We start from the raw sequence: 283,077 nt of genomic DNA, 5'->3' as shown, positions 1-283,077 counted from the left end.
TGTCGGGTTTGCTCGGGCCCTGTCAGGCTCCGTCAGGCCCTATCGGGTTTCCTCGGGCCCTGTTGGGCTCCATCGAGCCCTGTCAGGTTTGCTCTGGCCCTGTCGGGCCTTGTCTAGGCCCTGTCGGGTTTGCTCGGGCCCTGTCAAGTTTGCTCAGGCCCTGTCGGGTTCCGTCGGGCCCTGTCGGGTTTCCTCGGGCCCTGTCGGACTCCACTGAGCCCTGTCAGGCTCCGTCGGGCTCTTTCAGGTTTGCTCGGGCCCTGGCGGGCTCCGTCGGGCCCTGTCAAGCTTTGTCAGGACGTGTCAGGTTTGCTCGGGCCCTGTCGGGCCTTGTCGGGCCCTGTCGGGTTTGCTCGGGCTCTGTCGGGCTCCAGCATGCGCTGTCGGGTTTGCCTGGGCCCTGTCAGGCTCCGTCAGGCCCTGTCGGGTTTGCTCGGGCCCTATCGGGTTCAATCAGGCCCTGTCGGATTTCCTCCGGCCCTGTCTGGCTCCATCGAGCTCTGTCAGGCTCCGTCGGGCCCTGTCGGGTTTGCTCGGGCCCTGTCGGGCTCCGTCGGGCCCTGTCGGGTTTGCTCGGGCCCTGTCGGGCTCCGTCGGGCCCTGTCTGGTTTCCTCGGGCTCTGTCGGTCTCCGTCGGGCCCTGTCGGGTTTGCTCGGGCCATGTCGGGTTTGCTGAAGCCCTGTCAGGCTTCGTCGGACCCTGTCGGGTTTGCTCGAGCCCTGTCGGGCTCCATCGGGCCCTGTCGGGTTTGCTCGGGCCCTATCGGGCTCCGTCGGGCCCTGTCGGGTTTTCTCGGGCCCTGTCGGGCTCCATCGAGCCCTGTCAGGCTTCGTCGGGCCCTTTCGGGTTTGCTCGGGCCCTGTCGGGCTCCGTCAGGCCCTGTCGGGTTTGCTCGGGCCCTATCGGGCTCCGTCGAGCCCTGTCGGGTTTGCTCGGGCTCTGTCAGGCTCCGTCGGGCCCTGTCGGGTTTCCTCGGGCCCTGTCGGGCTCCATCAAGCCCTGTCAGGCTTTGTCGAACCCTGTCAATTTGCTCGGTCCCTGTCGGGTTTGCTCGGGCCCTGTCGGGCTCTGTCGAGCCCTGTCTGGTTTCCTCGGGCCCTGTCGGGATCCGTCTGGCCCTGTCGCGTTTGCTCGGGCCCTGTCGGGTTTGCTGAAGCCCTGTCAGGCTTCGTCGGACCCTATCGGGTTTACTCGGGCCCTGTCGGGCTCCGTCGAACCCTGTCGGGTTTGCTCGGGCCCTGTCAGGCTCCGTCGCGCCCTGTCGGGTTTCCTCGGGCCCTGTCGGGCTCCATCGAGCCCTGTCAGGCTTTGTCGAACCCTTTCGGGTTTGCTCGGGCCCTGTCAGGCTCCGTCGCGCCCTGTCGGGTTTCCTCGGGCCCTGTCGGGCTCCATCGAGCCCTGTCAGGCTTTGTCGAACCCTTTCGGGTTTGCTCGGGCCCTGTCAGGCTCCGTCGGGCCCTGTCGGATTCCCTCGGGCCCTCTCGGGTTCCGTCGGGCCCTCTCGGGTTCCGTCGGGCCCTGTCGGGTTTCCTCGGGCCCTGTCGGACTCTATCGAGCCCTGTCAGGCTCCGTCGGGCTCTTTCGGGTTTGCTCAGGCCCTGTCGGGCTCCGTCGGGCCCTGTCAGGCTTTGTCAGGTCCTGTCAGGTTTGCTCGGGCCCTGTCGGGTCTTTTCGGGCCCTGTCGGGTTTGCCCGGGCCCTGTCAGGCTCCATCAGGCCCTGTCGGGTTTGCTCGGGCCCTATCGGGCTCCGTGGGGCCCTGTCGGGTTTCCTCGGGCCCTGTCGGGCTCCATCGAGCCCTGTCAGGCTCCGTCGGGCTCCTTTGGGTTTGCTCAAGCCCTGTCGGGCTCCGTCGGGCCCTGTCAGGCTTTGTCAGGTCGTGTCAGGTTTGCTCGGGCTCCATCGGGCCTTGTCGAGCCCTGTCGGGTTTGCTCGGGCTCTGTCGGGCTCCAGCGTGCCCTGTCGGGTTTGCACGGGCCCTGTCGGGCTCCGTCAGGCCCTGTCGGGTTTGCTCGGGCCCTATCGGGCTCCGTGGGGCCCTGTCGGGTTTCCTCGGGCCCTGTCGGGCTCCATCGAGCCCTGTCAGGCTCCGTCGGGCCCTTTCGGGTTTGCTCGGGCCCTGTCGGGCTCCGTCGGGCCCTGTCGGATTTGCTCAGGCCCTGTCGGGTTTGTTTGAGCCGTGTCGGGCTGCATCGGGCCCTGTCGGGTTTGCTCGGGCCCTATCGGGCTCCGTCGGGCCCTGTCGGGTTTCCTCGGGCCCTGTCGGGCTCCATCGAGCCCTGTCAGGCTTCGTTGGGCCCTTTCAGGTTTGCGCAGGCCCTGTCGGGCTCCGTCTGGCCCTGTCGGGTTTGCTCGGGCCCTATCGGTCTCCGTCGGGCCCTGTCGGGTTTCCTTGGGCCCTGTCGGGCTCCATCGAGCCCTGTCAGGCTTTGTCGGGTCCTGTCGGGTTTGCTCAGGCCCTGTCGGGCCTTGTCTGGCCCTGTCGGGTTTGCTCGGGCCCTGTCGGGTTTGCCCACGTCCTGTCGGGCTCCGTCGGGCCCTGTCAGATTCGCTCGGGCCCTGTCGGGTTTGCTCGGGCCCTGTCAGGCTACGTCAGGCTCTGTCGAGTTAGCTCGTGCCCTGTCGGGCTCCGTCGGACCCTGTCAGGTTTGCTTGGGCCCTGTCGGGATCCGTTGGGCCCTGTCGGGCTTGCTCGGGCCCTGTCAGGCTCCGTCAGGCCCTGTCTGGTTTGCTCGTGCCCTGTCGGGCTCCGTCGGGCCCTGTCAGGTTTGCTTGGGCACTGTCGGGCTCCGTCGGGCCCTGTCGGGTTTGCTAGGGCCCTGTCGGGCTCTGTCGGGCCCTGTCGGGTTTCCTCGGGCCCTGTCGGGCTCCTTTGGGCCCTGTCGGTTTGCTCGGGCCTTGTCAGGCTCCGTCGGGCCCTGTCGGGTTTCCTCGGGCCCTGTCGGACTCCACTGAGCCCTGTCAGGCTCCGTCGGGCTCTTTCGGGTTTGCTCGGGCCCTGGCGGGCTCCGTCGGGCCCTGTCAGGCTTTGTCAGGACGTGTCAGGTTTGCTCGGGCCCTGTCGGGCCTTGTCGGGCCCTGTCGGGTTTGCTCGGGCTCTGTCAGGCTCCGTCGGGCCCTGTCGGGTTTCCTCGGGCCCTGTCGGGCTCCATCAAGCCCTGTCAGGCTTTGTCGAACCCTGTCGGGTTTGCTCAGGCCCTGTCGGGTTTGCTCGGGCCCTGTCGGGCTCTGTCGGGCCCTGTCTGGTTTCCTCGGGCCCTGTCAAGCACCGTCGGGCCCTGTCGGGTTTGCTCGGGCCCTGTCGGGTTTGCTGAAGCCCTGTCAGGCTTCGTCGGACCCTGTCGGGTTTGCTCGGGCCCTGTCAGGCTCCGTCGGGCCCTGTCGGGTTTGCTCGGGCCCTGTCGGGCTCCGTCGAACCCTGTCGGGTTTGCTCGTGCCCTGTCGGGCTCCGTCGGGCCCTGTCAGGTTTCCTCAGGCCCTGTCGGGATCCGTTGGGCCTTGTCGGGTTTGCTCGGGCCCTGTCGGGCTCCTTCGTGCCCTGTCAGGTTTGCTCGGGCCCTGTCGGGTTTGCTCGGGCCCTGTCGGGCTCCATTGAGCCCTGTCAGGCTTTGTCGAACCCTGTCGGGTTTGCTCGGGCCCTGTCGGGTTTGCTCGGGCCCTGTCGGGCTCCATCGAGCCCTGTCAGGCTTTGTCGAACCCTGTCGGGTTTGCTCGGGCCCTGTCGGGTTTGCTCGGGCCCTGTCGGGCCTAGTCGGGCCCTGTCGGGTTTGCTCAGGACCTGTCGGGTTTGCTCGGGCCCTGTCAGGCTTTGTCAAGCCCTGTCGGGTTTGCTAGGGCCCTGTCGGGCTCCGTCGGGCCCTTTCTGGTTTCCTCAGGCCCTGTCGGGCTCCGTCAGGCCCTGTCGGGTTTGCTCAGGCCCTGTCGGGTTTGCTCGGGCCCTATCGGGCTCCGTCGGGCCCTGTCGGGTTTCCTCGGGCCCTGTCGGGCTCCATCGAGCCCTGTCAGGCTTCGTCGGGCCCTGTCGGGTTTGCTCGTGCCCTGTCGGGCTCCGTCGGGCCCTGTCAGGTTTGCTCAGGCCCTGTCGTGATCCGTTGGGCCTTGTCGGGTTTGCTCGGGCCCTGTCGGGCTCCTTCGTGCCCTGTCAGGTTTGCTCGGGCCCTGTCGGGTTTTCTCGGGCCCTGTCGGGCTCCATCGAGCCCTGTCAGGCTTTGTCGAACCCTGTCGGGTTTGTTCGGGCCCTGTCGGCTTTGCTCGGGCCCTGTCGGGCCTTGTCGGGCCCTGTCGGGTTTGCTCGGGACCTGTCGGGTTTGCTCGGGCCCTGTCAGGCTTTGTCAAGCCCTGTCGGGTTTGCTAGGGCCCTGTCGGGCTCCGTCGGGCCCTTTCTGGTTTCCTCAGGCCCTGTCGGGCTCCGTCGGGCCCTGTCGGGTTTGCTCAGGCCCTGTCGGGTTTGCTAGGGCCCTGTCGGGCTCCGTCGGGCCCTGTCTGGTTTCCTCAGGCCCTGTCGGGCTCCGTCGAGCCCTGTCGGGTTTGCTCGGGCCCTGTCAGGCTCCGTCGCGCCCTGTCGGGTTTCCTAGGGCCCTGTCGGGCTCCATCGAGCCCTGTCGGGTTTGCTCGGGCCCTATCGGGCTCCATCGGACCTCGTCAGGCTTTGTCGGGTCCTGTCGGGTTTGCTCGCGCCCTGTCGGGCCTTGTCAGGCCCTGTCGGGTTTGCTCGGGACCTGTCGGGTTTGCCCGCGTCCTGTGAGGCTCCGTCGGGCCCTGTCAGATTCGCTCGGGCCCTGTCGGGTTTGCTCGGGCCCTGTCAGGCTCCGTCAGGCCCTGTCGGGTTTGCTCGGGCCCTGTCAGGCTCCGTCGGGCCCTGTCAGGTTTGCTCAGGCCCTGTCGGGATCCGTTGGGCCCTGTCGGGTTTGCTCGGGCACTGTCAGGCTCCGTCGGGCCCTGTCAGGCTTTCTCGAACCCTGTCGGGTTTGCTCAGGCCCTGTCGGGTTTGCTCGGGCCCTGTCGGGCTCTGTCGGGCCCTGTCTGGTTTCCTCGGGCCCTGTCGGGCTCCGTCGGGCCCTGTCGGGTTTGCTCGGGCCCTGTCGGGTTTGCTGAAGCCCTGTCAGGCTTCGTCGGACCCTGTCGGGTTTGCTCGGGCCCTGTCGGGCTCCGTCGAACCCTGTCGGGTTTGCTCGGGCCCTGTCAGGCTCCGTCAGGCCCTATCGGGTTTCCTCGGGCCCTGTTGGGCTCCATCGAGCCCTGTCAGGTTTGCTCTGGCCCTGTCGGGCCTTGTCTAGGCCCTGTCGGGTTTGCTCGGGCCCTGTCAAGTTTGCTCAGGCCCTGTCGGGTTCCGTCGGGCCCTGTCGGGTTTCCTCGGGCCCTGTCGGACTCCACTGAGCCCTGTCAGGCTCCGTCGGGCTCTTTCAGGTTTGCTCGGGCCCTGGCGGGCTCCGTCGGGCCCTGTCAAGCTTTGTCAGGACGTGTCAGGTTTGCTCGGGCCCTGTCGGGCCTTGTCGGGCCCTGTCGGGTTTGCTCGGGCTCTGTCGGGCTCCAGCATGCGCTGTCGGGTTTGCCTGGGCCCTGTCAGGCTCCGTCAGGCCCTGTCGGGTTTGCTCGGGCCCTATCGGGTTCAATCAGGCCCTGTCGGATTTCCTCCGGCCCTGTCTGGCTCCATCGAGCTCTGTCAGGCTCCGTCGGGCCCTGTCGGGTTTGCTCGGGCCCTGTCGGGCTCCGTCGGGCCCTGTCGGGTTTGCTCGGGCCCTGTCGGGCTCCGTCGGGCCCTGTCTGGTTTCCTCGGGCTCTGTCGGTCTCCGTCGGGCCCTGTCGGGTTTGCTCGGGCCATGTCGGGTTTGCTGAAGCCCTGTCAGGCTTCGTCGGACCCTGTCGGGTTTGCTCGAGCCCTGTCGGGCTCCATCGGGCCCTGTCGGGTTTGCTCGGGCCCTATCGGGCTCCGTCGGGCCCTGTCGGGTTTTCTCGGGCCCTGTCGGGCTCCATCGAGCCCTGTCAGGCTTCGTCGGGCCCTTTCGGGTTTGCTCGGGCCCTGTCGGGCTCCGTCAGGCCCTGTCGGGTTTGCTCGGGCCCTATCGGGCTCCGTCGAGCCCTGTCGGGTTTGCTCTGGCTCTGTCAGGCTCCGTCGGGCCCTGTCGGGTTTCCTCGGGCCCTGTCGGGCTCCATCAAGCCCTGTCAGGCTTTGTCGAACCCTGTCAATTTGCTCGGTCCCTGTCGGGTTTGCTCGGGCCCTGTCGGGCTCTGTCGAGCCCTGTCTGGTTTCCTCGGGCCCTGTCGGGATCCGTCTGGCCCTGTCGCGTTTGCTCGGGCCCTGTCGGGTTTGCTGAAGCCCTGTCAGGCTTCGTCGGACCCTATCGGGTTTACTCGGGCCCTGTCGGGCTCCGTCGAACCCTGTCGGGTTTGCTCGGGCCCTGTCAGGCTCCGTCGCGCCCTGTCGGGTTTCCTCGGGCCCTGTCGGGCTCCATCGAGCCCTGTCAGGCTTTGTCGAACCCTTTCGGGTTTGCTCGGGCCCTGTCAGGCTCCGTCGCGCCCTGTCGGGTTTCCTCGGGCCCTGTCGGGCTCCATCGAGCCCTGTCAGGCTTTGTCGAACCCTTTCGGGTTTGCTCGGGCCCTGTCAGGCTCCGTCGGGCCCTGTCGGATTCCCTCGGGCCCTCTCGGGTTCCGTCGGGCCCTCTCGGGTTCCGTCGGGCCCTGTCGGGTTTCCTCGGGCCCTGTCGGACTCTATCGAGCCCTGTCAGGCTCCGTCGGGCTCTTTCGGGTTTGCTCAGGCCCTGTCGGGCTCCGTCGGGCCCTGTCAGGCTTTGTCAGGTCCTGTCAGGTTTGCTCGGGCCCTGTCGGGTCTTTTCGGGCCCTGTCGGGTTTGCCCGGGCCCTGTCAGGCTCCATCAGGCCCTGTCGGGTTTGCTCGGGCCCTATCGGGCTCCGTGGGGCCCTGTCGGGTTTCCTCGGGCCCTGTCGGGCTCCATCGAGCCCTGTCAGGCTCCGTCGGGCTCCTTTGGGTTTGCTCAAGCCCTGTCGGGCTCCGTCGGGCCCTGTCAGGCTTTGTCAGGTCGTGTCAGGTTTGCTCGGGCTCCATCGGGCCTTGTCGAGCCCTGTCGGGTTTGCTCGGGCTCTGTCGGGCTCCAGCGTGCCCTGTCGGGTTTGCACGGGCCCTGTCGGGCTCCGTCAGGCCCTGTCGGGTTTGCTCGGGCCCTATCGGGCTCCGTGGGGCCCTGTCGGGTTTCCTCGGGCCCTGTCGGGCTCCATCGAGCCCTGTCAGGCTCCGTCGGGCCCTTTCGGGTTTGCTCGGGCCCTGTCGGGCTCCGTCGGGCCCTGTCGGATTTGCTCAGGCCCTGTCGGGTTTGTTTGAGCCGTGTCGGGCTGCATCGGGCCCTGTCGGGTTTGCTCGGGCCCTATCGGGCTCCGTCGGGCCCTGTCGGGTTTCCTCGGGCCCTGTCGGGCTCCATCGAGCCCTGTCAGGCTTCGTTGGGCCCTTTCAGGTTTGCGCAGGCCCTGTCGGGCTCCGTCTGGCCCTGTCGGGTTTGCTCGGGCCCTATCGGTCTCCGTCGGGCCCTGTCGGGTTTCCTTGGGCCCTGTCGGGCTCCATCGAGCCCTGTCAGGCTTTGTCGGGTCCTGTCGGGTTTGCTCAGGCCCTGTCGGGCCTTGTCTGGCCCTGTCGGGTTTGCTCGGGCCCTGTCGGGTTTGCCCACGTCCTGTCGGGCTCCGTCGGGCCCTGTCAGATTCGCTCGGGCCCTGTCGGGTTTGCTCGGGCCCTGTCAGGCTACGTCAGGCTCTGTCGAGTTAGCTCGTGCCCTGTCGGGCTCCGTCGGACCCTGTCAGGTTTGCTTGGGCCCTGTCGGGATCCGTTGGGCCCTGTCGGGCTTGCTCGGGCCCTGTCAGGCTCCGTCAGGCCCTGTCTGGTTTGCTCGTGCCCTGTCGGGCTCCGTCGGGCCCTGTCAGGTTTGCTTGGGCACTGTCGGGCTCCGTCGGGCCCTGTCGGGTTTGCTAGGGCCCTGTCGGGCTCTGTCGGGCCCTGTCGGGTTTCCTCGGGCCCTGTCGGGCTCCTTTGGGCCCTGTCGGTTTGCTCGGGCCTTGTCAGGCTCCGTCGGGCCCTGTCGGGTTTCCTCGGGCCCTGTCGGACTCCACTGAGCCCTGTCAGGCTCCGTCGGGCTCTTTCGGGTTTGCTCGGGCCCTGGCGGGCTCCGTCGGGCCCTGTCAGGCTTTGTCAGGACGTGTCAGGTTTGCTCGGGCCCTGTCGGGCCTTGTCGGGCCCTGTCGGGTTTGCTCGGGCTCTGTCAGGCTCCGTCGGGCCCTGTCGGGTTTCCTCGGGCCCTGTCGGGCTCCATCAAGCCCTGTCAGGCTTTGTCGAACCCTGTCGGGTTTGCTCAGGCCCTGTCGGGTTTGCTCGGGCCCTGTCGGGCTCTGTCGGGCCCTGTCTGGTTTCCTCGGGCCCTGTCAAGCACCGTCGGGCCCTGTCGGGTTTGCTCGGGCCCTGTCGGGTTTGCTGAAGCCCTGTCAGGCTTCGTCGGACCCTGTCGGGTTTGCTCGGGCCCTGTCAGGCTCCGTCGGGCCCTGTCGGGTTTGCTCGGGCCCTGTCGGGCTCCGTCGAACCCTGTCGGGTTTGCTCGTGCCCTGTCGGGCTCCGTCGGGCCCTGTCAGGTTTCCTCAGGCCCTGTCGGGATCCGTTGGGCCTTGTCGGGTTTGCTCGGGCCCTGTCGGGCTCCTTCGTGCCCTGTCAGGTTTGCTCGGGCCCTGTCGGGTTTGCTCGGGCCCTGTCGGGCTCCATTGAGCCCTGTCAGGCTTTGTCGAACCCTGTCGGGTTTGCTCGGGCCCTGTCGGGTTTGCTCGGGCCCTGTCGGGCTCCATCGAGCCCTGTCAGGCTTTGTCGAACCCTGTCGGGTTTGCTCGGGCCCTGTCGGGTTTGCTCGGGCCCTGTCAGGCCTTGTCGGGCCCTGTCGGGTTTGCTCGGGACCTGTCGGGTTTGCTCGGGCCCTGTCGGGTTTGCTGAAGCCCTGTCAGGCTTCGTCGGACCCTGTCGGGTTTGCTCGGGCCCTGTCGGGCTCCGTCGAACCCTGTCGGGTTTGCTCGGGCCCTGTCAGGCTCCGTCAGGCCCTATCGGGTTTCCTCGGGCCCTGTCGGGCTCCATCGAGCCCTGTCAGGTTTGCTCTGGCCCTGTCGGGCCTTGTCTAGGCCCTGTCGGGTTTGCTCGGGCCCTGTCGGGTTTGCTCAGGCCCTGTCGGGTTCCGTCGGGCCCTGTCGGGTTTCCTAGGGCCCTGTCGGACTCCACTGAGCCCTGTCAGGCTCCGTCGGGCTCTTTCAGGTTTGCTCGGGCCCTGGCGGGCTCCGTCGGGCCCTGTCAAGCTTTGTCAGGACGTGTCAGGTTTGCTCGGGCCCTGTCGGGCCTTGTCGGGCCCTGTCGGGTTTGCTCGGGCTCTGTCGGGCTCCAGCGTGCGCTGTCGGGTTTGCCTGGGCCCTGTCAGGCTCCGTCAGGCCCTGTCGGGTTTGCTCGGGCCCTATCGGGTTCAATCAGGCCCTGTCGGATTTCCTCCGGCCCTGTCTGGCTCCATCGAGCTCTGTCAGGCTCCGTCGGGCCCTGTCGGGTTTGCTCGGGCCCTGTCGGGCTCCGTCGGGCCCTGTCGGATAACCTCGGGCCCTCTCGGGTTCCGTCGGGCCCTCTCGGGTTCCGTCGGGCCCTGTCGGGTTTCCTCGGGCCCTGTAGGACTCTATCGAGCCCTGTCAGGCTCCGTCGGGCTCTTTCGGGTTTGCTCAGGCCCTGTCGGGCTCCGTCGGGCCCTGTCAGGCTTTGTCAGGTCCTGTCAGGTTTGCTCGGGCCCTGTCGGGTCTTTTCGGGCCCTGTCGGGTTTGCCCGGGCCCTGTCAGGCTCCATCAGGCCCTGTCGGGTTTGCTCGGGCCCTATCGGGCTCCGTGGGGCCCTGTCGGGTTTCCTCGGGCCCTGTCGGGCTCCATCGAGCCCTGTCAGGCTCCGTCGGGCTCCTTTGGGTTTGCTCAAGCCCTGTCGGGCTCCGTCGGGCCCTGTCAGGCTTTGTCAGGTCGTGTCAGGTTTGCTCGGGCTCCATCGGGCCTTGTCGAGCCCTGTCGGGTTTGCTCGGGCTCTGTCGGGCTCCGTCTGGCCCTGTCGGGTTTGCTCGGGCCCTATCGGTCTCCGTCGGGCCCTGTCGGGTTTCCTTGGGCCCTGTCGGGCTCCATCGAGCCCTGTCAGGCTTTGTCGGGTCCTGTCGGGTTTGCTCAGGCCCTGTCGGGCCTTGTCTGGCCCTGTTGGGTTTGCTCGGGCCCTGTCGGGTTTGCCCACGTCCTGTCGGGCTCCGTCGGGCCCTGTCAGATTCGCTCGGGCCCTGTCGGGTTTGCTCGGGCCCTGTCAGGCTACGTCAGGCTCTGTCGAGTTAGCTCGTGCCCTGTCGGGCTCCGTCGGACCCTGTCAGGTTTGCTTGGGCCCTGTCGGGATCCGTTGGGCCCTGTCGGGCTTGCTCGGGCCCTGTCAGGCTCCGTCAGGCCCTGTCTGGTTTGCTCGTGCCCTGTCGGGCTCCGTCGGGCCCTGTCAGGTTTGCTTGGGCACTGTCGGGCTCCGTCGGGCCCTGTCGGGTTTGCTAGGGCCCTGTCGGGCTCTGTCGGGCCCTGTCGGGTTTCCTCGGGCCCTGTCGGGCTCCTTTGGGCCCTGTCGGTTTGCTCGGGCCTTGTCAGGCTCCGTCGGGCCCTGTCGGGTTTCCTCGGGCCCTGTCGGACTCCACTGAGCCCTGTCAGGCTCCGTCGGGCTCTTTCGGGTTTGCTCGGGCCCTGGCGGGCTCCGTCGGGCCCTGTCAGGCTTTGTCAGGACGTGTCAGGTTTGCTCGGGCCCTGTCGGGCCTTGTCGGGCCCTGTCGGGTTTGCTCGGGCTCTGTCAGGCTCCGTCGGGCCCTGTCGGGTTTCCTCGGGCCCTGTCGGGCTCCATCAAGCCCTGTCAGGCTTTGTCGAACCCTGTCGGGTTTGCTCAGGCCCTGTCGGGTTTGCTCGGGCCCTGTCGGGCTCTGTCGGGCCCTGTCTGGTTTCCTCGGGCCCTGTCAAGCACCGTCGGGCCCTGTCGGGTTTGCTCGGGCCCTGTCGGGTTTGCTGAAGCCCTGTCAGGCTTCGTCGGACCCTGTCGGGTTTGCTCGGGCCCTGTCAGGCTCCGTCGGGCCCTGTCGGGTTTGCTCGGGCCCTGTCGGGCTCCGTCGAACCCTGTCGGGTTTGCTCGTGCCCTGTCGGGCTCCGTCGGGCCCTGTCAGGTTTCCTCAGGCCCTGTCGGGATCCGTTGGGCCTTGTCGGGTTTGCTCGGGCCCTGTCGGGCTCCTTCGTGCCCTGTCAGGTTTGCTCGGGCCCTGTCGGGTTTGCTCGGGCCCTGTCGGGCTCCATTGAGCCCTGTCAGGCTTTGTCGAACCCTGTCGGGTTTGCTCGGGCCCTGTCAGGTTTGCTCGGGCCCTGTCGGGCTCCATCGAGCCCTGTCAGGCTTTGTCGAACCCTGTCGGGTTTGCTCGGGCCCTGTCGGGTTTGCTCGGGCCCTGTCAGGCCTTGTCGGGCCCTGTCGGGTTTGCTCGGGACCTGTCGGGTTTGCTCGGGCCCTGTCGGGTTTGCTGAAGCCCTGTCAGGCTTCGTCGGACCCTGTCGGGTTTGCTCGGGCCCTGTCGGGCTCCGTCGAACCCTGTCGGGTTTGCTCGGGCCCTGTCAGGCTCCGTCAGGCCCTATCGGGTTTCCTCGGGCCCTGTCGGGCTCCATCGAGCCCTGTCAGGTTTGCTCTGGCCCTGTCGGGCCTTGTCTAGGCCCTGTCGGGTTTGCTCGGGCCCTGTCGGGTTTGCTCAGGCCCTGTCGGGTTCCGTCGGGCCCTGTCGGGTTTCCTAGGGCCCTGTCGGACTCCACTGAGCCCTGTCAGGCTCCGTCGGGCTCTTTCAGGTTTGCTCGGGCCCTGGCGGGCTCCGTCGGGCCCTGTCAAGCTTTGTCAGGACGTGTCAGGTTTGCTCGGGCCCTGTCGGGCCTTGTCGGGCCCTGTCGGGTTTGCTCGGGCTCTGTCGGGCTCCAGCGTGCGCTGTCGGGTTTGCCTGGGCCCTGTCAGGCTCCGTCAGGCCCTGTCGGGTTTGCTCGGGCCCTATCGGGTTCAATCAGGCCCTGTCGGATTTCCTCCGGCCCTGTCTGGCTCCATCGAGCTCTGTCAGGCTCCGTCGGGCCCTGTCGGGTTTGCTCGGGCCCTGTCGGGCTCCGTCGGGCCCTGTCGGATTCCCTCGGGCCCTCTCGGGTTCCGTCGGGCCCTCTCGGGTTCCGTCGGGCCCTGTCGGGTTTCCTCGGGCCCTGTCGGACTCTATCGAGCCCTGTCAGGCTCCGTCGGGCTCTTTCGGGTTTGCTCAGGCCCTGTCGGGCTCCGTCGGGCCCTGTCAGGCTTTGTCAGGTCCTGTCAGGTTTGCTCGGGCCCTGTCGGGTCTTTTCGGGCCCTGTCGGGTTTGCCCGGGCCCTGTCAGGCTCCATCAGGCCCTGTCGGGTTTGCTCGGGCCCTATCGGGCTCCGTGGGGCCCTGTCGGGTTTCCTCGGGCCCTGTCGGGCTCCATCGAGCCCTGTCAGGCTCCGTCGGGCTCCTTTGGGTTTGCTCAAGCCCTGTCGGGCTCCGTCGGGCCCTGTCAGGCTTTGTCAGGTCGTGTCAGGTTTGCTCGGGCTCCATCGGGCCTTGTCGAGCCCTGTCGGGTTTGCTCGGGCTCTGTCGGGCTCCAGCGTGCCCTGTCGGGTTTGCACGGGCCCTGTCGGGCTCCGTCAGGCCCTGTCGGGTTTGCTCGGGCCCTATCGGGCTCCGTGGGGCCCTGTCGGGTTTCCTCGGGCCCTGTCGGGCTCCATCGAGCCCTGTCAGGCTCCGTCGGGCCCTTTCGGGTTTGCTCGGGCCCTGTCGGGCTCCGTCGGGCCCTGTCGGATTTGCTCAGGCCCTGTCGGGTTTGTTTGAGCCGTGTCGGGCTGCATCGGGCCCTGTCGGGTTTGCTCGGGCCCTATCGGGCTCCGTCGGGCCCTGTCGGGTTTCCTCGGGCCCTGTCGGGCTCCATCGAGCCCTGTCAGGCTTCGTTGGGCCCTTTCAGGTTTGCTCGGGCCCTGTCGGGCTCCGTCTGGCCCTGTCGGGTTTGCTCGGGCCCTATCGGTCTCCGTCGGGCCCTGTCGGGTTTCCTTGGGCCCTGTCGGGCTCCATCGAGCCCTGTCAGGCTTTGTCGGGTCCTGTCGGGTTTGCTCAGGCCCTGTCGGGCCTTGTCTGGCCCTGTCGGGTTTGCTCGGGCCCTGTCGGGTTTGCCCACGTCCTGTCGGGCTCCGTCGGGCCCTGTCAGATTCGCTCGGGCCCTGTCGGGTTTGCTCGGGCCCTGTCAGGCTACGTCAGGCTCTGTCGAGTTAGCTCGTGCCCTGTCGGGCTCCGTCGGACCCTGTCAGGTTTGCTTGGGCCCTGTCGGGATCCGTTGGGCCCTGTCGGGCTTGCTCGGGCCCTGTCAGGCTCCGTCAGGCCCTGTCTGGTTTGCTCGTGCCCTGTCGGGCTCCGTCGGGCCCTGTCAGGTTTGCTTGGGCACTGTCGGGCTCCGTCGGGCCCTGTCGGGTTTGCTAGGGCCCTGTCGGGCTCTGTCGGGCCCTGTCGGGTTTCCTCGGGCCCTGTCGGGCTCCTTTGGGCCCTGTCGGTTTGCTCGGGCCTTGTCAGGCTCCGTCGGGCCCTGTCGGGTTTCCTCGGGCCCTGTCGGACTCCACTGAGCCCTGTCAGGCTCCGTCGGGCTCTTTCGGGTTTGCTCGGGCCCTGGCGGGCTCCGTCGGGCCCTGTCAGGCTTTGTCAGGACGTGTCAGGTTTGCTCGGGCCCTGTCGGGCCTTGTCGGGCCCTGTCGGGTTTGCTCGGGCTCTGTCAGGCTCCGTCGGGCCCTGTCGGGTTTCCTCGGGCCCTGTCGGGCTCCATCAAGCCCTGTCAGGCTTTGTCGAACCCTGTCGGGTTTGCTCAGGCCCTGTCGGGTTTGCTCGGGCCCTGTCGGGCTCTGTCGGGCCCTGTCTGGTTTCCTCGGGCCCTGTCAAGCACCGTCGGGCCCTGTCGGGTTTGCTCGGGCCCTGTCGGGTTTGCTGAAGCCCTGTCAGGCTTCGTCGGACCCTGTCGGGTTTGCTCGGGCCCTGTCAGGCTCCGTCGGGCCCTGTCGGGTTTGCTCGGGCCCTGTCGGGCTCCGTCGAACCCTGTCGGGTTTGCTCGTGCCCTGTCGGGCTCCGTCGGGCCCTGTCAGGTTTGCTCAGGCCCTGTCGGGATCCGTTGGGCCTTGTCGGGTTTGCTCGGGCCCTGTCGGGCTCCTTCGTGCCCTGTCAGGTTTGCTCGGGCCCTGTCGGGTTTGCTCGGGCCCTGTCGGGCTCCATTGAGCCCTGTCAGGCTTTGTCGAACCCTGTCGGGTTTGCTCGGGCCCTGTCGGGTTTGCTCGGGCCCTGTCGGGCTCCATCGAGCCCTGTCAGGCTTTGTCGAACCCTGTCGGGTTTGCTCGGGCCCTGTCGGGTTTGCTCGGGCCCTGTCAGGCCTTGTCGGGCCCTGTCGGGTTTGCTCGGGCCCTGTCGGGCTCCGTCGAACCCTGTCGGGTTTGCTCGGGCCCTGTCAGGCTCCGTCAGGCCCTATCGGGTTTCCTCGGGCCCTGTCGGGCTCCATCGAGCCCTGTCGGGTTTGCTCTGGCCCTGTCGGGCCTTGTCTAGGCCCTGTCGGGTTTGCTCGAGCCCTGTCGGGTTTGCTCAGGCCCTGTCGGGTTCCGTCGGGCCCTGTCGGGTTTCCTAGGGCCCTGTCGGACTCCACTGAGCCCTGTCAGGCTCCGTCGGGCTCTTTCAGGTTTGCTCGGGCCCTGGCGGGCTCCGTCGGGCCCTGTCAAGCTTTGTCAGGACGTGTCAGGTTTGCTCGGGCCCTGTCGGGCCTTGTCGGGCCCTGTCGGGTTTGCTCGGGCTCTGTCGGGCTCCAGCGTGCGCTGTCGGGTTTGCCTGGGCCCTGTCAGGCTCCGTCAGGCCCTGTCGGGTTTGCTCGGGCCCTATCGGGTTCAATCAGGCCCTGTCGGATTTCCTCCGGCCCTGTCTGGCTCCATCGAGCTCTGTCAGGCTCCGTCGGGCCCTGTCGGGTTTGCTCGGGCCCTGTCGGGCTCCGTCGGGCCCTGTCGGGTTTCCTCGGGCCCTGTCGGGCTCCGTCGGGCCCTGTCTGGTTTCCTCGGGCTCTGTCGGTCTCCGTCGGGCCCTGTCGGGTTTGCTCGGGCCATGTCGGGTTTGCTGAAGCCCTGTCAGGCTTCGTCGGACCCTGTCGGGTTTGCTCGAGCCCTGTCGGGCTCCATCGGGCCCTGTCGGGTTTGCTCGGGCCCTATCGGGCTCCGTCGGGCCCTGTCGGGTTTTCTCGGGCCCTGTCGGGCTCCATCGAGCCCTGTCAGGCTTCGTCGGGCCCTTTCGGGTTTGCTCGGGCCCTGTCGGGCTCCGTCAGGCCCTGTCGGGTTTGCTCGGGCCCTATCGGGCTCCGTCGAGCCCTGTCGGGTTTGCTCGGGCTCTGTCAGGCTCCGTCGGGCCCTGTCGGGTTTCCTCGGGCCCTGTCGGGCTCCATCAAGCCCTGTCAGGCTTTGTCGAACCCTGTCGGTTTGCTCGGTCCCTGTCGGGTTTGCTCGGGCCCTGTCGGGCTCTGTCGGGCCCTGTCTGGTTTCCTCGGGCCCTGTCGGGCTCCGTCTGGCCCTGTCGCGTTTGCTCGGGCCCTGTCGGGTTTGCTGAAGCCCTGTCAGGCTTCGTCGGACCCTATCGGGTTTACTCGGGCCCTGTCGGGCTCCGTCGAACCCTGTCGGGTTTGCTCGGGCCCTGTCAGGCTCCGTCGCGCCCTGTCGGGTTTCCTCGGGCCCTGTCGGGCTCCATCGAGCCCTGTCAGGCTTTGTCGAACCCTTTCGGGTTTGCTCGGGCCCTGTCAGGCTCCGTCGGGCCCTGTCGGATTCCCTCGGGCCCTCTCGGGTTCCGTCGGGCCCTCTCGGGTTCCGTCGGGCCCTGTCGGGTTTCCTCGGGCCCTGTCGGACTCTATCGAGCCCTGTCAGGCTCCGTCGGGCTCTTTCGGGTTTGCTCAGGCCCTGTCGGGCTCCGTCGGGCCCTGTCAGGCTTTGTCAGGTCCTGTCAGGTTTGCTCGGGCCCTGTCGGGTCTTTTCGGGCCCTGTCGGGTTTGCCCGGGCCCTGTCAGGCTCCATCAGGCCCTGTCGGGTTTGCTCGGGCCCTATCGGGCTCCGTGGGGCCCTGTCGGGTTTTCTCGGGCCCTGTCGGGCTCCATCGAGCCCTGTCAGGCTCCGTCGGGCTCCTTTGGGTTTGCTCAAGCCCTGTCGGGCTCCATCGGGCCCTGTCAGGCTTTGTCAGGTCGTGTCAGGTTTGCTCGGGCTCCATCGGGCCTTGTCGAGCCCTGTCGGGTTTGCTCGGGCTCTGTCGGGCTCCAGCGTGCCCTGTCGGGTTTGCACGGGCCCTGTCGGGCTCTGTCAGGCCCTGTCGGGTTTGCTCGGGCCCTATCGGGCTCCGTGGGGCCCTGTCGGGTTTCCTCGGGCCCTGTCGGGCTCCATCGAGCCCTGTCAGGCTCCGTCGGGCCCTTTCGGGTTTGCTCAGGCCCTGTCGGGCTCCGTCGGGCCCTGTCAAATTTGCTCAGGCCCTGTCGGGTTTGTTCGAGCCGTGTCGGGCTGCATCGGGCCCTGTCGGGTTTGCTCGGGCCCTGTCGGGCTCCGTCGGGCCCTGTCGGGTTTCCTCGGGCCCTGTCGGGCTCCATCGAGCCCTGTCAGGCTTCGTCGGGCCCTGTTGGGTTTGCTCGGGCCCTGTCGGGCTCCGTCAGGCCCTGTCGGGTTTGCTCGGGCCCTATCGGTCTCCGTCGGGCCCTGTCGGGTTTCCTTGGGCCCTGTCGGGCTCCATCGAGCCCTGTCAGGCTTTGTCGGGTCCTGTCGGGTTTGCTCAGGCCCTGTCGGGCCTTGTCTGGCCCTGTCGGGTTTGCTCGGGCCCTGTCGGGTTTGCCCACGTCCTGTCGGGCTCCGTCGGGCCCTGTCAGATTCGCTCGGGCCCTGTCGGGTTTGCTCGGGCCCTGTCAGGCTACGTCAGGCTCTGTCGAGTTAGCTCGTGCCCTGTCGGGCTCCGTCGGGCCCTGTCAGGTTTGCTTGGGCCCTGTCGGGATCCGTTGGGCCCTGTCGGGCTTGCTCGGGCCCTGTCAGGCTCCGTCAGGCACTGTCTGGTTTGCTCGTGCCCTGTCGGGCTCCGTCGGGCCCTGTCAGGTTTGCTTGGGCACTGTCGGGCTCCGTCGGGCCCTGTCGGGTTTGCTAGGGCCCTGTCGGGCTCTGTCGGGCCCTGTCGGGTTTCCTCGGGCCCTGTCGGGCTCCGTTGGGCCCTGTCGGTTTGCTCGGGCCTTGTCAGGCTCCGTCGGGCCCTGTCGGGTTTCCTCGGGCCCTGTCGGACTTCACTGAGCCCTGTCAGGCTCCGTCGGGCTCTTTCGGGTTTGCTCGGGCCCTGGCGGGCTCCGTCGGGCCCTGTCAGGCTTTGTCAGGACGTGTCAGGTTTGCTCGGGCCCTGTCGGGCTCCATCGAGCCCTGTCAGGCTTTGTCGAACCCTGTCGGGTTTGCTCGGGCCCTGTCGGGTTTGCTCGGGCCCTGTCGGGCTCCATCGAGCCCTGTCAGGCTTTGTCGAACCCTGTCGGGTTTGCTCGGGCCCTGTCGGGTTTGCTCGGGCCCTGTCAGGCCTTGTCGGGCCCTGTCGGGTTTGCTCGGGACCTGTCGGGTTTGCTCGGGCCCTGTCAGGCTTTCTCAAGCCCTGTCGGGTTTGCTAGGGCCCTGTCGGGCTCCGTCGGGCCCTTTCTGGTTTCCTCAGGCCCTGTCGGGCTCCGTCGGGCCCTGTCGGGTTTGCTCAGGCCCTGTCGGGTTTGCTAGGGCCCTGTCGGGCTCCGTCGGGCCCTGTCTGGTTTCCTCAGGCCCTGTCGGGCTCCGTCGAGCCCTGTCGGGTTTGCTCGGGCCCTGTCAGGCTCCGTCGCGCCCTGTCGGGTTTCCTAGGGCCCTGTCGGGCTCCATCGAGCCCTGTCGGGTTTGCTCGGGCCCTGTCGGGCTCCATCGGACCCCGTCAGGCTTTGTCGGGTCCTGTCGGGTTTGCTCGCGCCCTGTCGGGCCTTGTCAGGCCCTGTCGGGTTTGCTCGGGCCCTGTCGGGTTTGCCCGCGTCCTGTGGGGCTCCGTCGGGCCCTGTCAGATTCGCTCGGGCCCTGTCGGGTTTGCTCGGGCCCTGTCAGGCTCCGTCAGGCCCTGTCGGGTTTGCTCGGGCCCTGTCAGGCTCCGTCGGGCCCTGTCAGGTTTGCTCAGGCCCTGTCGGGATCCGTTGGGCCCTGTCGGGTTTGCTCGGGCACTGTCGGGCTCCGTCAGGCCCTGTCAGGCTTTCTCGAACCCTGTCGGGTTTGCTCAGGCCCTGTCGGGTTTGCTCGGGCCCTGTCGGGCTCTGTCAGGCCCTGTCTGGTTTCCTCGGGCCCTGTCGGGCTCCGTCGGGCCCTGTCGGGTTTGCTCGGGCCCTGTCGGGTTTGCTGAAGCCCTGTCAGGCTTCGTCGGACCCTGTCGGGTTTGCTCGGGCCCTGTCGGGCTCCGTCGAACCCTGTCGGGTTTGCTCGGGCCCTGTCAGGCTCCGTCAGGCCCTATCGGGTTTCCTCGGGCCCTGTCGGGCTCCATCGAGCCCTGTCAGGTTTGCTCTGGCCCTGTCGGGCCTTGTCTAGGCCCTGTCGGGTTTGCTCGGGCCCTGTCGGGTTTGCTCAGGCCCTGTCGGGTTCCGTCGGGCCCTGTCGGGTTTCCTCGGGCCCTGTCGGACTCCACTGAGCCCTGTCAGGCTCCGTCGGGCTCTTTCAGGTTTGCTCGGGCCCTGGCGGGCTCCGTCGGGCCCTGTCAGGCTTTGTCAGGACGTGTCAGGTTTGCTCGGGCCCTGTCGGGCCTTGTCGGGCCCTGTCGGGTTTGCTCGGGCTCTGTCGGGCTCCAGCGTGCGCTGTCGGGTTTGCCTGGGCCCTGTCAGGCTCCGTCAGGCCCTGTCGGGTTTGCTCGGGCCCTATCGGGTTCAATCAGGCCCTGTCAGATTTCCTCCGGCCCTGTCTGGCTCCATCGAGCTCTGTCAGGCTCCGTCGGGCCCTGTCGGGTTTGCTCGGGCCCTGTCGGGCTCCGTCGGGCCCTGTCGGGTTTGCTCGGGCCCTGTCGGGCTCCGTCGGGCCCTGTCTGGTTTCCTCGGGCTCTGTCGGTCTCCGTCGGGCCCTGTCGGGTTTGCTCGGGCCATGTCGGGTTTGCTGAAGCCCTGTCAGGCTTCGTCGGACCCTGTCGGGTTTGCTCGAGCCCTGTCGGGCTCCATCGGGCCCTGTCGGGTTTGCTCGGGCCCTATCGGGCTCCGTCGGGCCCTGTCGTGTTTTCTCGGGCCCTGTCGGGCTCCATCGAGCCCTGTCAGGCTTCGTCGGGCCCTTTCGGGTTTGCTCGGGCCCTGTCGGGCTCCGTCAGGCCCTGTCGGGTTTGCTCGGGCCCTATCGGGCTCCGTCGAGCCCTGTCGGGTTTGCTCGGGCTCTGTCAGGCTCCGTCGGGCCCTGTCGGGCTCCATCAAGCCCTGTCAGGCTTTGTCGAACCCTGTCGGTTTGCTCGGTCCCTGTCGGGTTTGCTCGGGCCCTGTCGGGCTCTGTCGGGCCCTGTCTGGTTTCCTCGGGCCCTGTCGGGCTCCGTCTGGCCCTGTCGCGTTTGCTCGGGCCCTGTCGGGTTTGCTGAAGCCCTGTCAGGCTTCGTCGGACCCTATCGGGTTTACTCGGGCCCTGTCGGGCTCCGTCGAACCCTGTCGGGTTTGCTCGGGCCCTGTCAGGCTCCGTCGCGCCCTGTCGGGTTTCCTCGGGCCCTGTCGGGCTCCATCGAGCCCTGTCAGGCTTTGTCGAACCCTTTCGGGTTTGCTCGGGCCCTGTCAGGCTCCGTCGGGCCCTGTCGGATTCCCTCGGGCCCTCTCGGGTTCCGTCGGGCCCTCTCGGGTTCCGTCGGGCCCTGTCGGGTTTCCTCGGGCCCTGTCGGACTCTATCGAGCCCTGTCAGGCTCCGTCGGGCTCTTTCGGGTTTGCTCAGGCCCTGTCGGGCTCCGTCGGGCCCTGTCAGGCTTTGTCAGGTCCTGTCAGGTTTGCTCGGGCCCTGTCGGGTCTTTTCGGGCCCTGTCGGGTTTGCCCGGGCCCTGTCAGGCTCCATCAGGCCCTGTCGGGTTTGCTCGGGCCCTATCGGGCTCCGTGGGGCCCTGTCGGGTTTTCTCGGGCCCTGTCGGGCTCCATCGAACCCTGTCAGGCTCCGTCGGGCTCCTTTGGGTTTGCTCAAGCCCTGTCGGGCTCCATCGGGCCCTGTCAGGCTTTGTCAGGTCGTGTCAGGTTTGCTCGGGCTCCATCGGGCCTTGTCGAGCCCTGTCGGGTTTGCTCGGGCTCTGTCGGGCTCCAGCGTGCCCTGTCGGGTTTGCACGGGCCCTGTCGGGCTCTGTCAGGCCCTGTCGGGTTTGCTCGGGCCCTATCGGGCTCCGTGGGGCCCTGTCGGGTTTCCTCGGGCCCTGTCGGGCTCCATCGAGCCCTGTCAGGCTCCGTCGGGCCCTTTCGGGTTTGCTCGGGCCCTGTCGGGCTCCGTCGGGCCCTGTCAAATTTGCTCAGGCCCTGTCGGGTTTGTTCGAGCCGTGTCGGGCTGCATCGGGCCCTGTCGGGTTTGCTCGGGCCCTGTCGGGCTCCGTCGGGCCCTGTCGGGTTTCCTCGGGCCCTGTCGGGCTCCATCGAGCCCTGTCAGGCTTCGTCGGGCCCTGTTGGGTTTGCTCGGGCCCTGTCGGGCTCCGTCAGGCCCTGTCGGGTTTGCTCGGGCCCTATCGGTCTCCGTCGGGCCCTGTCGGGTTTCCTTGGGCCCTGTCGGGCTCCATCGAGCCCTGTCAGGCTTTGTCGGGTCCTGTCGGGTTTGCTCAGGCCCTGTCGGGCCTTGTCTGGCCCTGTCGGGTTTGCTCGGGCCCTGTCGGGTTTGCCCACGTCCTGTCGGGCTCCGTCGGGCCCTGTCAGATTCGCTCGGGCCCTGTCGGGTTTGCTCGGGCCCTGTCAGGCTACGTCAGGCTCTGTCGAGTTAGCTCGTGCCCTGTCGGGCTCCGTCGGGCCCTGTCAGGTTTGCTTGGGCCCTGTCGGGATCCGTTGGGCCCTGTCGGGCTTGCTCGGGCCCTGTCAGGCTCCGTCAGGCCCTGTCTGGTTTGCTCGTGCCCTGTCGGGCTCCGTCGGGCCCTGTCAGGTTTGCCTGGGCACTGTCGGGCTCCGTCGGGCCCTGTCGGGTTTGCTAGGGCCCTGTCGGGCTCTGTCGGGCCCTGTCGGGTTTCCTCGGGCCCTGTCGGGCTCCGTTGGGCCCTGTCGGTTTGCTCGGGCCTTGTCAGGCTCCGTCGGGCCCTGTCGGGTTTCCTCGGGCCCTGTCGGACTTCACTGAGCCCTGTCAGGCTCCGTCGGGCTCTTTCGGGTTTGCTCGGGCCCTGGCGGGCTCCGTCGGGCCCTGTCAGGCTTTGTCAGGACGTGTCAGGTTTGCTCGGGCCCTGTCGGGCTCCATCGAGCCCTGTCAGGCTTTGTCGAACCCTGTCGGGTTTGCTCGGGCCCTGTCGGGTTTGCTCGGGCCCTGTCGGGCTCCATCGAGCCCTGTCAGGCTTTGTCGAACCCTGTCGGGTTTGCTCGGGCCCTGTCGGGTTTGCTCGGGCCCTGTCAGGCCTTGTCGGGCCCTGTCGGGTTTGCTCGGGACCTGTCGGGTTTGCTCGGGCCCTGTCAGGCTTTCTCAAGCCCTGTCGGGTTTGCTAGGGCCCTGTCGGGCTCCGTCGGGCCCTTTCTGGTTTCCTCAGGCCCTGTCGGGCTCCGTCGGGCCCTGTCGGGTTTGCTCAGGCCCTGTCGGGTTTGCTAGGGCCCTGTCGGGCTCCGTCGGGCCCTGTCTGGTTTCCTCAGGCCCTGTCGGGCTCCGTCGAGCCCTGTCGGGTTTGCTCGGGCCCTGTCAGGCTCCGTCGCGCCCTGTCGGGTTTCCTAGGGCCCTGTCGGGCTCCATCGAGCCCTGTCGGGTTTGCTCGGGCCCTGTCGGGCTCCATCGGACCCCGTCAGGCTTTGTCGGGTCCTGTCGGGTTTGCTCGCGCCCTGTCGGGCCTTGTCAGGCCCTGTCGGGTTTGCTCGGGCCCTGTCGGGTTTGCCCGCGTCCTGTGGGGCTCCGTCGGGCCCTGTCAGATTCGCTCGGGCCCTGTCGGGTTTGCTCGGGCCCTGTCAGGCTCCGTCAGGCCCTGTCGGGTTTGCTCGGGCCCTGTCAGGCTCCGTCGGGCCCTGTCAGGTTTGCTCAGGCCCTGTCGGGATCCGTTGGGCCCTGTCGGGTTTGCTCGGGCACTGTCGGGCTCCGTCAGGCCCTGTCAGGCTTTCTCGAACCCTGTCGGGTTTGCTCAGGCCCTGTCGGGTTTGCTCGGGCCCTGTCGGGCTCTGTCAGGCCCTGTCTGGTTTCCTCGGGCCCTGTCGGGCTCCGTCGGGCCCTGTCGGGTTTGCTCGGGCCCTGTCGGGTTTGCTGAAGCCCTGTCAGGCTTCGTCCGACCCTGTCGGGTTTGCTCGGGCCCTGTCGGGCTCCGTCGAACCCTGTCGGGTTTGCTCGGGCCCTGTCAGGCTCCGTCAGGCCCTATCGGGTTTCCTCGGGCCCTGTCGGGCTCCATCGAGCCCTGTCAGGTTTGCTCTGGCCCTGTCGGGCCTTGTCTAGGCCCTGTCGGGTTTGCTCGGGCCCTGTCGGGTTTGCTCAGGCCCTGTCGGGTTCCGTCGGGCCCTGTCGGGTTTCCTCGGGCCCTGTCGGACTCCACTGAGCCCTGTCAGGCTCCGTCGGGCTCTTTCAGGTTTGCTCGGGCCCTGGCGGGCTCCGTCGGAGCCTGTCAGGCTTTGTCAGGACGTGTCAGGTTTGCTCGGGCCCTGTCGGGCCTTGTCGGGCCCTGTCGGGTTTGCTCGGGCTCTGTCGGGCTCCAGCGTGCGCTGTCGGGTTTGCCTGGGCCCTGTCAGGCTCCGTCAGGCCCTGTCGGGTTTGCTCGGGCCCTATCGGGTTCAATCAGGCCCTGTCAGATTTCCTCCGGCCCTGTCTGGCTCCATCGAGCTCTGTCAGGCTCCGTCGGGCCCTGTCGGGTTTGCTCGGGCCCTGTCGGGCTCCGTCGGGCCCTGTCGGGTTTGCTCGGGCCCTGTCGGGCTCCGTCGGGCCCTGTCTGGTTTCCTCGGGCTCTGTCGGTCTCCGTCGGGCCCTGTCGGGTTTGCTCGGGCCATGTCGGGTTTGCTGAAGCCCTGTCAGGCTTCGTCGGACCCTGTCGGGTTTGCTCGAGCCCTGTCGGGCTCCATCGGGCCCTGTCGGGTTTGCTCGGGCCCTATCGGGCTCCGTCGGGCCCTGTCGTGTTTTCTCGGGCCCTGTCGGGCTCCATCGAGCCCTGTCAGGCTTCGTCGGGCCCTTTCGGGTTTGCTCGGGCCCTGTCGGGCTCCGTCAGGCCCTGTCGGGTTTGCTCGGGCCCTATCGGGCTCCGTCGAGCCCTGTCGGGTTTGCTCGGGCTCTGTCAGGCTCCGTCGGGCCCTGTCGGGCTCCATCAAGCCCTGTCAGGCTTTGTCGAACCCTGTCGGGTTGCTCAGTCCCTGTCGGGTTTGCTCGGGCCCTGTCGGGCTCTGTCGGGCCCTGTCTGGTTTCCTCGGGCCCTGTCGGGCTCCGTCTGGCCCTGTCGCGTTTGCTCGGGCGCTGTCGGGTTTGCTGAAGCCCTGTCAGGCTTCGTCGGACCCTGTCGGGTTTACTCGGGCCCTGTCGGGCTCCGTCGAACCCTGTCGGGTTTGCTCGGGCCCTGTCGGGTTTGCTGAAGCCCTGTCAGGCTTCGTCAAACCCTGTCGGGTTTACTCGGGCCCTGTCGGGCTCCGTCGAACCCTGTCGGGTTTGCTCGGGCCCTGTCAGGCTCCGTCGCGCCCTGTCGGGTTTCCTCGGGCCCTGTCGGGCTCCATCGAGCCCTGTCAGGCTTCGTCAAACCCTTTCGGGTTTGCTCGGGCCCTGTCAGGCTCCGTCGGGCTCTTTCGGGTTTGCTCAGGCCCTGTCGGGCTCCGTCGGGCCCTGTCAGGCTTCGTCAGGTCCTGTCAGGTTTGCTCAGGCCCTGTCGGGCCTTGTCGGGCCCTGTCGGGTTTGCCCGGGCCCTGTCAGGCTCCATCAGGCCCTGTCGGGTTTGCTCGGGCCCTATCGGGCTCCGTGGGGCCCTGTCGGGTTTCCTCGGGCCCTGTCGGGCTCCATCGAGCCCTGTCAGGCTCCATCGGGCTCTTTTGGGTTTGCTCAAGCCCTGTCGGGCTCCGTCGGGCCCTGTCAGGCTTTGTCAGGTCGTGTCAGGTTTGCTCGGGCTCCATCGGGCCTTGTCGAGCCCTGTCGGGTTTGCTCGGGCTCTGTCGGGCTCCAGCGTGCCCTGTCGGGTTTGCACGGGCCCTGTCGGGCTCCGTCAGGCCCTGTCGGGTTTGCTCGGGCCCTATCGGGCTCCGTGGGGCCCTGTCGGGTTTCCTCGGGCCCTGTCGGGCTCCATCGAGCCCTGTCAGGCTCCGTCGGGCCCTTTCGGGTTTGCTCGGGCCCTGTCGGGCTCCGTCGGGCCCTGTCGGATTTGCTCAGGCCCTGTCGGGTTTGTTCGAGCCGTGTCGGGCTGCATCGGGCCCTGTCGGGTTTGCTCGGGCCCTATCGGGCTCCGTCGGGCCCTGTCGGGTTTCCTCGGGCCCTGTCGGGCTCCATCGAGCCCTGTCAGGCTTCGTTGGGCCCTTTCAGGTTTGCTCGGGCCCTGTCGGGCTTTGTCAGGCCCTGTCGGGTTTGCTCGGGCCCTATCGGTCTCCGTCGGGCCCTGTCGGGTTTCCTTGGGCCCTGTCGGGCTCCATCGAGCCCTGTCAGGCTTTGTCGGGTCCTGTCGGGTTTGCTCAGGCCCTGTCGGGCCTTGTCTGGCCCTGTCAGGTTTGCTCGGGCCCTGTCGGGTTTGCCCACGTCCTGTCGGGCTCCGTCGGGCCCTGTCAGATTCGCTCGGGCCCTGTTGGGTTTGCTCGGGCCCTGTCAGGCTACGTTAGGCTCTGTCGAGTTAGCTCGTGCCCTGTCGGGCTCCGTCGGGCCCTGTCAGGTTTGCTTGGGCCCTGTCGGGATCCGTTGGGCCCTGTCGGGCTTGCTCGGGCCCTGTCAGGCTCCGTCAGGCCCTGTCTGGTTTGCTCGTGCCCTGTCGGGCTCCGTCGGGCCCTGTCAGGTTTGCTTGGGCACTGTCGGGCTCCGTCGGGCCCTGTCGGGTTTCCTTGGGCCCTGTCGGGCTCCATCGAGCCCTGTCAGGCTTGGTCGAACCCTGTCGGGTTTGCTCAGGCCCTGTCGGGTTTGCTAGGGCCCTGTCGGGCTCTGTCGGGCCCTGTCGGGTTTCCTCGGGCCCTGTCGGGCTCCGTTGGGCCCTGTCGGTTTGCTCGGGCCTTGTCAGGCTCCGTCGGGCCCTGTCGGGTTTCCTCGGGCCCTGTCGGACTCCACTGAGCCCTGTCAGGCTCTGTCGGGCTCTTTCGGGTTTGCTAGGGCCCTGTCGGGCTCTGTCGGGCCCTGTCGGGTTTCCTCGGGCCCTGTCGGGCTCCGTTGGGCCCTGTCGGTTTGCTCGGGCCTTGTCAGGCTCCGTCGGGCCCTGTCGGGTTTCCTCGGGCCCTGTCGGACTCCACTGAGCCCTGTCAGGCTCCGTCGGGCTCTTTCGGGTTTGTTCGGGCCCTGTCGGGCCTTGTCGGGCCCTGTCGGGTTTGCTCGAGCTCCGTCGGGCTCCAGCGTGCCCTGTCGGGTTTGCCCGGGCCCTGTCAGGCTCCGTCAGGCCCTGTCGGGTTTGCTCGGGCCCTGTCGGGCTCAATCAGGCCCTATCGGGTTTCCTCGGGCCCTGTCGGGCTCCATCGAGCCCTGTCAGGCTTCGTCGGGCCCTTTCGGGTTTGCTCGGGCCCTGTCGGGCTCCGTCAGGCCCTGTCGGGTTTGCTCGGGCCCTATCGGGTTTGCTGAAGCCCTGTCAGGCTTCGTCGGACCCTGTCGGGTTTGCTCGGGCCCTGTCAGGCTCCGTCGGGCCCTGTCGGGTTTGCTCGGGCCCTGTCGGGCTCCGTCGAACCCTGTCAGGTTTGCTCGTGCCCTGTCGGGCTCCGTCGGGCCCTGTCAGGTTTGCTCAGGCCCTGTCGGGATCCGTTGGGCCTTGTCGGGTTTGCTCGGGCCCTGTCGGGCTCCTTCGTGCCCTGTCAGGTTTGCTCGGGCCCTGTCGGGTTTGCTCAGGTCCTGTCGGGCTCCATCGAGCCCTGTCAGGCTTTGTCGAACCCTGTCGGGTTTGCTCGGGCCCTGTCGGGTTTGCTCGGGCCCTGTCGGGCTCCATCGAGCCCTGTCAGGCTTTGTCGAACCCTGTCGGGTTTGCTCGGGCCCTGTCGGGTTTGCTCGGGCCCTGTCGGGCCTTGTCGGGCCCTGTCGGGTTTGCTCAGGACCTGTCGGGTTTGCTCGGGCCCTGTCAGGCTTTGTCAAGCCCTGTCGGGTTTGCTAGGGCCCTGTCGGGCTCCGTCGGGCCCTTTCTGGTTTCCTCAGGCCCTGTCGGGCTCCGTCAGGCCCTGTCGGGTTTGCTCAGGCCCTGTCGGGTTTGCTAGGGCCCTGTCGGGCTCCGTCGGGCCCTGTCTGGTTTCCTCAGGCCCTGTCGGGCTCCGTCGAGCCCTGTCGGGTTTGCTCGGGCCCTGTCAGGCTCCGTCGCGCCCTGTCGGGTTTCCTAAAGCCCTGTCGGGCTCCATCGAGCCCTGTCGGGTTTGCTCGGGCCCTGTCGGGCTCCATCGGACCCCGTCAGGCTTTGTCGGGTCCTGTCGGGTTTGCTCGCGCCCTGTCGGGCCTTGTCAGGCCCTGTCGGGTTTGCTCGGGCCCTGTCGGGTTTGCCCGCGTCCTGTGGGGCTCCGTCGGGCCCTGTCAGATTCGCTCGGGCCCTGTCGGGTTTGCTCGGGCCCTGTCAGGCTCCGTCAGGCCCTGTCGGGTTTGCTCGGGCCCTGTCAGGCTCCGTCGGGCCCTGTCAGGTTTGCTCAGGCCCTGTCGGGATCCGTTGGGCCCTGTCGGGTTTGCTCGGGCACTGTCGGGCTCCGTCGGGCCCTGTCAGGCTTTGTCGAACCCTGTCGGGTTTGCTCAGGCCCTGTCGGGTTTGCTCGGGCCCTGTCGGGCTCTGTCGGGCCCTGTCTGGTTTCCTCGGGCCCTGTCGGGCTCCGTCGGGCCCTGTCGGGTTTGCTCGGGCCCTGTCGGGTTTGCTGAAGCCCTGTCAGGCTTCGTCGGACCCTGTCGGGTTTGCTCGGGCCCTGTCGGGCTCCGTCGAACCCTGTCGGGTTTGCTCGGGCCCTGTCAGGCTCCGTCGGGCCCTGTCGGGTTTCCTCGGGCCCTGTCGGACTCCACTGAGCCCTGTCAGGCTCCGTCGGGCTCTTTCGGTTTTGCTCGGGCCCTGGCGGGCTCCGTCGGGCCCTGTCAGGCTTTGTCAGGACGTGTCAGGTTTGTTCAGGCCCTCTCGGGCCTTGTCGGGCCCTGTCGGGTTTGCTCGGGCTCTGTCGGGCTCCAGCGTGCCCTGTCGGGTTTGCCCGGGCCCTGTCAGGCTCCGTCAGGCCCTGTCGGGTTTCCTCGGGCCCTGTCGGGCTCCATCGAGCCCTGTCAGGCTTCGTTGGGCCCTTTCAGGTTTGCTCGGGCCCTGTCGGGCTTTGTCAGGCCCTGTCGGGTTTGCTCGGGCCCTATCGGTCTCCGTCGGGCCCTGTCGGGTTTCCTTGGGCCCTGTCGGGCTCCATCGAGCCCTGTCAGGCTTTGTCGGGTCCTGTCGGGTTTGCTCAGGCCCTGTCGGGCCTTGTCTGGCCCTGTCAGGTTTGCTCGGGCCCTGTCGGGTTTGCCCACGTCCTGTCGGGCTCCGTCGGGCCCTGTCAGATTCGCTCGGGCCCTGTTGGGTTTGCTCGGGCCCTGTCAGGCTACGTTAGGCTCTGTCGAGTTAGCTCGTGCCCTGTCGGGCTCCGTCGGGCCCTGTCAGGTTTGCTTGGGCCCTGTCGGGATCAGTTGGGCCCTGTCAGGTTTCCTTGGGCCCTGTCGGGCTCCATCGAGCCCTGTCAGGCTTGGTCGAAGCCTGTCGGGTTTGCTCGGGCCCTGTCGGGTTTGCTCGGGCCCTGTCAGGCTACGTTAGGCTCTGTCGAGTTAGCTCGTGCCCTGTCGGGCTCCGTCGGGCCCTGTCAGGTTTGCTTGGGCCCTGTCGGGATCCGTTGGGCCCTGTCGGGCTTGCTCGGGCCCTGTCAGGCTCCGTCAGGCCCTGTCGGGTTTCCTCGGGCCCTGTCGGGCTCCGTTGGGCCCTGTCGGTTTGCTCGGGCCTTGTCAGGCTCCGTCGGGCCCTGTCGGGTTTCCTCGGGCCCTGTCGGACTCCACTGAGCCCTGTCAGGCTCCGTCGGGCTCTTTCGGGTTTGCTCGGGCCCTGGCGGGCTCCGTCGGGCCCTGTCAGGCTTTGTCAGGACGTGTCAGGTTTGTTCGGGCCCTGTCGGGCCTTGTCGGGCCCTGTCGGGTTTGCTCGAGCTCCGTCGGGCTCCAGCGTGCCCTGTCGGGTTTGCCCGGGCCCTGTCAGGCTCCGTCAGGCCCTGTCGGGTTTGCTCGGGCCCTATCGGGCTCAATCAGGCCCTATCGGGTTTCCTCGGGCCCTGTCGGGCTCCATCGAGCCCTGTCAGGCTTCGTCGGGCCCTTTCGGGTTTGCTCGGGCCCTGTCGGGCTCCGTCGGGCCCTGTCGGGTTTGCTCGGGCCCTGTCGGGCTCAATCAGGCCCTATCGGGTTTCCTCGGGCCCTGTCGGGCTCCATCGAGCCCTGTCAGGCTTCGTCGGGCCCTTTCGGGTTTGCTCGGGCCCTGTCGGGCTCCGTCGGGCCCTGTCGGGTTTGCTCGGGCCCTGTCGGGCTCCGTCGGGCCCTGTCTGGTTTCCTCGGGCTCTGTCGGGCTCCGTCGGGCCCTGTCGGGTTTGCTCGGGCCATGTCGGGTTTGCTGAAGCCCTGTCAGGCTTCGTCGGACCCTGTCGGGATTGCTCGAGCCCTGTCGGGCTCCATCGGGTCCTGTCGGGTTTGCTCGAGCCCTGTCAGGCTCCGTCGGGCCCTGTCGGGTTTCCTCGGGCCCTGTTGGGCTCCATCGAGCCCTGTCAGGCTTCGTCGGGCCCTTTCGGGTTTCCTCGGGCCCTGTCGGGCTCCGTCAGGCCCTGTCGGGTTTGCTCGGGCCCTATCGGGCTCCGTCGAGCCCTGTCGGGTTTGCTCGGGCTCTGTCAGGCTCCGTCGGGCCCTGTCTGGTTTCCTCGGGCCCTGTCGGGCACTGTCGGGCCCTGTCGGGTTTGCTCGGGCCCTGTCGGGTTTGCTGAAGCCCTGTCAGGCTTCGTCGGACCCTGTCGGGTTTGCTCGGGCCCTGTCAGGCTCCGTCGGGCCCTGTCGGGTTTGCTCGGGCCCTGTCGGGCTCCGTCGAACCCTGTCGGGTTTGCTCGTGCCCTGTCGGGCTCCGTCGGGCCCTGTCAGGTTTGCTCAGGCCCTGTCGGGATCCGTTGGGCCTTGTCGGGTTTGCTCGGGCCCTGTCGGGCTCCTTCGTGCCCTGTCAGGTTTGCTCGGGCCCTGTCGGGTTTGCTCAGGCCCTGTCGGGCTCCATCGAGCCCTGTCAGGCTTTGTTGAACCCTGTCGGGTTTGCTCGGGCCCTGTCGGGTTTGCTCGGGCCCTGTCGGGCTCCATCGAGCCCTGTCAGGCTTTGTCGAAGCCTGTCGGGTTTGCTCGGGCCCTGTCGGGTTTGCTCGGGCCCTGTCAGGCTACGTTAGGCTCTGTCGAGTTAGCTCGTGCCCTGTCGGGCTCCGTCGGGCCCTGTCAGGTTTGCTTGGGCCCTGTCGGGATCCGTTGGGCCCTGTCGGGCTTGCTCGGGCCCTGTCAGGCTCCGTCAGGCCCTGTCTGGTTTGCTCGTGCCCTGTCGGGCTCCGTCGGGCCCTGTCAGGTTTGCTTGGGCACTGTCGGGCTCCGTCGGGCCCTGTCGGGTTTCCTTGGGCCCTGTCGGGCTCCATCGAGCCCTGTCAGGCTTTGTCGAACCCTGTCGGGTTTGCTCAGGCCCTGTCCGGTTTGCTAGGGCCCTGTCGGGCTCTGTCGGGCCCTGTCGGGTTTCCTCGGGCCCTGTCGGGCTCCGTTGGGCCCTGTCGGTTTGCTCGGGCCTTGTCAGGCTCCGTCGGGCCCTGTCGGGTTTCCTCGGGCCCTGTCGGACTCCACTGAGCCCTGTCAGGCTCCGTCGGGCTCTTTCGGGTTTGCTCGGGCCCTGGCGGGCTCCGTCGGGCCCTGTCAGGCTTTGTCAGGACGTGTCAGGTTTGTTCGGGCCCTGTCGGGCCTTGTCGGGCCCTGTCGGGTTTGCTCGGGCTCCGTCGGGCTCCAGCGTGCCCTGTCGGGTTTGCCCGGGCCCTGTCAGGCTCCGTCAGGCCCTGTCGGGTTTGCTCGGGCCCTATCGGGCTCAATCAGGCCCTATCGGGTTTCCTCGGGCCCTGTCGGGCTCCATCGAGCCCTGTCAGGCTTCGTCGGGCCCTTTCGGGTTTGCTCGGGCCCTGTCGGGCTCCGTCGGGCCCTGTCGGGTTTGCTCGGGCCCTGTCGGGCTCAATCAGGCCCTATCGGGTTTCCTCGGGCCCTGTCGGGCTCCATCGAGCCCTGTCAGGCTTCGTCGGGCCCTTTCGGGTTTGCTCGGGCCCTGTCGGGCTCCGTCGGGCCCTGTCGGGTTTGCTCGGGCCCTGTCGGGCTCCGTCGGGCCCTGTCTGGTTTCCTCAGGCTCTGTCGGGCTCCGTCGGGCCCTGTCGGGTTTGCTCGGGCCATGTCGGGTTTGCTGAAGCCCTGTCAGGCTTCGTCGGACCCTGTCGGGTTTGCTCGAGCCCTGTCGGGCTCCATCGGGTCCTGTCGGGTTTGCTCGAGCCCTGTCAGGCTCCGTCGGGCCCTGTCGGGTTTCCTCGGGCCCTGTTGGGCTCCATCGAGCCCTGTCAGGCTTCGTCGGGCCCTTTCGGGTTTCCTCGGGCCCTGTCGGGCTCCGTCAGGCCCTGTCGGGTTTGCTCGGGCCCTATCGGGCTCCGTCGAGCCCTGTCGGGTTTGCTCGGGCTCTGTCAGGCTCCGTCGGGCCCTGTCTGGTTTCCTCGGGCCCTGTCGGGCACCGTCGGGCCCTGTCGGGTTTGCTCGGGCCCTGTCGGGTTTGCTGAAGCCCTGTCAGGCTTCGTCGGACCCTGTCGGGTTTGCTCGGGCCCTGTCAGGCTCCGTCGGGCCCTGTCGGGTTTGCTCGGGCCCTGTCGGGCTCCGTCGAACCCTGTCGGGTTTGCTCGTGCCCTGTCGGGCTCCGTCGGGCCCTGTCAGGTTTGCTCAGGCCCTGTCGGGCTCCGTCGAACCCTGTCGGGTTTGCTCGGGCCCTGTCGGGCTCCGTCGTGCCCTGTCAGGTTTGCTCGGGCCCTGTCGGGTTTGCTCAGGCCCTGTCGGGCTCCATCGAGCCCTGTCAGGCTTTGTCGAACCCTGTCGGGTTTGCTCGGGCCCTGTCGGGTTTGCTCGGGCCCTGTCGGGCTCCATCGAGCCCTGTCAGGCTTTGTCGAACCCTGTCGGGTTTGCTCGGGCCCTGTCGGGTTTGCTCGGGCCCTGTCGGGCCTAGTCGGGCCCTGTCGGGTTTGCTCAGGACCTGTCGGGTTTGCTCGGGCCCTGTCAGGCTTTGTCAAGCCCTGTCGGGTTTGCTAGGGCCCTGTCGGGCTCCGTCGGGCCCTTTCTGGTTTCCTCAGGCCCTGTCGGGCTCCGTCAGGCCCTGTCGGGTTTGCTCAGGCCCTGTCGGGTTTGCTAGGGCCCTGTCGGGCTCCGTCGGGCCCTGTCTGGTTTCCTCAGGCCCTGTCGGGCTCCGTCGAGCCCTGTCGGGTTTGCTCGGGCCCTGTCAGGCTCCGTCGCGCCCTGTCGGGTTTCCTAAAGCCCTGTCGGGCTCCATCGAGCCCTGTCGGGTTTGCTCGGGCCCTGTCGGGCTCCATCGGACCCCGTCAGGCTTTGTCGGGTCCTGTCGGGTTTGCTCGCGCCCTGTCGGGCCTTGTCAGGCCCTGTCGGGTTTGCTCGGGCCCTGTCGGGTTTGCCCGCGTCCTGTGGGGCTCCGTCGGGCCCTGTCAGATTCGCTCGGGCCCTGTCGGGTTTGCTCGGGCCCTGTCAGGCTCCGTCAGGCCCTGTCGGGTTTGCTCGGGCCCTGTCAGGCTCCGTCGGGCCCTGTCAGGTTTGCTCAGGCCCTGTCGGGATCCGTTGGGCCCTGTCGGGTTTGCTCGGGCACTGTCGGGCTCCGTCGGGCCCTGTCAGGCTTTGTCGAACCCTGTCGGGTTTGCTCAGGCCCTGTCGGGTTTGCTCGGGCCCTGTCGGGCTCTGTCGGGCCCTGTCTGGTTTCCTCGGGCCCTGTCGGGCTCCGTCGGGCCCTGTCGGGTTTGCTCGGGCCCTGTCGGGTTTGCTGAAGCCCTGTCAGGCTTCGTCGGACCCTGTCGGGTTTGCTCGGGCCCTGTCGGGCTCCGTCGAACCCTGTCGGGTTTGCTCGGGCCCTGTCAGGCTCCGTCGGGCCCTGTCGGGTTTCCTCGGGCCCTGTCGGACTCCACTGAGCCCTGTCAGGCTCCGTCGGGCTCTTTCGGTTTTGCTCGGGCCCTGGCGGGCTCCGTCGGGCCCTGTCAGGCTTTGTCAGGACGTGTCAGGTTTGTTCAGGCCCTCTCGGGCCTTGTCGGGCCCTGTCGGGTTTGCTCGGGCTCTGTCGGGCTCCAGCGTGCCCTGTCGGGTTTGCCCGGGCCCTGTCAGGCTCCGTCAGGCCCTGTCGGGTTTGCTCGGGCCCTATCGGGCTCAATCAGGCCCTATCGGGTTTCCTCGGGCCCTGTCGGGCTCCATCGAGCCCTGTCAGGCTTCGTCGGGCCCTTTCGCGTTTGCTCGGGCCCTGTCGGGCTCCGTCGGGCCCTGTCGGGTTTGCTCGGGCCCTGTCGGGCTCCGTCGGGCCCTGTCTGGTTTCCTCGGGCTTTGTCGGGCTCCGTCGGGCCCTGTCGGGTTTGCTCGGGCCATGTCGGGTTTGCTGAAGCCCTGTCAGGCTTCGTCGGACCCTGTCGGGTTTGCTCGAGCCCTGTCGGGCTCCATCGGGTCCTGTCGGGTTTGCTCGAGCCCTGTCAGGCTCCGTCGGGCCCTGTCGGGTTTCCTCGGGCCCTGTCGGGCTCCATCGAGCCCTGTCGGGCTCCGTCAGGCCCTGTCGGGTTTGCTCGGGCCCTATCGGGCTCCGTCGAGCCCTGTCGGGTTTGCTCGGGCTCTGTCAGGCTCCGTCGGGCCCTGTCGGGTTTCCTCGGGCCCTGTCGGGCTCCATCAAGCCCTGTCAGGCTTTGTCGAACCCTGTCGGGTTTACTCAGGCCCTGTCGGGTTTGCTCGGGCCCTGTCGGGCTCTGTCGGGCCCTGTCTGGTTTCCTCGGGCCCTGTCGGGCACCGTCGGGCCCTGTCGGGTTTGCTCGGGCCCTGTCGGGTTTGCTGAAGCCCTGTCAGGCTTCGTCGGACCCTGTCGGGTTTGCTCGGGCCCTGTCATGCTCCGTCGGGCCCTGTCGGGTTTGCTCGGGCCCTGTCGGGCTCCGTCGAACCCTGTCGGGTTTGCTCGTGCCCTGTCGGGCTCCGTCGGGCCCTGTCAGGTTTGCTCAGGCCCTGTCGGGATCCGTTGGGCCTTGTCGGGTTTGCTCGGGCCCTGTCGGGCTCCTTCGTGCCCTGTCAGGTTTGCTCGGGCCCTGTCGGGTTTGCTCGGGCCCTGTCGGGCTCCATCGAGCCCTGTCAGGCTTTGTCGAACCCTGTCGGGTTTGCTCGGGCCCTGTCGGGTTTGCTCGGGCCCTGTCGGGCTCCATCGAGCCCTGTCAGGCTTTGTCGAACCCTGTCGGGTTTGCTCGGGCCCTGTCGGGTTTGCTCGGGCCCTGTCGGGCCTTGTCGGGCCCTGTCGGGTTTGCTCAAGACCTGTCGGGTTTGCTCGGGCCCCGTCAGGCTTTGTCAAGCCCTGTCGGGTTTGCTAGGGCCCTGTCGGGCTCCGTCGGGCCCTTTCTGGTTTCCTCAGGCCCTGTCGGGCTCCGTCGGGCCCTGTCGGGTTTGCTCAGGCCCTGTCGGGTTTGCTAGGGCCCTGTCGGGCTCCGTCGGGCCCTGTCGGGTTTGCTCGGGCCCTGTCGGGCTCCGTCGGGCCCTGTCTGGTTTCCTCGGGCTCTGTCGGTCTCCGTCGGGCCCTGTCGGGTTTGCTCGGGCCATGTCGGGTTTGCTGAAGCCCTGTCAGGCTTCGTCGGACCCTGTCGGGTTTGCTCGAGTCCTGTCGGGCTCCATCGGGCCCTGTCGGGTTTGCTCGGGCCCTATCGGGCTCCGTCGGGCCCTGTCGGGTTTTCTCGGGCCCTGTCGGGCTCCATCGAGCCCTGTCAGGCTTCGTCGAGCCCTTTCGGGTTTGCTCGGGCCCTGTCGGGCTCCGTCAGGCCCTGTCGGGTTTGCTCGGGCCCTATCGGGCTCCGTCGAGCCCTGTCGGGTTTGCTCGGGCTCTGTCAGGCTCCGTCGGGTCCTGTCGGGTTTTCTCGGGCCCTGTCGGGCTCCATCGAGCCCTGTCGGGCTTCGTCGAGCCCTTTCGGGTTTGCTCGGGCCCTGTCGGGCTCCGTCGGGCCCTTTCGGGTTTGCTCGGGCCCTGTCGGGCTCCATCGGGCCCTGTCGGATTTGCTCAGGCCCTGTCGGGTTTGTTCGAGCTGTGTCGGGCTGCATCGGGCCCTGTCGGGTTTGCTCGGGCCCTATCGGGCTCCGTCGGGCCCTGTCGGGTTTCCTCGGGCCCTGTCGGGCTCCATCGAGCCCTGTCAGGCTTCGTTGGGCCCTTTCAGGTTTGCTCGGGCCCTGTCGGGCTCCGTCAGGACCTGTCGGGTTTGCTCGGGCCCTATCGGTCTCCGTCGGGCCCTGTCGGGTTTCCTTGGGCCCTGTCGGGCTCCATCGAGCCCTGTCAGGCTTTGTCGGGTCCTGTCGGGTTTGCTCAGGCCCTGTCGGGCCTTGTCTGGCCCTGTCGGGTTTGCTCGAGCCCTGTCGGGTTTGCCCACGTCCTGTCGGGCTCCGTCGGGCCCTGTCAGATTCGCTCGGGCCCTGTCGGGTTTGCTCGGGCCCTGTCAGGCTACGTCAGGCTCTGTCGAGTTAGCTCGTGCCCTGTCGGGCTCCGTCGGGCCCTGTCAGGTTTGCTTGGGCCCTGTCGGGATCCGTTGGGCCCTGTCGGGCTTGCTCGGGCCCTGTCAGGCTCCGTCAGGCCCTGTCTGGTTTGCTCGTGCCCTGTCGGGCTCCGTCGGGCCCTGTCAGGTTTGCTTGGGCACTGTCGGGCTCCGTCAGGCCCTGTCGGGTTTCCTTGGGCCCTGTCGGGCTCCATCGAGCCCTGTCAGGCTTTGTCGAACCCTGTCGGGTTTGCTCAGGCCCTGTCGGGTTTGCTCGGGCCCTGTCGGGCTCTGTCGGGCCCTGTCGGGTTTCCTCGGGCCCTGTCGGGCTCCGTTGGGCCCTGTCGGTTTGCTCGGGCCTTGTCAGGCTCCGTCGGGCCCTGTCGGGTTTCCTCGGGCCCTGTCGGACTCCACTGAGCCCTGTCAGGCTCCGTCGGGCTCTTTCGGGTTTGCTCGGGCCCTGGCGGGCTCCGTCGGGCCCTGTCAGGCTTTGTCAGGACGTGTCAGGTTTGTTCGGGCCCTGTCGGGCCTTGTCGGGCCCTGTCGGGTTTGCTCGGGCTCTGTCGGGCTCCAGCGTGCCCTGTCGGGTTTGCACGGGCCCTGTCAGGCTCCGTCAGGCCCTGTCGGGTTTGCTCGGGCCCTATCGGGCTCAATCAGGCCCTATCGGGTTTCCTCGGGCCCTGTCGGGCTCCATCGAGCCCTGTCAGGCTTCGTCGGGCCCTTTCGGGTTTGCTCGGGCCCTGTCGGGCTCCGTCGGGCCCTGTCGGGTTTGCTCGGGCCCTGTCGGGCTCCGTCGGGCCCTGTCTGGTTTCCTCGGGCTCTGTCGGGCTCCGTCGGGCCCTGTCGGGTTTGCTCGGGCCATGTCGGGTTTGCTGAAGCCCTGTCAGGCTTCGTCGGACCCTGTCGGGTTTGCTCGAGCCCTGTCGGGCTCCATCGGGTCCTGTCGGGTTTGCTCGAGCCCTGTCAGGCTCCGTCGGGCCCTGTCGGGTTTCCTCGGGCCCTGTCGGGCTCCATCGAGCCCTGTCAGGCTTCGTCAGGCCCTTTCGGGTTTCCTCGGGCCCTGTCGGGCTCCATCAAGCCCTGTCAGGCTTTGTCGAACCCTGTCGGGTTTACTCAGGCCCTGTCGGGTTTGCTCGGGCCCTGTCGGGCTCTGTCGGGCCCTGTCTGGTTTCCTCGGGCCCTGTCGGGCACCGTCGGGCCCTGTCGGGTTTGCTTGGGCTCTGTCGGGTTTGCTGAAGCCCTGTCAGGCTTCGTCGGACCCTGTCGGGTTTGCTCGGGCCCTGTCGGGCTCCGTCGGGCCCTGTCAGGTTCTCTCGGGCCCTGTCAGGTTTGCTCGGGCCCTGTCAGGCTCCGTCAGGCCCTATCGGGTTTGCTCGACCCCTGTCGGGCTCCGTCAGGCCCTGTCAGGTTTGCTTGGGCCCTGTCGGGCCTTGTCAGGCCCTGTCGGGTTTGCTCGGGACCTGTCGGGTTTGCCCGCGTCCTGTCGGGCTCCGTCGGGCTCTGTCAGATTCGCTCGGGCCCTGTCGGGTTTGCTCGGGCCCTGTCAGGCTCCGTCAGGCCCTGTCGGGTTTGCTAGTGCCCTGTCGGGCTCCGTTGGGCCCTGTCAGGTTTGCTCAGGCCCTGTCGGAATCCGTTGGGCCTTGTCGGGTTTGCTCGGGCCCTGTCGGATTTGCTCGGGCCCTGTCAGGTTCCGTCGAACCCTGTCGGGTTTGCTCGGGCCCTGTCAGGCTCCGTCGGGCCCTGTCGGATTCCCTCTGGCCCTCTCGGGTTCTGTCGAGCCCTCTCGGGTTCCGTCGGGCCCTGTCGGTTTTCCTCGGGCCCTGTCGGACTCTATCGAGCCCTGTCAGGCTCTGTCGGGCTCTTTCGGGTTTGCTCAGGCCCTGTCGGGCTCCGTCGGGCCCTGTGAGGCTTTGTCAGGTCCTGTCAGGTTTGCTCGGGCCCTGTCGGGCCTTGTTGGGCCCTATCGGGTTTGCTCGGGCTCTGTCGGGCTCCAGCGTGCCCTGTCGAGTTTGCCCGGGCCCTGTCAGGGCTCCGTCAGGCCCTGTCGGGTTTGCTCGGGCCCTATCGGGCTCCGTGGGGCCCTGTCGGGTTTCCTCAGGCCCTGTCGGGCTCCATCGAGCCCTGTCAGGCTCCGTCGGGCCCTTTCGGGTTTGCTCGGGCCCTGTCGGGTTCCGTCGGGCCCTGTCGGATTTGCTCAGGCCCTGTCGGGTTTGCTCGAGCCCTGTCGGGCTCCATCGGGTCCTGTCGGGTTTGCTCGGGCTCTGTCAGGCTCCGTCGGGCCCTGTCGGGTTTCCTCGGGCCCTGTCGGGCTCCAGCGAGCCCTGTCAGGCTTCGTCGGGACCTTTCGGGTTTGCTCGCGCCCTGTCGGGCTCCGTCAGGCCCTGTCGGGTTTGCTCGGGCCCTTTCGGGCTCCGTCGGGCCCTGTCGGGTTTCCTTGGGCCCTGTCGGGCTCCATCGAGCCCTGTCAGGCTCCGTCGGGCCCTTACGGGTTTGCTCGGGCCCTGTCGGGCTCCGTCGGGCCCTGTCGGGTTTGCTCGGGCCCTGTCGGGTTTGCTCGGGCCCTGTCAGGCTTTGTCAAGCCCTGTCGGGTTTGCTAGGGCCCTGTCGGGCTCCGTCGGGCCCTGTCTGGTTTCCTCAGGCCCTGTCGGGCTCCGTCGGGCCCTGTCCGGTTTGCTCAGGCCCTGTCGGGTTTGCTAGGGCCCTGTCGGGCTCCGTCGGGCCCTGTCTGGTTTCCTCAGGCCCTGTCGGGCTCCGTCGAGCCCTGTCGGGTTTGCTCGGGCCCTGTCAGGCTCCGTCGCGCCCTGTCGGGTTTCCTCGGGCCCTGTCAGGCTCCATCGAGCCCTGTCGGGTTTGCTCGGGCCCTGTCGGTCTCCATCGGACCATGTCAGGCTTTGTCGGGTCCTGTCGGGTTTGCTCAGGCCCCGTCGGGCCTTGTCAGGCCCTGTCGAGTTTGCTCGCGCCCTGTCGGGTTTGCCCGCGTCCTGTCGGGCTGCGTCGGGCCCTGTCAGGTTTGCTCAGGCCCTGTCGGGATCCGTTGGGCCCTGTCGGGTTTGCTCGGGCCCTGTCGGGCTCCTTCGTGCCCTGTCAGGTTTGCTCGGGCCCTGTCGGGTTTGCTCGTGCCCTGTCAGGCTCCGTCGAGCTTTGTCAGGTTTGCTCGGGCCCTGTCGGGTTTGCTCGGGCTCTGTCAGGCTCCGTCAGGCCCTCTCGGGTTTGTTCGTGTCCTCTCGGGCTCCGTCGGGCCCTGTCAGGTTTGCTTGGGCACTGTCGGGCTCTGTCGGGCCCTGTCGGGTTTCCTTGGGCCCTGTCGGGCTCCATCGAGCCCTGTCAGGCTTTGTCGAACCCTGTCGGGTTTGCTCAGGCCCTGTCGGGTTTGCACGGGCCCTGTCGGGCTCTGTCGGGCCCTGTCTGGTTTCCTCGGGCCCTGTCGGGCTCCGTTGGGCCCTGTCGGTTTGCTCGGGCCCTGTCGGGTTTTCTGAAGCCCTGTCAGGCTTCGTCAAACCCTGTAGAGTGTGCTCGGGCCCTGTCGGGCTCCGTCGGGCCCTGTCGGGTTTGCTCGGGCCCTGTCGGGCTCCGTCGGGCCCTGTCTGGTTTCCTCGGGCTCTGTCGGGCTCCGTCGAGCCCTGTCGGGTTTGCTCGGGCCATGTCGGGTTTGCTGAAGCCCTGTCAGGCTTCGTCGGACCCTGTCGGGTTTGCTCGAGCCCTGTCGGGCTCCATCGGGTCCTGTCGGGTTTGCTCGGGCCCTGTCAGGCTCCGTCGGGCCCTGTCGGGTTTCCTCGGGCCCTGTCGGGCTCCATCGAGCCCTGTCAGGCTTCGTCGGGCCCTTTCGGGTTTCCTCGGGCCCTGTCCGGCTCCGTCAGGCCCTGTCGGGTTTGCTCGGGCCCTATCGGGCTCCGTCGAGCCCTGTCGGGTTTGCTCGGGCTCTGTCAGGCTCCGTCGGGCCCTGTCGGGTTTCCTCGCGCCCTGTCGGGCCCCATCAAGCCCTGTCAGGCTTTGTCGAACCCTGTCGGGTTTGCTCAGGCCCTGTCGGGTTTGCTCAGGCCCTGTCGGGCTCTGTCGGGCCCTGTCTGGTTTCCTCGGGCCCTGTCGGGCACCGTCGGGCCCTGTCGGGTTTGCTCGGGCCCTGGCGGGTTTGCTGAAGCCCTGTCAGGCTTCGTCGGACCCTGTCGGGTTTGCTCGGGCCCTGTCGGGCTCCGTCGAACCCTGTCGGGTTTGCTCGGGCCCTGTCAGGCTCCGTCGTGCCCTGTCGGGTTTCCTCGGGCCTTGTCGGGCTCCATCGGACCCTATCAGGCTTTGGCGGGTCCTGTCGGGTTTGCTCAGGCACTGTCGGGCCTTGTCATCCCCTGTCGGGTTTGCTCGCGCCCTGTCGGGCTCCGTCGGGCCCTGTCAGGTTCTCTCGGGCCCTGTCAGGTTTGCTCGGGCCCTGTCAGGCTCCGTCGGGCCCTATCGGGTTTGCTCGACCCCTGTCGGGCTCCGTCAGGCCCTGTCAGGTTTGCTTGGGCCCTGTCGGGCCTTGTCAGGCCCTGTCGGGTTTGCTCGGGACCTGTCGGGTTTGTCCGCGTCCTGTCGGGCTCCGTCGGGCCCTGTCAGATTCGCTCGGGCCCTGTCGGGTTTGCTCGGGCCCTGTCAGGCTCCGTCAGGCCCTGTCGGGTTTGCTAGTGCCCTGTCGGGCTCCGTTGGGCCCTGTCAGGTTTGCTCAGGCCCTGTCGGGATCCGTTGGGCCTTGTCGGGTTTGCTCGGGCCCTGTCGGGCTCCTTCGTGCCCTGTCAGGTTTGCTCGGGCCCTGTCGGATTTGCTCGGGCCCTGTCAGGCTCCGTCGAACCCTGTCGGGTTTGCTCGGGCCCTGTCAGGCTCCGTCGGGCCCTGTCGGATTCCCTCTGGCCCTCTCGGGTTCCGTCGGGCCCTCTCGGGTTCCGTCGGGCCCTGTCGGGTTTCCTCGGGCCCTGTCGGACTCTATCAAGCCCTGTCAGGCTCTGTCGGGCTCTTTCGGGTTTGCTCAGGCCCTGTCGGGCTCCGTCGGGCCCTGTCGGGTTTGCTCGGGCCCTGTCGGGCTCCATCGAGCCCTGTCAGGCTTTGTCGAAGCCTGTCGGGTTTGCTCGGGCCCTGTCGGGTTTGCTCGGGCCCTGTCAGGCTACGTTAGGCTCTGTCGAGTTAGCTCGTGCCCTGTCGGGCTCCGTCGGGCCCTGTCAGGTTTGCTTGGGCCCTGTCGGGATCCGTTGGGCCCTGTCGGGCTTGCTCGGGCCCTGTCAGGCTCCGTCAGGCCCTGTCTGGTTTGCTCGTGCCCTGTCGGGCTCCGTCGGGCCCTGTCAGGTTTGCTTGGGCACTGTCGGGCTCCGTCGGGCCCTGTCGGGTTTCCTTGGGCCCTGTCGGGCTCCATCGAGCCCTGTCAGGCTTTGTCGAACCCTGTCGGGTTTGCTCAGGCCCTGTCCGGTTTGCTAGGGCCCTGTCGGGCTCTGTCGGGCCCTGTCGGGTTTCCTCGGGCCCTGTCGGGCTCCGTTGGGCCCTGTCGGTTTGCTCGGGCCTTGTCAGGCTCCGTCGGGCCCTGTCGGGTTTCCTCGGGCCCTGTCGGACTCCACTGAGCCCTGTCAGGCTCCGTCGGGCTCTTTCGGGTTTGCTCGGGCCCTGGCGGGCTCCGTCGGGCCCTGTCAGGCTTTGTCAGGACGTGTCAGGTTTGTTCGGGCCCTGTCGGGCCTTGTCGGGCCCTGTCGGGTTTGCTCGGGCTCCGTCGGGCTCCAGCGTGCCCTGTCGGGTTTGCCCGGGCCCTGTCAGGCTCCGTCAGGCCCTGTCGGGTTTGCTCGGGCCCTATCGGGCTCAATCAGGCCCTATCGGGTTTCCTCGGGCCCTGTCGGGCTCCATCGAGCCCTGTCAGGCTTCGTCGGGCCCTTTCGGGTTTGCTCGGGCCCTGTCGGGCTCCGTCGGGCCCTGTCGGGTTTGCTCGGGCCCTGTCGGGCTCAATCAGGCCCTATCGGGTTTCCTCGGGCCCTGTCGGGCTCCATCGAGCCCTGTCAGGCTTCGTCGGGCCCTTTCGGGTTTGCTCGGGCCCTGTCGGGCTCCGTCGGGCCCTGTCGGGTTTGCTCGGGCCCTGTCGGGCTCCGTCGGGCCCTGTCTGGTTTCCTCGGGCTCTGTCGGGCTCCGTCGGGCCCTGTCGGGTTTGCTCGGGCTATGTCGGGTTTGCTGAAGCCCTGTCAGGCTTCGTCGGACCCTGTCGGGTTTGCTCGAGCCCTGTCGGGCTCCATCGGGTCCTGTCGGGTTTGCTCGAGCCCTGTCAGGCTCCGTCGGGCCCTGTCGGGTTTCCTCGGGCCCTGTTGGGCTCCATCGAGCCCTGTCAGGCTTCGTCGGGCCCTTTCGGGTTTCCTCGGGCCCTGTCGGGCTCCGTCAGGCCCTGTCGGGTTTGCTCGGGCCCTATCGGGCTCCGTCGAGCCCTGTCGGGTTTGCTCGGGCTCTGTCAGGCTCCGTCGGGCCCTGTCTGGTTTCCTCGGGCCCTGTCGGGCACCGTCGGGCCCTGTCGGGTTTGCTCGGGCCCTGTCGGGTTTGCTGAAGCCCTGTCAGGCTTCGTCGGACCCTGTCGGGTTTGCTCGGGCCCTGTCAGGCTCCGTCGGGCCCTGTCGGGTTTGCTCGGGCCCTGTCGGGCTCCGTCGAACCCTGTCGGGTTTGCTCGTGCCCTGTCGGGCTCCGTCGGGCCCTGTCAGGTTTGCTCAGGCCCTGTCGGGATCCGTTGGGCCTTGTCGGGTTTGCTCGGGCCCTGTCGGGCTCCTTCGTGCCCTGTCAGGTTTGCTCGGGCCCTGTCGGGTTTGCTCAGGCCCTGTCGGGCTCCATCGAGCCCTGTCAGGCTTTGTCGAACCCTGTCGGGTTTGCTCGGGCCCTGTCGGGTTTGCTCGGGCCCTGTCGGGCTCCATCGAGCCCTGTCAGGCTTTGTCGAACCCTGTCGGGTTTGCTCGGGCCCTGTCGGGTTTGCTCGGGCCCTGTCGGGCCTAGTCGGGCCCTGTCGGGTTTGCTCAGGACCTGTCGGGTTTGCTCGGGCCCTGTCAGGCTTTGTCAAGCCCTGTCGGGTTTGCTAGGGCCCTGTCGGGCTCCGTCGGGCCCTTTCTGGTTTCCTCAGGCCCTGTCGGGCTCCGTCAGGCCCTGTCGGGTTTGCTCAGGCCCTGTCGGGTTTGCTAGGGCCCTGTCGGGCTCCGTCGGGCCCTGTCTGGTTTCCTCAGGCCCTGTCGGGCTCCGTCGAGCCCTGTCGGGTTTGCTCGGGCCCTGTCAGGCTCCGTCGCGCCCTGTCGGGTTTCCTAAAGCCCTGTCGGGCTCCATCGAGCCCTGTCGGGTTTGCTCGGGCCCTGTCGGGCTCCATCGGACCCCGTCAGGCTTTGTCGGGTCCTGTCGGGTTTGCTCGCGCCCTGTCGGGCCTTGTCAGGCCCTGTCGGGTTTGCTCGGGCCCTGTCGGGTTTGCCCGCGTCCTGTGGGGCTCCGTCGGGCCCTGTCAGATTCGCTCGGGCCCTGTCGGGTTTGCTCGGGCCCTGTCAGGCTCCGTCAGGCCCTGTCGGGTTTGCTCGGGCCCTGTCAGGCTCCGTCGGGCCCTGTCAGGTTTGCTCAGGCCCTGTCGGGATCCGTTGGGCCCTGTCGGGTTTGCTCGGGCACTGTCGGGCTCCGTCGGGCCCTGTCAGGCTTTGTCGAACCCTGTCGGGTTTGCTCAGGCCCTGTCGGGTTTGCTCGGGCCCTGTCGGGCTCTGTCGGGCCCTGTCTGGTTTACTCGGGCCCTGTCGGGCTCCGTCGGGCCCTGTCGGGTTTGCTCGGGCCCTGTCGGGTTTGCTGAAGCCCTGTCAGGCTTCGTCGGACCCTGTCGGGTTTGCTCGGGCCCTGTCGGGCTCCGTCGAACCCTGTCGGGTTTGCTCGGGCCCTGTCAGGCTCCGTCGGGCCCTGTCGGGTTTCCTCGGGCCCTGTCGGACTCCACTGAGCCCTGTCAGGCTCCGTCGGGCTCTTTCGGTTTTGCTCGGGCCCTGGCGGGCTCCGTCGGGCCCTGTCAGGCTTTGTCAGGACGTGTCAGGTTTGTTCAGGCCCTCTCGGGCCTTGTCGGGCCCTGTCGGGTTTGCTCGGGCTCTGTCGGGCTCCAGCGTGCCCTGTCGGGTTTGCCCGGGCCCTGTCAGGCTCCGTCAGGCCCTGTCGGGTTTGCTCGGGCCCTATCGGGCTCAATCAGGCCCTATCGGGTTTCCTCGGGCCCTGTCGGGCTCCATCGAGCCCTGTCAGGCTTCGTCGGGCCCTTTCGCGTTTGCTCGGGCCCTGTCGGGCTCCGTCGGGCCCTGTCGGGTTTGCTCGGGCCCTGTCGGGCTCCGTCGGGCCCTGTCTGGTTTCCTCGGGCTTTGTCGGGCTCCGTCGGGCCCTGTCGGGTTTGCTCGGGCCATGTCGGGTTTGCTGAAGCCCTGTCAGGCTTCGTCGGACCCTGTCGGGTTTGCTCGAGCCCTGTCGGGCTCCATCGGGTCCTGTCGGGTTTGCTCGAGCCCTGTCAGGCTCCGTCGGGCCCTGTCGGGTTTCCTCGGGCCCTGTCGGGCTCCATCGAGCCCTGTCGGGCTCCGTCAGGCCCTGTCGGGTTTGCTCGGGCCCTATCGGGCTCCGTCGAGCCCTGTCGGGTTTGCTCGGGCTCTGTCAGGCTCCGTCGGGCCCTGTCGGGTTTCCTCGGGCCCTGTCGGGCTCCATCAAGCCCTGTCAGGCTTTGTCGAACCCTGTCGGGTTTACTCAGGCCCTGTCGGGTTTGCTCGGGCCCTGTCGGGCTCTGTCGGGCCCTGTCTGGTTTCCTCGGGCCCTGTCGGGCACCGTCGGGCCCTGTCGGGTTTGCTCGGGCCCTGTCGGGTTTGCTGAAGCCCTGTCAGGCTTCGTCGGACCCTGTCGGGTTTGCTCGGGCCCTGTCATGCTCCGTCGGGCCCTGTCGGGTTTGCTCGGGCCCTGTCGGGCTCCGTTGAACCCTGTCGGGTTTGCTCGTGCCCTGTCGGGCTCCGTCGGGCCCTGTCAGGTTTGCTCAGGCCCTGTCGGGATCCGTTGGGCCTTGTCGGGTTTGCTCGGGCCCTGTCGGGCTCCTTCGTGCCCTGTCAGGTTTGCTCGGGCCCTGTCGGGTTTGCTCGGGCCCTGTCGGGCTCCATCGAGCCCTGTCAGGCTTTGTCGAACCCTGTCGGGTTTGCTCGGGCCCTGTCGGGTTTGCTCGGGCCCTGTCGGGCTCCATCGAGCCCTGTCAGGCTTTGTCGAACCCTGTCGGGTTTGCTCGGGCCCTGTCGGGTTTGCTCGGGCCCTGTCGGGCCTTGTCGGGCCCTGTCGGGTTTGCTCAAGACCTGTCGGGTTTGCTCGGGCCCCGTCAGGCTTTGTCAAGCCCTGTCGGGTTTGCTAGGGCCCTGTCGGGCTCCGTCGGGCCCTTTCTGGTTTCCTCAGGCCCTGTCGGGCTCCGTCGGGCCCTGTCGGGTTTGCTCAGGCCCTGTCGGGTTTGCTAGGGCCCTGTCGGGCTCCGTCGGGCCCTGTCGGGTTTGCTCGGGCCCTGTCGGGCTCCGTCGGGCCCTGTCTGGTTTCCTCGGGCTCTGTCGGTCTCCGTCGGGCCCTGTCGGGTTTGCTCGGGCCATGTCGGGTTTGCTGAAGCCCTGTCAGGCTTCGTCGGACCCTGTCGGGTTTGCTCGAGTCCTGTCGGGCTCCATCGGGCCCTGTCGGGTTTGCTCGGGCCCTATCGGGCTCCGTCGGGCCCTGTCGGGTTTTCTCGGGCCCTGTCGGGCTCCATCGAGCCCTGTCAGGCTTCGTCGAGCCCTTTCGGGTTTGCTCGGGCCCTGTCGGGCTCCGTCAGGCCCTGTCGGGTTTGCTCGGGCCCTATCGGGCTCCGTCGAGCCCTGTCGGGTTTGCTCGGGCTCTGTCAGGCTCCGTCGGGTCCTGTCGGGTTTTCTCGGGCCCTGTCGGGCTCCATCGAGCCCTGTCAGGCTTCGTCGAGCCCTTTCGGGTTTGCTCGGGCCCTGTCGGGCTCCGTCGGGCCCTTTCGGGTTTGCTCGGGCCCTGTCGGGCTCCATCGGGCCCTGTCGGATTTGCTCAGGCCCTGTCGGGTTTGTTCGAGCTGTGTCGGGCTGCATCGGGCCCTGTCGGGTTTGCTCGGGCCCTATCGGGCTCCGTCGGGCCCTGTCGGGTTTCCTCGGGCCCTGTCGGGCTCCATCGAGCCCTGTCAGGCTTCGTTGGGCCCTTTCAGGTTTGCTCGGGCCCTGTCGGGCTCCGTCAGGACCTGTCGGTTTTGCTCGGGCCCTATCGGTCTCCGTCGGGCCCTGTCGGGTTTCCTTGGGCCCTGTCGGGCTCCATCGAGCCCTGTCAGGCTTTGTCGGGTCCTGTCGGGTTTGCTCAGGCCCTGTCGGGCCTTGTCTGGCCCTGTCGGGTTTGCTCGAGCCCTGTCGGGTTTGCCCACGTCCTGTCGGGCTCCGTCGGGCCCTGTCAGATTCGCTCGGGCCCTGTCGGGTTTGCTCGGGCCCTGTCAGGCTACGTCAGGCTCTGTCGAGTTAGCTCGTGCCCTGTCGGGCTCCGTCGGGCCCTGTCAGGTTTGCTTGGGCCCTGTCGGGATCCGTTGGGCCCTGTCGGGCTTGCTCGGGCCCTGTCAGGCTCCGTCAGGCCCTGTCTGGTTTGCTCGTGCCCTGTCGGGCTCCGTCGGGCCCTGTCAGGTTTGCTTGGGCACTGTCGGGCTCCGTCAGGCCCTGTCGGGTTTCCTTGGGCCCTGTCGGGCTCCATCGAGCCCTGTCAGGCTTTGTCGAACCCTGTCGGGTTTGCTCAGGCCCTGTCGGGTTTGCTAGGGCCCTGTCGGGCTCTGTCGGGCCCTGCCGGGTTTCCTCGGGCCCTGTCGGGCTCCGTTGGGCCCTGTCGGTTTGCTCGGGCCTTGTCAGGCTCCGTCGGGCCCTGTCGGGTTTCCTCGGGCCCTGTCGGACTCCACTGAGCCCTGTCAGGCTCCGTCGGGCTCTTTCGGGTTTGCTCGGGCCCTGGCGGGCTCCGTCGGGCCCTGTCAGGCTTTGTCAGGACGTGTCAGGTTTGTTCGGGCCCTGTCGGGCCTTGTCGGGCCCTGTCGGGTTTGCTCGGGCTCTGTCGGGCTCCAGCGTGCCCTGTCGGGTTTGCACGGGCCCTGTCAGGCTCCGTCAGGCCCTGTCGGGTTTGCTCGGGCCCTATCGGGCTCAATCAGGCCCTATCGGGTTTCCTCGGGCCCTGTCGGGCTCCATCGAGCCCTGTCAGGCTTCGTCGGGCCCTTTCGGGTTTGCTCGGGCCCTGTCGGGCTCCGTCGGGCCCTGTCGGGTTTGCTCGGGCCCTGTCGGGCTCCGTCGGGCCCTGTCTGGTTTCCTCGGGCTCTGTCGGGCTCCGTCGGGCCCTGTCGGGTTTGCTCGGGCCATGTCGGGTTTGCTGAAGCCCTGTCAGGCTTCGTCGGACCCTGTCGGGTTTGCTCGAGCCCTGTCGGGCTCCATCGGGTCCTGTCGGGTTTGCTCGAGCCCTGTCAGGCTCCGTCGGGCCCTGTCGGGTTTCCTCGGGCCCTGTCGGGCTCCATCGAGCCCTGTCAGGCTTCGTCAGGCCCTTTCGGGTTTCCTCGGGCCCTGTCGGGCTCCATCAAGCCCTGTCAGGCTTTGTCGAACCCTGTCGGGTTTACTCAGGCCCTGTCGGGTTTGCTCGGGCCCTGTCGGGCTCTGTCGGGCCCTGTCTGGTTTCCTCGGGCCCTGTCGGGCACCGTCGGGCCCTGTCGGGTTTGCTTGGGCTCTGTCGGGTTTGCTGAAGCCCTGTCAGGCTTCGTCGGACCCTGTCGGGTTTGCTCGGGCCCTGTCGGGCTCCGTCGGGCCCTGTCAGGTTCTCTCGGGCCCTGTCAGGTTTGCTCGGGCCCTGTCAGGCTCCGTCAGGCCCTATCGGGTTTGCTCGACCCCTGTCGGGCTCCGTCAGGCCCTGTCAGGTTTGCTTGGGCCCTGTCGGGCCTTGTCAGGCCCTGTCGGGTTTGCTCGGGACCTGTCGGGTTTGCCCGCGTCCTGTCGGGCTCCGTCGGGCTCTGTCAGATTCGCTCGGGCCCTGTCGGGTTTGCTCGGGCCCTGTCAGGCTCCGTCAGGCCCTGTCGGGTTTGCTAGTGCCCTGTCGGGCTCCGTTGGGCCCTGTCAGGTTTGCTCAGGCCCTGTCGGAATCCGTTGGGCCTTGTCGGGTTTGCTCGGGCCCTGTCGGATTTGCTCGGGCCCTGTCAGGTTCCGTCGAACCCTGTCGGGTTTGCTCGGGCCCTGTCAGGCTCCGTCGGGCCCTGTCGGATTCCCTCTGGCCCTCTCGGGTTCTGTCGAGCCCTCTCGGGTTCCGTCGGGCCCTGTCGGTTTTCCTCGGGCCCTGTCGGACTCTATCGAGCCCTGTCAGGCTCTGTCGGGCTCTTTCGGGTTTGCTCAGGCCCTGTCGGGCTCCGTCGGGCCCTGTGAGGCTTTGTCAGGTCCTGTCAGGTTTGCTCGGGCCCTGTCGGGCCTTGTTGGGCCCTATCGGGTTTGCTCGGGCTCTGTCGGGCTCCAGCGTGCCCTGTCGAGTTTGCCCGGGCCCTGTCAGGGCTCCGTCAGGCCCTGTCGGGTTTGCTCGGGCCCTATCGGGCTCCGTGGGGCCCTGTCGGGTTTCCTCAGGCCCTGTCGGGCTCCATCGAGCCCTGTCAGGCTCCGTCGGGCCCTTTCGGGTTTGCTCGGGCCCTGTCGGGTTCCGTCGGGCCCTGTCGGATTTGCTCAGGCCCTGTCGGGTTTGCTCGAGCCCTGTCGGGCTCCATCGGGTCCTGTCGGGTTTGCTCGGGCTCTGTCAGGCTCCGTCGGGCCCTGTCGGGTTTCCTCGGGCCCTGTCGGGCTCCAGCGAGCCCTGTCAGGCTTCGTCGGGCCCTTTCGGGTTTGCTCGCGCCCTGTCGGGCTCCGTCAGGCCCTGTCGGGTTTGCTCGGGCCCTTTCGGGCTCCGTCGGGCCCTGTCGGGTTTCCTTGGGCCCTGTCGGGCTCCATCGAGCCCTGTCAGGCTCCGTCGGGCCCTTACGGGTTTGCTCGGGCCCTGTCGGGCTCCGTCGGGCCCTGTCGGGTTTGCTCGGGCCCTGTCGGGTTTGCTCGGGCCCTGTCAGGCTTTGTCAAGCCCTGTCGGGTTTGCTAGGGCCCTGTCGGGCTCCGTCGGGCCCTGTCTGGTTTCCTCAGGCCCTGTCGGGCTCCGTCGGGCCCTGTCCGGTTTGCTCAGGCCCTGTCGGGTTTGCTAGGGCCCTGTCGGGCTCCGTCGGGCCCTGTCTGGTTTCCTCAGGCCCTGTCGGGCTCCGTCGAGCCCTGTCGGGTTTGCTCGGGCCCTGTCAGGCTCCGTCGCGCCCTGTCGGGTTTCCTCGGGCCCTGTCAGGCTCCATCGAGCCCTGTCGGGTTTGCTCGGGCCCTGTCGGTCTCCATCGGACCATGTCAGGCTTTGTCGGGTCCTGTCGGGTTTGCTCAGGCCCCGTCGGGCCTTGTCAGGCCCTGTCGAGTTTGCTCGCGCCCTGTCGGGTTTGCCCGCGTCCTGTCGGGCTGCGTCGGGCCCTGTCAGGTTTGCTCAGGCCCTGTCGGGATCCGTTGGGCCCTGTCGGGTTTGCTCGGGCCCTGTCGGGCTCCTTCGTGCCCTGTCAGGTTTGCTCGGGCCCTGTCGGGTTTGCTCGTGCCCTGTCAGGCTCCGTCGAGCTTTGTCAGGTTTGCTCGGGCCCTGTCGGGTTTGCTCGGGCTCTGTCAGGCTCCGTCAGGCCCTCTCGGGTTTGTTCGTGTCCTCTCGGGCTCCGTCGGGCCCTGTCAGGTTTGCTTGGGCACTGTCGGGCTCTGTCGGGCCCTGTCGGGTTTCCTTGGGCCCTGTCGGGCTCCATCGAGCCCTGTCAGGCTTTGTCGAACCCTGTCGGGTTTGCTCAGGCCCTGTCGGGTTTGCACGGGCCCTGTCGGGCTCTGTCGGGCCCTGTCTGGTTTCCTCGGGCCCTGTCGGGCTCCGTTGGGCCCTGTCGGTTTGCTCGGGCCCTGTCGGGTTTTCTGAAGCCCTGTCAGGCTTCGTCAAACCCTGTAGAGTGTGCTCGGGCCCTGTCGGGCTCCGTCGGGCCCTGTCGGGTTTGCTCGGGCCCTGTCGGGCTCCGTCGGGCCCTGTCTGGTTTCCTCGGGCTCTGTCGGGCTCCGTCGAGCCCTGTCGGGTTTGCTCGGGCCATGTCGGGTTTGCTGAAGCCCTGTCAGGCTTCGTCGGACCCTGTCGGGTTTGCTCGAGCCCTGTCGGGCTCCATCGGGTCCTGTCGGGTTTGCTCGGGCCCTGTCAGGCTCCGTCGGGCCCTGTCGGGTTTCCTCGGGCCCTGTCGGGCTCCAGCGAGCCCTGTCAGGCTTCGTCGGGCCCTTTCGGGTTTCCTCGGGCCCTGTCCGGCTCCGTCAGGCCCTGTCGGGTTTGCTCGGGCCCTATCGGGCTCCGTCGAGCCCTGTCGGGTTTGCTCGGGCTCTGTCAGGCTCCGTCGGGCCCTGTCGGGTTTCCTCGCGCCCTGTCGGGCCCCATCAAGCCCTGTCAGGCTTTGTCGAACCCTGTCGGGTTTGCTCAGGCCCTGTCGGGTTTGCTCAGGCCCTGTCGGGCTCTGTCGGGCCCTGTCTGGTTTCCTCGGGCCCTGTCGGGCACCGTCGGGCCCTGTCGGGTTTGCTCGGGCCCTGGCGGGTTTGCTGAAGCCCTGTCAGGCTTCGTCGGACCCTGTCGGGTTTGCTCGGGCCCTGTCGGGCTCCGTCGAACCCTGTCGGGTTTGCTCGGGCCCTGTCAGGCTCCGTCGTGCCCTGTCGGGTTTCCTCGGGCCTTGTCGGGCTCCATCGGACCCTATCAGGCTTTGGCGGGTCCTGTCGGGTTTGCTCAGGCACTGTCGGGCCTTGTCATCCCCTGTCGGGTTTGCTCGCGCCCTGTCGGGCTCCGTCGGGCCCTGTCAGGTTCTCTCGGGCCCTGTCAGGTTTGCTCGGGCCCTGTCAGGCTCCGTCGGGCCCTATCGGGTTTGCTCGACCCCTGTCGGGCTCCGTCAGGCCCTGTCAGGTTTGCTTGGGCCCTGTCGGGCCTTGTCAGGCCCTGTCGGGTTTGCTCGGGACCTGTCGGGTTTGTCCGCGTCCTGTCGGGCTCCGTCGGGCCCTGTCAGATTCGCTCGGGCCCTGTCGGGTTTGCTCGGGCCCTGTCAGGCTCCGTCAGGCCCTGTCGGGTTTGCTAGTGCCCTGTCGGGCTCCGTTGGGCCCTGTCAGGTTTGCTCAGGCCCTGTCGGGATCCGTTGGGCCTTGTCGGGTTTGCTCGGGCCCTGTCGGGCTCCTTCGTGCCCTGTCAGGTTTGCTCGGGCCCTGTCGGATTTGCTCGGGCCCTGTCAGGCTCCGTCGAACCCTGTCGGGTTTGCTCGGGCCCTGTCAGGCTCCGTCGGGCCCTGTCGGATTCCCTCTGGCCCTCTCGGGTTCCGTCGGGCCCTCTCGGGTTCCGTCGGGCCCTGTCGGGTTTCCTCGGGCCCTGTTGGACTCTATCAAGCCCTGTCAGGCTCTGTCGGGCTCTTTCGGGTTTGCTCAGGCCCTGTCGGGCTCCGTCGGGCCCTGTCGGGTTTGCTCGGGCCCTGTCGGGCTCCGTCGGGCCCTGTCTGGTTTCCTCGGGCTCTGTCGGGCTCCGTCGGGCCCTGTCGGGTTTGCTCGGGCCATGTCGGGTTTGCTGAAGCCCTGTCAGGCTTCGTCGGAGCCTGTCGGGTTTGCTCGAGCCCTGTCGGGCTCCATCGGGTCCTGTCGGGTTTGCTCGAGCCCTGTCAGGCTCCGTCGGGCCCTGTCGGGTTTCCTCGGGCCCTGTCGGGCTCCCTCGAGCCCTGTCAGGCTTCGTCGGGCCCTTTCGGGTTTCCTCGGGCCCTGTCGGGCTCCATCAAGCCCTGTCAGGCTTTGTCGAACCCTGTCGGGTTTACTCAGGCCCTGTCGGGTTTGCTCGGGCCCTGTCGGGCTCTGTCGGGCCCTGTCTGGTTTCCTCGGGCCCTGTCGGGCACCGTCGGGCCCTGTCGGGTTTGCTCGGGCTCTGTCGGGTTTGCTGAAGCCCTGTCAGGCTTCGTCGGACCCTGTCAGGTTTGCTCGGGCCCTGTCGGGCTCCGTCGGGCCCTGTCAGGTTCTCTCGGGCCCTGTCAGGTTTGCTCGGGCCCTGTCAGGCTCCGTCAGGCCCTATCGGGTTTGCTCGACCCCTGTCGGGCTCCGTCAGGCCCTGTCAGGTTTGCTTGGGCCCTGTCGGGCCTTGTCAGGCCCTGTCGGGTTTGCTCGGGACCTGTCGGGTTTGCCCGCGTCCTGTCGGGCTCCGTCGGGCTCTGTCAGATTCGCTCGGGCCCTGTCGGGTTTGCTCGGGCCCTGTCAGGCTCCGTCAGGCCCTGTCGGGTTTGCTAGTGCCCTGTCGGGCTCCGTTGGGCCCTGTCAGGTTTGCTCAGGCCCTGTCGGAATCCGTTGGGCCTTGTCGGGTTTGCTCGGGCCCTGTCGGATTTGCTCGGGCCCTGTCAGGTTCCGTCGAACCCTGTCGGGTTTGCTCGGGCCCTGTCAGGCTCCGTCGGGCCCTGTCGGATTCCCTCTGGCCCTCTCGGGTTCCGTCGGGCCCTGTCGGTTTTCCTCGGGCCCTGTCGGACTCTATCGAGCCCTGTCAGGCTCTGTCGGGCTCTTTCGGGTTTGCTCAGGCCCTGTCGGGCTCCGTCGGGCCCTGTGAGGCTTTGTCAGGTCCTGTCAGGTTTGCTCGGGCCCTGTCGGGCCTTGTTGGGCCCTATCGGGTTTGCTCGGGCTCTGTCGGGCTCCAGCGTGCCCTGTCGGGTTTGCCCGGGCCCTGTCAGGGCTCCGTCAGGCCCTGTCGGGTTTGCTCGGGCCCTATCGGGCTCCGTGGGGCCCTGTCGGGTTTCCTCAGGCCCTGTCGGGCTCCATCGAGCCCTGTCAGGCTCCGTCGGGCCCTTTCGGGTTTGCTCGGGCCCTGTCGGGTTCCGTCGGGCCCTGTCGGATTTGCTCAGGCCCTGTCGGGTTTGCTCGAGCCCTGTCGGGCTCCATCGGGTCCTGTCGGGTTTGCTCGGGCTCTGTCAGGCTCCGTCGGGCCCTGTCGGGTTTCCTCGGGCCCTGTCGGGCTCCAGCGAGCCCTGTCAGGCTTCGTCGGGCCCTTTCGGGTTTGCTCGCGCCCTGTCGGGCTCCGTCAGGCCCTGTCGGGTTTGCTCGGGCCCTGTCGGGTTTGCTCGGGCCCTGTCAGGCTTTGTCAAGCCCTGTCGGGTTTGCTCGGGCCCTATCGGGCTCCGTGGGGCCCTGTCGGGTTTCCTCAGGCCCTGTCGGGCTCCATCGAGCCCTGTCAGGCTCCGTCGGGCCCTTTCGGGTTTGCTCGGGCCCTGTCGGGTTCCGTCGGGCCCTGTCGGATTTGCTCAGGCCCTGTCGGGTTTGCTCGAGCCCTGTCGGGCTCCATCGGGTCCTGTCGGGTTTGCTCGGGCTCTGTCAGGCTCCGTCGGGCCCTGTCGGGTTTCCTTGGGCCCTGTCGGGCTCCATCGAGCCCTGTCAGGCTCCGTCGGGCCCTTACGGGTTTGCTCGGGCCCTGTCGGGCTTCGTCGGGCCCTGTCGGGTTTGCTCGGGCCCTGTCGGGTTTGCTCGGGCCCTGTCAGGCTTTGTCAAGCCCTGTCGGGTTTGCTAGGGCCCTGTCGGGCTCCGTCGGGCCCTGTCTGGTTTCCTCAGGCCCTGTCGGGCTCCGTCGGGCCCTGTCCGGTTTGCTCAGGCCCTGTCGGGTTTGTTAGGGCCCTGTCGGGCTCCGTCGGGCCCTGTCTGGTTTCCTCAGGCCCTGTCGGGCTCCGTCGAGCCCTGTCGGGTTTGCTCGGGCCCTGTCAGGCTCCGTCGCGCCCTGTCGGGTTTCCTCGGGCCCTGTCGGGCTCCATCGAGCCCTGTCGGGTTTGCTCGGGCCCTGTCGGTCTCCATCGGACCATGTCAGGCTTTGTCGGGTCCTGTCGGGTTTGCTCAGGCCCCGTCGAGCCTTGTAAGGCCCTGTCGAGTTTGCTCGTGCCCTGTCGGGTTTGCCCGCGTCCTGTCGGGCTGCGTCGGGCCCTGTCAGGTTTGCTCAGGCCCTGTCGGGATCCGTTGGGCCCTGTCGGGTTTGCTCGGGCCCTGTCGGGCTCCTTCGTGCCCTGTCAGGTTTGCTCGGGCCCTGTCGGGTTTGCTCGTGCCCTGTCAGGCTCCGTCGAGCTTTGTCAGGTTTGCTCGGGCCCTGTTGGGTTTGCTCGGGCTCTGTCAGGCTCCGTCAGGCCCTCTCGGGTTTGTTCGTGTCCTCTCGGGCTCCGTCGGGCCCTGTCAGGTTTGCTTGGGCACTGTCGGGCTCTGTCGGGCCCTGTCGGGTTTCCTTGGGCCCTGTCGGGCTCCATCGAGCCCTGTCAGGCTTTGTCAAACCCTGTCGGGTTTGCTCAGGCCCTGTCGGGTTTGCACGGGCCCTGTCGGGCTCTGTCGGGCCCTGTCTGGTTTCCTCGGGCCCTGTCGGGCTCCGTTGGGCCCTGTCGGTTTGCTCGGGCCCTGTCGGGTTTTCTGAAGCCCTGTCAGGCTTCGTCAAACCCTGTAGAGTGTGCTCGGGCCCTGTCGGGCTCCGTCGGGCCCTGTCGGGTTTGCTCGGGCCCTGTCGGGCTCCGTCGGGCCCTGTCTGGTTTCCTCGGGCTCTGTCGGGCTCCGTCGGGCCCTGTCGGGTTTGCTCGGGCCATGTCGGGTTTGCTGAAGCCCTGTCAGGCTTCGTCGGACCCTGTCGGGTTTGCTCGAGCCCTGTCGGGCTCCATCGGGTCCTGTCGGGTTTGCTCGGGCCCTGTCAGGCTCCGTCGGGCCCTGTCGGGTTTCCTCGGGCCCTGTCGGGCTCCATCGAGCCCTGTCAGGCTTCGTCGGGCCCTTTCGGGTTTCCTCGGGCCCTGTCCGGCTCCGTCAGGCCCTGTCGGGTTTGCTCGGGCCCTATCGGGCTCCGTCGAGCCCTGTCGGGTTTGCTCGGGCTCTGTCAGGCTCCGTCGGGCCCTCTCGGGTTTCCTCGCGCCCTGTCGGGCCCCATCAAGCCCTGTCAGGCTTTGTCGAACCCTGTCGGGTTTGCTCAGGCCCTGTCGGGTTTGCTCGGGCCTTGTCGGGCTCTGTCGGGCCCTGTCTGGTTTCCTCGGGCCCTGTCGGGCACCGTCGGGCCCTGTCGGGTTTGCTCGGGCCCTGGCGGGTTTGCTGAAGCCCTGTCAGGCTTCGTCGGACCCTGTCGGGTTTGCTCGGGCCCTGTCGGGCTCCGTCGAACCCTGTCGGGTTTGCTCGGGCCCTGTCAGGCTCCGTCGCGCCCTGTCGGGTTTCTTCGGGCCTTGTCGGGCTCCATCGGACCCTATCAGGCTTTGGCGGGTCCTGTCGGGTTTGCTCAGGCCCTGTCGGGCCTTGTCATCCCCTGTCGGGTTTGCTCGCGCCCTGTCGGGCTCCGTCGGGCCCTGTCAGGTTCTCTCGGGCCCTGTCAGGTTTGCTCGGGCCCTGTCAGGCTCCGTCAGGCCCTATCGGGTTTGCTCGACCCCTGTCGGGCTCCGTCAGGCCCTGTCAGGTTTGCTTGGGCCCTGTCGGGCCTTGTCAGGCCCTGTCGGGTTTGCTCGGGACCTGTCAGGTTTGCCCGCGTCCTGTCGGGCTCCGTCGGGCCCTGTCAGATTCGCTCGGGCCCTGTCGGGTTTGCTCGGGACCTGTCAGGCTCCGTCAGGCCCTGTCGGGTTTGCTAGTGCCCTGTCGGGCTCCGTTGGGCCCTGTTCAGGTTTGCTCAGGCCCTGTCGGGATCCGTTGGGCCTTGTCGGGTTTGCTCGGGCCCTGTCGGGCTCCTTCGTGCCCTGTCAGGTTTGCTCGGGCCCTGTCGGGTTTGCTCGGGCCCTGTCAGGCTCCGTCGAACCCTGTCGGGTTTGCTCGGGCCCTGTCAGGCTCCGTCGGGCCCTGTCGGATTCCCTCTGGCCCTCTCGGGTTCCGTCGGGCCCTCTCGGGTTCCGTCGGGCCCTGTCGGGTTTCCTCGGGCCCTGTCGGACTCTATCAAGCCCTGTCAGGCTCTGTCGGGCTCTTTCGGGTTTGCTCAGGCCCTGTCGGGCTCCGTCGGGCCCTGTGAGGCTTTGTCAGGTCCTGTCAGGTTTGCTCGGGCCCTGTCGGGCCTTCTTGGGCCCTGTCGGGTTTGCTCGGGCTCTGTCGGGCTCCAGCGTGCCCTGTCGGGTTTGCCCGGGCCCTGTCAGGGCTCCGTCAGGCCCTGTCGGGTTTGCTCGGGCCCTATCGGGCTCCGTGGGGCCCTGTCGGGTTTCCTCGGGCCCTGTCGGGCTCCATTGAGCCCTGTCAGGCTCCGTCGGGCCCTTTCGGGTTTGCTCGGGCCCTGTCGGGTTCCGTCGGGCCCTGTCGAATTTGCTCAGGCCCTGTCAGGTTTGCTCGAGCCCTGTCGGGCTCCATCGGGTCCTGTCGGGTTTGCTCGGGCCCGATCGGGCTCCGTCGGGCCCTGTCGGGTTTCCTCGGGCCCTGTCGGGCTTCAGCGAGCCCTGTCAGGCTTCGTCGGGCCCTTTCGGGTTTGCTCGCGCCCTGTCGGGCTCCGTCAGGCCCTGTCGGGTTTGCTCGGGCCCTTTCGGGCTCCGTCGGGCCCTGTCGGGTTTCCTTGGGCCCTGTCGGGCTCCATCGAGCCCTGTCAGGCTCCGTCGGGCCCTTACGGGTTTGCTCGGGCCCTGTCGGGCTCCGTCGTGCCCTGTCGGGTTTGCTCGGGACCTGTCGGGTTTGCTCGGGCCCTGTCAGGCTTTGTCAAGCCCTGTCGGGTTTGCTAGGGCCCTGTCGGGCTCCGTCGGGCCCTGTCTGGTTTCCTCAGGCCCTGTCGGGCTCCGTCGGGCCCTGTCCGGTTTGCTCAGGCCCTGTCGGGTTTGCTAGGGCCCTGTCGGGCTCCGTCGGGCCCTGTCTGGTTTCCTCAGGCCCTGTCGGGCTCCGTCGAGCCCTGTCGGGTTTGCTCGGGCCCTGTCAGGCTCCGTCGCGCCCTGTCGGGTTTCCTCGGGCCCTGTCGGGCTCCATCGAGCCCTGTCGGGTTTGCTCGGGCCCTGTCGGGCTCCATCGGACCATGTCAGGCTTTGTCGGGTCCTGTCGGGTTTGCTCAGGCCCCGTCGGGCCTTGTCAGGCCCTGTCGAGTTTGCTCGGGCCCTGTCGGGTTTGCCCGCGTCCTGTCGGGCTGCGTCGGGCCCTGTCAGGTTTGCTCAGGCCCTGTCGGGATCCGTTGGGCCCTGTCGGGTTTGCTCGGGCCCTGTCGGGCTCCTTCGTGCCCTGTCAGGTTTGCTTGGGCCCTGTCGGGTTTGCTCGTGCCCTGTCAGGCTCCGTCGAGCTTTGTCAGGTTTGCTCGGGCCCTGTCGGGTTTGCTCGGGCTCTGTCAGGCTCCGTCAGGCCCTCTCGGGTTTGCTCGTGTCCTGTCGGGCTCCGTCGGGCCCTGTCAGGTTTGCTTGGGCACTGTCGGGCTCTGTCGGGCCCTGTCGGGTTTCCTTGGGCCCTGTCGGGCTCCATCGAGCCCTGTCAGGCTTTGTCGAACCCTGACGGGTTTGCTCAGGCCCTGTCGGGTTTGCACGGGCCCTGTCGGGCTCTGTCGGGCCCTGTGGTTTCCTCGGGCCCTGTCGGGCTCCGTTGGGCCCTGTCGGGTTTGCTCGGGCCCTGTCGGGCTCCGTCGGGCCCTGTCTGGTTTCCTCGGGCTCTGTCGGGCTCCGTCGGGCCCTGTCGGGTTTGCTCGGGCCATGTCGGGTTTGCTGAAACCCTGTCAGGCTTCGTCGGACCCTGTCGGGTTTGCTCGAGCCCTGTCGGGCTCCATCGGGTCCTGTCGGGTTTGCTCGAGCCCTGTCAGGCTCCGTCGGGCCCTGTCGGGTTTCCTCGGGCCCTGTCGGGCTCCATCGAGCCCTGTCAGGCTTCGTCGGGCCCTTTCGGGTTTCCTCGGGCCCTGTCCGGCTCCGTCAGGCCCTGTCGGGTTTGCTCCGGCCCTATCGGGCTCCGTCGAGCCCTGTCGGGTTTGCTCGGGCTCTGTCAGGCTCCGTCGGGCCCTGTCGGGTTTCCTCGGGCCCTGTCGGACTCTATCGAGCCCTGTCAGGCTCTGTCGGGCTCTTTCGGGTTTGCTCAGGCCCTGTCGGGCTCCGTCGGGCCCTGTGAGGCTTTGTCAGGTCCTGTCAGGTTTGCTCGGGCCCTGTCGGGCCTTGTTGGGCCCTATCGGGTTTGCTCAGGCTCTGTCGGGCTCCAGCGTGCCCTGTCGGGTTTGCCCGGGCCCTGTCAGGGCTCCGTCAGGCCCTGTCGGGTTTGCTCGGGCCCTATCGGGCTCCGTGGGGCCCTGTCGGGTTTCCTCAGGCCCTGTCGGGCTCCATCGAGCCCTGTCAGGCTCCGTCGGGCCCTTTCGGGTTTGCTCGGGCCCTGTCGGGTTCCGTCGGGCCCTGTCGGATTTGCTCAGGCCCTGTCGGGTTTGCTCGAGCCCTGTCGGGCTCCATCGGGTCCTGTCGGGTTTGCTCGGGCTCTGTCAGGCTCCGTCGGGCCCTGTCGGGTTTCCTCGGGCCCTGTCGGGCTCCAGCGAGCCCTGTCAGGCTTCGTCGGGCCCTTTCGGGTTTGCTCGCGCCCTGTCGGGCTCCGTCAGGCCCTGTCGGGTTTGCTCGGGCCCTGTCGGGTTTGCTCGGGCCCTGTCAGGCTTTGTCAAGCCCTGTCGGGTTTGCTCGGGCCCTATCGGGCTCCGTGGGGCCCTGTCGGGTTTCCTCAGGCCCTGTCGGGCTCCATCGAGCCCTGTCAGGCTCCGTCGGGCCCTTTCGGGTTTGCTCGGGCCCTGTCGGGTTCCGTCGGGCCCTGTCGGATTTGCTCAGGCCCTGTCGGGTTTGCTCGAGCCCTGTCGGGCTCCATCGGGTCCTGTCGGGTTTGCTCGGGCTCTGTCAGGCTCCGTCGGGCCCTGTCGGGTTTCCTTGGGCCCTGTCGGGCTCCATCGAGCCCTGTCAGGCTCCGTCGGGCCCTTACGGGTTTGCTCGGGCCCTGTCGGGCTTCGTCGGGCCCTGTCGGGTTTGCTCGGGCCCTGTCGGGTTTGCTCGGGCCCTGTCAGGCTTTGTCAAGCCCTGTCGGGTTTGCTAGGGCCCTGTCGGGCTCCGTCGGGCCCTGTCTGGTTTCCTCAGGCCCTGTCGGGCTCCGTCGGGCCCTGTCCGGTTTGCTCAGGCCCTGTCGGGTTTGTTAGGGCCCTGTCGGGCTCCGTCGGGCCCTGTCTGGTTTCCTCAGGCCCTGTCGGGCTCCGTCGAGCCCTGTCGGGTTTGCTCGGGCCCTGTCAGGCTCCGTCGCGCCCTGTCGGGTTTCCTCGGGCCCTGTCGGGCTCCATCGAGCCCTGTCGGGTTTGCTCGGGCCCTGTCGGTCTCCATCGGACCATGTCAGGCTTTGTCGGGTCCTGTCGGGTTTGCTCAGGCCCCGTCGAGCCTTGTAAGGCCCTGTCGAGTTTGCTCGTGCCCTGTCGGGTTTGCCCGCGTCCTGTCGGGCTGCGTCGGGCCCTGTCAGGTTTGCTCAGGCCCTGTCGGGATCCGTTGGGCCCTGTCGGGTTTGCTCGGGCCCTGTCGGGCTCCTTCGTGCCCTGTCAGGTTTGCTCGGGCCCTGTCGGGTTTGCTCGTGCCCTGTCAGGCTCCGTCGAGCTTTGTCAGGTTTGCTCGGGCCCTGTTGGGTTTGCTCGGGCTCTGTCAGGCTCCGTCAGGCCCTCTCGGGTTTGTTCGTGTCCTCTCGGGCTCCGTCGGGCCCTGTCAGGTTTGCTTGGGCACTGTCGGGCTCTGTCGGGCCCTGTCGGGTTTCCTTGGGCCCTGTCGGGCTCCATCGAGCCCTGTCAGGCTTTGTCAAACCCTGTCGGGTTTGCTCAGGCCCTGTCGGGTTTGCACGGGCCCTGTCGGGCTCTGTCGGGCCCTGTCTGGTTTCCTCGGGCCCTGTCGGGCTCCGTTGGGCCCTGTCGGTTTGCTCGGGCCCTGTCGGGTTTTCTGAAGCCCTGTCAGGCTTCGTCAAACCCTGTAGAGTGTGCTCGGGCCCTGTCGGGCTCCGTCGGGCCCTGTCGGGTTTGCTCGGGCCCTGTCGGGCTCCGTCGGGCCCTGTCTGGTTTCCTCGGGCTCTGTCGGGCTCCGTCGGGCCCTGTCGGGTTTGCTCGGGCCATGTCGGGTTTGCTGAAGCCCTGTCAGGCTTCGTCGGACCCTGTCGGGTTTGCTCGAGCCCTGTCGGGCTCCATCGGGTCCTGTCGGGTTTGCTCGGGCCCTGTCAGGCTCCGTCGGGCCCTGTCGGGTTTCCTCGGGCCCTGTCGGGCTCCATCGAGCCCTGTCAGGCTTCGTCGGGCCCTTTCGGGTTTCCTCGGGCCCTGTCCGGCTCCGTCAGGCCCTGTCGGGTTTGCTCGGGCCCTATCGGGCTCCGTCGAGCCCTGTCGGGTTTGCTCGGGCTCTGTCAGGCTCCGTCGGGCCCTCTCGGGTTTCCTCGCGCCCTGTCGGGCCCCATCAAGCCCTGTCAGGCTTTGTCGAACCCTGTCGGGTTTGCTCAGGCCCTGTCGGGTTTGCTCGGGCCTTGTCGGGCTCTGTCGGGCCCTGTCTGGTTTCCTCGGGCCCTGTCGGGCACCGTCGGGCCCTGTCGGGTTTGCTCGGGCCCTGGCGGGTTTGCTGAAGCCCTGTCAGGCTTCGTCGGACCCTGTCGGGTTTGCTCGGGCCCTGTCGGGCTCCGTCGAACCCTGTCGGGTTTGCTCGGGCCCTGTCAGGCTCCGTCGCGCCCTGTCGGGTTTCTTCGGGCCTTGTCGGGCTCCATCGGACCCTATCAGGCTTTGGCGGGTCCTGTCGGGTTTGCTCAGGCCCTGTCGGGCCTTGTCATCCCCTGTCGGGTTTGCTCGCGCCCTGTCGGGCTCCGTCGGGCCCTGTCAGGTTCTCTCGGGCCCTGTCAGGTTTGCTCGGGCCCTGTCAGGCTCCGTCAGGCCCTATCGGGTTTGCTCGACCCCTGTCGGGCTCCGTCAGGCCCTGTCAGGTTTGCTTGGGCCCTGTCGGGCCTTGTCAGGCCCTGTCGGGTTTGCTCGGGACCTGTCAGGTTTGCCCGCGTCCTGTCGGGCTCCGTCGGGCCCTGTCAGATTCGCTCGGGCCCTGTCGGGTTTGCTCGGGACCTGTCAGGCTCCGTCAGGCCCTGTCGGGTTTGCTAGTGCCCTGTCGGGCTCCGTTGGGCCCTGTTCAGGTTTGCTCAGGCCCTGTCGGGATCCGTTGGGCCTTGTCGGGTTTGCTCGGGCCCTGTCGGGCTCCTTCGTGCCCTGTCAGGTTTGCTCGGGCCCTGTCGGGTTTGCTCGGGCCCTGTCAGGCTCCGTCGAACCCTGTCGGGTTTGCTCGGGCCCTGTCAGGCTCCGTCGGGCCCTGTCGGATTCCCTCTGGCCCTCTCGGGTTCCGTCGGGCCCTCTCGGGTTCCGTCGGGCCCTGTCGGGTTTCCTCGGGCCCTGTCGGACTCTATCAAGCCCTGTCAGGCTCTGTCGGGCTCTTTCGGGTTTGCTCAGGCCCTGTCGGGCTCCGTCGGGCCCTGTGAGGCTTTGTCAGGTCCTGTCAGGTTTGCTCGGGCCCTGTCGGGCCTTCTTGGGCCCTGTCGGGTTTGCTCGGGCTCTGTCGGGCTCCAGCGTGCCCTGTCGGGTTTGCCCGGGCCCTGTCAGGGCTCCGTCAGGCCCTGTCGGGTTTGCTCGGGCCCTATCGGGCTCCGTGGGGCCCTGTCGGGTTTCCTCGGGCCCTGTCGGGCTCCATTGAGCCCTGTCAGGCTCCGTCGGGCCCTTTCGGGTTTGCTCGGGCCCTGTCGGGTTCCGTCGGGCCCTGTCGAATTTGCTCAGGCCCTGTCAGGTTTGCTCGAGCCCTGTCGGGCTCCATCGGGTCCTGTCGGGTTTGCTCGGGCCCGATCGGGCTCCGTCGGGCCCTGTCGGGTTTCCTCGGGCCCTGTCGGGCTTCAGCGAGCCCTGTCAGGCTTCGTCGGGCCCTTTCGGGTTTGCTCGCGCCCTGTCGGGCTCCGTCAGGCCCTGTCGGGTTTGCTCGGGCCCTTTCGGGCTCCGTCGGGCCCTGTCGGGTTTCCTTGGGCCCTGTCGGGCTCCATCGAGCCCTGTCAGGCTCCGTCGGGCCCTTACGGGTTTGCTCGGGCCCTGTCGGGCTCCGTCGTGCCCTGTCGGGTTTGCTCGGGACCTGTCGGGTTTGCTCGGGCCCTGTCAGGCTTTGTCAAGCCCTGTCGGGTTTGCTAGGGCCCTGTCGGGCTCCGTCGGGCCCTGTCTGGTTTCCTCAGGCCCTGTCGGGCTCCGTCGGGCCCTGTCCGGTTTGCTCAGGCCCTGTCGGGTTTGCTAGGGCCCTGTCGGGCTCCGTCGGGCCCTGTCTGGTTTCCTCAGGCCCTGTCGGGCTCCGTCGAGCCCTGTCGGGTTTGCTCGGGCCCTGTCAGGCTCCGTCGCGCCCTGTTGGGTTTCCTCGGGCCCTGTCGGGCTCCATCGAGCCCTGTCGGGTTTGCTCGGGCCCTGTCGGGCTCCATCGGACCATGTCAGGCTTTGTCGGGTCCTGTCGGGTTTGCTCAGGCCCCGTCGGGCCTTGTCAGGCCCTGCCGAGTTTGCTCGGGCCCTGTCGGGTTTGCCCGCGTCCTGTCGGGCTGCGTCGGGCCCTGTCAGGTTTGCTCAGGCCCTGTCGGGATCCGTTGGGCCCTGTCGGGTTTGCTCGGGCCCTGTCGGGCTCCTTCGTGCCCTGTCAGGTTTGCTTGGGCCCTGTCGGGTTTGCTCGTGCCCTGTCAGGCTCCGTCGAGCTTTGTCAGGTTTGCTCGGGCCCTGTCGGGTTTGCTCGGGCTCTGTCAGGCTCCGTCAGGCCCTCTCGGGTTTGCTCGTGTCCTGTCGGGCTCCGTCGGGCCCTGTCAGGTTTGCTTGGGCACTGTCGGGCTCTGTCGGGCCCTGTCGGGTTTCCTTGGGCCCTGTCGGGCTCCATCGAGCCCTGTCAGGCTTTGTCGAACCCTGACGGGTTTGCTCAGGCCCTGTCGGGTTTGCACGGGCCCTGTCGGGCTCTGTCGGGCCCTGTGGTTTCCTCGGGCCCTGTCGGGCTCCGTTGGGCCCTGTCGGGTTTGCTCGGGCCCTGTCGGGCTCCGTCGGGCCCTGTCTGGTTTCCTCGGGCTCTGTCGGGCTCCGTCGGGCCCTGTCGGGTTTGCTCGGGCCATGTCGGGTTTGCTGAAACCCTGTCAGGCTTCGTCGGACCCTGTCGGGTTTGCTCGAGCCCTGTCGGGCTCCATCGGGTCCTGTCGGGTTTGCTCGAGCCCTGTCAGGCTCCGTCGGGCCCTGTCGGGTTTCCTCGGGCCCTGTCGGGCTCCATCGAGCCCTGTCAGGCTTCGTCGGGCCCTTTCGGGTTTCCTCGGGCCCTGTCCGGCTCCGTCAGGCCCTGTCGGGTTTGCTCCGGCCCTATCGGGCTCCGTCGAGCCCTGTCGGGTTTGCTCGGGCTCTGTCAGGCTCCGTCGGGCCCTGTCGGGTTTCCTCGGGCCCTGTCGGGCTCCATCGAGCCCTGTCAGGCTTCGTCGGGCCCTTTCGGGTTTCCTCGGGCCCTGTCCGGCTCCGTCAGGCCCTGTCGGGTTTGCTCGGGCCCTATCGGGCTCCGTCGAGCCCTGTCGGGTTTGCTCGGGCTCTGTCAGGCTCCGTCGGGCCCTGTCGGGTTTCCTCGCGCCCTGTCGGGCCCCATCAAGCCCTGTCAGGCTTTGTCGAACCCTGTCGGGTTTGCTCAGGCCCTGTCGGGTTTGCTCGGGCCCTGTCGGGCTCTGTCGGGCCCTGTCTGGTTTCCTTGGGCCCTGTCGGGCACCGTCGGGCCCTGTCGGGTTTGCTCGGGCCCTGTCGGGTTTGCTGAAGCCCTGTCAGGCTTCGTCGGACTCTGTCGGGTTTGCTCGGGCCCTGTCGGGCTCCGTCGAACCCTGTCGGGTTTGCTCGGGCCCTGTCAGGCTCCGTCGCGCCCTGTCGGGTTTCCTCGGGCCTTGTCGGGCTCCATCGGACCCTATCAGGCTTTGGCGGGTCCTGTCGGGTTTGCTCAGGCCCTGTCGGGCCTTGTCATCCCCTGTCGGGTTTGCTCGCGCCCTGTCGGGCTCCGTCGGGCCCTGTCAGGTTCTCTCGGGCCCTGTCAGGTTTGCTCGGGCCCTGTCAGGCTCCGTCGGGCCCTATCGGGTTTGCTCGACCCCTGTCGGGCTCCGTCAGGCCCTGTCAGGTTTGCTTGGGCCCTGTCGGGCCTTGTCAGGCCCTGTCGGGTTTGCTCGGGACCTGTCGGGTTTGCCCGCGTCCTGTCGGGCTCCGTCGGGCCCTGTCAGATTCGCTCGGGCCCTGTCGGGTTTGCTCGGGCCCTGTCAGGCTCCGTCAGGCCCTGTCGGGTTTGCTAGTGCCCTGTCGGGCTCCGTTGGGCCCTGTCAGGTTTGCTCAGGCCCTGTCGGGATCCGTTGGGCCTTGTCGGGTTTGCTCGGGCCCTGTCGGGCTCCTTCGTGCCCTGTCAGGTTTGCTCGGGCCCTGTCGGGTTTGCTCGGGCCCTGTCAGGCTCCGTCGAACCCTGTCGGGTTTGCTCGGGCCCTGTCAGGCTCCGTCGGGCCCTGTCGGATTCCCTCTGGCCCTCTCGGGTTCCGTCGGGCCCTCTCGGGTTCCGTCGGGCCCTGTCGGGTTTCCTCGGGCCCTGTCGGACTCTATCAAGCCCTGTCAGGCTCTGTCGGGCTCTTTCGGGTTTGCTCAGGCCCTGTCGGGCTCCGTCGGGCCCTGTCGGGTTTGCTCGGGCCCTGTCGGGCTCCGTCGGGCCCTGTCTGGTTTCCTCGGGCTCTGTCGGGCTCCGTCGGGCCCTGTCGGGTTTGCTCGGGCCATGTCGGGTTTGCTGAAGCCCTGTCAGGCTTCGTCGGACCCTGTCGGGTTTGCTCGAGCCCTGTCGGGCTCCATCGGGTCCTGTCGGGTTTGCTCGAGCCCTGTCAGGCTCCGTCGGGCCCTGTCGGGTTTCCTCGGGCCCTGTCGGGCTCCATCGAGCCCTGTCAGGCTTCGTCGGGCCCTTTCGGGTTTCCTCGGGCCCTGTCGGGCTCCATCAAGCCCTGTCAGGCTTTGTCGAACCCTGTCGGGTTTACTCAGGCCCTGTCGGGTTTGCTCGGGCCCTGTCGGGCTCTGTCGGGCCCTGTCTGGTTTCCTTGGGCCCTGTCGGGCACCGTCGGGCCCTGTCGGGTTTGCTCGGGCTCTGTCGGGTTTGCTGAAGCCCTGTCAGGCTTCGTCGGACCCTGTCGGGTTTGCTCGGGCCCTGTCGGGCTCCGTCGGGCCCTGTCAGGTTCTCTCGGGCCCTATCGGGCTCCGTCGGGCCCTGTCGGGTTTCCTCGGGTCCTGTCGGGCTCCATCGAGCCCTGTCAGGCTTCGTCGGGCCCTTTCGGGTTTGCTCGGGCCCTGTCGGGCTCCGTCAGGCCCTGTCGGGTTTCCTCGGGCCCTGTCGGGCTCCATCGAGCCCTGTCAGGCTTCGTCGGGCCCTTTCGGGTTTGCTCGGGCCCTGTCGGGCTCCGTCGGGCCCTGTCAGGTTTACTCAGGTTCTTTCGGGATCCGTTGGGCCTTGTCGGGTTTGCTCGGGCCCTGTCGGGCTCCTTCGTGCCCTGTCAGGTTTGCTCGGGCCCTGTCGGGTTTGCTCGGGCCCTGTCAGGCTCCGTCGGGCTCTGTCGGGTTTCCTCGGGCCCTGTCGGGCTCCGTCGGGCCCTGTCGGATTTCCTCGGGCCCTCTCGGGTTCCGTCCGGCCCTGTCGGGTTTCCTCGGGCCCTGTCGGACTCTATCGAACCCTGTCAGGCTCCGTCGGGCTCCTTCGGGTTTGCTCAGGCCCTGTCGGGCTCCGTCGGGCCCTGTCAGGCTTTGTCAGGTCCTGTCAGGTTTGCTCGGGCCCTGTCGGGCCTTGTCGGGCCCTGTCGGGTTTGCTCGGGACCTGTCGGGTTTGCTCGGGCCCTGTCAGGCTTTGTCAAGCCCTGTCGGGTTTGCTAGGGCCCTGTCGGGCTCTGTCGGGCCCTGTCTGGTTTCCTCAGGCCCTGTCGGGCTCCGTCGGGCCCTGTCCGGTTTGCTCAGGCCCTGTCGGGTTTGCTAGGGCCCTGTCGGGCTCCGTCGGGCCCTGTCTGGTTTCCTCAGGCCCTGTCGGGCTCCGTCGAGCCCTGTCGGGTTTGCTTGGGCCCTGTCAGGCTCCGTCGCGCCCTGTCGGGTTTCCTAGGGCCCTGTCGGGCTCCATCGAGCCCTGTCGGGTTTGCTCGGGCCCTGTCGGGCTCCATCGGACCCCGTCAAGCTTTGTCGGGTCCTGTCGGGTTTGCTCGGGCCCTGTCGGGTTTGCCCGCGTCCTGTGGGGCTCCGTCGGGCCCTGTCAGATTCGCTCGGGCCCTGTCGGGTTTGCTCGGGCCCTGTCAGGCTCCGTCAGGCCCTGTCGGGTTTGCTCGGGCCCTGTCAGGCTCCATCGGGCCCTGTCAGGTTTGCTCAGGCCCTGTCGGGATCCGTTGGGCCCTGTCGGGTTTGCTCGGGCACTGTCGGGCTCCGTCGGGCCCTGTCAGGCTTTGTCGAACCCTGTCGGGTTTGCTCAGGCCCTGTCGGGTTTGCTCGGGCCCTGTCGGGCTCTGTCGGGCCCTGTCTGGTTTCCTCAGGCCCTGTCGGGCTCCGTCGGGCCCTGTCGGGCTCCGTCGAACCCTGTCGGGTTTGCTCGGGCCCTGTCAGGCTCCGTCGCGCCCTGTCGGGTTTCCTCGGGCCCTGTCGGGCTCCGTCGGGCCCTGTCAGGTTTGCTCAGGCCCTGTCGGGATCCGTTGGGCCTTGTCGGGTTTGCTCGGGCCCTGTCGGGCTCCTTCGTGCCCTGTCAGGTTTGCTCGGGCTCTGTCGGGTTTGCTCGGGCCCTGTCAGGCTCCGTCGAGCCCTGTCGGGTTTGCTCGGGCCCTGTCGGGCTCCATCGAGCCCTGTCAGGCTTTGTCGAACCCTGTCGGGTTTGCTCGGGCCCTGTCGGGTTTGCTCGGGCCCTGTCGGGCTCCGTCGGGCCCTGTCAGGTTTGCTCGGGCCCTGTCAGGATCTGTCGGGCATGGAGACCCCCGCTTGTCCTCAGGGTCCATTGTGACATCTTGGGCACCTCCCATTGACCCCAGGACCCATTGTGACACCATGGGGACCCCCCTTGTCACTGGGGACCCATTGTGACACCATGGAGACCCCCGCTTGTCCTCAGGGTCCATTGTGACATCTTGGGCACCTCCCATTGTCCCCAGGACCTATTGTGACATCCTGGGGACCCCCTTGCTCCCAGGGCCCATTATGGCACCATGAGGACATCACCTTTGTCCCCAGGAACCATTGTGACATCCCAGGACCCCACTTTGTCCCCAGGGCCTATTGTGACACCATGGGGACCCCTCCTTGTCACTGGGGACCCATTATGACACCATGGGGACCCCCCCTTGTCCTCAGGACTCATTCTCACATCCTGGGCACCCCCCATTGTCCCCAGGGCCCATTGTGACATCCTGGGGACCCTCATTGTCCCCAGGGCCCATTGTGACATCCCAGAACCTCCTATTGTCCCCAGGGCCCATTGTGACATCCTGGGGACCCTCATTGTCCCCAGGGCCCATTGTGACATCCCAGAACCTCCTATTGTCCCCAGGGCCCATTGTGACATCCTGGGGACCCCCATTGTCCCCAGGGCCCATTGTGACATTCCAGGACCCCCCATTGTCCCCAGGGCCCATTGTGACATCCACTGCACCCCCTTGTCCCCAGGGCCCATTGTGACATTCAGGGGACCCTCTTTGTCCCCAGGGCCCATTGTGACATCCTGGGGACCCCCCCTTGTCACTGGGGCCCATTGTGACGTCCCAGGACCCCCCGTTGTCCCCAGGGTTCATTGTGACGTCTTAGGACCCCCCATTGTCCCCAGGGCCCATTGTGACATCCTGGGGACCCCTCTTTGTCCCCAGGGCCCATTGTGACATCCTGGGGACCCCCCCTTGTCCCCAGGGCCCATTGTGACGTCCCAGGATCCCTCCTTGTCCCCAGGGCCCATTGCGACGTCTCAGGACCCCCCATTGTCCCCAGGGCCCATTGTGACATTCAGGGCACCCCCTTGTCCCCAGGGCCCATTGTGACATTCCGGGGACGCCTCTTTGTCTCCAGGGCACATTGTGACATCCTGGGGACCCCCCCTTGTCACTGGGGCCCATTGTGACGTCCCAGGATCCCCCATTGTCCCCAGTGCCCATTGTGACATTCAGGGCACCCCCTTGTCCCCAGGGCCCATTGTGACATTCTGGGGACGCCTCTTTGTCCCCAGGGCCCATTGTGACGTCCCAGGACCCCCCATTGTCCCCAGGACCCATTGTGACATTCAGGGGGCCCCTTTGTCACTGGGGCCCATTGTGACATCCCAGGACCCCACATTGTTCCCAGGGCCCATTGTGACATCGAAGGACCCCTCTGGTCCCCAGGGCCCATTATGACATCCTGGGGATGCCCCCTTATCACTGGGGCCCATTGTGACGTCCCAGGACCCCCCATTGTCCCCAGGGCCCATTGTGACATCCTGGGGATCCCTGTTTGGCCCCAGGGCCCATTGTGACATCCCAGGACCCCCCATTGTCCCCAGGGCCCATTGCGACATTCAGGGGACGCCTCTTTGTACCCAGGGCACATTGTGACATCCTGGGGACCCCCCCTTGTCCCCAGGGCCCATTGTGACATCCCAGGACCCCACATTGTCCCCAGGGCCCATTGTGACATCCTGGGGACCCCACTTGTCCCCAGGACCCATTGCGACACTATGGGCACCCCGCCTTGTTCCCAGGGCTCATTGTGACACCGTGGGTACCACCCTTGTCCCCAGAGCCCATTGTGACATCCAGGGGACCCCCTTTGTCCCCAGGGCCCATTGTGACATCGCAGGACACCCCCTGGTCCCCAGGGCCCATTGTGACATCCTGCGGACCCCTTTTGTCCCCACGGCCCATTGTGGCACCATGGGGACCCCCTTTGTCACTGGGGCCCATTGTGACATCCCAGGACCCCACTTTGTCCCCAGGGCTCGTTCTGACACCTTGGGCACTCCCTTTGTCCCCAGGGTCCATTGTGACATCCTGGGCAACCCCATTGTCCCCAGGGCCCATTGTGACATCTGGGGGACCCCCTTGTCCCCAGGACCCATCGTGGCACCGTGGGGCCCTCCTTGTCACTTGGGCCCATTGTGACACCATGGGGATGCCCCCTTTGTCCCCAGTGCCCATTGTGACATCCTGCGGACCCCCCCTTTGTCCCCAGGGCCCATTTTGACATTCAGGGCACCCACCATTGTCCCCAGGGCCCATTGTGACCTTCAAGGGACCCCCATTGTTCCCAGGGCCCATTGTGACGTCCTGGGGACCCCCTCTGTTCCCAGGGTCATTGTGACTTTCAGGGGACCCCCTCCTTGTCCGCAGGGCCCATTGTGACGTCCCAGGACCCCTTTTGTCCCCAGGGCCCATTGTGACATCCTCGGTACCCCCTTGTCCCCAGGGCCCATTGTGACATTCAGGGGACCCCTGTTTGTTCCCAGGGCCCATTGTGACATCCTGGGGACCCCCTCTTGTCACTGGGGCCCATTGTGACGTCCCAGGACCCCCCATTGTCCCCAGGGCCCATTGTGACATTCAAGGGACCCCCTTGTCCCCAGGGCCCATTGTGACGTCCCAGGACCCCCCATTGTCCCCAGGGCCCATTGTGACATCCTGGGGATCCCTCCTTGTCCCCAGGGCCCATTGTGACGTCCCAGGACCCCAGATTGTCCCCAGGGCCCATTGTGACATCCTGGGGACCCCCTTTGTCACTGGGGCCCATTGTGACGTCCCAGGACCCCACATTGTCCCCAGGGCCCATTGTGACATCCTGGGGACCCCCTTTGTCTCCAGGGCCCATTGTGACGTCCCAGGACCCCCCATTGTCCCCAGGGTCCATTGTTACATCCTGGGGACCCCCTTGTCCCCAGGACCCATCGTGACACCATGGGGACCCTCCTTGTCACTGGGGACCCATTACGACACCCTGGGGAGCCCCCCTTGTCCTCAGGGCCCATTGTGACATCCTGGGCATCCCCCTTTGTCCCCCGGGACCATTGTAACACCGTGGGGACCCCCTTTGTCCCCAGGGCCCATTGTGACACTGTGGGGACCCCCCTTGTCCCCAGGGCCTATTATTCCGTCCCGGGACCCCCATTGTCCCCAGGGCCCATTGTGACACCTTGGGGACCCCCCTTGTCACTGGGGACCGATTGTGACACCATGGGGACCACCCCTTGTCCTCAGGGCCTATTGTGAACATCCTGGGGAACCTCCATTGTCCCCAGAGCCCACTGTTAGTCCTGGGAACCCCTTGTCCCCAGGTCCCATTGTGACATCCTGGGGAGCCTCTTTGTCCCCAGGGCCCATTGTGACATCCTGGGGACCTCCTTTGTCCCCAGGGCCCATTGTGATGTCCCAGGACCCCACATTTTCCCCAGGGCCCATTGTGACATCCTGGGGACCCTCTTTGTCCCCAGGGCCCATTGTGACATTCAGGGGACCCCCTTTGTCCCCAGGGCCCATTGTGACGTCCCAGGACCCCCCATTGTCGCCAGGGCCCATTGTGACATCCTGGGGATCTCCCATTGTCCTCAGTGCCCATTGAGACATCCTGGGGACCCCCTTTGTCACTGGGGACCCATTGTGACATCCCAGGAACCCCATTGTCCCAAGGGCCCATTGTGACATCCAGGGGACCCCCCTTTGTCTCCAGGACGCATTGTGACACCGTGGGGACCTCATTAGTCCCCGGGGACCATTGTGACATCCTAGGGACCTCCCTTTGTCCCCAGGGCTCATTGTGACACCATGGGGACCCCCTTTGTCACTGTGGCACATTGTGATATCCCAGAACCCCACTTTGTCCCCATGGCTCATTTTGACATCCTGGGGACCCCCTTTCTCCCCAGGGCCCATTGTGACATTCAGGGGACCCCCCCTTCTCCCCAGGGCCTATTGTTACGTTCCAGGACCCCCATTGTCCCCAGGGCCCATTGTGACAGCATGGGGACCCCCCCTTGTCCTCAGGGCCTATTGTGAACATCCTGGGGAACCTCCATTGTCCCCAGAGCCCATTGTGAGATCCTGTGGAGCCCCTTGTCCCCAGGTCCCATTGTGACATCCTGGGGACCCCCTTTATCCCCAGGGCCCATTGTGGCATCCTGGGGACCTCCTTGTCCCCAGGACCCATCGTGGCACCGTGGGGACCTCCCTTGTCACTGGGGACCCTTTGTGACACCATGGGGACCTCCCATTGTCCTCAGGGCCCATTGAGACATCCTGGGGACCCCCTTTGTCACTGGGGACCCATTGTGACATCCTGGGGACCCCATTGTTCCAAGAGCCCATTGTAACATCCTGGGGACCCCCCTTTTTCTCCAGGACGCATTGTGACACCGTGGGGACCTCATTAGTCCCCAGGGCCCATTGTGACATCGTAGGGACCTCCCTTTGTCCCCAGGGCTCATTGTGGCACCATGGGGACCCCCCCTTGTCACTGGGGACCCATTGTGACACCATGGAGACCCCCCCTTGTCCTCAGGGTCCATTGTGACATCCTGGGCACCCCCCATTGTCCCCAGGACCCATTGTGACATCCTGGCCACCCACTTGCTCCCAGGGCCCATTTTAGCACCATAGGGACCGCCTTTGACCCCAGGGCCCCTTGTGGCAGCATGGCAACCGCTTTTGTTCCCAGGGCCCATTGTGACATTCAGGGGACCCCATTGTCCCCAGGGCCTATTGTGACACCATGGGGACCCCTCCTTGTCACTGGGGACCCATTGTGACACCATGGGGACCCCCCCATGTCCTCAGGACTCATTTTCACATCCTGGGAACCCCCCATTGTCCCCAGGGCCCATTGTGACATCCCAGAACCTCCTATTGTCCCCAAGGCCCATAGTGACATCCTGGGGACCCCCATAGTCCCCAGTGCCTATTGTGACATTCCAGGACCCCCCATTCTCCCCAGGGCCCATTGTGACATCCTCGGCACGCCCTTGTCCCCAGGGCCCATTGTGACATTCAGGGGACCCCTCTTTGTCCTCAGGGCCCATTGTGACATCCTGGGGACCCCCCCTTGTCACTGGGGCCCATTGTGACGTCCCAGGACCCCCCATTGTCCCCAGGGCCCATTGTGACATTTTGGGGATCACTCCTTGTCCCCAGGGCCCATTTTGACGTCCTAGGATCCCCCATTGTCCCCAGGACCCATTGTGACATTCAGGGGGACCCCCTTTGTCACTGTGGCCCATTGTGACATCCCAGGACCCCACATTGTCCCCAGGACCTATTGTGACATCCTGGGGACCCCACTTGTCCCCAGGACCCATTGTGACACTATGGGGACCCCCCCTTGTTCCCAGGGCCCATTGTGACAGCATCGACACCCCCCTTGTCCGCAGGGGTCATTGTGACATCCTGGGGACCCTCCTTGTCCCCAGAGCCCATTGTGACATCCAGTGGACCCCCTTTCTCCCCAGGGCCCATTGTGACATCGCAGGACCCCCTTGGTCCCCAGGGCCCATTGTGACATCCTGGGGATCCCCCTTTGTCCCCAGGGTCCATTGTGACATCCTGGGCAACCCCATTGTCCCCAGGGCCCATTGTGACATCGCAGGACCCCCCTGGTCCCCAGGGCCCATTGTGACATCCTGGGGATCCCCCTTTGTCCCCAGGGTCCATTGTGACATCCTGGGCAACCCCATTGTCCCCACGGCCCATTGTGACATCTGGGGGACCCCCTTGTCCCCAGGACCCATCGTGGCACCGTGGGGACCCTCCTTGTCACTTGGGCCCATTGTGACACCATGGGGACCTCCCCTTTGTCCCCAGTGCCCATTGTGACATCCTGCGGACCCCCCTTTGTCTCCAGGGCCCATTTTGACATTCAGGGGACCCACCATTGTCCCCAGGGCCCATTGTGACCTTCAAGGGACCCCCATTGTTCCCAGGGCCCATTGTGACGTCCTGGGGAGCCCCCTCTGCTCCCAAGCCTCATTGTGACTTTCAGGGGATCCCCCCTTGTACCCAGGGCTGATTGTGACGCTGTAGGGCCCCTCTTTGTCCCCAGGGCCCATTGTGACATCCTGGGGAACCCCCTTGTTCCCCGGGCCCATTGTGATGTCCCAGGACCCCCCATTGTCCCCATGGCCCATTGTGACATCCTGGGGATCCCTCCTTGTCCCCAGGGCCCATTGTGACGTCCCAGGACCCCCCATTGTCCCCAGGGCCTATTGTGACATCCTCTGCACCCCCTTGTCCCCAGGGCCCATTGTGACATTCAGGGGACACCTCTTTGTCCCCAGGGCCCATTCTGACATCCTGGGGACCCCCTCTTGTCCCCAGGGCCCATTGTGACGTCCCAGGACCCCCCATTGTCCCCAGGGCCCATTGTGAAATCCTGGGGATCCCTCCTTGTCCCCAGGGCCCATTGTGACGTCCCAGGACCCCCCCATTGTCCCCAGGGCCCATTGTGACATTCAGGGGACCCCCTTTGTCACTGGGGCCCATTGTGACATCCCAGGACCCCACATTGTCCCCAGGGCCCATTGTGACATCCTGGGGACCCCTCTTTGTCCTAAGGACCCATTGTGACGTCCCAGGACCCTGCATTGTCCCCAGAGCCCATTGTGACATCCTGGAGACACCCTTTGTCCCCAGGACCCATTGTGACGTCCCAGGACCCCCCATTGTCCCCAGGGTTCATTCTTACATCCTGGGGACCCCCTTGTCCCCAGGACCCATCGTGACACCATGGAGACCCTCCTTGTCACTGGGGACCCATTGTGACACCATGGAGACCCCTCCTTGTCCTCAGGGCCCATTGTGACATTCTGGGCATCCCCCTTTGTCACCCGGGACCATAGTAACACCGTGGGGACCCCCTTTGTCCCTAGGGCCTATTGTTACGTCCCAGGACCCCCCATTGTTCCCAGGGCCCATTGTGACACCTTGGGGACCCCCTTGTCACTGGGGACCCATTGTGACACCATGGGGACCACCCCTTGTCCTCAGGGCCTATTGTGAACATCCTGGGGAACCTCCATTGTCCCCAGAGCCCACTGTGAGTTCCTGGGGACCCCCTTGTCCCCAGGTCCCATTGTGACATCCTGGGGAGTCTCTTTGTCCCCAGGGCCCATTGTGACATCCTGGGGACCCCCTTTGTCCCCAGGGCCCATGGTGACATCCTGGGGACCTCCTTGTCCGCAGGACCCATCCTGGCACCGTGGGGACCTCCCTTGTCACTGGGGACCCTTTGTGACACCATGGGGACCTCCCATTGTCCTCAGGGCCCATTGAGACATCCTGGGGACCCCCTTTGTCACTGGGGACCCGTTGTGACATCCCAGGAACCCCATTGTCCCAAGGGCCCATTGTGACATCCTAGGGACCTCCCTTTGTCCCCAGGGCTCATTGTGGCACCATGGGGACCCCCTTTGTCACTGTGTCACATTGTGATATCCAAGAACCCCACTTTGTCCCCAAGGCCCATTTTGACATCCTGGGGACCCCCTTTCTCCCCAGGGCCCATTGTGACATTCAGGGGACCCCCCCCTTGTCCCCAGGGCCCATTGTGACTTCCCAGGACCCCCCAATGTCCCTAGAGCCCATTGTGACATCCTGGGGATCCCTCCTTGTCCCCAGGGCCCATTGTGACATCCTGGGGATCCCTCCGTGTCCCCAGGGCCCATTCTGACGTCCCAGGATCCCCCATTGTCCCCAGGGCCCATTGTGACATTCAGGGGACCCCCTTTGTCACTGGGGCCCATTCTGACATCCCAGGACCCCACATTGTCCCCAGGGCCCATTGTGACATTCAGGGGTCCCCCCCTTGTCCCCAGGACCCATTGTGATGTCCCAGGACCCCTCATTGTCCCCACGGCCCATTGTGACATCCTGGGTACCCCCCTTTGTCACTGGGGCTCATTGAGACATCGTGGGGACCAACTTTGTCCCCAGGGCCCATTGTGACGTCCCAGGACCTCCCGTTGTCCCCAGTGTCCATTGTGACATCCGAGGAGCCCACTTTGTCCCCAGGACCCATTTTGATATTGAGGGGAACCACGTTTGTCCCCAGGGCCCATTGTGACACCATGGAGACCCCTGCTTGTCCTCAGGGTCCATTCTGACATCTTGGGCACCTCCCATTGTCCCCAGGACCCATTGTGACATCCTGGGGACCCCCTTGCTCCCAGGGCCCATTGTGGCACCATGGGGACATCCCCTTTGTCCCCAGGGCCCATTGTGACATTCCAGGACCCCCCCTTGTCCCCAGGGCCCATTGTGACATTCCAGGACCCCCCATTGTCCCCAGGGCCCATTGTGACATCCACTGCACCCCCTTGTCCCCAGGGCCCATTGTGACATTCAGGGGACCCCTCTTTGTCCCCAGGGCCCATTCTGACATCCTGGGGACCCCCCCTTGTCCCCAGGGCCCATTGTGACGTCCCAGGACCCCCCATTGTCCCCAGGACCCATTGTGACATCCTGGGGATCCCTCCTTGTCCTCAGGGCCCATTGTGACGTCTTAGGACCCCCCATTGTCCCCAGGACCCATTGTGACATCCTGGGGACCCCCCCTTGTCCCCAGAGCCCATTGTGACGTCCCAGGACCCCCCATTGTCCCCAGGGCCCATTGTGACATCCTGGGGATCCCTCCTTGTCCCCAGGGCCCATTGTGACGTCCCAGGACCCCCCATTGTCCCCAGGGCCCATTGTGACAGTCAGGGGGCCCCTTTGTCACTGGGGCCCATTGTGACATCCCAGGACCCCACATTGTCCCCAGGACCTATTGTGACATCCTGGGGACCCCACTTGTCCCCAGACCCATTGTGACACTATGGGGACCCCCCCTTGTTCCCAGGGCCCATTGTGACATCCTGGGTACCACCCTTGTCCGCAGGGCTCATTGTGACGTCCCAGGACCCCCCATTGTCCCCAGGGCCCATTGTGACATCCTGGGGATCCCTCCTTGTCCGCAGGGCCCATTGTGACGTCCCAGGACCCCTTTTGTCCCCAGGGCCCATTGTGACATCCTCGGTACCCCCTTGTCCCCAGGGCCCATTGTGACATTCAGGGGACCCCTGTTTGTTCCCAGGGCCCATTGTGACATCCTGGGGACCCCCTCTTGTCACTGGGGCCCATTGTGACGTCCCAGGACCCCCCATTGTCCCCAGGGCCCATTGTGACATTCAAGGGACCCCTCTTTGTCCCCAGGGCCCATTGTGAAGTCTAAGGACCCCCCATTGTCCCCAGGGCCCATTGTGACATCCTGGGGATCCCTCCTTGTCCCCACGGCCCATTGTGACATCCTGGGGACCCTCCTTGTCCCCAGAGCCCATTGTGACATCCAAGGGACCCCCTTTGTCTCCAGGGCCCATTGTGGCACCATGGGGACCCCCTTTGACACTGGGGCCCATTGTGACACCGTCGACACCCCCCTTTGTCCCCAGGGCCCATTGTGACATCCTGGGGACCCCCCTTGTCCCCAGAGCCCATTGTGACATCCAGGGGACCCCCTCTTGTCCCCAGGGCCCACTGTGACGTCCCAGGACCCTCCATTGTCCCCAGGGCCCATTGTGACATCCTGGGGATCCCTCCTTGTCCCCAGGTCCCATTGTGACGTCCCAGGACCCCCCATTGTCCCCAGGACCCATTGTGACATTCAGGGGACCCCCTTTGTCACTGGGGCCCATTGTGACATCCCAGGACCCCACATTGTCCCCAGGGCCCATTGTGACATCCTGGGGACCCCACTTGTCCCCAGGACCCATTGTGACACTATGGGGAACCCCCTTGTCCCCAGGGCCCATTGTGACGTCCTGGGGATCCCTCCTTGTCCGCAGGGCCCATTGTGACGTCCCAGGACCCCCCATTGTCCCCAGGGCCCATTGTGACATCCCAGGACCCCCCTTTGTCCCCAGGGCCATTGTGAAATCCTGGGGACCCCTTTTGTCCCCAGGGCCCATTGTGGCACCATGGGGAACCCCTTTGTCACTGGGGGCCATTGTGACATTCCAGGATTCCACTTTGTCCCCAGGGCTCGTTCTGACACCTTGGGGACTCCCATTGTCCCCAGGGCCCATTGTGACATCCCAGGACCCCACTTTGTCCCCAGGGCTTATTGTGACATCTGGGGGACGCCCTTGTCCCCAGGACCCATCGTGGCACCGTGGGGACCCTCCTTGTCACTTGGGCCCATTGTGACACCATGGGGACCCACCCTTTGTCCCCAGTGCCCATTGTGACATCCTGCGGACCCCCCGTTGTCCCCAGGGCCCATTGTGACATTCAGGGGACCCACCATTGTCCCCAGGGCCCATTGTGACATCCTCAGCACCCCCTTGTCCCCAGGGCCCATTGTGACATTCAGGGGACCCCTCTTTTTCCCCAGGGCCCATTGTGACATCCTGGGGACCCCCCTTGTCCCCAGGGCCCATTGTGATGTCCCAGAACCCGCCATTGTCCCCAGGGCCCATTGTGACATCCTGGGGATCCCTGCTTGTCCCCAGGGCCCATTGGGACGTCCCAGGACCCGCTATTGTCCCCAGGGCCCATTGTGACATCCTGGGGATCCCTCCTAGTCCCCAGGGCCCATTGGGACGTCCCAGGACCCCCATTGTCCCCAGGGCCCATTGTGACATTCAGGGGCCCCCGTTTGTCACTGGGGCCCATTGTGACATCCCAGGACCCCACATTGTCCCCAGGGCCCTTGTGACATCCTGGGGACCCCACTTGTCCCCAGGACCCATTGTGACACTATAGGGACCCCCCCTTGTGCCCAGTGACCATTGTGACACCGTGGGTACCACCCTTGTCCGCACGGCCCATTGTGACATCCTAGGGACACCCCCTTGTCTCCAGGGCCCATTGTGACATTCAGGGGACCCCCCATTGTCCCCAGGGCCCATTTTGACATTCAGGGGACCCCTCTTTGTCCCCAGGGCCCATTGTGACATCCTGGGGATCCCTCCTTGTCCCCAGGGCCCATTGTGACGTCCCAGGACCCCCCATTGTCCCCAGGACCTATTGTGACATTCAGGGGAGCCCCTTTGTCACTGGGGCCCATTGTGACACCATGGAGACCCCCGCTTGTCCTCAGGGTCCATTGTGACATCCTGGGCACCCCCCATTTTCCCCAGGACCCATTGTGACATCCTGGCCACCCCCTTGCTTCCAGGGCCCATTGTGGCACCATGGGGACACCCCCTTTGTCCCCAGGGCCCATTGTGACATCCCAGGACCCCCCTTTGACCCCAGGGCCCATTGTGGCACCATGGCAACCCCTTTTGTCCCCAGGGCCCATTGTGACATTCTTGGACCCCACTTTGTCCCCAGGGCCTATTGTGACACCATGGGGACCCCTCCTTGTCACTGGGGACCCATTGTGACACCATGGGGACCCCCCCTTGTCCTCATGACTCATTCTGACATCCTGGACACCCCCCATTGTCCCCAGGGCCCATTGTGACATCCACTGCACTACCTTGTCCCCAGGGCCCATTGTGACATTCAGGGGACCCCTCTTTGTCCCCAGGGCCCATTCTGACATCCTGGGGACCCCCCCTTGTCCCCAGGGCCCATTGTGACATCCACTGCACCCCCTTGTCCCCAGGGCCCATTGTGACATTCAGGGGACCCCTCTTTGTCCCCAGGGCCCATTCTGACATCCTGGGGACCCCCCCTTGTCCCCAGGGCCCATTGTGACGTCCCAGGACCCGCCATTGTCCCCAGGGCCCATTGTGACATCCTGGGGACCCCTCCTTGTCCCCAGGGCCCATTGTGACGTCCCAGGACCCCCCATTGTCCCCAGGGCCCATTGTGACATTCAGGGGCCCACGTTTGTCACTGGGGCCCATTGTGACATCCCAGGACCCCACATTGTCCCCAGGTCCCATTGTGACTTTCAGGGGACCCCACTTGTCCCCAGGACCCATTGTGACTACTATAGGGACCCCCCCTTGTGCCCAGTGACCATTGTGACACCGTGGGTACCACCCTTGTCCGCAGGGCCCATTGTGACATCCTGGGGACACCCCCTTGTCCCCAGGGCCCATTGTGACATCCTGGGAATCCCTCCTTGTCCCCAGGGCCCATTGTGACGTCCCAGGACCCCCATTTTCCCCAGGGCCCATTGTGACATCCTCGGCACCCCCTTGTCCCCAGGGCCCTTTGTGACGTTCAGGGGACCCCTCTTTGTCCCCAGGGCCCATTGAAATGTCCCAGGACCACCCTTTGTCACCAGGGTTCATTGTGACATCCTGGGGACCCCATTTGTCCCCACGGCCCATTGTGGCACCATGGGGACCCCGTTTGTCACTGGGGCCCATTGTGACATCCCAGGACCCCACTTTGTCCCCAGGGCCCATTGTGGCACCATGGGGAACCCCTTTGTCACTGGGGGCCATTGTGACATTCCAGGATTCCACTTTGTCCCCAGGGCTCGTTCTGAACACCTTGGGGCCTCCCATTGTCCCCAGGGCCCATTGTGACATCCTGGGCAACCCCATTATCCCCAGGGCCCATTGTGACATCTGGGGGACGCCCTTGTCCCCAGGACCCATCGTGGCACCGTGGGGACCCTCCTTGTCACTTGGGCCCATTGTGACACCATGGGGACCCCCCCTTTATCCCCAGTGCCCATTGTGACATCCTGCGGACCCCCCGTTGTCCCCAGGGCCCATTGTGACATTCAGGGGACCCACCATTGTCCTCAGGGCCCATTGTGACACTATGGGGACCCCCCCTTGTGCCCAGGGCCCATTGTGACACCATGGGTACCACCCTTGTCCCCAGGGCTCATTGTGACATCCCAGGACCCCCCATTGTCCCCAGGGCCCATTCTGACATCGTGGGGACCCCCTTTGTCCCAAGACTTCATTGTGACATCCTGGGGTCCCCCCTTGTCCTCAGGGTCCATTGTGACAGCCCAAACCTTACATTGTCCCCAGGGCCCATTGTGATATCTGGGGGAACCCCTTCTTCCCAAGGCCCATTGTGACATCCTGGGGACCCCCCCTTGTCCCCAGGGCCCATTGTGACATCCTGGGGATCCCTCCTTGTCCCCAGGGCCCATTAGGGGTACTCCTGGGTCCCCATTCCTGAACTCCTCGGTCCTTAGGGGCACTCCTGGGTCCCTCCTGACCTGAATCCCCGCCTGAACTCCTGGGTCCCTTTCCCAGACTCCTGGGTCCTCTCTCCTGAACTCCTGGGTCCCTTGGGGCACTCCTGGGTCCCCACCCAACTACTGGGTCCATAGGGGTACTCCTGGGTCCCTCCTGAACTGAATCCCCACCTGAACTCCTGGGTCCTCTCTCCTGAACTCCTGGGTCCCTTTCCCAAACTCCTGGGTCCCCCCCCAACTACTGGGTCCTTAGGGGCACTCTTGGGTCCCCTTTCCCGAACTCCTGGGTCCCTTGGGGCACTCCTGGGTCCCCTTTCCCGAACTCCTGGGTCCTTTGGGGCACTCCTGGGTCCCCTTTCCCGAACTCCTGGGTCCCTCCTGACCTGAATCCCCTCCTGAACTCCTGGGTCCCTTTCCCAGACGCCTGGGTCCCCTCTCCAGGACTCCTGGGTCCTCTCTCCCGAACTCCTGGGTCCCTTGGGGCACTCCTGGGTCCCCCCCCAACTACTGGGTCCTTAGGGGTACTCCTGGGTCCCCTTTCCTGAACTCCTGGGTCCCTCCTGAACTGAATTCCCGCCTGAACTCCTGGGTCCGCTCTCCTGAATGCCTGGGTCCCTTTCCAGAACTCCTGGGTCCTCTCTCCTGAACTCCTGGGTCCCCTTTCCCGAACTCCTGGGTCCCTCCTGAACTGAATCCCCACCTGAACTCCTGGGTCCCCTTTCCCGAACTCGTGGGTCCCTTGGGGCACTCCTGGGTCCCCCCTCAACTACTGGTTCGTTAGGGGCACTCCTGGGTCCCTCCTGACCTGAATCCCCGCCTGAACTCCTGGGTCCCTTTCCCAGACTCCTGGGTCCTCTCTCCTGAACTCCTGGGTCCCTTGGGGCACTCCTGGGTCCCCCCCCAACTACTGGGTCCTTAGGGGCACTCCTGGGTCCCCTTTCCCAAACTCCTGGGTCCCTCCTGAACTGAATCCCCACCTGAACTCCTGGGTCCCCTCTCCAGGACTCCTGGGTCCTCTCTCTCGAACTCCTGGGTCCCTTGGGGCACTCCTGGGTCCCCCCCCAACTACTGGGTCCTTAGGGGTACTCCTGGGTCCCCTTTCCCGAACTCCTGGGTCCCTTGGGGCACTCCTGGGTCCCCCCTCAACTACTGGGTCCTTAGGGGCACTCCTGGGTCCCCTTTCCCGAACTCCTGGGTCCCTCCTGACCTGAATCCCCACCTGAACTCCTGGGTCCCCTCTCCAGGACTCCTGGGTCCTCTCTCCAGGACTCCTGGGTCCTCTCTCTCGAACTCCTGGGTCCCTTGGGGTACTCCTGGGTCCCCCCCCAACTACTGGGTCCACAGGGGTACTCCTGGGTCCCCTTTCCTGAACTCCTGGGTCCTCTCTCCTGAACTCCTGGGTCCCTTTCCCGAACTCCTGGGTCCCCCCCCAACTACTGGGTCCTTAGGGGTACTCCTGGGTCCCCTTTCCTGAACTCCTGGGTTCTTAGGGGCACTCCTGGGTCCCCCCCCAACTACTGGGTCCTTAGGGGTACTCCTGGGTCCCCTTTCCCGAACTCCTGGGTCCCTTGGGGCACTCCTGGGTCCCCCCTCAACTACTGGGTCCTTAGGGGCACTCCTGGGTCCCCTTTCCCGAACTCCTGGGTCCCTCCTGACCTGAATCCCCACCTGAACTCCTGGGTCCCCTCTCCAGGACTCCTGGGTCCTCTCTCTCGAACTCCTGGGTCCCTTGGGGCACTCCTGGGTCCCCCCCCAACTACTGGGTCCATAGGGGTACTCCTGGGTCCCCTTTCCTGAACTCCTGGGTCCTCTCTCCTGAACTCCTGGGTCCCTTTCCCGAACTCCTGCGTCCCCCCCCAACTACTGGGTCCTTAGGGGTACTCCTGGGTCCCCTTTCCTGAACTCCTGGGTTCTTAGGGGCACTCCTGGGTCCCCCCCCAACTACTGGGTCCTTAGGGGTACTCCTGGGTCCCCTTTCCCGAACTCCTAGGTCCCTCCTGACCTGAATCCCCACCTGAACTCCTGGGTCCTCTCTCCCGAACTCGTGGGTCTCTTGGGGCACTCCTGGGTCCCCCCCCAACTCCTGGGTCCTTAGGGGCACTCCTGGGTCCCCTTTCCCGAACTCCTGGGTCCCTCCTGACCTGAATCCCCGCCTGAACTCCTGGGTCCTCTCTCCCCAACTCCTGGGTCCCTTGGGGCACTCCTGGGTCCCCCCCCAACTACTGGGTCCTTAGGGGTACTCCTGGGTCCCCTTTCCTGAACTCCTGGGTCCTTAGGGGCACTCCTGGGTCCCTCCTGACCTGAATCCCCGCCTGAACTCCTGGGTCCCTTTCCCAGACTCCTGGGTCCTCTCTCCTGAACTCCTGGGTCCCTTGGGGCACTCCTGGGTCCCCCCCCAACTACTGGGTCCTTAGGGGCACTCTTGGGTCCCCTTTCCCGAACTCCTGGGTCCCTTGGGGCACTCCTGGGTCCCCTTTCCCGAACTCCTGGGTCCTTTGGGGCACTCCTGGGTCCCCTTTCCCGAACTCCTGGGTCCCTCCTGACCTGAATCCCCTCCTGAACTCCTGGGTCCCTTTCCCAGACGCCTGGGTCCCCTCTCCAGGACTCCTGGGTCCCCTCTCCCGAACTCCTGGGTCCCTTGGGGCACTCCTGGGTCCCCCCCCAACTACTGGGTCCTTAGGGGTACTCCTGGGTCCCCTTTCCTGAACTCCTGGGTCCCTCCTGAACTGAATTCCCGCCTGAACTCCTGGGTCCGCTCTCCTGAATGCCTGGGTCCCTTTCCGGAACTCCTGGGTCCCTTTCCCGGAACTCCTGGGTCCTCTCTCCTGAACTCCTGGGTCCCCTTTCCCAAACTCCTGGGTCCCTCCTGAACTGAATCCCCACCTGAACTCCTGGGTCCCCTTTCCCGAACTCGTGGGTCCCTTGGGGCACTCCTGGGTCCCCCTTCAACTACTGGTTCGTTAGGGGCACTCCTGGGTCCCTCCTGACCTGAATCCCCGCCTGAACTCCTGGGTCCCTTTCCCAGACTCCTGGGTCCTCTCTCCTGAACTCCTGGGTCCCTTGGGGCACTCCTGGGTCCCCCTCCCAACTACTGGGTCCTTAGGGGTACTCCTGGGTCCCCTCTCCAGGATTCCTGGGTCCCTTGGGGCACTCCTGGGTCCCCCCCCAACTACTGGGTCCTTAGGGGTACTCCTGGGTCCCCTTTCCCGAACTCCTGGGTCCCTCCTGAACTGAATCCCCACCTGAACTCCTGGGTCCTCTCTCCCGAACTCGTGGGTCTCTTGGGGCACTCCTGGGTCCCCCCCCAACTCCTGGGTCCTTAGGGGCACTCCTGGGTCCCTCCTGACCTGAATCCCCGCCTGAACTCCTGGGTCCTCTCTCCCCAACTCCTGGGTCCCTTGGGGCACTCCTGGGTCCCTCCCCAAATACTGGGTCCTTAGGGGCACTCCTGGGTCCCCTTTCCCAAACTCCTGGGTCCTTAGGGGCACTCCTGGGTCCCTCCTGACCTGAATCCCCGCCTGAACTCCTGGGTCCCTTTCCCAGACTCCTGGGTCCTCTCTCCTGAACTCCTGGGTCCCTTGGGGCACTCCTGGGTCCCCCCCCAACTACTGGGTCCTTAGGGGTACTCCTGGGTCCCCTTTCCCGAACTCCTGGGTCCCTCCTGACCTGAATCCCCACCTGAACTCCTGGGTCCCCTCTCCAGGACTCCTGGGTCCTCTCTCTCGAACGCCTGGGTCCCTTGGGGCACTCCTTGGTCCCCCCCCAACTACTGGGTCCATAGGGGTACTCCTGGGTCCCTCCTGAACTGAATCCCCACCTGAACTCCTGGGTCCTCTCTCCTGAACTCCTGGGTCCCTTTCCCGAACTCCTGGGTCCCTTGGGGCACTCCTGGGTCCCCCCCCAACTACTGGGTCCATAGGGGTACTCCTGGGTCCCTCCTGAACTGAATACCCACCTGAACTCCTGGGTCCTCTCTCCCGAACTCCTGGGTCCCCTTTCCCGAACTTTTGGGTCCCTCCTGACCTGAATCCCCTCCTGAACTCCTGGGTCCCTCTCCCAGACGCCTGGGTCCCCTCTCCAGGACTCCTGGGTCCTCTCTCCCGAACTCCTGGGTCCCTTGGGGCACTCCTGGGTCCCCCCCCAACTACTGGGTCCTTAGGGGTACTCCTGGGTCCCCTTTCCCAAACTCCTGGGTCCCTTGGGGCACTCCTGGGTCCCCCCCCAACTACTGGGTCCATAGGGGTACTCCTGGGTCCCCTTTCCCAAACTCCTGGGTCCCTCCTGAACTGAATCCCCACCTGAACTCCTGGGTCCTCTCTCCCCAACTCCTGGGTCCCTTGGGGCACTCCTGGGTCCCCCCCCAACTACTGGGTCCTTAGGGGTACTCCTGGGTCCCCTTTCCTGAACTCCTGGGTCCTTAGGGGCACTCCTGGGTCCCTCCTGACCTGAATCCCCGCCTGAACTCCTGGGTCCCTTTCCCAGACTCCTGGGTCCTCTCTCCTGAACTCCTGGGTCCCTTTCCCGAACTCCTGGGTCCCCCCCCAACTACTGGGTCCTTAGGGGCACTCCTGGGTCCCTCCTGAACTGAATCCCCTCCTGAACTCCTGGGTCCCTTTCCCAGACGCCTGGGTCCCCTCTCCAGGACTCCTGGGTCCTCTCTCCCAAACTCCTGGGTCCCTTGGGGCACTCCTGGGTCCCCCCCCAACTACTGGGTCCTTAGGGGTACTCCTGGGTCCCCTTTCCTGAACTCTTGGGTCCCTCCTGAACTGAATTCCCGCCTGAACTCCTGGGTCACTTCTCCTGAATGCCTGGGTCCCTTTCCAGAACTCCTGGGTCCCTTTCTGGAACTCCTGGGTCCGTTTCCCGGAACTCCTGGGTCCTCTCTCCTGAAATCCTGGGTCCCTTGGGGCACTCCTGGGTCCCTCCCCAAATACTGGGTCCTTAGGGGCACTCCTGGGTTCCCTTTCCCAAACTCCTGGGTCCCTCCTGAACTGAATCCCCACCTGAACTCCTGGGTCCTCTCTCCCCAACTCCTGGGTCCCTTGGGGCACTCCTGGGTCCCGCCCCAACTACTGGGTCCTTAGGGGTACTCCTGGGTCCCCTTTCCTGAACTCCTGGGTCCTTAGGGGCACTCCTGGGTCCCTCCTGACCTGAATCCCCGCCTGAACTCCTGGGTCCCTTTCCCAGACTCCTGGGTCCTCTCTCCTGAACTCCTGGGTCCCTTGGGGCACTCCTGGGTCCCCCCCCAACTACTGGGTCCATAGGGGTACTCCTGGGTCCCTCCTGAACTGAATCCCCACCTGAACTCCTGGGTCCTCTCTCCTGAACTCCTGGGTCCCTTTCCCGAACTCCTGGGTCCCTTGGGGCACTCCTGGGTCCCCCCCCAACTACTGGGTCCTTAGGGGCACTCCTGGGTCCCCTTTCCTGAACTCCTGGGTCCCTCCTGACCTGAATCCCCTCCTGAACTCCTGGGTCCCTTTCCCAGACGCCTGGGTCCCCTCTCCAGGACTCCTGGGTCCTCTCTCCCGAACTCGTGGGTCCCTTGGGGCACTCCTGGGTCCCCCCTCAACTACTGGGTCCTTAGGGGTACTCCTGGGTCCCCTTTCCCGAACTCCTGGGTCCCTTGGGGCACTCCTGGGTCCCCCCTCAACTACTGGGTCCTTAAGGGCACTCCTGGGACCCCTTTCCCGAACTCCTGGGTCCCTCCTGAACTGAATCCCCACCTGAACTCCTGGGTCCTCTCTCCTGAACTCCTGGGTCCCCTTCCCGAACTCCTGGGTCCCTTGGGGCACTCCTGGGTCCCCCACCAACTACTGGGTCTTTCGGGGCACTCTTGGGTCCCCTTTCCCGAACTCCTGGGTCCCTCCTGACCTGAATCCCCTCCTGAACTCCTGGGTCCCTCTCCCAGACGCCTGGGTCCTCTCTCCTGAACTCCTGGGTCCCTTTCCCGAACTCCTGGGTCCCTTGGGGCACTCCTTGGTCCCCCCCCAACTACTGGGTCCATAGGGGTACTCCTGGGTCCCTCCTGAACTGAATCCCCACCTGAACTCCTGGGTCCTCTCTCCTGAACTCCTGGGTCCCTTTCCCGAACTCCTGGGTCCCTTGGGGCACTCCTGGGTCCCCCCCCAACTACTGGGTCCATAGGGGTACTCCTGGGTCCCTCCTGAACTGAATCCCCACCTGAACTCCTGGGTCCTCTCTCCTGAACTCCTGGGTCCCTTTCCCGAACTCCTGGGTCCCTTGGGGCACTCCTGGGTCCCCCCCCAACTACTGGGTCCTTAGGGGCACTCCTGGGTCCCCTTTCCCGAACTCCTGGGTCCCTCCTGACCTGAATCCCCTCCTGAACTCCTGGGTCCCTTTCCCAGACGCCTGGGTCCCCTCTCCAGGACTCCTGGGTCCTCTCTCCCGAACTACTGGGTCCCTTGGGGCACTCCTGTGTCCCCCCTCAACTACTGGGTCCTTAGGGGTACTCCTGGGTCTCTTTCCCGAACTCCTGGGTCCCTTGGGGCACTCCTTGGTCCCCCCCCAACTACTGGGTCCATAGGGGTACTCCTGGGTCCCTCCTGAACTGAATCCCCACCTGAACTCCTGGGTCCTCTCTCCTGAACTCCTGGGTCCCTTTCCCGAACTCCTGGGTCCCTTGGGGCACTCCTGGGTCCCCCCCCCAACTACTGGGTCCATAGGGGTACTCCTGGGTCCCTCCTGAACTGAATCCCCACCTGAACTCCTGGGTCCTCTCTCCTGAACTCCTGGGTCCCTTTCCCGAACTCCTGGGTCCCTTGGGGCACTCCTGGGTCCCCCCCCAACTACTGGTTCCTTAGGGGCACTCCTGGGTCCCCTTTTCCGAACTCCTGGGTCCCTCCTGACCTGAATCCCCTCCTGAACTCCTGGGTCCCTCTCCCAGACGCCTGGGTCCCCTCTCCAGGACTCCTGGGTCCTCTCTCCCGAACTCCTGGGTCCCTTGGGGCACTCCTGGGTCCCCCCCCAAGTACTGGGTCCTTAGGGGTACTCCTGGGTCCCCTTTCCCAAACTCCTGGGTCCCTCCTGAACTGAATCCCCACCTGAACTCCTGGGTCCTCTCTCCTGAACTCCTGGGTCCCTTGGGGCACTCCTGGGTCCCCCCCCAACTACTGGGTCCTTAGGGGCACTCCTGGGTCCCCTTTCCTGAACTCCTGGGTCCCTCCTGACCTGAATCCCCTCCTGAACTCCTGGGTCCCTTTCCCAGACGCCTGGGTCCCCTCTCCAGGACTCCTGGGTCCTCTCTCCCGAACTCGTGGGTCCCTTGGGGCACTCCTGGGTCCCCCCTCAACTACTGGGTCCTTAGGGGTACTCCTGGGTCCCCTTTCCCGAACTCCTGGGTCCCTTGGGGCACTCCTGGGTCCCCCCTCAACTACTGGGTCCTTAAGGGCACTCCTGGGACCCCTTTCCCGAACTCCTGGGTCCCTCCTGAACTGAATCCCCACCTGAACTCCTGGGTCCTCTCTCCTGAACTCCTGGGTCCCCTTCCCGAACTCCTGGGTCCCTTGGGGCACTCCTGGGTCCCCCCCCAACTACTGGGTCCTTAGGGGTACTCCTGGGTCCCCTTTCCCGAACTCCTGGGTCCCTCCTGACCTGAATCCCCTCCTGAACTCCTGGGTCCCTCTCCCAGACGCCTGGGTCCCCTCTCCAGGACTCCTGGGTCCTCTCTCCCGAACTCCTGGGTCCCTTGGGGCACTCCTGGGTCCCCCCCCAACTACTGGGTCTTTAGGGGCACTCTTGGGTCCCCTTTCCCGAACTCCTGGGTCCCTCCTGACCTGAATCCCCTCCTGAACTCCTGGGTCCCTCTCCCAGACGCCTGGGTCCTCTCTCCTGAACTCCTGGGTCCCTTTCCCGAACTCCTGGGTCCCTTGGGGCACTCCTTGGTCCCCCCCCAACTACTGGGTCCATAGGGGTACTCCTGGGTCCCTCCTGAACTGAATCCCCACCTGAACTCCTGGGTCCTCTCTCCTGAACTCCTGGGTCCCTTTCCCGAACTCCTGGGTCCCTTGGGGCACTCCTGGGTCCCCCCCCAACTACTGGGTCCTTAGGGGCACTCCTGGGTCCCCTTTCCCGAACTCCTGGGTCCCTCCTGACCTGAATCCCCTCCTGAACTCCTGGGTCCCTTTCCCAGACGCCTGGGTCCCCTCTCCAGGACTCCTGGGTCCTCTCTCCCGAACTACTGGGTCCCTTGGGGCACTCCTGGGTCCCCCCTCAACTACTGGGTCCTTAGGGGTACTCCTGGGTCCCTTTCCCGAACTCCTGGGTCCCTTGGGGCACTCCTTGGTCCCCCCCCAACTACTGGGTCCATAGGGGTACTCCTGGGTCCCTCCTGAACTGAATCCCCACCTGAACTCCTGGGTCCTCTCTCCTGAACTCCTGGGTCCCTTTCCCGAACTCCTGGGTCCCTTGGGGCACTCCTGGGTCCCCCCCCAACTACTGGGTCCATAGGGGTACTCCTGGGTCCCTCCTGAACTGAATCCCCACCTGAACTCCTGGGTCCTCTCTCCTGAACTCCTGGGTCCCTTTCCCGAACTCCTGGGTCCCTTGGGGCACTCCTGGGTCCCCCCCCAACTACTGGTTCCTTAGGGGCACTCCTGGGTCCCCTTTTCCGAACTCCTGGGTCCCTCCTGACCTGAATCCCCTCCTGAACTCCTGGGTCCCTCTCCCAGACGCCTGGGTCCCCTCTCCAGGACTCCTGGGTCCTCTCTCCCGAACTCCTGGGTCCCTTGGGGCACTCCTGGGTCCCCCCCCAAGTACTGGGTCCTTAGGGGTACTCCTGGGTCCCCTTTCCCAAACTCCTGGGTCCCTCCTGAACTGAATCCCCACCTGAACTCCTGGGTCCTCTCTCCTGAACTCCTGGGTCCCTTGGGGCACTCCTGGGTCCCCCCTCAACTACTGGGTCCTTAGGGGCACTCCTGGGTCCCCTTTCCCGAACTCCTGGGTCCCTCCTGACCTGAATCCCCACCTGAACTCCTGGGTCCTCTCTCTCGAACGCCTGGGTCCCTTGGGGCACTCCTTGGTCACCCCCAACTACTGGGTCCATAGGGGTACTCCTGGGTCCCTCCTGAACTGAATCCCCACCTGAACTCCTGGGTCCTCTCTCCTGAACTCCTGGGTCCCTTTCCCGAACTCCTGGGTCCCTTGGGGCACTCCTGGGTCCCCCCCCAACTACTGGGTCCATAGGGGTACTCCTGGGTCCCTCCTGAACTGAATCCCCACCTGAACTCCTGGGTCCTCTCTCCTGAACTCCTGGGTCCCTTTCCCGAACTCCTGGGTCCCCCCCCAACTACTGGGTCCTTAGGGGCACTCCTGGGTCCCTCCTGACCTGAATCCCCTCCTGAACTCCTGGGTCCCTTTCCCAGACGCCTGGGTCCCCTCTCCAGGACTCCTGGGTCCTCTCTCCCGAACTCCTGGGTCCCTTGGGGCACTCCTGGGTCCCCCCCCAACTACTGGGTCCTTAGGGGTACTCCTGGGTCCCCTTTCCTGAACTCCTGGGTCCCTCCTGAACTGAATCCCCACCTGAACTCCTGGGTCCGCTCTCCTGAATGCCTGGGTCCCTTTCCGGAACTCCTGGGTCCCTTTCCCGGAACTCCTGGGTCCTCTCTCCTGAACTCCTGGGTCCCCTTTCCCGAACTCCTGGGTCCCTCCTGAACTGAATCCCCACCTGAACTCCTGGGTCCTCTCTCCTGAACTCGTGGGTCCCTTGGGGCACTCCTGGGTCCCCCCTCAACTACTGGGTCCTTAAGGGTACTCCTGGGTCCCCTTTCCCGAACTCCTGGGTCCCTTGGGTCACTAGGGTCCCCCCTCAACTACTGGGTCCTTAGGGGCACTCCTGGGTCCCCTTTCCCGAACTCCTGGGTCCCTCCTGACCTGAATCCCCACCTGAACTCCTGGGTCTGCTCTCCAGGACTCCTGGGTCCTCTCTCTCGAACTCCTGGGTCCCTTGGGGCACTCCTTGGTTCCCCCCCAACTACTGGGTCCATAGGGGTACTCCTGGGTCCCTCCTGAACTGAATCCCCGCCTGAACTCCTGGGTCTGCTCTCCCGAAGCTTAAGGAGGAGGTTGAGACGCTGAGGTCCATCAGGGAGTGCGAAAGGGAGTTCAACTGGTGGAGTAACACCCTGACGTGCCGGTCGGAAAGGCCCCAGGGAGGTACCCCCGAAAAGGAGATGGACCTCCTGCCCTCCCGGACAGAGGCGGAGGTCCTGAGACAGCCCCACCCTTGTCGCTGTCGGGCAGAGGTAAACGACCTAAAAGAAGATGAGGGTTGGAAGCTTATTCCAGTTCGGCATCACAGGCAGCCCCCCTCCCTGCCTGATTTGCCTCCCCAGGTGCCCCTCCGTAATAGGTTTGAGGCCCTGGATCTTGAAGAAGAGGTAGGTGAGGAGGTGGTGCCAAGCCTGCCTGCAAGATCACATAGGAAGAGGCGGTTGACTACACAACTGCAGACTACCTCTGATAAGAAAGACAGAAGGGTGATTGTAATAGGAAATTCCGTTCTGAAAGGAACAGAGGGCCCAATATGCAGGGTTGACCCTCATCTTAGGGAAGTCTGTAGTCTACCTGGAGCCCGGATCAAGGATATTGCTAGAGAGCTCCCCAGACTGGTGCACCCGACAGACTACTACCCGCTGCTGGTCTTCCAGACAGATGGGGAGGAAGCTGCTTCCCGTAGTCTGAGGGGAATGAAGAACGATTGCAAGGTCTTGGGAAGGATGGTGAAAGATTCAGGGGCTCAAGTGATCTTCTCTTCACTCCTTCCCTCTTCAAGTGACGATGTGGGGTGGAATGGGAAAATTCAATCTCTAAATGGTTGGCTCCAAGACTGGTGCTACAGGCAGGGCTTTGGTTTTTTTGATAATGGCTGGTTTTATAAGACTCCAGTCCGGACAGTGTTATGTAGGAAAGGCTTATCTCGCAGGGGCAAAAGGATGCTGGGGCAGGAATTAGCTGGGCTCATTTGGAGAGCTTTAAACTAGGCTCGAAGGGGGATGGGGTTGTAGCTGGGCTTGCCCCAGTGGGGCAGCATTCTAAAACAGATGAGGACCGGGTGGCCTCCTGTGCCCCTAGGGAGAAATTGGTGTGCTCTGCTCGCTCCCTGAAATGCCTGTACACCAATGCGCGCAGCATGGGGAATAAGCAGGAGGAGTTAGAATCCTATGTTCGGTCGGGAGATTATGATCTGGTGGCAATTGCAGAAACGTGGTGGGACAGTTCACATGGCTGGAATGTGGTCATGGATGGCTACGCCCTTTTCAGGAAAGACAGGCCAGCCAGGCGTGGTGGTGGAGCTGCTCTCTATGTGAGAGAGCAACTGCAATGTACTAAATTCTGCCCAGGAGCGGATGAGGAACGAGTTGAGAGTGTATGGGTCAGGATCAAGGGACAGGCTGGCAGGGGTGATACGGTTGTAGGTGTCTCTTACAGGCCACCAGATCAGGCTGAGGAAGTTGATGAGGCCTTCTATGTGCAGCTGAGAGTGGCCTCGCAGTCACAGGCCCTGGTTGTTGTGGGTGATTTTAACTCCCCTGATGTTTGCTGGAAGGACCATTCAGCCAGCCAGCCACAGTCCAGGAGGTTCCTCCAGTGCATTGATGATCACTTCCTCATGCAGATGGTGGAGGAGCCGACCAGGAGAGGTGCACTGCTGGTCTCATCCTCACTAACAAAGAGGGTCTGGTCGAAGCAGTAAAGGTCGAGGGCTGCCTGGGTTGCAGTGACCACGAGATGGTGGAGTTCAGCATCTCGTGTGGCAGGAACAGAACAGCAAGTAGAATTGCAACCCTGGACTTTGGCAGGGCTAATTTCGGCCTTTTCAAGCAATTGCTGGGGGAAATCCCATGGGCAAGACTGCTTGAAGGAAAAGGGGCCCAAGAGAGCTGGATTGCATTCAGAGATTGCTTCTTCCATGCTCAGGATCAGAGCATCCCCACACGCAGGAAGTCAAGGAAGGGAGCCAGGAGGCCTGCGTGGTTGAATAGGGATCTGTTGGGTATGCTCAAGCAGAAGAGGCGAGTTTACAGGTCATGGAAGCAGGGGCTGGCCACTTGGGAGGAATATAAGGCTGCTGATAGAGGATGTAGGAAGGCAGCTAGGGTAGCCAAGGCCTCCTTAGAATTACAGCTGGCGAGAGGGGTCAAGGACAGCAAGAAGAACTTTTTCAAATACATAGCAGATAAAACTGATACCAGAGGCAATGTAGGCCCACTGATGAATGAGGTGGGTGCCCTGGTGGCAGAAGACACAGAGAAGGCAGAATTGCTGAATGCCGCCTTTGTCTCTGTCTACTCCGCTGGAGGCTGTCCTGGGGAGCCCTGTACCCCTGAGACCCCGGATGAAGCCAGGTCAATGGAGGAGTTTGCTTTAGTCGATGAGGACTGGGTTAGGGAACAATTAAGTAGTCTGGACATCCATAAATCCATGGGTCCAGATGGGATGCATCCGCGGGTGCTGAGGGAGCTGGCTGAAGTCATTGCTGGACCGCTCTCCATCATTTTTGCCAAGTCTTGGGAAACGGGAGAGGTGCCCGAGGATTGGAGGAAAGCAAATGTCACTGCAGGCTTCAAAAAGGGCAAGAAGGAGGACCCGGGTAATTATAGAGCGGTCAGCCTCACCTCTGTCCCTGGGAAAGTAATGGAACAGCTTATCCTTGGTGTCATCTCAAGGCACATCAGGGATAAGAGGGTCATTAGGGGCAGTCAGCATGGCTTTACCAAGGGGAAGTCGTGCTTGACCAACCTCATAGCCTTTTATGAGAATGTGACAAGGTGGATGGATGATGGCAGAGCGGTGGATGTGGTCTACCTTGACTTCAGTAAAGCCTTTGACACAGTCTGCACAGCATCCTCACCGCTAAGTTGAGGAGGTGTCGTGTAGACAATAGAGTAGTGAGGTGGTCAATGGTGCGGAGTCCACTTGGAGGCCTGAACCTAGTGCAGTGCCTCAGGGGTCAGTACTGGGGCCAATGTTATTCAATATATTCATTAATGATTTAGAGGAGGGAATTGAGTGTACCATCAGCAAGTTTGCTGATGACACGAAGCTGGGAGGAGTGGCTGACACTGGAAGCTGTGCTGCCATCAGAGACCTGGACAGGCTGGAGAGTTGGGCGGGGGATAACCTGATGGAATTTAACAAGGGAAAGTGTAGAGTCCTGCATCTGGGCAGGAACAACCCCAGGTTCCAGTATAGGTTGGGGAATGAGCTATTAGAGAGCAGTGTAGGGGAAAGTGACCTGGGGGTCCTGGTGGACAACAGGGTGACCATGAGCCAGCACTGGGCCCTTGTGGCCAGGAAGGCAATGGCATCCTTGGGTGTATTACAAGGGGGGTGGTCAGTAGATCGAGAGAGGTCCTCCTTCCCCTCTACTCCGCCCTGGTGAGACCCCATCTGGAATATTGTGTCCAGTTCTGGGCCCCTCAGTTCAAGAAGGACAGGGAACTGCTGGAGAGGGCCCAGCGTAGGGCAACAAAGATGATTAAGGGAGTGGAGCATCTCCCTTATGGAGAAAGGCTGAGGGAGCTGGGGCTCTTTAGTTTGGAGAAGAGGAGACTGAGGGGTGACCTTATTAATGTTTATAAATATATAAAGGGTGAGTGCCACGAGGATGGAGTCAGGCTCTTCTCAGTGGCAAACAATGGTAGGACAAGGGGCAATGGGATCAAGCTGGAACACAGGAGGTTCCACTGAAAGATGAGAAGAAACTTGTTCATGGTGAGGGTGTCAGAGCCTGGCCCAGGCTGCCCAGGGAGGTTGTGGAGTCTCCTTCTCTGCAGACATTCAAACCCCCTGGACCCCTTCCTGTGGAACCTCAGCTGGGTGTTCCTGCTCCATGGGGGGATTGCACTGGATGAGCTTCCCAGGTCCCTTCCAATCCCAAACATACTGTGATACTGTGAGACTGTGATCCTTAATAAATACTGATCGCCGTTAATAAATACTGACCATCATTAATAAATACTGGTCGTTATTAATAAATGCTGATCACCGTTGATAAATATTGATCCTTATTAATAATGCTGATCATCATTAATAAATACTGACCATCATTAATAAATACTGATCATCATTAATACTGATCGTTATTAATAAATACTGATCGCCATTAATAAATACTGACCATCATTAATAAATACTGATCGCCATTAATAAATACTGACCATCAGTAATAAATACTGATCACCATTAATAAATACTGACCATCATTAATAAATACTGATCGCCATTAATAAATACTGACCATCATTAATAAATACTGGTCGTTATTAATAAATGCTGATCACCGTTGATAAATATTGATCCTTATTAATAATGCTGATCATCATTAATAAATACTGGCCATCATTAATAAATACTGATCATCATTAATACTGATCGTTATTAATAAATACTGATCGCCATTAATAAATACTGACCATCATTAATAAATACTGATCATCATTAATATTGATCGTTATTAATAAATACTGATCACCTTTAATAAATACTGACCATCATTAATAAATACTGATCATCATTAATATTGATCGTTATTAATAAATACTGGTCACCATTAATAAATACTGACCATCATTAATAAATACTGATCGCCATTAATAAATACTGACCATCATTAATAAATACTGGTCGTTATTAATAAATGCTGATCACCATTAATAAATATTGATCCTTATTAATAATGCTGATCATCATTAATAAATACTGATCATCATTAATAAATACCAATCGTTATTAATAAATACTGACCGTCATTAATAAATACTGATTGTCATTAATAAATACTGATCGTTATTAATAAATACTGACCATCATTAATAAATACTGATCGCCATTAATAAATACTGACCATCATTAATAAATACTGATCGTTATTAATAAATGCTGATCACCGTTAATAAATATTGATCCTTATTAATAATGCTGATCATCATTAATAAATACTGACCATCATTAATAAATACTGATCATCATTAATATTGATCGTTATTAATAAATACTGATCACCATTAATAAATACTGACCATCATTAATAAATACTGATCATCATTAATACTGACCCTTATTAATAAATACTGGTAACCATTAATAAATACTGACCATCATTAATAAATACTGATCATCATTAATATTGATCGTTATTAATAAATACTGATCATCATTAATATTGATCGTTATTAATAAATACTGGTCACCATTAATAAATACTGACCATCATTAATAAATACTGATTGTCATTAATAAATACTGACCATCACTAATAAATACTGATCGTTATTAATAAATGCTGATCACCATTAATAAATATTGATCCTTATTAATAATGGTGATTGTCATTAATAAATACTGACCATCATTAATACTGACCATCATTAATACTGATCGTTATTAATAAATACTGATCACCATTATAAAAACTGACCATCATTAATAAATACTGATCATCATTAATATTGATCGTTATTAATGTATACTGGTCACCATTAATAAATACTAACCATCGTTAATAAATACTGATCGCCATTAATAAATACTGACCATCATTAATAAATATTGGTCGTTATTAATAAATGCTGATCACCATTAATAAATATTGATCCTTATTAATAATGGTGATTGTCATTAATAAATACTGACCATCATTAATAAATACTGACCATCATTAATACTGATCATCATTAATACTGATCATTATTAATAAATACTGATCACCATTAATAAATACTAACCATCGTTAATAAATACTGATCGCCATTAATAAATACTGACCATCATTAATAAATACTGATCGCCATTAATAAATACTGATCGCCATTAATAAATACTGACCATCATTAATAAATACTGATCATCATTAATATTGATCGTTATTAATAAATACTGATCACCTTTAATAAATACTGACCATCATTAATAAATACTGATCATCATTAATATTGATCGTTATTAATAAATACTGGTCACCATTAATAAATACTGACCATCATTAATAAATACTGATCGCCATTAATAAATACTGACCATCATTAATAAATACTGGTCGTTATTAATAAATGCTGATCACCATTAATAAATATTGATCCTTATTAATAATGCTGATCATCATTAATAAATACTGATCATCATTAATAAATACCAATCGTTATTAATAAATACTGACCGTCATTAATAAATACTGATTGTCATTAATAAATACTGATCGTTATTAATAAATACTGACCATCATTAATAAATACTGATCGCCATTAATAAATACTGACCATCATTAATAAATACTGATCGTTATTAATAAATGCTGATCACCGTTAATAAATATTGATCCTTATTAATAATGCTGATCATCATTAATAAATACTGACCATCATTAATAAATACTGATCATCATTAATATTGATCGTTATTAATAAATACTGATCACCATTAATAAATACTGACCATCATTAATAAATACTGATCATCATTAATACTGACCCTTATTAATAAATACTGGTAACCATTAATAAATACTGACCATCATTAATAAATACTGATCATCATTAATATTGATCGTTATTAATAAATACTGATCATCATTAATATTGATCGTTATTAATAAATACTGGTCACCATTAATAAATACTGACCATCATTAATAAATACTGATTGTCATTAATAAATACTGACCATCACTAATAAATACTGATCGTTATTAATAAATGCTGATCACCATTAATAAATATTGATCCTTATTAATAATGGTGATTGTCATTAATAAATACTGACCATCATTAATACTGACCATCATTAATACTGATCGTTATTAATAAATACTGATCACCATTATAAAAACTGACCATCATTAATAAATACTGATCATCATTAATATTGATCGTTATTAATGTATACTGGTCACCATTAATAAATACTAACCATCGTTAATAAATACTGATCGCCATTAATAAATACTGACCATCATTAATAAATATTGGTCGTTATTAATAAATGCTGATCACCATTAATAAATATTGATCCTTATTAATAATGGTGATTGTCATTAATAAATACTGACCATCATTAATAAATACTGACCATCATTAATACTGATCATCATTAATACTGATCATTATTAATAAATACTGATCACCATTAATAAATACTAACCATCGTTAATAAATACTGATCGCCATTAATAAATACTGACCATCATTAATAAATACTGATCGCCATTAATAAATACTGATCGCCATTAATAAATACTGACCATCATTAATAAATACTGATCGCCATTAATAAATACTGACCATCACTAATAAATACTGGTCGTTATTAATAAATGCTGATCACCATTAATAAATATTGATCCTTATTAATAATGCTGATCATCATTAATAAATACTGACCATCATTAATAAATACTGATCATCATTAATACTGACCCTTATTAATAAATACTGGTCACCATTAATAAATATTGACCATCATTAATAAATACTGATCACCATTAATAAATACTGACCATCATTAATAAATACCGATTGCTATCAATAAATACTGATCATTATTAATACTGATCACCATTAATAAATATTGATCCTTATTAATAATGCTGATTGTCATGAATAAATACTGACCATCATTAATAAATACTGATTGTCCTTAATAAATACCGACCATCATTAATAAATACTGATCACGATTAATAAATACTGACCATCACTAATAAATACTGATTGTTATTAATAAATACTGATCACCATTAATAAATACTGACCATCACTAATAAATACTGATTGTTATTAATAAATACTGATCACCATTAATAAATATTGATCCTTATTAATAATGCTGATCGTCATTAATAAATACTGGCCATCATTAATAAATACTGACCGTTATTAATAATTACTGATCACCACTAATAAATACTGATCATCATTAATAAATACTGACCCTCATTAATAAATACTGAGCGTCATTAATAAATACTAGCCGTTATTAATAGTTACTGATCATCATTAATAAATACTGACCATCATTAGTAAATACTGATCATTAGTAAATACTGAGCTCAAGGCTCAGGTTGGGCTCCAGGTCAGGCTCCAGGCTCAGGTTGGGCTCCAGGTCAGGCTCCAGGCTCAGGTTGGGCTCCAGGCTCAGACTGGGCTCCAGGCTCAGGTCGGGCTCCAGGCTCAGGTTGGGCTCCAGGCTCAGGTTGGGCTCCAGGCTCAGGTTGGGCTCCAGGTCGGGCTCCAGGCTCAGGTTGGGCTCCAGGCTCAGGTCGGGCTCCAGGCTCAGGTTGGGCTCCAGGTTGGGCTCCAGGCTCAGACTGGGCTCCAGGCTCAGGTCCAGCGCTTCCCCGCAGAGCAGCCCGGGGCTCTGGGCAAAGCCACGCAGCTCGTCGCCCAAGGGAAACAGGTCCATGGTCACCGGGCTCCAAACACCCCGGAGCAAAAACCAGAGCGGCCCCAGGACACCCGGGCTCCCAAAGAGCCTGGAAAAGGGACACAAAGAGTTAAATTGGGGGGAGTGAAGTGGCTGCTGATGCTGAGAAACCCCCGGGGGTTCGGGGCTGGGGGGAAAGGGGGGATCTGTATGAAAACTGCTCTGGGGAAAAGGGGGGAAGGGGTTGGGCTGCATGGGAATGGGAGGAGGGACGGGAAAACGGGAGAGGGAAACGGGGAAGAGGGAAAAGGGGGGAAAGGAGGAAAAAGGGGGGAAAGAGGGAAAAGGGGGAAAAAGGGAAAAGAGGGAAAAGGGGGGAAAAGGGAAGAAACAGGGATAAAGGGGGAAAAGAGGGAAAAGATGGAAAGAGGGGGGAAGAGGGAAAGGGGGGAAAGAAGGGAAAAGAGGGAAGAGGGAAAAGGGGAGAAAGGGGGGGAAGAGGAAAAAGGGAAAAAGGGGGGAAAAGGGAAAAAGGGGGAAGAGGGAAAAGGGGGAAAGAGGGGGGAAAGAGGAAAAAGAGGGGAAAAGGGGGGAAAGAGGGATAAAGGGGAAAGAGGGAAAAGGGGGGGAAAGAGGGAAAAGAGGGATAAAAGGGGAAAGAGGGAAAGGGGGGAAAAGAGGGGGAAGAGGGAAAAAGGGGGGAAAGGGGGAAAAAGGGGGGAAACAGGGATAAAGGGGGAAAGAGCGAAAAGAGGAAAAAACGGTGGAAAGAGGGAAAAGAGGGAAAAAGGGGGGAAGAGAAAAAGGGGGGAAAGAGGCATAAAGGGGGAAAGAGGGAAAAGAGGGAAAAGGGGGAGGAAAGAGAGAAAAAGTCTGTGGGGGGATTGATGGCGGATCTGCCCCAGCCCCGGGGTCTCTCCTGGAGGGGAGGGACGGGCGGGCTCCAGCGGGGGTGCTGAGGAGATGAGGGGACACGAGGGGACCCGAGGGACACGAGGGGACGATGAGGGGACCCGAGGGACACGAGGGGACACGATGGGACATGAAGGGACACGAGGGACCCGAGGGGACGCGATCTCCTCACCCGGTGTTTCCCGCCCCGGTGCTTCCCGCCCGCCGGCGCCGCGGCCACGCCCCCTCGCCGCCGGCCACGCCCCCTCGCCGGCGTCACGTGCCGGGAGTGTGTGGCGGGAAAAGGCGGGAGGGAGGAGAGGGAGGCGCCGCCGTTTTGGTGGAGGTTGTGAGGGGAACTGGGGGTCGGCGTGAGGGGCATTGGGGGTCGGTGTGGGGGGAGGAATTGGGGTCGGCGTGAGGGGCACTGGGGGTCGGTGTGAGGGGGGGATTTGGGGGGCAGTGTGGTGGTGGGGATTTGGGGTCGGTGTGAGGGGGGAATTGGGGGGCGGTGTGGGGGAGGAACTGAGGGTCGGTGTGAGCGGGACATTGGGGGTCGGTGTGGGGAGGAATTGAGGATCGGTGGGGGGGGCTTGGGGGGTCGGTGTGAGGGGGAATTGGGGGTCGGTGTGGGGGAAGTTGGGGGTTGGTCTGGGGAGGATTTGAGGGGTCAGTGTGGGGAGGATTTGGGGGTCGATGTGAGGGGCATTAGGGGTTGGTGTGGGGGGCAGGAACTGGGGGTCAGTGTGTGGGGGGGCATTGGGGGTCGGTGCGAGGGGGAATTAGGGTCCAGTGGGGGGGCACTGGGGGTCGGTGTTTGAGGGGGGAATTGGGGGGTCGGTGTGGGGGGGTCAGTGCAGGGGGGGCCTTGGGGGTCGGTGTGAGGGGGCATTGGGGGTCAGTCTGGGGAGGAATTGCGGGTCGGTGTGGGGGGGGGCATTGGGGATCAGTGTGGGGGGAATTGGGGGTCGGTGTGGGGGGGAATTGGGGTCTGGTGTGGGGGGGGGACATTGGGGGTCGGTGTGGGGGGGAAGTTGGGGGTTGGTCTGGGGAGGATTTGAGGGGTCAGTCTGGGGAGGATTTGGGGGTCGATGTGAGGGGCATTAGGGGTTGGTGTGGGGGGCGTTGGGGGTCAGTGCGAGGGGGAATTAGGGTCCGGGGGGGGATTGGGGGTCGGTGTTTGAGGGGGGAACTGGGGGGTTGGTGTGCGGGGGCGGCCTTGGGGGTCGGTGTGAGGGGGCATTGGGGGTCAGTCTGGGGAGGAATTGGGGGTCGGGGGGGCATTTGGGGGTCGGTGGGGGGGAGCTGGGGGTCGGGGTTTGGGGGGAGCTGGGGGTCGGGTGGGGGGTGGATTGAGGGTCGGTGTGAAGGGAATGGGGGGGCATGAGGGGAACGGAGGCGCAGAAACAACTTTACAGCCTCCGGAGCCATGAACCTCCACACCCCGCAGGGCTCCAGAGCAGCTGCGTTCGTTTCGCCGTCGGGCGCAAGGGGAGCGATGGTTCCACCCCTCGTGCGCCGCTCCGAGCGGCAGGAGCTGCGTTTAAATACAGCGAGGTGCTCGTGTCCCAACGACCCCGGAGCGCCCGCGCACATCCAGAACCTTTCCCGCTCATCACTGCCGTAGTCTCCGCCTGGACGCCCCCTGTTCGCCTGCGCGGCGCCACCTGGTGCTCTGGAGGAGGGGTCTTTGGATGAAGGCTCCTTCAGCTTCCTCAGGTTTGGCTCCTTGTGTTGAATGGACTGGGACCCAAGCTCCAGGTCGGTTGAACCCAGCCTGGCGCCCCCTTTTTGCTGTAAATCTCGGTTCTCTCGTCCCCTCGAGTTCACAGCTGGTGCCGTAAAACTCCTGATCCTGGCACTGCTGGGTTCTGGTTTCCTTACCAGAGTTCACCTAAAGCTCTGAACTAAGGGCTCGTGTGGCTCAGCCCTAAAGTGTTGGCTCGTTAGTGGGCACCCAATTATGTTTTGTTAACCCTTAAAATGTTCGTGCCCTCTATCAGACCCAGGAGTTCGGGCGGGGATTCAGTTCAGGAGGGACCCGGGAGTAACCCTAAGGACCCAGTAGTTGGGGGGTGTCAAGGGTTAAGATCGTGAAACCATGGGGACCCCTAATGTCCCCAGGGGCCATTGTGACATCCTGGGGACCCTGCATTGTCCCCAGGGTGTTGTGACACCATGGAGACCCACTTTGTCCCCAGGGCCCATTGTGACGTCTCAGGATCCCCCATTGTCCCCAGGGCCCATTGTGACATTCTGGGGGCCCCAAATGTCCCCAGGGCCCATTGTGACATTCTGGGGACCCCCTTTGTCCCCAGGGCCCATTGTGACATCCCAGAACCCCAATTTGTCCTCAGGGCCCATTGTGACATCCTGGGGACCCCCTAGTCCCCAGGGCCCATTGTGGCACCATGGACACCCCCTTTGTCCCCAGGGCCCATTGTGACATCCCAGGACCCCACCTTGTCACCAGGGTCCCTTCTGACAGGGAGGGGACCCCCCCTTTCTCCCCAGGGCTCATTGTGACGTCACAGGACCCCTCGTTGTCCCCAGTGCCCATTGTGACATCCTGGGGACCCCCCTTGTCCCCAGGGCCCATTGTGAAATCCGGGGAGCCCCCTGGTCTCCAGGGCCCATAGTGGTACCGTGGGGACTCGTCCTGTCACTTGGGTCCATTGTGACACCATGGGGACCCCGCCTTTGTCCCCAGTACCCATTGTGACATCCTGGGGACCCCTTTGTCCCCGGGGCCCATTGTGACATCCTGGGGACCCCCCTTTGTCCCCAAGGCCCATTGTGACACCGTGGGGACCCCACTTCTTTCCAGGACCCATTGTGGCATTCTGGGGACTTCCTTTGTCCCCAGGGCCCATTGTGACATCCTGGAGACCCCCTTTATCCCCAGAGCTCGTTGTCGCACCATGGGGACCCCCTTTGTCACTGGGGCCCATTGTGACATCCCAGGACCCCCCATTGTCCCCAGGGCCCATTGTGACACCGTGGGGACCCCGCCTTTTCCCCAGGGCCCATTGTGACGTCTCAGGACCCCCTTTGTCCCCAGGGCCCACTGTGGCACCATGGGGACCCCCTTTGTCCTCTGGGCCCATTGTGACATTCCAGGACCCCACTTTGTCCCCAGGGCCCATTGTGACAATTAAGGGACCCCCCTTGTCCCCAGGGCCCATTGTGACAATTAAGGGACCCCCTTTGTCCCCAGGGCCCATTTTGACATCCCAGGACCCCCCACTGTCTCCAGTGCCCATTGTGACATCATGGGGACCACCCTTTTTCCCCAGGGCTCATTGTGACGTCCCAGGACCCCTCGTTGTCCCCAGGCCCCATCGTGACATCCTGGGGACCCCCCTTGTCTCCAGGGCCCATAGTGGCACTGTGGGGACTCATCACTTGGGCCCATTGTGACATCCTGGGGACCCCCCTTTATCCCCAGGGCCCATTGTGACACCGTGGAAACCCCATTTGTCACTGGGGCCCATTGTGACATCCCAGGACACCCCATTGTCCCCAGGGCCCACTGAGACATCCCGGCGACCACCCTTTGTCCCCAGGGCCCATTATGCATATTCAGGGGACACCCCTTTGTCCCCAAGGCCCATTGTGACATCTTAGGACCCCACTTTGTCCCCAGGGCCCATTGTGACATCCTGGGGACCACCTGTGTCCCCAGGGCCCATTGTGACATCCCAGGAGCCACCGTTGTCCCCAGGGCCCATTGTGACATCCTGGGGACCCCCTTGTCCCCAGTGTCCATTGTGGCATCCTGGGACCCCCGTTGTCCCCAGGGCCCATTGTGGCACCATGTGGACCCCCTTTTTCCCGAGGGCCCATTATAACGTCCCAGGACCCCCCATTGTCCCCTGGGCCCATTGTGACATCCTGGGGTCCCCCTTTTGTCCCCTGGGCCCATTGTGACACTGTGGGGATCTCCTTTGTCCCCAGGGACCATTGTGACACTGTGGGGACCCCCTTTGTCCCCAGGGCCCATTGTGACATCCTGGGGAATCCCTTTGTCTCCAGGGCCCATTGTGACGTCCCAGGACCCTGCTTTGTCCCCGGGGCCCATTGTGACATCCTGGGGAACCGCTTTGTCCCCAGGACCCATTGTGACGTCCCAGGACCCCCCCTTGTCCCCAGGGCTCATTGTGATGTCCCAGGATCCCCATTGTCCCCAGAGCCCATTGTGATGTCCTGGGAACCCCCTTTGACCCCAGAGTCCATTGTGACACCATGGGGACCCCCTCTTGTCCCCAGGGCCCATCGTGGCACCGTGGGGACCCCCTTGTCACTGGGGACCCATTGTGACACTATGGGGACCCCCCTTTGTGCCCAGGGCCCATTGTAACATCCTGGGGACCCCCTTGCCTCCAGGGCCCCTTGTGACATCAAAGGATCACCCTTTGTCCCCAGGACCCATTGTGACATCCCAGGACCCCACTTACTCCCCAGGGCCCATTGTGGCACCATGAGGACCCCCTTTGTCACTGGTGCCCATTGTGACATCCCAGGACCCCCCATTGTCTGCAGAGCCCATTGTGACACTATAGGGACCCCCCTTGTCACTGAGGACCCATTGTGACACCATGGGCACCTCCCCTTGTCGTCAGAGCCCATCGTGACATCCCAAAACCCCCAATTGTCTCCAGGGCCCATTGTGACATCCTGGGGACCTCCCTTTCTCCCCAGGGCCCATTGTGACGTTCCAGGAACCCCCATTGTCCTCAGGGCCCATTGTGACATTCAGGGGACCCCCTTTGTCTTCAGGGCCCATTGTGACACCATGGAGACCCCATTTGTCACTCGGGCCCATTGTGACATCCTAGGACCCCCCATTGTCCCCAAGGCCCATTGCGACATCCTGGGGACCCCCCTTTGTCCTCAGGGCCCATTGTGACATTCAGGGCACCCCTCTTTGTCCCCAGGGCCCATTCTGATACCATGGGGACCACTTTGTCCCCAGGGCCCACTGTGACATCCTGGGGACGCCCTTTGTCCCCAGGGCCCATTTTGACACCATGTGCACCCCCCTTTGTGCCCAGGGCCGATTGTGACATCCTGGGGACCCTCTTTGTCCCCAGGGCCCATTGTGACATCCTGGGGACACCCCATTGTCTCCAGGGCCCATTGTGAACATCCTGGGGACCCCCTTGTCCCCAGGGCCCATCGTGGCACCGTGGGGACCCCCCGTTGTCCCCAGGGCCTATAGTGACACCGTGGGTACCCCCTTTATCCCATGAGCCCATTGTGACATCCTGGGGACCCCCTTGTCCCCAGGGCCCATTGTGACACCATGGGGATCGCCTTTGTCCCCGTGGCCCATTGTGACATCCCAGGACCCCGCGTTGTCCCCAGGGCCCATTCTGACATCCTGGGGACCCCCCTTGTCCCCAGTGCCCATTATGACATTCTGGGGACCCCCTTTGTCCCAGGGGCACATTGTGGCACCACGGGGACCCCCTTTGTCACCGGGGCCCATTGTGACATCCCAGGACCCCAAGTTGTCCCCAGGGCCCATTGTGACACCATGGGTACCCCCTTTGTCCCATGGGCCCATTGTGACATCCTGGGGACCCCCTTGTCGCCAGGGCCCATCATGGCACCGTGGGGACCCCCCTTTGTCCCCAGTGCCCATTGTGACATCCTGGGGACCCCCCTTGTCCCCATGGCTTATTGTGACACCCTGGGACCGCCTTTGTCCCCAGGGCCCATTGTGACGTCCCAGGACCCCCCATTGTCCCCAGGGACCATTGTGACATCCTGGGGACCCCCTTTGTCCCAAGACCCCATTGTGACATCCTGGGGACCCCGCCTTGTCCCCAAAGCCCATTGTGACATCCTGGGGACCCTCTTTGTCCCCAGGGCCCATTGTGGCACCATGGGGACACCCTTTGTCACTGGGGCCAGTTGTGACATCCCAGGACCCCACTTTGTCCCCAGGGCTTATTGTGATACCATGGGGACCCCCCTTGTCCCCAGGGCCCATTGTGACATTCAGGGGGACTCCTCTTTGTCCCCAGGGCCTATTGTGTCATCCTGGGGATCTCCCCTTGTCTCTAGGGCCCATTGTGACACTGTGGAAGACCCCCTTTGTCCCCAAGTCCCATTGTGATGTCCCAGGACGCCTCGTTGTCCCCAGGACCCATTGTGACTCCATGGGAACCCCCCCTTGTCCCCAGGGCCCATTGTGACATCCTGGGACCCCCCTTTGTCCCCAGTGCTCATTGTGAAATCCTGGGGACCCACTTTGTCCCCAGGGCCCATTGTGGCACCATGGGGAGCGCCTTTGTCACTGGGGACCATTGTGACATTCCAGGATTTTACTTTGTCCCCGGGGCCCATTGTGACATCCTGGGGATCCCCCTTTGTCGCCAGGGCCCACTGTGACACCGTGGGCACCCTCTTTGTCCCATGGGCCCATTGTGACCTTCAAGGGACCCCCCATTGTCCCCAGGGCCCATTGTGACATCCTGGGTACCCCCTTTGTCCCCAAGACCCATTGTGACATCCTAGTACCCCCCGCAGTCCCCAGGGCCCATTGTGACATCCTGGGGATCCCTTTGGCCCCAGGGCCCATTGTGACAGGGCGGGGATCCCCCTTGTCCCCAGGGCCCATTGTGAAACCGTGGGGACCCTCTTGTCCCCAGGGCCCATTGTGGCACCGTGGAGACCCCCCCTTTGTCTCCAGTGCCCATTGTGACATCCTGGGGACCCCCTTTGTCCCCAGTGCTCATTGTGACAGGGTGGGACCCCCCTTGTACCCAGGGCCCGTTGTGACATCCTGGGGACCCCCTTTGTCCCCAGGGCCTATTGTGACATCCTGGGGAGTCCCCTTTATCCCCAGGGCCCATTGTGACATCCTGGGGACCCCCTTTGTCCCTAGGGTTCATTGTGACATCCCAGGACCCCCATTGTCCCCAGGGCCCATTGTGAACAACCTGGGGACCCCCCTTTTTCCCCGGGCCCATTGTGGCGTCCCAGGATGCTTCGTTGTCCCCTGGGCCCATTGTGACATCCCGGGGACCCCTTTTGTCCCCAGGGTCCATTGTGACATCCTGGGGCCTCCCTTTGTCCCCAGGGCCCATTGTGACATCGCAGGAGCCCCCATTGTCCCAAGGGCACATTGTTACATCCTGGGGACCCCCTTGTCCCCAGGGCCCATCGTGGCACCGTGGGGACCCCCCCTTTGTCTCCAGTGCCCATTGTGACATCCTTGGGACCCCCCTTGTCCCCAGGACCCGTTGTGACATCTTGGGGACCCCTATGTCACCAGAGCCCATTGTGATATCCTGGGGAGCCCCCTTTGTCCCCAGGGCCCATTGTGCACATCCTGTGGACCCCTCTTTGTCCCCAGGGCCCATTGTGATATCCTGGGGAGCCCTCTTTTTCCCCAGGGCCTATTGTGACATCCTGGGGACCCCCTTTGTCCCCCGGGCCCATTGTGACATTCTGAAGACCCCCTTTGTCCCCAGGGCCTATTGTGACATGCCAAGACCCCCCCTTTTCTCCAGGGCCCATTGTGACGTCCCAGGACCCCCTATTGTCCCCAGAGCCCATTGTGACATCCCAGGACCCCCCATTGTCCCCAGGCCCCATTATACACATCCTGGGGTCCCCCTTTATCCCCAGGGCCATTGTGACACCATGGGGACCCCCTTTGTCCCCAGGGCCCATTGTGACGTCCCAGGATGCCCCATTGTCCCCTGGGCCCATTGTGAAATCATGGGGACCCCCTTTGTCCCCAGGGCCTATTGTGACATCCCAGGACCCCCCATTGTCCCCAGGGCCCATTGTGACACCGTGGAGACCCTCCTTGTCCTCAGGGCCCATTATGACATTCAGGGGACTCCTCTTTGTCCCCAGGGACTATTGTGACATCCTGGGGACGCCCCTTTACTCCAGGGCCCATTGTGACACCGTGGAGACCCCATTTGTCACTGGGGCCCATTGTGACATCCCAGGACACCCCATTGTCCCCAGGGCCCACTGAGACATCCCGGCGACCACCCTTTGTCCCCAGGGCCCATTATGCACATTCAGGGGACACCCCTTTGTCCCCAAGGCCCATTGTGACATCCTGGGGAGACCCCATTGTCCCCAAGGCCCATTGTGGCACCATGGGGACCCCCTTTGTCCTCAGTGCCCATTGTGACATCTTAGGACCCCACTTTGTCCCCAGGGCCCATTGTGACATCCTGGGGACCACCTGTGTCCCCAGGGCCCATTGTGACATCCCAGGAGCCACCATTGTCCCCAGGGCCCATTGTGACATCCTGGGGACCCCCTTGTCCCCAGTGTCCATTGTGGCATCCTGGGACCCCCGTTGTCCCCAGGGCCCATTGTGGCACCATGTGGACCCCCTTTTTCCCGAGGGCCCATTATAACGTCCCAGGACCCCCCATTGTCCCCTGGGCCCATTGTGACATCCTGGGGTCCCCCTTTTGTCCCCTGGGCCCATTGTGACACTGTGGGGATCTCCTTTGTCCCCAGGGACCATTGTGACACTGTGGGGACCCCCTTTGTCCCCAGGGCCCATTGTGACATCCTGGGGAATCCCTTTGTCTCCAGGGCCCATTGTGACGTCCCAGGACCCTGCTTTGTCCCCGGGGCCCATTGTGACATCCTGGGGAACCGCTTTGTCCCCAGGACCCATTGTGACGTCCCAGGACCCCCCCTTGTCCCCAGGGCTCATTGTGATGTCCCAGGATCCCCATTGTCCCCAGAGCCCATTGTGATGTCCTGGGAACCCCCTTTGACCCCAGGGTTCATTGTGACACCATGGGGACCCCCTCTTGTCCCCAGGGCCCATCGTGGCACCGTGGGGACCCCCTTGTCACTGGGGACCCATTGTGACACTATGGGGACCCCCCTTTGTGCCCAGGGCCCATTGTAACATCCTGGGGACCCCCTTGCCTCCAGGGCCCCTTGTGACATCAAAGGATCACCCTTTGTCCCCAGGACCCATTGTGACATCCCAGGACCCCACTTACTCCCCAGGGCCCATTGTGGCACCATGAGGACCCCCTTTGTCACTGGTGCCCATTGTGACATCCCAGGACCCCCCATTGTCTGCAGAGCCCATTGTGACACTATAGGGACCCCCCTTGTCACTGAGGACCCATTGTGACACCATGGGCACCTCCCCTTGTCGTCAGAGCCCATCGTGACATCCCAAAACCCCCAATTGTCTCCAGGGCCCATTGTGACATCCTGGGGACCTCCCTTTCTCCCCAGGGCCCATTGTGACGTTCCAGGAACCCCCATTGTCCTCAGGGCCCATTGTGACATTCAGGGGACCCCCTTTGTCTTCAGGGCCCATTGTGACACCATGGAGACCCCATTTGTCACTCGGGCCCATTGTGACATCCTAGGACCCCCCATTGTCCCCAAGGCCCATTGCGACATCCTGGGGACCCCCCTTTGTCCTCAGGGCCCATTGTGACATTCAGGGCACCCCTCTTTGTCCCCAGGGCCCATTCTGATACCATGGGGACCACTGTGTCCCCAGGGCCCACTGTGACATCCTGGGGACGCCCTTTGTCCCCAGGGCCCATTTTGACACCATGTGCACCCCCCTTTGTGCCCAGGGCCGATTGTGACATCCTGGGGACCCTCTTTGTCCCCAGGGCCCATTGTGACATCCTGGGGACACCCCATTGTCTCCAGGGCCCATTGTGAACATCCTGGGGACCCCCTTGTCCCCAGGGCCCATCGTGGCACCGTGGGGACCCCCCGTTGTCCCCAGGGCCTATAGTGACACCGTGGGTACCCCCTTTGTCCCCAGTGCCCATTGTGACATCCTGGGGACCCCCCTTGTCCCCAGGGCTTATTGTGACATCCTGGGGACCACCTTTGTCCCCAGGGCCCATTGTGACATCCCAGGACCCCAAGTTGTCCCCAGGGACCATTGTGACACCGTGGGGACCCCCTTTGTCCTCAGGGCCCGTTGTGAACATCCTGGGGACCCCCTTGTCCACGAGACCCATCGTGGCACCGTGGGGACCCCCCATTGTCCCCAGGGCCTATAGTGACACCGTGGGTACCCCCTTTATCCCATGAGCCCATTGTGACATCCTGTGCACCCCCTTGTCCCCAGGGCCCATTGTGACACCATGGGGATCGCCTTTGTCCCCGTGGCCCATTGTGACATCCCAGGACCCCGCGTTGTCCCCAGGGCCCATTCTGACATCCTGGGGACCCCCCTTGTCCCCAGGGCTTATTGTGACATCCTGGGGACCCCTTTGTCCCAGGGGCACATTGTGGCACCATGGGGACCCCCTTTATCCCCAGGGCCACTTGTGACATCCTGGGGACCCCCCTTGTCCCCAGTGCCCATTATGACATTCTGGGGACCCCCTTTGTCCCAGGGGCACATTGTGGCACCACGGGGACCCCCTTTGTCACCGGGGCCCATTGTGACATCCCAGGACCCCAAGTTGTCCCCAGGGCCCATTGTGACACCATGGGTACCCCCTTTGTCCCATGGGCCCATTGTGACATCCTGGGGACCCCCTTGTCGCCAGGGCCCATCATGGCACCGTGGGGACCCCCCTTTGTCCCCAGTGCCCATTGTGACATCCCGGGGACCCCCCTTGTCCCCATGGCTTATTGTGACACCCTGGGACCGCCTTTGTCCCCAGGGCCCATTGTGACGTCCCAGGACCCCCCATTGTCCCCAGGGACCATTGTGACATCCTGGGGACCCCCTTTGTCCCAAGACCCCATTGTGACATCCTGGGGACCCCGCCTTGTCCCCAAAGCCCATTGTGACATCCTGGGGACCCTCTTTGTCCCCAGGGCCCATTGTGGCACCATGGGGACACCCTTTGTCACTGGGGCCAGTTGTGACATCCCAGGACCCCACTTTGTCCCCAGGGCTTATTGTGATACCATGGGGACCCCCCTTGTCCCCAGGGCCCATTGTGACATTCAGGGGGACTCCTCTTTGTCCCCAGGGCCTATTGTGTCATCCTGGGGATCTCCCCTTGTCTCTAGGGCCCATTGTTAGACTGTGGAAGACCCCCTTTGTCCCCAAGTCCCATTGTGACGTCCCAGGACGCCTCGTTGTCCCCAGGACCCATTGTGACTCCATGGGAACCCCCCCTTGTCCCCAGGGCCCATTGTGACATCCTGGGACCCCCCTTTGTCCCCAGTGCTCATTGTGAAATCCTGGGGACCCACTTTGTCCCCAGGGCCCATTGTGGCACCATGGGGAGCGCCTTTGTCACTGGGGACCATTGTGACATTCCAGGATTTTACTTTGTCCCCAGGGCCCATTGTGACATCCTGGGGATCCCCCTTTGTCGCCAGGGCCCACTGTGACACCGTGGGCACCCTCTTTGTCCCATGGGCCCATTGTGGCCTTCAAGGGACCCACCATTGTCCCCAGGGCCCATTGTGACATCCTGGGTACCCCCTTTGTCCCCAAGACCCATTGTGACATCCTGGTACCCCCCGCAGTCCCCAGGGCCCATTGTGACATCCTGGGGATCCCTTTGGCCCCAGGGCCCATTGTGACAGGGCGGGGATCCCCCTTGTCCCCAGGGCCCATTGTGAAACCGTGGGGACCCTCTTGTCCCCAGGGCCCATTGTGGCACCGTGGAGACCCCCCCTTTGTCTCCAGTGCCCATTGTGATATCCTGGGGACCCCATTTGTCCCCAGTGCTCATTGTGACAGGGTGGGACCCCCCTTGTACCCAGGGCCCGTTGTGACATCCTGGGGACCCCCTTTGTCCCCAGGGCCTATTGTGACATCCTGGGGAGTCCCCTTTATCCCCAGGGCCCATTGTGACATCCTGGGGACCCCCTTTGTCCCTAGGGTTCATTGTGACATCCCAGGACCCCCATTGTCCCCAGGGCCCATTGTGAACAACCTGGGGACCCCCCTTTTTCCCCGGGCCCATTGTGGCGTCCCAGGATGCTTCGTTGTCCCCTGGGCCCATTGTGACATCCTGGGGACCCCTTTTGTCCCCAGGGTCCATTGTGACATCCTGGGGCCTCCCTTTGTCCCCAGGGCCCATTGTGACACCGCAGGGTCCCCCATTGTCCCAAGGGCACATTGTTACATCCTGGGGACCCCCTTGTCCCCAGGGCCCATCGTGGCACCGTGGGGACCCCCCCTTTGTCTCCAGTGCCCATTGTGACATCCTTGGGACCCCCCTTGTCCCCAGGACCCGTTGTGACATCTTGGGGACCCCTATGTCACCAGAGCCCATTGTGATATCCTGGGGAGCCCCCTTTGTCCCCAGGGCCCATTGTGCACATCCTGTGGACCCCTCTTTGTCCCCAGGGTCCATTGTGATATCCTGGGGAGCCCTCTTTTTCCCTAGGGCCTATTGTGACATCCTGGGGACCCCCTTTGTCCCCCGGGCCCATTGTGACATCCTGAAGACCCCCTTTGTCCCCAGGGCCTATTGTGACATCCCAGGACCCCCCCTTTTCTCCAGGGCTCATTGTGACGTCCCAGGACCCCCTATTGTCCCCAGAGCCCATTGTGACATCCCAGGACCCCCCATTGTCCCCAGGCCCCATTATACACATCCTGGGGTCCCCCTTTATCCCCAGGGCCATTGTGACACCATGGGGACCCCCTTTGTCCCCAGGGCCCATTGTGACGTCCCAGGATGCCCCATTGTCCCCTGGGCCCATTGTGAAATCATGGGGACCCCCTTTGTCCCCAGGGCCTATTGTGACATCCCAGGACCCCCCATTGTCCCCAGGGCCCATTGTGACATCCTGGGGACCCCCCTTTGTCCCCAGGGCCCATTCTGACACCATGGGGACGCCCTTTGTCCCCAGGGCCCATTGTGATATCCTGGGGACTCCCTTTGTCCCCAGGGCCCATTGTGACACCGTGGAGACCCTCCTTGTCCTCAGGGCCCATTATGACATTCAGGGGACTCCTCTTTGTCCCCAGGGCCTATTGTTACATCCTGGGGACCCCTTTTTTCTCCAGGTCCCATTGTGACATCCCAGGACCCCCTCTTTTTCCCCAAGGCCCATTGTGACATCCCACGACCCCCCATTGTCCCCAGGCCCCATTATGCACATCCTGCGGTCCCCCTTTATTCCCCGGCCCCATTCTGACACTGTGGGGACCCCCGTTGTCCCCAGGACCCATTGTGACATCCTGGGGACCCCCTTTGTCCCCAGGGCCTATTGTGACATCCCAGAATCCCCCATTGTCCCCAGGGCTCATTGTGACATCGTGGGGACCCCCCCTTTTTCTCCAGTGCCCATTGTGACATCCTGGGGACCCCCCTTTGTCTCCAGGGCCCATTGTGACGTTCAGGGGAACCCCCTTTGTCCCCAGGGCCCATTGTGACATCCTGGGGACTCCCTTTGTCCCCAGGGCCCATTGTGACATCCCAGGACCCCCCATTGTCCCCAGGGCCCATTGTGACATCCTGGGAACCCCCTTGTCTCCAGGGCCCATCGTGGCACCGTGGGGACCCTCCCCTTTTTCTCCAGTGCCAATTGTGACATCATTGGGACCCCTCTTGTCCTCAGAGCCCATTGTGACATCCTGGGGAGCCCCCTTTGTCCCCAGGGCCCATTGTGACATCCCAGGACCCCCCATTGTCCCCAGGGCCCATTGTGACATCCTGGGGACCCCCTTTGTCCCCAGGGGCCATTGTGACATACCAGGACCCACCCTTGTCCCCAGAGTCCATTGTGACATCCTGGGCAGCCCCCTTTGTCCCCAGGCCCATTGTGACATCCTGGGGACCCTGTTGTCTCAAGGGCCCATTGTGACACCGTGGGGACCCCCTTTGTCACTGGGGCCCATTGTGGCATACCAGGACTCCACTTTGTCCCCAGGGCCCATTGTGACACCGTGGGGACCCCTTTGTCCCCAGGCACCATTGTGACAGGGCGGGACACCCCTTGTCTCCAAGGCCCATTGTGACATCATGGGGATCCCGTTTGTGCCCAGGGCCCATTGTTACATCCTGGGGACCCCCTTTGTCCCCAGAGGCCATTGTGACATCTGGGGAACCCCCCTTGTCCCCAGAGCCCATTGTGATATTCAGGGGACCCCCTCTTTTTCCCCAGGGCCTATTGTGACATCCTTGGGACCTCGTTTGTCCCCAGGGCCCATTGTTGTACCATGGGGACCCCCTTTGTCCCCAGGGCCCATTGTGGCACCATGGTGAACCCCTTTGTCACTGGGGCTCATTGTGACATCCCAGGACCCCCCGTTGTCCCCAGGGCCCATTGTGACATCCTGGGTCCCCCTTTGTCCCTGTCGAGGGTTAAGATTGCGGGGTGACAATCAAACCCTGGCAGATGTGTTGTCAACCTCCTCTGCCCTCCACTTCCCCCTTTTGCCCCTCCCTCTTCCCCCTTCCCACTCAGCACAGGCGATCGGGAGGGGAAGAAGCACAGAGGGGAGAGAGTTGGAAAAGTTCAAGATGTTTTACTGATGCTACTGATGAGAACAGAGAAAATAATACAAATATACAAAACCCATCTTGTAAGTCTGAGCAACTGCAGAGCCAGCACCCAAAGTCCTGGATCAGACTCTGCAGCCAACCGGAGCTGGATTCAGTCTCTCACTGGCCTCCGTTCGCAGGGACGACCAGCAAGGTCCTCTCCTGATGTCGGCCATGAGCAGAAGGGAAGGAAAAAGGCAAAAGGGAAGGAAAAGGGACGAGATTCTCGTGATCTCCCGCTTTTATATGAAGTATTCACGTGAACGGAATGTTATACACAGTTGCTCACCGGTTTCTCGTTGCCCCTCTCGCGAGATGTCCACCCGTGCTTATCAATAAGTTTCCATTCCATTGCTGGGTTTGCCAAAACATGTGTCTGGTTCTCCAGGAAAATGCAGCTGACATGAAGGCTTTGGCTGACAGGCAAAATTCACTAAAAGAGAAACTTGTTTTTTACCAAAACCAGGACAGCTGGGGGCGCAGAGGCTGCTGAGACATGGAGATGGACTGGGACACGGAGGTGGGCTGGGACATAGAGATAGGCTGGGACATGGATGGCCTGGGTCACAGAGACTGCTGGGATGTGCAGACGGGCTGGGTCATGGGCACGAGTCAGAGCCAGCACAGGAGCAGGGAGGCTGGGGCAGCTCCATCCTGCAGACGTGCTTGTCCTGGCCATGCCAGCCATGGGATACGTGCCCCAGCACAGACACACACCCGTGGGACACACAGCTGGCCACAGGGACCCCAGAGACACACGCACGCCCCGTGCCATCATTCCAGTTTATTGGTGGAGCCATGGTGGTCACTGGTGTGGCGGTGGCGGTGGCCAAGGCTCTGCCGGTTCCGCAGACGCCAGTGCTGGGGTTGGCTCAGCGGCGGCGGCGCCGTGTCCCCCTGCGGCGGCGGCTGCTCCTGTACCGCCGGCGTCGGCTCCGCCCAGAGCGGCGGCCAGAGCGGCTCCGGTAGCGGCGCCGGCCGTGGCGGCGGCTGCGGCTCCTGCTTCGCCGGTACCGGGCCATGGTGGGGTGGCCGCCGCCCTGTGCTGCCAGAGGATGCCGCTCTGCACCCACGGCCCTGCTTTTATAGGGGTGCCTGGGCGGGGCCCTTGGTGACATCAGCAGTGACGTCACAATGCCCACTGTGGCAGTCGCACATCCCCCATGATCCGGAGCCTCCAACGGGGCAGTCGATGGCTCCTTAGCACCTTCTGTGCCCCACTGTGCCTGTCCCCACGTGCACACCGAGGGTGGCACCAAGGTGCTCACAGTCCAAACTGATCACTGTGTTTAAAAAGATAATCGAGGGGGAAGGGCAACCAAAGAGCCAGGAATCCATATTTCAAATAAATCAATAAGGTGAGAGGGTTGTTAATTAGATGAATGAGACAGGTAAACTGAGGCCAGCCCTGGGGAGTCTGTAACCCCTGCAGTGCCAAGCGCTGGGGAGCAGGGCAGGGAATGTGCAGCTGGGGTTGGTGGATGTGTAAGCGGGGGCTTTTTGTCCCATTCCCTGTGCTGTCTTTGGGTAGAACACCTGGTCTTGCCAAATCGTTTATAAAATACGCTTTGCTGAGAGATCCTGCCCGGGGCTGTTCTCTTGGCAAGGGGATTGTTTCCCACAGCAGGGTTTGGCAGCAGAAGTTTGGCAGGACAAGAGGGCCCATGAGGTCAGAAAGCACAGCAGAGCTGGAACGTGGGGTCACGGGCACCAAACCCAGCTCGGGTGGAGCCAAGAAGGTCCCCTCGTGTGCAGGGCCCAAAGCGCCATCTGTAGCATCTGCCCGTCCTTCTGAGCGCCCAGAGCCCTCTTCTTGGGGCCAAATCCTCATGTTTAGGGTCCCAACGCATCTTTCATCACCCACGGCCTTTGGTCAGGGTCCACAGCTTCATTTTCAGGTGGAGCCGCTGCCTGGCAACAACCGCCCGGAAGTCTGTGGACAGCCAGGGGATGAAATGCAGCCAATCACATTTGAGGAGGCGGGGCAAGTCATGTGATTGAAACGTAAGCAGCCAATCGAGCTTTGAGACCTGCAGGACAGTTGGCGACAGTTGAACAAACTGGGCAGCCCTGAGGGGTGGGCTGTGCTGGCTGCACCAATCACACCTGGTGGGAGTGCAGCACAGGATGATTGACAAATAGTCTGACCAATCATTTGGTGGGGGGAGCCAGTGGGAAATCCCAGACAGCCAATCAGAGGAAACAGCGGCTCAGGGAAGGCGGACACTGTGGAGGGAGTAACCCCTCAGGTTGCCAATCAGAGAGAGTATCACCTCAGGGCAGGGTGAGCCCCAAACCAGGACAGAATCACTGCCCAGGCAGCCAATCAGCTGCAGGATCAGCTCAGGGGGGGAGACTGACAGCCCTCCTGACCAATGGTGGCGCAGCCCAGGCTGAGCAGGCGGTTGCTCTGCAGGCGGCCAGCGTGAGCTTTGCCATGGCGCCCGTGGAGCTGCCCGAGGCCGAGCAGCGCCCGGCCCAGCCCTGGGGCCCTTTTTCCTCCCTCTGGGGCCCTGGAGATGTCTTGCTGCCTCTGGCCCAGGTGTGTGTGGGCTGCTCTGGCCTTGTTCTCCTGGGCTGGGGAGAGGGCAGGGGGCACTTGCTGGAGAGGAGCAGCTGGGGCTGGAGCTGGAGAGAGCAGGAGAAGGGGAAGCAGCTGGAGGGTGAAGTGCAGGGGATCCCCACAGCTGCTGCTGCAGCTGCACCAGAGACAGCTGCCCCTCTGGGTGAGGAAGAGTCCCTGTGAGCAGCCTCAGCAGAGCAGATCACAAACGTGCACCGCAGGGCCTGTGTAAGTGGGGAAAATCACTGTCCGGCCGTATAGTGTGTGTGTGTGTGGGGTGCGTCTGGGGAGCCTCGTGCTGTGAGAGCTGTCAGACACCCATGTGTTCTCTTAGGTGCGGGATGGACAAACGGCTGGAGCTACAGAATAGGAGGGGAGGGAAAGGCAGGCAGACAGAAGGGCCTGAACTCCACAGCTTGCCTGGCAGTGCAGAGAGCAGGAACTGTGGTGAGTGCTGGGCCCTTGGGCTCATTTCGTCCTGTTTTGTGCTCCCGTCCCTCCCTGCTCCCTCCTCTTTCCTACCGTGTCCTTCTCCCTCTTCATCTCTTCTCTCTCTGCCCCTCTCTGCTTCTTCCTCACCGTTTCCTCCACCCGTCTCCACCTCTGTGCAGGGTTTCTCGTATCTCCCTCTCTGTCTCCGCTGCTCTGTGCTTCTCATCATCCCTGGTTTCTCTTTGTCACCATTCTGCTCTGTTGCTGTGTCCTGCTCCCTGCCCCATCATTTCTCACTGTATCCCTCTGTCCTGCTCCCTGCACCTGTTCCTGCCCCTCTTCTTTTTTACTCCCTCTCCATCTTGCTGCCCGCCCCAGGATTTTTTCCCCAATCTCTATCCTGCCCCCAACCCTTGTTGTTCTTTCTCTCTCCTGCTCCCCTTCTGTCTTTCTGCCTGTCTTCCCTTTCCCGGCTGCTTCTTTCTCCATTTCTGTCCAGATTACTGCCCCTCTTCCTTTTGATGTCTTTCTGTCCTGGTTTTCCTTCTGTCTCCCATCCCTGTTCCCAGTGCCATCCCTTCTCGCTATATCACCCCTGTCCAGCTGGCTCTGCCTTTTCGTTGTCTTCTCTTCCTCTTTCCTGCTGCTCAGCCCTCTTTTCCTCTTTCTCCAGCTCCTTGCTGCATGTTTCCCCTTTCCAGTCTCTTCATTTGGATCCCAACTTTGCTTTATTTCTCACTCCCTTTGTTCTGTTCCCTGTCTTTCTTTTTGTCTCTCCATCTGTGCATCCCCCTCCCTGTCTTTCTCCAGCCCCTTCCTGCTTCTCCTCCTCCCCCCTCCCCATCCCTCTGTCCTGCTCATCAGCCCTGCTGGTTCTTCCTCCCTGTCTCATCCCAGCTCATTGTGCCTTTTTGCCTTCATCTCTCCGTCCTTTTCCCTGTGTGTTTGTTTCTCTCTCAGCTCCTCTGTCTTCTCTCTTGTCTGATTTGTCTCTTGCTAGCCCTCTGTCCTTCTCCCCAGCAGCTTCAACTGAATGGCCAGGTGTCCCTGCACTCTGGTGGTTCCTCATCACTGCCCTGGGCTGTGTCTGTAGGGCTGGGGATCATTTAGGAGCTGCTCTCCTTCTGCAGACAGCAGAGCCTGGTGCAGCTACAGCAGAGGTTGTTCTCAGCTGCTGCTTATGCAGCTCGTTGGAAGAGCAGCTGTGGGCCTTCTTTGGAAGGGAGGTTTCTTGTTCTGTGCTTACTGCTCCTGGGGACCCTGCACAGGAGCGGTGTTGGGGTCTGCAGGGACGGGTGGGACCTGCTGTGATTCCTGGTGAACGTGAACTGAACTTGTCCTGATGTACTCGAATGAAAACAGACTGACTGGAGATGGTTTACTGCCCTGTTTCAGTTCCAAACTACATGCTTGGCACTGGAGAACATGAGACTTTGTGCTGCTTTCCAGATGTCAGCTGAGAACATCAGTGCCTTTGGTACCAGGGCAGGTGGTCTGTGATCAGGGGTGCGGACTTGCATGGCAGTGCTTTAATGAACATTTTATGGTCTTGCCACTTCAAAGCCCTTCATTTTCCTAGAAATTTGAAGATGGCATTTCTCATTCGGAGGTTCAGACTTCGGTTGGACTTGATGTTGAATGGTCCATACAATGGGGTGCATAAAAGAAGAATCTCGCTTCCTTGTTGTTGTTGTTTTCTAACGCTGTCTGAATTTGGTAAGCAAGAGGAAGAGTGGCTTGCAGTGTCTGCTTTTGAGAGGAACGTATTCCTGACTGTCTCCATCTCTGTATGGTGAAGCTTTCTGCCTGCACTATGATTTTGCTGGGCTGTGAGGCTGTGTTGGAGCAGCAGAGGTCAGAAGTGGTGGCTTTAAAGGCGTTGAAGCTGTGGTCAAACTAGCAGGAAAAGCTGGTTTCTTCCCAGAGAGCTGCCTGACAAATATAGCTACAAGTAAAGACCCTTGAAGTTGGCTTTTTTTATTTAAATTTACTATTAATATGTAGCTTTTGGGATTGATTGATTGATTGATTTCTGGGAAGCAAGAAGTGAGAGCCTGTGCACTCCCACCGGCAGAGCTGCCTCCCAAAATAGGTGCCCCCTTCTCCACTTCTGTTCCTTCCATGCTGGTGTAGCACAAGGCCATGCAGCAGTGTGCAGATGTGGTGATTCCAATGTGACTGTGAGGTCAGAGCCCCTCGGTGACGTGCTGTGCTGTGTCTTGGCAGCAGCAGCATCATGGGGCGAGCGTGGGGGCCATGGTCCTCACCCTGTTCCTCCTCCTGGTGTCCCTGCCAGCCCGGGACGCCCAGGCTGCTCCAGCCGAGCGCAGGGAGCAGGTGGGCGAGCAGGGGCAGCACCCAGCCCCGAGCAGCTCAGCAGGGCAGCAGTGGGGCCAGGGCTGGGGCTGGGGCCGGGAGAGCAGCCGGGCTGGGCCGGGCAGGGCGAGCCAGGCAGCACCAGGGTGTGGGCAGGGGGCAGACACCCGCAGGGAGGGGAGAGGGGCTGCGGCTGCTTCAGGGGCAGGTTCTGGGCAAGCAGGGGCTGGGAGTGCTGGCACAGGGCAGAAACCAGCACTGAGTCCCTGTGGGGCCCTCCCTGCCCCCCAGCCTCGTGCCACACGGCCCCATCCCAGGGCGCGCTTTGAGCCTTTGGGCCCGTTGCAAATCAAAGCTGGGATTGCTTTGGCACTTTGGGCCACTTTAGAGCTAAACCTGGGCACATTTGTGCCCTTTGGGATCGTTTCTGCCTATATCTGGGAGTTCTTTGGTTTTCCAGTTTTGTTTATACCCAAATCTGGGGGTGTTTGGGCCATTTTTGGCCATTTTTTTACCCAAATCTGGGCATACTTCGACTCTTTGGTCCAGTTTCACCCTGAATCTGGGGATGTTATACCCCTTTTTGGCCAGTTTTGCTCAAATCTAGTGGTGCTTTGGTTTTTTCTGCCTCTCTTGACCCGATATACTCAGGTGCTTTTGCCCATTTTTTCCCCTGATATGGGCACTGTGATCCCAAATATGGGATGTTTTCATGTTTGCCGACAGCTTTGCACCCAAGTGTGGATGTTTTTGCCTCTTTGGGCCACTTTTTGCCCAAATACTCAGATTGTTTTGCCTGTGTTGACCAATTTAGCCCCCAAATATTTGGAATATTTTGTCGTTTTGCCAGTTTTTTCCCCAAATACGGCTATTTTTCTGCAAGATATGGGCACTGTTGTCCTAAATATGTTGTGTTGTGTTTTGTTTTTTCTCTCTTGTCTATGTCCTCTTTTACCTGGAATGCAGGAGTGTTGCTCGGTGAGCCTGGAAACCTCTCTGATCTGTGCTTGACTCCAGGACATGGCCTTGGCAGAGTTGATCGAGCTTCTCAGCTGGGTCCTGGTTAGGAGCCTTGGGCTGTCCCAGAGGTGAGTTGTCACTGTCTGTCTGCTTGAGCGAATAAACACTCGTGTTTTAATAGGTTATTCGTGTGTGATTGTACCCAAGATCCTCTCAGAGGCTTTCCAAAAGCTTTTTGTGCCTTGGTGGTATTACACAGACAAGTCATGAATGTTCAATTTGCCTGAAAACCTGCTAGGTCTCAGCAAAAAGGTCACCCGTGCTCTGTTTCTAGCTGTGGGAACACACACCTCTGTATGTGTCTCGTGTCATTATCTCACCCTCTCCCATCACAGCAGGTGACTGAGGAAGCAGGAGATCACAACGTGCCATGGAAGCTCCCACCCGTGTTTGACTCCCTGTTTGGTTCCTGCAGTCCATGCTGATCAAGCCTCTTGGTGTAATCCTGTTCCTGAGCCTGAGGGGAATCGCAGGGGTAAGTGTTCAGTGTTCATTGGTTACTGGCCTTTTGCGTTTGTTAGTATTTGGTTTATTATTTGTGAACGTTTTCTTGCAATAGTTGACCTTGCAGTAGCCAGCAGGCTCTGATTTAGGAGAAACATGGATGATCATTTTTTGCCCTGGTGCTCCATGCTCCCACGTTAGTGTGGGTTTCCTTTTGTGTGTGTGAGAGGTCTCCTGGTCAGAAGGCCCTGAGAGGCCCCGTGTTGGTCCATCTGGTCCTTGAGGGGTGTTGCATGTGGCTTGGACACAGTAGTTTGGAAGCTGCCAGGTCCCAGACAAGGGCTCTGCAGCCCCTCTGCAGCTTTGGCAATTTCAGCATGCGTCTGGGTCCCGTGTTGTTGCCTGACCCCCGTCCAGGCGCTGCAGGTCATTTCACAACGTGAAATGGAAACGCTTTTCCTTTCTGCTCGATTCCAGCCGTCCCTGTAGGCAGCGGCTCCTTGACTGCTTCACCTGAGTGTGTCCGTGAGCCTCGGGGCGATCCCACAGGTACGACCTGGGAACAAATGAGCGTTTCCATGTTACTTTTCCGTTCCTGTGAAATTTAGCTTGCTGCTTTCTTGGCTGACGCTCGGTCACGCAGAGGGGAAGTGGGTCCAGCTCAGTGCTGTGCCCCAGAGGGCTCTGCCTTGCAAAGCTCTTTGCCAACTGCTCCGTCTCTGCGCCGCTCGCAGTGCCGGCTGCCGAGGCAGCAGCAGGTTGGGGCTGAGTTTAGAGCTGGGTGAGCTCCAGGGAGTCCTTTCTCCTGACAGCTCCAGGCCTGCTTAGTGGCCACTGAGTTTGGGTTTGGGTTAGGGTTAGGCTTAGGTTTTGGAGTTTGGGTTAGGGTTAGGCTTAGGAGTTTGGGTTAGGCTTAGTCTTAAGCTTAGGAGTTTGGTTTAGGCTTAGACTTAGGGTTAGGAGTTTGAGTTAGGATTTAGGGTTAGTCTTAAGGCTAGGAGTTTGGGTTAGGGTTAGGAGTTTCCGTTAGGGTTAGGCTTAGTGTTAGGAGTTTGGCTTAGGCGTCTGGGTTGGGCTTAGGCGTCTGGGTTGGGCTTAGGCTTAGAGTTAGGAGTTTGGGTTAGGGTTAAGGGATTGGGATAAGGGTTAAGAGATTGGGTTAGGGTTAAGGGATTGGGTTAGGATTGGGTTTAGGGTTAGGAATTAGGCTTAGGTTTAGGATTAGGATTAGCGTTATGGTCTGGGTTAGGAGTTGGGGTTAGGAGTTGGGGTTAGGAATCTTAACCCTCGACAGGGACAAAGGGGGTCCCCAGGATGTCACAATGGGCCCTGGGGACAACATGGGGCCCTGGGAATTCACAATGGGCCCTGGGGACAAAGAGGGGTCCTCTGAATGTCACAATGGGCCCTGGGGACAAATGGGGGTCCCGATGGTGTCACAATGGGCCCTGGGGACAAAGTAAGGTCCTGGAATGTCACAATGGGACCCAGTAACAAAGGGGGTCCCCATGGTGCGAAAATGGGCCCTGGGGACAAAGGGGGTCCCTAGGATGTCACAATGGGCTCTGGGGACAATGGGGGGTCCTGGAATGTCACAATGGGCCCTGGGGACAAGGGGGTCCCCCGAATATCACAATGGGCCCTGGGGACAAAGGGGGTCCCCACGGTGTCCCAATGATCCCTGGGGACAATGGGGGGTCCTAGGAAGTCACAATGCGCCCAGGGGAGAAAGCGGGGTCCTCTGGATGTCACAATGGGCCCTGGGGACAAGGGGGAGTCATGGGACGTCCAATGGGCCCTGGGGACAAAGGGGGTCCCCAGGATGTCACAATGGGCTCTGGGGACAAGGCGGGGTCCCCATGGTGTCACAAAACACCGTCCTCAGGGATACGGGTCAGTGCCAGGGGTGGGTTATGCTTGGCCTCCATGACCTCGAGGGTCTTTTCCAACCAAAATGAGTTTTTAGGGTTTATCCCAAATGATGGGAACCCCCGCTTCCAGCTCTGCTCTTCACCAAACACCTTTTAGAGGATGAAGAGGAAGGAGACGCAACACCTCAGCATACGGAGGGTCTTCCCCAAAGGGGTGGTCTGGGGTATCCAAAACACAAGGGGTGGTGTGGGCATCCGAAGCACAAGGGGTGGTCTGGGGTATCCAAAGCTCTCCTGGAGCGACTGCTGCTTCTTCTTGCTTTCCATCAGCTTCTTGATGTCTTCCCGCGTGGGGACACGCTCGTCATCTTCATCATCTTCATCATCTTCATCATCTTCGTCATCTTCGTCATCTTCGTCATCTTCGCCATCAGATTCCGAGGATTCTGGAGGAGCGAACAGAGAGAAATGGGCTGGGGAGGGTCCAGCACCGGCCCTGGCTCTTCCTGCCCAGCATCCCAGGCCCATCCCCAGCTGCTCCAGCTTCATCCAAAAGAGGTGGCGAGCTCCAAAAACTCAGTGGCTCCTCCAAGAGCGTCCAATGGGAAGAGGCCCCAGGCAGAGAAGTCGTGGGCTCAAAGGAAAGCACCACGTTGCGAGGATCTCCAGAGGATCCCTGGCCTGCTCCAGAAGATCCCCATCATCAACAAGATGAGGTCGTCCATGTTGTTTTCAAAGGCGAGGAGGAGCTCAAGGGCCCTCAGCATCGGGGCTCGCGTTCGGTTATGAGAGGGCAAGGAGGGAAGGAAGGAGGGAAGGAAGTAAGGAAGGAAGGAAGGAAGGAAGGAAGGAAGGAAGGAACCGGGGGTTCCCATCATTTGGGATAAACCCTAAAAACTCATTAATCACTTTGGTTGGAAAAAAGCACCCACCTCCATAGGACCCCATAGGGACCCATAGAGACCATAGAGGCCCATAGGGAGCCACAGAGCCCCATGGAACCCCATAGAGACCCATAGGGACCGTAAAGCCTGTAGAGACCCATAGGGACCCATAGAGACCCATAGAGCTCCATAGGACCCCATAGGGACCCATAGAGACCATAGAGGCCCATAGGGAGCCGCAGAGCCCCATGGAACCCCATAGGGACCCATAGAGACCCAAAGGGACCCATAGGGACCCATAGAGACCATAGAGACCCATAGGGACCCATAGGGACCGTAGAGCCTGTAGAGACCCATAGGGACCCATAGAGCTCCATAGGACCCCATAGGGACCCATAGAGACCATAGAGGCCCATAGGGAGCCACAGAGCCCCATGGAACCCCATAGGGACCCATAGAGACCCAAAGGGACCCATAGGGACCCATAGAGACCATAGAGACCCATAGGGACCCATAGGGACCGTAGAGCCTGTAGAGACCCATAGGGACCCATAGAGCTCCGTAGGACCCCATAGGGACCCATAGAGACCATAGAGGCCCATAGGGAGCCACAGAGCCCCATGGAACCCCATAGAGACCCATAGGGACCCATAGAGACCCAAAGGGACCCATAGAGAGGGAGGGTTTTAGGACCCTGGGGGTTCCATAGAGACCCATAGAGCATCAAGGAGCCCCATAGGGACCCATAGAGCCTGTAGAGACCCATAGAGACCCATAGGGACCCGTAGAGACCCATAGAGACCCATAGGGACCCATAGAGACCCAAGGAGCCCCATAGAGACCCATTAAGACCCATAAGGACCCATAGGGACCCATAGGGACCCATAGAGCCCCATAGAGGCCCATAGGAAACCACAGAGCCCCATGGAACCCCATAGGGACCTAGAGAGCTCCATAGGGACCCATAGGGACCCATAGAGCTCCATAGGGACCCATAGAGCCCCATAGGGACCCATAGAGAGGGAGGGTTTTAGAACCCCGGGGGTTCCTGCTGGGCTCAACTATGGCAAGAAAACCTTAACGAATAATTAACCGAATATTAATGAATGCAAAAGGCCAGGAACCAATGAGGAGTGAGCACTGAGCCCTGGGACAGCGGGGACAGGGACAGCGGGAATGCGACCCTGGGACCCATTGACCCCATTGACTCCCATTGACCCCATTGACCCCATTGACTGACCCCATTGACCCCCATTGATCCCCATTGACCGATTGACCCCCATTGACCCATTGACCCCATTGACCCATTGATCCCCATTGCCCCCCATTGATCCCCATTGACCCCATTGACCCATTGATCCCCATTGACCCCATTGACCCATTGACCCCATTGACTCCCATTGACCCATTGATCCCCATTGACCCCATTGACCCCCATTGACCCCATTGACTCCCATTGACCCATTGACCCCACTGACCCCATTGACCCATTGATCCCCATTGACCCCCATTGAGTCATTGAGTCATTGACTTCATTGACCCCCCATTGACCCCCATTGCCCCCCATTGATCACCATTGATCCCCATTGCCCCCCATTGATCCCCATTGCCCCCATTGCCCCCATTGACCCATTGACCCCCATTGACCCCCATTGACCCCGTTGACCCATTGATCCCCATTGCCCCCCATTGACTCCCATTGACCCCATTGACCCCATTGACCCATTGACCCATTGACCGCATTGACTCCCATTGCCCCCATTGACCCCATTGCCCCCCATTGTCCCATTGCCCCCCATTGCCCCCCACTGCCCCCATTGCCCCCCATTGCCCCCCATTGCCCCCATTGCCCCCCATTGCCCCCATTGTACCCACTGCCCCCATTGTCCCCCATTGTCCCCCATTGCCCCCCACTGACCCCATTGCCCCCCACTGACCCCATTGCCCCCCATTGCCCCCATTGTCCCATTTCAGGTAAAAGAGGACATAAACAAGAGAGAAAAAACAAAACACAACACATTTGGGTACTCCTGGGTCCTTTGGGGCACTCCTGGGTCCCTCCTGAACTCCTGGGTCCTTTGGGGCACTCCTGGGTCCCTTGGGGTACTCCTGGGTCCCTCCTGAACTCCCCATAGACCCCCATAATTTCCCCCTTAGGGACCCAGGAGTGCCCCATAGTGACCCATAAGTGACTCATGGAGCCCCCTAAGTGTGTTCGGGTCCCTTCGGGTCCCTTCGGGTGAGTGCGGGCCCCACTCGGGTCCCTTCGGGTGCGTTCGGGTCCCTTCGGGTGCGTTCGGGTCCCTTCGGGTGCCTTCGGGTGCCTTCGGGTCCCCTCGGGTGCGTTCGGGCCCCACTCGGGTCCCTTCGGGTGCGTTCGGGTCCCCTCGGGTCCCTTTGGCTCCCTTCGTGTATCTTCGGCTCCTCTCGGAGCCGCCTCCGCGCACGCCACGCACAGTGGGCGTGGCCACGCACCCCCCCCGCTTCCCATTGGCCGCCGCCTGAGGAAGGGGGCGTGGCCTCGCTCGCAGCAACCGCCGCGGCGGGAAACGATCGTGAGGCGGGAAAAGGGGAAGAAAGGGGGCGGGGGGAGGAAGAGGAGGGGCCGGGGGGGGAGCGGAACACGGGTTTTGGGGTAAAAAGGGGGGGATTTGGGAGTTTGGCGCCTTTTGGGGCACTTTCGGGGAGACTTCGGGTCCCTTCGGGGAGACTTCGGGTCCCTTCGGGGAGACTTCGGGCCCCTTCGGGTGGGTTCGGGCCCCTTCGGGGAGACTTCGGGTCCCTTCGGGTGCGTTCGGGTCCCTTCGGGTGCGTTCGGCTCCACTCGGACCCCTTCGGGTGCGTTCGGGTCCCTTCGGGTGGGTTCGGGTCCCTTCGGGTGGGTTCGGGTCCCTTAGGGTTTGTTCGGCTCCACTCGGGCCCCTTCGGGTGGGTTCGGGTCCCTTCGGGTGCGTTCGGCTCCACTCGGACCCCTTCGGGAAGACTTCGGGTCCCTTCGGGTGCGTTCGGCCCCTTCGGGTGCGTTCGGGTGCGTTCGGCTCCACTCGGACCCCTTCGGGAAGACTTCGGGTCCCTTCGGGTGCGTTCGGCCCCGGCCGGGACTCGGGTGCCGCTCGGCTCCGCTCGGGCGCCGCTCGGCTCCGCTCGGGCGCCGTTCGGCTCCGCTCGGGCCCATTCGGCTCCGCTCGGCTCTTTCCGTCTCCGCTCGTTTTCCCGCGCTTTCCCTCAGAGCGCGAAGCGAAGCGCGGGGACCCCCGGGGCCGCTTTTTTCGCGCTTTTCCCGAGGTGACAACAGCGGGGGCTTTGGGGACACAGCTCGGGGAGCCTCAGCGGGAGGGTTTTGGGTTGAAAAAGCGCTATTTTGGGTCAATTTTGAGGTGGTTTGTGGCCCTCCCGGCGGGGCAAGATGGCGGCTCCGGACATCGAGGGGCTGCTGGGTGAGTAATGAGGGGGAATTAGGGGGCAGCGGGGATACGGGGGGGTGGGGGGGGTGTTAATTAGCGCTGCTGAGGGTGTTAATTGTTAATGAATGCAGAGGAGGAGCCGTTGCAGGAGCTGCACCCCGGGCTGGCCCCGCTGAGGGGGATTGGGGGGGTGGGAGCGGAGCTGGAGAGGGAGGTGAGACAGGTAAGGGGGCATTGGGGACAATGGGGACAGAGAGAGCGAGTGTGTGCGGATCAGCAGTGATCACCCCAAACCTGCCCCGCAGACACGGCACCCAAAATCCTGCACCCCAAAATACTCTTCCCAAACCTGCACCCCAGATCCTGACCCCAAGCCCTGCACCAAAACCCTGCCCCTCAATCCTGCATCCCCAAATCCTCCACCCCCGATCCTGTCTTCCCAAACCCTGCACCCCAGATCCTGCACCCCCAAATTCGGCCCTACCAAACTCTGCACCCCTAAACCCTACAACTGAAACCTTGCACCCCCTAATCCTGCCCTCCCTACCTTCCTGAACCCCGAAACCTGCACCCCAAACCCTGCATTCCCAAATCTTTCCGTCCTATACCCTCCACCCCTAAACCTGCCCCCAAACCCTGTACCCCAAAGAATTCCCTCCCAAACCTTGCACCTCCAAATCCTGCACCTCAAAGGCCTGGAAACCCAAGCCCTTCAACCCCATCCCTGCAACACCAAATCCTGTACCCCAAACCCAGCACCCCAGAATCCTGCACCCCAAATCCTGCCCTACCAAACCTTTCACTGCAAACCCCTGCACCCCAAGATTGTGCTGCCCTAAACACTGAACCCCCAAATCCTGAAGACCCGGATCCTTGCCTCCCAAGACTCTGCACCCCCAAATCCTGCACCCAAATCTCTCACCCCCACCACCCTGCACTCCCAACCCCTGCACCCCAAAACTCCACACCTCCAAATCCTGAACCCTGAAACCCCGCACCCCCAAATCCTGTGCCCCAGTCCTGTGCACCCCACACTCTGCAACCTTAAATTTCCCCCCAAGCCCCTGCACCCCAAACGCTGCACTCTTAGACCTGACTTCTAAACCCCAAGGGCCCATTGTGACATCCCAGAACCCCCATTGTCCCCAGGGCCCATTGTGACATTCAGGGGACTCCTCTTTGTCCCCAGGGCCCATTGTGACATCCTGGGGACCCCCCCCTTGTCACTGGGGCCCATTGTGACGTCCCAGGACACCCCGTTGTCCCCAGGGTTCATTGTGACGTCTTAGGACCCCCCATTGTCCCCAGGGCCCATTTTGACATCCTGGGGACCCCTCTTTGTCCCCAGGGCCCATTGTGACATCCTGGGGACCCCCCCTTGTCACTGGGGCCCATTGTGACGTCCCAGGATCCCTCCTTGTCCCCAGGGCCCATTGTGACGTCTTAGGACCCCCCATTGTCCCCAGGGCCCATTGTGACATTCAGGGCACCCCCTTGTCCCCAGGGCCCATTGTGACATTCCGGGGACGCCTCTTTGTCCCCAGGGCACATTGTGACATCCTGGGGACCCCCCCTTGTCTCTGGGGCCCATTGTGACGTCCCAGGATCCCCCATTGTCCCCAGGGCCCATTGTGACATTCAGGGGACTCCTCTTTGTCCCCAGGGCCCATTGTGACATTCCGGGGACGCCTCTTTGTCCCCAGGGCCCATTGTGACATCCTGGGGATCCCTCCTTGTCCCCAGGGCCCATTGTGACGTCCCAGGACCCCCCATTTTCCCCAGGACCCATTGTGACATTCAGGGGGCCCCTTTGTCACTGGGGCCCATTGTGACATCCCAGGACCCCACATTGTCCCCAGGACACATTGTGACATCGTGGGGACCCCACTTGTCCCCAGGACCCATTGTGACACTATGGGGTCCCCACCTTGTTCCCAGGGCCCATTGTGACACCGTGGGTACCACCTTTGTCCGCAGGGCTCATTGAGACATCCCAGGACCCCCCTTTGTCCCCAGGGCCCATTGTGACATCCAGGGGACCCCCTTTGTCCCCAGGGCCCATTGTGACATCGAAGGACCCTCCTGGTCCCCAGGGCCCATTATGACATCCTGGGGATGCCCCCTTATCACTGGGGCCCATTGTGACGTCCCAGGACCCCCCATTGTCCCCAGGGCCCATTGTGACATCCTGGGGATCCCTGTTTGGCCCCAGGGCCCATTGTGACATCCCAGGACCCCCCCTTGTCCCCAGGGCCCATTGCGACATTCAGGGGACGCCTCTTTGTACCCAGGGCACATTGTGACATCCTGGGGACCCCCCCTTGTCCCCAGGGCCCATTGTGACGTCCCAGGACCCCCCATTGTCTTCAGGACCCATTGTGACATTCAGGGCACCCCCTTTGTCACTGGGGCCCATTGTGACATCCCAGGACCCCACATTGTCCTCAGGGCCCATTGTGACATCCTGGGGACCCCACTTGTCCCCAGGACCCATTGTGACACTATGGGCACCCCGCCTTGTTCCCAGGGCCCATTGTGACACCGTGGGTACCACCCTTGTCCCCAGAGCCCATTGTGACATCCAGGGGACCCCCTTTGTCCCCAGGGCCCATTGTGACATCGCAGGACCCCCCCTGGTCCCCAGTGCCCATTGTGACATCCTGCAGACCCTTTTTGTCCCCACGGCCCATTGTGGCACCATGGGGACCCCCTTTGTCACTGGGGCCCATTGTGACATCCCAGGACCCCACTTTGTCCCCAGGGCTTATTGTGACACCATGGGGACCTCCCTTGTCCCCAGGGCCCATTGTGACATCCCGTGACCCCCCTTTGTCCCCAGTGCTATTGTGAAATCCTGGGGACCCCCTTTGTGCCCAGGGCCCATTGTGGCACCATGGGGAACCCCTTTGTCACTGGGGGCCATTGTGACATCCCAGGATTCCACTTTGTCCCCAGGGCTCGTTCTGACACCTTGGGGACTCCCATTGTCCCCAGGGCCCATTGTGACATCCTGGGGATCCCCCTTTGTCCCCAGGGTCCATTGTGACATCCTGGGCAACCCCATTGTCCCCAGGGCCCATTGTGACATCCTGGGGACCCACCCTTGTCCCCAGGGCCCATTGTGACATCCCAGGACCCCCCATTGTCCCCAGGGCCCATTGTGACATCCTCGGCACCCCCTTGTCCCCAGGGCCCATTGTGACGTGTCACGACCCCCCATTGTCCCCAGGGCCCATTGTGACATCCTGGGGATCCCTCCTTGTCCGCAGGGCCTATTGTGATGTCCCAGGACCCCCCATTGTCCCCAGGGCCCATTGTGACATCCTCTGCACCCCCTTGTCCCCAGGGCCCATTGTGACATTCAGGGGACCCCTCTTTGTCCCCAGGGGCCATTGTGACATCCTGGGGATCCCTCCTTGTCCCCAGGGCCCATTGTGACGTCCCAGGACCCCCCATTGTCCCCAGGACCTATTGTGACATTCAGGGGAGCCCCTTTGTCACTGGGGCCCATTGTGACACCATGGAGACCCCCGCTTGTCCTCAGGGTCCATTGTGACATCCTGGGCACCCCCCATTTTCCCCAGGACCCATTGTGACATCTTGGCCACCCCCTTGCTCCCAGGGCCCGTTGTGGCACCATGGGGACACCCTCTTTGTCCCCAGGGCCCATTGTGACATCCCAGGACCCCCCTTTGTCCCCAGGGCCATTGTAGCACCATGGGGACCCCCTTTGACCTCAGGGCCCATTGTGGCACCATGGCAACCCCTTTTGTCCCCAGGGCCCATTGTGACATTCTTGGACCCCACTTTGTCCCCAGGGCCTATTGTGACACCATGGGGACCCCTCCTTGTCACTGGGGACCCATTGTGACACCATGGGGACCCCCCCTTGTCCTCAGGACTCATTCTCACATCCTCGACACCCCCCATTGTCCCCAGGGCCCATTGTGACATCCTGGGGACCCCCTTTTTCCCCAGGGCCCATTGTGGCACCATGAGGACCCTCTTTGTCACTGGGGCCCATTGTGACATCCCAGGACCCCCCTTTGTCCCCAGGGCCCATTGTGACATCCTGGGGACCCTCCTTGTCCCCAGAGCCCATTGTGACATCCCAGGACCCCACTTTGTCCCCAGGGCTTATTGTGACACCATGGGGATCTCCCTTGTCCCCAGGGCCCATTGTGACATCCCATGACCCCCCTTTGTCCCCAGTGCTATTGTGAAATCCTGGGGACCCCTCTTTGTCCCCAGGGCACATTGTGACATCCTGGGGACCCCCCCTTGTCTCTGGGGCCCATTGTGACGTCCCAGGATCCCCCATTGTCCCCAGGGCCCATTGTGACATTCAGGGGACTCCTCTTTGTCCCCAGGGCCCATTGTGACATTCCGGGGACGCCTCTTTGTCCCCAGGGCCCATTGTGACATCCTGGGGATCCCTCCTTGTCCCCAGGGCCCATTGTGACGTCCCAGGACCCCCCATTTTCCCCAGGACCCATTGTGACATTCAGGGGGCCCCTTTGTCACTGGGGCCCATTGTGACATCCCAGGACCCCACATTGTCCCCAGGACACATTGTGACATCGTGGGGACCCCACTTGTCCCCAGGACCCATTGTGACACTATGGGGTCCCCACCTTGTTCCCAGGGCCCATTGTGACACCGTGGGTACCACCTTTGTCCGCAGGGCTCATTGAGACATCCCAGGACCCCCCTTTGTCCCCAGGGCCCATTGTGACATCCAGGGGACCCCCTTTGTCCCCAGGGCCCATTGTGACATCGAAGGACCCTCCTGGTCCCCAGGGCCCATTATGACATCCTGGGGATGCCCCCTTATCACTGGGGCCCATTGTGACGTCCCAGGACCCCCCATTGTCCCCAGGGCCCATTGTGACATCCTGGGGATCCCTGTTTGGCCCCAGGGCCCATTGTGACATCCCAGGACCCCCTCTTGTCCCCAGGGCCCATTGCGACATTCAGGAGACGCCTCTTTGTACCCAGGGCACATTGTGACATCCTGGGGACCCCCCCTTGTCCCCAGGGCCCATTGTGACGTCCCAGGACCCCCCATTGTCTTCAGGACCCATTGTGACATTCAGGGCACCCCCTTTGTCACTGGGGCCCATTGTGACATCCCAGGACCCCACATTGTCCTCAGGGCCCATTGTGACATCCTGGGGACCCCACTTGTCCCCAGGACCCATTGTGACACTATGGGCACCCCGCCTTGTTCCCAGGGCCCATTGTGACACCGTGGGTACCACCCTTGTCCCCAGAGCCCATTGTGACATCCAGGGGACCCCCTTTGTCCCCAGGGCCCATTGTGACATCGCAGGACCCCCCCTGGTCCCCAGGGCCCATTATGACATCCTGCAGACCCCTTTTGTCCCCACGGCCCATTGTGGCACCATGGGGACCCCCTTTGTCACTGGGGCCCATTGTGACATCCCAGGACCCCACTTTGTCCCCAGGGCTTATTGTGACACCATGGGGACCTCCCTTGTCCCCAGGGCCCATTGTGACATCCCGTGACCCCCCTTTGTCCCCAGTGCTATTGTGAAATCCTGGGGACCCCCTTTGTGCCCAGGGCCCATTGTGGCACCATGGGGAACCCCTTTGTCACTGGGGGCCATTGTGACATCCCAGGATTCCACTTTGTCCCCAGGGCTCGTTCTGACACCTTGGGGACTCCCATTGTCCCCAGGGCCCATTGTGACATCCTGGGGATCCCCCTTTGTCCCCAGGGTCCATTGTGACATCCTGGGCAACCCCATTGTCCCCAGGGCCCATTGTGACATCCTGGGGACCCACCCTTGTCCCCAGGGCCCATTGTGACATCCCAGGACCCCCCATTGTCCCCAGGGCCCATTGTGACATCCTCGGCACCCCCTTGTCCCCAGGGCCCATTGTGACATCCTGGGGATCCCTCCTTGTCCGCAGGGCCTATTGTGATGTCCCAGGACCCCCCATTGTCCCCAGGGCCCATTGTGACATCCTCTGCACCCCCTTGTCCCCAGGGCCCATTGTGACATTCAGGGGACCCCTCTTTGTCCCCAGGGGCCATTGTGACATCCTGGGGATCCCTCCTTGTCCCCAGGGCCCATTGTGACGTCCCAGGACCCCCCATTGTCCCCAGGACCTATTGTGACATTCAGGGGAGCCCCTTTGTCACTGGGGCCCATTGTGACACCATGGAGACCCCCGCTTGTCCTCAGGGTCCATTGTGACATCCTGGGCACCCCCCATTTTCCCCAGGACCCATTGTGACATCTTGGCCACCCCCTTGCTCCCAGGGCCCGTTGTGGCACCATGGGGACACCCTCTTTGTCCCCAGGGCCCATTGTGACATCCCAGGACCCCCCTTTGTCCCCAGGGCCATTGTAGCACCATGGGGACCCCCTTTGACCTCAGGGCCCATTGTGGCACCATGGCAACCCCTTTTGTCCCCAGGGCCCATTGTGACATTCTTGGACCCCACTTTGTCCCCAGGGCCTATTGTGACACCATGGGGACCCCTCCTTGTCACTGGGGACCCATTGTGACACCATGGGGACCCCCCCTTGTCCTCAGGACTCATTCTCACATCCTCGACACCCCCCATTGTCCCCAGGGCCCATTGTGACATCCACTGCACCCCCTTGTCCCCAGGGCCCATTTTGACATCCAGGGGACCCCCTTTTTCCCCAGGGCCCATTGTGGCACCATGAGGACCCTCTTTGTCACTGGGGCCCATTGTGACATCCCAGGACCCCCCTTTGTCCCCAGGGCCCATTGTGACATCCTGGGGACCCTCCTTGTCCCCAGAGCCCATTGTGACATCCCAGGACCCCACTTTGTCCCCAGGGCTTATTGTGACACCATGGGGATCTCCCTTGTCCCCAGGGCCCATTGTGACATCCCATGACCCCCCTTTGTCCCCAGTGCTATTGTGAAATCCTGGGGACCCCTCTTTGTCCCCAGGGCCCATTGTGACACCATGGGGAACCCCTTTGTCACTGGGGGCCATTGTGACATTCCAGGATTCCACTTTGTCCCCAGGGCTCGTTCTGACACCTTGGGGACTCCCATTGTCCCAAGGGCCCATTGTGACATCCTGGGGACCCCCATTGTCCCCAAGGCCCATTGTGACATTCCAAGACCCCCCATTGTCCCCAGGGCCCATTGTGACATCCTCTGCACCCCCTTGTCCCCAGGGCCCATTGTGACATTCAGGGGACCCCTCTTTGTCCCCAGGGCCCATTGTGACATCCTGGGGACCCCCCCTTGTCACTGGGACCCATTGTGACGTCCCAGGACCCCCCACTGTCCCCAGGGCCCATTGTGACATCCTGGGGATCCCTCCCTGTCCCCAGGGCCCATTGTGACGTCCCAGGACCCCCCATTGTCCCCAGGACCCATTGTGACATTCAGGGGGCCCCTTTGTCACTGGGGCCAATTGTGACATCCCAGGACCCCACATTGTCCCCAGGACACATTGTGACATCCTGGGGACCCCACTTGTCCCCAGGACCCATTGTGACACTATGGGGACTCCCCCTTGTTCCCAGGGCCCATTGTGACACCGTGGGTACCACCCTTGTCCGCAGGGCCCATTGTGACATCCCAGGACCCCCCTTTGTCCCCAGGGCCCATTGTGACATCCAGGGGACCCCCTTTGTCCCCAGGGCCCATTGTGACATCGCAGGACCACCCTGGTCCCCAGGGCCCATTGTGACATCCTGGGCACCCCTTTTGTCCCCACGGCCCATTGTGGCACTATGGGGACCCCCTTTGTCACTGGGGCCCATTGTGACATCCCAGGACCCCACTTTGTCCCCAGGGCTGATTGTGACGTCCCAGGGCCCCTCTGTGTCCCCAGGGCCCATTGTGACACTTTAGGGACCCCTCTTTGTCCCCAGGGCCCATTGTGACATCCTGGAGACCCCCCCTTGTCCCCAGGGCCCATTGTGACGTCCCAGGACCCCCCATTGTTCCCAGGGCCCATTGTGATGTCCTGGGGAGCCCCCTCTGTTCCCAGGGCTCATTGTGACTTTCAGGGGAGCCCCCTTGTCCCCAGGGCTGATTGTGACGTCCTAGGGCCCCTCTGTGTCCCCAAGGCCCATTGTGACATCCCATGACCCCCCTTTGTCCCCAGTGGTATTGCGAAATCCTGGGGACCCCTTTTGTCCCCAGGGCCCATTGTGACACCATGGGGAACCCCTTTGTCACTGGGGGCCATTGTGACATTCCAGGATTCCACTTTGTCCCCAGGGCTCGTTCTGACACCTTGGAGACTCCCATTGTCCCCAGGGCCCATTGTGACGTCTTAGGACCCCCCATTTTCCCCAGGCCCCATTGTGACATTCAGGGCACCCCCTTGTCCCCAGGGCCTATTGTGACATTCCGGGGACGCCTCTTTGTACCCAGGGCACACTGTGACATCCTGGGGACCCCCCCTTGTCACTGGGGCCCATTGTGATGTCCCAGGTCCCCCCATTGTCCCCAGGGCCCATTGTGACATCCTGGGGATCCCTCCTTGTCCCCAGGGCCCATTGTGACGTCCCAGGACCCCCCATTGTCCCCAGGGCCCATTGTGACATCCTGGGGATCCCTGCTTTTCCCCAGGGGCCATTGGGACGTCCCAGGACCCGCCATTGTCCCCAGGGCCCATTGTGACATTCTGGGGATCCCTCCTTGTCCCCAGGGCCAATTGGGACGTCCCAGGACCCCCATTGTCCCCAGGGCCCATTGTGACATTCAGGGGCCTTGTTTGTCACTGGGGCCCATTGTGACATCCCAGGACCCCACATTGTCCCCAGGGCCCTTGTGACATCCTGGGGACACCCCCTTATCTCCAGGGCCCATTGTGACATCCTGGGAATCCCTCCTTGTCACTGGGGCCCATTTTGACATTCAGGGGACCCCCCATTGTCCCCAGGGCCCATTGTGACATCCTCTGCACCCCCTTGTCCCCAGGGCCCATTGTGACATTCAGGGGACCCCTCTTAGTCCCCAGGGCGCATTGTGACATCCTGGGGACCCCACTTGTCCGCAGGACCCATTGTGACACTATGGGGACCCCCCCTTGTGCCCAGTGCCCATTGTGACACCGTGGGTACCACCCTTGTCTGCAGGGCTCATTGTTTCATCCCAGGACCCCCCATTGTCCCCAGGGCCCATTGTGACATTCAGGGGACCCCCCTTTGTCCCCAGGGCCCATTCTGATACCGTGGGGACCCCCTTTGTCCCCAGGGCCCATTGTGACATGCTGGGGACGCTCTTTGTCCCCAGGGCCCATTGTGACATCCTAGGGACCCTCCTTGTCCCCAGAGCCCATTGTGACATCCAGGGGACCCCCTTTGTCCCCAGGGCCCATTGTGGCACCATAGGGACCCCCTTTGTCACTGGGGCCCATTGTGACATCCCAGGACCCCCCCTGGTCCCCAGGCCCCATTGTGACATCCTGGGGACCCCTTTCTCCCAAGACTTCATTGTGACATCCTGGGGACCCCCCTTGTCCTCAGGGTCCATTGTGACAGCCCAGGACCTTACATTGTCCCCAGGGCCCATTGTGATATCTGGGGGACCCCCTTGTTCCCAAGGCCCATTGTGACATCCTGGGGCCACCCCCTTGCTCCCAGGGCCCGTTGTGGCACCGTGGGGACACCCCGTTTGTCCCCAGGGCCCATTGTGACATCCCAGGACCCCCCTTTGTACCCAGGGCCATTGTAGCACCATGGGGTCCCCTTTGACCCCATGGCCCATTGTGGCACCATGGCAACCCCTTTTGTCCCCAGGGCCCATTGTGACATTCTTGGACCCCACTTTGTCCCCAGGGCCTATTGTGACACCATGGGGACCCCTCCTTGTCACTGGGGACCCATTGTGACTCCATGGGGACCCCCCCTTGTCCTCAGGACTCATTCTCACATCCTGGACACCCCCCATTGTCCCCAGGGCCCATTGTGACATCCACTGCACCCCCTTGTCCCCAGGGCCCATTGTGACATTCAGGGGACCCCTCTTTGTCCCCAGGGCCCATTGTGACATCCTGGGGACCCCCCCTTGTCCCCAGGGCCCATTGTGACGTCCCAGGACCCCCCACTGTCCCCAGGGCCCATTGTGACATTCAGGGGACCCCCCTTTGTCCCCAGGGCCCATTCTGATACCGTGGGGACCCCCTTTGTCCCCAGGGCCCATTGTGACATGCTGGGGACGCTCTTTGTCTACAGGGCCCATTGTGACATCCTGGGGACCCTCCTTGTCCCCAGAGCCCATTGTGACATCCTGGGGACCCCCTTTGTCCCCAGGGCCCATTGTGGCACCATGAGGACCCTCTTTGTCACTGGGGCCCATTGTGACATCCCATGACCCCCCTTTGTCCCCAGTGCTATTGTGAAATCCTGGGGACCCCTTTTGTCCCCAGGGCCCATTGTGACACCATGGGGAACCCCTTTGTCACTGGGGGCCATTGTGACATTCCAGGATTCCACTTTGTCCCCAGGGCTCGTTCTGACACCTTGGGGACTCCCATTGTCCCCAGGGCCCATTGTGACATCCTGGGCAACCCCATTGTCCCCAGGGCCCATTGTGACATCCTGGGGACCCCCATTGTCCCCAGGGCCCATTGTGATGTCCTTGGGAGCCCCCTCTCTTCCCAGGGCTCATTATGACTCTCAGGGGACCCCACCTTGTCCCCAGGACTGATTGTGACGTCCTAGGGCCCCTCTGTGTCCCCAGGGCCCATTGTGACGTCCCAGGACCCCCATTGTCCCCAGGGCCCCTTGTGACATCCTCGGCACCCCCTTGTCCCCAGGGCCCATTGTGACATTCAGGGGACCCCTCTTTGTCCCCAGGGCCCATTGTGACATCCTGGGGACCCCCTCTTGTCCCCAGGGCCCATTGTGACGTCCCAGGACCCCCCATTGTCCCCAGGGCCCATTGTGACATCCTGGGGACCCTCCTTGTCACTGGGGACCCATTGTGACACCATGGGGACCCCCCCTTGTCCTCAGGGCCCATTGTGACATCCTGGGCATCCCCCCTGTCCCCCGGGACCATTGTAACACCGTGCGGACCCCCTTTGTCCCCAGGGCCCATTGTGACACTCTGGGGAACCCCCTTGTCCCCAGGTCCTATTGTTACGTCCCAGGAACCCCCATTGTCCCCAGGACCCATTGTGACACCTTGGGGACCCCCTTGTCACTGGAGACCCATTGTGACAGCATGGGGACCCCCCCTTGTCCTCAGGGCCTATTGTGAACATCCTGGGGAACCTCCATTGTCCCCAGAGCCCACTGTGAGTTCCTGGAGACCCCCTTGTCCCCAGGTCCCATTGTGACATCCTGGGGAGCCTCTTTGTCCCCACGGCCCATTGTGACATCCTGGGGACCTCCTTGTCCCCAGGACCCATCCTGGCACCGTGGAGACCTCCCTTGTCACTGGGGACCCATTGTGACACCATGGGGACCTCCCATTGTCCTCAGGGCCCATTGAGACATCCTGGGGACCCCCTTTGTCACTGGAGACCCATTGTGACATCCCAGGAACCCCATTGTCCCAAGGGCCCATTGTGACATCCTGGGGACCCCCCTTTGTCTCCAGGACATATTGTGACACCGTGGGGACCACATTAGTCCCCAGGGCCCATTGTGACATCCTAGGGATCCCCTCTTGTCCCCAGGGCCCATTGTGACGTCCCAGGACCCCCCATTGTCCCCAGGGCCCATTGTGACATCCTGGGGACGCCCTTTGTCCCCAGGGCCCATTTTGACACCGTCGACACCCCCCTTTGTCTCCAGGGCCCATTGTGACATCCTGGGGACCCTCCTTGTCCCCAGAGGCCATTGTGACATCCTGGGGACCCCCTTTGTCCCCAGGGCCCATTGTGACATCCTGGGGTCCCCCCTTTGTCCCCAGGGCCCATTGTGACGTCCCAGGACCCCCCATTGTCCCCAGGGCCCATTGTGACATTCAGGGGACCCCCTTTGTCACTGGGGCCCATTGTGACATCCCAGGACCCCCCTTTGTCCCCAGGGCCCATTGTGACATCCTGGGGATCCCCATGTCACTGGGGCCCATTGTGACGTCCCAGGACCCCGCATTGTCCCCAGAGCCCAATGTGACATCCTGGGGACCCCCTTGTCACTGGAGACCCATTGTGACAGCATGGGGACCACCCCTTGTCCTCAGGCCCTATTGTGAACATCCTGGGGAACCTCCATTGTCCCCAGAGCCCACTGTGAGTTCCTGGAGACCCCCTTTGTCCCCAGGGCCCATTGTGACCTCCTTGTCCCCCCTTTGTCCCCAGGGCCCATTGAAATGTCCCAGGATCACCGTTTGTCCCCAGGGTTCATTGTGACATCCTGGGGACCCCATTTGTCCCCACGGCCCATTGTGGCACCATGGGGAACCCCTTTGTCACTGGGGCCCATTGTGACATCCCAGGACCCCACTTTGTCCCCAGGGCTTATTGTGACACCATGGGGATCTCCCTTGTCCCCAGGGCCCATTGTGACATCCCATGACCCCCCTTTATCCCCAGTGCTATTGTGAAATCCTGGGGACCCCTTTTGTCCCCAGGGCCCATTGTGGCACCATGGGGAACCCCTTTGTCACTGGGGGCCATTGTGACATCCCAGGATTCCACTTTGTCCCCAGGGCTCGTTCTGACACCTTGGGGACTCCCATTGTCCCCAGGGCCCATTGTGACATCCTGGGCAACCCCATTGTCCCCAGGGCCCATTGTGACATCTGGGGAACGCCGTTGTCCCCAGGAGCCATCGTGGCACTGTGGGGACCCTCCTTGTCACTTGGGCCCATTGTGACACCATGGGGACCCCCCCTTTGTCCCCAGTGCCCATTGTGACATCTTGTGCGCCCCCCTTTGTCCCCAGGGCCCATTGTGAAATCTGGGGACCCCCCCTTTGTCTCCAGTACCCATTGTGACATCCTGGGGATCCCTCCTTGTCCCCAGGGCCCATTGTGACGTCCCAGGACCCCCCATTGTCCCCAGGACCCATTGTGACATTCAGGGGACCCCCTTTGTCACTGGGGCCCATTGTGACATCCCAGGACCCCACATTGTCCCCAGGGCCCATTGTGACATCCTGGGGACCCCACTTGTCCCCAGGACCCATTGTGACACTATGGGAACCCCCCCTTGTGCCCAGAGCCCATTGTGACACCGTGGGTACCACCCTTGTCCGCAGGGCTCATTGTGACATCCCAGGACCCCCCTTTGTCCCCAGGGCTCATTGTGACATTCTAGGACCCCACTTTGTCCCCAGGGCCTATTGTGACACCATGGGGAACCCTCCTTGTCACTGGGGACCCATTGTGACACCATGGGGACCCCCCCTTTGTCCCCAGTGCCCATTGTGACATCCTGTGCACCCCCCTTTGTCCCCAGGGTCCATTGTGACATCCTGGGCAACCCCATTGTCCCCAGGGCCCATTGTGACATCTAGGGGGACGCCCTTGTCCCCAGGACCCATCGTGGCACCGTGGGGACCCGCATTGTCCCCAGGGCCCGTTGTGACGTCCCAGGACCCCCATTGTCCCCAGTACCCATTGTGACATCCCAGGACCCCACTTTGTCCCCAGGGCTTATTGTGACACCATGGGGATCTCCCTTGTCCCCAGGGCCCATTGTGACATTCAGGGGCCCCCGTTTGTCACTGGGGCCCATTGTGACATCCCAGGACCCCACATTGTCCCCAGGGCCCATTGTGACTTTCAGGGGACCCCACTTGTCCCCAGGACCCATTGTGACACTATAGGGACCCCCCCTTGTGCCCAGTGCCCATTGTGACACCGTGGGTACCACCCTTGTCCGCAGGGCCCATTGTGACATCCTGGGGACACCCCCTTCTCCCCAGGGCCCATTGTGACATCCTGGGGATCCCTCCTTGTCCCCAGGGCCCATTGTGACATCCCAGGACCCCGTATTGTCCCCAGGGCCCATTGTGACATTCAGGGGCCCCCGTTTGTCACTGGGGCCCATTGTGACATCCCAGGACCCCACATTGTCCCCAGGGCCCATTGTGACTTTCAGGGGACCCCACTTGTCCCCAGGGCCCATTGTGACATCCTGGGGATCCCTCCTTGTCGCCAGGGCCCATTGTGACGTCCCAGGACCCCCCATTGTCCCCAGGACCCATTGTGACATTCAGGGGACCCCCTTTGTCACTGGGGCCCATTGTGAAATCCCAGGACCCCACATTGTCCCCAGGGCCCATTGTGACATCCTGGGGACCCCCCCTTTGTCCCCAGTGCCCATTGTGACATCCTGCGGACCCCCCTTTGTCCCCAGGGCCCATTTTGACATTCAGGGGACCCACCATTGTCCTCAGGGCCCATTGTGAGGTCCCAGGACCCCCCATTGTCCCCAGGGCCATTGTGACATCCTCGGCACCCCCTTGTCCCCAGGGCCCATTGTGACATTCAGGGGACCCCCCCTTGTGCCCAGGGCCCATTGTGAAACCGTGGGTACCACCCTTGTCTGCAGGGCTCATTGTGACATCCCAGGACCTTCCATTGTCCCCAGGGCCCATTGTGACATTCAGGGGACCCCACTTTGTCCCTAGGGCCCATTCTGATACCGTGGGGACCCCCTTTGTCCCCAGGGCCCATTGTGACATGCTGGGGACGCTCTTTGTCACCGGGGCCCATTGTGACATCCTGGGGACCCTCCTTGTCCCCAGAGCCCATTGTGACATCCAGGGGACCCCTTTGTCCCCAGGGCCCATTGTGACATCCAGGGGACCCCTTTGTCCCCAGGGCCCATTGTGGCACCATAGGGACCCCCTTTGTCACTGGGGGCCATTGTGACATCCAAGGACCCCCCATTGTCCCCAGGGCACATTGTGATATCTGGGGGACCCCCTTGTTCCCAAGGCCCATTGTGACATCCTGGGGACCCCCCCTTGTCCCCAGGGCCCATTGTGACATCCCAGGACCCCCCATTGTCCCCAGGGCCCATTGTGACATCCCCGGCACCCCCTTGGTACCAGGGCCCATTGTGACATCCTGGGGACTCCCCCTTGTCCCCAGGGCCCCTTGTGACGTCCCAGGACCCCCCATTGTCCTCAGGGCCCATTGTGACATTCTTGGACCCCACTTTGTCCCCAGGGCCCATTGTTGCACCATAGGGACCCCCCCTTGTCCCCAGGGCCCATTGTGACATCCCAGGACCCCCCCTGGTCCCCAGGCCCCATTGTGACATCCTGGGGACCCCCTTTGTCCCAAGACTTCATTGTGACATCCTGGGGACCCACCTTGTCCTCAGGGTCCATTGTGACAGCCCAGGACCTTACATTGTCCCCAGGGCCCATTGTGATATCTGGGGGACCCCCTTGTTCCCAAGGCCCATTTTGACATCCTGGGGACCCACCCTTGTCCCCAGGGCCCATTGTGACATCCCAGGACCCCCCATTGTCCCCAGGGCCCATTGTGACATCCTCGGCACCCCCTTGTCCCCAGGGCCCATTGTGACGTCCCAGGACCCCCCATTGTCCCCAGGGCCCATTGTGACATCCTGGGGATCCCTCCTTGTCCCCAGGGCCCATTGTGACATGCTCTGCACCCCCTTGTCCCCAGGGCCCATTGTGACATTCTTGGACCCCACTTTGTCCCCAGGGCCCATTGTGGCACCATAGGGACCCCCCCTTGTCCCCAGGGCCCATTGTGACATCCCAGGACCCCCCCTTGTCCCCAGGCCCCGTTGTGACATCCTGGGGACCCCCTTTGTCCCAAGACTTCATTGTGACATCCTGGGGACCCCCCTTGTCCTCAGGGTCCATTGTGACAGCCCAGGACCTTACATTGTCCCCAGGGCCCATTGTGACATCCTCGGCACCCCCTTGTCCCCAGGGCCCATTGTGACATTCAGGGGACCCCTCTTTGTCCCCAGGGCCCATTGTGACGTCCCAGGACACCCCATTGTCCCCAGGGCCCATTCTGACATCCTGGGGATCCCTCCTTGTCCCCAGGGCCCATTGTGACGTCCCAGGACCCCCCATTGTCCCCAGGACTTATTGTGACATTCAGGAGACCCCCTTTGTCACTGGGGCCCATTGTGACACCATGGAGACCCCCGCTTGTCCTCAGGGTCCATTGTGACATCCTGGGCACCCCCCATTTTCCCCAGGACCCATTGTGACATCCTGGCCATCCCCTTGCTCCCAGGGCCCGTTGTGGCACCATGGGGACACCCCCTTTGTCCCCAGGGCCCATTGTGACATTCAGGGGACCCCTCTTTGTCCCCAGGGCCCATTGTGACATCCTGGGGACCCCCCCTTGTCCCCAGGGCCCATTGTGACGTCCCAGGACCCGACATTGTCCCCAGGGCCCATTGTGACATCCTCTGCACCCCCTTGTCCCCAGGGCCCATTGTGACGTCCCAGGACCCCCCATTGTCCCCACGGCCCATTGTGACATTCAGGGGACCCCTCTTTGTCCCCAGGGCCCATTTTGACATCCTGGGGACCCCCTTTGTCGCCAGGGCCCATTGTGGCACCATGAGGACCCTCTTTGTCACTGGAGCCCATTGTGACATCCCATGACCCCCCTTTGTCGCCAGTGCTATTGTGAAATCCTGGGGACCCCTTTTGTCCCCAGGGCCCATTGTGGCACCATGGGGAACCCCTTTGTCACTGGGGGCCATTGTGACATTCCAGGATTCCACTTTGTCCCCAGGGCTCGTTCTGACACCTTGGGGCCTCCCATTGTCCCCAGGGCCCATTGTGACATCTGGGGGACGCCCTTGTCCCCAGGACCCATCGTGGCACCGTGGGGACCCTCCTTGTCACTTGGGCCCATTGTGACACCATGGGGACACCCCCTTTATCCCCAGTGCCCATTGTGACATCCTGCGGACCCCCCTTTGTCCCCAGGGCCCATTTTGACATTCAGGGGACCCACCATTGTCCTCAGGGCCCATTGTGAGGACCCAGGACCCCCCATTGTCCCCAGGGCCCATTGTGACATCCTCGGCACCCCCTTGTCCCCAGGGTCCATTGTGACATCCCAGGACCCCCCATTGTCCCCAGGGCCCATTGTGACATTCAGGGGACCCCCCTTTGTCCCCAGGGCCCATTGTGACATCGTGGGGACCCCCTTTGTCCCAAGACTTCATTGTGACATCCTGGGGTCCCCCCTTGTCCTCAGGGTCCATTGTGACAGCCCAGGACCTTACATTGTCCCCAGGGCCCATTGTGATATCTTGGGGACCCCCTTGTTCCCAAGGCCCATTGTGACATCCTGGGGACCCCCCCTTGTCCCCAGGGCCCATTGTGACATCCCAGGACCCCCCATTGTCCCCAGGGCCCATTGTGACATCCTCGGCACACCCTTGTCCCCAGGGCCCATTGTGACATCCTGGGGACCCCCCCTTGTCCCCAGGGCCCATTGTGACGTCCCAGGACCCCCCATTGTCCCCAGGGCCCATTGTGACATCCTGGGGATCCCTCCTTGTCCCCAGGGCCCATTGTGACATCTGGGGGACCCCCCATTGTCCCCAGGGCCCTTAGTGACATCCTCTGCACCCCCTTGTCCCCAGGGCCCATTGTGACATTCAGGGGACCCCTCTTTGTCCCCAGGGCCCATTGTGACATCCTGGGGACCCCCCCTTGTCCCCAGAGCCCATTGTGACGTCCCAGGACCCCCCATTGTCCCCAGGACCCATTGTGACACTATGGGCACCCCCCCTTTTGCCCAGGGCCCATTGTGACCCCGTGGGTACCACCCTTGTCCCCAGGGCCCATTGTGACATTCAGGGGACCCCTCTTTGTCCCCAGGGCCCATTGTGACATTCAGGGGACCCCTCTTTGTCCCCAGTGCCCATTGTGACATCCTGGGGACCCTCTTTGTCACTGGGGCCTATTGTGACATCCCAGGACCCCCCTTTGTCCCCAGGGCCCATTGTGGCACCATGGCAACCGCTTTTGTCCCCAGGGCCCATTGTGACATTCTTGGACCCCACTTTGTCCCCAGGGCCTATTGTGACACCATGGGGACCCCTCCTTGTCACTGGGGACCCATTGTGATACCATGGGGACCCCGCCTTGTCCTCAGGACTCATTCTCACATCCTGGACGCCCCCCATTGTCCCCAGGACCCATTGTGACATCCACTGCACCCCCTTGTCCCCAGGGCCCATTGTGACATTCAGGGGCCCCCTCTTTGTCCCCAGGGCCCATTGTGACATCCTGGGGACCCCCCCTTGTCCCCAGGGCCCATTGTGACGTCCCAGGACCCCCCATTGTCCCCAGGGCCCATTGTGACATCCTGGGGATCCCTCCTTGTCCCCAGGGCCCATTGTGACGTCCCAGGACCCCCCATTGTCCCCAGGGCCCATTGTGATATGTTGGGGAGCCCTCTTTGTCCCCAGGGCCCATTGTGAAATTCAGGGGACCCCAACTTGTCCTCAGGGCCCATTCTGATATCCTGGGGACACTCTTTGTCCCCAGGGCCCATTGTGACATCCTGGGGACCCCATTGTCACCAAAGCCCATTGTGATATCCTGGCGACCACCTTTTGTCCCCAGGGCCCATTGTGACCTTCAGGGGCCCCCGTTTGTCATTGGGGCCCATTGTGAGATCCCAGGACCCCACATTGTCCCAAGGGCCCATTGTGACTTTCAGGGGAATCCACTTGTCCCCAGGACCCATTGTGATACTATGGGGACCCCCCCTTGTGCCCAGTGCCCATTGTGACACCGTGGGTACCACCCTTGTCCGCAGGGCCCATTGTGACATCCTGGGGACACCCCCTTGTCCCCAGGGCCCATTGTGACATTTTGGGAATCCCTCCTTGTCCCCAGGGCCCATTGTGACGTCTCAGGAGCCCCCATTGTCCCCAGGACCCATTGTGACATTCAGGGGACCCCCTTTGTCACTGGGCCCATTGTGAAATCCCAGGACCCCACACTGTCCCCAGGGCCCATTGTGACATCCTGGGGACCCCCCCTTTGTCCCCAGTGCCCATTGTGACATCCTGCGGACCCCCCTTTGTCCCCAGGGCCCATTTTGACATTCAGGGGACCCACCATTGTCCTCAGGGCCCATTGTGACGTCCCAGGACCCCCCATTGTCCCCAGGGCCCATTGTGACATCCTCGGCACCCCCTTGTCCCCAGGGTCCATTGTGACACTATGGGGACCCCCCCTTGTGCCCAGGGCCCATTGTGACACTGTGGGTACCACCCTTGTCTGCAGGGCTCATTGTGACATCCTGGGGACCCCCCCTTGTCCCCAGGGCCCATTGTGACATCCCAGGACCTTACTTTGTCCCCAGGGCCCATTGTGACATCCTCGGCACCCCCTTGTCCCCAGGGCCCATTGTGACATTCAGGGGACCCCTCTTTGTCCCCAGGGCCCATTGTGACATCCTGGGGACCCCCTCTTGTCCCTAGGGCCCATTGTGACGTCCCAGGACCCCCCATTGTCCCCAGGGCCCATTGTGACATCCTGGGGATCCCTCCTTGTCCCCAGGGCCCATTGTGATGTCCCAGGACCCCCCATTGTCCCCAGGGCCCATTGTGACATTCAGGGGACCCCCTTTGTCACTGGGGCCCATTGTGACATCCCAGGACCCCACATTGTCCCCAGGGCCCATTGTGACATCCTGGGGACCCCCATGTCACTGGGACCCATTGTGACGTCCCAGGACCCCCCATTGTCCCCAGGGTCCATTGTTACATCCTGGGGACCCCCTTGTCCCCAGGACCCATCATGAACACCATGGGGACCCTCCTTGTCACTGGGGACCCATTGTGACACCATGGGGACCTCCCATTGTCCTCAGGGCCCATTGAGACATCCTGGGGACCCCCTTTGTCACTGGGGACCCATTGTGACATCCCAGGAACCCCATTGTCCCAAGGGCCCATTGTGACATCCTGGGGACCCCCCTTTGTTTCCAGGACATATTGTGACACCGTGGGGACCACATTAGTCCCCAGGGCCCATTGTGACATCCTAGGGATCCCCTCTTGTCCCCAGGGCCCATTGTGACGTCCCAGGACCCCCCATTGTCCCCAGGGCCCATTGTGACCTCCTCGGCACCCCCTTGTCCCTAGGGCCCATTGTGACATTCACGGGACCCCCCTTTCTCCCCAGGACCCATTGTGACATCCTGGGGACCCTCCTTGTCCCCAGGGCCCATTGTGACATCCTGGGGTCCCCCCTTTGTCCCCAGGGCCCATTGAAATGTCCCAGGACCACCGTTTGTCCCCAGGGTTCATTGTGACATCCTGGGGACCCCATTTGTCCCCAGGGCCCATTGTGGCACCATGGGGACCCCCTTTGTCACTGGGGCCCATTGTGACATCCCAGGACCCCACTTTGTCCCCAGGGCTTATTGTGACACCATGGGGATCTCCCTTGTCCCCAGGGCCCATTGTGACATCCCATGACCCCCCTTTATCCCCAGTGCTATTGTGAAATCCTGGGGACCCCTTTTGTCCCCAGGGCCCATTGTGGCACCATGGGGAACCCCTTTGTCACTGGGGGCCATTGTGACATCCCAGGATTCCACTTTGTCCCCAGGGCTCGTTCTGACACCTTGGGGACTCCCATTGTCCCCAGGGCCCATTGTGACATCCTGGGCAACCCCATTGTCCCCAGGGCCCATTGTGACATCTGGGGGACGCCCTTGTCCCCAGGACCCATCATGGCACCGTGGGGACCCTCCTTGTCACTTGGGCCCATTGTGACACCATGGGGATCCCCCCTTTGTCTCCAGTACCCATTGTGACATCCTGGGGATCCCTCCTTGTCCCCAGGGCCCATTGTGACGTCCCAGGACCCCCCATTGTCCCCAGGACCCATTGTGGCATTCAGGGGACCCCCTTTGTCACTGGGGCCCATTGTGAAATCCCAGGACCCCACATTGTCCCCAGGGCCCTTGTGACATCCTGGGGACCCCACTTGGGGACCCCACTTGTCCCCAGGACCCATTGTGACACTATAGGGACCCCCCCTTGTGCCCAGTGACCATTGTGACACCGTGGGTACCACCCTTGTCCGCAGGGCCCATTGTGACATCCTGGGGACACCCCCTTGTCTCCAGGGCCCATTGTGACATCCTGGGAATCCCTCCTTGTCCCCAGGGCCCATTTTGACATTCAGGGGACCCCCCATTGTCCCCAGGGCCCATTGTGACATCCTCGGCACCCCCTTGTCCACAGGGCCCATTGTGACATTCAGGGGACCCCACATTGTCCCCAGGGCCCATTGTGACACCATGGGGACCCCTCCTTGTCACTGGGGACCCATTGTGACACCATGGGGACCCCCCCTTGTCCTCAGGACTCATTCTCACATCCTGGACACCCCCCATTGTCCCCAGGGCCCATTGTGACATCCTGGGGACCCTCCTTGTCCCCAGAGCCCATTGTGACATCCAGGGGACCCCCTTTGTCCCCAGGGCCCATTGTGGCACCATGAGGACCCTCTTTGTCACTGGGGCCCATTGTGACATCCCAGGACCCCCCTTTGTCCCCAGGGCCCATTGTGACATCCTGGGGACCCTCCTTGTCCCCAGAGCCCATTGTGACATCCCAGGACCCCACTTTGTCCCCAGGGCTTATTGTGACACCATGGGGATCTCCCTTGTCCCCAGGGTCCATTGTGACATCCCATGACCCCCCTTTGTCCCCAGTGCTATTGTGAAATCCTGGGGACCCCTTTTGTCCCCAGGGCCCATTGTGACACCTTGGGGAACCCCTTTGTCACTGGGGGCCATTGTGACATTCCAGGATTCCACTTTGTCCCCAGGGCTCGTTCTGACACCTTGGGGACTCCCATTGTCCCCAGGGCCCATTGTGACATCCTGGGCAACCCCATTGTCCCCAGGGCCCATTGTGACATCCTGGGCAACCCCATTGTCCCAAGGCCCCATTGTGACATCCTGGGGACCCCCATTGTCCCCAAGGCCCATTGTGACATTCCAAGACCCCCCATTGTCCCCAGGGCCCATTGTGACATCCTCTGCACCCCCTTGTCCCCAGGGCCCATTGTGACATTCAGGGGACCCCTCTTTGTCCCCAGGGCCCATTGTGACATCCTGGGGACCCCCCCTTGTCACTGGGGCCCATTGTGACGTCCCAGGACCCCCCACTGTCCCCAGGGCCCATTGTGACATCCTGGGGATCCCTCCCTGTCCCCAGGGCCCATTGTGACGTCCCAGGACCCCCCATTGTCCCCAGGACCCATTGTGACATTCAGGGGGCCCCTTTGTCACTGGGGCCAATTGTGACATCCCAGGACCCCACATTGTCCCCAGGACACATTGTGACATCCTGGGGACCCCACTTGTCCCCAGGACCCATTGTGACACTATGGGGACCCCCCCTTGTTCCCAGGGCCCATTGTGACACCGTGGGTACCACCCTTGTCCGCAGGGCTCATTGTGACATCCCAGGACCCCCCTTTGTCCCCAGGGCCCATTCTGATACCGTGGGGATCCCCTTTGTCCCCAGAGCCCATTGTGACATCCAGGGGACCCCCTTTGTCCCCAGGGCCCATTGTGACATCGCAGGACCCCCCTGGGCCCCAGGGCGCATTTTGACATCCTGGGGATGCCCCCTTGTCACCGGGACCCATTGTGTCGTCCCAGGACCCCCCATTGTCTCCAGGGCCCATTGTGACATCCTGGGGATCCCTGCTTGGCCCCAGGGCCCATTGTGACCTCTTAGGACCCCCCATTGTCCCCAGGGCCCATTGCGACATTCAGGGGACGCCTCTTTGTACCCAGGGCACATTGTGATATCCTGGGGACCCCCCCTTGTTCCCAGGGCCCATTGTGACACCGTGGGTACCACCCTTGTCCGCAGGGCTCATTGTGACGTCCCAGGACCCCCCATTGTGTCCAGGGCCCATTGTGACATCCTGGGGATCCCTGCTTGGCCCCAGGGCCCATTGTGACGTTTTAGGACCCCCCGTTGTCCCCAGGGCCCATTGTGACATCCTGGGGATCCCTCCTTGTCCCCAGGGCCCATTGTGACGTCCCAGGAGCCCCCACTGTCCTCAGGACCTATTGTAACATTCAGGGGAACCCCTTTGTCACTGGGGCCCATTGTGACATCCCAGGACCCCACATTGTCCCCAGGGCCCATTGTGACATCCTGGGGACCCCATTTTCCCCAGGACCCATTGTGACACTATGGGTACCCCCCCTTGTCCCCAGGGCCAATTGTGACGTCCCAGGACCCCCCATTGTTCCCAGGGCCCATTGTGATGTCCTTGGGAGCCCCCTCTCTTCCCAGGGCTCATTGTGACTCTCAGGGGACCCCACCTTGTCCCCAGGACTGATTGTGACGTCCTAGGGCCCCTCTGTGTCCCCAGGGCCCATTGTGACGTCCCAGGACCCCCATTGTCCCCAGGGCCCATTGTGACATCCTCGGCACCCCCTTGTCCCCAGGGCCCATTGTGACATTCAGGGGACCCCTCTTTGTCCCCAGGGCCCATTGTGACATCCTGGGGACCCCCTCTTGTCCCCAGGGCCCATTGTGACGTCCCAGGACCCCCCATTGTCCCCAGGGCCCATTGTGACATCCTGGGGAGCCTCTTTGTCCCCACGGCCCATTGTGACATCCTGGGGACCTCCTTGTCCCCAGGACCCATCCTGGCACCGTGGAGACCTCCCTTGTCACTGGGGACCCATTGTGACACCATGGGGACCTCCCATTGTCCTCAGGGCCCATTGAGACATCCTGGGGACCCCCTTTGTCACTGGGGACCCATTGTGACATCCCAGGAACCCCATTGTCCCAAGGGCCCATTGTGACATCCTGGGGACCCCCCCTTGTTCCCAGGGCCCATTGTGACACCGTGGGGACCACATTAGTCCCCAGGGCCCATTGTGACATCCTAGGGATCCCCTCTTGTCCCCAGGGCCCATTGTGACGTCCCAGGACCCCCCATTGTCCCCAGGGCCCATTGTGACATCCTGGGGACGCCCTTTTTCCCCAGGGCCCATTTTGACACCGTCGACACCCCCCTTTGTCCCCAGGGCCCATTGTGACATCCTGGGGACCCTCCTTGTCCCCAGGGCCCATTGTGACATCCTGGGGTCCCCCCTTTGACCCCGGGGCCCATTGTGACATCCTGGGGATCCCTCCTTGTCCCCAGGGCCCATTGTGACGTCCCAGGACCCCCCATTGTCCCCAGGGCCCATTGTGACATTCAGGGGACCCCCTTTGTCACTGGGGCCCATTGTGACATCCCAGGACCCCCCTTTGTCCCCAGGGCCCATTGTGACATCCTGGGGATCCCCATGTCACTGGGGCCCATTGTGACGTCCCAGGACCCCGCAGTGTCCCCAGAGCCCATTGTGACATCCTGGAGACCCCCTTTGTCTCCAGGGCCCATTGTGACGTCCCAGGACCCCCCATTGTCCCCAGGGTCCATTGTTACATCCTGGGGACCCCCTTGTCACTGGGACCCATCATGACACTATGGGGACCCTCCTTGTCACTGGGGACCCATTGTGACACCATGGGGACCCCCCCTTGTCCTCAGGGCCCATTGTGACATCCTGGGCATCCCCCCTGTCCCCCGGGACCATTGTAACACCGTGCGGACCCCCTTTGTCCCCAGGGCCCATTGTGACACTGTGGGGAACCCCCTTGTCCACAGGACCTATTGTTACGTCCCAGGACCCCCCATTGTCTCCAGGGCCCATTGTGACACCTTGGGGACCCCCTTGTCACTGGAGACCCATTGTGACAGCATGGGGACCACCCCTTGTCCTCAGGGCCTATTGTGAACATCCTGGGGAACCTCCATTGTCCCCAGAGCCCATTGTGATTTCCTGGAGACCCCCTTGTCCCCAGGTCCCATTGTGACATCCTGGGGTCCCCCCTTTGTCCCCAGGGCCCATTGAAATGTCCCAGGATCACCGTTTGTCCCCAGGGTTCATGGTGACATCCTGGGGACCCCATTTGTCCCCACGGCCCATTGTGGCACCATGGGGAACCCCTTTGTCACTGGGGCCCATTGTGACATCCCAGGACCCCACTTTGTCCCCAGGGCTTATTGTGACACCATGGGGATCTCCCTTGTCCCCAGGGCCCATTGTGACATCCCATGACCCCCCTTTATCCCCAGTGCTATTGTGAAATCCTGGGGACCCCTTTTGTCCCCAGGGCCCATTGTGGCACCATGGGGAACCCCTTTGTCACTGGGGGCCATTGTGACATCCCAGGATTCCACTTTGTCCCCAGGGCTCGTTCTGACACCTTGGGGACTCCCATTGTCCCCAGGGCCCATTGTGACATCCTGGGCAACCCCATTGTCCCCAGGGCCCATTGTGACATCTGGGGAACGCCCTTGTCCCCAGGACCCATCGTGGCACTGTGGGGACCCTCCTTGTCACAAGGCCCATTGTGACACCATGGGGACCCCCCCTTTGTCTCCAGTACCCATTGTGACATCCTGGGGATCCCTCCTTGTCCACAGGGCCCATTGTGACGTCCCAGGACCCCCCATTGTCCCCAGGACCCATTGTGACATCCTGGGGACCCCACTTTGTCCCCAGGGCCTATTGTGACACCATGGGGAACCCTCCTTGTCACTGGGAACCCATTGTGACACCATGGGGACCCCCCCTTTGTCCCCAGTGCCCATTGTGACATCCTGCGCACCCCCCTTTGTCCCCAGGGTCCATTGTGACATCCTGGGCAACCCCATTGTCCCCAGGGCCCATTGTGACATCTAGGGGGACGCCCTTGTCCCCAGGACCCATCGTGGCACCGTGGGGACCCCCATTGTCCCCAGGGCCCATTGTGACGTCCCAGGACCCCCATTGTCCCCAGGGCCCATTGTGACATCCCAGGACCCCACTTTGTCCCCAGGGCTTATTGTGACACCATGGGGATCTCCCTTGTCCCCAGGGCCCATTGTGACATTCAGGGGCCCCCGTTTGTCACGGGGGCCCATTGTGACATCCCAGGACCCCACATTGTCCCCAGGGCCCATTGTGACTTTCAGGGGACCCCACTTGTCCCCAGGACCCATTGTGACACTATAGGGACCCCCCCTTGTGCCCAGTACCCATTGTGACACCGTGGGTACCACCCTTGTCCGCAAGGCCCATTGTGACATCCTGGGGACACCCCCTTGTCCCCAGGGCCCATTGTGACATCCTGGGGATCCCTCCTTGTCCCTAGGGCCCATTGTGACATCCCAGGACCCCGCATTGTCCCCAGGGCCCATTGTGACATTCAGGGGCCCCCGTTTGTCACTGGGGCCCATTGTGACATCCCAGGACCCCACAGTGTCCCCAGGGCCCATTGTGACTTTCAGGGGACCCCACTTGTCCCCAGGACCCATTGTGACACTATAGGGACCCCCCCTTGTGCCCAGTGCCCATTGTGACATCGTGGGTACCACCCTTGTCCGCAGGGCCCATTGTGACATGCTGGGGACACCCCCTTGTCCCCAGGGCCCATTGTGACATCCTGGGGATCCCTCCTTGTCCCCAGGGCCCATTGTGACGTCCCAGGACCCCCCATTGTCCCCAGGACCCATTGTGACATTCAGGGGAACCCCTTTGTCACTGGGGCCCATTGTGAAATCCCAGGACCCCACATTGTCCCCAGGGCCCATTGTGACATTCAGGGGACCCTCCTTGGTCCCCAGGGCCCATTCTGATACCGTGGGGACCCCCTTTGTCCCCAGGGCCCATTGTGACATCCTAGGGACCCTCCTTGTCCCCAGAGCCCATTGTGACATCCAGGGGACCCCCTTTGTCCCCAGGGCCCATTGTGACATCCTGGGGACCCTCCTTGTCCCCAGAGCACATTGTGACATCCAGGGGACCCCCTTTGTCCCCAGGGCCCATTGTGGCACCATAGGGACCCCCTTTGTCACTGGGGCCCATTGTGACATCCAAGGACCCCCCATTGTCCTCAGGGCCCATTGTGATATCTGGGGGACCCCCTTGTTCCCAAGGCCCATTGTGACATCCTGGGGACCCACCCTTGTCCCCAGGGCCCATTGTGACATCCCAGGACCCCCCATTGTCCCCAGGGCCCATTGTGACATCCTCGGCACCCCCTTGGTACCAGGGCCCATTGTGACATCCTGGGGACCCCCCCTTGTCCCCAGGGCCCCTTGTGACGTCCCAGGACCCCCCATTGTCCCCAGGGCCCATTGTGACATTCTTGGACCCCAATTTGTCCCCCGGGCCCATTGTGGCACCATAGGGACCCCCCCTTGTCCCCAGGGCCCATTGTGACATCCCAGGACCCCCCCTGGTCCCCAGGCCCCATTGTGACATCCTGGGGACCCCCTTTGTCCCAAGACTTCATTGTGACATCCTGGGGACCCCCCTTGTCCTCAGGGTCCATTGTGACAACCCAGGACCTTACATTGTCCCCAGGGCCCATTGTGATATCTGGGGGACCTCCTTGTTCCCAAGGCCCATTTTGACATCCTGGGGACCCACCCTTGTCCCCAGGGCCCATTGTGACATCCCAGGACCCCCCATTGTCCCCAGGGCCCATTGTGACATCCTCGGCACCCCCTTGTCCCCAGGGCCCATTGTGACATTCAGGGGACCCCTCTTTGTCCCCAGGGCCCATTGTGACGTCCCAGGACCCCCCATTGTCCCCAGGGCCCATTGTGACATCCTGGGGATCCCTCCTTGTCCCCAGGGCCCATTGTGATGTCCCAGGACCCCCCATTGTCCCCAGGGCCCATTGTGACATGCTCTGCACCCCCTTGTCCCCAGGGCCCATTGTGACATTCAGGGGACCCCTCTTTGTCCCCAGGGCCCATTGTGACATCCTGGGGATCCCTCCTTGTCCCCAGGGCCCATTGTGACGTCCCAGGACCCCCCATTGTCCCCAGGACCTATTGTGACATTCAGGGGACCCCCTTTGTCACTGGGGCCCATTGTGACACCATGGAGACCCCCGCTTGTCCTCAGGGTCCATTGTGACATCCTGGGCACCCCCCATTTTCCCCAGGACCCATTGTGACATCCTGGCCACCCCCTTGCTCCCAGGGCCCGTTGTGGCACCATGGGGACCCCTCCTTGTCACTGGGGACCCATTGTGACACCATGGGGACCCCCCCTTGTCCTCAGGACTCATTCTCACATCCTGGACACCCCCCATTGTCCCCAGGGCCCATTGTAACATCCACTGCACCCCCTTGTCCCCAGGGCCCATTGTGACATTCAGGGGACCCCTCTTTGTCCCCAGGGCCCATTGTGACATCCTGGGGACCCCCCCTTGTCACTGGGGCCCATTGTGACGTCCCAGGATCCCTCCTTGTCCCCAGGGCCCATTGTGATGTCTTAGGACCCCCCATTGTCCCCAGGGCCCATTGCGACATTCAGGGCACCCCCTTGTCCCCAGGGCCCATTGTGACATTCCGGGGACGCCTCTTTGTCCCCAGGGCCCATTGTGACATCCTGGGGACCCCCCCTTGTCCCCAGGGCCCATTGTGATGTCCCAGGAACCCCCATTGTCCCCAGGGCCCATTGTGACATCCTGGGGATCCCTCCTTGTCCCCAGGGCCCATTGTGACGTCCCAGGACCCCCCATTGTCCCCAGGACCTATTGTGACATTCAGGGGACCCCCTTTGTCACTGGGGCCCATTGTGACACCATGGAGACCCCCGCTTGTCCTCAGGGTCCATTGTGACATCCTGGGCACCCCCCATTTTCCCCAGGACCCATTGTGACATTCTGGCCATCCCCTTGCTCCCAGGGTCCGTTGTGGCACCATGGGGACACCCCCTTTGTCCCCAGGGCTCATTGTGACATCCCAGGACCCCCCTTTGTCCCCAGGGCCCATTGTAGCACCATGGGGACCCCCTTTTACCCCAGGGCCCATTGTGACATTCAGGGGACCCCTCTTTGTCCCCAGGGCCCATTGTAACATCCTGGGGACCCCCCCTTGTCCCCAGGGCCCATTGTGACGTCCCAGGACCCGACATTGTCCCCAGGGCCCATTGTGACATCCTCTGCACCCCCTTGTCCCCAGGGCCCATTGTGACGTCCCAGGACCCCCCATTGTCCCCACGGCCCATTGTGACATTCAGGGGACCCCACTTTGTCCCCAGGGCCCATTGTGACATCCTGGGGACCCCCTTTGTCGCCAGGGCCCATTGTGGCACCATGAGGACCCTCTTTGTCACTGGAGCCCATTGTGACATCCCATGACCCCCCTTTGTCCCCAGTGCTATTGTGAAATCCTGGGGACCCCTTTTGTCCCCAGGGCCCATTGTGGCACCATGGGGAACCCCTTTGTCACTGGGGGCCATTGTGACATTCCAGGATTCCACTTTGTCCCCAGGGCTCGTTCTGAACACCTTGGGGCCTCTCATTGTCCCCAGGGCCCATTGTGACATCCTGGGCAACCCCATTGTCCCCAGGGCCCATTGTGACATCTGGGGGATGCCCTTGTCCCCAGGACCCATCGTGGCACCGTGGGGACCCTCCTTGTCACTTGGGCCCATTGTGACACCATGGGGACCCCCCCTTTATCCCCAGTGCCCATTGTGACATCCTGCGGACCCCCCTTTGTCCCCAGGGCCCATTTTGACATTCAGGGGACCCACCATTGTCCTCAGGGCCCATTGTGAGGTCCCAGGACCCCCCATTGTCCCCAGGGCCCATTGTGACATCCTCGGCACCCCCTTGTCCCCAGGGTCCATTGTGACATCCCAGGACCCCCCATTGTCCCCAGGGCCCATTGTGACATTCAGGGGACCCCCCTTTGTCTCCAGGGCCCATTGTGACATCGTGGGGACCCCCTTTGTCCCAAGACTTCATTGTGACATCCTGGGGTCCCCCCTTGTCCTCAGGGTCCATTGTGACAGCCCAGGACCTTACATTGTCCCCAGGGCCCATTGTGATATCTTGGGGACCCCCTTGTTCCCAAGGCCCATTGTGACATCCTGGGGACCCCCCCTTGTCCCCAGGGCCCATTGTGACATCCCAGGACCCCCCATTGTCCCCAGGGCCCATTGTGACATCCTCGGCACGCCCTTGTCCCCAGGGCCCATTGTGACATCCTGGGGACCCCCCCTTGTCCCCAGGGCCCATTGTGACGTCCCAGGACCCCCCATTGTCCCCAGGGCCCATTGTGACATCCTGGGGATCCCTCCTTGTCCCCAGGGCCCATTGTGATGTCCCAGGACCCCCCATTGTCCCCAGGGCCCATTGTGACATCCTCTGCACCCCCTTGTCCCCAGGGCCCATTGTGACATTCAGGGGACCCCTCTTTGTCCCCAGGGCCCATTGTGACATCCTGGGGACCCCCCCTTGTCCCCAGGGTCCATTGTGACATCCTGGGGACCCCCCCTTGTCCCCAGGGCCCATTGTGGCACCATGGCAACCCCTTTTGTCCCCAGGGCCCATTGTGACATTCTTGGACCCCAGTTTGTCCCCAGGGCCTATTGTGACACCATGGGGACCCCTCCTTGCCACTGGGGACCCATTGTGACACCATGGGGACCCCCCCTTGTCCTCAGGAGTCATTCTGACATCCTGGACACCCCCATTGTCCCCAGGGCCCATTGTGACGTCCCAGGACCCCCCATTGTCCCCAGGACCTATTGTGACATTCAGGGGACCCCCTTTGTCACTGGGGCCCATTGTGACACCATGGGGACCCCCCTTGTCCTCAGGACTCATTCTCACATCCTGGACACCCCCCATTGTCCCCAGGGCCCATTGTGACATCCACTGCACCCCATTGTCCCCAGGGCCCATTGTGACATCCTGGGGACCCCCCCTTGTCCCCAGAGCCCATTGTGATGTCCCAGGACCCCCCATTGTCCCCAGGACCCATTGTGACACTATGGGGACCCCCCCTTTTGCCCAGGGCCCATTGTGACCCCGTGGGTACCACCCTTGTCCCCAGGGCCCATTGTGACATCCTCTGCACCCCCTTGTCCCCAGGGCCCATTGTGACATTCAGGGGACTCCTCTTTGTCCCCAGGGCCCATTGTGACATCCTGGGGACCCTCTTTGTCACTGGGGCCTATTGTGACATCCCAGGACCCCCCTTTGTTCCCAGGGCCCATTGTAGCACCATGGGGACCCCCTTTGACCCCAGGGCCCATTGTGGCACCATGGCAACCGCTTTTGTCCCCAGGGCCCATTGTGACATTCTTGGACCCCACTTTGTCCCCAGGGCCTATTGTGACACCATGGGGACCCCTCCTTGTCACTGGGGACCCATTGTGATACCATGGGGACCCCGCCTTGTCCTCAGGAGTCATTCTCACATCCTGGACGCCCCCCATTGTCCCCAGGGCCCATTGTGACATCCACTGCACCCCCTTGTCCCCAGGGCCCATTGTGACATTCAGGGGACCCCTCTTTGTCCCCAGGGCCCATTGTGACATCCTGGGGACCCCCCCTTGTCCCCAGGGCCCATTGTGACGTCCCAGGACCCCCCATTGTCTCCAGGGCCCATTGTGACATCCTGTGGATCCCTCCTTGTCCCCAGGGCCCATTGTGACGTCCCAGGACCCCCCATTGTCCCCAGGGCCCATTGTGATATGTTGGAGAGCCCTCTTTGTCCCCAGGGCCCATTGTGAAATTCAGGGGACCCCAACTTGTCCTCAGGGCCCATTCTGATATCCTGGGGACACTCTTTGTCCCCAGGGCCCATTGTGACATCCTGGGGACCCCATTGTCACCAAAGCCCATTGTGATATCCTGGCGACCACCTTTTGTCCCCAGGGCCCATTGTGATATCCTGAGGACCGCCCTTTGTCCCCAGGGCCCATTGTGACATTCAGGGGCCCCCGTTTGTCATTGGGGCCCATTGTGAGATCCCAGGACCCCACATTGTCCCAAGGGCCCATTGTGACTTTCAGGGGACTCCACTTGTCCCCAGGACCCATTGTGACACTATAGGGACCCCCCCTTGTCCCCAGGGCCCATTGTGACGTCCCAGGAGCCCCCATTGTCCCCAGGACCCATTGTGACATTCAGGGGACCCCCTTTGTCACTGGGCCCATTGTGAAATCCCAGGACCCCACATTGTCCCCAGGGCCCATTGTGACATCCTGGGGACCCCCGCTTTGTCCCCAGTGCCCATTGTGACATCCTGCGGACCCCCCTTTGTCCCCAGGGCCCATTTTGACATTCAGGGGACCCACCATTGTCCTCAGGGCCCATTGTGAGGTCCCAGGACCCCCCATTTTCCCCAGGGCCCATTGTGACATCCTCGGCACCCCCTTGTCCCCAGGGCCCATTGTGACATTCAGGGGACCCCACATTGTCCCCAGGGCCCATTGTGACATCCTGGGGACCCCACTTGTCCCCAGGACCCATTGTGACACTATGGGGACCCCCCCTTGTGCCCAGGGCCCATTGTGACACCGTGGGTACTACACTTGTATGCAGGGCTCATTGTGACATCCCAGGACCCCCCATTGTCCCCAGGGCCCATTCTGATACCGTGGGGACCCCCTTTGTCCCCAGGGCCCATTGTGACATGCTGGGGACGCTCTTTGTCCCCAGGGCCCATTGTGACATCCTGGGGACCCTCCTTGTCCCCAGGGCCCATTGTGACATCCAGGGGACCCCCTTTGTCCCCAGGGCCCATTGTGGCACCATAGGGACCCCCTTTGTCACTAGGGCCCATTGTGACATCCCAGGACCCCCCCTAGTCCCCAGGGCCCATTGTGACATCCTGGGGACGCTCTTTGTCCCCAGGGCCCATTGTGACATCCTGGGGACCCTCCTTGTCCCCAGAGCCCATTGTGACATCCAGGGGACCCCCTTTGTCCCCAGGGCCCATTGTGGCACCATACTGACCCCCTTTGTCACTGGGGCCCATTGTGACATCCTGGGGACCCCCCCTGGTCCCCAGGCCCCATTGTGACATCCTGGGGACCCCCTTTGTCCCAAGACTTCATTGTGACATCCTAGGGACCCCCCTTGTCCTCAGGGCCCATTGTGATGTCCCAGGACCCCCCATTGTCACCAGGGCCCATTGTGACATCCTGGGGATCCCTCCTTGTCTCCAGGGCCCATTGTGATGTCCCAGGACCCCCCATTGTCCCCAGGGCCCATTGTGACATTCAGGGGACCCCTCTTTGTCCCCAGGGCCCATTCTGACATCCTGGGGATCCCTCCTTGTCCCCAGGGCCCATTGTGACGTCCCAGGACCCCCCATTGTCCCCAGGACCTATTGTGACATTCAGGGGACCCCCTTTGTCACTGGGGCCCATTGTGACACCATGGAGACCCCCGCTTGTCCTCAGGGTCCATTGTGACATCCTGGGCACCCCCCATTTTCCCCAGGACCCATTGTGACATCCTGGCCACCCCCTTGCTCCCAGGGCCCGTTGTGACATCCCAGGACCCCCCTTTGTCCCCAGGGGCCATTGTGACATCCTCTGCACCCCTTTGTCCCCAGGGCCCATTTTGACATCCCAGGACCCCCCTTTGTCCCCAGGGCCCATTGTAGCACCATGGGGACCCCCTTTGACCCCAGGGCCCATTGTGGCACCATGGCAACCCCTTTTGTCCCCAGGGCCCATTGTGACATTCTTGGACCCCACTTTGTCCCCAGGGCCTATTGTGACACCATGGGGACCCCTCCTTGTCACTGGGGACCCATTGTGACACCATGGGGACCCCCCCTTGTCCTCATGACTCATTCTCACATCCTGGACACCCCCCATTGTCCCCAGGGCCCATTGTAACATCCACTGCACCCCCTTGTCCCCAGGGCCCATTGTGACATTCAGGGGACCCCTCTTTGTCCCTAGGGCCCATTGTGACATCCTGGGGAGCCCCCCTTGTCCCCAGGGCCCATTGTGACGTCCCAGGACCCGACATTGTCCCCAGGGCCCATTGTGACATCCTCTGCACCCCCTTGTCCCCAGGGCCCATTGTGACGTCCCAGGACCCCCCCTTGTCCCCAGGGCCCATTGTGACGTCCCAGGACCCCCCTTTGTCCCCAGGGCCCATACTGATACCGTGGGGACCCCCTTTATCCCCAGGGCCCAATGTGACATGCTGGGGACCCTCCTTGTCCCCAGGGCCCATTGTGACATCCTGCGGACCCCCCTTTGTCCCCAGGGCCCATTGTGACATTCAGGGGACCCACCATTGTCCTCAGGGCCCATTGTGACATCCCAGGACCCCCCATTGTCCCTAGGGCCCACTGTGACATCCTCGGCACCCCCTTGTGCCCAGGGCCCATTGTGACATTCAGGGGACCCCTCTTTGTCCCCAGGGCCCATTGTGACGTCCTGGGGACCCCCCCTTGTCCCCAGGGCCCATTGTGACGTCCCAGGACCCGCCATTGTCCCCAGGGCCCATTGTGACATCCTGGGGATCCCTCCTTGTCCCCAGGGCCCATTGTGACGTCCCAGGACCCCCCATTGTCCCCAGGGCCCATTGTGATATTCAGGGGCCCCCGTTTGTCACTGGGGCCCATTGTGACATCCCAGGACCCCACATTGTCCCCAGGGCCCATTGTGACACTATAGGGACCCCCCCTTGTCCCAGTGACCATTGTGACACCGCGGGTACCACCCTTGTCCGCAGGGCCCATTGTGACATCCTGGGGACACCCCCTTGTCCCCAGGGCCCATTGTGACATCCTGGGAATCCCTCCTTGTCCCCAGGGCCCATCGTGACGTGCCAGGACCCCCATTTTCCCCAGGGCCCATTGTGACATCCTCGGCACCCCCTTGTCCCCAGGGCCCATTGTGACATTCAGGGGACCCCTCTTTGTCCGCAGGGCCCATTGTGACATCCTGGGGACCCCCCCTTGTTCCCAGGGCCCACTGTGACGTCCCAGGACCTGCCATTGTCCCCAGGGCCCTGTGTGACATCCTGGGGTGCCCTCCTTGTCCCCAGGGCCCATTGTGACGTCCCAGGACCCCCCATTGTCCCCAGAGCCCATTGTGACATCCAGGGGACCCCCTTTGTCACTGGGGCCCATTGTGGCACCATGAGGACCCTCTTTGTCACTGGGGCCCATTGTGACATCCCAGGACCCCCCCTGGTCCCCAGGGCCCATTGTGACATCTGGGGGACCCCCCTTGTCCTCAGGGTCCATTGTGACAGCCCAGGACCTTACTTTGTCCCCAGGGCCCATTGCGATATCTGGGGGACCCCCTTGTCCCCAGGGCCCATTGTGACACCATGGGGACCTCCCTTTGTCCCCAGGGCCCATTGTGACATCCTGGGGTCCCCCCTTTGTCCCCAGGGCCCATTGAAATCTCCCAGGACCACCCTTTGTCCCCAGGGCTTATTGTGACACCATGGGGATCTCCCTTGTCCCCAGGGCCCATTGTGACATCCCACGACCCCCCTTTGTCCCCAGTGCTATTGTGAAATCCTGGGGACCCCTTTTGTCCCCAGGGCCCATTGTGGCACCATGGGGAACCCCTTTGTCACTGGGGGCCATTGTGACATTCCAGGATTCCACTTTGTCCCCAGGGATCGTTCTGAACACCTTGGGGCCTCCCATTGTCCCCAGGGCCCATTGTGACATCTGGGGGACGCCCTTGTCCCCAGGACCCATCGTGGCACCGTGGGGACCCTCCTTGTCACTTGGGCCCATTGTGACACCATGGGGACCCCCCCTTTATCCCCAGTGCCCATTGTGACATCCTGCGGACCCCCCTTTGTCCCCAGGGCCCATTTTGACATTCAGGGGACCCACCATTGTCCTCAGGGCCCATTGTGAGGTCCCAGGACCCCCCATTGTCCCCAGGGCCTATTGTGACATCCTCGGCACCCCCTTGTCCCCAGGGTCCATTGTGACACTATGGGGACCCCCCCTTGTGCCCAGGGCCCATTGTGACACCGTGGGTACCACCCTTGTCCACAGGGCTCATTGTGACATCCCAGGACCCCCCATTGTCCCCAGGGCCCATTGTGACATTCAGGGGACCCCCCTTTGTCCCCAGGGCCCATTGTGACATCCTGGGGACCCCCTTTGTCCCAAGATTTCATTGTGACATCCTGGGGTCCCCCCTTGTCCTCAGGGTCCATTGTGACAGCCCAGGACCTTACATTGTCCCCAGGGCCCATTGTGATATCTGGGGGAACCCCTTGTTCCCAATGTCCATTGTGACATCCTGGGGACCCCCCCTTGTCCCCAGGGCCCATTGTGACATCCCAGGACCCCCCATTGTCCCCAGGGCCCATTGTGACATCCTCGGCACGCCCTTGTCCCCAGGGCCCATTGTGACATCCTGGGGACCCCCCCTTGTCCCCAGGGCCCATTGTGACGTCCCAGGACCCCCCATTGTCCCCAGGGCCCATTGTGACATCCTGGGGATCCCTCCTTGTCCCCAGGGCCCATTGTGATGTCCCAGGACCCCCCATTGTCTCCAGGGCCCATCGTGACATCCTCTGCACCCCCTTGTCCCCAGGGCCCATTGTGACATTCAGGGGACCCCTCTTTGTCCCCAGGGCCCATTGTGGCATCCTGGGGACCCCCCCTTGTCCCCAGGGCCCATTGTGACGTCCCAGGACCCCCCATTGTCCCCAGGGCCCATTGTGACATCCTGGGGATCCCTCCTTGTCCCCAGGGCCCATTGTGACGTCCCAGGACCCCCTATTGTCCCCACGACCTATTGTGACATTCAGGGGACCTCCTTTGTCACTGGGGCCCATTGTGACACCATGGAGACCCCCGCTTGTCCTCAGGGTCCATTGTGACATCCTGGGAACCCCCTTTGTCCCCAGGGCCCAATGTGACATGCTGGGGACCCTCCTTGTCCCCAGGGCCCATTGTGACATCCAGGGAACCCCCTTTGTCCCCAGGGCCCATTGTGACATCCTGCGGACCCCCCTTTGTCCCCAGGGCCCATTGTGACATTCAGGGGACCCACCATTGTCCTCAGGGCCCATTGTGACATCCCAGGACCCCCCATTGTCCCTAGGGCCCACTGTGACATCCTCGGCACCCCCTTGTGCCCAGGGCCCATTGTGACATTCAGGGGACCCCTCTTTGTCCCCAGGGCCCATTGTGACGTCCTGGGGACCCCCCCTTGTCCCCAGGGCCCATTGTGACGTCCCAGGACCCGCCATTGTCCCCAGGGCCCATTGTGACATCCTGGGGATCCCTCCTTGTCCCCAGGGCCCATTGTGACGTCCCAGGACCCCCCATTGTCCCCAGGGCCCATTGTGATATTCAGGGGCCCCCGTTTGTCACTGGGGCCCATTGTGACATCCCAGGACCCCACATTGTCCCCAGGGCCCATTGTGACACTATAGGGACCCCCCCTTGTCCCAGTGACCATTGTGACACCGCGGGTACCACCCTTGTCCGCAGGGCCCATTGTGACATCCTGGGGACACCCCCTTGTCCCCAGGGCCCATTGTGACATCCTGGGAATCCCTCCTTGTCCCCAGGGCCCATCGTGACGTGCCAGGACCCCCATTTTCCCCAGGGCCCATTGTGACATCCTCGGCACCCCCTTGTCCCCAGGGCCCATTGTGACATTCAGGGGACCCCTCTTTGTCCGCAGGGCCCATTGTGACATCCTGGGGACCCCCCCTTGTTCCCAGGGCCCACTGTGACGTCCCAGGACCTGCCATTGTCCCCAGGGCCCTGTGTGACATCCTGGGGTGCCCTCCTTGTCCCCAGGGCCCATTGTGACGTCCCAGGACCCCCCATTGTCCCCAGAGCCCATTGTGACATCCAGGGGACCCCCTTTGTCACTGGGGCCCATTGTGGCACCATGAGGACCCTCTTTGTCACTGGGGCCCATTGTGACATCCCAGGACCCCCCCTGGTCCCCAGGGCCCATTGTGACATCTGGGGGACCCCCCTTGTCCTCAGGGTCCATTGTGACAGCCCAGGACCTTACTTTGTCCCCAGGGCCCATTGCGATATCTGGGGGACCCCCTTGTCCCCAGGGCCCATTGTGACACCATGGGGACCTCCCTTTGTCCCCAGGGCCCATTGTGACATCCTGGGGTCCCCCCTTTGTCCCCAGGGCCCATTGAAATCTCCCAGGACCACCCTTTGTCCCCAGGGCTTATTGTGACACCATGGGGATCTCCCTTGTCCCCAGGGCCCATTGTGACATCCCACGACCCCCCTTTGTCCCCAGTGCTATTGTGAAATCCTGGGGACCCCTTTTGTCCCCAGGGCCCATTGTGGCACCATGGGGAACCCCTTTGTCACTGGGGGCCATTGTGACATTCCAGGATTCCACTTTGTCCCCAGGGATCGTTCTGAACACCTTGGGGCCTCCCATTGTCCCCAGGGCCCATTGTGACATCTGGGGGACGCCCTTGTCCCCAGGACCCATCGTGGCACCGTGGGGACCCTCCTTGTCACTTGGGCCCATTGTGACACCATGGGGACCCCCCCTTTATCCCCAGTGCCCATTGTGACATCCTGCGGACCCCCCTTTGTCCCCAGGGCCCATTTTGACATTCAGGGGACCCACCATTGTCCTCAGGGCCCATTGTGAGGTCCCAGGACCCCCCATTGTCCCCAGGGCCTATTGTGACATCCTCGGCACCCCCTTGTCCCCAGGGTCCATTGTGACACTATGGGGACCCCCCCTTGTGCCCAGGGCCCATTGTGACACCGTGGGTACCACCCTTGTCCCCAGGGCTCATTGTGACATCCCAGGACCCCCCATTGTCCCCAGGGCCCATTGTGACATTCAGGGGACCCCCCTTTGTCCCCAGGGCCCATTGTGACATCCTGGGGACCCCCTTTGTCCCCAGGGCCCATTTTGACATTCAGGGGACCCACCATTGTCCTCAGGGCCCATTGTGAGGTCCCAGGACCCCCCATTGTCCCCAGGGCCTATTGTGACATCCTCGGCACCCCCTTGTCCCCAGGGTCCATTGTGACACTATGGGGACCCCCCCTTGTGCCCAGGGCCCATTGTGACACCGTGGGTACCACCCTTGTCCACAGGGCTCATTGTGACATCCCAGGACCCCCCATTGTCCCCAGGGCCCATTGTGACATTCAGGGGACCCCCCTTTGTCCCCAGGGCCCATTGTGACATCCTGGGGACCCCCTTTGTCCCAAGATTTCATTGTGACATCCTGGGGTCCCCCCTTGTCCTCAGGGTCCATTGTGACAGCCCAGGACCTTACATTGTCCCCAGGGCCCATTGTGATATCTGGGGGAACCCCTTGTTCCCAATGTCCATTGTGACATCCTGGGGACCCCCCCTTGTCCCCAGGGCCCATTGTGACATCCCAGGACCCCCCATTGTCCCCAGGGCCCATTGTGACATCCTCGGCACGCCCTTGTCCCCAGGGCCCATTGTGACATCCTGGGGACCCCCCCTTGTCCCCAGGGCCCATTGTGACGTCCCAGGACCCCCCATTGTCCCCAGGGCCCATTGTGACATCCTGGGGATCCCTCCTTGTCCCCAGGGCCCATTGTGATGTCCCAGGACCCCCCATTGTCTCCAGGGCCCATCGTGACATCCTCTGCACCCCCTTGTCCCCAGGGCCCATTGTGATGTCTTAGGACCCCCCATTGTCCCCAGGGCCCATTGCGACATTCAGGGCACCCCCTTGTCCCCAGGGCCCATTGTGACATTCCGGGGACGCCTCTTTGTCCCCAGGGCCCATTGTGACATCCTGGGGACCCCCCCTTGTCCCCAGGGCCCATTGTGATGTCCCAGGAACCCCCATTGTCCCCAGGGCCCATTGTGACATCCTGGGGATCCCTCCTTGTCCCCAGGGCCCATTGTGACGTCCCAGGACCCCCCATTGTCCCCAGGACCTATTGTGACATTCAGGGGACCCCCTTTGTCACTGGGGCCCATTGTGACACCATGGAGACCCCCGCTTGTCCTCAGGGTCCATTGTGACATCCTGGGCACCCCCCATTTTCCCCAGGACCCATTGTGACATTCTGGCCATCCCCTTGCTCCCAGGGTCCGTTGTGGCACCATGGGGACACCCCCTTTGTCCCCAGGGCTCATTGTGACATCCCAGGACCCCCCTTTGTCCCCAGGGCCCATTGTAGCACCATGGGGACCCCCTTTTACCCCAGGGCCCATTGTGACATTCAGGGGACCCCTCTTTGTCCCCAGGGCCCATTGTAACATCCTGGGGACCCCCCCTTGTCCCCAGGGCCCATTGTGACGTCCCAGGACCCGACATTGTCCCCAGGGCCCATTGTGACATCCTCTGCACCCCCTTGTCCCCAGGGCCCATTGTGACGTCCCAGGACCCCCCATTGTCCCCACGGCCCATTGTGACATTCAGGGGACCCCACTTTGTCCCCAGGGCCCATTGTGACATCCTGGGGACCCCCTTTGTCGCCAGGGCCCATTGTGGCACCATGAGGACCCTCTTTGTCACTGGAGCCCATTGTGACATCCCATGACCCCCCTTTGTCCCCAGTGCTATTGTGAAATCCTGGGGACCCCTTTTGTCCCCAGGGCCCATTGTGGCACCATGGGGAACCCCTTTGTCACTGGGGGCCATTGTGACATTCCAGGATTCCACTTTGTCCCCAGGGCTCGTTCTGAACACCTTGGGGCCTCTCATTGTCCCCAGGGCCCATTGTGACATCCTGGGCAACCCCATTGTCCCCAGGGCCCATTGTGACATCTGGGGGATGCCCTTGTCCCCAGGACCCATCGTGGCACCGTGGGGACCCTCCTTGTCACTTGGGCCCATTGTGACACCATGGGGACCCCCCCTTTATCCCCAGTGCCCATTGTGACATCCTGCGGACCCCCCTTTGTCCCCAGGGCCCATTTTGACATTCAGGGGACCCACCATTGTCCTCAGGGCCCATTGTGAGGTCCCAGGACCCCCCATTGTCCCCAGGGCCCATTGTGACATCCTCGGCACCCCCTTGTCCCCAGGGTCCATTGTGACATCCCAGGACCCCCCATTGTCCCCAGGGCCCATTGTGACATTCAGGGGACCCACCATTGTCCTCAGGGCCCATTGTGACATCCCAGGACCCCCCATTGTCCCTAGGGCCCACTGTGACATCCTCGGCACCCCCTTGTGCCCAGGGCCCATTGTGACATTCAGGGGACCCCTCTTTGTCCCCAGGGCCCATTGTGACGTCCTGGGGACCCCCCCTTGTCCCCAGGGCCCATTGTGACGTCCCAGGACCCGCCATTGTCCCCAGGGCCCATTGTGACATCCTGGGGATCCCTCCTTGTCCCCAGGGCCCATTGTGACGTCCCAGGACCCCCCATTGTCCCCAGGGCCCATTGTGATATTCAGGGGCCCCCGTTTGTCACTGGGGCCCATTGTGACATCCCAGGACCCCACATTGTCCCCAGGGCCCATTGTGACACTATAGGGACCCCCCCTTGTCCCAGTGACCATTGTGACACCGCGGGTACCACCCTTGTCCGCAGGGCCCATTGTGACATCCTGGGGACACCCCCTTGTCCCCAGGGCCCATTGTGACATCCTGGGAATCCCTCCTTGTCCCCAGGGCCCATCGTGACGTGCCAGGACCCCCATTTTCCCCAGGGCCCATTGTGACATCCTCGGCACCCCCTTGTCCCCAGGGCCCATTGTGACATTCAGGGGACCCCTCTTTGTCCGCAGGGCCCATTGTGACATCCTGGGGACCCCCCCTTGTTCCCAGGGCCCACTGTGACGTCCCAGGACCTGCCATTGTCCCCAGGGCCCTGTGTGACATCCTGGGGTGCCCTCCTTGTCCCCAGGGCCCATTGTGACGTCCCAGGACCCCCCATTGTCCCCAGAGCCCATTGTGACATCCAGGGGACCCCCTTTGTCACTGGGGCCCATTGTGGCACCATGAGGACCCTCTTTGTCACTGGGGCCCATTGTGACATCCCAGGACCCCCCCTGGTCCCCAGGGCCCATTGTGACATCTGGGGGACCCCCCTTGTCCTCAGGGTCCATTGTGACAGCCCAGGACCTTACTTTGTCCCCAGGGCCCATTGCGATATCTGGGGGACCCCCTTGTCCCCAGGGCCCATTGTGACACCATGGGGACCTCCCTTTGTCCCCAGGGCCCATTGTGACATCCTGGGGTCCCCCCTTTGTCCCCAGGGCCCATTGAAATCTCCCAGGACCACCCTTTGTCCCCAGGGCTTATTGTGACACCATGGGGATCTCCCTTGTCCCCAGGGCCCATTGTGACATCCCACGACCCCCCTTTGTCCCCAGTGCTATTGTGAAATCCTGGGGACCCCTTTTGTCCCCAGGGCCCATTGTGGCACCATGGGGAACCCCTTTGTCACTGGGGGCCATTGTGACATTCCAGGATTCCACTTTGTCCCCAGGGATCGTTCTGAACACCTTGGGGCCTCCCATTGTCCCCAGGGCCCATTGTGACATCTGGGGGACGCCCTTGTCCCCAGGACCCATCGTGGCACCGTGGGGACCCTCCTTGTCACTTGGGCCCATTGTGACACCATGGGGACCCCCCCTTTATCCCCAGTGCCCATTGTGACATCCTGCGGACCCCCCTTTGTCCCCAGGGCCCATTTTGACATTCAGGGGACCCACCATTGTCCTCAGGGCCCATTGTGAGGTCCCAGGACCCCCCATTGTCCCCAGGGCCTATTGTGACATCCTCGGCACCCCCTTGTCCCCAGGGTCCATTGTGACACTATGGGGACCCCCCCTTGTGCCCAGGGCCCATTGTGACACCGTGGGTACCACCCTTGTCCCCAGGGCTCATTGTGACATCCCAGGACCCCCCATTGTCCCCAGGGCCCATTGTGACATTCAGGGGACCCCCCTTTGTCCCCAGGGCCCATTGTGACATCCTGGGGACCCCCTTTGTCCCCAGGGCCCATTTTGACATTCAGGGGACCCACCATTGTCCTCAGGGCCCATTGTGAGGTCCCAGGACCCCCCATTGTCCCCAGGGCCTATTGTGACATCCTCGGCACCCCCTTGTCCCCAGGGTCCATTGTGACACTATGGGGACCCCCCCTTGTGCCCAGGGCCCATTGTGACACCGTGGGTACCACCCTTGTCCACAGGGCTCATTGTGACATCCCAGGACCCCCCATTGTCCCCAGGGCCCATTGTGACATTCAGGGGACCCCCCTTTGTCCCCAGGGCCCATTGTGACATCCTGGGGACCCCCTTTGTCCCAAGATTTCATTGTGACATCCTGGGGTCCCCCCTTGTCCTCAGGGTCCATTGTGACAGCCCAGGACCTTACATTGTCCCCAGGGCCCATTGTGATATCTGGGGGAACCCCTTGTTCCCAATGTCCATTGTGACATCCTGGGGACCCCCCCTTGTCCCCAGGGCCCATTGTGACATCCCAGGACCCCCCATTGTCCCCAGGGCCCATTGTGACATCCTCGGCACGCCCTTGTCCCCAGGGCCCATTGTGACATCCTGGGGACCCCCCCTTGTCCCCAGGGCCCATTGTGACGTCCCAGGACCCCCCATTGTCCCCAGGGCCCATTGTGACATCCTGGGGATCCCTCCTTGTCCCCAGGGCCCATTGTGATGTCCCAGGACCCCCCATTGTCTCCAGGGCCCATCGTGACATCCTCTGCACCCCCTTGTCCCCAGGGCCCATTGTGATGTCTTAGGACCCCCCATTGTCCCCAGGGCCCATTGCGACATTCAGGGCACCCCCTTGTCCCCAGGGCCCATTGTGACATTCCGGGGACGCCTCTTTGTCCCCAGGGCCCATTGTGACATCCTGGGGACCCCCCCTTGTCCCCAGGGCCCATTGTGATGTCCCAGGAACCCCCATTGTCCCCAGGGCCCATTGTGACATCCTGGGGATCCCTCCTTGTCCCCAGGGCCCATTGTGACGTCCCAGGACCCCCCATTGTCCCCAGGACCTATTGTGACATTCAGGGGACCCCCTTTGTCACTGGGGCCCATTGTGACACCATGGAGACCCCCGCTTGTCCTCAGGGTCCATTGTGACATCCTGGGCACCCCCCATTTTCCCCAGGACCCATTGTGACATTCTGGCCATCCCCTTGCTCCCAGGGTCCGTTGTGGCACCATGGGGACACCCCCTTTGTCCCCAGGGCTCATTGTGACATCCCAGGACCCCCCTTTGTCCCCAGGGCCCATTGTAGCACCATGGGGACCCCCTTTTACCCCAGGGCCCATTGTGACATTCAGGGGACCCCTCTTTGTCCCCAGGGCCCATTGTAACATCCTGGGGACCCCCCCTTGTCCCCAGGGCCCATTGTGACGTCCCAGGACCCGACATTGTCCCCAGGGCCCATTGTGACATCCTCTGCACCCCCTTGTCCCCAGGGCCCATTGTGACGTCCCAGGACCCCCCATTGTCCCCACGGCCCATTGTGACATTCAGGGGACCCCACTTTGTCCCCAGGGCCCATTGTGACATCCTGGGGACCCCCTTTGTCGCCAGGGCCCATTGTGGCACCATGAGGACCCTCTTTGTCACTGGAGCCCATTGTGACATCCCATGACCCCCCTTTGTCCCCAGTGCTATTGTGAAATCCTGGGGACCCCTTTTGTCCCCAGGGCCCATTGTGGCACCATGGGGAACCCCTTTGTCACTGGGGGCCATTGTGACATTCCAGGATTCCACTTTGTCCCCAGGGCTCGTTCTGAACACCTTGGGGCCTCTCATTGTCCCCAGGGCCCATTGTGACATCCTGGGCAACCCCATTGTCCCCAGGGCCCATTGTGACATCTGGGGGATGCCCTTGTCCCCAGGACCCATCGTGGCACCGTGGGGACCCTCCTTGTCACTTGGGCCCATTGTGACACCATGGGGACCCCCCCTTTATCCCCAGTGCCCATTGTGACATCCTGCGGACCCCCCTTTGTCCCCAGGGCCCATTTTGACATTCAGGGGACCCACCATTGTCCTCAGGGCCCATTGTGAGGTCCCAGGACCCCCCATTGTCCCCAGGGCCCATTGTGACATCCTCGGCACCCCCTTGTCCCCAGGGTCCATTGTGACATCCCAGGACCCCCCATTGTCCCCAGGGCCCATTGTGACATTCAGGGGACCCCCCTTTGTCTCCAGGGCCCATTGTGACATCGTGGGGACCCCCTTTGTCCCAAGACTTCATTGTGACATCCTGGGGTCCCCCCTTGTCCTCAGGGTCCATTGTGACAGCCCAGGACCTTACATTGTCCCCAGGGCCCATTGTGATATCTTGGGGACCCCCTTGTTCCCAAGGCCCATTGTGACATCCTGGGGACCCCCCCTTGTCCCCAGGGCCCATTGTGACATCCCAGGACCCCCCATTGTCCCCAGGGCCCATTGTGACATCCTCGGCACGCCCTTGTCCCCAGGGCCCATTGTGACATCCTGGGGACCCCCCCTTGTCCCCAGGGCCCATTGTGACGTCCCAGGACCCCCCATTGTCCCCAGGGCCCATTGTGACATCCTGGGGATCCCTCCTTGTCCCCAGGGCCCATTGTGATGTCCCAGGACCCCCCATTGTCCCCAGGGCCCATTGTGACATCCTCTGCACCCCCTTGTCCCCAGGGCCCATTGTGACATTCAGGGGACCCCTCTTTGTCCCCAGGGCCCATTGTGACATCCTGGGGACCCCCCCTTGTCCCCAGGGTCCATTGTGACATCCTGGGGACCCCCCCTTGTCCCCAGGGCCCATTGTGGCACCATGGCAACCCCTTTTGTCCCCAGGGCCCATTGTGACATTCTTGGACCCCACTTTGTCCCCAGGGCCTATTGTGACACCATGGGGACCCCTCCTTGCCACTGGGGACCCATTGTGACACCATGGGGACCCCCCCTTGTCCTCAGGAGTCATTCTGACATCCTGGACACCCCCATTGTCCCCAGGGCCCATTGTGACGTCCCAGGACCCCCCATTGTCCCCAGGACCTATTGTGACATTCAGGGGACCCCCTTTGTCACTGGGGCCCATTGTGACACCATGGGGACCCCCCTTGTCCTCAGGACTCATTCTCACATCCTGGACACCCCCCATTGTCCCCAGGGCCCATTGTGACATCCACTGCACCCCATTGTCCCCAGGGCCCATTGTGACATTCAGGGGACCCCTCTTTGTCCCCAGGGCCCATTGTGACATCCTGGGGACCCCCCCTTGTCCCCAGAGCCCATTGTGATGTCCCAGGACCCCCCATTGTCCCCAGGACCCATTGTGACACTATGGGGACCCCCCCTTTTGCCCAGGGCCCATTGTGACCCCGTGGGTACCACCCTTGTCCCCAGGGCCCATTGTGACATCCTCTGCACCCCCTTGTCCCCAGGGCCCATTGTGACATTCAGGGGACTCCTCTTTGTCCCCAGGGCCCATTGTGACATCCTGGGGACCCTCTTTGTCACTGGGGCCTATTGTGACATCCCAGGACCCCCCTTTGTTCCCAGGGCCCATTGTAGCACCATGGGGACCCCCTTTGACCCCAGGGCCCATTGTGGCACCATGGCAACCGCTTTTGTCCCCAGGGCCCATTGTGACATTCTTGGACCCCACTTTGTCCCCAGGGCCTATTGTGACACCATGGGGACCCCTCCTTGTCACTGGGGACCCATTGTGATACCATGGGGACCCCGCCTTGTCCTCAGGAGTCATTCTCACATCCTGGACGCCCCCCATTGTCCCCAGGGCCCATTGTGACATCCACTGCACCCCCTTGTCCCCAGGGCCCATTGTGACATTCAGGGGACCCCTCTTTGTCCCCAGGGCCCATTGTGACATCCTGGGGACCCCCCCTTGTCCCCAGGGCCCATTGTGACGTCCCAGGACCCCCCATTGTCTCCAGGGCCCATTGTGACATCCTGTGGATCCCTCCTTGTCCCCAGGGCCCATTGTGACGTCCCAGGACCCCCCATTGTCCCCAGGGCCCATTGTGATATGTTGGAGAGCCCTCTTTGTCCCCAGGGCCCATTGTGAAATTCAGGGGACCCCAACTTGTCCTCAGGGCCCATTCTGATATCCTGGGGACACTCTTTGTCCCCAGGGCCCATTGTGACATCCTGGGGACCCCATTGTCACCAAAGCCCATTGTGATATCCTGGCGACCACCTTTTGTCCCCAGGGCCCATTGTGATATCCTGAGGACCGCCCTTTGTCCCCAGGGCCCATTGTGACATTCAGGGGCCCCCGTTTGTCATTGGGGCCCATTGTGAGATCCCAGGACCCCACATTGTCCCAAGGGCCCATTGTGACTTTCAGGGGACTCCACTTGTCCCCAGGACCCATTGTGACACTATAGGGACCCCCCCTTGTCCCCAGGGCCCATTGTGACGTCCCAGGAGCCCCCATTGTCCCCAGGACCCATTGTGACATTCAGGGGACCCCCTTTGTCACTGGGCCCATTGTGAAATCCCAGGACCCCACATTGTCCCCAGGGCCCATTGTGACATCCTGGGGACCCCCGCTTTGTCCCCAGTGCCCATTGTGACATCCTGCGGACCCCCCTTTGTCCCCAGGGCCCATTTTGACATTCAGGGGACCCACCATTGTCCTCAGGGCCCATTGTGAGGTCCCAGGACCCCCCATTTTCCCCAGGGCCCATTGTGACATCCTCGGCACCCCCTTGTCCCCAGGGCCCATTGTGACATTCAGGGGACCCCACATTGTCCCCAGGGCCCATTGTGACATCCTGGGGACCCCACTTGTCCCCAGGACCCATTGTGACACTATGGGGACCCCCCCTTGTGCCCAGGGCCCATTGTGACACCGTGGGTACTACACTTGTATGCAGGGCTCATTGTGACATCCCAGGACCCCCCATTGTCCCCAGGGCCCATTCTGATACCGTGGGGACCCCCTTTGTCCCCAGGGCCCATTGTGACATGCTGGGGACGCTCTTTGTCCCCAGGGCCCATTGTGACATCCTGGGGACCCTCCTTGTCCCCAGGGCCCATTGTGACATCCAGGGGACCCCCTTTGTCCCCAGGGCCCATTGTGGCACCATAGGGACCCCCTTTGTCACTAGGGCCCATTGTGACATCCCAGGACCCCCCCTAGTCCCCAGGGCCCATTGTGACATCCTGGGGACGCTCTTTGTCCCCAGGGCCCATTGTGACATCCTGGGGACCCTCCTTGTCCCCAGAGCCCATTGTGACATCCAGGGGACCCCCTTTGTCCCCAGGGCCCATTGTGGCACCATACTGACCCCCTTTGTCACTGGGGCCCATTGTGACATCCTGGGGACCCCCCCTGGTCCCCAGGCCCCATTGTGACATCCTGGGGACCCCCTTTGTCCCAAGACTTCATTGTGACATCCTAGGGACCCCCCTTGTCCTCAGGGCCCATTGTGATGTCCCAGGACCCCCCATTGTCACCAGGGCCCATTGTGACATCCTGGGGATCCCTCCTTGTCTCCAGGGCCCATTGTGATGTCCCAGGACCCCCCATTGTCCCCAGGGCCCATTGTGACATTCAGGGGACCCCTCTTTGTCCCCAGGGCCCATTCTGACATCCTGGGGATCCCTCCTTGTCCCCAGGGCCCATTGTGACGTCCCAGGACCCCCCATTGTCCCCAGGACCTATTGTGACATTCAGGGGACCCCCTTTGTCACTGGGGCCCATTGTGACACCATGGAGACCCCCGCTTGTCCTCAGGGTCCATTGTGACATCCTGGGCACCCCCCATTTTCCCCAGGACCCATTGTGACATCCTGGCCACCCCCTTGCTCCCAGGGCCCGTTGTGACATCCCAGGACCCCCCTTTGTCCCCAGGGGCCATTGTGACATCCTCTGCACCCCTTTGTCCCTAGGGCCCATTTTGACATCCCAGGACCCCCCTTTGTCCCCAGGGCCCATTGTAGCACCATGGGGACCCCCTTTGACCCCAGGGCCCATTGTGGCACCATGGCAACCCCTTTTGTCCCCAGGGCCCATTGTGACATTCTTGGACCCCACTTTGTCCCCAGGGCCTATTGTGACACCATGGGGACCCCTCCTTGTCACTGGGGACCCATTGTGACACCATGGGGACCCCCCCTTGTCCTCATGACTCATTCTCACATCCTGGACACCCCCCATTGTCCCCAGGGCCCATTGTAACATCCACTGCACCCCCTTGTCCCCAGGGCCCATTGTGACATTCAGGGGACCCCTCTTTGTCCCTAGGGCCCATTGTGACATCCTGGGGAGCCCCCCTTGTCCCCAGGGCCCATTGTGACGTCCCAGGACCCGACATTGTCCCCAGGGCCCATTGTGACATCCTCTGCACCCCCTTGTCCCCAGGGCCCATTGTGACGTCCCAGGACCCCCCCTTGTCCCCAGGGCCCATTGTGACGTCCCAGGACCCCCCTTTGTCCCCAGGGCCCATACTGATACCGTGGGGACCCCCTTTGTCCCCAGGGCCCAATGTGACATGCTGGGGACCCTCCTTGTCCCCAGGGCCCATTGTGACATCCTGCGGACCCCCCTTTGTCCCCAGGGCCCATTGTGACATTCAGGGGACCCACCATTGTCCTCAGGGCCCATTGTGACATCCCTGGACCCCCCATTGTCCCTAGGGCCCACTGTGACATCCTCGGCACCCCCTTGTGCCCAGGGCCCATTGTGACATTCAGGGGACCCCTCTTTGTCCCCAGGGCCCATTGTGACGTCCTGGGGACCCCCCCTTGTCCCCAGGGCCCATTGTGACGTCCCAGGACCCGCCATTGTCCCCAGGGCCCATTGTGACATCCTGGGGATCCCTCCTTGTCCCCAGGGCCCATTGTGACGTCCCAGGACCCCCCATTGTCCCCAGGGCCCATTGTGATATTCAGGGGCCCCCGTTTGTCACTGGGGCCCATTGTGACATCCCAGGACCCCACATTGTCCCCAGGGCCCATTGTGACACTATAGGGACCCCCCCTTGTCCCAGTGACCATTGTGACACCGCGGGTACCACCCTTGTCCGCAGGGCCCATTGTGACATCCTGGGGACACCCCCTTGTCCCCAGGGCCCATTGTGACATCCTGGGAATCCCTCCTTGTCCCCAGGGCCCATCGTGACGTGCCAGGACCCCCATTTTCCCCAGGGCCCATTGTGACATCCTCGGCACCCCCTTGTCCCCAGGGCCCATTGTGACATTCAGGGGACCCCTCTTTGTCCGCAGGGCCCATTGTGACATCCTGGGGACCCCCCCTTGTTCCCAGGGCCCACTGTGACGTCCCAGGACCTGCCATTGTCCCCAGGGCCCTGTGTGACATCCTGGGGTGCCCTCCTTGTCCCCAGGGCCCATTGTGACGTCCCAGGACCCCCCATTGTCCCCAGAGCCCATTGTGACATCCAGGGGACCCCCTTTGTCACTGGGGCCCATTGTGGCACCATGAGGACCCTCTTTGTCACTGGGGCCCATTGTGACATCCCAGGACCCCCCCTGGTCCCCAGGGCCCATTGTGACATCTGGGGGACCCCCCTTGTCCTCAGGGTCCATTGTGACAGCCCAGGACCTTACTTTGTCCCCAGGGCCCATTGCGATATCTGGGGGACCCCCTTGTCCCCAGGGCCCATTGTGACACCATGGGGACCTCCCTTTGTCCCCAGGGCCCATTGTGACATCCTGGGGTCCCCCCTTTGTCCCCAGGGCCCATTGAAATCTCCCAGGACCACCCTTTGTCCCCAGGGCTTATTGTGACACCATGGGGATCTCCCTTGTCCCCAGGGCCCATTGTGACATCCCACGACCCCCCTTTGTCCCCAGTGCTATTGTGAAATCCTGGGGACCCCTTTTGTCCCCAGGGCCCATTGTGGCACCATGGGGAACCCCTTTGTCACTGGGGGCCATTGTGACATTCCAGGATTCCACTTTGTCCCCAGGGATCGTTCTGAACACCTTGGGGCCTCCCATTGTCCCCAGGGCCCATTGTGACATCTGGGGGACGCCCTTGTCCCCAGGACCCATCGTGGCACCGTGGGGACCCTCCTTGTCACTTGGGCCCATTGTGACACCATGGGGACCCCCCCTTTATCCCCAGTGCCCATTGTGACATCCTGCGGACCCCCCTTTGTCCCCAGGGCCCATTTTGACATTCAGGGGACCCACCATTGTCCTCAGGGCCCATTGTGAGGTCCCAGGACCCCCCATTGTCCCCAGGGCCTATTGTGACATCCTCGGCACCCCCTTGTCCCCAGGGTCCATTGTGACACTATGGGGACCCCCCCTTGTGCCCAGGGCCCATTGTGACACCGTGGGTACCACCCTTGTCCACAGGGCTCATTGTGACATCCCAGGACCCCCCATTGTCCCCAGGGCCCATTGTGACATTCAGGGGACCCCCCTTTGTCCCCAGGGCCCATTGTGACATCCTGGGGACCCCCTTTGTCCCAAGATTTCATTGTGACATCCTGGGGTCCCCCCTTGTCCTCAGGGTCCATTGTGACAGCCCAGGACCTTACATTGTCCCCAGGGCCCATTGTGATATCTGGGGGAACCCCTTGTTCCCAATGTCCATTGTGACATCCTGGGGACCCCCCCTTGTCCCCAGGGCCCATTGTGACATCCCAGGACCCCCCATTGTCCCCAGGGCCCATTGTGACATCCTCGGCACGCCCTTGTCCCCAGGGCCCATTGTGACATCCTGGGGACCCCCCCTTGTCCCCAGGGCCCATTGTGACGTCCCAGGACCCCCCATTGTCCCCAGGGCCCATTGTGACATCCTGGGGATCCCTCCTTGTCCCCAGGGCCCATTGTGATGTCCCAGGACCCCCCATTGTCTCCAGGGCCCATCGTGACATCCTCTGCACCCCCTTGTCCCCAGGGCCCATTGTGACATTCAGGGGACCCCTCTTTGTCCCCAGGGCCCATTGTGGCATCCTGGGGACCCCCCCTTGTCCCCAGGGCCCATTGTGACGTCCCAGGACCCCCCATTGTCCCCAGGGCCCATTGTGACATCCTGGGGATCCCTCCTTGTCCCCAGGGCCCATTGTGACGTCCCAGGACCCCCTATTGTCCCCACGACCTATTGTGACATTCAGGGGACCTCCTTTGTCACTGGGGCCCATTGTGACACCATGGAGACCCCCGCTTGTCCTCAGGGTCCATTGTGACATCCTGGGAACCCCCTTTGTCCCCAGGGCCCAATGTGACATGCTGGGGACCCTCCTTGTCCCCAGGGCCCATTGTGACATCCAGGGAACCCCCTTTGTCCCCAGGGCCCATTGTGACATCCTGCGGACCCCCCTTTGTCCCCAGGGCCCATTGTGACATTCAGGGGACCCACCATTGTCCTCAGGGCCCATTGTGACATCCCAGGACCCCCCATTGTCCCTAGGGCCCACTGTGACATCCTCGGCACCCCCTTGTGCCCAGGGCCCATTGTGACATTCAGGGGACCCCTCTTTGTCCCCAGGGCCCATTGTGACGTCCTGGGGACCCCCCCTTGTCCCCAGGGCCCATTGTGACGTCCCAGGACCCGCCATTGTCCCCAGGGCCCATTGTGACATCCTGGGGATCCCTCCTTGTCCCCAGGGCCCATTGTGACGTCCCAGGACCCCCCATTGTCCCCAGGGCCCATTGTGATATTCAGGGGCCCCCGTTTGTCACTGGGGCCCATTGTGACATCCCAGGACCCCACATTGTCCCCAGGGCCCATTGTGACACTATAGGGACCCCCCCTTGTCCCAGTGACCATTGTGACACCGCGGGTACCACCCTTGTCCGCAGGGCCCATTGTGACATCCTGGGGACACCCCCTTGTCCCCAGGGCCCATTGTGACATCCTGGGAATCCCTCCTTGTCCCCAGGGCCCATCGTGACGTGCCAGGACCCCCATTTTCCCCAGGGCCCATTGTGACATCCTCGGCACCCCCTTGTCCCCAGGGCCCATTGTGACATTCAGGGGACCCCTCTTTGTCCGCAGGGCCCATTGTGACATCCTGGGGACCCCCCCTTGTTCCCAGGGCCCACTGTGACGTCCCAGGACCTGCCATTGTCCCCAGGGCCCTGTGTGACATCCTGGGGTGCCCTCCTTGTCCCCAGGGCCCATTGTGACGTCCCAGGACCCCCCATTGTCCCCAGAGCCCATTGTGACATCCAGGGGACCCCCTTTGTCACTGGGGCCCATTGTGGCACCATGAGGACCCTCTTTGTCACTGGGGCCCATTGTGACATCCCAGGACCCCCCCTGGTCCCCAGGGCCCATTGTGACATCTGGGGGACCCCCCTTGTCCTCAGGGTCCATTGTGACAGCCCAGGACCTTACTTTGTCCCCAGGGCCCATTGCGATATCTGGGGGACCCCCTTGTCCCCAGGGCCCATTGTGACACCATGGGGACCTCCCTTTGTCCCCAGGGCCCATTGTGACATCCTGGGGTCCCCCCTTTGTCCCCAGGGCCCATTGAAATCTCCCAGGACCACCCTTTGTCCCCAGGGCTTATTGTGACACCATGGGGATCTCCCTTGTCCCCAGGGCCCATTGTGACATCCCACGACCCCCCTTTGTCCCCAGTGCTATTGTGAAATCCTGGGGACCCCTTTTGTCCCCAGGGCCCATTGTGGCACCATGGGGAACCCCTTTGTCACTGGGGGCCATTGTGACATTCCAGGATTCCACTTTGTCCCCAGGGATCGTTCTGAACACCTTGGGGCCTCCCATTGTCCCCAGGGCCCATTGTGACATCTGGGGGACGCCCTTGTCCCCAGGACCCATCGTGGCACCGTGGGGACCCTCCTTGTCACTTGGGCCCATTGTGACACCATGGGGACCCCCCCTTTATCCCCAGTGCCCATTGTGACATCCTGCGGACCCCCCTTTGTCCCCAGGGCCCATTTTGACATTCAGGGGACCCACCATTGTCCTCAGGGCCCATTGTGAGGTCCCAGGACCCCCCATTGTCCCCAGGGCCTATTGTGACATCCTCGGCACCCCCTTGTCCCCAGGGTCCATTGTGACACTATGGGGACCCCCCCTTGTGCCCAGGGCCCATTGTGACACCGTGGGTACCACCCTTGTCCCCAGGGCTCATTGTGACATCCCAGGACCCCCCATTGTCCCCAGGGCCCATTGTGACATTCAGGGGACCCCCCTTTGTCCCCAGGGCCCATTGTGACATCCTGGGGACCCCCTTTGTCCCCAGGGCCCATTTTGACATTCAGGGGACCCACCATTGTCCTCAGGGCCCATTGTGAGGTCCCAGGACCCCCCATTGTCCCCAGGGCCTATTGTGACATCCTCGGCACCCCCTTGTCCCCAGGGTCCATTGTGACACTATGGGGACCCCCCCTTGTGCCCAGGGCCCATTGTGACACCGTGGGTACCACCCTTGTCCACAGGGCTCATTGTGACATCCCAGGACCCCCCATTGTCCCCAGGGCCCATTGTGACATTCAGGGGACCCCCCTTTGTCCCCAGGGCCCATTGTGACATCCTGGGGACCCCCTTTGTCCCAAGATTTCATTGTGACATCCTGGGGTCCCCCCTTGTCCTCAGGGTCCATTGTGACAGCCCAGGACCTTACATTGTCCCCAGGGCCCATTGTGATATCTGGGGGAACCCCTTGTTCCCAATGTCCATTGTGACATCCTGGGGACCCCCCCTTGTCCCCAGGGCCCATTGTGACATCCCAGGACCCCCCATTGTCCCCAGGGCCCATTGTGACATCCTCGGCACGCCCTTGTCCCCAGGGCCCATTGTGACATCCTGGGGACCCCCCCTTGTCCCCAGGGCCCATTGTGACGTCCCAGGACCCCCCATTGTCCCCAGGGCCCATTGTGACATCCTGGGGATCCCTCCTTGTCCCCAGGGCCCATTGTGATGTCCCAGGACCCCCCATTGTCTCCAGGGCCCATCGTGACATCCTCTGCACCCCCTTGTCCCCAGGGCCCATTGTGACATTCAGGGGACCCCTCTTTGTCCCCAGGGCCCATTGTGGCATCCTGGGGACCCCCCCTTGTCCCCAGGGCCCATTGTGACGTCCCAGGACCCCCCATTGTCCCCAGGGCCCATTGTGACATCCTGGGGATCCCTCCTTGTCCCCAGGGCCCATTGTGACGTCCCAGGACCCCCTATTGTCCCCACGACCTATTGTGACATTCAGGGGACCTCCTTTGTCACTGGGGCCCATTGTGACACCATGGAGACCCCCGCTTGTCCTCAGGGTCCATTGTGACATCCTGGGAACCCCCTTTGTCCCCAGGGCCCAATGTGACATGCTGGGGACCCTCCTTGTCCCCAGGGCCCATTGTGACATCCTGGGGACCCCCTTTGTCCCCAGGGCCCATTTTGACATTCAGGGGACCCACCATTGTCCTCAGGGCCCATTGTGAGGTCCCAGGACCCCCCATTGTCCCCAGGGCCTATTGTGACATCCTCGGCACCCCCTTGTCCCCAGGGTCCATTGTGACACTATGGGGACCCCCCCTTGTGCCCAGGGCCCATTGTGACACCGTGGGTACCACCCTTGTCCACAGGGCTCATTGTGACATCCCAGGACCCCCCATTGTCCCCAGGGCCCATTGTGACATTCAGGGGACCCCCCTTTGTCCCCAGGGCCCATTGTGACATCCTGGGGACCCCCTTTGTCCCAAGATTTCATTGTGACATCCTGGGGTCCCCCCTTGTCCTCAGGGTCCATTGTGACAGCCCAGGACCTTACATTGTCCCCAGGGCCCATTGTGATATCTGGGGGAACCCCTTGTTCCCAATGTCCATTGTGACATCCTGGGGACCCCCCCTTGTCCCCAGGGCCCATTGTGACATCCCAGGACCCCCCATTGTCCCCAGGGCCCATTGTGACATCCTCGGCACGCCCTTGTCCCCAGGGCCCATTGTGACATCCTGGGGACCCCCCCTTGTCCCCAGGGCCCATTGTGACGTCCCAGGACCCCCCATTGTCCCCAGGGCCCATTGTGACATCCTGGGGATCCCTCCTTGTCCCCAGGGCCCATTGTGATGTCCCAGGACCCCCCATTGTCTCCAGGGCCCATCGTGACATCCTCTGCACCCCCTTGTCCCCAGGGCCCATTGTGACATTCAGGGGACCCCTCTTTGTCCCCAGGGCCCATTGTGGCATCCTGGGGACCCCCCCTTGTCCCCAGGGCCCATTGTGACGTCCCAGGACCCCCCATTGTCCCCAGGGCCCATTGTGACATCCTGGGGATCCCTCCTTGTCCCCAGGGCCCATTGTGACGTCCCAGGACCCCCTATTGTCCCCACGACCTATTGTGACATTCAGGGGACCTCCTTTGTCACTGGGGCCCATTGTGACACCATGGAGACCCCCGCTTGTCCTCAGGGTCCATTGTGACATCCTGGGAACCCCCTTTGTCCCCAGGGCCCAATGTGACATGCTGGGGACCCTCCTTGTCCCCAGGGCCCATTGTGACATCCAGGGAACCCCCTTTGTCCCCAGGGCCCATTGTGACATCCTGCGGACCCCCCTTTGTCCCCAGGGCCCATTGTGACATTCAGGGGACCCACCATTGTCCTCAGGGCCCATTGTGACATCCCAGGACCCCCCATTGTCCCTAGGGCCCACTGTGACATCCTCGGCACCCCCTTGTGCCCAGGGCCCATTGTGACATTCAGGGGACCCCTCTTTGTCCCCAGGGCCCATTGTGACGTCCTGGGGACCCCCCCTTGTCCCCAGGGCCCATTGTGACGTCCCAGGACCCGCCATTGTCCCCAGGGCCCATTGTGACATCCTGGGGATCCCTCCTTGTCCCCAGGGCCCATTGTGACGTCCCAGGACCCCCCATTGTCCCCAGGGCCCATTGTGATATTCAGGGGCCCCCGTTTGTCACTGGGGCCCATTGTGACATCCCAGGACCCCACATTGTCCCCAGGGCCCATTGTGACACTATAGGGACCCCCCCTTGTCCCAGTGACCATTGTGACACCGCGGGTACCACCCTTGTCCGCAGGGCCCATTGTGACATCCTGGGGACACCCCCTTGTCCCCAGGGCCCATTGTGACATCCTGGGAATCCCTCCTTGTCCCCAGGGCCCATCGTGACGTGCCAGGACCCCCATTTTCCCCAGGGCCCATTGTGACATCCTCGGCACCCCCTTGTCCCCAGGGCCCATTGTGACATTCAGGGGACCCCTCTTTGTCCGCAGGGCCCATTGTGACATCCTGGGGACCCCCCCTTGTTCCCAGGGCCCACTGTGACGTCCCAGGACCTGCCATTGTCCCCAGGGCCCTGTGTGACATCCTGGGGTGCCCTCCTTGTCCCCAGGGCCCATTGTGACGTCCCAGGACCCCCCATTGTCCCCAGAGCCCATTGTGACATCCAGGGGACCCCCTTTGTCACTGGGGCCCATTGTGGCACCATGAGGACCCTCTTTGTCACTGGGGCCCATTGTGACATCCCAGGACCCCCCCTGGTCCCCAGGGCCCATTGTGACATCTGGGGGACCCCCCTTGTCCTCAGGGTCCATTGTGACAGCCCAGGACCTTACTTTGTCCCCAGGGCCCATTGCGATATCTGGGGGACCCCCTTGTCCCCAGGGCCCATTGTGACACCATGGGGACCTCCCTTTGTCCCCAGGGCCCATTGTGACATCCTGGGGTCCCCCCTTTGTCCCCAGGGCCCATTGAAATCTCCCAGGACCACCCTTTGTCCCCAGGGCTTATTGTGACACCATGGGGATCTCCCTTGTCCCCAGGGCCCATTGTGACATCCCACGACCCCCCTTTGTCCCCAGTGCTATTGTGAAATCCTGGGGACCCCTTTTGTCCCCAGGGCCCATTGTGGCACCATGGGGAACCCCTTTGTCACTGGGGGCCATTGTGACATTCCAGGATTCCACTTTGTCCCCAGGGATCGTTCTGAACACCTTGGGGCCTCCCATTGTCCCCAGGGCCCATTGTGACATCTGGGGGACGCCCTTGTCCCCAGGACCCATCGTGGCACCGTGGGGACCCTCCTTGTCACTTGGGCCCATTGTGACACCATGGGGACCCCCCCTTTATCCCCAGTGCCCATTGTGACATCCTGCGGACCCCCCTTTGTCCCCAGGGCCCATTTTGACATTCAGGGGACCCACCATTGTCCTCAGGGCCCATTGTGAGGTCCCAGGACCCCCCATTGTCCCCAGGGCCTATTGTGACATCCTCGGCACCCCCTTGTCCCCAGGGTCCATTGTGACACTATGGGGACCCCCCCTTGTGCCCAGGGCCCATTGTGACACCGTGGGTACCACCCTTGTCCCCAGGGCTCATTGTGACATCCCAGGACCCCCCATTGTCCCCAGGGCCCATTGTGACATTCAGGGGACCCCCCTTTGTCCCCAGGGCCCATTGTGACATCCTGGGGACCCCCTTTGTCCCAAGATTTCATTGTGACATCCTGGGGTCCCCCCTTGTCCTCAGGGTCCATTGTGACAGCCCAGGACCTTACATTGTCCCCAGGGCCCATTGTGATATCTGGGGGAACCCCTTGTTCCCAATGTCCATTGTGACATCCTGGGGACCCCCCCTTGTCCCCAGGGCCCATTGTGACATCCCAGGACCCCCCATTGTCCCCAGGGCCCATTGTGACATCCTCGGCACGCCCTTGTCCCCAGGGCCCATTGTGACATCCTGGGGACCCCCCCTTGTCCCCAGGGCCCATTGTGACGTCCCAGGACCCCCCATTGTCCCCAGGGCCCATTGTGACATCCTGGGGATCCCTCCTTGTCCCCAGGGCCCATTGTGATGTCCCAGGACCCCCCATTGTCTCCAGGGCCCATCGTGACATCCTCTGCACCCCCTTGTCCCCAGGGCCCATTGTGACATTCAGGGGACCCCTCTTTGTCCCCAGGGCCCATTGTGGCATCCTGGGGACCCCCCCTTGTCCCCAGGGCCCATTGTGACGTCCCAGGACCCCCCATTGTCCCCAGGGCCCATTGTGACATCCTGGGGATCCCTCCTTGTCCCCAGGGCCCATTGTGACGTCCCAGGACCCCCTATTGTCCCCACGACCTATTGTGACATTCAGGGGACCTCCTTTGTCACTGGGGCCCATTGTGACACCATGGAGACCCCCGCTTGTCCTCAGGGTCCATTGTGACATCCTGGGCACCCCCCAATTTCCCCAGGACCCATTGTGACATCCTGGCCATCCCCTTCCTCCCAGGGCCCGTTGTGGCACCATGGGGACACCCCCTTTGTCCCCAGGGCTCATTGTGACATCCCAGGACCCCCCTTTGTCCCCAGGGCCCATTGTAGCACCATGGGGACCCCCTTTGACCCCAGGGCCCATTGTGGCACTATGGCAACCCCTTTTGTCCCCAGGGCCCATTGTGACATTCTTGGACCCCACTTTGTCCCCAGGGCCTATTGTGACACCATGGGGACCCCTCCTTGTCACTGGGGACCCATTGTGACACCATGGGGACCCCCCCTTGTCCTCATGACTCATTCTGACATCCTGGATGCCCCCCATTGTCCCCAGGGCCCATTGTGACATCCACTGCACCCCCCTGTCCCCAGGGCCCATTGTGACATTCAGGGGACCCCTCTTTGTCCCCAGGGCCCATTGTGACATCCTGGGGACCCCCCCTTGTCCCCAGGGCCCATTGTGACGTCCCAGGACCCCCCATTGTCCCCAGGACCCATTGTGACATTCAGGGGACCCCCTTTGTCACTGGGGCCCATTGTGAAATCCCAGGACCCCACATTGTCCCCAGGGCCTATTGTGACATCCTGGGGACCCCCATTTGTCCCCAGGGCCCATTTTGACATTCAGGGGACCCACCATTGTCCTCAGGGCCCATTGTGCGGTCCCAGGACCCCCCATTGTCCCCAGGGCCCATTGTGACATCCTCGGCACCCCCTTGTCCCCAGGGTCCATTGTGACACTATGGGGACCCCCCCTTGTGCCCAGGGCCCATTGTGACACTGTGGGTACCACCCTTGTCTGCAGGGCTCATTGTGACATCCCAGGACCCCCCATTGTACCCAGGGCCCATTGTGACATTCAGGGGACCCCCCTTGTCCCCAGGGCCCATTCTGATACCGTGGGGACCCCCTTTGTCCCCAGGGCCCATTGTGACATCCTGGGGACCCCTTTTGTCCCAAGACTTCATTGTGACATCCTAGGGACCCCCCTTGTCCTCAGGGTCCATTGTTACAGCCCAGGACCTTACATTGTCCCCAGGGCCCATTGTGATATCTGGGGGAACCCCTTGTTCCCAAGGCCCATTGTGACATCCTGGGGACCCACCCTTGTCCCCAGGGCCCATTGTGACATCTCAGGACCCCCCATTGTCCCCAGAGCCCATTGTGACATCCTCGGCACCCCCTTGTCCCCAGGGCCCATTGTGACATCCTGGGGACCCCCCCTTCTTCCCAGGGCCCATTGTGACGTCCCAGGACCCCCCATTGTTCCCAGGGCCCATTGTGACATCCTGGGGATCCCTCCTTGTCCCCAGGGCCCATTGTGATGTCCCAGGACCCCCCATTGTCCCCAGGGCCCATTGTGACATCCTCTGCACCCCCTTGTCCCCAGGGCCCATTGTGACATTCAGGGGACCCCTCTTTGTCCCCAGGGCCCATTCTGACATCCTGGGGATCCCTCCTTGTCCCCAGGGCCCATTGTGACGTCCCAGGACCCCCCATTGTCCCCAGGACCTATTGTGACATTCAGGGGACCCCCTTTGTCACTGGGGCCCATTGTGACACCATGGAGACCCCCGCTTGTCCTCAGGGTCCATTGTGACATCCTGGGCACCCCCCATTTTCCCCAGGACCTATTGTGACATCCTGGCCACCCCCTTGCTCCCAGGGCCCGTTGTGGCACCATGGGGACACCCCCTTTGTCCCCAGGGCCCATTGTGACATCCCAGGACCCCCCTTTGTCCCCAGGGCCCATTGTAGCACCATGGGGACCCCCTTTGACCCCAGGGCCCATTGTGGCACCATGGCAACCCCTTTTGTCCCCAGGGCCCATTGTGACATTCTTGGACCCCACTTTGTCCCCAGGGCCTATTGTGACACCATGGGGACCCCTCCTTGTCACTGGGGACCCATTGTGACACCATGGGGACCCCCCCTTGTCCTCAGGACTCATTCTCACATCCTGGACACCCCCCATTGTCCCCAGGGCTCATTGTGACATCCTGGGGACCCCCCCTTGTCCCCAGGGCCCATTGTGACGTCCCAGGACCCGACATTGTCCCCAGGGCCCATTGTGACATCCTCTGCACCCCCTTGTCCCCTGGGCCCATTGTGACGTCCCAGGACCCCCCTTTGTCCCCAGGGCCCATTGTGACATGCTGGGGACCCTCCTTGTCCCCAGGGCCCATTGTGACATCCAGGGGACCCCCTTTGTCCCCAGGGCCCATTGTGGCACCATGAGGACCCTCTTTGTCACTGGAGCCCATTGTGACATCCCATGACCCCCCTTTGTCCCCAGTGCTATTGTGAAATCCTGGGGACCCCTTTTGTCCCCACGGCCCATTGTGACACCATGGGGAACCCCTTTGTCACTGGGGGCCATTGTGACATCCCAGGATTCCACTTTGTCCCCAGGGCTCGTTCTGACACCTTGGGGCCTCCCATTGTCCCCAGGGCCCATTGTGACATCCTGGGCAACCCCATTGTCCCCAGGGCCCATTGTGACATCTGGGGGACGCCCTTGTCCCCAGGACCCATCGTGGCACCGTGGGGACCCTCCTTGTCACTTGGGCCCATTGTGACACCATGGGGACGCCCCCCTTTGTCCCCAGTGCACATTGTGACATCCTGCGGACCCCCCTTTGTCCCCAGGGCCCATTGTGACATTCAGGGGACCCACCATTGTCCTCAGGGCCCATTGTGACATCCCAGGACCCCCCATTGTCCCCAGGGCCCATTGTGACATCCTCGGCACTCCCTTGTGCCCAGGGCCCATTGTGACATTCAGGGGACCCCTCTTTGTCCCCAGGGCCCATTGTGACGTCCTGGGGACCCCCCCTTGTACCCAGGGCCCATTGTGACGTCCCAGGACCCGCCATTGTCCCCAGGGCCCATTGTGACATCCTGGGGATCCCTCCTTGTCCCCAGAGCCCATTGTGACGTCCCAGGACCCCCCATTGTCCCCAGGGCCCATTGTGACATTCAGAGGCCCCCGTTTGTCACTGGGGCCCATTGTGACATCCCAGGACCCCACATTGTCCCCAGGGCCCATTGTGACTTTCAGGGGACCCCACTTGTCCCCAGGACCCATTGTGACACTATAGGGACCCCCCCTTGTCCCAGTGCCCATTGTGACACCGTGGGTACCACCCTTTTCCGCAGGGCCCATTGTGACATCCTGGGGACACCCCCTTGTCCCCAGGGCCCATTGTGACATCCTGGGAATCCCTCCTTGTCACCAGGGCCCATCGTGACGTGCCAGGACCCCCCATTTTCCCCAGGGCCCATTGTGACATCCTTGGCACCCCCTTGTCCCCAGGGCCCATTGTGACATTCAGGGGACCCCTCTTTGTCCCCAGGGCCCATTGTGACATCCTGGGGACCCCCCCTTGTTCCCAGGGCCCACTGTGACGTCCCAGGACCCGCCATTGTCCCCAGGGCCCTGTGTGACATCCTGGGGTGCCCTCCTTGTCCCCAGGGCCCATTGTGACGTCCCAGAACCCCCCATTGTCCCCAGAGCCCATTGTGACATCCAGGGGACCCCCTTTGTCACTGGGGCCCATTGTGGCACCATGAGGACCCTCTTTGTCACTGGGGCCCATTGTGACATCCCAGGACCCCCCCCTGGTCCCCAGGGCCCATTGTGACATCTGGGGGACCCCCCTTGTCCTCAGGGTCCATTGTGACAGCCCAGGACCTTACTTTGTCCCCAGGGCCCATTGCGATATCTGGGGGACCCCCTTGTCCCCAGGGCCCATTGTGACACCATGGGGACCCCCCTTTGTCCCCAGGGCCCATTGTGACATCCTGGGGTCCCCCCTTTGTCCCCAGGGCCCATTGAAATGTCCCAGGACCACCCTTTGTCCCCAGGGCTTATTGTGACACCATGGGGATCTCCCTTGTCCCCAGGGCCCATTGTGACATCCCACGACCCCCCTTTGTCCCCAGTGCTATTGTGAAATCCTGGGGACCCCTTTTGTCCCCAGGGCCCATTGTGGCACCATGGGGAACCCCTTTGTCACTGGGGGCCATTGTGACATTCCAGGATTCCACTTTGTCCCCAGGGCTCGTTCTGACACCTTGGGGACTCCCATTGTCCCCAGGGCCCATTGTGACATCCTGGGCAACCCCATTGTCCCCAGGGCCCATTGTGACATCTGGGGAACGCCCTTGTCCCCAGGACCCATCGTGGCACCGTGGGGACCCTCCTTGTCACTTGGGCCCATTGTGACACCATGGGGACCCCCCCTTTATCCCCAGTGCCCATTGTGACATCCTGCGGACCCCCCTTTGTCCCCAGGGCCCATTTTGACATTCAGGGGACCCACCATTGTCCTCAGGGCCCATTGTGAGGTCCCAGGACCCCCCATTGTCCCCAGGGCCCATTGTGACATCCTCGGCACCCCCTTGTCCCCAGGGTCCATTCTGACACTATGGGGACCCCCCCTTGTCCCCAGGGCTCATTGTGACATCCCAGGACCCCCCATTGTCCCCAGGGCCCATTGTGACATTCAGGGGACCCCCCTTGTCACCAGGGCCCATTCTGACACCGTGGGGACCCCCTTTGTCCCCAGGGCCCATTGTGACATCCTGGGGACCCCCTTTGTCCCAAGATTTCATTGTGACATCCTGGGGTCTCCCCTTGTCCTCAGGGTCCATTGTGACAGCCCAGGACCTTACATTGTCCCCAGGGCCCATTGTGATATCTGGGGGACCCCCTTGTTCCCAAGGCCCATTGTGACATCCTGGGGACCCCACCTTGTCCCCAGGGCCCATTGTGACATCCTGGGGACCCCCCCTTGTCCCCAGGGCCCATTGTGACGTCCCAGGACCCCCCATTTTCCCCAGGGCCCATTGTGACATCCTGGGGATCCCTCCTTGTCCCCAGGGCCCATTGTGATGTCCCAGGACCCCCCATTGTCTCCAGGGCCCATCGTGACATCCTCTGCACCCCCTTGTCCCCAGGGCCCATTGTGACATTCAGGGGACCCCTCTTTGTCCCCAGGGCCCATTGTGACATCCTGGGGACCCCCCCTTGTCCCCAGGGCCCATTGTGACGTCCCAGGACCCCCCATTGTCCCCAGGGCCCATTGTGACATCCTGGGGATCCCTCCTTGTCCCCAGGGCCCATTGTGACGTCCCAGGACCCCCTATTGTCCCCACGACCTATTGTGACATTCAGGGGACCCCCTTTGTCACTGGGGCCCATTGTGACACCATGGAGACCCTTGCTTGTCCTCAGGGTCCATTGTGACATCCTGGGCACCCCCCATTTTCCCCAGGACCCATTGTGACATCCTGGCCATCCCCTTCCTCCCAGGGCCCGTTGTGGCACCATGGGGACACCCCCTTTGTCCCCAGGGCTCATTGTGACATCCCAGGACCCCCCTTTGTCCCCAGGGCCCATTGTAGCACCATGGGGACCCCCTTTGACCCCAGGGCCCATTGTGGCACTATGGCAACCCCTTTTGTCCCCAGGGCCCATTGTGACATTCTTGGACCCCACTTTGTCCCCAGGGCCTATTGTGACACCATGGGGACCCCTCCTTGTCACTGGGGACCCACTGTGACACCATGGGGACCCCCCCTTGTCCTCATGACTCATTCTGACATCCTGGATGCCCCCCATTGTCCCCAGGGCCCATTGTGACATCCACTGCACCCCCCTGTCCCCAGGGCCCATTGTGACATTCAGGGGACCCCTCTTTGTCCCCAGGGCCCATTGTGACATCCTGGGGACCCCCTCTTGTCCCCAGGGCCCATTGTGACGTCCCAGGACCCCCCATTGTCCCCAGGACCCATTGTGACATTCAGGGGACCCCCTTTGTCACTGGGGCCCATTGTGAAATCCCAGGACCCCACATTGTCCCCAGGGCCCATTGTGACATCCTGGGGACCCCCCCTTTGTCCCCAGTGCCCATTGTGACATCCTGCGGACCCCCCTTTGTCCCCAGGGCGCATTTTGACATTCAGGGGACCCACCATTGTCCTCAGGGCCCATTGTGCGGTCCCAGGACCCCCCATTGTCCCCAGGGCCCATTGTGACATCCTCGGCACCCCCTTGTCCCCAGGGTCCATTGTGACACTATGGGGACCCCCCCTTGTGCCCAGGGCCCATTGTGACACTGTGGGTACCACCCTTGTCTGCAGGGCTCATTGTGACATCCCAGGACCCCCCATTGTCCCCAGGGCCCATTGTGACATTCAGGGGACCCCCCTTGTCCCCAGGGTCCATTCTGATACCGTGGGGACCCCCTTTGTCCCCAGGGCCCATTGTGACATCCTGGGGACCCTCCTTGTCCCCAGAGGCCATTGTGACATCCTATACCCCCTTTGTCCCCAGGGCCCATTGTGGCACCATAGGGACCCCCTTTGTCACTGGGGCCCATTGTGAGATTCCAGGACCCCCGCTTTGTCCCCAGGGCCCATTGTGACATCCTGGGGACCCCCTTTGTCCCAAGACTTCATTGTGACATCCTGGGGACCCCCCTTGTCCTCAGGGTCCATTGTGACAGCCCAGGACCTTACATTGTCCCCAGGGCCCATTGTGATATCTGGGGGACCCCCTTGTTCCCAAGGCCCATTGTGACACCCTGGGGACTCCCATTGTCCCCAGGGCCCATTGTGACATCCCAGGACCCCCCATTGTCCCCAGGGCCCATTGTGACATTCAGGGGACCCCTCTTTTTCCCCAGGGCCCATTGTGACATCCTGGGAATCCCCCCTTGTCCCCAGGGCCCATTGTGACGTCCCAGGACCCCCATTGTCCCCAGGACCCATTGTGACACTATGGGGACCCCCCGTTGTGCCCAGGGCCCATTGTGACACCGTGGGTACCACCCTTGTCCGCAGGGCTCATTGAGACATCCCAGGACCCCCCATTGTCCCCAGGGCCCATTGTGACATTCAGGGGACCCCCCCTTGTCCCCAGGGCCCATTGTGACGTCCCAGGACCCCCATTGTCCCCAGGGCCCATTGTGATATGCTGGGGAGCCCTCTTTGTCCCCAGGGCCCATTGTGAAATTCAGGGGACCCCAACTTGTCCCCAGGGCCCATTGTGACATCCTGGGACCCCATTGTCACCAGAGCCCATTGTGATATCCTGGCGACCGCCCTTTGTCCCCAGGGCCCATTGTGACATCCTGGGTCCCCCTTTGTCCCTGTCGAGGGTTAAGATTGTGGGGTGACAATCAAACCCTGGCAGATGTGTTGTCAACCTCCTCTCCCCCCCCCAATTCCCCCTTTTGCCCCTCCCTCTCCCCCCTTCCCACTCAGCAGAGGCGATCGGGAGGGGAAGAAGCACAGAGGGGAGAGAGCTGGAAAAGTTCAAGATGTTTTACTGATGCTACTGATGAGAACAGAGAAAATAATACAAATATACAAAACCCATCTTGTAAGTCTGAGCAACTGCAGAGCCAGCACCCAAAGTCCTGGATCAGACTCTGCAGCCAACCGGAGCTGGATTCAGTCTCTCACTGGCCTCCGTTCGCAGGGACGGCCAGCAAGGTCCTCTCCTGATGTCGGCCATGAGGAAAAAAGGGAGAAAGGGAAAAGGGGCGAGATCCTCGTGATCGCCCACTTTTATATGAAGTATTCACGTGAATGGAATGTTATTCACCGTTGGTCAGTCTCTCGATCACCAGTTTCTCGTTGCCCCTCTCGCGAGATGTCCATCTGTGCTTGTCAATAAGTTTCCATTCCCTTGCTGGGTTTAACCAAAACATGTGTTGGGTTCTCCAGGAAAATGCAGCTGACATGAAGGCTTTGGCTGACAGGCAAATTCACTAAAAGAGAAACTTGTTTTTAACAAAACCAGGACATTCCACCCCTTATCATATGACATTCACTGAATACTTAAACCTTATCAATACAATCTATCAATACAATCTAATTAATCACTACTACTATATATATATACATATGTACATATATACACAGGAGTAATTAATCAGTGGACCATCCTTTGAAAAGTTCATTAAGTTCATTTTGTCACCACAGTCTCCCAGGGCAGGGAAAATGGTCCAAGTGCATCTCATGACCCCTGTTGGTGGGTTAAGGACACCAACTTCCAAGAAGGTGTCGGGCGCCACTCGAAGAAGCCAGCGCTGGTTTCATCACCATTGTCTTGATCTGAAAGACACTTATTAAACATTGTTAGTGCGGCAATTCACATCATACAGTTCAGCATTGCATATTTTCACCTAAAATCAAATCCCCTTGAGGTGCACACCGAACTTCTCCATCCTTAAGCATCACCCACCAGGTGCTGCCAGGTCCCTGGGCAAAAACAATCCCACGAATAGGTTTGCCTGTGCCTGAGGCAGGAGGAACCCAGACTGCCTTTCCTAACATATTTTCCATGTGTACTACAGGGACTTTATCTCCTTCTACAGTCCATAGAATTTCTGATTGGGCAGGCCCGGCTCGATTGGTTGATCCCCTGGTGTTGACCAACCAAGTGGCTTTTGCTAAATGTGAATCCCAGTTTTTAAAGGCTCCACCACCAAGTGCCTTTAGTGTAGTTTTTAACAAACCATTGTACCTTTCAGTTTTCCCAGAGGCTGGTGCATGATATGGAATATGATATACCCACTCAATACCATGTTCTTTGGCCCAATTGTCTATAATACTGGTTTTGAAATGAGTACCATTGTCTGATTCAATTCTTTCTGGTGTACCGTGCCTCCAAAGGACTTGCTTCTCAAGGCCCAAGATGGTATTTCGGGCTGTAGCAGGAGGTACGGCAGATGTTTCCAACCATCCAGTGGTTGCTTCCACCATTGTAAGTACATAGCGCTTACCTTGACGTGTTTGTGGAAGTGTAATATAATCAATCTGCCAAGCTTCTCCATACTTACACTTTAACCATCGCCCCCCATACCATACAGGCTTTAACCGTTTTGCTTGTTTGATTTCGGCGCAAGTTTCACATTCATGAATAACCTGTGAAACAGTGTCCATAGTTAAATCCACCCCTCGATCACGAGCCCATTTTCATGTTGCATCTCTACCTTGATGCCCTGAAGCACCATGGGCCCACCGAGCTAGGAAAAGTTCACCTTTATGTTGCCAGTCCAAGTCCACCTCAGCTACTTTAATCTTAGCAGCTTGATCTGCTTGTTGGTTGTTTCGATGTTCCTCGGTGGCTCGACTTTTAGGCACATGAGCATCTACATGACCAACTTCCCCAGGCAGGCTCTCCAGCCGAGCAGCAATGTCTTCCCACAGCGTGGTTCCCAATGGTTTCACCTCTGCGCTGCCAGTTACTTTTCTTCCATTGCCGTAGCCACCCCCACAAGGCATTTGCTCCCATCCATGAGTCAGTATAGAGACAAAGCATTGGCCACTTCTCTCGTTCGGCAATGTCCAAAGCCAGCTGGATGGCTTTCACTGCTGCAAACTGACTGGATTCACCTTGTCCTTCAGTGGCTTCTGTAACTTGTCGTGTGGGACTCCACACAGCAGCTTTCACCTTCGATGTTTTCCTACAGACGACAGGATCCATCTGTGAACAGTGCACACTGCTTATCAGTCTCTGAAAGCGGATTATATGGTGGTGCTTCTTCAGCACGTTTTACTTCCTCCTCATCTGGAGACATCCCAAAGTCTTTGCTTTCTGGCCAGTCTGTAATCACTTCTAATATCCCTGGACGGTTGGGACTCCCAATCCGAGCTCATTGCGTGATCAGTGCAATCCATTTACTCCACGTAACTTCGGTTGCATGATGTGGAGAGGGAACCGTCCCTTTGAACACCCAGCTCAGCACCGGCAGTCGAGGTGCAGGAGGAGCTGTGCTTCAGTGCCCATCACTTCTGAAGCAGCTCCAACTCCTTCATATGCTGCCAGTATCTCCTTTTCAGTTGCAGTACAGTTGGCCTCAGATCCTTTGTATCCTCGACTCCAAAAACCTAAGGGTCGACCTCGGGTTTCTCCTGGTGCTTTGTGCCAGAGGCTCCAGGTAAGTCCATTATCTCCGGCTGCGGTGTAGAGCACATTTTTAACATCTGGTCCAGTTCGGACTGGTCCAAGGGCCACCGCATGAGTTATCTCACGCTTCATTTGTTCAAAGGCTTGGCGTTCAGGGCCCCACTCAAATTGGTTCTTTTTACGAGTCACTCGATAGAGAGGCTCACAATGTGGCTGTAGTCAGGAATGTGCATTCTCCAAAAACCTACAACGCCCAAGAAAGTCTGTGTCTCCTTTTTATTAGTAGGTGGAGACATTGCTGCAGTTTTGTTGATCACATCCACTGGGATCTGACGACGGCCATCTTGCCATTTTATTCCTAAAAACTGGATCTCTCGTGCAGGTCCCTTGACCTTGCTTCGTTTTATGGCAAAACCAGCATCCAAAAGAACAGGAATTATTCTCTCACCTTTTTTGAAGACTTCTTTCGCTGTGTCGCCCCATACGATGATGTCATCAATGTATTGCAAGTGTTCTGGAGCTTCACCTTGCTCCAGCGTGGTCTGGATCAGCCCATGGCAGATGGTAGGACTGTGTTTCCACCCCTGGGACAAGCGATTCCATGTGTACTGGATGCCCCTCCAGGTGAAAGCAAACTGCGGCCTGCACTCTGCTGCTGCAGGAATAGAGAAAAATGCATGAGCAATGTCAATTGTAGCATCGCACTTCACTGCCTTTGACTCCAGTTCAAATTGCAGTTCTAGCATGTCAGGCACAGCAGCACTCAGTGTGCTGTAACTTCATTCAGGCCACGATAGCCTACAGTTGGTCTCCACTCGTCACCAGACTAACGCACTGGCCAGACTGGGCTGTTAAAAGGTGAGCGGGTCTTACTGATCACACCCTGGCTTTCCAATTGACGGATCAGCTTCTGTATAGGAATCAAAGAGTCTCGATTGGTGCGATATTGCCGGCGATGCACCGTCGTGGTAGCAATTGGCACTGCTGACCGTCAACCATCAGCAGTCCTACAACAGAGGGGTCATCTGAAAGACCAGGCAAATCAGACAGTTGTTCAGTTTTCTCAGTGTCCACAGCTGCTATACCAAATGCCCACCTATACCCTTTTGGGTCCTTAAAATACCCTCTCCTGAGGTGGTCTATGCCAAGGATGCACGGAGCATCTGGACCAGTCACAATGGGATGCTTTTGCCAGTTCTTTCCAGTTAGGCTCATTTCAGCCTCTACAACAGTCAGTTCCTGGGATCCCCCAGTCACTCCAACAATATTGATGGATTGCGTTCCTTTATAATCAGAAGGAATTATTGTGCACTGAGCACCAGTGTCCACTAAAGCTTTGTACTCCTGGGGTTGTGTTGTACCAGGCCATAGTATTTCTACAGTCCAATAAACTCTGTTATCCCTTTCCTCCACCTGGTTGGAGGCAGGGCACCTCTAATTCCTGTTTTGCACAGTCTCTGGGTGTGAATTAGAGGTTCCTTCAAGAGCATCAGAATCTCTTCTGCTCCTTTTGTAAACTGGAGCAGCCACCTTCCTAGGAGTTTTTCCTTTTATCTCACGTACTCGTTCCTGAAGTTCTGAGGTCGGCCTTCCATGCCACTTATTCATGTTTTCTCCCTGCTCATGTAGGAAGAACCACAGTGAACCTCTTTTTGTGGGCTGCCTCTGCCCTCTCTCTCGAGATTGGAAACGCCTTCTCCTAACAGCTGAAACATAGGTTTGTGCAGGTCGTGAACGGTACGAGTCTGCTCTGAGCTCTTGGATTTCTTGCAGCAGCTTTTCAAACCGGTCATCAGATTTTTCACACAGTTTCTCCACAGCGGAGACACAAGCCCGTAGAGAACCAGCAAGGCTGTCCTCAAAGTTCCGGAGCTGCTCAATCACTTCATTAATTTCTTGTACACCTCTAGCTGACCAGACCATTCCTGCCAATGACTTAGCGTATGCAGGTGGTGCACTTTGTACAAATCTGCGCCACATAGATCGTGTACAATTGATTCTATCTGGGTCTGTCCCCTCTTGGCTGTTTGGTCCTAGGTAGATGATCTCTCGCACAGCTCATTCTCTCAGGAACTGGATACCTCTCTCCATTGTATTCCATTTCCCTAACGTGGATATACAATCTTCCTTGTAGGGAAATCTGACTTTCATAGCTGCAGGAGTCGGGTCCAGAGAGTAGCGGCATTAGACTCTCTTGAAATTGCCCTATCAATGGTGGAATCTTTTGACAGAGATCCCAGCTGCCTGGCTTCACCACCTTCCAATTCAATTGTTTCTGCCCCATTGTCCCAGCATCGCAGCAGCCAGGTTAAAATATTCTCGCCTTCACGACGACTGAAGTCTTTTCGCAGATCTCTCAGCTCACCTGGAGAAAAGGACCGAGTGGTGGTCACTTCATCTCCTCCCTGTCCTGATGATGATGCCCCTTGGGTTGATGTTGGCCCTGTGCCATCACCTGCTGCACGGGTGGTCTTTCTAGTGACTTTCTTACAACCAGCAACTGATGCTGATATGGGTTCACCATCATTTGATTCATTTCCAGAGTCTGAATGACTGTCACAGTGATTGCTGTGGTTACAGCAGCAACAGTGCCCAGTGTGTGAAGGCGGGGGGGCTGCCTTGTCAGCCTTTGAGGCTGGAGAGGTAACGTTATCTGCAGCGCCCTTGGCAGAGGAGCAATGCGGAGGAGCTGGAGCTTCAGCCTGCGAAGCCGCGGTTGGGGGGCAGTGGCTGCAGCAGCAGCTTTGGCTGTTTTGCCTTTTCTCGAGCGGCCAGGAGTGCTTTTTGCTAAAGCTTCCGAAGGCGCACCGTAAATCTCAGGACTAAGAAGAGACGCAAACCTCCTATTGAACCTCATTTCTCTTAACAGTAACACAAACTGACACACATTCAGCAAACCAGATAACACCATCACAGTTCTATCAAAGCTCCAAGGGTATTCAAAGTTCTCTAAAACATTTGCAAACTGTCCCAGCGAAAACACAAAAGTATTGTTAGTCAGCCTTTCTAAAGATTCGCTTGACCAATTAGCAAATATAGAGCCATTCTGCTCTTTCATCTCTCCTGGAGGTTTTTCAAGGTAAAGCAAAAACGAGTAAAAATACATTAGCGGCTGCAGTATAATGAAATAAACCAGTGCCAAACCACACAGGATCATCATCACGACTAAATAATATCCGAATCAAACAGACGCGCGAGTATCACAACTCTATGAGCTAGCACCGTGCCAAGAAAATTGAAAGGTACGTCAGAGCAGTAGAAAAGCCAAAAATCTCCAAATTTACCCCGTTCTCTGGCCCCACGTTGGGCGCCAATTATCTGTCGAGGGTTAGGATTGCGGGGTGACAATCAAACCCTGGCAGATGTGTTGTCAACCTCCTCTGCCCCCCACTTCCCCCTTTTGCCCCTCCCTCTCCCCCCTTCCCACTCAGCACAGGCGATCGGGAGGGGAAGAAGCACAGAGGGGAGAGAGCTGGAAAAGTTCAAGATGTTTTACTGATGCTACTGATAAGAACAGAGAAAATGATACAAATATACAAAACCCATCTTGTAAGTCTCAGCAACTGCAGAGCCAGCACCCAAAGTCCTGGATCAGACTCTGCAGCCAACCGGAGCTGGATTCAGTCTCTCACTGGCCTCAGTTCGCAGGGACGACCAGCAAGGTCCTCTCCTAATGTCGGCCATGAGGAGAAAAGGGCCGAGATCCTCGTGATCTCCCACTTTTATATGAAGTATTCACGTGAACGGAATGTTATTCACCGTTGGTCAGTCTCTCGATCACCAGTTTCTCGTTGCCCCTCTCGCGAGATGTCCACCCGTGCTTATCAATAAGTTTGCATTCCCTTGCTGGGTTTAACCAAAACATGTGTTGGGTTCTCCAGGAAAATGCAGTTGACATGAAGGCTTGAGCTGACAGGCAAATTCACTAAAAGAGAAACTTGTTTTTAACAAAACCAGGACACACCCCCACACACTGCACCCCAAATCCTGCACCCCCAAATCCTCCAGCCCCATGTCCCAAACCCCCAAACCCTGCACCCTCAAGTCTTGCACCCTAATTCTGCCTCCCCAAGACCTGCACCCCCAAACCCTGCACCACTAAACCCTGCACCCCCAAACCCTGTACCCCAAATCCTGACCCCCACAAGTTGCACCCTAAAAACCTGCACCCCAAATCCTGTCCTACCAAACCCTTCACCCCAAACCCCTTCACCCCAAGATCCTGCTGCCCTAAACCCTGCACCCCAAAATCATCCCTCCCAACCCTGCCCCCCAAACCCTGTCCCCCTAAAGCCTGACCCCGAAACCCTGCTCCCCAAAACCCTGCTACCCCCAATCTTGCACCCCCCAACTCTGCACCCCCAGATTCTGCTGCTCCAAACCCTGCACCCCCAAATCCTCCATCCCCACGTACCGATCTCCCAAACCCTGCACCCCACAACCCTGCACCCCACAACCCCTTCACCCCCAAATCCTGCACCCCCAGCCCTACCCAATAAAATTTCCACCCCCAAACCCTGCCCTACCAAGCCCCCCACCCCAAACCCCTGCACCCCAAGATCCTGCTCTCCTATACCCTGCACCCCCATATCCTCCTTCCCCAAACCCTGCACCCCAAAACACTGCACTCCAAACCACTGCACCCCTAAATCCTGCAACCCCAAATCCTGGCCCCCAAACCCGGCACCCCAAACTCCTGCACCCAAAGACCCTACTGCCCTAAACCCTGAACCCCCAAATCCTGCACCCCTGGAACCTGCAACCCCAGACTCTGCAGCCACAAATCAGGCCCCGCAAAATCCTTGCACCCCCAAATCCTGCACCACCTAATCCTCCAACCCCCTAACACAACCCCCTAAACCCTTCTCCCCAGGGTCCATTGTGACACCCTGGGGATCCCCCTTGTCCCCAGGGCCCATTGTGACACCATGGGGGACCGCCTTCTCACTGAGGACCCATTGTGACACCATGGGGACCTCCCCTTGTCCTCAGGGCCCATTGTGACATCCTGGGGACTCCCCTTTGTCCCCAGGGCCCATTGTGGCACCATGGGGACCCCCTTTGTCCCCAGGGCCAATTGTGACATCCCAGGACCCCCCTTTGTCCCCAGGGCCCATTGTGACAGGGTGGAGATCCCCCTTGTCCCCAGGCCTGTTGTGATGTCCCAGGACTCCCCATTGTCCCCAGGGCCCATTGTGACACCTTGGGGACCCCCCTTGTCCTAAGGGCCCATTGTGACATCCTGGGGACCCCCTTGTCCCCAGGGCCCATAGTGAAGTCCCAGGACCCCCTTTGTCCCCAGGGCCCATAGTGACATCCTGGGGACCACCCTTGTCACTGGGGACCCATTGTAACACTATGGGGACCCCGCCTTGTCCCCAGAGCCCATTGTGACATCCTGGGGACCCCCCCTTGTCCCCAGAGCCCATTGTGACATCCTGGGGACCCCCTTTTTCCCCAGGACCCATTGTGGCACCATTGGGACCCCCTTTGTCACTGGGGCCCATTGTGACGTCCTGGGGACCCCCTTTGTCCCCAGGGCCCATTGTGACGTCCCCGGATCCCCCATTGTCCCCAGAGCCCATTGTGACATCCTGGGGACCCCCATTGTCCACAGGGCCCATTGTGACATTCAGGGGACAGCCTTTGTCCCTAGGGCCCATTGTGACACCGTCGGGACCCCCGTTGTCCCCAGGACCCCCCATTGTCTCCAGGGCCCATTGTGACATACTGGGGACTCCCCTTTGTCCCCAGAGCCCATTGTGACACCGTGGGGACCCCCTTTGTCCACAGGGCCCATTGTGGTATCTAAGGACCCCCCAATTGTGCCCAGGGTTCATTGTAACATATCAGGACGTCCCATTGTCCCCAGGCCCCATTGTGACGTCCCAGGACCCCCCGTCATCCCCAGGGCCCATTGTGTCATCCTGGGGACCTCCTTTGTCCCCAGAGCCCATTGTGACATCCTGGGGAACCCTTTGTCCCCAGGGCCCATTGTGACGTCCCAGGACCCCCCTTTGTCCCCAGGGTCCATTGTGAAATCCTGGGGACCCCTCTTTGTCCCCACGGCCCAATGTGACATCCTGAGGACCCCCTTGTCCCCAGGGCCCATTGTGACAACCTGGGGACCCCCTTTGTCCCCAGGGCCCATTGTGACAACCTGGGGACCCCCTTTGTCCCCAGGGCCCATTGTGACATCCCAGGACCCCCTTTGTCCCCAGCCCCATTGTGACATCCAAGGGACCCCCCTTTGTCCCTAGGGACCATTGTGACATTCCAGGACCCCCAATTGTCCCCAGAGCCCATTGTGATATCCAGGGCACCATCCTTGATCCGCAGGGCCCATTGTGACATCCCAGGACCCCCCTTTGTCCCCAGGGCCCATTGTGACATCCCAGGACCCCACTTTATACTGAAGGCCCATTGTGACATCCTGGGGACCCCCTTTGTCCCCAGGGCCCATTGTGACGTTCCCGGACCCCCCATTGTCCCCAGGGTCCATTGTGACATCCTGGGGACCCCCATTGTCCCCAGGGCCCATTGTGACATTCAGGGGACAGCCTTTGACCCAAGGGCCCATTGTGACACCGTCGGGACCCCTGTTGTCCCCAGAGCCCATTGTGACATCCTGGAAACCCCCTTTGTGCCCAGGGCACATTGTGACCTCCCAGGACCCCACTTTGTCCCCAGGGCCCATTGTGACATCCTCGGGACGCCCCTGGTCCCCAGAGCCCGTTGTGACATCCTGGGGACTCCCCTCTGTCCCCTGGGCCCATTGTGACACCGTGGGGACCCCCTTTGTCCCCAGGGCCCATTGTGACATTTAGGGACCTCCCAGTTGTGCCCAGGGCTCATTGTGACATCCCAAGACCCCCCATTGTTCCCAGGGCCCATTGTGACGTCCCAGGACCCCCCGTCATCCCCAGGGCCCATTGTGACATCCTGGGGACCCCCTTGTCCCCAGTGCCCATTGTGACATTCCAGGACACCCCTTGTCCCCATGGCCCATTGTGAAATCCTGGGGACCTCCTTTGTCCCCAGGGCCCATTGTGACAGGGTGGGGACTCCCTTTGTCCCCAGGGGCCATTGTGATGTCCCAGGATCCCCCTTTGTCCCCAGGGCCCATTGCGACATCTCAGGACACCCCAATTGTTTCCAGGGCCCATTGTGACATCCTGGGGACCGCCCAGTTGTCCCCAGGGCCCATTGTGGCATCCTGGGTACCCCTTTTATCCCCGGGGCCCATTGTGACATTCTGGGGACTCCCCTTGTCACTGGGGACCCATTGTGACACCATGGGGACCACCCCTTTCTCCCCAGTGCCCATTGTGACATCCTGGGGACCCCTTTGTCCCCAGAGCCCATTGTGACATCCTGGTGAGCCCCCTTTGTCCCCAGGGCCCATTGTGACATCCCAGGACCCCCCTTTCTCCCCAGTGCCCATTGTGACATCCTGGGGACCCCTTTGTCCCCAGTGCCCATTGTGACATTCCAGGACACCCCTTGTCCCCATGGCCCATTGTGAAATCCTGGGGACCTCCTTTGTCCCCAGGGCCCATTGTGACATCCCCGGACCCCCCATTGTCCCCAGAGCCCATTGTGACATCCTTGGGACCCCCATTGTCCCCAGGGCCCATTGTGACATTCAGGGGACAGCCTTTTTCCCAAGGGCCCATTGTGACACCATCGGGACCCCCGTTGTCCCCAGGGCCAATTGTGACACCATGGGGACCCTCCTCGTCACTGCGGACCCATTGTGACACCATGGGGACCCTCCTCGTCACTGCGGACCCATTGTGACATCCTGGGGACCCTCTTGTCCCCAGGGCCCATAGTTGCACCCTGGGGACCCCCTCTTTATTCCCAGTGCCCATTGTGACATCCCAGGACCCCCCTATGTCCCCAGGGCCCATTGTGACACCATGGGGACACCCCTTTGACTCCAGGGCCCATTGTCACATCCCAGGACCTCCCAATTGTCCCCAGGGCCCATTGTGACATCCTGGGGACCCGCCCTTGTCCTCAGGGCCCATTGTGAAGTCCCAGGACCCCCTTTGTCCCCAGGGCCCATTGTGACATGCTGGGGACCCCCCTTGTCACTGGGGACCCATTGTATACACCATGGGGACCCCCATTGTCCCCAGGGCCCATTGTGACATCCTGGGGACCCTCCCTTGTCACTGGTGACCCATTGTGACACCATGGGGACCCCCGTTTGTCCCCAGGGCTCATTGTGACATCCCAGGACCCCCCATTGTCCCAAGGACCCATTGTGACATCTCAGGACCCCACTTGTCACTGGGGACTCATTGTGACACCATAGGGACCCCCGTTTGTCCCCAGTGCTCATTGTGACATCCCAGGACCTCCCATTGTCCCCAGGGCCCATTGTGACATCATGGGGACCGCCTTGTCCCTCTGGCCCGTTGTGGCACCGTGGGGACCTCCTTTGTCCCCAGGGCCCATTGTGACACCATGGGGACCCCTTTTGTCACTGTGGTCCAATGTGACATCCCAGGACCCCACTTTGTACCCAAGGCCCATTGTGACACCGTGGGGACCCCCCTTGTCTCCAGGGCCCACCGTGGCACTGTGGGATCCACCGTTGTCACTGGGACCCATTGTAACACTATGGGGATCCCCCCTTGTCCCCAGAGCCCATTGTGACATCCTGGGGACGCCCTTTTTCCCCAGGACCCATTGTGGCACCATTGGGACCCCCTTTGTCACTGGGGCCCATTGTGACATTCCCAGGACCTCACTTTGTCCCCAGGGCCCATTGTGACGTCCCAGGACCCCCCATTGTCCCCAGGGTGCATTGTGACACCGTGGGGACCCCCTGTGTCCCCAGAGCCCATTGTGACATCCTGGGGAGCCCCCTTTGTCCCCAGGGCCCATTGTGACATTTCTGGACCCCCCACTGTCTCCAGGGCCCATTGTGAACATCCTGGGGACCCCTCTTTGTCCCCAGGGCCCATTGTGACATCCTGGGCTGCCCCGTATGTCACCAGGGCCCATTTTGACACCGTTGGGACCCCCTGTTGTCCTCAGGGCCCATTGTGACATCCCAGGACCCCCAATTGTCCCCAGGGCCCATTGTGACACCATGGGGAACCCTCTTGTCACTGGGGACGCATTGTGACACAATGGGGACCCCACCTTTGTCTCAAGTGCCCATTGTGACATCCTGGGGACCCCCTTTATCCCCAGGACCCATTGTGACGTCCCAGGACCCCATTTGTCCCCAGGGCCCATTGTGACATCCCAGGGCCCCACTTTGTCCCCAGGGCCCATTGTTACAGGGTGGGACCCCCCTTGTCCCCAGGGCCCATTGTGACATCCTGGTGACTCCCTTTGTCCCCAGGGCCCATTGTGGCACCATGGGGACCCTCTTTGTCACTGGGGCCCATTGTGACATCCCAGGACCCCACTTTGTCTTAGAAGGTCACTGATCGGACTACTGGTACATCCTGACTCTGCTTTCTCAATAAACATTGAAGAACACCTGGGGTTTGTTTGCTCCAAGGGAAAACTTCCCTGCCACGGTTCCTGGTTCCCGGTCCTGTTTCCCGGTCCGGTTTGGCTTCGCTATCAGAACAGCTGCTGCCTCCACAGCCGCGCTCAAAGTCCCCGTTGTGACACCGGGATGGCGGGAGAAGGGGGGTGGCGGGGGCGGCAGCGGCGGCGATTGGGGGGGGGCAGTCGGGGCTGGGCGGACAAGCGGCGGCTGCTGCGGCTCCTCAGGCAGCGACAGCAGCAGCGATCGGGGGGACGTGGGGGGCGGACAAGCGGCGGCTGCTGCGGCTCCTCAGGCAGCGACAGCAGCAGCGATCGGGGGGACGTGGGGGGCGGACAAGCGGCGGCTGCTGCGGCTCCTCAGGCAGCGACAGCAGCAGCGATCGGGGGGACGTGGGGGGCGGACAAGCGGCGGCTCCTCCGGCCGCGGCCAGGACGTGGCTTCGCCGGCACCGGGGCCCGAGACCGCGCGCTGTGGGGCTGCGGGGCGGGTGTGGGGCCGGGGGTCTCCGGGGGTCCCACAGCGGCCGCTGTGGGGCGGGATGGGGCGGCTGTGGAATTACCTGTGGGGCACTCATGGGGCTGCTGTAGGGGCTCTTAAGAGGCATGTCTGGAGCACTTATGGGGCGACTATGGGGCAGGTGCTGGGCTGCTACAGCGGGACCTGTGGGGCAGCCATAGGGCTGCTATGGGGTTGGTTATGGGTCACAGATGGGAGGGGGCAGCTGGGTGTGGCCCCGCCTACATGGGGTGGGGTCAGTGCCGAGGGGCGGGTACTGAGAGGGCACGCCCACGGGGAGCCCCTCGGGGGGGCGGAGCCTCTGTGTCACGCCCCATGGGAGGTGGTCTGGGGGTGGGCATTCTCTGGGGCACGCCCCCATGGGAGGAGCCTCTTGGGGTAGGGAGAGGGTGCGGTCAACATGGCACGGCCCCAAGGGGGCGTGGCTTAGCTCGGGAAGAGGTGGAGCCGAGAAGGGGCTGCCCGACCCGGCTCTCCAGGCGGCTCTGAGACGGAGCGGAGCGGGCCGGGCGGGGCCGGGCCGGGCACTCCCCGGGGCCTCGCAGAAACAGCGGCGCAGCGAGTCCGCTCCGGGCTCCAACGGTGCGCGCACGGGGCCGCCGAGAGCGCCCCGTGCACCTCGCAGCGCCCACTTCTGCGCATGCGCATTGGGAAGCCCTCGAGACAACCCTTCCCCCGCGGCCCGCCCCTTCTCTTCCCTCTCCGCAATCTGATTGGCCAGCTAAGCACGTCAATTTCCATTCTCTCCGCCTGTCATCACCCGCCCCCGTTTGTCCCGCGCTGCGCTCTGATCCAGTGTCTATTTACACTTAAATACATTTAAACTTCCATTTTAACACTCAGGTATCTTTTCAAATTTACAGATTTTGACATATTTACAATTATATATATTTAGACTGGGATATCGATTTACATTTATTAATAAATTAAAGGTATGTATACGGGTGTGAGTGGATATATATAGATGATATTTATTACCTATTTAGACTATGTAACACGTAGTAATTATACAGAGCTCTGCCTACTCACACTTTTTTCTATTTTAAGTTCCTATCTAGATATTTTCTTCTTTTTCAAGTCCTTCACTTTTTAATCTACAAATAGATAAGATGTTTGTATTCTTAAAACCATCAACAGAAATTTTTTACATTCTCAAATCCTTTATATAACAGAGTAGAAAAGGGGTTTTATTTTAAAATCATTTTATATCTACATGAATACCATTCTGCAATATATAAATACAAACGACAGACTTCTCTCTGTTTGAAATTCTCACGCTCATATTTACAGGGTTTAATAAGTTTTATCCTCCCCCAGGAATTTTCAGGCATTTTTGGACTGTGACCCCCTCTTTTCAGGGGGACTCCCTTTTGAGCCCCACATTGTGGGGGATTTGAGGGATTTTCTTGCAGTCAGTGAACATTGTATGGAACTGAACTGAACTGAACAGGGCTCTGAGGCCTCTGTGTCCTGCAAGAGAGCAGGAGAGCAGGAGCGGAGCAGCCCCCGTGTCTACGTGACTGTACAGCCTTCTTCAGTGTTGGAACCGAGCTGCTTCGCCTTCTGTTTGTCCACGTGCACACACACCATTCCTCACTGGAAAACAGGCAGAAACCTTTCCACACGCACCCAGGTCTGTGCACCCAGGCCTTGTCTATTCCTGCCGGGTTTGCTGGGCTCTGTCAGGCTCCTCTGGCTCTGTCGTGCTGTGACAGCCTCTGTCAGGCCCTGCCAGACTCCACTGTTCGCTGTCAGGCGCTGTCGGGATTTGTCGGCCCCTGTTGAGTTCTATCAGGCTCTGTCAAGCCCTGTTGGGCTCTGTCGCGCTTTGTCAGGCTCTGCCTGGCTTTATCATGTTCCATAAGTGCTCCAAAAACTGGATGCTCTTGCGATGCTTGTATTCACACAATTATCGCATATTCATTACAATTTGGGGGAATTTTTAGCATCAAACGCATCTATAGTAAGAAAAAATGTCATAAACCTAGGGTTACACTGAGGTTAATAATTTCATGGTCTTTGCTGCCATCTAGCGTCCCTTAAGAGAATGCACAGAACACACATTCGGAGGGTGCCTGCAGGTATGTGCCTGTTCTTGGACGAACCTGTGCGCGAAAGCCTTAGTGCCTATAAACGTTGGTCTGTCCACATGCGAGTGCCTTGATGTCAGCTCCATTTATGCTAAAGCTGGAGCATCATCGTTCAGACGTGTGCGTGTGTGCAGTGTGCCAAACATCCACGCACGTGTTTACCCTCAAGCACGTCAGTGCATTTCACGTACGCCTTTCTGTCAATAGATGGGACTGGGCACGCTTGTGGAAGTGTGCGTGTGTGTGGCCACGTGTTTGCTTACACATCAGTGTGTAGCTGCGTGTGCGTGCACGCGGTGCTGGGTGCACATACCTGGGTGCCCCACAGGTCCCGCTGTAGCAGCCCAGCACCTGCCCCATAGTCGCCCCATAAGTGCTCCAGACATGCCTCTTAAGACCCCTACAGCAGCCCCATGAGTGCCCCACAGGTAATTCCACAGCCGCCCCATCCCGCCCCACAGCGGCCGCTGCTGGACCCCCGGAGACCCCCGGCCGCACACCCGCCCCGCAGCCCCACAGCGCGCGGTCTCGGGCCCCGGTGCCGGCGAAGCCACGTCCTGGCCGCGGCCGGAGGAGCCGCCGCTTGTCCGCCCCCCACGTCCCCCCGATCGCTGCTGCTGTCGCTGCCTGAGGAGCCGCAGCAGCCGCCGCTTGTCCGCTCCCCCACGTCCCCCCGATCGCTGCTGCTGTCGCTGCCTGAGGAGCCGCAGGAGCCGCCGCTTGTCCGCCCCCCACGTCCCCCCGATCGCTGCTGCTGTCGCTGCCTGAGGAGCCGCAGCAGCCGCCGCTTGTCCGCCCCCCACGTCCCCCCGATCGCTGCTGCTGTCGCTGCCTGAGGAGCCGCAGCAGCCGCCGCTTGTCCGCCCCCCCACGTCCCCCCGATCGCTGCTGCTGTCGCTGCCTGAGGAGCCGCAGCAGCCGCCGCTTGTCCGCCCAGCCCCGACTGCCCCCCCCCCATCGCCGCCGCTGCCGCCCCCGCCACCCCCCTTCTCCCGCCATCCCGGTGTCACAACGGGGACTTTGAGCGCGGCTGTGGAGGCAGCAGCTGTTCTGATAGCGAAGCCAAACCGGACCGGGAAACAGGACCGGGAACCAGGAACCGTGGCAGGGAAGTTTTCCCTTGGAGCAAACAAACCCCAGGTGTTCTTCAATGTTTATTGAGAAAGCAGAGTCAGGATGCACCAGTAGTCCGATCAGTGACCTTCTAAGGCAAAGTGGGGTCCTGGGATGTCACAATGGGCCCCAGTGACAAAGAGGGTCCCCATGGTGCCACAATGGGCCCTGGGGACAAAGGGAGTCACCAGGATGTCACAATGAGCCCTGGGGACAAGGGGGGTCCCACCCTGTAACAATGGGCCCTGGGGACAAAGTGGGGCCCTGGGATGTCACAATGGGCCCTGGGGACAAACGGGGTCCTGGGACGTCACAATGGGTCCTGGGGATAAAGGGGGTCCCCAGGATGTCACAATGGGCACTTTAGAGAAAGGTGGGGTCCCCATTGTGTCACAATGCGTCCCCAGTGACAAGAGGGTTCCCCATGGTGTCACAATGGGCCCTGGGGACAATTGGGGGTCCTGGGATGTCACAATGGGCCGTGAGGACAACAGGGGGTCCCCACGGTGTCAAAATGGGCCCTGGTGACATACGGGGCAGCCCAGGATGTCACAATGGGCCCTGGGGACAAAGAGGGGTCCCCAGGATGTTCACAATGGGCCCTGGAGACAGTGGGGGGTCCAGAAGTGTCAGAATGGGCCCTGGGGACAAAGGGGGCTCCCCAGGATGTCACAATGGGCTCTGGGGACAAAGGGGGTCCCCACGGTGTCACAATGCACCCTGGGGACAATGGGGGGTCCTGGGACGTCACAATGGGCCCTGGGGACACAGGGGTCCCAAGGATGTGATAATGGGCTCTGGGGACAAGTGGGGTCCCCAGGATGTCACAATGGGCACTGGGGAGAAAGGGGTGGTCCCCATGGTGTCACAATGGGCCCTAGTGACAAGGAGGGTCCCCACGGTTCCACGATGGGCCCTGGGGACAAGGGGGTCCACCAGATGTCACAATGGGCCCTGGGGAAAACAGGGGGTCCCCACGGTGTCACAATGGGCCCTGGGGACAAAGGGAGGTCCTAGGACGTCACAGTGGGCCCTGGGGACAAAGTGGGGTCCCCTGAATGTCACATTGGGACCTGCAGACAAAGGGGGGTCCTGGGATGTCACAATGGGCCCCAGTGACAAAGGGGGTCCCCAGGATGTCACAACAGGCCCTGGGGACAAAGAGGGCTCTCCTGAATATCAAAATGGGCCCTGGGGACAAGGGGGGACCCCAGGATGCAACAACGGGCCCTGGGGACAAAGAGGGGTCCCCTGAATGTCACAAAGGGCCCTGGAGACAAGGGGTGTCCTGGGATGTCACAATGGGCCCCAGTGACAAAGGGCGTCCCTGTGGTGCCAAAATGGGCCCTGGGGACGAAGGGGGTCCCCAGGATGTCACAATGGGTCCTGGGGACAAAGGGAATCCCCATGGTGCCACAATGGACCCTAGTGACAAACGAGGTCCCCAGGATGTCACAACCGGCCCTGGGGACAAAGGGGGGTCCTGGGATGTCACAATGGGCCCTGGGGACAAAGATGAGTCCCCTAAATGTCACAATGGGCCCTGGAGACAGAGGGGCTCCCCATGGTGCCACAATGGGCCCTGAGGAAAAAGCGGGGTCGCCAGGATGTCACAATGGGCTCTTGGAAAAATGGAGGGTCCAGGGACGTCACAATGGGCCCTGGGGACAAAGGAGGTCCCCAGTATGTCACAATGACCCCTTGGGACAACGGGGCCATTGTGGACATCACAATGGGTCCTGGGAACAAAGTGGGGTCCCCAGGATGTCCCAATGGGCCCTGGGGACAAAGGGGGTCCCCAGAATTTCACAATGGACCCTGGGGACAAAGGGAGTCCCCACACTGTCACAATAGGCCCTGGGGACAAAGGGTGTGCCCAGGATGTCACAATGGGTCCTGGGGACAAAGGGGGTCCCCAGGATTTCACAATGGGCCCTGGGGACAAAGGGGGTCCCCATGGTGCCACAATGGACCCTGGGGACAAACGAGGTCCCCAGGATGTCACAATGGGCCCTAGGGACAAAGGGAGTCCCCACCCTGTCACAATAGGCCCTGGGGACAAAGGGGGTGCCCAGGATGTCACAATGGGTCCTGGGGACAAAGGGCATCCCCATGGTGCCACAATGGACCCTAGTGACAAACGAGGTCCCCAGGATGTCACAACGGGCCCTAGGGACAAAGGGGGGTCCCCAGGATGTCAAAATAGGCCCTGGGGACAAAGGGGGGGCCTGGGACATCACAATGGGCCCTGGGGACAATGGGGGGTCCTGGGATGTCACAATGAGCCCTGGGTACTATTGGGGGGTCCTTAGATGTCACAACGGGCTCTGGGGACAAAGGGCGTCTCCAGGATGTCACAATGGGCCCTGGGGACAAAGTGGGGTCCTGAAATGTCACAATGGGCCCTGGGCACAAAGGGGGTTCCCAGGATGTCACAATGGGCTCTGAGGACAACGGGGATTCCAACGGTGTCACAATGGGCCCTTGGGACAAAGGCTGTCCCCTGAATGTCACAATGGGCCCTGGGGACAAAGGGGGTTCCCAAGATGTCACAATGGGCTCTGGGGACAAGGGGGGGTCCTGGGACATCACAGTGGGCCATGGGGAACAAGGGGGTCCCCAGGATGTCACAATGGGCTCTGGGGACAAGGGGGGATCCCCATAGTGTTACAATGGGTCCCAGTGACAAGGGTGGTCCCCACGGTGCCACGGTGGGTCCTGGAGACAAGGGGGGTCCCCACGGTGTCACAATGGGCCTTGGGTACAAAGTGGGGTCCTGGGATGTCACATTGGACCACAGTGACAAAAGGGGTCCCCATGGTGTCACAATGGGCCCTGGGGACAAAGGAGGTCCCCACGGTGCCACAACGGGCCAGAGGGACAAGGCGGTCCCCATGATGTCACAATGGGCCCTGGGGACAATGGGAGGTCCTGGGATGTCACAATGAGCCCTGGGGACAAACGGGGGTCCCCATGGTGTCACAATGGGTCACCAGTGACAAGGGGGGTCCCCAGGATGTCACAATGGGCCCTGGGGACAATGGGGGTCCCCATGGTGTATACAATGGGTCCCCAGTGACAAGGGGGGTCCCCAGGATGTCACAATGGGCCCTGGGGACAAAGGGGGTCCTGGGACTTCACAATGGGCCCTGCGGACAAGGGCGGGTCCCCAGGATGTCACAATGGGCCCTGGGGACAATTGGGAGGTCCTGGGATGTGACAATGGGCCCTGGAGTCAAAGGGGTGTCCCCATGGTGTCACAATGGGCCCTGGGGGCATAGGGGGGTCCTGGGATGTCACAATGGGCACTGGGAATAAAGAGGGGGTCCCCAGGGTGCAACTATGGGCCCTGGGGACAAGAGGGTCCCCAGGATGTCACAATGGGCCCTGAGGACAAGGGCAGGTCCCCATGGTGTCACAATGGGTCCGCAGTGACGAGGAGGGTCCCCATGGTGTCACAATTGGCCCTGGGGACAACGGGGGTCCCGATGGTGTCACAATGGGCCCTTGGGAAAAAGGCTGTCCCCTGAATGTCACAATGGGCCCTGGGGACAATGGGGGTCCCAAGGATGTCACAATGGGCTCTGGGGACAATGGGGGGTCCGGGGATGTCACAATGGGCCCTGGGGACAAAGAGGGGTCCTGGGACGTCACAATGGGCCCTGGTGACAAAGGGGGGTCCTGGGATGTCACAATGGGCCCTGGGGACAAAGGGGGCTCACCAGGATGTCACAATGGGCTCTGGGGACAAAGGGGTCCCCAGGATGTCACAATGGGCACTGGGGAGAAAGGGGTGGTCCCCATGGTGTCACAATGGGTCCCCAGTGACAAGGGGAGTCCCCAGGATGTCACAATGGGCCCCGGGGATAAAAGGGGTACCCAGGATGCCACAATGGGCCCTGGGGACAACTGGGCGGTCCCCAGGATGTCACAATGGGCCCTGGAAACAATTGGGGTGTCCTGAGATGTCGCAATGGGCCCTGGGGACAAAGAGGGATCCTGGGACATCACAATGGCCCTGGGGACAAAGGGAGTCCCCACCCTGTCACAATGGGCCCTGGGGACAAAGAGGGTCCCCACCCTGTCACAATGGGCCCTGGGGACAAAGGGGGGTCCTGGGACGTCACAATGGGCCCTGGGGACAAAGGAGGTCCCCAGGATTTCACAATGGGCCATGGGGACAAGGGGTGTCCTGGAATGTCACAATGGGCACTGGGGACAAGGGGGTCCCCAGGATGTCACAATGGGCCCTGGGGATGACGGGGGGTCCTGGGACGTCACAATGGGCCCTGGGGACAATGGGGGGTCTTGGGATGTCACAATGAGCCCTGGGCACAACTGGGAGGTCCCTAAATGTCACAATGGGCCCTGGGGACAAAGGGGGTCCCCACGGTGTCACAATGGGCCCAGGGGACAGAGGGGAGTCCCCAGGATGTCACAACGGGCTCTGGGGACCAGGGGCGTCCCGAGGATGTCACAATGGGCCCTGGGGACAAAGTGGGGTCCTGGGAGGTCACAATGTGCCCTGGGCACAAAGGGGGTTTCCAGGATGTCACAATGGGCTCTGGGGACAACAGGGGTCCCGACGGTGTCACAATGGGCCCTTGGGACAAAGGGGGTCCCCCGGAAGTCACAATGGGCCCTGGGGACAAAGTGAGGTCCTGGGAAGTCACAATGGGCCCCAGTGACAAAGGGGGTCCCAATGGTGCCACAATGGGTCGGGGGGAAAAAGGGCGTCCCCAGGATGTCACAATGGGCCCTGGGGACAAGGGGGGGTCCTGGGACATCACAGTGGGCCCTGGGGAACAAGGGGGTCCCCAGGATGTCACAATGGGCTCTGGGGACAAGGGGGGATCCCCATAGTGTTACAATGGGTCCCAGTGACAACGGTGGTCCCCACGGTGCCACGGTGGGCCCTGGAGACAAGGGGGGTCCCCACGGTGTCACAATGGGCCTTGGGTACAAAGTGGGGTCCTGGGATGTCACATTGGACCACAGTGACAAAAGGGGTCCCCATGGTGTCACAATGGGCCCTGGGGACAAAGGAGGTCCCCACGGTGCCACAACGGGCCAGAGGGACAAGGCGGTCCCCATGATGTCACAATGGGCCCTGGGGACAATGGGAGGTCCTGGGATGTCACAATGAGCCCTGGGGACAAACGGGGGTCCCTATGGTGTCACAATGGGTCCCCAGTGACAAGTGGGGTCCTGAGATGTCACAATGGGTCCTTGGGACAATGGGGGGTCCTGGGATGTCACAATGAGCCCTGGGGACAAACGGGGGTCCCCATGGTGTCACAATGGGTCACCAGTGACAAGGGGGGGTCCCCAGGATGTCACAATGGGCCCTGGGGACAATGGGGGTCCCCATGGTGTATACAATGGGTCCCCAGTGACAAGGGGGGTCCCCAGGATGTCACAATGGGCCCTGGGGACAAAGGGGGTCCTGGGACTTCACAATGGGCCCTGCGGACAAGGGCGGGTCCCCAGGATGTCACAATGGGCCCTGGGGACAATTGGGAGGTCCTGGGATGTGACAATGGGCCCTGGAGTCAAAGGGGTGTCCCCATGGTGTCACAATGGGCCCTGGGGACATAGGGGGGTCCTGGGATGTCACAATGGGCACTGGGAATAAAGAGGGGGTCCCCAGGGTGCAACTATGGGCCCTGGGGACAAGAGGGTCACCAGGATGTCACAATGGGCCCTGGGGACAAGAGGGTCCCCTGGATGTCACAATTGGCCCTGAGGACAAGGGCAGGTCCCCATGGTGTCACAATGGGTCCGCAGTGACGAGGAGGGTCCCCATGGTGTCACAATTGGCCCTGGGGACAACGGGGGTCCCGATGGTGTCACAATGGGCCCTTGGGAAAAAGGCTGTCCCCTGAATGTCACAATGGGCCCTGGGGACAATGGGGGTCCCAAGGATGTCACAATGGGCTCTGGGGACAATGGGGGGTCCGGGGATGTCACAATGGGCCCTGGGGACAAAGAGGGGTCCTGGGACGTCAAAATGGGCCCTGGTGACAAAGGGGGGTCCTGGGATGTCACAATGGGCCCTGGGGACAAAGGGGGCTCACCAGGATGTCACAATGGGCTCTGGGGACAAAGGGGTCCCCAGGATGTCACAATGGACCCTGGGGACAAAGGGGGGTCCCCTGAATGTCACAATGGGCCCTGGGGACAAAGGAGGTCCCCAGGATTTCACAATGGGCCATGGGGACAAGGGGTGTCCTGGAATGTCACAATGGGCCCTGGGGACAAAGGGGGTGCCCAGGATTTCACAATAGGCACTGGGGACAAGGGGGTCCCCAGGATGTCACAATGGGCCCTGGGGACAAAGAGGGGTCCCCTGAATGTCACAATGGGCCCTGGGGACAAGGGGGTGCAGTGGATGTCACAATGGGCCCTGGGGACAATGGGGGGTGTCCAGGATGTGAGAATGAGTCCTGAGGACAAGGGGGGGTCCCCATGGTGTCACAATGGGTCCCCAGTGACAAGGAGGTGTCCCCATGGTGTCACAATAGGCCCTGGGGACAAAGTGGGGTCCAAGAATGTCACAATGGGCCCTGGGGACAAAAGGGCTTGCCATGGTGCCACAATGGGCCCTGGGGTCAAAGGGGGTGTCCCCATGGTGCCACAACGGGCCCTGGGAGCAAGGGGGTGGCCAGGATGTCACAATGGGCCCTGGGGACAAAAGGGCTTGCCATGGTGTCACAATGGGCACCGGGGACAAGGGGGTGTCCCCATGGTGCCACAATGGGCCCTGGGAGCAAGGGGGTGGCCAGGATGTCACAATAGGTCCTGGGGACAATGGGGGGTCCTGGGACGTCACAATAGGCCCTGGGGTCAAGGAGGGATCCCCAGGATGTCACAATGGGCCCTGGGGACAAAGAGGGGTCCCCTGAATGTCACAATGGGCCCTGGGGACACGGGGGTGCCGAGGATGTCACAATGGGCCCTGGGGACAATGGGGGGTCCTGGGATGTCACAATGGGCCCTGGGGACAAGGGTGGGTCCCCAGGATGTCACAATGGGCATTGGGAACAAGGGGTTCCCCCAGATAACACAATGGGCCCTGGGGACAATGTAAGGTCCTGGGCTGTCACAATGGACCCTGAGGACAAGGGGGGTCCCCAGGATGTCACAATGAAGTCCTGGGACAAAGGGGGTCCCCAGGATGTCACAATGGGGCCTGGGGACCAGGGGGGGTCCTGGGATGTCACAATGGGCCCCAGTGACAAAGGGGGTCCCTATGGTGCCACAATGGGCCCTGGGGACAAAGGGGGTCCCCAGGATGTCACAATGGGCCCTGGGGACAAAGAGGGGTCCCCTGAATGTCACAATGGGCCCTGGGGACAAGGGGGTGCCGAGGATGTCACAATGGGCCCTGGGGACAATGGGGGGTCCTGGGATGTCACAATGGGCCCTGGGGACAAGGGTGGGTCCCCAGGATGTCACAATGGGCCCTGGGGACAAAGAGCGTCCCCAGCATGTCACAATGGGCTCTGGGGACAAAGGGGGTCCCTGAATGTCACAATGGGCCCTGGGGACAATGGGGGGTCCTGGGATGTCACAATGAGCCCTGCAGACAAGGGTGGTACCCACGGTGTCACTATGGGCCCTGGGCACAAGGGGGGGTCCCCATAGTGTCACAATGGACCCTGGGGACAAGTGGGGTCCCCACGATGTCACAATGGGCCCTGGGGACAATGGGGGGTACCCAGGATGTGAGAATGAGTCCTGAGGACAAGGAGGGGTCCCCATGGTGTCACAATAGGCCCTGGGGACAAAGTGGGGTCCTAGAATGTCACAATGGGCCCTGGGGACAAGGGGGTATCCCCATGGTGCCACAATGACCCCCTGGGAGCAAGGGGGTGCCCAGGATGTCACCATGGACCCTGAGGACAAGCAGGGGTCTCCATGGTGTCACAATGGGCCCCCAGTGACAAGGGGGAGTCCCCATGGTGCCACAATACGCCGTGGGGAGAAACGGGTCCCCAGGATGTCACAATGGGCCCTAGGGACAAAGGGGGGTCCGCTGGATGTCACAATGGACCCTGGGGACCAGGGGGGGTCCTGGGATGTCACAATGGGCCCCAGTGACAAAGTGGGTCCCTATGGTGCCACAATGGGCCCTGGGGACAAAGGGGGTCCCCTGGATGTCACAATGGGCTCTGGAGACACGGAGGATCCCCAGGATGTCACAATGGGCCCTGGGGACAAACGGGGTCCTGGGACGTCACAATGGGTCCTGGGGATAAAGGGGGTCCCCAGGATGTCACAATGGGCACTTTAGAGAAAGGTGGGGTCCCCATTGTGTCACAATGCGTCCCCAGTGACAAGAGGGTTCCCCATGGTGTCACAATGGGCCCTGGGGACAATTGGGGGTCCTGGGATGTCACAATGGGCCGTGAGGACAACAGGGGGTCCCCACGGTGTCAAAATGGGCCCTGGTGACATACGGGGCAGCCCAGGATGTCACAATGGGCCCTGGGGACAAAGAGGGGTCCCCAGGATGTTCACAATGGGCCCTGGAGACAGTGGGGGGTCCAGAAGTGTCAGAATGGGCCCTGGGGACAAAGGGGGCTCCCCAGGATGTCACAATGGGCTCTGGGGACAAAGGGGGTCCCCACGGTGTCACAATGCACCCTGGGGACAATGGGGGGTCCTGGGACGTCACAATGGGCCCTGGGGACACAGGGGTCCCAAGGATGTGATAATGGGCTCTGGGGACAAGTGGGGTCCCCAGGATGTCACAATGGGCACTGGGGAGAAAGGGGTGGTCCCCATGGTGTCACAATGGGCCCTAGTGACAAGGAGGGTCCCCACGGTTCCACGATGGGCCCTGGGGACAAGGGGGTCCACCAGATGTCACAATGGGCCCTGGGGAAAACAGGGGGTCCCCACGGTGTCACAATGGGCCCTGGGGACAAAGGGAGGTCCTAGGACGTCACAGTGGGCCCTGGGGACAAAGTGGGGTCCCCTGAATGTCACATTGGGACCTGCAGACAAAGGGGGGTCCTGGGATGTCACAATGGGCCCCAGTGACAAAGGGGGTCCCCAGGATGTCACAACAGGCCCTGGGGACAAAGAGGGCTCTCCTGAATATCAAAATGGGCCCTGGGGACAAGGGGGGACCCCAGGATGCAACAACGGGCCCTGGGGACAAAGAGGGGTCCCCTGAATGTCACAAAGGGCCCTGGAGACAAGGGGTGTCCTGGGATGTCACAATGGGCCCCAGTGACAAAGGGCGTCCCTGTGGTGCCAAAATGGGCCCTGGGGACGAAGGGGGTCCCCAGGATGTCACAATGGGTCCTGGGGACAAAGGGAATCCCCATGGTGCCACAATGGACCCTAGTGACAAACGAGGTCCCCAGGATGTCACAACCGGCCCTGGGGACAAAGGGGGGTCCTGGGATGTCACAATGGGCCCTGGGGACAAAGGGGGCTCACCAGGATGTCACAATGGGCTCTGGGGACAAAGGGGTCCCCAGGATGTCACAATGGACCCTGGGGACAAAGGGGGGTCCCCTGAATGTCACAATGGGCCCTGGGGACAAAGGAGGTCCCCAGGATTTCACAATGGGCCATGGGGACAAGGGGTGTCCTGGAATGTCACAATGGGCCCTGGGGACAAAGGGGGTGCCCAGGATTTCACAATAGGCACTGGGGACAAGGGGGTCCCCAGGATGTCACAATGGGCCCTGGGGACAAAGAGGGGTCCCCTGAATGTCACAATGGGCCCTGGGGACAAGGGGGTGCAGTGGATGTCACAATGGGCCCTGGGGACAATGGGGGGTGTCCAGGATGTGAGAATGAGTCCTGAGGACAAGGGGGGGTCCCCATGGTGTCACAATGGGTCCCCAGTGACAAGGAGGTGTCCCCATGGTGTCACAATAGGCCCTGGGGACAAAGTGGGGTCCAAGAATGTCACAATGGGCCCTGGGGACAAAAGGGCTTGCCATGGTGCCACAATGGGCCCTGGGGTCAAAGGGGGTGTCCCCATGGTGCCACAACGGGCCCTGGGAGCAAGGGGGTGGCCAGGATGTCACAATGGGCCCTGGGGACAAAAGGGCTTGCCATGGTGTCACAATGGGCACCGGGGACAAGGGGGTGTCCCCATGGTGCCACAATGGGCCCTGGGAGCAAGGGGGTGGCCAGGATGTCACAATAGGTCCTGGGGACAATGGGGGGTCCTGGGACGTCACAATAGGCCCTGGGGTCAAGGAGGGATCCCCAGGATGTCACAATGGGCCCTGGGGACAAAGAGGGGTCCCCTGAATGTCACAATGGGCCCTGGGGACACGGGGGTGCCGAGGATGTCACAATGGGCCCTGGGGACAATGGGGGGTCCTGGGATGTCACAATGGGCCCTGGGGACAAGGGTGGGTCCCCAGGATGTCACAATGGGCATTGGGAACAAGGGGTTCCCCCAGATAACACAATGGGCCCTGGGGACAATGTAAGGTCCTGGGCTGTCACAATGGACCCTGAGGACAAGGGGGGTCCCCAGGATGTCACAATGAAGTCCTGGGACAAAGGGGGTCCCCAGGATGTCACAATGGGGCCTGGGGACCAGGGGGGGTCCTGGGATGTCACAATGGGCCCCAGTGACAAAGGGGGTCCCTATGGTGCCACAATGGGCCCTGGGGACAAAGGGGGTCCCCAGGATGTCACAATGGGCCCTGGGGACAAAGAGGGGTCCCCTGAATGTCACAATGGGCCCTGGGGACAAGGGGGTGCCGAGGATGTCACAATGGGCCCTGGGGACAATGGGGGGTCCTGGGATGTCACAATGGGCCCTGGGGACAAGGGTGGGTCCCCAGGATGTCACAATGGGCCCTGGGGACAAAGAGCGTCCCCAGCATGTCACAATGGGCTCTGGGGACAAAGGGGGTCCCTGAATGTCACAATGGGCCCTGGGGACAATGGGGGGTCCTGGGATGTCACAATGAGCCCTGCAGACAAGGGTGGTACCCACGGTGTCACTATGGGCCCTGGGCACAAGGGGGGGTCCCCATAGTGTCACAATGGACCCTGGGGACAAGTGGGGTCCCCACGATGTCACAATGGGCCCTGGGGACAATGGGGGGTACCCAGGATGTGAGAATGAGTCCTGAGGACAAGGAGGGGTCCCCATGGTGTCACAATAGGCCCTGGGGACAAAGTGGGGTCCTAGAATGTCACAATGGGCCCTGGGGACAAGGGGGTATCCCCATGGTGCCACAATGACCCCCTGGGAGCAAGGGGGTGCCCAGGATGTCACCATGGACCCTGAGGACAAGCAGGGGTCTCCATGGTGTCACAATGGGCCCCCAGTGACAAGGGGGAGTCCCCATGGTGCCACAATACGCCGTGGGGAGAAACGGGTCCCCAGGATGTCACAATGGGCCCTAGGGACAAAGGGGGGTCCGCTGGATGTCACAATGGACCCTGGGGACCAGGGGGGGTCCTGGGATGTCACAATGGGCCCCAGTGACAAAGTGGGTCCCTATGGTGCCACAATGGGCCCTGGGGACAAAGGGGGTCCCCTGGATGTCACAATGGGCTCTGGAGACACGGAGGATCCCCAGGATGTCACAATGGGCCCTGGGGACAAACGGGGTCCTGGGACGTCACAATGGGTCCTGGGGATAAAGGGGGTCCCCAGGATGTCACAATGGGCACTTTAGAGAAAGGTGGGGTCCCCATTGTGTCACAATGCGTCCCCAGTGACAAGAGGGTTCCCCATGGTGTCACAATGGGCCCTGGGGACAATTGGGGGTCCTGGGATGTCACAATGGGCCGTGAGGACAACAGGGGGTCCCCACGGTGTCAAAATGGGCCCTGGTGACATACGGGGCAGCCCAGGATGTCACAATGGGCCCTGGGGACAAAGAGGGGTCCCCAGGATGTTCACAATGGGCCCTGGAGACAGTGGGGGGTCCAGAAGTGTCAGAATGGGCCCTGGGGACAAAGGGGGCTCCCCAGGATGTCACAATGGGCTCTGGGGACAAAGGGGGTCCCCACGGTGTCACAATGCACCCTGGGGACAATGGGGGGTCCTGGGACGTCACAATGGGCCCTGGGGACACAGGGGTCCCAAGGATGTGATAATGGGCTCTGGGGACAAGTGGGGTCCCCAGGATGTCACAATGGGCACTGGGGAGAAAGGGGTGGTCCCCATGGTGTCACAATGGGCCCTAGTGACAAGGAGGGTCCCCACGGTTCCACGATGGGCCCTGGGGACAAGGGGGTCCACCAGATGTCACAATGGGCCCTGGGGAAAACAGGGGGTCCCCACGGTGTCACAATGGGCCCTGGGGACAAAGGGAGGTCCTAGGACGTCACAGTGGGCCCTGGGGACAAAGTGGGGTCCCCTGAATGTCACATTGGGACCTGCAGACAAAGGGGGGTCCTGGGATGTCACAATGGGCCCCAGTGACAAAGGGGGTCCCCAGGATGTCACAACAGGCCCTGGGGACAAAGAGGGCTCTCCTGAATATCAAAATGGGCCCTGGGGACAAGGGGGGACCCCAGGATGCAACAACGGGCCCTGGGGACAAAGAGGGGTCCCCTGAATGTCACAAAGGGCCCTGGAGACAAGGGGTGTCCTGGGATGTCACAATGGGCCCCAGTGACAAAGGGCGTCCCTGTGGTGCCAAAATGGGCCCTGGGGACGAAGGGGGTCCCCAGGATGTCACAATGGGTCCTGGGGACAAAGGGAATCCCCATGGTGCCACAATGGACCCTAGTGACAAACGAGGTCCCCAGGATGTCACAACCGGCCCTGGGGACAAAGGGGGGTCCTGGGATGTCACAATGGGCCCTGGGGACAAAGATGAGTCCCCTAAATGTCACAATGGGCCCTGGAGACAGAGGGGCTCCCCATGGTGCCACAATGGGCCCTGAGGAAAAAGCGGGGTCGCCAGGATGTCACAATGGGCTCTTGGAAAAATGGAGGGTCCAGGGACGTCACAATGGGCCCTGGGGACAAAGGAGGTCCCCAGTATGTCACAATGACCCCTTGGGACAACGGGGCCATTGTGGACATCACAATGGGTCCTGGGAACAAAGTGGGGTCCCCAGGATGTCCCAATGGGCCCTGGGGACAAAGGGGGTCCCCAGAATTTCACAATGGACCCTGGGGACAAAGGGAGTCCCCACACTGTCACAATAGGCCCTGGGGACAAAGGGTGTGCCCAGGATGTCACAATGGGTCCTGGGGACAAAGGGGGTCCCCAGGATTTCACAATGGGCCCTAGGGACAAAGGGGGGTCCCCAGGATGTCAAAATAGGCCCTGGGGACAAAGGGGGGGCCTGGGACATCACAATGGGCCCTGGGGACAATGGGGGGTCCTGGGATGTCACAATGAGCCCTGGGCACTATTGGGGGGTCCTTAGATGTCACAACGGGCTCTGGGGACAAAGGGCGTCTCCAGGATGTCACAATGGGCCCTGGGGACAAAGTGGGGTCCTGAAATGTCACAATGGGCCCTGGGCACAAAGGGGGTTCCCAGGATGTCACAATGGGCTCTGAGGACAACGGGGATTCCAACGGTGTCACAATGGGCCCTTGGGACAAAGGCTGTCCCCTGAATGTCACAATGGGCCCTGGGGACAAAGGGGGTTCCCAAGATGTCACAATGGGCTCTGGGGACAAGGGGGGGTCCTGGGACATCACAGTGGGCCATGGGGAACAAGGGGGTCCCCAGGATGTCACAATGGGCTCTGGGGACAAGGGGGGATCCCCATAGTGTTACAATGGGTCCCAGTGACAAGGGTGGTCCCCACGGTGCCACGGTGGGTCCTGGAGACAAGGGGGGTCCCCACGGTGTCACAATGGGCCTTGGGTACAAAGTGGGGTCCTGGGATGTCACATTGGACCACAGTGACAAAAGGGGTCCCCATGGTGTCACAATGGGCCCTGGGGACAAAGGAGGTCCCCACGGTGCCACAACGGGCCAGAGGGACAAGGCGGTCCCCATGATGTCACAATGGGCCCTGGGGACAATGGGAGGTCCTGGGATGTCACAATGAGCCCTGGGGACAAACGGGGGTCCCCATGGTGTCACAATGGGTCACCAGTGACAAGGGGGGTCCCCAGGATGTCACAATGGGCCCTGGGGACAATGGGGGTCCCCATGGTGTATACAATGGGTCCCCAGTGACAAGGGGGGTCCCCAGGATGTCACAATGGGCCCTGGGGACAAAGGGGGTCCTGGGACTTCACAATGGGCCCTGCGGACAAGGGCGGGTCCCCAGGATGTCACAATGGGCCCTGGGGACAATTGGGAGGTCCTGGGATGTGACAATGGGCCCTGGAGTCAAAGGGGTGTCCCCATGGTGTCACAATGGGCCCTGGGGGCATAGGGGGGTCCTGGGATGTCACAATGGGCACTGGGAATAAAGAGGGGGTCCCCAGGGTGCAACTATGGGCCCTGGGGACAAGAGGGTCCCCAGGATGTCACAATGGGCCCTGAGGACAAGGGCAGGTCCCCATGGTGTCACAATGGGTCCGCAGTGACGAGGAGGGTCCCCATGGTGTCACAATTGGCCCTGGGGACAACGGGGGTCCCGATGGTGTCACAATGGGCCCTTGGGAAAAAGGCTGTCCCCTGAATGTCACAATGGGCCCTGGGGACAATGGGGGTCCCAAGGATGTCACAATGGGCTCTGGGGACAATGGGGGGTCCGGGGATGTCACAATGGGCCCTGGGGACAAAGAGGGGTCCTGGGACGTCACAATGGGCCCTGGTGACAAAGGGGGGTCCTGGGATGTCACAATGGGCCCTGGGGACAAAGGGGGCTCACCAGGATGTCACAATGGGCTCTGGGGACAAAGGGGTCCCCAGGATGTCACAATGGGCACTGGGGAGAAAGGGGTGGTCCCCATGGTGTCACAATGGGTCCCCAGTGACAAGGGGAGTCCCCAGGATGTCACAATGGGCCCCGGGGATAAAAGGGGTACCCAGGATGCCACAATGGGCCCTGGGGACAACTGGGCGGTCCCCAGGATGTCACAATGGGCCCTGGAAACAATTGGGGTGTCCTGAGATGTCGCAATGGGCCCTGGGGACAAAGGGGGATCCTGGGACATCACAATGGCCCTGGGGACAAAGGGAGTCCCCACCCTGTCACAATGGGCCCTGGGGACAAAGAGGGTCCCCACCCTGTCACAATGGGCCCTGGGGACAAAGGGGGGTCCTGGGACGTCACAATGGGCCCTGGGGACAAAGGAGGTCCCCAGGATTTCACAATGGGCCATGGGGACAAGGGGTGTCCTGGAATGTCACAATGGGCACTGGGGACAAGGGGGTCCCCAGGATGTCACAATGGGCCCTGGGGATGACGGGGGGTCCTGGGACGTCACAATGGGCCCTGGGGAAAATGGGGGGTCTTGGGATGTCACAATGAGCCCTGGGCACAACTGGGAGGTCCCTAAATGTCACAATGGGCCCTGGGGACAAAGGGGGTCCCCACGGTGTCACAATGGGCCCAGGGGACAGAGGGGAGTCCCCAGGATGTCACAACGGGCTCTGGGGACCAGGGGCGTCCCGAGGATGTCACAATGGGCCCTGGGGACAAAGTGGGGTCCTGGGAGGTCACAATGTGCCCTGGGCACAAAGGGGGTTTCCAGGATGTCACAATGGGCTCTGGGGACAACAGGGGTCCCGACGGTGTCACAATGGGCCCTTGGGACAAAGGGGGTCCCCCGGAAGTCACAATGGGCCCTGGGGACAAAGTGAGGTCCTGGGAAGTCACAATGGGCCCCAGTGACAAAGGGGGTCCCAATGGTGCCACAATGGGTCGGGGGGAAAAAGGGCGTCCCCAGGATGTCACAATGGGCCCTGGGGACAAGGGGGGGTCCTGGGACATCACAGTGGGCCCTGGGGAACAAGGGGGTCCCCAGGATGTCACAATGGGCTCTGGGGACAAGGGGGGATCCCCATAGTGTTACAATGGGTCCCAGTGACAACGGTGGTCCCCACGGTGCCACGGTGGGCCCTGGAGACAAGGGGGGTCCCCACGGTGTCACAATGGGCCTTGGGTACAAAGTGGGGTCCTGGGATGTCACATTGGACCACAGTGACAAAAGGGGTCCCCATGGTGTCACAATGGGCCCTGGGGACAAAGGAGGTCCCCACGGTGCCACAACGGGCCAGAGGGACAAGGCGGTCCCCATGATGTCACAATGGGCCCTGGGGACAATGGGAGGTCCTGGGATGTCACAATGAGCCCTGGGGACAAACGGGGGTCCCTATGGTGTCACAATGGGTCCCCAGTGACAAGTGGGGTCCTGAGATGTCACAATGGGTCCTTGGGACAATGGGGGGTCCTGGGATGTCACAATGAGCCCTGGGGACAAACGGGGGTCCCCATGGTGTCACAATGGGTCACCAGTGACAAGGGGGGGTCCCCAGGATGTCACAATGGGCCCTGGGGACAATGGGGGTCCCCATGGTGTATACAATGGGTCCCCAGTGACAAGGGGGGTCCCCAGGATGTCACAATGGGCCCTGGGGACAAAGGGGGTCCTGGGACTTCACAATGGGCCCTGCGGACAAGGGCGGGTCCCCAGGATGTCACAATGGGCCCTGGGGACAATTGGGAGGTCCTGGGATGTGACAATGGGCCCTGGAGTCAAAGGGGTGTCCCCATGGTGTCACAATGGGCCCTGGGGACATAGGGGGGTCCTGGGATGTCACAATGGGCACTGGGAATAAAGAGGGGGTCCCCAGGGTGCAACTATGGGCCCTGGGGACAAGAGGGTCACCAGGATGTCACAATGGGCCCTGGGGACAAGAGGGTCCCCTGGATGTCACAATTGGCCCTGAGGACAAGGGCAGGTCCCCATGGTGTCACAATGGGTCCGCAGTGACGAGGAGGGTCCCCATGGTGTCACAATTGGCCCTGGGGACAACGGGGGTCCCGATGGTGTCACAATGGGCCCTTGGGAAAAAGGCTGTCCCCTGAATGTCACAATGGGCCCTGGGGACAATGGGGGTCCCAAGGATGTCACAATGGGCTCTGGGGACAATGGGGGGTCCGGGGATGTCACAATGGGCCCTGGGGACAAAGAGGGGTCCTGGGACGTCACAATGGGCCCTGGTGACAAAGGGGGGTCCTGGGATGTCACAATGGGCCCTGGGGACAAAGGGGGCTCACCAGGATGTCACAATGGGCTCTGGGGACAAAGGGGTCCCCAGGATGTCACAATGGGCCCTGGGGACAAAGGGGGGTCCCCTGAATGTCACAATGGGCCCTGGGGACAAAGGAGGTCCCCAGGATTTCACAATGGGCCATGGGGACAAGGGGTGTCCTGGAATGTCACAATGGGCCCTGGGGACAAAGGGGGTGCCCAGGATTTCACAATAGGCACTGGGGACAAGGGGGTCCCCAGGATGTCACAATGGGCCCTGGGGACAAAGAGGGGTCCCCTGAATGTCACAATGGGCCCTGGGGACAAGGGGGTGCAGTGGATGTCACAATGGGCCCTGGGGACAATGGGGGGTGTCCAGGATGTGAGAATGAGTCCTGAGGACAAGGGGGGGTCCCCATGGTGTCACAATGGGTCCCCAGTGACAAGGAGGTGTCCCCATGGTGTCACAATAGGCCCTGGGGACAAAGTGGGGTCCAAGAATGTCACAATGGGCCCTGGGGACAAAAGGGCTTGCCATGGTGCCACAATGGGCCCTGGGGTCAAAGGGGGTGTCCCCATGGTGCCACAACGGGCCCTGGGAGCAAGGGGGTGGCCAGGATGTCACAATGGGCCCTGGGGACAAAAGGGCTTGCCATGGTGTCACAATGGGCACCGGGGACAAGGGGGTGTCCCCATGGTGCCACAATGGGCCCTGGGAGCAAGGGGGTGGCCAGGATGTCACAATAGGTCCTGGGGACAATGGGGGGTCCTGGGACGTCACAATAGGCCCTGGGGTCAAGGAGGGATCCCCAGGATGTCACAATGGGCCCTGGGGACAAAGAGGGGTCCCCTGAATGTCACAATGGGCCCTGGGGACACGGGGGTGCCGAGGATGTCACAATGGGCCCTGGGGACAATGGGGGGTCCTGGGATGTCACAATGGGCCCTGGGGACAAGGGTGGGTCCCCAGGATGTCACAATGGGCCTTGGGAACAAGGGGTTCCCCCAGATAACACAATGGGCCCTGGGGACAAGGGTGGGTCCCCAGGATGTCACAATGGGCCTTGGGAACAAGGGGTTCCCCCAGATAACACAATGGGCCCTGGGGACAATGTAAGGTCCTGGGCTGTCACAATGGACCCTGAGGACAAGGGGGGTCCCCAGGATGTCACAATGAAGTCCTGGGACAAAGGGGGTCCCCAGGATGTCACAATGGGGCCTGGGGACCAGGGGGGGTCCTGGGATGTCACAATGGGCCCCAGTGACAAAGGGGGTCCCTATGGTGCCACAATGGGCCCTGGGGACAAAGGGGGTCCCCAGGATGTCACAATGGGCCCTGGGGACAAAGAGGGGTCCCCTGAATGTCACAATGGGCCCTGGGGACAAGGGGGTGCCGAGGATGTCACAATGGGCCCTGGGGACAATGGGGGGTCCTGGGATGTCACAATGGGCCCTGGGGACAAGGGTGGGTCCCCAGGATGTCACAATGGGCCCTGGGGACAAAGAGCGTCCCCAGCATGTCACAATGGGCTCTGGGGACAAAGGGGGTCCCTGAATGTCACAATGGGCCCTGGGGACAATGGGGGGTCCTGGGATGTCACAATGAGCCCTGCAGACAAGGGTGGTACCCACGGTGTCACTATGGGCCCTGGGCACAAGGGGGGGTCCCCATAGTGTCACAATGGACCCTGGGGACAAGTGGGGTCCCCACGATGTCACAATGGGCCCTGGGGACAATGGGGGGTACCCAGGATGTGAGAATGAGTCCTGAGGACAAGGAGGGGTCCCCATGGTGTCACAATAGGCCCTGGGGACAAAGTGGGGTCCTAGAATGTCACAATGGGCCCTGGGGACAAGGGGGTATCCCCATGGTGCCACAATGACCCCCTGGGAGCAAGGGGGTGCCCAGGATGTCACCATGGACCCTGAGGACAAGCAGGGGTCTCCATGGTGTCACAATGGGCCCCCAGTGACAAGGGGGAGTCCCCATGGTGCCACAATACGCCGTGGGGAGAAACGGGTCCCCAGGATGTCACAATGGGCCCTAGGGACAAAGGGGGGTCCGCTGGATGTCACAATGGACCCTGGGGACCAGGGGGGGTCCTGGGATGTCACAATGGGCCCCAGTGACAAAGTGGGTCCCTATGGTGCCACAATGGGCCCTGGGGACAAAGGGGGTCCCCTGGATGTCACAATGGGCTCTGGAGACACGGAGGATCCCCAGGATGTCACAATGGGCCCTGGGGACAAACGGGGTCCTGGGACGTCACAATGGGTCCTGGGGATAAAGGGGGTCCCCAGGATGTCACAATGGGCACTTTAGAGAAAGGTGGGGTCCCCATTGTGTCACAATGCGTCCCCAGTGACAAGAGGGTTCCCCATGGTGTCACAATGGGCCCTGGGGACAATTGGGGGTCCTGGGATGTCACAATGGGCCGTGAGGACAACAGGGGGTCCCCACGGTGTCAAAATGGGCCCTGGTGACATACGGGGCAGCCCAGGATGTCACAATGGGCCCTGGGGACAAAGAGGGGTCCCCAGGATGTTCACAATGGGCCCTGGAGACAGTGGGGGGTCCAGAAGTGTCAGAATGGGCCCTGGGGACAAAGGGGGCTCCCCAGGATGTCACAATGGGCTCTGGGGACAAAGGGGGTCCCCACGGTGTCACAATGCACCCTGGGGACAATGGGGGGTCCTGGGACGTCACAATGGGCCCTGGGGACACAGGGGTCCCAAGGATGTGATAATGGGCTCTGGGGACAAGTGGGGTCCCCAGGATGTCACAATGGGCACTGGGGAGAAAGGGGTGGTCCCCATGGTGTCACAATGGGCCCTAGTGACAAGGAGGGTCCCCACGGTTCCACGATGGGCCCTGGGGACAAGGGGGTCCACCAGATGTCACAATGGGCCCTGGGGAAAACAGGGGGTCCCCACGGTGTCACAATGGGCCCTGGGGACAAAGGGAGGTCCTAGGACGTCACAGTGGGCCCTGGGGACAAAGTGGGGTCCCCTGAATGTCACATTGGGACCTGCAGACAAAGGGGGGTCCTGGGATGTCACAATGGGCCCCAGTGACAAAGGGGGTCCCCAGGATGTCACAACAGGCCCTGGGGACAAAGAGGGCTCTCCTGAATATCAAAATGGGCCCTGGGGACAAGGGGGGACCCCAGGATGCAACAACGGGCCCTGGGGACAAAGAGGGGTCCCCTGAATGTCACAAAGGGCCCTGGAGACAAGGGGTGTCCTGGGATGTCACAATGGGCCCCAGTGACAAAGGGCGTCCCTGTGGTGCCAAAATGGGCCCTGGGGACGAAGGGGGTCCCCAGGATGTCACAATGGGTCCTGGGGACAAAGGGAATCCCCATGGTGCCACAATGGACCCTAGTGACAAACGAGGTCCCCAGGATGTCACAACCGGCCCTGGGGACAAAGGGGGGTCCTGGGATGTCACAATGGGCCCTGGGGACAAAGATGAGTCCCCTAAATGTCACAATGGGCCCTGGAGACAGAGGGGCTCCCCATGGTGCCACAATGGGCCCTGAGGAAAAAGCGGGGTCGCCAGGATGTCACAATGGGCTCTTGGAAAAATGGAGGGTCCAGGGACGTCACAATGGGCCCTGGGGACAAAGGAGGTCCCCAGTATGTCACAATGACCCCTTGGGACAACGGGGCCATTGTGGACATCACAATGGGTCCTGGGAACAAAGTGGGGTCCCCAGGATGTCCCAATGGGCCCTGGGGACAAAGGGGGTCCCCAGAATTTCACAATGGACCCTGGGGACAAAGGGAGTCCCCACACTGTCACAATAGGCCCTGGGGACAAAGGGTGTGCCCAGGATGTCACAATGGGTCCTGGGGACAAAGGGGGTCCCCAGGATTTCACAATGGGCCCTGGGGACAAAGGGGGTCCCCATGGTGCCACAATGGACCCTGGGGACAAACGAGGTCCCCAGGATGTCACAATGGGCCCTAGGGACAAAGGGAGTCCCCACCCTGTCACAATAGGCCCTGGGGACAAAGGGGGTGCCCAGGATGTCACAATGGGTCCTGGGGACAAAGGGCATCCCCATGGTGCCACAATGGACCCTAGTGACAAACGAGGTCCCCAGGATGTCACAACGGGCCCTAGGGACAAAGGGGGGTCCCCAGGATGTCAAAATAGGCCCTGGGGACAAAGGGGGGGCCTGGGACATCACAATGGGCCCTGGGGACAATGGGGGGTCCTGGGATGTCACAATGAGCCCTGGGCACTATTGGGGGGTCCTTAGATGTCACAACGGGCTCTGGGGACAAAGGGCGTCTCCAGGATGTCACAATGGGCCCTGGGGACAAAGTGGGGTCCTGAAATGTCACAATGGGCCCTGGGCACAAAGGGGGTTCCCAGGATGTCACAATGGGCTCTGAGGACAACGGGGATTCCAACGGTGTCACAATGGGCCCTTGGGACAAAGGCTGTCCCCTGAATGTCACAATGGGCCCTGGGGACAAAGGGGGTTCCCAAGATGTCACAATGGGCTCTGGGGACAAGGGGGGGTCCTGGGACATCACAGTGGGCCATGGGGAACAAGGGGGTCCCCAGGATGTCACAATGGGCTCTGGGGACAAGGGGGGATCCCCATAGTGTTACAATGGGTCCCAGTGACAAGGGTGGTCCCCACGGTGCCACGGTGGGTCCTGGAGACAAGGGGGGTCCCCACGGTGTCACAATGGGCCTTGGGTACAAAGTGGGGTCCTGGGATGTCACATTGGACCACAGTGACAAAAGGGGTCCCCATGGTGTCACAATGGGCCCTGGGGACAAAGGAGGTCCCCACGGTGCCACAACGGGCCAGAGGGACAAGGCGGTCCCCATGATGTCACAATGGGCCCTGGGGACAATGGGAGGTCCTGGGATGTCACAATGAGCCCTGGGGACAAACGGGGGTCCCCATGGTGTCACAATGGGTCACCAGTGACAAGGGGGGTCCCCAGGATGTCACAATGGGCCCTGGGGACAATGGGGGTCCCCATGGTGTATACAATGGGTCCCCAGTGACAAGGGGGGTCCCCAGGATGTCACAATGGGCCCTGGGGACAAAGGGGGTCCTGGGACTTCACAATGGGCCCTGCGGACAAGGGCGGGTCCCCAGGATGTCACAATGGGCCCTGGGGACAATTGGGAGGTCCTGGGATATGACAATGGGCCCTGGAGTCAAAGGGGTGTCCCCATGGTGTCACAATGGGCCCTGGGGGCATAGGGGGGTCCTGGGATGTCACAATGGGCACTGGGAATAAAGAGGGGGTCCCCAGGGTGCAACTATGGGCCCTGGGGACAAGAGGGTCCCCAGGATGTCACAATGGGCCCTGAGGACAAGGGCAGGTCCCCATGGTGTCACAATGGGTCCGCAGTGACGAGGAGGGTCCCCATGGTGTCACAATTGGCCCTGGGGACAACGGGGGTCCCGATGGTGTCACAATGGGCCCTTGGGAAAAAGGCTGTCCCCTGAATGTCACAATGGGCCCTGGGGACAATGGGGGTCCCAAGGATGTCACAATGGGCTCTGGGGACAATGGGGGGTCCGGGGATGTCACAATGGGCCCTGGGGACAAAGAGGGGTCCTGGGACGTCACAATGGGCCCTGGTGACAAAGGGGGGTCCTGGGATGTCACAATGGGCCCTGGGGACAAAGGGGGCTCACCAGGATGTCACAATGGGCTCTGGGGACAAAGGGGTCCCCAGGATGTCACAATGGGCACTGGGGAGAAAGGGGTGGTCCCCATGGTGTCACAATGGGTCCCCAGTGACAAGGGGAGTCCCCAGGATGTCACAATGGGCCCCGGGGATAAAAGGGGTACCCAGGATGCCACAATGGGCCCTGGGGACAACTGGGCGGTCCCCAGGATGTCACAATGGGCCCTGGAAACAATTGGGGTGTCCTGAGATGTCGCAATGGGCCCTGGGGACAAAGGGGGATCCTGGGACATCACAATGGCCCTGGGGACAAAGGGAGTCCCCACCCTGTCACAATGGGCCCTGGGGACAAAGAGGGTCCCCACCCTGTCACAATGGGCCCTGGGGACAAAGGGGGGTCCTGGGACGTCACAATGGGCCCTGGGGACAAAGGAGGTCCCCAGGATTTCACAATGGGCCATGGGGACAAGGGGTGTCCTGGAATGTCACAATGGGCACTGGGGACAAGGGGGTCCCCAGGATGTCACAATGGGCCCTGGGGATGACGGGGGGTCCTGGGACGTCACAATGGGCCCTGGGGAAAATGGGGGGTCTTGGGATGTCACAATGAGCCCTGGGCACAACTGGGAGGTCCCTAAATGTCACAATGGGCCCTGGGGACAAAGGGGGTCCCCACGGTGTCACAATGGGCCCAGGGGACAGAGGGGAGTCCCCAGGATGTCACAACGGGCTCTGGGGACCAGGGGCGTCCCGAGGATGTCACAATGGGCCCTGGGGACAAAGTGGGGTCCTGGGAGGTCACAATGTGCCCTGGGCACAAAGGGGGTTTCCAGGATGTCACAATGGGCTCTGGGGACAACAGGGGTCCCGACGGTGTCACAATGGGCCCTTGGGACAAAGGGGGTCCCCCGGAAGTCACAATGGGCCCTGGGGACAAAGTGAGGTCCTGGGAAGTCACAATGGGCCCCAGTGACAAAGGGGGTCCCAATGGTGCCACAATGGGTCGGGGGGAAAAAGGGCGTCCCCAGGATGTCACAATGGGCCCTGGGGACAAGGGGGGGTCCTGGGACATCACAGTGGGCCCTGGGGAACAAGGGGGTCCCCAGGATGTCACAATGGGCTCTGGGGACAAGGGGGGATCCCCATAGTGTTACAATGGGTCCCAGTGACAACGGTGGTCCCCACGGTGCCACGGTGGGCCCTGGAGACAAGGGGGGTCCCCACGGTGTCACAATGGGCCTTGGGTACAAAGTGGGGTCCTGGGATGTCACATTGGACCACAGTGACAAAAGGGGTCCCCATGGTGTCACAATGGGCCCTGGGGACAAAGGAGGTCCCCACGGTGCCACAACGGGCCAGAGGGACAAGGCGGTCCCCATGATGTCACAATGGGCCCTGGGGACAATGGGAGGTCCTGGGATGTCACAATGAGCCCTGGGGACAAACGGGGGTCCCTATGGTGTCACAATGGGTCCCCAGTGACAAGTGGGGTCCTGAGATGTCACAATGGGTCCTTGGGACAATGGGGGGTCCTGGGATGTCACAATGAGCCCTGGGGACAAACGGGGGTCCCCATGGTGTCACAATGGGTCACCAGTGACAAGGGGGGGTCCCCAGGATGTCACAATGGGCCCTGGGGACAATGGGGGTCCCCATGGTGTATACAATGGGTCCCCAGTGACAAGGGGGGTCCCCAGGATGTCACAATGGGCCCTGGGGACAAAGGGGGTCCTGGGACTTCACAATGGGCCCTGCGGACAAGGGCGGGTCCCCAGGATGTCACAATGGGCCCTGGGGACAATTGGGAGGTCCTGGGATGTGACAATGGGCCCTGGAGTCAAAGGGGTGTCCCCATGGTGTCACAATGGGCCCTGGGGACATAGGGGGGTCCTGGGATGTCACAATGGGCACTGGGAATAAAGAGGGGGTCCCCAGGGTGCAACTATGGGCCCTGGGGACAAGAGGGTCACCAGGATGTCACAATGGGCCCTGGGGACAAGAGGGTCCCCTGGATGTCACAATTGGCCCTGAGGACAAGGGCAGGTCCCCATGGTGTCACAATGGGTCCGCAGTGACGAGGAGGGTCCCCATGGTGTCACAATTGGCCCTGGGGACAACGGGGGTCCCGATGGTGTCACAATGGGCCCTTGGGAAAAAGGCTGTCCCCTGAATGTCACAATGGGCCCTGGGGACAATGGGGGTCCCAAGGATGTCACAATGGGCTCTGGGGACAATGGGGGGTCCGGGGATGTCACAATGGGCCCTGGGGACAAAGAGGGGTCCTGGGACGTCACAATGGGCCCTGGTGACAAAGGGGGGTCCTGGGATGTCACAATGGGCCCTGGGGACAAAGGGGGCTCACCAGGATGTCACAATGGGCTCTGGGGACAAAGGGGTCCCCAGGATGTCACAATGGGCCCTGGGGACAAAGGGGGGTCCCCTGAATGTCACAATGGGCCCTGGGGACAAAGGAGGTCCCCAGGATTTCACAATGGGCCATGGGGACAAGGGGTGTCCTGGAATGTCACAATGGGCCCTGGGGACAAAGGGGGTGCCCAGGATTTCACAATAGGCACTGGGGACAAGGGGGTCCCCAGGATGTCACAATGGGCCCTGGGGACAAAGAGGGGTCCCCTGAATGTCACAATGGGCCCTGGGGACAAGGGGGTGCAGTGGATGTCACAATGGGCCCTGGGGACAATGGGGGGTGTCCAGGATGTGAGAATGAGTCCTGAGGACAAGGGGGGGTCCCCATGGTGTCACAATGGGTCCCCAGTGACAAGGAGGTGTCCCCATGGTGTCACAATAGGCCCTGGGGACAAAGTGGGGTCCAAGAATGTCACAATGGGCCCTGGGGACAAAAGGGCTTGCCATGGTGCCACAATGGGCCCTGGGGTCAAAGGGGGTGTCCCCATGGTGCCACAACGGGCCCTGGGAGCAAGGGGGTGGCCAGGATGTCACAATGGGCCCTGGGGACAAAAGGGCTTGCCATGGTGTCACAATGGGCACCGGGGACAAGGGGGTGTCCCCATGGTGCCACAATGGGCCCTGGGAGCAAGGGGGTGGCCAGGATGTCACAATAGGTCCTGGGGACAATGGGGGGTCCTGGGACGTCACAATAGGCCCTGGGGTCAAGGAGGGATCCCCAGGATGTCACAATGGGCCCTGGGGACAAAGAGGGGTCCCCTGAATGTCACAATGGGCCCTGGGGACACGGGGGTGCCGAGGATGTCACAATGGGCCCTGGGGACAATGGGGGGTCCTGGGATGTCACAATGGGCCCTGGGGACAAGGGTGGGTCCCCAGGATGTCACAATGGGCCTTGGGAACAAGGGGTTCCCCCAGATAACACAATGGGCCCTGGGGACAATGTAAGGTCCTGGGCTGTCACAATGGACCCTGAGGACAAGGGGGGTCCCCAGGATGTCACAATGAAGTCCTGGGACAAAGGGGGTCCCCAGGATGTCACAATGGGGCCTGGGGACCAGGGGGGGTCCTGGGATGTCACAATGGGCCCCAGTGACAAAGGGGGTCCCTATGGTGCCACAATGGGCCCTGGGGACAAAGGGGGTCCCCAGGATGTCACAATGGGCCCTGGGGACAAAGAGGGGTCCCCTGAATGTCACAATGGGCCCTGGGGACAAGGGGGTGCCGAGGATGTCACAATGGGCCCTGGGGACAATGGGGGGTCCTGGGATGTCACAATGGGCCCTGGGGACAAGGGTGGGTCCCCAGGATGTCACAATGGGCCCTGGGGACAAAGAGCGTCCCCAGCATGTCACAATGGGCTCTGGGGACAAAGGGGGTCCCTGAATGTCACAATGGGCCCTGGGGACAATGGGGGGTCCTGGGATGTCACAATGAGCCCTGCAGACAAGGGTGGTACCCACGGTGTCACTATGGGCCCTGGGCACAAGGGGGGGTCCCCATAGTGTCACAATGGACCCTGGGGACAAGTGGGGTCCCCACGATGTCACAATGGGCCCTGGGGACAATGGGGGGTACCCAGGATGTGAGAATGAGTCCTGAGGACAAGGAGGGGTCCCCATGGTGTCACAATAGGCCCTGGGGACAAAGTGGGGTCCTAGAATGTCACAATGGGCCCTGGGGACAAGGGGGTATCCCCATGGTGCCACAATGACCCCCTGGGAGCAAGGGGGTGCCCAGGATGTCACCATGGACCCTGAGGACAAGCAGGGGTCTCCATGGTGTCACAATGGGCCCCCAGTGACAAGGGGGAGTCCCCATGGTGCCACAATACGCCGTGGGGAGAAACGGGTCCCCAGGATGTCACAATGGGCCCTAGGGACAAAGGGGGGTCCGCTGGATGTCACAATGGACCCTGGGGACCAGGGGGGGTCCTGGGATGTCACAATGGGCCCCAGTGACAAAGTGGGTCCCTATGGTGCCACAATGGGCCCTGGGGACAAAGGGGGTCCCCTGGATGTCACAATGGGCTCTGGAGACACGGAGGATCCCCAGGATGTCACAATGGGCCCTGGGGACAAACGGGGTCCCCACGGTATCAGAATGGGCCCTGGCGACAAAGGGGGGTCCCCTGAATGTCACAATGGGCCCTGGGGACAATGGGGGGTCCTGGGATGTCACAATGAGCCCTGCGGACAAGGGTGGTACCCACAGTGCCACAATGGGCCCTGGGCACAAGTGGATGTCCCCATAGTGTCACAATGGGTCCTGGGGACAAGTGGGGTCCCCAGGATGTCACAATGGGCCCTGGGGACAATGTGGGGTCCTGGGATGTCACAATGGGCCCCAGAGACAAAGGGGGTCCCCCTGAATGTCACAATGGGTCCTGGGGACAATGGGGGGTCCTAAGACGTCAAAATGGGCCCTGGGGACAAGGAGCGATCCCCAGGATGTCACAATGGGCCCTGGGGACTATGGGGGGTCCTGGGATGTCACAATGGGCCCTGGGGATAAGGGGGGGTCCCCAGCATGTCACAGTGTGCCCTGGGTACAAAGAGGCGTCCCTGGAATGTCACAATGGGCCCTGGGGACAAGGGGGTGCCCTGAATGTCACAATGGGCCCTGGAGACAATGGGGGGTCCTGGGACATCACAATGGGCCCGAGTGACAAGGGGGGGTCCCCTGAATGTCACAATGGGCCCTGGGGACAAGGGGGTGCCCTGAATGTCACAATGGGCCCTGGGGACAATGGGGGGTCCTGGGACGTCACAATGGGCCCGAGTGACAGGGGGGGGTCCCCAGGATGTCACAATGGGCCCTGGGGACAATGGCGGGTCCCCTGAATGTCACAATGGGCCCTGGGGACAAGGGGGTGCAGTGGATGTCACAATGGGCCCTGGGGACAATGGGGGGTCCTGGAATGTCACAGTGGGCCCTAGGGACAATGGGGGTCCCCAGGATGTCACAATGGGCCCTGGGGACAAGGGTGGGTCCCCAGGATGTCACAATGGGCCTTGGGAACAAGGGGTTCCCCCAGATAACACAATGGGCCCTGGGGACAATGTAAGGTCCTGGGCTGTCACAATGGACCCTGAGGACAAGGGGGGTCCCCAGGATGTCACAATGAAGTCCTGGGACAAAGGGGGTCCCCAGGATGTCACAATGGGGCCTGGGGACCAGGGGGGGTCCTGGGATGTCACAATGGGCCCCAGTGACAAAGGGGGTCCCTATGGTGCCACAATGGGCCCTGGGGACAAAGGGGGTCCCCAGGATGTCACAATGGGCCCTGGGGACAAAGAGGGGTCCCCTGAATGTCACAATGGGCCCTGGGGACAAGGGGGTGCCGAGGATGTCACAATGGGCCCTGGGGACAATGGGGGGTCCTGGGATGTCACAATGGGCCCTGGGGACAAGGGTGGGTCCCCAGGATGTCACAATGGGCCCTGGGGACAAAGAGCGTCCCCAGCATGTCACAATGGGCTCTGGGGACAAAGGGGGTCCCTGAATGTCACAATGGGCCCTGGGGACAATGGGGGGTCCTGGGATGTCACAATGAGCCCTGCAGACAAGGGTGGTACCCACGGTGTCACTATGGGCCCTGGGCACAAGGGGGGGTCCCCATAGTGTCACAATGGACCCTGGGGACAAGTGGGGTCCCCACGATGTCACAATGGGCCCTGGGGACAATGGGGGGTACCCAGGATGTGAGAATGAGTCCTGAGGACAAGGAGGGGTCCCCATGGTGTCACAATAGGCCCTGGGGACAAAGTGGGGTCCTAGAATGTCACAATGGGCCCTGGGGACAAGGGGGTATCCCCATGGTGCCACAATGACCCCCTGGGAGCAAGGGGGTGCCCAGGATGTCACCATGGACCCTGAGGACAAGCAGGGGTCTCCATGGTGTCACAATGGGCCCCCAGTGACAAGGGGGAGTCCCCATGGTGCCACAATACGCCGTGGGGAGAAACGGGTCCCCAGGATGTCACAATGGGCCCTAGGGACAAAGGGGGGTCCGCTGGATGTCACAATGGACCCTGGGGACCAGGGGGGGTCCTGGGATGTCACAATGGGCCCCAGTGACAAAGTGGGTCCCTATGGTGCCACAATGGGCCCTGGGGACAAAGGGGGTCCCCTGGATGTCACAATGGGCTCTGGAGACACGGAGGATCCCCAGGATGTCACAATGGGCCCTGGGGACAAACGGGGTCCCCACGGTATCAGAATGGGCCCTGGCGACAAAGGGGGGTCCCCTGAATGTCACAATGGGCCCTGGGGACAATGGGGGGTCCTGGGATGTCACAATGAGCCCTGCGGACAAGGGTGGTACCCACAGTGCCACAATGGGCCCTGGGCACAAGTGGATGTCCCCATAGTGTCACAATGGGTCCTGGGGACAAGTGGGGTCCCCAGGATGTCACAATGGGCCCTGGGGACAATGTGGGGTCCTGGGATGTCACAATGGGCCCCAGAGACAAAGGGGGTCCCCATGAATGTCACAATGGGTCCTGGGGACAATGGGGGGTCCTAGGACGTCAAAATGGGCCCTGGGGACAAGGAGCGATCCCCAGGATGTCACAATGGGCCCTGGGGACTATGGGGGGTCCTGGGATGTCACAATGGGCCCTGGGGATAAGGGGGGGTCCCCAGGATGTCACAGTGTGCCCTGGGTACAAAGAGGCGTCCCTGGAATGTCACAATGGGCCCTGGGGACAAGGGGGTGCCCTGAATGTCACAATGGGCCCTGGAGACAATGGGGGGTCCTGGGACATCACAATGGGCCCGAGTGACAAGGGGGGGTCCCCTGAATGTCACAATGGGCCCTGGGGACAAGGGGGTGCCCTGAATGTCACAATGGGCCCTGGGGACAATGGGGGGTCCTGGGACGTCACAATGGGCCCGAGTGACAAGGGGGGGTCCCCAGGATGTCACAATGGGCCCTGGGGACAATGGCGGGTCCCCTGAATGTCACAATGGGCCCTGGGGACAAGGGGGTGCAGTGGATGTCACAATGGGCCCTGGGGACAATGGGGGGTCCTGGAATGTCACAGTGGGCCCTAGGGACAATGGGGGTCCCCAGGATGTCACAATGGGCCCTGGGGACAAAGGGGGGTCCTGGGATGTCACAATGGGCCCCAGTGACAAAGGGGGTCCCCATGGTGCCACAATGGGCCCTGGGGACAAGGGGGTTCCCCTGGATGTCACAATGGGCTCTGGGGACAAGGCGGGTCCCCAGCATGTCACAATGGGCCCTGGAGACAAAGGCGGTCCCCACCATATCAGAATGGGCCCTGGGGACAATGGGGGGTCCCGTGAATGTCACAATGGGCCCTAGGGACAAGGGGGTGCCGAGGAGGTCACAATGGGCCCTGGGGACAATGGGGGGTCCTGGGACGTCACAATGGGCCCTGGGGACAAGAGGGGATCCCTAGGATGTCACAATGGGCCCTGGGGACTAATGAGGTCCCCACGGTCTCACAATATGTCCTGGAGACAAAGGGGGGTCCCCTGAATGTCACAATGGGCCCTGGTGACAAGGGGGGATCCCCAGGATGTCACAATGGGCCCTGGGGACAATGGGGGGTCCTGGGACGTCACAATGGGCCCTGGGGACAAGAGGGGGTCCCCAGGATGTCACAATGGGCCCTGGGGACAAAGAGGGGTCCCCTGAATGTCACAATGGGCCCTGGGGACAAGGGGGTGCCGAGGATGTCACAATGGGCCCTGGGGACAATGGGGGTCCTGGGACGTCACAATGGGCCTTGGGGACACAGAGGGGCCCTAGGACGTCACAATCAGCCCTGGGGACAAGGGGGGATCCCCTGAAAGTCACAATGAGCCCTGGGAACAGAGGGGGGTCCTGTGACGTCACAATGGGCCCTGGGGACGAGGGGGGGTCTCCAGGATGTCACAATGGGCCCTGGGGACAAAGAGGGGTCCCTAAAGTGTCACAATGGGCCCTGGGGACACAGAGGGGCCCTGGGACGTCACAATCAGCCCTGGGGACAAAGTGGGGTCCTGGGATGTCACAATGGGCCCCAGTGACAAAGGGGGTCCCCATGGTGCCACAATGGGCCGTGGGGACAAAAGGGGTGCCCAGGATGTCACAATGGGCCCTGGGGACCAGGGTGGGTCCTGCGATGTCACAATGGGCCCTGGGGACAAAGGGGGTCCCCTGTATGTCACAATGGGCTCTGGGGACAAAGGGGGGTCCTGCGATGTCACAATGAGCCCTGCGGTCAAGGGTGGTACCCACGGTGTCACAATGGGCCCTGGGAACAAGGGGGGGTCCCCATAGGGTCACAATGGGTCCTGGGGAAAATGGGGTCCCCAGGATGTCACAATGGGCCCTGGGGACAATGGGCGGTCCTGGGATGTCACAATGGGCCCCAGTGACAAAGGGGTTCCCTGAATGTTACAATGGGTCCGGAGGACAATGGGGGGTCCTGGGACGTCACAATAGGCCCTGGGGACAAGGAGGGATCCCCAGGATGTCACAATGGGCCCTGGGGACAAGGGGGGGTCCCCAGGATGTCACAATGTGCCCTGGGTACAAAGAGGCGTCCCCTGAATGTCGCAATGGGCCCTGGGGACAATGGGGGGTCCTAAGACGTCACAATGGGCCCTGGGGACAAGGAGGGATCCCCAGGATGTCACAATGGGCCCTGGGGACAATGGGGGGTCCTGGGACGTCACAATGGGCCCCAGTGACAACGGGGGTCCCCAGGATGTCACAATGGGCCCTGGGGACAAAGAGGGGTCCCCTGAATGTCACAATGGGCCCTGGGGACAAGGGGGTGCAGTGGATGTCACAATGGGCCCTGGGGACAATGGGGGGTCCTGGAATGTCACAATGGGCCTTGGGGACAATGGGGTTGCCCAGGATGTCACAATGGGCCCTGGGGACAATGGGAGTCCCCAAGGTGTCAGAATGAGCCCTGGGGACAAAGTGAAATCCTGGAATGTCACAATGGCCCCCAGTGACAAAGGGGTTCCCCACGGTGTCACAATGGGCCCTGGGGATAAAAGGGGTCCCCAGGATTTCACAATAGCACTGGGGACAAAGGGGGGTCATGGGATGTCACAATGGGCCCTGGGGACAAGGGAGATCCCCATGGTGTCACAATAAGCCCTGGGGACAAAGTGGGGTCCTGGGATGTCACAATGGGCTCTGGGGACAAGGAGGGTCCCCAGGATGTCACAATGGGCCCTGGGGACAAAGGGGGGTCCTGGGATGTCACAATGGGCCCCAGTGACAAAGAGGGTCCTCATGGTGCCACAATGGGCCCTGGGGACAAAGGGGGTCCCCTGGATGTCACAATGGGCTCTGGGGACAAGGAGGGTCCCCAGGATGTCACAATGGGCCCTGTGGACAAAGAGCGTCCCCTGAATGTCACAATGGGCCCTGGGGACAAAGGGCGTCCCCACGGTATCAGAATGGGCCCTGGCGACAAAGGGGGTCCCCTGAATGTCACAATGGGCCCTGGGGACAGTGGGGGGTCCTGGGACGTCTCAATGGGCCCTGGGGACAAAGAGGGGTCCCCTGAATGTCACAATGGGCCCTGGGGACAAGGGGGTGCAGTGGATGTCACAATGGGCCCTGGGGACAATGGGGGGTGTCCAGGATGTGAGAATGAGTCCTGAGTACAAGGTGGGGTCCCCATGGTGTCACAATGGGTCCCCAGTGACAAGGAGGGGTCCCCATGGTGTCACAATAGGCCCTGGGGACAAAGTGGGGTCCAAGAATGTCACAATGGGCCCTGGGGACAAAAGGGGTTGCCATGGTGCTACAATGGCCCTGGGGACAAAGGGGGGTCCTGGGATGTCACAATGGGTCCTGTGGACAAGGGGGTGTCCCCATGGTGCCACAACGGGCCCTGGGAGCAAGGGGGTGGCCAGGATGTCACAATGGGTCCTGTGGAAAATTGGGGGTGCCCAGGATGTCACAATGGACCCTGAGGACAAGCGGGGGTCTCCATGGTGTCACAATGGGCCCCAGTGACAAAGGGGCTCCCCTGAATGTCACAATAGGTCCTGGGGACAATGGGGGGTCCTGGGACATCACAATGGGCCCTGGGGACAACGAGGGATCCCCAGGATGTCACAATGGGCCCTGGGGACAATAGCGGGTCCTGGGACGTCCCAATGGGCCCTGGGGACAAGCAGGGATCCCCAGGATGTCACAATGGGCCCTGGGGAAAATGGCGGGTTCTGGGACGTCACAATGGGCCCTGGGGACAAGGGGGGTCCCCAGGATGTCACAATGGGCCCTGGGGAAAAAGAGGGGTCCCCTGAATGTCACAATGGGCCCTGGGGACAAGGGGGTGCTGAGGATGTCACAATGGGCCCTGGGGACAATGGGGGGTCCTGGGACGTCACAATGGGCCCTGAGGACAATGGTGGGTCCCCTGAATGTCACAATGGGCCCTGGGGACAAAGGGGGTCCCTGAATGTCACAATGGGCCCTGGGGACAATGGGGGGTCCTGGGATGTCACAATGAGCCCTGCAGACAAGGGTGGTACCCACGGTGTCACTATGGGCCCTGGGCACAAGGGGGGGTCCCCATAGTGTCACAATGGACCCTGGGGACAAGTGGGGTCCCCACGATGTCACAATGGGCCCTAGGGACAATGGGGGGTACCCAGGATGTGAGAATGAGTCCTGAGGACAAGGAGGGGTCCCCATGGTGTCACAATAGGCCCTGGGGACAAAGTGGGGTCCTAGAATGTCACAATGGGCCCTGGGGACAAGGGGGTATCCCCATGGTGCCACAATGACCCCCTGGGAGCAAGGGGGTGCCCAGGATGTCACCATGGACCCTGAGGACAAGCAGGGGTCTCCATGGTGTCACAATGGGCCCCCAGTGACAAGGGGGAGTCCCCATGGTGCCACAATACGCCGTGGGGAGAAACGGGTCCCCAGGATTTCACAATGGGCCCTAGGGAGAAAGGGGGGTCCGCCGGATGTCACAATGGGCCCTGGGGACCAGGGGGGGTCCTGGGATGTCACAATGGGCCCCAGTGACAAAGTGGGTCCCTATGGTGCCACAATGGGCCCTGGGGACAAAGGGGGTCCCCTGGATGTCACAATGGGCTCTGGAGACACGGAGGATCCCCAGGATGTCACAATGGGCCCTGGGGACAAACGGGGTCCCCACGGTATCAGAATGGGCCCTGGCGACAAAGGGGGGTCCCCTGAATGTCACAATGGGCCCTGGGGACAATGGGGGGTCCTGGGATGTCACAATGAGCCCTGCAGACAAGGGTGGTACCCACGGTGTCACTATGGGCCCTGGGCACAAGGGGGGGTCCCCATAGTGTCACAATGGACCCTGGGGACAAGTGGGGTCCCCACGATGTCACAATGGGCCCTGGGGACAATGGGGGGTACCCAGGATGTGAGAATGAGTCCTGAGGACAAGGAGGTGTCCCCATGGTGTCACAATAGGCCCTGGGGACAAAGTGGGGTCCTAGAATGTCACAATGGGCCCTGGGGACAAGGGGGTATCCCCATGGTGCCACAATGACCCCCTGGGAGCAAGGGGGTGCCCAGGATGTCACCATGGACCCTGAGGACAAGCAGGGGTCTCCATGGTGTCACAATGGGCCCACAGTGACAAGGGGGAGTCCCCATGGTGCCACAATACGCCGTGGGGAGAAACGGGTCCCCAGGATGTCACAATGGGCCCTAGGGACAAAGGGGGGTCCGCTGGATGTCACAATGGACCCTGGGGACCAGGGGGGGTCCTGGGATGTCACAATGGGCCCCAGTGACAAAGTGGGTCCCTATGGTGCCACAATGGGCCCTGGGGACAAAGGGGGTCCCCTGGATGTCACAATGGGCTCTGGAGACACGGAGGATCCCCAGGATGTCACAATGGGCCCTGGGGACAAACGGGGTCCCCACGGTATCAGAATGGGCCCTGGCGACAAAGGGGGGTCCCCTGAATGTCACAATGGGCCCTGGGGACAATGGGGGGTCCTGGGATGTCACAATGAGCCCTGCGGACAAGGGTGGTACCCACAGTGCCACAATGGGCCCTGGGCACAAGTGGATGTCCCCATAGTGTCACAATGGGTCCTGGGGACAAGTGGGGTCCCCAGGATGTCACAATGGGCCCTGGGGACAATGTGGGGTCCTGGGATGTCACAATGGGCCCCAGAGACAAAGGGGGTCCCCCTGAATGTCACAATGGGTCCTGGGGACAATGGGGGGTCCTAGGACGTCAAAATGGGCCCTGGGGACAAGGAGCGATCCCCAGGATGTCACAATGGGCCCTGGGGACTATGGGGGGTCCTGGGATGTCACAATGGGCCCTGGGGATAAGGGGGGGTCCCCAGGATGTCACAGTGTGCCCTGGGTACAAAGAGGCGTCCCTGGAATGTCACAATGGGCCCTGGGGACAAGGGGGTGCCCTGAATGTCACAATGGGCCCTGGAGACAATGGGGGGTCCTGGGACATCACAATGGGCCCGAGTGACAAGGGGGGGTCCCCAGGATGTCACAATGGGCCCTGGGGACAAAGAGGGGTCCCCTGAATGTCACAATGGGCCCTGGGGACAAGGGGGTGCCCTGAATGTCACAATGGGCCCTGGGGACAATGGGGGGTCCTGGGACGTCACAATGGGCCCGAGTGACAAGGGGGGGTCCCCAGGATGTCACAATGGGCCCTGGGGACAATGGCGGGTCCCCTAAATGTCACAATGGGCCCTGGGGACAAGGGGGTGCAGTGGATGTCACAATGGGCCCTGGGGACAATGGGGGGTCCTGGAATGTCACAATGGGCCCTAGGGACAATGGGGGTCCCCAGGATGTCACAATGGGCCCTGGGGACAAAGGGGGGTCCTGGGATGTCACAATGGGCCCCAGTGACAAAGGGGGTCCCCATGGTGCCACAATGGGCCCTGGGGACAAGGGGGTTCCCCTGGATGTCACAATGGGCTCTGGGGACAAGGAGGGTCCCCAGGATGTCACAATGGGCCCTGGAGACAAAGGCGGTCCCCACCATATCAGAATGGGCCCTGGGGACAATGGGGGGTCCCGTGAATGTCACAATGGGCCCTAGGGACAAGGGGGTGCCGAGGAGGTCACAATGGGCCCTGGGGACAATGGGGGGTCCTGGGACGTCACAATGGGCCCTGGGGACAAGAGGGGATCCCTAGGATGTCACAATGGGCCCTGGGGACTAATGAGGTCCCCACGGTCTCATAATATGTCCTGGAGACAAAGGGGGGTCCCCTGAATGTCACAATGGGCCCTGGTGACAAGGGGGGATCCCCAGGATGTCACAATGGGCCCTGGGGACAATGGGGGGTCCTGGGACGTCACAATGGGCCCTGGGGACAAGAGGGGGTCCCCAGGATGTCACAATGGGCCCTGGGGACAAAGAGGGGTCCCCTGAATGTCACAATGGGCCCTGGGGACAAGGGGGTGCCGAGGATGTCACAATGGGCCCTGGGGACAATGGGGGTCCTGGGACGTCACAATGGGCCTTGAGGACACAGAGGGGCCCTAGGACGTCACAATCAGCCCTGGGGACAAGGGGGGATCCCCTGAAAGTCACAATGAGCCCTGGGAACAGAGGGGGGTCCTGGGACGTCACAATGGGCACTGGGGACAAGGGGGGGTCTCCAGGATGTCACAATGGGCCCTGGGGACAAAGAGGGGTCCCTAAAGTGTCACAATGGGCCCTGGGGACACAGAGGGGCCCTGGGACGTCACAATCAGCCCTGGGGACAAAGTGGGGTCCTGGGATGTCACAATGGGCCCCAGTGACAAAGGGGGTCCCCATGGTGCCACAATGGGCCGTGCGGACAAAAGGGGTGCCCAGGATGTCACAATGGGCCCTGGGGACCAGGGTGGGTCCTGCGATGTCACAATGGGCCCTGGGGACAAAGGGGGTCCCCTGTATGTCACAATGGGCTCTGGGGACAAAGGGGGGTCCTGCGATGTCACAATGAGCCCTGCGGTCAAGGGTGGTACCCACGGTGTCACAATGGGCCCTGGGAACAAGGGGGGGTGTCCAGGATGTGAGAATGAGTCCTGAGGACAAGGGGGGGTCCCCATGGTGTCACAATGGGTCCCCAGTGACAAGGAGGGGTCCCCATGGTGTCACAATAGGCCCTGGGGACAAAGTGGGGTCCAAGAATGTCACAATGGGCCCTGGGGACAAAAGGGGTTGCCATGGTGCCACAATAGGCCCTGGGGTCAAAGGGGGTCCCCATGGTGCTACAATGGCCCTGGGGACAAAGGGGGGTCCTGGGATGTCACAATGGGTCCTGGGGACAAAGGGGGTGTCCCCATGGTGCCACAACGGGCCCTGGGAGCAAGGGGGTGGCCAGGATGTCACAATGGGTCCTGCGGAAAATGGGGGGTGCCCAGGATGTCACAATGGACCCTGAGGACAAGCGGGGGTCTCCATGGTGTCACAATGGGCCCCAGTGACAAAGGGGCTCCCCTGAATGTCACAATAGGTCCTGGGGACAATGGAGGGTCCTGGGACGTCACAATGGGCCCTGGGGACAACGAGGGATCCCCAGGATGTCACAATGGGCCCTGGGGACAAAGAGGGGTCCCCTGAATGTCACAATGGGCCCTGGGGACAATGGGGGGTCCCCTGAATGTCAAAATGGGCCCTGGGGACAAGGAGGGATTCCCAGGATGTTACAATGGGCCCTGGAGACAAGGGGGTGTCCCTAGGATGTCACAATGGGCCGTGCGGACAAGGGTGGTACCCACGGTGTCACAATGGCCACTGGGCACAAGGGGGGGTCCCTATAGTGTCACAATGGGTCCTGGGGACAAGTGGGGTCCTGGGATGTCACAATGGGCCCTGGTGACAAACGGGGGCCCCTGAATGTCATAATGGGCCCTGGGGACAATGGGGGTTCTGGGACGTCCCAATGGGCCCTGGGGACTAGGAGGGATCCCCAGGATGTCACAATGGGCCCTGGGGACAATAGCGGGTCCTGGGACGTCCCAATGGGCCCTTTGGACAAGCAGGGATCCCCAGGATGTCACAATGGGCCCTGGGGACAATGGCGGGTTCTGGGACGTCACAATGGGCCCTGGGGACAAGGGGGGTCCCCAGGATGTCACAATGGGCCCTGGGGAAAAAGAGGGGTCCCCTGAATGTCACAATGGGCCCTGGGGACAAGGGGGTGCTGAGGATGTCACAATGGGCACTGGGGACAATGGGGGGTCCTGGGACGTCACAATGGGCCCTGAGGACAATGGTGGGTCCCCTGAATGTCACAATGGGCCCTGGGGACAACGGGGGGTCCGCAGGATGTCACAATGGGCCCTGGGGACAATGGCGGGTTCTGGGACGTCACAATGGGCCCAAGTGACAAGGAGGGTCCCCACGGTGCCACGATGGGTCCTGGGGACAAGGGCGTCCCCCAGATGTCACAATAAGCCCTGGGGACAAAGTGGGGTCCTGGGATGTCACAATGGGCCCTGGGGACAATGGGAGTCCCCAAGGTGTCAGAACGAGCCCTGGGGACAAAGTGGAATCCTGGAATGTCACAATGGCCCCCAGTGACAAAGGGGTTCCCCATGATGCCACAATGGGCCCTGGGGACAAAAGGGGTCTCCAGGATTTCACAATGGCCCTGGGGACAAAGGGGGGTCCTGGGATGTCACAATGGGCCCTGGGGACAAAGGGGGTATCCCCATGGTGCCACAACGGGCCCAGGGAGCAAGGGGGTGGCCAGGATGTCACAATGGGTCCTGGGGAAAATGGGGGGTGCCCAGGATGTCACAATGGACCCTGAGGACAAGCGGGGGTCTCCATGGTGTCACAATGGGCCCCAGTGACAAAGGGGCTCCCCTGAATGTCACAATAGGTCCTGGGGACAATGGGGGGTGCTGGGACGTCACAATGGGCCCTGGGGACAATGAGGGATCCCCAGGATGTCACAATGGGCCCTGGGGACAAAGAGGGGTCCCCTGAATGTCACAATCAGCCCTGGGGACAAGGGGGGATCCCCTGAAAGTCACAATGAGCCCTGGGAACAGAGGGGGGTCCTGGGACGTCACAATGGGCACTGGGGACAAGGGGGGGTCTCCAGGATGTCACAATGGGCCCTGGGGACAAAGAGGGGTCCCTAAAGTGTCACAATGGGCCCTGGGGACACAGAGGGGCCCTGGGACGTCACAATCAGCCCTGGGGACAAAGTGGGGTCCTGGGATGTCACAATGGGCCCCAGTGACAAAGGGGGTCCCCATGGTGCCACAATGGGCCGTGCGGACAAAAGGGGTGCCCAGGATGTCACAATGGGCCCTGGGGACCAGGGTGGGTCCTGCGATGTCACAATGGGCCCTGGGGACAAAGGGGGTCCCCTGTATGTCACAATGGGCTCTGGGGACAAAGGGGGGTCCTGCGATGTCACAATGAGCCCTGCGGTCAAGGGTGGTACCCACGGTGTCACAATGGGCCCTGGGAACAAGGGGGGGTGTCCAGGATGTGAGAATGAGTCCTGAGGACAAGGGGGGGTCCCCATGGTGTCACAATGGGTCCCCAGTGACAAGGAGGGGTCCCCATGGTGTCACAATAGGCCCTGGGGACAAAGTGGGGTCCAAGAATGTCACAATGGGCCCTGGGGACAAAAGGGGTTGCCATGGTGCCACAATAGGCCCTGGGGTCAAAGGGGGTCCCCATGGTGCTACAATGGCCCTGGGGACAAAGGGGGGTCCTGGGATGTCACAATGGGTCCTGGGGACAAAGGGGGTGTCCCCATGGTGCCACAACGGGCCCTGGGAGCAAGGGGGTGGCCAGGATGTCACAATGGGTCCTGCGGAAAATGGGGGGTGCCCAGGATGTCACAATGGACCCTGAGGACAAGCGGGGGTCTCCATGGTGTCACAATGGGCCCCAGTGACAAAGGGGCTCCCCTGAATGTCACAATAGGTCCTGGGGACAATGGAGGGTCCTGGGACGTCACAATGGGCCCTGGGGACAACGAGGGATCCCCAGGATGTCACAATGGGCCCTGGGGACAAAGAGGGGTCCCCTGAATGTCACAATGGGCCCTGGGGACAATGGGGGGTCCCCTGAATGTCAAAATGGGCCCTGGGGACAAGGAGGGATTCCCAGGATGTTACAATGGGCCCTGGAGACAAGGGGGTGTCCCTAGGATGTCACAATGGGCCGTGCGGACAAGGGTGGTACCCACGGTGTCACAATGGCCACTGGGCACAAGGGGGGGTCCCTATAGTGTCACAATGGGTCCTGGGGACAAGTGGGGTCCTGGGATGTCACAATGGGCCCTGGTGACAAACGGGGGCCCCTGAATGTCATAATGGGCCCTGGGGACAATGGGGGTTCTGGGACGTCCCAATGGGCCCTGGGGACTAGGAGGGATCCCCAGGATGTCACAATGGGCCCTGGGGACAATAGCGGGTCCTGGGACGTCCCAATGGGCCCTTTGGACAAGCAGGGATCCCCAGGATGTCACAATGGGCCCTGGGGACAATGGCGGGTTCTGGGACGTCACAATGGGCCCTGGGGACAAGGGGGGTCCCCAGGATGTCACAATGGGCCCTGGGGAAAAAGAGGGGTCCCCTGAATGTCACAATGGGCCCTGGGGACAAGGGGGTGCTGAGGATGTCACAATGGGCACTGGGGACAATGGGGGGTCCTGGGACGTCACAATGGGCCCTGAGGACAATGGTGGGTCCCCTGAATGTCACAATGGGCCCTGGGGACAACGGGGGGTCCGCAGGATGTCACAATGGGCCCTGGGGACAATGGCGGGTTCTGGGACGTCACAATGGGCCCAAGTGACAAGGAGGGTCCCCACGGTGCCACGATGGGTCCTGGGGACAAGGGCGTCCCCCAGATGTCACAATAAGCCCTGGGGACAAAGTGGGGTCCTGGGATGTCACAATGGGCCCTGGGGACAATGGGAGTCCCCAAGGTGTCAGAACGAGCCCTGGGGACAAAGTGGAATCCTGGAATGTCACAATGGCCCCCAGTGACAAAGGGGTTCCCCATGATGCCACAATGGGCCCTGGGGACAAAAGGGGTCTCCAGGATTTCACAATGGCCCTGGGGACAAAGGGGGGTCCTGGGATGTCACAATGGGCCCTGGGGACAAAGGGGGTATCCCCATGGTGCCACAACGGGCCCAGGGAGCAAGGGCGTGGCCAGGATGTCACAATGGGTCCTGGGGAAAATGGGGGGTGCCCAGGATGTCACAATGGACCCTGAGGACAAGCGGGGGTCTCCATGGTGTCACAATGGGCCCCAGTGACAAAGGGGCTCCCCTGAATGTCACAATAGGTCCTGGGGACAATGGGGGGTGCTGGGACGTCACAATGGGCCCTGGGGACAATGAGGGATCCCCAGGATGTCACAATGGGCCCTGGGGACAAAGAGGGGTCCCCTGAATGTCACAATGGGCCCTGGGGACAAGGGGGTGCCGAGGATGTCACAATGGGCCCTGGGGACAATGGGGGTGCAGAGGATGTCACAATGGGCCCTGGGGACAATGGGCGGTCCTGGGACGTCACAATGGGCCCTGAGGACAAGGAGGGATCCCCAGGATGTCACAATGGGCCCTGGGGACAATGGGCGGTCCTGGGACGTCACAATGGGCCCTGAGGACAAGGAGGGATCCCCAGGATGTCACAATGGGCCCTGGGGACAATGGGGGGTCCTGGGACGTCACAATGGGCCCCAGTGACAAGAGGGGTTCCCCAGGATGTCACAATGGGCCCTGGTGACAATGGGGGGTCCTGGAATGTCACAATGGGCCTTGGGGACAATGGGGGTCCCCAGGATGTCACAATGGGCCCTGGGGACAATGGGGTTGCCCAGGATGTCACAATGGGCCCTGGGGACAATGGGAGTCCCCAAGGTGTCAGAACGAGCCCTGGGGACAAAGTGAAATCCTGGAATGTCACAATGGCCCCCAGTGACAAAGGGGTTCCCCACGGTGCCACAATGGGCCCTGGGGACAAAAGGGGTCCCCAGGATTTCACAATAGCACTGGGGACAAAGGGGGGTCATGGGATGTCACAATGGGCCCTGGGGACAAGGGAGATCCGCATGGTGTCACAATAAGCCCTGGGGACAAAGTGGGGTCCTGGGATGTCACAATGGGCTCTGGGGACAAGGAGGGTCCCCAGGATGTCACAATGGGCCCTGGGGACAAAGGGGGTCCCCACGGTATCAGAATGGGCCCTGGGGACAAAGGGGGTCCCCTGAATGTCACAATGGGCCCTGGGGACAGTGGGGGGTCCTGGGAGGTCTCAATGGGCCCTGGGGACAAGGGGGGGTCCCCAGGATGTCACAATGGGCCCTGGGGACAAAGAGGGGTCCCCTGAATGTCACAATGGGCCCTGGGGACAAGGGGGTGCAGTGGATGTCACAATGGGCCCTGGGGACAATGGGGGGTGTCCAGGATGTGAGAATGAGTCCTGAGGACAAGGGGGGGTCCCCATGGTGTCACAATGGGTCCCCAGTGACAAGGAGGGGTCCCCATGGTGTCACAATAGGCCCTGGGGACAAAGTGGGGTCCAAGAATGTCACAATGGGCCCTGGGGACAAAAGGGGTTGCCATGGTGCCACAATGGGTCCTGGGGTCAAAGGGGGTCCCCATGGTGCTACAATGGCTCTGGGGACAAAGGGGGGTCCTGGGATGTCACAATGGGTCCTGGGGACAAAGGGGGTGTCCCCATGGTGCCACAACGGGCCCTGGGAGCAAGGGGGTGGCCAGGATGTCACAATGGGTCCTGCGGAAAATGGGGGGTGCCCAGGAAGTCACAATGGACCCTGGGTACAAAGAGGCGTCCCCGGAATGTCACAATGGGCCCTGGGCACAAGGGGGTGCCCTGAATGTCACAATGGGCCCTGGGGACAATGGGGGGTCCTAAGACGTCACAATGGGCCCTGGGGACAAGGAGGGATCCCCAGGATGTCACAATGGGCCCTGGGGACAATGGGGGGTCCTGGGACGTCACAATGGGCCCCAGTCACAAGGGGGGGTCTCCCGGATGTCACAATGGGCCCTGGGGACAAAGAGGGGTCCCCTGAATGTCACAATGGGCCCTGGGGACAAGGGGGTGCAGTGGAAGTCACAATGGGCCCTGGGGACAATGGGGGGTCCTGGAATGTCACAATGGGCCCTGGGGACAATGGGGGTCCCCAAGATGTCACAATGGGCCCTGGGGACAATGGGAGTCCCCAAGGTGTCAGAACGAGCCCTGGGAACAAAGTGGAATCCTGGAATGTCACAATGGCCCCCAGTGACAAAGGGGTTCCCCATGGTGTCACAATGGGCCCTGGGGACATAAGGGGTCCCCAGGATTTCACAATAGCACTGGGGACAAAGGGGGGTCCTGGGATGTCACAATGGGCCCTGGGGACAAAGGGGGGTCCTGGGATGTCACAATGGGGCCCAGTGACAAAGAGGGTCCTCATGGTGCCACAATGGGCCCTGGGGACAAAGGGGGTCCCCTGGATGTCACAATGGGCTCTGGGGACAAGGAGGTTCCCCAGGATGTCACAATGGGCCCTGGGGACAAAGAGCGTCCCCAGCATGTCACAATGGGCCCTTGGGACAAAGAGGGGTCCCCTGAATGTCACAATGGGCCCTGGGGACAAGGGGGTGCAGTGGATGTCACAATGGGCCCTGGGGAGAATGGGGGGTGTCCAGGATGTGAGAATGAGTCCTGAGGACAAGGGGGGGTCCCCATGGTGTCACAATGGGTCCCCAGTGACAAGGAGGTGTCCCCATGGTGTTACAATAGGCCCTGGGGACAAAGTGGGGTCCAAGAATGTCACAATGGGCCCTGGGGACAAAAGGGCTTGCCATGGTGCCACAATGGGCCCTGGGGTCAAAGGGGGTGTCCCCATGGTGCCACAACGGGCCCTGGGAGCAAGGGGGTGGCCAGGATGTCACAATGGGTCCTGGGGAAAATGGGGGGTGCCCAGGATGTCACAATGGACCCTGAGGACAATGAGGGTCCCCAGGATGTCACAATGGGCCCTGGGGACAACGGGGTTCCCCTGGATGTCACAATGGGCTCTGGGGACAAAGGCGGTCCCCACCATATCAGAATGGGCCCTGGGGACAATGGGGGGTCCTGGGACGTCACAATGGGCCCTGGGGACAAGAGGGGATCCCTAGGATGTCACAATGGGCCCTGGGGACTAATGAGGTCCCCACGGTCTCACAATATGTCCTGGAGACAAAGGGGGGTCCCCTGAATGTCTCAATGGGCCCTGGTGACAAGGGGGGATCCCCAGGATGTCACAATGGGCCCTGGGGACAATGGGGGGTCCTGGGACGTCACAATGGGCCCTGGGGACAAGAGGGGGTCCCCAGGATGTCACAATGGGCCCTGGGGACAAAGAGGGGTCCCCTGAATGTCACAATGGGCCCTGGGGACAAGGGGGTGCCGAGGATGTCACAATGGGCCCTGGGGACAATGGGGGTCCTGGGACGTCACAATGGGCCTTGGGGACACAGAGGGGCCCTAGGACGTCACAATCAGCTCTGGGGACAAGGGGGGATCCCCTGAAAGTCACAATGAGCCCTGGGAACAGAGGGGGGTCCTGGGACATCACAATGGGCCCTGGGGACAAGGGGGGGTCTCCAGGATGTCACAATGGGCCCTGGGGACAAAGAGGGGTCCCTAAAGTGTCACAATGGGCCCTGGGGACACAGAGGGGCCCTGGAACGTCACAATCAGCCCTGGGGACAAAGTGGGGTCCTGGGATGTCACAATGGGCCCCAGTGACAAAGGGGGTCCCCATGGTGCCACAATGGGCCCTGGGGACAAGGGGGGGTGTCCAGGATGTGAGAATGAGTCCTGAGGACAAGGGGGGGTCCCCATGGTGTCACAATAGGCCCTGGGGACAAAGTGGGGTCCAAGAATGTCACAATGGGCCCTGGGGTCAAAGGGGGTCCCCATGGTGCTACAATAGCCCTGGGGACAAAGGGGGGTCCTGGGATGTCACAATGGGTCCTGGGGACAAAGGGGGTGTCCCCATGGTGCCACAACGGGCCCTGGGAGCAAGGGGGTGGCCAGGATGTCACAATGGGTCCTGCGGAAAATGGGGGGTGCCCAGGATGTCACAATGGACCCTGAGGACAAGCGGGGGTCTCCATGGTGTCACAATGGGCCCCAGTGACAAAGGGGCTCCCCTGAATGTCACAATAGGTCCTGGGGACAATGGGGGGTCCTGGGACGTCACAATGGGCCCTGGGGACAACGAGGGATCCCCAGGATGTCACAATAGGCCCTGGGGACAAAGAGGGGTCCCCTGAATGTCACAATGGGCCCTGGGGACAATGGGGGGTCCCCTGAATTTCAAAATGGGCCCTGGGGACAAGGAGGGATTCCCAGGATGTCACAATGGGCCCTGGAGACAAGGGGGTGTCCCTAGGATGTCACAATGGGCCGTGCGGACAAGGGTGGTACCCACGGTGTCACAATGGTCACTGGGCACAAGGGGGGGTCCCTATAGTGTCACAATGGGTCCTGGGGACAAGTGGGGTCCTGGGATGTCACAATGGGCCCCAGTGACAAACGGGGGCCCCTGAATGTCACAATGGGCCCTGGGGACAATGGGGGTCCTGGGACGTCCCAATGGGCCCTGGGGACTAGGAGGGATCCCCAGAATGTCACAATGGGCCCTGGGGACAATAGCGGGTCCTGGGACGTCCCAATGGGCCCTGGGGACAAGCAGGGATCCCCAGGATGTCACAATGGGCCCTGGGGACAATGGCGGGTTCTGGGACGTCACAATGGGCCCTGGGGACAAGGGGGGTCCCCAGGATGTCACAATGGGCCCTGGGGAAAAAGAGGGGTCCCCTGAATGTCACAATGGGCCCTGGGGACAAGGGGGTGCTGAGGATGTCACAATGGGCCCTGGGGACAATGGGGGGTCCTGGGACGTCACAATGGGCCCTGAGGACAATGGTGGGTCCCCTGAATGTCACAATGGGCCCTGGGGACAACGGGGGGTCCGCAGGATGTCACAATGGGCCCTGGGGACAATGGCGGGTTCTGGGACGTCACAATGGGCCCAAGTGACAAGGAGGGTCCCCACGGTGCCACGATGGGTCCTGGGGACAAGGGCGTCCCCCAGATGTCACAATAAGCCCTGGGGACAAAGTGGGGTCCTGGAATGTCACAATGGCCCCCAGTGACAAAGGGGTTCCCCATGGTGCCACAATGGGCCCTGGGGACAAAAGGGGTCCCCAGGATTTCACAATGGCCCTGGGGACAAAGGGGGGTCCTGGGATGTCACAATGGGCCCTGGGGACAAAGGGGGTATCCCCATGGTGCCACAACGGGCCCTGGGAGCAAGGGGGTGGCCAGGATGTCACAATGGGTCCTGGGGACAATGGGCGGTCCTGGGACGTCACAATGGGCCCTGGGGACAATGAGGGATCCCCAGGATGTCACAATGGGCCCTGGGGACAAAGAGGGGTCCCCTGAATGTCACAATGGGCCCTGGGGACAATGGGCGGTCCTGGGACGTCACAATGGGCCCTGAGGACAAGGAGGGATCCCCAGGATGTCACAGTGGGCCCTGGGGACAATGGGGGGTCGTTAGACGTCACAATGGCCCCTGGGGACAAAGAGGGGTCCCCTGAATGTCACAATGGGCCCTGGGGACAATGGGGGGTCCTGGGACGTCACAATGGGCCCCAGTGAAAAGAGGGGGTCCCCAGAATGTCACAATGGGCCCTGGGGACAAACAGGGGTCCCCTGAATGTCACAATGGGCCCTGGGGACAAGGGGCTGCCGAGGATGTCACAATGGGCCCTGGGGACAATGGGGGGTCCTAGGACGTCACAATGGGCCCTGCGGACAAGGAGGGATCCCCAGGATGTCACAATGGGCCCTGGGGACAATGGGGGGTCCTGGGACGTCACAATGAGCCCTGCGGACAAGGGTGGTACCCAGGACGTCACAATGGGCCCTGGGGACAAGGGGGTTCCCCATAGTGTCACAATGGGTCCTGGGGACAAGTGGGGTCCCCAGGATGTCACAATGGGCCCTGGGGACAATGTGGGGTCCTGGGATGTCACAATGGGCCCCAGTGACAAAGGGGGTCCTCTGAATGTCACAATGGGTCCTGGGGACAATGGGGGGTCCTGGGACGTCACAATGGGCCCTGGGGACAAGGAGGGATCCCCAGGATGTCAGAATGGGCCCTGGGGACAATGGAGGGTCCTGGGACGTCACAATGGGCCCTGGGGACAAGAGGGGGTCCCCTGGATGTCACAATGGGCTCTGGGGACAAGGGGGGTCCCCAGGATGTCACAATTGGCCCTGGGGACAAAGGGGGGTGTCGACGGTGTCACAATGGGCCCCAGTGTCAAAGGGGGTCCCCATGGTGCCACAATGGGCCCTGGAGACAAAGGGGGTCCCTTGGATGTCACAATGGGCTCTGGGGACAAGGAGGGTCCCCAGGATGTCACAATGGGCTCTGGGGACAAGGAGGGTCCCCAGGATGTCACAATGGGCCCTGGGGACAAGGAGGGATCCCCAGGATGTCACAATGGGCCCTGGGAACAATGGGGGGTCCTTTGACTTCACAATGGGCCCTGGGGACAAAGAGGGGTCCCCTGAATGTCACAATGGGCCCTGGGGACAATGGGGGGTCCTGGGACGTCACAATGGGCCCCAGTGACAAGAGGGGGTCCCCAGGATGTCACAATGGGCCCTGGGAACAAAGGGGGTCCCCTGAATGTCACAATGGGCCCTGGGGACAAGGGGGTGCCGAGGATGTCACAATGGGCCCTGGGGACAATGGGGGGTCCTGGGACGTCACAATGGGCCCTGCGGACAAGGAGGGATCCCCAGGATGTCACAATGGGCCCTGGGGACAATGGGGGGTCCTGGGACGTCACAATGAGCCCTGCGGACAAGGGTGGTACCCAGGATGTCACAATGGGCCCTGGGAACAAGGGGGAGTCCCCATAGTGTCACAATGGGTCCTGGGGACAAGTGGGGTCCCCAGGATGTCACAATAGGTCCTGGGGACAATGTGGGGTCCTGGGATGTCACAATGGGCCCCAGTGACAAAGGGGCCCCCTGACTGTCACAATGGGCCCTGGGGACAATGGGGTGTCCTGGGACGTCACAATGGGCCCTGGGGACAAGGAGGGATCCCCAGGATGTCACAATGGGCCCTGGGGACAATGGGGGGTCCTGGGACGTCACAATGGGCTCTGGGGACAAGGGGGGGTCCCCAGGATGTCACAATGTGCCCTGGGTTTCAAAGAGGCGTCCCCAGGATGTCACAATGGGTCCTGGGGACAATGGGGGGTCCTGGGACGTCACAATGGGCCCCAGTGACAAGGGGGGGTCCCCAGGATATCAGAATGGGCCCTGGGGACAAAGAGGGGTCCCCTGAATGTCACAATGGGCCCTGGGGACAAGGGGGTGCAGTGGATGTCACAATGGGCCCTGGGGACAATGGGGGGTCCTGGAATGTCACAATGGGCCCTGGGGACAAAGGGGATGTCCCCATGGTGCCACAATGGGCCCTGGGAGCAAGGGGGTCCCCAGGATGTCACAATGGGTCCTGGGGACAAGGGGGGGTCCCCTGAATGTCACAATGGGCCCTGGGGACAATGTGGGGTCCTGGGATGTCACAATGGGCCCCAGTGACAAAGGGGGTCCCCTGAATGTCACAATGGGCCCTGGGGACAATGGGGGATCCTGGGACGTCAGAATGGGCCCTGGGGACACGGAGGGATCCCCAGGATGTCACAATGGGCCCTGGGGACAAGGAGGGATCCCCAGGATGTCACAATGGGCCCTGGGGACAAGGGGGTGGGTCCCCTGAATGTCACAATTGCCCCTGGGGAGAAAGGGGGTCCCCAGGATGTCAAAATGGGCCTTGGGGACAAAGTGGGGTTCTTGGATATCACAATGTGACACAGTGACAAAGGGGGTCCCCATGGTGCCACAATGAGCCCTGGGGACAAAGGGAGGTCCCTAGGATGTCACAATGGGCCCTTGGGACAATGGGGTTCCTGGGATGTCACAACGGGTCCCCAGTGACAAAGGGGGTCCCCAGGATGTCTCAATGGGCCCTGAGGACAAAGGGAGGTCCCCGTGGTGTCACAAAGGGTCCCCAGTGACAAGGGAGGTCCCCACGGTGCCAGGATGGGTCCTGCGGACAAGGAGGTCCCCAGGATGTCACCATGGGCCCTGGGGACAAAGGGGGTCCCCAGGATGTCACAATGGGCCCTGGGGACAAAGAGACTCCCCAGGATGTCACAATGGGACCTGGGGACAAGGGGGTCCCCAGGAACTCACAATGGGCTCTGGGGACAATGGAGGTTCCCCAGGATGTTCACAATAGGCCCTGAGGACAAGGGGTGGTCCCCATGGTGTCACAATGGGTCCCCAGTGACAAGGGGGTCCCCAAGGTGTCACAATGGGCCCTGGGAACAATGGGGGGTCCTGGGACGTAACAATAGGCCCTAGGGACAAAGGGGGTCCCCACGGTGTTACTATGGTCCCGGGTGACAAAGGGGGATGCCCAGAATGTCACAATGGGCCCTGAGGACAAGGAGGGGTCTCCATGGTGTCACAATGGGTCCCCAGTGACAAGGAGGGTCCCCATGGTGTCACGATGGGTCCTGGGGACAAGGGGGTCCCCAGGATGTAAGAATGAACCCTGGGGACAATGGGGGGTCCTGGGACGTCACAATGGGTCCTGGGGACAAAGGGTGTCTCCAGGATGTCACAATGGGCTCTGGGGACAATGCAGGGTTCTGGGACGTCACAATGGGTCCTTAGGACAAAGAGGGGTCCCCAGGATGTCACAATGGGCCCTGGGGACAAAGAGGGGTCTCTAAAGTGTCACAATGGGCCCTGGGGACACAGAGGGGCCCTAGGACGTCACAATCAGCCCTGGGGACAAGGGGGGGGTCCCCTGAAAGTCACAATGAGCCCTGGGAACAGAGGGGGTCCCCAGGACGTCACAATGGGCCCTGGGAACAATGGGGGTCCCTTGAAGGTCACAATGGGCCCTGGGGACAATGGTGGGTGCCCTGAATGTCAAAATGGGCCCTGGGGACAAAGTGGGGGTCCGCAGGATGTCACAATGGGCACTGGGGACAAAGGGGGCGTCCCCATGGTGTCACAATGGGCCCAAGTGACAATGAGGGCACCCACGGTGCCACGATGGGTCCTGGGGACAAGGGGGTCCCCCAGATGTCACAATGGGCCCTGGGGACATTGGGGTTGCCCAGGATGTCACAATGGGCCCTGGGGACAATGGTGGGTCCCCTGAATGTCAAAATGGGCCCTGGGGACAAAGGGGGGTCGCAGGATGTCACAATGGGCACTGGGGACAAAGGGGGCGTCCCCATGGTGTCACAATGGGCCCAAGTGACAAGGAGGGCCCCACGGTGCCACGATGGGTCCTGGGGACAAGGGGGTCCCCTAGATGTCACAATGGGCCGTGGGGACAATGGGGTTGCCCAGGATGTCACAATGGACCCTGGGGACAATGGGGATCCCCAAAATGTCACAATGGGCCCTGGGGACAATGGGAGTGCCCAAGGTGTCAGAACGAGCCCTGGGGACAAAGTGGAATCCTGGAATGTCACAATGGCCCCCAGTGACAAAGGGGTTCCCCATGGTGCCACAATGGGCCCTGGGCACAAAGGGGGTCCCCAGGATTTCACAATAGCACTGGGGACAAAGGGGGGTCATGGGATGTCACAATGGGCCCTGGGGACAAGGGAGGTCCCCATGGTGTCACAATAAGCCCTGGGGACAAGGTGGGGTCCTGGGATGTCACAATGGGCCCCAGTGACAAAGGGGGTCCCCATGGTGCCACAATGGGCCGTGGGGACAAAAGGGGTCCGCAGGATGTCACAATGGGCCCTGGGGACCAGGGGGGGTCCTGCGATGTCACAATGGGCCCTGGGGACAAAGGGGGTCCCCTGGATGTCACAATGGGCTCTGGGGACAAGGGTGGTACCCACGGTGTCACAATGGGCCCTGGGAACAAGGCGGGGTGCCCATAGTGTCACAATGGGTCCTGGGGACAAGTGGGGTCCCCAGGATGTCACAATGGGCCCTGGGGACAATGTGGGGTCCTGGGATGTCACAATGGGCCCTGGGGACAAGGGGGGGTCCCCAGGATGTCACAATGTGCCCTGGGTACAAAGAGGCGTCCCCTGAATGTCGCAATGGGCCCTGGGGACAATGGGGGGTCCTGCGATGTCACAATGGGCTCTGGGGCCAAACAGGGATCCCCAGGATGTCACAATGGGCCCTGGGGACAATGGGGGGTCCTGGGACGTCACAATGGGCCCCAGTGATAAGGGGGCATCCCCAGGATGTCATAATGGGCCCTAGGGACCAGAGGGGTCCTTCGATATCACAATGGGCCCTGGGGACAAAGGGAGTCCCCTGGATGTCACAATGGGCCCTGGGGACAAAGGGGGGTCCTGGGATTTCACAATGGGCCCCAGTGACAAAGGGGCCCCCTGAATGTCACAATGGGTCCTGGGGACAATGGGGGGTCCTGGGACGTCACAATGGGCCCTGGGGACAAAGAGGCGTCCCCGGAATGTCACAATGGGCCCTGGGGACAAGGGGGTGCCCTGAATGTCACAATGGGCCCTGGGGACAATGGGGGATCCTGGGACGTCACAATGGGCCCCAGTGACAAGGGGGGGTCCCCAGGATGTCACAATGTGCCCTGGGGACAAAGAGGCGTCCCCGGAATGTCACAATGGGCCCTGGGGACAAGGGGGTGCCCTGAATGTCACAATGGGCCCTGGGGACAATGGGGGTTCCTAAGACGTCACAATGGGCCCTGGGGACAAGGAGGGATCCTGGGACGTCACAATGGGCCCTGGGGACAAGGAGGGATCCCCAGGATGTCACAATGGGCCCTGGGGACAAAGAGGGGTCCCCAGGATGTCACAATGGGCCCTGGGGACAATGGGGGGTCCTAAGACGTCACAATGAACCCTGGGGACAACGGGGGGTCCTGGGACGTCACAATGGGCCCCAGTGACAAGGGGGGGTCCCCAGGATGTCACAATGGGCCCTGGGGACAAAGAGGGTCCCCTGAATGTCACAATGGGCCCTGGGGACAAGGGGGTGCAGTGGATGTCACAATGGGCCCTGGGGACAATGGGGGGTCCTGGAATGTCACAATGGGCCCTGGGGACAATGGGGGTCCCCAGGATGTCACAATGGGCCCTGGGGACAATAGGAGGTTCTGGGATGTCAAAATGGGCCCTGGGGACAATGAGGGTCCCCAGGATGTCACAATGGGCCCTGGGGACAATGGGCGGTGCCCAGGATGTGAGAATGAGTCCTGAGAAGAAGGGGGGGTCCCCATGGTGTCATAATGGGTCCCCAGTGACAAGGAGGGGTCCCCGTGGTGTCACAATAGGCCCTCGGGACAAAGTGGGGTCCTAGAATGTCACAATGGGCCCTGGGGCAAAAGGGGTTGCCATGGTGCCACAATGGGCCCACGGGTCAAAGGGGGTCCCCATGGTGCTACAATGGGCCCAGGGGACAAAGCGGGGTCCTGGGATGTCACAATGGTTCCTGGGGACAAAGGTGATGTCCTCATGGTGCCATAATGGGCCCTGGGAGCAAGGGGGTCCCCAGGATGTCACAATAGGTCCTGGGGATAATGGGAGGTGCCCAAGATGTCACAATGGACCCTGAGGACAAGCGGGGGTCTCCATGGTGTCACAATGGGTCCCCAGTGACAAGGGGGGGTCCCCATGGTGTCACAATGGGTCCTGGGGTCAATGGGAGGTCCCAAGATGTCACAATGGACCCTGAGGACAAGCGGGGGTCTCCATGCCCGACAGATCCTGACAGGGCCCGAGCAAACCTGACAGGGCCCGACGGAGCCCGACAGGGCACGAGCATACCCGACAGGGCCTGACGGAGCCTGACAGGGAACGAAGGAGCCCGACAGGGCCCGAGCAAACCCGACAGGGCCCGACAGAGCCCAACAGGACCCGAGCAAACCCGACAGGGCCCGAGCAAACCCGACAGGGTTCGACAAAGCCTGACAGGGCTCGATGGAGCCCGACAGGGCCCGAGGAAACCCGACAGGGCCCGACGGAGCCTGACAGGGCCCGAGCAAACCCGACAGGGCCCGAGCAAACCTGACAGGGCACGAAGGAGCCCGACAGGGCCCGAGCAAACCCGACAAGGCCCAACGGATCCCGACAGGGCCTGAGCAAACCTGACAGGGCCCGACGGAGCCCGACAGGGCACGAGCAAACCCGACAGGGCCTGACGGAGCCTGACAGGGCCTGAGGAAACCCGACAGGGCCCGAGCAAATCTGACAGGGCCCGACGGAGCCCGACAGGACGCGGGCAAACCCGACAGGTCCCGAGCAAACCCGACAGGGCCTGACAAGGCCTGACAGGGCCCGAGCAAACCCGACAGGGCCCGAGCAAACCTGATAGGGCACGAAGGAGCCCGACAGGGCCCGAGCAAACCCGACAAGGCCCAATGGATCCCGACAGGGCCCGAGCAAACCTGACAGGGCCCGAGAGAACCTGACAGGGCCCGACGGAGCCCGACAGGGCGCGAGCAAACCCGACAGGGGCTGACAAGGCCCGACAGGGCCTGAGCAAACCCGACAGGACCCGCAAAAGCCTGATAGGGTCGGATGGAGCCCGACAGGGCCCGAGCAAACCCGACAGGGCCCGAGCAAACCTGACAGGGCTCGATGGAGCCCGACAGGGCCCGAGGAAACCCGACAGGGCGCGACGGAGCCTGACAGGGCCCAAGCAAACCCGACAGGGTTCGACGGAGCCCGACAGGGCCCGAGCAAACCCGACAGGGTCTGACGAAGCCTGACAGGGCTTCAGCAAACCCGACAGGGCCCGAGCAAACCCGACAGGGCCAGACGGAGCCCGACAGGGCCCGAGGAAACCAGAAAGGGCCCGACAGAGCCCGACAGGGCCCGAGCAAACCCGACAGGGCCCGAGCAAACCCGACAGGGTTCGACAAAGCCTGACGGGGCTTGATGGAGCCCGACAGGGCCCGAGGAAACCCGACAGGGCCCGATGGAGCCTGACAGAGCCCGAGCAAACCCGACAGGGCTCGACGGAGCCTGATAGGGCCCGAGCAAACCCGACAGGGCCTGACGGAGCCCGACAGGGCCCGAGCAAACCCGAAAGGGCCCGACGAAGCCTGACAGGGCTCGATGGAGCCCGACAGGGCCCGAGGAAACCCGACAGGGCCCGACGGAGCCCGATAGGGCCCGAGCAAACCCGACAGGGCCCGATGGAGCCCGACAGGGCTCGAGCAAACCCGACAGGGTCCGACGAAGCCTGACAGGGCTTCAGCAAACCCGACATGGCCCGAGCAAACCCCGACAGGGCCCGACGGAGCCCGACAGAGCCCGAGGAAACCCGACAGGGCCTGAGCAAACCCGACAGGGTTCGACAAAGCCTGACAGGGCCCGACGGAGCCCGACAGTGCCCAAGCAAACCTGACAGGGCCCGACGGAGCCCGACAGGGTACGAGCAAACCAGACAGGGCCTGACGGAGCCTGACAGGGCCCGAGCAAACCCGACAGGGCTCGACGGAGCCTGACAGGGCCCTAGCAAACCCGACAGGGCTTGACAAAGCCTGACAGGGCCTGAGCAAACCCGACAGGGTCCGACGAAGCCTGACAGGGCTTCAGCAAACCCGACATGGCCCGAGCAAACCCCGACAGGGCCCGACGGAGCCCGACAGAGCCCGAGGAAACCAGACAGGGCCCGACGGAGCCCGACAGGGCCCGAGCAAACCTGACAGGGCCCAACAGAGCCCGACAGGGCCCGAGCAAACCCGAAAGGGCCCGACGGAGCCTGACAGGGCTCGATGGAGCCAGACAGGGCCCGAGGAAACCCGACAGGGCCTGATTGAAACCGATAGGGCCCGAGCAAACCCGACAGGGCCTGACGGAGCCTGACAGGGCCCGGGCAAACCCGACAGGGCACGCTGGAGCCCGACAGAGCCCGAGCAAACCCGACAGGGCCCGACAAGGCCCGACAGGGCTTGAGCAAACCTGACACGTCCTGACAAAGCCTGACAGGGCCTGACGGAGCCTGCCAGGGCCCGAGCAAACCCGAAAGAACCCGACGGAGCCTGACAGGGCTCAGTGGAGTCCGACAGGGCCCGAGGAAACCCAACAGGGCCCGACGGAATCCGACAGGGCCTGAGCAAACCGACAGGGCCCGAGCAAACCCGACAGGGCCCGAAGGAGCCTGACAAGGCCCGAGAAAACCTGACAGGACTCGACGGAGCCCGACAGGGCCCGAGCACACTTGACAGGGTCCGACGAAGCCTGACAGGGCTTCAGAAAACCCGACAGGGCCCGAGCAAGCCGACAGGGCCCAACGGAGCCTGACAGGGCCCGAGGAAACCCGACAGGGCCCGACGGAGCCCGATAGGGCCCGAGCAAACCCGACAGGACCCGATGGAGCCCGACAGGGCTCGAGCAAACCCGACAGGGCCTGAGCAAATCCGACAGGGCCCGACGGAGCCCGACAGGGCCCGAGCAAACCCGAAAGGGCCCGACGGAGCCTGACATGGCTCGATGGAGCCCCACAGGACCCGAGGAAACCCGACAGGGCCCCACGGAGCCCGATAGGGCCCGAGCAAACTCGACAGGGCCTGACAGAGCCTGACAGGGCCCGGGCAAACCTGACAGGGCACGCTGGAGCCCAACAGAGCCCGAGCAAATCCGACAGGGCCCGACAAGGCCCGACAGGGCCCGAGCAAACCTGACAGGACCTGACAAAGCCTGACAGGGCCCGACGGAGCCCGACAGGGCCTGAGCAAACCCGAAAGAGCCCGACGGAGCCTGACAGGGCTCAATAGAGTCCGACAGGGCCCGAGGAAACCCGACAGGGCCCGACGGAACCCGAGAGGGCCCGACGGAACCCGAGAGGGCCCGAGGGAGTCCGACACAGCCCGACGGAGCCTGACAGGGCCCGAGCAAACCCGACAGGGCCCGACAGGGCCCGACAGGGCCCGACAGGACCCGTGCAAACCCGACAGGGCCCGAGCAAACCCGACAGGGTTCGACAAAGCCTGACAAAGCTCGATGGAGCCCGACAGGGCCCGAGGAAACCCGACAGGGCCCGACAGAGCCTGACAGGGCCCGAGCAAACCCGACAGAGCTCGACGGAGCCTGACAGGGCCCGAGCAAACCCGATAGGGCTCGACGGAGCCTGACAGGGCACGAAGGAGCCCGACAGGGCCCGAGCAAACCCGACAAGGCCCAACGGATCCCGACAGGGCCTGAGCAAACCTGACAGGGCCCGACGGAGCCCGACAGGGCACGAGCAAACCCGACAGGGCCTGACGGAGCCTGACAGGGCCCGAGCAAACCCGACAGGGCCCGAGCGAATCTGACAGGGCCCGACGGAGCCCGACAGGACGCGGGCAAACCCGACAGGGTCGGACGAAGCCTGACAGGGCTTCAGCAAACCCAACAGGGCCCGAGCAAACCCGACAGGGCCCGACGGAGCCCGACAGGGCCCGAGGAAACCAGACAGGGCCCGACAGAGCCCGACAGGGCCCGAGCAAACCAGACAGGGCCTGAGCAAACCCGACAGGGTTCGACAAAGCCTGACAGGGCCCGACGGAGCCCGACAGTGCCCAAGCAAACCTGACAGGGCCCGACGGAGCCCGACAGGGTACGAGCAAACCAGACAGGGCCTGACGGAGCCTGACAGGGCCCGAGCAAACCCGACAGGGCTCGACGGAGCCTGACAGGGCCCTAGCAAACCCGACAGGGCTTGACAAAGCCTGACAGGGCCTGAGCAAACCCGACAGGGCCCGAGCAAACCCGACAGGGCCCGACGGAGCCCGACAGGGCCCGAGCAAACCCGAAAGGGCCCGACGGAGCCTGACAGGGCTCGATGGAGCCCGACAGGGCCCGAGGAAACCCGAAAGGGCTCGACGGAGCCCGATAGGGCCCGAGCAAACCCACAGGGCCTGACGGAGCCCGACAGGGCCCGAGCAAACCCGAAAGGGCCCGACGAAGCCTGACAGGGCCCGATGGAGCCCGACAGGGCCCGAGCAAACCTGACAGGGCCTGACGGAGCCCGACAGGGCTCGAGCAAACCCGATAGGGCCTGACGGAGCCTGACAGGGCCCAAGCAAACCCGACAGGGTTCGACGGAGCCCGACAGGGCCCGAGCAAACCCGACAGGGTCGGACGAAGCCTGACAGGGCTTCAGCAAACCCGACAGGGCCCGAGCAAACCCGACAGGGCCCGACGGAGCCCGACAGGGCCCGAGGAAACCAGACAGGGCCCGACAGAGCCCGACAGGGCCCGAGCAAACCCGACAGGGCCTGAGCAAACCCGACAGGGTTCGACAAAGCCTGACAGGGCCCAACGGAGCCCAACAGTGCCCAAGCAAACCTGACAGGGCCCGACGGAGCCCGACAGGGTACGAGCAAACCAGACAGGGACTGACGGAGCCTGACAGGGCCCGAGCAAACCCGACAGGGCTCGACGGAGCCTGACAGGGCCTGAGCAAACCCGACAGGGCCCGAGCAAACCTGACAGGGCTCGACGGAGCCTGACAGGGCCCGAGCAAACCCGACAGCGTCCGAGCAAACCTGACAGGGCACGAAGGAGCCCGACAGGGCCCGAGCAAACCCGAAAGGGCCCAACGGATCCCGACAGGGTCTGAGCAAACGTGACAGGGCCCGACGGAGCCTGACAGGGCCCGAGCAAACCTGACAGGGCCTGACGGAGCCTGACAGGGCCCGAGCAAACCCGACAGGGCCCAAGCGAATCTGACAGGGCCCGACGGAGCCCCACAGGACGCGGGCAAACCCGACAGAGCCCGAGCAAACCCGACAGGGCCTGACAAGGCCCGACAGGGCCTGAGCAAACCCGACAGGACCCGACAAAGCCTGACGGGGTCCGATGGTGCCCGACAGGGCCTGAGCAAACCCGACAGGGCTCGATGGAGCCCGACAGGGCCCGAGGAAACCCGACAGGGCGCGACGGAGCCTGACAGGGCCCGAGCAAACCCGACAGGGCTCGACGGTGCCCGACAGGGCCTGAGGAAAGCAGACAGGGCCCGACGGAGCCCGACAGGGCCCTAGCAAACCCGACAGGGCTTGACAAAGCCTGACAGGGCCTGAGCAAACCCGACAGGGCCCGAGCAAACCCGACAGGGCCCGACGGAGCCCGACAGGGCCCGAGCAAACCCGAAAGGGCCCGACGGAGCCTGACAGGGCTCGATGGAGCCCGACAGGGCCCGAGGAAACCCGAAAGGGCTCGACGGAGCCCGATAGGGCCAGAGCAAACCCACAGGGCCTGACGGAGCCCGACAGGGCCCGAGCAAACCCGAAAGGGCCCGACGAAGCCTGACAGGGCTCGATGGAGCCCGACAGGGCCCGAGGAAACCCGACAGGGCCCGACGGAGCCCGATAGGGCCCGAGCAAACCCGACAGGACCCGATGGAGCCCGACAGGGCTCAAGCAAACCCGACAGGGCCTGAGCAAATCCGACAGGGCCCGACGGAGCCCGACAGGGCCCGAGCAAACCCGAAAGGGCCCGACGGAGCCTGACAGGGCTCGATGTAGCCCGACAGGGCCCGAGGAAACCCGACAGGGCCCCACGGAGCCCGATAGGGCCCGAGCAAACCCGACAGGGCCTGATGGAGCCTGACAGGGCCCGAGCAAACCCGACAGGGCCCGACAAGGCCCGACAGGGCCCGAGCAAACCTGACAGGACCTTACAAAGCCTGTCAGGGCCCGACAGAGCCCGACAGGGCCTGAGCAAACCCGAAAGAGCCCGAAGGAGCCTGACAGGGCCCGAGCAAACCCGACAGGGCCCGAGCAAACCTGACAGGGCACGAAGGAGCCCGACAGGGCCCGAGCAATCCCGACAAGGCCCAACGGATCCCGACAGGGCCTGAGCAAACCTGACAGGGCCCAACGGAGCCCGACAGGGCTCGAGCAAACCCGACAGGGCCTGACGGAGCCTGACAGGGCCCGAGTAAACCCGACAGGGCCCGAGCGAATTTGACAGGGCCCGACGGAGCCCGACAGGACGCGGGCAAACCCGACAGGTCCCGAGCAAACCCGACAGGGCCTGACAAGGACCGACAGGGCCCGAGCAAACCTGACAGGGCCTGACGGAGCCCGACAGGGCTCGAGCAAACCCGATAGGGCCTGACGGAGCCTGACAGGGCCCGAGCAAACCTGACAGGGCCCGAGAGAACCTGACAGGGCCCGACGGATCCCGACAGGGCGCGAGCAAACCTGACAGGGGCTGACAAGGCCCGACAGGGCCTGAGCAAACCCGACAGGACCCGCCAAAGCCAGATAGGGTCCGATGGAGCCCGACAGGGCCCGAGCAAACCCGACAGGGCCCGAGCAAACCTGACAGGGCTCGATGGAGCCCGACAGGGCCCGAGGAAACCCGACAGGGCCCGACGGAGCCTGACAGAGCCCGAGCAAACCCGACAGGGCGCGACGGAGCCTGACAGGGCCCGAGCAAACCCGACAGGGTCCGACGAAGCCTGACAGGGCTTCAGCAAACCCGACAGGGCCCGAGCAAATCCGACAGGGCCCGACGGAGCCCGACAGGGCCCGAGGAAACCAGACAGGGCCCGACAGAGCCCGACAGAGCCCGAGCAAATCCAACAGGGCCCGACGGAGCCCGACAGGGCCCGAGGAAACCAGACAGGGCCCGACAGAGCCCGACAGGGCCCGAGCAAACGCGACAGGGCCCGAGCAAACCCGACAGGGTTAGACAAAGCCTGACAGGGCCCGACGGAGCCCGACAGGGCCCTAGCAAACCCGACAGGGCTTGACAAAGCCTGACAGGGCCCGAGCAAACCCGACAGGGCCCGAGCAAACCCGACAGGGCCCGACAGAGCCCGACAGGGCCCGAGCAAACCCGAAAGGGCCCGACGTAGCCTGACAGGGCTCGATGGAGCCCGAAAGGGCCCGAGGAAACCCGACAGGGCTCGACGGAGCCCGATAGGGCCCGAGCAAACCCGACAGGGCCTGACGGAGCCCGACAGGGCCCGAGCAAACCCGAAAGGGCCCGACGTAGCCTGACAGGGCTCGATGGAGCCCGAAAGGGCCCGAGGAAACCCGACAGGGCTCGACGGAGCCCGATAGGGCCCGAGCAAACCCGACAGGACCCGATGGAGCCCGACAAAGCTCAAGCAAACCCGACAGGGCCTGAGCAAATCCGACAGGGCCTGACGGAGCCCGACAGGGCCCGAGCAAACCCGAAAGGGCCCGACGGAGCATTACAGGGCTCGATGGAGCCCGACAGGCCCCGAGGAAACCCGACCGGGCCCCAGGGAGCCCGATAGGGCCCGAGCAAACCCGACAGGGCCTGATGGAGCCTGACAGGGCCCGGGCAAACCCGACAGGGCACGCTGGAGCCTGACAGAGCCCGAGCAAACCCGACAGGGCCCGACAAGGCCCGACAGGGCCCGAGCAAACCTGACAGGACCTTACAAAGCCTGACAGGGCCCGACGGAGCCCGACAGGGCCTGAGCAAACCCGAAAGAGCCCGACGGAGCCTGACAGGGCTCGATAGAGTCCGACAGGGCCCGAGGAAACTCGACAGGGCCGAACGGAACCCGAGAGGGCCCGATGGAACCCGAGAGTGCCCTAGGAAATCCGACAGGGCCCGACAGAGCCTGACAGGGCCCGAGCAAACATGACAGGGCCCGACAGAGCCCGACAGGACCCGAGCAATCCCGACAGGGCCCGAGCAAACCCGACAAGGTTCGACAAAGCCTGACAGGGCTCGATGGAGCCCGACAGGGCCCGAGGAAACCCGACAGGGCCCGACGGAGCCTGACAGGGCCCGAGCAAACCCGACAGGGCCCGAGCAAACCTGACAGGGCACGAAGGAGCCCGACAGGGCCCGAGCAAACCCGACAAGGCCCAACGGATCCCGACAGGGCCTGAGCAAACCTGACAGGGCCCGACGGAGCCCGACAGGGCACGAGCAAACCCGACAGGGTTCGACAAAGCCTGACAGGGCCCGAGCAAACCCGACAGGGCCCGAGCGAATCTGACAGAGCCCGACGGAGCCCGACAGGACGCGGGCAAACCCGACAGGTCCCGAGCAAACCCGACAGGGCCTGACAAGGCCCGACAGGGCCCGAGCAAACCTGACAGGGCCTGACGGAGCCCGACAGGGCTCGAGCAAACCCGATAGGGCCTGACGGAGCCTGACAGGGCCCGAGCAAACCTGACAGGGCCCGAGAGAACCTGACAGGGCCCGACGGATCCCGACAGGGCACGAGCAAACCTGACAGGGGCTGACAAGGCCCGACAGGGCCTGAGCAAACCCGACAGGACCCGCCAAAGCCTGATAGGGTCCGATGGAGCCTGACAGGGCCCGAGCAAACCCGACAGGGCCCGAGCAAACCTGACAGGGCTCGATGGAGCCCGACAGGGCCCGAGGAAACCCGACAGGGCGCGACGGAGCCTGACAGGGCCCGAGCAAACCCGACAGGGTTCGACGGAGCCCGACAGGGCCCGAGCAAACCCGACAGGGTCCGACGAAGCCTGACAGGGCTTCAGCAAACCCGACAGAGCCCGAGGAAATCCGACAGGCCCCGACGGAGCCCGACAGGGCCCGAGGAAACCAGACAGGGCCCGACAGAGCCCGACAGGGCCCGAGCAAACGCGACAGGGCCCGAGCAAACCCGACAGGGCCCGACGGAGCCCGAGAGGGCCCGAGCAAACCCGAAAGGGCCCGACGTAGCCTGACAGGGCTCGATGGAGCCCGAAAGGGCCTGAGGAAACCCGACAGGGCTCGACGGAGCCCGATAGGGCCCGAGCAAACCCGACAGGGCCTGACGGAGCCCGACAGGGCCCGAGCAAACCCGAAAGGGCCCGACGAAGCCTGACAGGGCTCGATGGAGCCCGACAGGGCCCGAGGAAACCCGACAGGGCCCGACGGAGCCCGATAGGGCCCGAGCAAACCCGACAGGGCCCGATGGAGCCCGACAGGGCTCGAGCAAACCCGACAGGGTCCGACGAAGCCTGACAGGGATTCAGCAAACCCGACATGGCCCGAGCAAACCCGACAGGGCCCGACGAAGCCCAACAGAGCCCGAGGAAACCAGACAGGGCCCGACGGAGCCCGACAGAGCCCGAGGAAACCAGACAGGGCCCGACGGAGCCCGACAGGGCCCGAGCAAACCCGACAGGGCCCGAGCAAACCCGACAGGGTTCGACAAAGCCTGACAGGGCTTGATGGAGCCCGACAGGGCCTGAGGAAACCCAACAGGGCCCGACGGAGCCTGACAGAGCCCGAGCAAACCCGACAGGGGCTGACAAGGCCCAACAGGGCCTGAGCAAACCCGACAGGACCCGCCAAAGCCTGATAGAGTCCGATGGAGCCCGACAGGGCCCGAGCAAACCCGACAGGGCCCGAGCAAACCTGACAGGGCTCGATGGAGCCCGACAGGGCCCGAGGAAACCCGACAGGGCGCGACGGAGCCTGACAGGGCCTGAGCAAACCCGACAGGGTTTGTCGGAGCCCGACAGGGCCCGACCAAACCCGACAGGGTTCGACGAAGCCTGACAGGGCTTCAGCAAACCCGACAGGTCCCGAGCAAATCCGATAGGGCCCGACGGAGCCCGACAGGGCCCGAGGAAACCAGACAGGGCCCGACAGAGCCCGACAGAGCCCGAGCAAACCCGACAGGGCCCGAGCAAACCCGACAGGGTTCGACAAAGCCTGACAAGGCTTGATGGAGCCCGACAGGGCCCGAGGAAACCCGACAGGGCCCGACGGAGCCTGACAGAGCCCGAGCAAACCCGAAAGGGCCCGACGAAGCCGGACAGAGCTCGATGGAGCCCGACAGGGCCCGAGGGAACCCGACAGGGCCTGTCGGAGCCCGACAGGGCCCGAGGAAACCCGACAGGGCGCGACGGAGCCTGACAGGGCCCGAGCAAACCCGACAGGGTTCGACGGAGCCCGACAGGGCCCGAGCAAACCCGACAGGGTCCGACGAAGCCTGACAGGGCTTCAGCAAACCCGACAGAGCCCGAGCAAATCCAACAGGGCCCGACGGAGCCCGACAGGGCCCGAGGAAACCAGACAGGGCCCGACAGAGCCCGACAGGGCCCGAGCAAACGCGACAGGGCCCGAGCAAACCCGACAGGGTTAGACAAAGCCTGACAGGGCCCGACGGAGCCCGACAGGGCCCTAGCAAACCCGACAGGGCTTGACAAAGCCTGACAGGGCCCGAGCAAACCCGACAGGGCCCGAGCAAACCCGACAGGGCCCGACGGAGCCCGACAGGGCCCGAGCAAACCCGAAAGGGCCCGACGTAGCCTGACAGGGCTCGATGGAGCCCGAAAGGGCCCGAGGAAACCCGACAGGGCTCGACGGAGCCCGATAGGGCCCGAGCAAACCCGACAGGGCCTGACGGAGCCCGACAGGGCCCGAGCAAACCCGAAAGGGCCCGACGAAGCCTGACAGGGCTCGATGGAGCCCGACAGGGCCCGAGGAAACCCGACAGGGCCCGACGGAGCCCGATAGGGCCCGAGCAAACCCGACAGGACCCGATGGAGCCCGACAGGGCTCGAGCAAACCCGACAGGGCCTGAGCAAATCCGACAGGGCCCGACGGAGCCCGACAGGGCCCGAGCAAACCCGAAAGGGCCCGACGGAGCCTGACAGGGCTCGATGGAGCCCGACAGGGCCCGAGGAAACCCGACAGGGCCCCACGGAGCCCGATAGGGCCCGAGCAAACCCGACAGGGCCTGATGGAGCCTGACAGGGCCCGGGCAAACCCGACAGGGCACGCTGGAGCCCGACAGAGCCCGAGCAAACCCAACAGGGCCCGACAAGGCCCGACAGGGCCCGAGCAAACCTGACAGGACCTGACAAAGCCTGACAGGGCCCGACGGAGCCCGACAGGGCCTGAGCAAACCCGAAAGAGCCCGACGGAGCCTGACACGGCTCGATAGAGTCCGACAGGGCCCGAGGAAACCCGACAAAGCCGGACGGAACCCGAGAGGGCCCGACGGAACCCGAGAGGGCCCGAGGAAATCCGAAAGGGCCCGACGGAGCCTGACAGGGCCCGAGCAAACCCGACAGGGCCCGACAGAGCCCGACAGGACCCGAGCAAACCCGACATGGCCCGAGCAAACCCGACAGGGTTCGACAAAGCCTGACAAGGCTCGATGGAGCCCGACAGGGCCCGAGGAAACCCGACAGAGCCCGACAGAGCCTGACAGGGCCCGAGCAAACCCGACAGGGCCCGAGCAAACCTGACAGGGCACGAAGGAGCCCGACAGGGCCCGAGCAAACCCGACAAGGCCCAACGGATCCCGACAGGGCCTGAGCAAACCTGACAGGGCCCGACGGAGCCCGACAGGGCACGAGCAAACCCGACAGGGCCTGACGGAGCCTGACAGGGCCCGAGCAAACCCGACAGGGCCCGAGCGAATCTGACAGGGCCCGACGGAGCCCGACAGGACGCGGGCAAACCCGACAGGTCCCGAGCAAACCCGACAGGGCCTGACAAGGCCCGACAGGGCCCGAGCAAACCTGACAGGGCCTGACGGAGCCCGACAGGGCTCGAGCAAACCCGATAGGGCCTGACGGAGCCTGACAGGGCCCGAGCAAACCTGACAGGGCCCGAGAGAACCTGACAGGGCCCGACGGAGCCCGACAGGGCGCGAGCAAACCTGACAGGGGCTGACAAGGCCCGACAGGGCCTGAGCAAACCCGACAGGACCCGCCAAAGCCTGATAGAGTCCGATGGAGCCCGACAGGGCCCGAGCAAACCCGACAGGGCCCGAGCAAACCTGACAGGACTCGATGGAGCCCGACAGGGCCCGAGGAAACCCGACAGGGCCTGACGGAGCCCGACAGGGCCCGAGCAAACCCGAAAGGGCCCGACGAAGCCTGACAGGGCTCCATGGAGCCCGACAGGGCCCGAGGAAACCCGACAGGGCCCGACGGAGCCCGATAGGGCCCGAGCAAACCCGACAGGGCCCGATGGAGCCCGACAGGGCTCGAGCAAACCCGACAGGGTCCGACGAAGCCTGACAGGGATTCAGCAAACCCGACATGGCCCGAGCAAACCCGACAGGGCCCGACTAAGCCCAACAGAGCCCGAGGAAACCAGACAGGGCCCGACGGAGCCCGACAGAGCCCGAGGAAACCAGAAAGGGCCCGACGGAGCCCGACAGGGCCCGAGCAAACCCGACAGGGCCCGAGCAAACCCGACAGGGTTCGACAAAGCCTGACAGGGCTTGATGGAGCCCGACAGGGCCTGAGGAAACCCGACAAGGCCCGACGGAGCCTGACAGAGCCCGAACAAACCCGACAGGGCTCGACGGAGCCCGATAGGGCCCGAGCAAACCCGACAGGGCCTGACAGAGCCTGACAGGGCCCGAGCAAACCCGACAGGGCCCGAGCGAATCTGACAGGGCCCGACGGAGCCCGACAGGACGCGGGCAAACCCGACAGGTCCCGAGCAAACCCGACAGGGCCTGACAAGGCCCGACAGGGCCCGAGCAAACCTGACAGGGCCTGACGGAGCCCGACAGGGCTCGAGCAAACCCGATAGGGCCTGACGGAGCCTGACAGGGCCCGAGCAAACCTGACAGGGCCCGAGAGAACCTGACAGGGCCCGACGGAGCCCGACAGGGCGCGAGCAAACCTGACAGGGGCTGACAAGGCCCGACAGGGCCTGAGCAAACCTGACAGGACCCGCCAAAGCCTGATAGAGTCCGATGGAGCCCGACAGGGCCCGAGCAAACCCGACAGGGCCCGAGCAAACCTGACAGGGCTCGATGGAGCCCGACAGGGCCCGAGGAAACCCGACAGGGCGCGACGGAGCCTGACAGGGCCCGAGCAAACCCGACAGGGTTTGTCGGAGCCCGACAGGGCCCGACCAAACCCGACAGGGTTCGACGAAGCCTGACAGGGCTTCAGCAAACCCGACAAGGCCCGAGCAAATCCGATAGGGCCCGACGGAGCCCGACAGGGCCCGAGGAAACCAGACAGGGCCCGACAGAGCCCGACAGGGCCCGAGCAAACCCGACAGGGCCCGAGCAAACCCGACAGGGTTCGACAAAGCCTGACAAGGCTTGATGGAGCCCGACAGGGCCCGAGGAAACCCGACAGGGCCCGACGGAGCCTGACAGAGCCCGAGCAAACCCGAAAGGGCCCGACGAAGCCGGACAGAGCTCGATGGAGCCCGACAGGGCCGGAGGAAACCCGACAGGGCCTGTCGGAGCCCGACAGGGCCCGAGGAAACCCGAAAGGGCCCGACGAAGCCTGACAGGGCTCGATGGAGCCCGACAGGGCCCGAGGTAACCCGACAGGGCCCGACGGAGCCCGATAAGGCCCGAGCAAAGCCGACAGGGCCCGATGGAGCCCGAAAGGGCTCGAGCAAACCCGACAGTGTCCGACGAAGCCTGACAGGGCTTCAGCAAACCCGACAGGGCCCGAGCAAACCCGACAGGGCCCGACGGAGCCCGACAGAGCCCGAGGAAACCAGACAGGGCCCGACGGAGCCCGACAGGGCCCGAGCAAACCCGACAGGGCCCGACGGAGCCCGACAGGGCCCGAGCAAACCCGAAAGGGCCCGACGGAGCCTGACAGGGCTCGATGGAGCCCGACAGGGCCCGAGGAAACCCGACAGGGCCTGATTGAGCCCGATAGGGCCCGAGCAAACCCGACAGGGCCTGACGGAGCCTGACAGGGCCCGGGCAAACCCGACAGGGCACGCTGGAGCCCGACAGAGCCCGAGCAAACCCGACAGGACCCGACAAGGCCCGACAGGGCCCGAGCAAACCTGACACGTCCTGACAAAGCCTGACAGGGCGCGACGGAGCCCGGCAGGGCCCGAGCAAACCCGAAAGAGCCCGACGGAGCCTGACAGGGCTCAGTGGAGTCCGACAGGGCCCGAGGAAACCCGACAGGGCCCGACGGAACCCGACAGGGCCTGAGCAAACCCGACAGGGCCCGAGCAAACCCGACAGGGCCCGAGGAAACCAGACAGGGCCCGACAGAGCCCGACAGGGCCCGAGCAAACCTGACAGGGCCTGAGCAAACCCGACAGGGTTCGACAAAGCCTGACAGGGCTCGATGGAGCCCGACAGGGCCCAAGGAAACTCGACAGGGCCCGACAGAGCCCGACAGTGCCCAAGCAAACCTGACAGGGCCGGACGGAGCCCGACAGGGCACGAGCAAACCAGACAGGGCCTGACGGAGCCTGACACGGTCCGAACAAACCCGACAGGGCTCGACAGAGCCTGACAGGGTCCGAGCAAACCCGACAGGGCTCGACGGAGCCTGACAGGGCCAGAGCAAACCCGACAGGGCCCGAGCAAACCTGACAAAGCTCGACGGAGCCTGACAGGGCCCGAGCAAACCCGACAGGGCCCGAGCAAACCTGACAGGGCACGAAGGAGCCCAACAGGGCCCGAGCAAACTTGACAGGGCCCAACGGATCCCGACAGGGCCTGAGCAAACCTGACAGGGCCCGATGGAGCCCGACAGGGCGCGAGCAAACCTGACAGTGGCTGACAAGGCCCGACAGGGCCTGAGCAAACCCGACAGGACCCGCCAAAGCCTGATAGGGTCCGATGGAGCCCGATAGGGCCCGAGCAAACCCGACAGGGCCCAAGCAAACCTGACAGGGCTTGATGGAGCCCGACAGGGCCCGAGGAAAACCGACAGGGCGCGACGGAGCCTGACAGGGCCCGAGCAAACCCGACAGGGTTCGACGGAGCCCGACAGGGCTCGAGCAAACCCGACAGGGTCCGACGAAGCCTGACAGGGCTTCAGCAAACCCGAGAGGGCCCGAGCAAATCCGACAGGGCCCGACGGAGCCCGACAGGGCCCGAGGAAACCAGACAGGGCCCGACAGAGCCCGACAGGGCCCGAGCAAACGCGACAGGGCCCGAGCAAACCCGACAGGGTTAGACAAAGCCTGACAGGGCCCGACGGAGCCCGACAGGGCCCTAGCAAACCCGACAGGGCTTGACAAAGCCTGACAGGGCCCGAGCAAACCCGACAGGGCCCGAGCAAACCCGAAAGGGCCCGACGGAGCCTGACAGGGCTCGATGGAGCCCGACAGGGCCCGAGGAAACCCGACAGGGCTCGACGGAGCCCGATAGGGTCCGAGCAAACCCGACAGGGCCTGACGGAGCCCGACAGGGCCCGAGCAAACCCGAAAGGGCCCGACGAAGCCTGACAGGGCTCGATGGAGCCCGACAGGGCCCGAGGAAACCCGACAGGGCCCGACGGAGCCCGATAGGGCCCGAGCAAACCCGACAGGACCCGATGGAGCCCGACAGGGGTCGAGCAAACCCGACAGGGCCTGAGCAAATCCGATAGGGCCCGACGGAGCCCGACAGGGCTCGAGGAAACCCAACAGGGCCCCACGGAGCCCGATAGGGCCCGAGCAAACCCGACAGGGCCTGATGGAGCCTGACAGGGCCCGGGCAAACCCGACAGGGCACGCTGGAGCCCGACAGAGCCCGAGCAAACCCAACAGGGCCCGACAAGGCCCGACAGGGCCCGAGCAAACCTGACAGGACCTGACAAAGCCCGACAGGGCCCGACGGAGCCCGACAGGGCCTGAGCAAACCCGAAAGAGCCCGACGGAGCCTGACAGGGCTCGATAGAGTCCGACAGGGCCCGAGGAAAACCGACAGGGCCGGCCGGAACCCGAGAGGGCCCGACGGAACCCGAGAGGGCCCGAGGAAATCCGACAGGGCCCGACGGAGCCTGACAGGGCCCGAGCAAACCCGACAGGGCCCGACAGAGCCCGACAGGACCCGAGCAAACCCGACATGGCCCGAGCAAACCCGACAGGGTTCGACAAAGCCTGACAGGGCTCGATGGAGCCCGACAGGGCCCGAGCAAACCCGACAGGGCCCGAGCAAACCTGACAGGGCACGAAGGAGCCCGACAGGGCCCGAGCAAACCCGACAAGGCCCAACGGATCCCGACAGGGCCTGAGCAAACCTGACAGGGCCCGACGGAGCCCGACAGGGCACGAGCAAACCCGACAGGGCCTGACGGAGCCTGACAGGGCCCGAGCAAACCCGACAGGGCCCGAGCGAATCTGACAGGGCCCGACAAAGCCCGACAGGACGCGGGCAAACCCGACAGGTCCCGAGCAAACCCGACAGGGCCTGGCGGAGCCCGACAGGGCTCGAGCAAACCCGATAGGGCCTGACGGAGCCTGACAGGGCTCGATGGAGCCCGACAGGGCCCGAGGAAAACCGACAGGGCCCCACGGAGCCCGATAGGGCCCGAGCAAACCCGACAGGGCCTGATGGAGCCTGACAGGGCCCGGGCAAACCCGACAGGGCACGCTGGAGCCCGACAGAGCCCGAGCAAACCCAACAGGGCCTGACAAGGCCCGACAGGGCCCGAGCAAACCTGACAGGACCTGAGAAAGCCTGACAGGGCCCGACGGAGCCCGACAGGGCCTGAGCAAACCCGAAAGAGCCCGACGGAGCCTGACACGGCTCGATAGAGTCCGACAGGGCCCGAGGAAACCCGACAGGGCCGGACGGAACCCGAGAGGGCCCGACGGAACCCGAGAGGGCCCGAGGAAATCCGAAAGGGCCCGACGGAGCCTGACAGGGCCCGAGCAAACCCGACAGGGCCCAACAGAGCCCGACAGGACCCGAGCAAACCCGACATGGCCCGAGCAAACCCGACAGGGTTCGACAAAGCCTGACAGGGCTCGATGGAGCCCGACAGGGCCCGAGGAAACCCGACAGAGCCCGACAGAGCCTGACAGGGCCCGAGCAAACCCGACAGGGCCCGAGCAAACCTGACAGGGCACGAAGGAGCCCGACAGGGCCCGAGCAAACCCGACAGGGCCTGACGGAGCCTGACAGGGCCCGAGCAAACCCGACAGGGCCCGAGCGAATCTGACAGGGCCCGACGGAGCCCGACAGGACGCGGGCAAACCCGACAGGTCCCGAGCAAACCCGACAGGGCCTGACAAGGCCCGACAGGGCCCGAGCAAACATGACAGGGCCTGACGGAGCCCGACAGGGCTCGAGCAAACCCGATAGGGCCTGACGGAGCCTGACAGGGCCCGAGCAAACCTGACAGGGCCCGAGAGAACCTGACAGGGCCCGACGGAGCCCGACAGGGCGCGAGCAAACCTGACAGGGGCTGACAAGGCCCGACAGGGCCTGAGCAAACCCGACAGGACCCGCCAAAGCCTGATAGAGTCCGATGGAGCCCGACAGGGCCCGAGCAAACCCGACAGGGCCCGAGCAAACCTGACAGGGCTCGATGGAGCCCGACAGGGCCCGAGGAAACCCGACAGGGCCTGACGGAGCCCGACAGGGCCCGAGCAAACCCGAAAGGGCCCGACGAAGCCTGACAGGGCTCCATGGAGCCCGACAGGGCCCGAGGAAACCCGACAGGGCCCGACGGAGCCCGATAGGGCCCGAGCAAACCCGACAGGGCCCGATGGAGCCCGACAGGGCTCGAGCAAACCCGACAGGGTCCGACGAAGCCTGACAGGGATTCAGCAAACCCGACATGGCCCGAGCAAACCCGACAGGGCCCGACGAAGCCCAACAGAGCCCGAGGAAACCAGACAGGGCCCGACGGAGCCCGACAGAGCCCGAGGAAACCAGACAGGGCCCGACGGAGCCCGACAGGGCCCGAGCAAACCCGACAGGGTTCGACAAAGCCTGACAGGGCTTGATGGAGCCCGACAAGGCCTGAGGAAACCGAACAGGGTTCGACGGAGCCTGACAGAGCCCGAACAAACCCGACAGGGCTCGACGGAGCCCGATAGGGCCCGAGCAAACCCGACAGGGCCTGACAGAGCCTGACAGGGCCCGAGCAAACCCGACAGGGCCCGAGCGAATCTGACAGGGCCCGACGGAGCCCGACAGGACGCGGGCAAACCCGACAGGTCCCGAGCAAACCCGACAGGGCCTGACAAGGCCCGACAGGGCCCGAGCAAACCTGACAGGGCCTGACGGAGCCCGACAGGGCTCGAGCAAACCCGATAGGGCCTGACGGAGCCTGACAGGGCCCGAGCAAACCTGACAGGGCCCGAGAGAACCTGACAGGGCCCGACGGAGCCCGACAGGGCGCGAGCAAACCCGACAGGACCCGCCAAAGCCTGATAGAGTCCGATGGAGCCCGACAGGGCCCGAGCAAACCCGACAGGGCCCGAGCAAACCTGACAGGGCTCGATGGAGCCCGACAGGGCCCGAGGAAACCCGACAGGGCGCGACGGAGCCTGACAGGGCCCGAGCAAACCCGACAGGGTTTGTCGGGGCCCGACAGGGCCCGACCAAACCCGACAGGTTTCGACGAAGCCTGACAGGGCTTCAGCAAACCCGACAGGGCCCGAGCAAATCCGACAGGGCCCGACGGAGCCCGACAGGGCCCGAGGAAACCAGACAGGGCCCGACAGAGCCCGACAGGGCCCGAGCAAACCCGACAGGGCCCGAGCAAACCCGACAGGGTTCGACAAAGCCTGACAGGGCTTGATGGAGCCCGACAGGGCCCGAGGAAACCCGACAGGGCCCGACGGAGCCTGACAGAGCCCGAGCAAACCCGAAAGGGCCCGACGAAGCCGGACAGGGCTCGATGGAGCCCGACAGGGCCCGAGGAAACCCGACAGGGCCTGACGGAGCCCGACAGGGCCCGAGGAAACCCGAAAGGGCCCGACGAAGCCTGACAGGGCTCGATGGAGCCCGACAGGGCCCGAGGAAACCCGACAGGGCCGACGGAGCCCGATAAGGCCCGAGCAAAGCCGACAGGGCCCGATGGAGCCCGAAAGGGCTCGAGCAAACCCGACAGTGTCCGACGAAGCCTGACAGGGCTTCAGCAAACCCGACATGGCCCGAGCAAACCCGACAGGGCCCGACGGAGCCCAACAGAGCCCGAGGAAACCAGACAGGGCCCGACGGAGCCCGACAGGGCCCGAGCAAACCCGACAGGGCCCGACGGAGCCCGACAGGGCCCGAGCAAACCCGAAAGGGCCCGACGGAGCCTGACAGGGCTCGATGGAGCCCGACAGGGCCCGAGGAAACCCGACAGGGCCTGATTGAGCCCGATAGGGCCCGAGCAAACCCGACAGGGCCTGACGGAGCCTGACAGGGCCCGGGCAAACCCGACAGGGCACGCTGGAGCCCGACAGAGCCCGAGCAAACCCGACAGGGCCCGACAAGGCCCGACAGGGCCCGAGCAAAACTGACACGTCCTGACAAAGCCTGACAGGGCCCGACGGAGCCCGGCAGGGCCCGAGCAAACCCGAAAGCGCCCGACGGAGCCTGACAGGGCTCAGTGGAGTCCGACAGGGCCCGAGGAAACCCGACAGGGCCCGACGGAACCCGACAGGGCCTGAGCAAACCCGACAGGGCCCGAGCAAACCCGACAGGGCCCGAGGAAACCAGACAGGGCCCGACAGAGCCCGACAGGGCCCGAGCAAACCCGACAGGGCCTGAGCAAACCCGACAGGTTTCGACAAAGCCTGACAGGGCTCGATGGAGCCCGACAGGGCCCAAGGAAACCCGACAGGGCCCGACAGAGCCCGACAGTGCCCAAGCAAACCTGACAGGGCCCGACAGAGCCCGACAGGGCACGAGCAAACCAGACAGGGCCTGACGGAGCCTGACAGGGTCCGAGCAAACCCGACAGGGCTCGACGGAGCCTGACAGGGCCCGAGCAAACCCGACAGGGCCCGAGCAAACCTGACAAAGCTCGACGGAGCCTGACAAGGCCCGAGCAAACCCGACAGGGCCCGAGCAAACCTGACAGGGCACGAAGGAGCCCGACAGGGCCCGAGCAAACCCGACAGGGCCCAACGGATCCCGACAGGGCCTGAGCAAACCTGACAGGGCCTGATGGAGCCCGACAGGGCGCGAGCAAACCTGACAGGGGCTGACAAGGCACGACAGGGCCTGAGCAAACCCGACAGGACCCGCCAAAGCCTGATAGGGTCCGATGGAGCCCGACAGGGCCCGAGCAAACCCGACAGGGCCCGAGCAAACCTGACAGGGCTCGATGGAGCCCGACAGGGCCCGAGGAAAACCGACAGGGCCCCACGGAGCCCGATAGGGCCCGAGCAAACCCGACAGGGCCTGATGGAGCCTGACAGGGCCCGGGCAAACCCGACAGGGCACGCTGGAGCCCGACAGAGCCCGAGAAAACCCAACAGGGCCTGACAAGGCCCGACAGGGCCCGAGCAAACCTGACAGGACCTGAGAAAGCCTGACAGGGCCCGACGGAGCCCGACAGGGCCTGAGCAAACCCGAAAGAGCCCGACGGAGCCTGACACGGCTCGATAGAGTCCGACAGGGCCCGAGGAAACCCGACAGGGCCGGACGGAACCCGAGAGGGCCCGACGGAACCCGAGAGGGCCCGAGGAAATCCGAAAGGGCCCGACGGAGCCTGACAGGGCCCGAGCAAACCCGACAGGGCCCAACAGAGCCCGACAGGATCCGAGCAAACCCGACATGACCCGAGCAAACCCGACAGGGTTCGACAAAGCCTGACAGGGCTCGATGGAGCCCGACAGGGCCCGAGGAAACCCGACAGAGCCCGACAGAGCCTGACAGGGCCCGAGCAAACCCGACAGGGCCCGAGCAAACCTGACAGGGCACGAAGGAGCCCGACAGGGCCCGAGCAAACCCGACAGGGCCTGACGGAGCCTGACAGGGCCCGAGCAAACCCGACAGGGCCCGAGCGAATCTGACAGGGCCCGACGGAGCCCGACAGGACGCGGGCAAACCCGACAGGTCCCGAGCAAACCCGACAGGGCCTGACAAGGCCCGACAGGGCCCGAGCAAACATGACAGGGCCTGACGGAGCCCGACAGGGCTCGAGCAAACCCGATAGGGCCTGACGGAGCCTGACAGGGCCCGAGCAAACCTGACAGGGCCCGAGAGAACCTGACAGGGCCCGACGGAGCCCGACAGGGCGCGAGCAAACCTGACAGGGGCTGACAAGGCCCGACAGGGCCTGAGCAAACCCGACAGGACCCGCCAAAGCCTGATAGAGTCCGATGGAGCCCGACAGGGCCCGAGCAAACCCGACAGGGCCCGAGCAAACCTGACAGGGCTCGATGGAGCCCCGACAGGGCCCGAGGAAACCCGACAGGGCCTGACGGAGCCCGACAGGGCCCGAGCAAACCCGAAAGGGCCCGACGAAGCCTGACAGGGCTCCATGGAGCCCGACAGGGCCCGAGGAAACCCGACAGGGCCCGACGGAGCCCGATAGGGCCCGAGCAAACCCGACAGGGCCCGATGGAGCCCGACAGGGCTCGAGCAAACCCGACAGGGTCCGACGAAGCCTGACAGGGATTCAGCAAACCCGACATGGCCCGAGCAAACCCGACAGGGCCCGACGAAGCCCAACAGAGCCCGAGGAAACCAGACAGGGCCCGACGGAGCCCGACAGAGCCCGAGGAAACCAGACAGGGCCCGACGGAGCCCGACAGGGCCCGAGCAAACCCGACAGGGTTCGACAAAGCCTGACAGGGCTTGATGGAGCCCGACAAGGCCTGAGGAAACCGAACAGGGTTCGACGGAGCCTGACAGGGCCCGAGCAAACCCGACAGGGCCCGAGCAAACCTGACAGGGGACGAAGGAGCCCGACAGGGCCCGAGCAAACCCGACAGGGCCTGACGGAGCCTGACAGGGCCCGAGCAAACCCGACAGGGCCCGAGCGAATCTGACAGGGCCCGACGGAGCCCGACAGGACGCGGGCAAACCCGACAGGTCCCGAGCAAACCCGACAGGGCCTGACAAGGCCCGACAGGGCCCGAGCAAACCCGACAGGACCCGCCAAAGCCTGATAGAGTCCGATGGAGCCCAACAGGGCCCGAGCAAACCCGACAGGGCCCGAGCAAACCTGACAGGGCTCGATGGAGCCCGACAGGGCCCGAGGAAACCCGACAGGGCCTGACGGAGCCCGACAGGGCCCGAGCAAACCCGAAAGGGCCCGACGAAACCTGACAGGGCTCGATGGAGCCCGACAGGGCCCGAGGAAACCCGACAGGG

The sequence above is a fragment of the Patagioenas fasciata genome, chromosome 22, assembly GCF_037038585.1.
Source record: "Patagioenas fasciata isolate bPatFas1 chromosome 22, bPatFas1.hap1, whole genome shotgun sequence".
Lineage (NCBI taxonomy): Eukaryota > Metazoa > Chordata > Aves > Columbiformes > Columbidae > Patagioenas > Patagioenas fasciata.
The sequence above is the reverse complement of the archived record's forward strand: the minus strand, read 5'-3'. Positions refer to the sequence as shown.